The sequence below is a fragment of the Peromyscus leucopus genome, chromosome 6 (assembly GCF_004664715.2).
Source record: "Peromyscus leucopus breed LL Stock chromosome 6, UCI_PerLeu_2.1, whole genome shotgun sequence".
NCBI lineage: Eukaryota > Metazoa > Chordata > Mammalia > Rodentia > Cricetidae > Peromyscus > Peromyscus leucopus.
In genome coordinates this window covers 41,960,354-42,248,711 of record NC_051068.1, presented here as the reverse complement: position 1 = coordinate 42,248,711, position 288,358 = coordinate 41,960,354, and the positions used below count along the sequence as shown (strand labels likewise).

The 288,358-nt window shown below is 39.8% G+C and overlaps 2 protein-coding genes, 2 long non-coding RNA genes and 1 other non-coding gene across 8 annotated transcripts; 3 read left to right on the top strand and 2 right to left on the bottom strand.

Moving 5' to 3' along the window:
• Nucleotides 1-94,983: 94,983 nt before the first annotated feature.
• LOC114710403 lies at nt 94,984-95,092 on the bottom strand. Its single transcript, XR_003737054.1, has one exon. It is a non-coding gene; the product is annotated as a U6 spliceosomal RNA (small nuclear RNA).
• A 4,695-nt stretch (nt 95,093-99,787) lies between these two features.
• Strit1 (small transmembrane regulator of ion transport 1) lies at nt 99,788-102,702 on the top strand. The gene is made up of 3 exons (XM_028894526.1): nt 99,788-99,895; nt 102,429-102,524; nt 102,616-102,702. Exons 1-2 carry the CDS (start codon nt 99,883-99,885, stop codon nt 102,518-102,520), a joined length of 105 nt encoding a protein of 34 aa, XP_028750359.1. The 5' UTR covers nt 99,788-99,882; the 3' UTR covers nt 102,521-102,524; nt 102,616-102,702.
• A 65,457-nt stretch (nt 102,703-168,159) lies between these two features.
• LOC119088271 lies at nt 168,160-176,342 on the top strand. The gene is made up of 3 exons (XR_005091895.1): nt 168,160-168,270; nt 169,506-170,001; nt 176,253-176,342. It is a non-coding gene; the product is annotated as an uncharacterized LOC119088271 (long non-coding RNA).
• Nucleotides 176,343-187,738: 11,396 nt separating this feature from the next.
• Nucleotides 187,739-265,563, bottom strand: Mme (membrane metalloendopeptidase). Of its 4 annotated transcripts, none has more exons than XM_028894515.2 (23): nt 265,162-265,563; nt 260,509-260,678; nt 259,805-259,840; nt 234,306-234,467; nt 233,330-233,410; nt 233,139-233,234; nt 232,920-233,038; nt 231,590-231,655; nt 225,834-225,968; nt 223,779-223,880; nt 222,188-222,324; nt 221,985-222,078; nt 220,559-220,687; nt 219,684-219,782; nt 218,610-218,690; nt 217,359-217,462; nt 209,799-209,857; nt 204,901-205,020; nt 203,197-203,330; nt 203,029-203,094; nt 199,405-199,500; nt 199,016-199,092; nt 187,739-191,314 (listed from the first exon to the last, which is right to left on the bottom strand). In XM_028894515.2, the coding sequence occupies exons 2-23, from the start codon at nt 260,666-260,668 to the stop codon at nt 191,215-191,217; spliced, it is 2,253 nt and encodes a 750-aa protein (XP_028750348.1). In that variant the 5' UTR covers nt 260,669-260,678; nt 265,162-265,563; the 3' UTR covers nt 187,739-191,214. The 4 variants fall into 4 exon arrangements, with proteins under 4 accessions (XP_028750348.1, XP_028750350.1, XP_028750349.1 ...); XM_028894517.2 differs by having other exon boundaries at nt 264,901-265,424; XM_028894516.2 differs by lacking the exon at nt 265,162-265,563 and adding an exon at nt 264,473-264,692.
• LOC119088164 lies at nt 191,930-219,723 on the top strand. The gene is made up of 5 exons (XR_005091761.1): nt 191,930-192,443; nt 193,219-193,413; nt 194,123-194,237; nt 213,475-213,582; nt 219,653-219,723. It is a non-coding gene; the product is annotated as an uncharacterized LOC119088164 (long non-coding RNA).
• Nucleotides 265,564-288,358: the final 22,795 nt, after the last annotated feature.

The window sequence follows — 288,358 nt, the reverse complement described above, 5'->3', positions numbered from 1 at the left end:
GTAATATCTAAGGAGAGGGCTCTTATGTGCTCAACTATAATCTTAAACATGATTGATAGAAAATGTTAAGAATCTATAAGTTTCTAGGTCAATGGGAGAAAATAAAACTGTCTTCTTTATTCCTGTGGCTCCTTGTAGATGTAACCAACTGTCTTATTAAATAAGAAACACAGAACCAATGTAAAAGAGAAAGCCAAGAGGTCAGAGCTCAGAGCTAAAATCTCACCCTTCCTCCTGCAGTGGTCCTAGCTCTCCGAAAGAGAGCTACTTCCTGTGTGTATGACTTTTCATAGTCTTTTTGTTCTGCCTTTTCATTGGTTGTAAACCCAAACACGTGACTGCCTCGTCACTGTCTGTATGTACAGCCCTCTTAAAGGTCTTAAAGGCGTATGTCTCCAATGCTAGCTGTATCCCTGAACACACAGAGATCTACCTAGCTCTTCTACCAAGTGCTGGGATTAAAGGCATGTGCCACCACTGCCACACTCTTGCTATGGCTCTAATAGCTCTGACACCCAGGCAACTTTATTTATTAACATACAATCAAAATCACATTTCAGTACAATTAGAATACCACCACAGCTCCTATCTGTCCAAGCTATCTGCCATTTTTCTGCAGGGTGGGGGAAAGTGTGCTCAGTCACTAGGCAAACTGTGTACAGCTAGATGTCTCTGGTGATAGTTAAAGGGAGATCTGGAACCAGAGGTAAGATTTGGGAAAGGAAGAAGTAGAGCTTAATTGGCATATCCACCAGGCCTTCTCAAACAGGTAGCCTGGATGCTTAAGTCTTTTCTTAGAGAGTACAGAGGTATCTTCTGATAAGGTACTTTCCTCCATCTGGGGATGGATTTGGCCGGATGCTGCCAATGATGATAATTACAGGGAGGCTTGAACTGGGGTTCTGGCTGAGCATAGCTGTCAGCACACAGGGTTATCTAAATATTCCTAGAAGTGGTTAGGTAAGGAGTTAGAGGTCTATAAAGTTAGTAAGACTGTAAGAAAGGAGGGTCCGAGCTAAATTGTGTAAAGCTATTACTGAACATCCACCTGACCTAGGCGGTGTCTCCTTGTGGAATTTGTCTTAAATCAAGAGACTAGCATGTGGGCTGTTATTACTGCTAGTCCTTGAAAGTGGCCAAGGGAGATATTTGATTCCAGAGAAAGCCTTTCCTGAGGCAGTTCTCCAAATACCTGGAATGTGTATGTCCAGAGAGTGATCAGTCCACACTGTTAGCCCTTCTTAGGGAAAAGTCAATTGGGAAAACTATGAAGGCACACATGATTTTCATAACAGAATAGAGCTGATATATAAGAAGCCAAGTAATGCCAAAAGCTCCTTGGGATTTGGCTTCCTCTGGAGGAATTCCCTGATTCCTCCAGGTAGTGACTTTGCCATAACCTGCTGAGTTCTCATGACATATTCCTGCGGCCGTCAGCACTACTGTCTTAGGGTTTCTATTGCTCTGAAGAGACACCATGACCATGCAATTCTTATTAAGAAAACATTTAGTTGGGGTGACTTTCTTACAGTTTCAGACGTCTAGTCCATTATTATCATGACAGGGACATGGTGGCATGCAGGCAGACGTGGTGCTGGAGTAGTAGCCAAGAGTCCTACATCTTGCAGGCAAAAAAATCAAGACAGACCCACTGGGCAGTATCCAGAGCATAGGGAACCTCAAAGCCTGCCCCCACAGTGACAGACTTCCTCCAACAAGACCACACCCACTCCAACAAAACCACACCTCTGAATAGTGTCACTCCCTCGGAGACTATGGGGGCCAATTACATTCAAACTACTACAACTACTTACTGGCTTGGTCAGTCTGCTTTCTTATAGAACCCAGGGCCACCTGGGGTGGCACTACCCACAATTGGCTGGTATGGAATTTCAGAATTTCCCCATCAAGCACTATGCCCTACAGGCTTGCCATAAGCCCAGTCTCATGGAGGTGTTTTCTCAATTGACATTCCCTCCTCCTTGATAACTACTGTAGCCTGTATCAAGTTGACATAAAGTTATCCAGTGCAGACTCCACCCTGGTATCATCAACCTTTACATCCTCAAGACAAATAAATGCAGATTACCTAAGCAAGAACATACCAACTCAGTTTAGTCACCTGTTCCTCCAGTATACTTGGCTTCAAGAGTTCATTTAAATTTCAACCGTAGGCTGATTTATTTATTCTTATTGTAGTTAATAAAATTCTTCTCACTGAATCTGCTGTAAATTGAGTCTCCTGGGATTTATGGAAGTTCTAATTTATCTCTGTAGATTAGATTGAGGCTGATGCAATTGTTCTGAAAATTCTTAACCTAAAAAATGTCCCAATAGTACATGAATGACAACTTTCCTCCTTTTCTTTCTTTCATTTTATTTGTATTTGAGATGAAGTCTTCAAGTGCTGGAATTACAGGCATATGTGGATCTTTTCCCACAACACGTTCCCTTTATAAATCAGGTACTACTTGAATTTGGTTGCTCACAATGCCCTTTGTACATCACCATGTTTGTATTTGTAAGGTTCTGGCAGCTAATGGCCAAATTCCTTAAATTTTTTAGTTTCAACAACTTATTTTTTATTTTAAACTAGGTATATATATGTTTGTCTATGTGTGGATATGTACATGATGGGCAGGTACCTGTAGAGTTCAGAAGAGAGCATCAGATTCCCTGGAGCTGGAGTTCCAGGTGATTATAAGCTTCCCAGTGTGGGTCCTGGGAAATGAACTTAGGCCCTCTGCAGTATGCCTTCTCAAATCACTGAGCCATCTCTCCAGACCCACATATGGTTTCTTTACCCAATGCTACATTTCCCCCAGTATGCACAACTGCAATCAATTTGTAATTATTTGGTGACAGGTTTAGAACTCTGGTCATACAAGCAAGAAGCACTCATTAGCTCTCCTCAGCTTCTAGAATAAAGTATTTAAGTCACAGTTCCAATATGTCGCAGAATGCAAAACCCCTCCATTGTGGGGACAAAATAACTATCTTAAAATAATGGAGAAGTCTGGCAGATGGTCACTGTAACAGATAGCCATCTTGCTTCTTCTTAAATAGACACACACACACACACACACACACACACACACACACACACACACACACACAGTTCACTTCTTCTCACAGCCGACACCAATGTCCAAAAATGGGTTACAGGACTGGATAGAGTGAGAATATTGTAAGAACAGCAAATTGAACTGAAAGACTGGGATTTTTTAGTTTTAAACTTTATCCATAGAATTGGAAGAGGCAGAAGAGGAGGGGAGCAGGTAGAAGTGGAGGAGGGGGAGAGCAGGGGGAGAGAGAGGAAGCATTGACAAATTTGCCCCCTGCAGGTGCTGTTGAGTTCTCTTCTGAGTGCCTTTCTGCCGCATGTAAACCAGGGCTGAAGACTTCCCCAAGACCAATGATGTGGAACACTACTAGGAAACCTGTCTCCATGGAGACGTCTTCCTCTTCCATGGACCTTTGACTCAGTATACTTCCATAGTGAGGATCAATCCTTTCTGAAATTCCATTCACTTAGTTAAGGAAAAGAAAATGAAAATTCCACAGATAGACTGTATTCTAGTTTCATAAAGTCATGGTTGATTTTTAAGACTGTGGTTTGGAGGGGGAAACTGTGGTATATTAGAAAGTCTTTACATTTTGTTGTGCATCTAATCTGGGAGGAGGGAGAAGACTTACATATTCGGTGTCCTATCCACAGTGCTGGATATTCTCTACATCGGGGACTGTATTTGTCAACAGTGTTGGTATTGCTGCCATATTTAAATGTGTGTCTTCAGCACAAACTAGGTCTTTATTTGTTTGCAGCATTCAGTTCAACCAGTGCGCATTCTTCTTATAAAGAAGGGCTGCATGCCATTTAAGCACACCCATCCAGAAATTCTTGCACATTAGCATGTGGAAGCTGGGATACCTACATCTCCCAGAAGACGGGCTTCAAAATCATCCAAGAAAAGCTTGATTTTTGGTAAAAATCACATACTCTATCTGCAGAAAAGAAAGCAATGCTCCTTAACTAGTCTAAGCATTCTCCTAGCTTACCTGAAGCTACATGCCTGTTTTAGGCATCCACACTGTTAAAATGGGCATGTGGCTCATTTGCTAAGAGATGGTTAAGAGTAACTGGGAGTCTTGGCATTTTTGACCTGCCTGCCATGTTCTACAGTACATAATGAGGGAACCTTGCAGCCTAAGTCATCAGAACCTGGAAACACCTTCTGGGGAATAGCCAGTCTCTCATTGGACTTAGTATTAGTAGCAAAATAAATTGCTAGTATGTTCAGCCATGGGGACTTTGAGGTTCTTAATTCTTTGCTAGAGTAATTCAGCTCAGCCTGATAACAAAGTGCCCAATCAGAAGACTGACTCTGTTATGTGGGAGCTGAAAGCTCAGACAAATACAATTTGAATCTCTTTATGTCTCCTTTAATCTCTGGTTTCCTTCAGTTTAGTCCACCAGAAGATCTAGCTATTGAAGATTTGCTGAAGAAATTGGATCTTTTTGGCTAAAATGAAATTTTTGGTTTAAGTATTAGTTTTGCTTGTCAATGTGATCTTATTACTCTGAAACAAAATTGACTATCAGAAAAGTGATAAATTTAATTTTTGAAGGGATTAGAGAGATAATTAAATTTAGATTGCATGACTAGAACACTGTAGAGTCCTCTCTTGTCTATTAAAGTGGCCAATCCGATTTTAATTTTTTAAAAGAGAAAACACCCTGGGACTCTAAACAAGTTTCTTACCCATTGCCACCTCTACCCCATGTAATGGCTGCAGTGTATCTTCCTTTAGTTAGACGTACCTTTCTTGCAATAAGGACTGTCAGTACATGGTCAGAAGCATGATGCATGGTGAACAATGCCTTAGGGAACTGTGAGAGAGGCTCCAGGGAAAAGACAGACGCCTTTTACCTCAGGTGTCCTTATTTTGTTTCCTGTATTGTTCTTGGATGTGATTTCATGCCTCCTGGGACAAACATTTACATTCAATTTATAAGACATGCTTCTTCTTGTTGGATGTCAGAACATAGCTATAGAAACAAATCTAGTTAGTGTGCCCTGAATCTGGATTGCCTTTGGCCTTGCTTTCATACTTTCCCAGATATAATATATAGTACATGCCAGGCAATTGTGTTTAAACTGGTCTGTCCTGAGAAAGTTCTGGGAAAGGGCTGTTCTGTCAATATTTGATATGTACTTATTGACATTTATTTACATGCTTTTCTGATCCTGTTATTCAGAGCTCAAACAACCTTCCTTGGATCATTGCTTTCTTTGCTACATTTGTGTATGAAAGTACCCTGAGACTGAAGTAAGGTTGTCTACAGCACTAGACAGTAGTCCCGTCCCATTCTTTCAGGTCCGCAGATTCCAGGTCTCCCCGACACAGACCTGCATAGGTCATCAAACATCAACAAAGGACCTTGCCTGTACCCAAGTATTCAGACCAGAAAATGTGTAAGCTCTTCCCTCTCCTAGCTTGAGTTTCAAAATAAATGCCATGTGAAGTTTAAAGATAAAGTTTCCAGGAAGGAAGATGGGCATCTTCTAGAGATCCACAGTACAATAAGAAAGTACTGTACACTGTGAATTTAATTAAGATCAATGTTAAGTGCTGTTATCATACTAACACAAACTTTAAAAATACATTCAGCAGAGATAAAACTAATGCAAATAATATAAAAGAAACAGAAATGAATCAAGAAAGTTTTACCCCATTATTACTTTAATGATTGTAAAATTAAATAAATACGTGTGGTTTTTACAAAGTAATTTTGTGGTACCTTGGCAAATAGGTGTGAGCATTGTCTGCCTGTTTGGTGTGCAGAATGTTTGTGTTCCCTTTAACACTTGCTGACACTTTCTTTTGATACTGGAATTTCACGTTGTCTAAGCAATGAGCGAGCTTGGATCAACTCAGGTAGGTTGTGATTGTGCCTGATTGGTGGGGTCCCCCAAGCCAGACCGTGTCCTAGGCTGTTCTCATGGCCAACATGCTACCTTAGCCAAACCAGCTGGTAAGAGGACTGTGGAGTGAGTGTGGCTAGAATCCCACAGAGTGCATTGGCCTGGTAGTCAGTCAGTGTGGTCACCTAGTGTCCATATGTACCCAAACCACAAAGCACTTGCTCAGGATCAGAGGGTGTGCCAAGGAGGAATTCTTCCACTTTGAAATCTGATACACTGGGTGAAGCCCAAATGAACTCATGTGACTAATCTTTCCAGTGGACATTGGTCCTTAGAGGCTGGAGTTCCAGTGATTTATGTGGTCTGCAATTATACAAAGGAGTCACCTGACTCTTCCCCCACCCTCTTCACAACTCCACGAGATACCAGCTGGGCCCCCGAGGGTGCTGGGACTTCTACGACTATACGTGGATGAAGACTTTCAGTGACATTGACTTAGCGATATCTACTTTGTTTTCTCCTATCCTTGTCACTGCATTTCCAAGAAGATGATGTGTGCATTTAGAAACAGCTCGACTTTAATCCGAAGAAGACAGTCATTGAAACAGGCAGACCCTGGAGAGCCACCCACAGGACACTCTACTCTGATATGCTCTCTCATGCTTGTCTGGAGTCCCTTTGGTGGCCTCTTGAAGCTGTGCCGAAAGGCTCCTGCTTTGCCCCAGAGCCTTCCCTTCACCTTGCACTATGGCCACGGCACTGGAGCCGGACAGCCTGTCAAGTTGCCGGCTTGCACGGAGCTTATTTTCAGAGATGTAAAAAGGCTGGCAGATTGGGGAGGAGAGAGGGCTGATTTTATTTTCATGCCCAGGAGTAATTGTGTGGAAAGGCGAAGCCCTGGGCATTTTCCCACCAGTAGCAGATGCCACTGTCTGTGAGGAGGAAGCGCAGTCTCTCCTCCCTCCCACTCTCCTCCCGAGGGTAAAGCCCAAGGCTATAACATTAAATCAAACATTTCTCCTTTTTACATCGAAAATGTTCTTGAGTTGGAATTATGGATTCAAATGGTTCGATAAAGAGAGCATGGGGGCTCTGAAAGCTGCCACGCAGCAGGGGAGCAGGAGATGCCAGGGAGTCTCTGACAGAGATAATACCTCCCAGGAGAGGGGGTTTGCTCACTCTGTGCTGTAGGACTCCAACCACCTACATCTCCAACTCAAAAGATTTCTTCTTCTGAAATGGGCTTTTGTCTTCGGCTGGATTCCCCGCCCAGGGTTAGTTCAGTGTTCCCATTAGGCTTCTTGGCAGTTGGAGCTCCGTAGATGGGATAAGCTTTCGAGCTGTCTGTTCAACCCTGCTGTTCTGGTGCTGCAATGCTCCCGATCTTGGGGATGGCTGAGCTGGAGTTTGGGAAATCCTACGCATGCATGCTGTGGTTGTTTGAAAGAAAACAACCAGACAAGATCGTCACGATCAGGGTGGTATGGCCAGGCAGTGGTGGCGCACGCCTTTAATCCCAGCACTCAGGAGGCAGAGCCAGGCGGATCTCTGTGAGTTCGAGGCCAGCCTGGGCTACAAAGTAAGTTCCAGGAAAGGTGCAAAGCTACACAGAGAGACCCTGTCGCAAAAATAAAAAATAAAAAAAAAAAAGAAAGAAAGAAAGAAAACGACTCTCATAGGGAGTGGCACTATGAGGAGGTGTGGCTTTGTTAGAATAGGTGTGGTCATGTTGGAGAAAGTGTGTCCCTGTAGGGGATGGGCTTTGAGGTCTCCTTTGCTCAAGCTATGCTTAGTGTGGTAGATAGTTCACTTCTTGTTGCCTGCTGATCAAGATGTAGAACTCTCAGCTCCTTCTCCAGCACCATGTCGGCCTGCATGCGACCATTCTCCAAAATGATGGTAAATGATGGTAATGGACTGAACCTCTGAAACTATAAGCCAGCCCAATTAAATATTTACCCTTATAAGAGTTGCTGTGGTCATAGTGTCTCTTCACAGCAATAGATACCTTAAGTAAGACATATGCCTTTGGGGAGACAGTGGGACAAGAGGAAGATCTTCAAAGGAACAAGAAAGAATTTCCCAGAAATTATTATATAGGTAGTGTGAACTTTGGACTGCCCAAGGCTTTTTGGATGGAGTTCAGTTCTGTTGCCCATCCCCAGGGAATGAAATTAAATTTGGAAAACTGCTTTGAGTCTCCTCTCAATACAGTAGGATTCCTCCCTGGATATCGATGTTTCTCTCATCATTCTGCAATAGGAGAAAACAACAAATTAATTATGAGCGTTGCCTGAACCTCTGAACAGGGCTCTTTGGGGCTCTACTTGGTCAGGAGACATGACATTTAAGTGGGTTTTGGGAGGTTGAGTGTTTTCCCCATTTAGACACTGTAAAAGATGCTAAGCCACAGGACATAGCACTCACAAAGCATCAAGCTGTTCAGGAAATAGGGGAAGTTCAGCACTGAGGGAGAATGGGGTACTCCTGGAAACACATGCAATTCATCTGGTATTAGGGCCAGCAAGAGGTAAAGTATGTTTCTGGGGAAGGTCAATGGCTTGAATTGGGGAGTTGTATAAAATGCTCCATATCAGACCTCTGTGATGATCCTGACCACTCCAGACTTCTAAAACTCTAGAGGGAACCTGGGATCTGTGTTTGAACATAGCTTTCAGAAGATTCTTATGCCTAGCCCAATTCCTCTTGAGGGTGACTCTTCAGGAAGTGTTAAATTATGGTGAGATTTTTTTAAATTTTATTTAATAATTTAATTTTACATATCAGCCACGGATTCCCTTGTTCTCCTCCATGCCACCGCTGCCCCTCACCTTCTCCCCAGCCCACCCCCCATTCCCATCTCCTCCATGGCAAAGACTCCCCTGAGGATTGAGTTCAACTTGGAAGATTCAGTCCAGGCAGGTCCAGTCCCCTCCTCCCAGGGTGAGCCAAGTGTCCTTGTATAAGCCCCAGGTTCCAAACAGCCAGCACATGCACTGAGGACAGGTCCCAGTCCCACTGCCTGGATGCCTCCCAAACAGATCAGGCCAATCAACTGTCTCACCCATTCAGAGGGCCTGATCCAGTTGGGGGCTCCTCAGCTATTGGTTCATAGTTCATGTGTTTCCATTCGTTTGGCTATTTGTCCCTGTGCTTTTTCCAATCTTGGTCTCAACAATTCTCGCTCATACAAACCTTCCTCTTTCTCGCCATTTGGACTCCTGGAGCTCCACCTGGGGCCTGGCTGTTGATCTCTGCATCCGGTTCCCTCAGTCATTGGATGAGGTTTCTAGCATGACAGTTAGGGTGTTTGTCCATCCTATCACCAGAGTAGGTCAGTTCGGGCTGTCTCTCAACCATTGCCAGCAGTCTATGTTTTATACATACACCCTGTCTCTGCACTCCTCTGCTGGGCAGGGCCTGGAGAGTGGCCAAGATGTCCAAGGAGTGTTTCTGCCTGTTGAGAGAAGCTGATGTAGCTTCACTCAAGCATTCATTTACTTGGAAAACATGTGCTGAGCACCTCCTCTGTGCGACAGTGAGGCTCTTCTCAAACAAACTCTGACCTGGCTCCTTGAACTCTCTTCTCTACTTGGCTGACTCTGTTTTCATTTTCACCACCACACAGTCCAATTGCAGAAAGCATCCTGCTACATCATTTTAATCAGAGTCCCCCAGTCCTGATATTGAGGTTCATCCTTACTATCTGGTTAATTCCCCATCTTCTACCATCTCTTGACTGCTGATCACGCTGTTCTGCCTTTTATCCAGAGTCCTGTTAACTTAATCCCTCCCCCTGCTGTTTCTTTCCATTCATTGATGACCCTTAGCCTCTACTTTTGGCTCTCAGCTCCCATTCCCCCCCTTGCTATATTGAGTTAAATGAATCTTCCCAGCTGCAAAGCCCCATTGCAGGACTTCTACATTTGTCACAATGGTTCCCAGTAAATGTCTTCAATAAATGTCACGAATAATGCTTTCTTTCACTGTGTATAAGGCTGCATTGAGTTTGTGTCTGCTTCTGTTATCGAAGCCATTTTAAAGCTCCATGTCCAGCCTTGCATTTTTCTGTTCATTCTCAGCAAAGCACACCTCCTACTCATCCCCACATGCCAAATGCTCTGGGGTGAGCAGACTAAAATGAAAAAAAGAAAATAAGAAGATGTATTCTCACTCATTATTCAAGAAGCCATTTTAATGTCAAATTTAAGGTGTAAGTCTTCCCTAGGAGAGCATCATTTAAGAACAATGGGGAGACAAATCCTCCAGCTCTGAATTATCCTCTTGGATAGCAAACACTTTTGGTGAATAATGAAAATGATAATGGCAATAATAAAGATGCACTGGAAAATGCCTTGTGTTAAAGGAGGAAAAAAACACCAGACTTTCTTTCCTGTTTTTTTTTTTTTTTTTTTTTTTTTTGATGCTGTGTCTGGTCACTATACAAAAACCTGCTTGTCAGCTTCATGCTGAGTTCAGTCAATTTCACAGTAGGGTAGAAAGACAGGCTGCTGGTTTAGGAGAAATCAGTTCAAAGTAGGTAGCAAAATTGCTGCAAACATTCTCTCCAAAGGAAGCTTTTTAGTTGTAGCTAAACATGTGGAAATTAAGAACTGAGATATGGGTGCAAGAGGTTGGGGTTGTGAATGGAGAAGTATAGATTTGGGGGAGGCTTGGAGGCTGCGTTTTTTGAAGGACAGCATGGACGTTGACCCTAAGTTTACAGAATGCAGCTCTTCCTATCCTTCTAGCTTGGAGGACAGCTCCATGCAGTCTGAGCTTCCACAGGGCACCTGGGTGAAAGAGCAGAATCTATCGAGCAAGGGAGCTTGATCCTAGTCTCAGCTCTGTCACTGCTCAGTACCTATGACAGGTCTCAATGAATATTTATTGGATGAGTAATTTACATATACATAAATGAATTTTAATATTAACAAATGTTCTGACTCAACGGTAGTCATGCTAGATGACTATTCTCCCTAGATTTCACAATATTACCTTAAAACCCAAGGGAACAAAATTGAATTCTTCATTTTTATGTCAAGGCATTTTTTAAAGAGGGAAAGAAGACTAAGTTGAAGGAATCAACACTGGACATTAGGTGTGCTTTGGTCTTTGCCTAGGAACCTCTTACTGTGTAGTCTGGCCTAAGTGTGGTCAGAAGCAACTATTTGGATTTGACAAAGGATCACATCACAAACGAAGTCTGTGGCCTACTAGGGTGTTTGGGAAAAGGAGATAGAGGGAAATGGGCAAGTGAATGAGAGACACTTCTGCTGCTGTGTTGTGGATAAAGGGAGAGTGGGAGGGATATTGAAATCGCTGATTCCAGAAAAGATTTTCTTTCCTGCCCACTGGACATTTGTAATGTCCCTGCTGCTGGGAGGCCTTTTCTGGTCCACATCAAAAATAAGTGCACAGTGCTTCATGCTTGCTCGCCATTCAGGTCACAGCATTGTTGAAAAGTCTGGTAGCATATTTTTGAAATATTTGTCATGCAATAATATCAATATGGGAAGACATTCCAAAGGAGAAAAACTGAACTCATTATACCAGCAACTCTTAAGTTCCCTGCTCCTCTCTGGTTCTCTTCATCTCATGACTGAGATTCCTGGTTGGCCTTTCTGCTCTGATCACATGTGGTATGCTGAGCACTGTAGGCACCACGTCTTCCAGACATCTTAGTTAGGTGCCTTACATTTCCAGTGCTCTGCCTAGATGGCAAATATTTGTGCCTGCTGTTTGGCCTGATTTCCTTGTTTTATGGAATCCTGGCAGCCTATCATTATCTCTGGCCTTTCCCAGGCTCTGCTTTTAATTGACAAGGCTTCCATCATCCACACACAAAGGGTTAGCTTGTGTTAGCTTGATGAAAGAGCCTGCACCTAGTATATACAAGGCCCTGGGTTCAGTTCTTAGCACTACTAAATACACACACAAAAAGTATGAGCATTTATAAATGCACACCAACAAACTTTTATCGTTCACATGTAAAAATCAGTGTTTTCCTTGTCAGTAGTGTCAGATGCAACAGTCCCCTCTTCCTGACAGATATGTGGGAAATTCTGTCAAACATTTCCATACTTTGAGTTCTCTTCACTCTATTTGTTCCCTGTGACTCCAGGAATTAGTCTATGACATCCTAGATTTGCACATATGTGCCTGTCGTAGTTACTGTCCTATTGCTGTGACAAAACACTATGCCCAAAGCAACTTATAAAAGAAAGCATTTAACTTGGGGTCTCGTGGTTCTAGAAGGTCACAGTACATGGCCATTATGTTGGGGTGTATGGCAGCAGACAGGCAGACATGGCACTGGAGCAGTAGCTGAGAGCTTACATCTTGAGACAAGAACCTCAAAGCCTATTCCAAGTAACACACCACCACCAAGGCCACCCCTCCTAATCCTTCCCAAACAGTTCCACCAACTGGAAAACAAACATTCAAATACATGACTTACAGGGGCCACTCTCAATCATGTCACCATGCTAGCCTTATTTAGACATTTAAAAAAAAAATTGCAGATAATGCATAACACCATTCCAAATAACGACAAAATAAACACCATATCATCAACAGTCTGTTTAATTAGCCTTGACTAAATGGCTTTATTCTTATGGGCAAATCCCACTGGCAGGATTGTGGAGGAAGAAATTTAAGTTTATTTTGACTTAAAAGCTGATAGTTTGAACATGTCTGTTGCCTACTTGACTGGAATGGAGATGGTCATTGTTCCTAATGTTTATGGGCATGCGTGTTGGGACAGAGAGGTGACTGTTCTGGTGGGTCCCCTCTGTGGGCTTTCCACTAGACTCTGTGAAAACAAAAGTGGTCATAGATAATATAGTGTGACTGAAAAAAAGAAGCACCTTGTGGTTTATTTTTAGCACATGAGTCCTTATGTGTGATATTTATTGTAGTCTCTATGGATTGACTGAACTGTGTTCGGCCTGTGGTGATGTTTTAAGGAAATATGGAAAATTTTTATTTTTTCTTTTCAGACACTATAACAAGGGGGGTACAGATGGGGGTGTCTCTTCTGTGACACTTGCTTGAAGATCATGTTAAATTAACCGGGCAACTTCTGGGGAGAAAGTTCTGGTCTATTCCCTGGGTGGTCACAATGTGAGTTTATCTCAAATGGTGGCAAGTGGGTCCTTTGGGGCCCTGGAAAGTCATGGCCACAGCAGGAGCTTCTTAACTGAGAACAGCCACGTTTCCCAGGAAAGCCCAGGAGAAGAGGAGGTGTCAATAAAGCTGGGAAGTCATTGCCCAGGTATTGTGATACCTTGGCAACAGCCACATCTAACCATGGTGAGAAAATGATGCAGATTTGGGGCTTTCTTTTACTCTTTTTGAGGTAGGGGGTGGTTGGTTATACAGGTCATCAGAAGAGCAAAAGGCAGCTAGGTGTGGTGGTGCAAGCCTATAATCCCAGCACATAGGAGATGGAGGAAGGGTGGAGAGTTCAAGGCCAGCCTGAGCCACTTGGAGAGACTGTATCTCAAAAAAGAAAAAAGGAAGAAATTTCATCTCTATGATAAATATTTAGCTCCTAGGGCTGAGAGATGGCTCAGTGGTTAAAAACCACTTGATGCTCTTGATAGAAGATTGAAGTTCAGTTTTCAGCACTCACCTGGCAGCTCACAGCCATCTGTAACTCCAGTTCTAGGGAATATGAACTTTCTTCTGGTCTTGTGGGCACCAGGCATGCATGTGGTACACATACATGCATGCAGGCACCCACACAGGTACAGTGGAATTATTTCTTCAATCTGTTGTTGGTATACAATATGGGGTAAATAAAATTCAGATTTCCACTGGAAAAGTCCTGGATGCAATTGTAGTCTTTCACATTATTCCTGCTAATATAGCTGCTAGAAGAGATGGAAGAAAGATGAAAAGAACTTAATGTTTCAATGCTAGGTTTGAAATTTTGAAAAAGGTACTGCCGGACCTCAAAAACCCTGTTGAATATCTGAAATTCTGTCCAAATATTTGCTGATCACCTACTGTGTGACAGGCATTGTAGGTGACAAGGTGAGGAAGAGGAAAAGCTTGAGAGTTCTCACTTGGGAGTTCACATAGTGGTGAAAGAGATGCTAACACATCTTAATGCAGGAGACTGAACGGATTGGGAAGAAGTGCATGGTCTGTGACAGTTGACAGTTACTCACTCACCCAGGGCAGATACCTGGAGATCAGGTCAGGATGCAGAACAAGTGACATTCAAGCTGGACCTTGACAGGTAAATTGGGATTCCTGGGCAACGGAGGAAGGGAAATGAGTGACAGGTGTGGCGCTATGACATCAGGGAAGCATATGATCAGTGCAAGCCTCCACGGTGGAAAACAGGCAATTTAAATGCTGAACATCTAGATTCATTTCCAGATCATTATGAGATGGACTGTCATGCAAACTTCTTGGATGATGCTTCCAAAGAAATCTTAATGCCATGCTGGGGAAGTGTTTAGCTACAGTGTTAAGATAAAAACAAGAGAGTAGATACAGTTGTTTGTATGGAATGATTTCATCCTTTATGTGTAAAAGTCTAGAAGACAGATAAATATATGAAACGTTACTCATTGTTTCTTTACATTTTTTGAACTCAGATTTTATGAGTGTGCACTGTTTTCACAAAGAATTGTGAAATCATAATTTTAAAGAGAGTATATGGCAGGGTCATGGGGGAGAAGAGGCAGGGGGCTGTGGTGTTATTATCACTTATTCATCCTGTAGGGCATGGGGATTGTATCACTGAAGAACCTGTTAAGATGGAAAATGACGTAGGATGCAATTTTAAGCTTTTATCACTTGCCGATGATTGACTGTGATACAAAGGAGGTGCACTGGTGTCCTAGATACAGTGAGCCTTGAATTCTTTGGTATCTGAATTCTTTGGCCCTTTTATGAGCCTCATGCACTTTGTCCTTTCTAGAATTGAGATAGATTGCTGCTAGGTCCTTACATTAGTTGCTTTTCTCATTGCTTGGGTAACACATCTGACGAAAGCGATGTAAGAGAGACAGGGTTTAATGTGTCACACAGTTCAAGGGTGTGGCTCATCATATCCGGGAAGTCACAGCAGTCAGAGCTTGAAACAGCTGGTCAATGAACACAAGTGCTCAACTCATTTTGTTTTTACTCAGTTTGGGACCTCAGCTTATGGCATAGTGCTGCCCACATTTGGGGTGAGTCTTTCCACTTCAGTTAATCTAATGAAGATAGCCCCTCACAGACATGCCCAGAGGCTTGCCACTGGGGTGATCCTAGATCCTGTCAAATTGACAATATGAACCATCATAACGCTTGACCTGTGTTTACATGAACACACTTTTCTCTTTTGTTCTCCTGGAACTAATTCCATTTGTATATGTCAAATATACAAACACCCATTCAATAGTGGCTCCCTCCTCCCCCAGCCCAAAGAGATGTCTGTTAATGGTCAGGGACAAAGGACACCTGTGTTTTAAAGGGGACAAAATGGCAAAGACTTAAGAAATTTTACACTATGTTTTTGTGGAAAGGCCTGGAAACTTTAGTGTTATAGTTAAACATCCAAAAATAAAGGTGAAAGGAACACACACACACACACACACACACACACACACACACACACACACAGAGTACCTACTTCTTGGGGTTTTCTTTGACTGGCACTGAAATCTAAGTCACACTGGTTTCTTTGTCACGATTTCTATCTGCTAAATATTAAGCAAGCCAGTAGGGAAAATTTGTCAAGGATGCAAATTCTGACAGTAATGAGAGTATCTTAGTGTGTTGGCTAGTTTTATGTCAACTTGATACAAGCTAGAATATTAAGAGAGGAGAGAGCCTCAATTGAGAAAATACCCCCATAAGATCTAGTTGCAAGGCATTTTCTTTTCTTTCTTTTGTATTTATTTATTTAACGGATTTATTTTACATCCCAACTGCAGTTTCCTCTCCTCCTCTCCCCCCTATTTCTTTCTGCCATCCCCCCTTGCCCCCTGCCCCAGTCCATTCCTCCCCTGTTTCTGTTCAGAAAGGGGCAGGCCTCCCATGGGTATCAGCAGAGCAGAGCATATAAATTTGCAGTAAGACTAAGAACCTCCACTTGTATCAAGGCTGGGCAAGGCAACTCAGTATGAGGAATAGGTTCCCAAGAGCCAGCCAAAAACATTAGGGATAGCCCATGCTCCCATTGTTAGGTGTTGCATAAATAGACCAAGCTACCCAACTGTTACATGTATATAGAGGCCTAGGTTGGTCCCATGCAGGCTCCCTGATTGTCTGCTCAGTCTCTGTGAGCTCCTATGAGACCAGGTTAGTTGATTCTGTGGGTTTTCTTGTGGTGTCCTTGACCCCTCTGGCTCCTACAATATTTCATTCTTCTCTTCAGCAAGATTCCTTGAGCTCAGCAAACTGATTGGCTACAGATCTCTGCATCTGTTTCTATCAGCTGCTGGGTGAAGGCTCTCTGATGACAACTGGGATATTCATCAATCTAATCACAGTAGATGGCCATTTCAGGCTACGTATCCACTATTGCTAGGATACATAGCTAGGGTCATCCTTGTAGATTTGTGAGATTTTCTTTTGCAAGAGGTTTTTTACCTGACCCTAAAATGTCTCCCTTTCCAGTCATCTCTTTCAGTACTCTCTTCCTCCATCTATCCTCTAACCCGGTCCTCCATTTCCCACCCTCTCTACCCCCAGTCCACCCAGGAGGTCTCTTCTATTTCCCTTTCCAGGGAGATCCATGTGTACTCCCTCTTAGACCCTTTTTGTTACCTAGCCTCTCTGAGTTTGTGAATTGTAGCATGGTTATCATTTACTTTACAGCTAATATCCACTTATAAGTGAGTACATACTATGTTTATCTAGTTCCATCCATTTGCCTTCAAATTTCTTGATGCCATTGTTTTTAAAGCTGAGTAATATTCCACTGTGTAAATGTACCACATTTCCTTTTTTTATTCTTTCGTTGAGGGGCATCTAGGTTGTTTCCAGGTTCTAGATATTACAAATGAAGCTATTATGAACATAGTTGACCAAGTGTCCTTGTGGTATGATCAAGCATTCTTTGTGTATATGCCAAGAGTGGTATGTGTCTTTTTTCTGAGAAACTGCCATACTGATTTCCAAAGTGGCTGTACAAGTTTGCACTCCCAGCAGCAAGGGAAGACTGTTCCCATAATTTTCTTAATTATTGATTGATGGGGTAGGGCCTAGGCCATTGTGGGTGGTACCATCCCTGGGCAAGTGGTCCTAGCTTTTGTAAGAAAGCAGGCTGAACAAGCCATGATGAGCAATCCAGTGTGCAGCACCGCCATGGCCTCTGTATCAGATCCTGTATTCAGGTTCCTGTGCTGTTTGAATTCCTGTCCTGACTTCCTTCCATGATGAACAGTGCTGAGGAAATATAAGCCAAATAAATCCTTTCTTCCACAAATGGCTTTTGTTCATGGCTTTTCATCACAGCAATAGTAACCCTAACTAAGACACTTAGATTTCCCCCAGCGTCTTATTACCTGATGCCTGGTAGGATGCAACCAGTCTCCAAGGACAGATGCTGCTTGTCTGTCACTTTTCCCCCAGGAATAGGCTAGTCACAAAGATGACCCACCACATTTTCTACAGTCTACCCTCAGACCTAAGCATGTGGACAGAACTTTACTTGGAGAAAGTCATGTTCATGGTGGAAAGGGGAGTTTGGGTATTGCTTCCTGTTACAGGGGGCAATGTATGCCTCCCTAGAGCCCAAGAGATCCATAAATGGCGACTGTCAGACTGCAATGATAAACAGCCTCCTCTACAATGATGAGCTTCTTTTTTGGAGACAAGGTTTCATTATCCTGTTGTGATGGTTAGTTTTAACCATCACAATCTAGAATCCCCTGGGAAGGGCATCTCAGTGAGGGCGTGTTTGAACTGGGTTGACCTGTGGACATGTCTGTGGGAGATTGTCTTGACTGTGTGTGGGTACTGAGGTGGGAAGACACACCCTCAATGTAGGTGGCACCATTTCAAGGCCAGGGTGCTCTCTATATGACAGAATGAACTGAGCTCAAGCAGACACGCATGGATCTATTACTCTTTTCTTTTGACATACCTGAAAAGAGGTAACTTCCACTGAGGAAGTGCCTCCAGCAGATTGGTCTATGGGTCGTGTCTGTGGGGGTATTTTCTTGATTTCTAATAAACACAGTAAAGCTCTCTGATTTGTGATGTGAAAGAGTGCATGGATACATTGTGGTGTGTACATGTGAGTGTGAACGTGTATTCCTTCAGGACCTTAGAAATTTATCTTTTGAGAACAAATCTAATTTCTGTAAGTCTAGTTACAACCCAAACAAATTCTGTGTTTTTTAGATGGAAAAATCATATTTATATTTTAGTACAGTTTTCAGAACTGTGGTTTTAGTGGTTAACACATCAACTATATTTATTTAAATGCTACTTTTCTACCTCAGAATTTTAAATTTTAAGTTCCAATATTGAGGACAGCAGGTCACAATGTCCTTCCTTCCTAGAATAACCACTGTCAAATAATATTTGACAATATTAAAATGTTTGCCTTCATTCCTTGACTCCCTCACTTAAAAAAAAGTATCAAGTTACCAAAGGTGAAGATTTTACTTTGAAATCTAGCAAAGGCTTCCTCCACAGAAAAGATACCCATTTCATCTTGTTTTCCTCCGTTTCAAACTTTAAATTACAGCCAAAACGACTTTTCAAAATACAGATCTATTCATGCCACTCCCTCCTGAAGCATCCCTGACAGCTTCTGCACAAAGAAAACACTGGCAGCCTATCCAATTTATTTCCTTCTTGTGGCTGATTTGTATTCCGCGGCACATCTCTACCCTCAGTGTTCAAAAGCTTCTGCTCAGAAAGCCCTGGCATCTCTGGGTGAGAAGTACCCAAACTCAGGTCTTCTTCATGGTGTGCTTCTTCGTGAGACTGATGTGGAGATTGCATGCCGCTTTAATTCTGATCCTGCATCCACTCTTCAGCTGACTTCTGGGGATGTTCCCATCCCTTCGTTTCTTCCCTTAGCAGCGCATCGAAGTCTCTTTCTGTTATGAGCTTCCATCCTAGAATGGGTTCAGTAGCTTCTACAGTGTCCGCTCGGCCTTTGGCCCGTCACACATCTGGGAGACGCATGCAGGCGGCCTCACAGCTGCCCTTTGGGCTCCACCTGTCATTTTATCATGTCCTCGGGTTTCCCAGCCAGAGCCCCAGTCTTGGAGCAGTTTCCCAACTAGAGGATACATGGCAAAGTCACAGGGCTCCCTGTTATCTTTAGAGGGCTAAGTTGTGAGACGCCGCTACTTGCTACAAGCCGCTGAAGAGAGCAGCCTTGGCTTGACTCTCCTCTTGGCAGGTGCCCCTGGACTCAGCCTTGGTCTTGGAGGGTGGTAGCATCAAAAGCTGCTTTGTCTGGAAGATTCCCCTTCCAATGTCTGTTCTCTTCCCCACTACCTTAAGGAGGTAAGTGGAGGCTGGGAATACGTGTGCATCATTTTATGGAATATTTCCGGTGGTTATTCTAGGAAGTAAGGACATTGTGACCTGTTGTCCTCAATAGTGGAACTTAAAATTTAAAATTCCGAGGTAGAAAAGTAGCATCTTCTAGCCTATTATATGCCTCAGGACTAAAGATACAAGTTAAAGGCATTGGCTGTGGAAATACTTTTAACTAACAAATTCTTTAGAGATGCACTGTATTCTATAAACCAACAGCAAATGTGCACAGGCTTCTAAAAACACCACCTTCAGAAGCACTTTGTTAAGTTGCACATATATGGTACATATTCAAAAGGCACAAGCAGGTAAGGCGATGAACAGCAGAGCTGTGTGTGGACAAGTAGGAAGTGTTGGGGATTGCTGGACTATAGCTCCTGTGTCCTCTCTGAATGGGATAGATGACACTCAGGTCCAGAGATTTTATTTAATTGAAAAACACGAGGCTGCTATTAATATTTTCACTGTCTCACATGAAGGGTTAGAAATTCATATTTTTATGTAAGGTCTCCTAAATTTTAAAATGATGAAAATTAATTTAACTAAAATATGAACAAACACAAATAAAACAAAATAAACACACACACACACACACACACACACACAACTACAACAACAACAACAAGCCCAGTGAGTAGACTCAACTAAAGCCTAGCAATTAGCCAAACAGCATTCAGCCAACAGCTTGCCTCATGGGGAAAGTGTGGCTCAGTGTGAGGCGTTCTGTTGACACTGGTGACCTGTGCTGTCTCAGCATGGTCTACACAGTGCTTCAGCACCACAACTGCACTCACTGTTCAGTCATCTAAAGATGGCAGTCCATCACTCTGCTGAAGCTCGGCTCACCTCTCTACAGGGAGCCATCAGGGCTGGAAGTCACACTCTGCAGCGAGTGGCTGATGCCGATGAACCCAGAGTCAGTTGTGCTCCCGGGACAGCCCCCGCGTGTCCCTCCTCATTGGGGTATAGGTGTTGGGAAACTCTCTTAAGCTGCATCTCAAAGTCCTTAAACTCAGAAAGTGGGTAGGAAGAGTATGGACAATCAAGAAAAACCTAACCATGTTCCAGCTCTTCATTAGGCTGAAATGAATCCATTAAAATCACCCCACTGTATTTGAAAATAACATTGACAAGGAGCAATACTCTAGTGTTTAACACTAGAAAAGTCTGTACTGATTTTTTATGCTGGTTAATTTGTATACTCATTCAATTGGCATTTTTTGACCTTCTAAGTGTCTGGTTACCATTTCAATCACACTTCTAGCCATGACTACAATTGCCAAGTAGACCACCGCACCCCCCCCCCCCAAGCCCCGCCTCCCCAAACTCCCAATGTTGCAGCAGCTGTTAAGTATGTGATCATTAGGTGGCTACAAAGGTCAAGGGCTAAAGGCCAACACGGTACACGTCTGAAGTGCAGAAATCCTTCCTTATAAAATGGGGTTAGCAAAGCTGTGCCTAACTGCAAGACAGAAATATGGTGGGATGTAAGTAAAAACTATTTCCTGTCCAATGTGGTGCATTTGGGAGAGCACAGGAGAGTTGGGGGAGGATGGGAGAATAGCATAGTGGTTGAGGATGAAGTGCTAGACCAGAACACAGTGGTGACAAACAGCAAGAAGCCCTGAGTTAGTTCATGCTTGTGAATCTAAGGTATGGCTCAGGACATGCACTTAGGAGAACAAGTCTGTTGGGAATATTATTTTAAGGTGTGCTACTTTTGTTTATTTTGCACTTGTTTAACTCTGTGAAGGTGTGTTACTATGCCTGTCTAAAACAACTGATGGTCTAATAAAGAACTGAATGGCAGGAGAAAGAATAGGCAGGACTGGCAGACAGAGAGACTGTGTAGAAGACAGGAGAATATAGAGAAGAAAAGAGATAAGGAGCCTGAGAAGGAGGAGGACTCCAGGGGCCATCCACTCAGCTACACAGAAAGCCATGGAGTAAGAGTAAGATTTACAGAAGTAGGAGAATGGTAAAAGCCCAGAGGCAAAAGGTAGATGGGATATTTTAAGTTAAGTAAAGCTGACAAGAAACAAGCCAAGCTAAGGCCAGGCATTTATAAGTAAAAGTAAGCCTCAATGTGTGATTTATTTGGGAGCTTGGTGGTGGTCCCCCCAAAAGAGTAAAAAGCAACCAACAACACAAGTCTGCTCAAATTTATTAGCTAGTCACGTGACACTAGTAAACCACTGTGCTTTTCTGGGACCACTACCCAGCAAATAATCACCAGGACTCAGGCCATTGGCAAGATTGAAGTGTGAAGTAAGAGGCCTCTACCATCTTGAGAAACAGGGTCTTTAACTCTCTAGGACATCACCACACAGCAGTTTACTTTGCCTTTCTGTAGGAGTTAGGATTTTCAACATAGTACCATTTGTTATACCTTTTTGGGGGATAAGGAAGTGTCTGGGGTTTGAACCCAGGATCTTGTGTGTACCAAGCATGCTAAAACTTTGAGCTAAAACTCCAATCCCTTTAAGTGTGCTTTTAAGGAATAGAAAGCATGCTTCTGTGTAGAGTAAATAAGATTATAAAATGGCCACGAAGGACCAACACTAGAGAACATCTAGCTAGACTTACTGCCATTTATAGGAAAGGATGCAAGCTGGTAGAGACTATATCTGCTTGGCCCATCCCTGTAAGGATGGTGTGTTCTATTATGAGTCCCTATGTAGTCATGGCTAGCATGTACCTTTTGTCTTATGATGTGCTGAGTGCTGTTTGTCAGTTCTGTGGACTACTGATGTTTTTTGCATCCTTCCCAGACTCACCCCATGCTTCCTAGTGCGGTCCTCTCCTAAATGAGATCCCTTCTTTCTGTATGTGGCCCTCAATGGAGGTGGCATATGTTTGGGGCTCGGAGGCTTGATGTGGGGGCTCGCAGCAAGCCTTCAGGCTCTGCTGTCAGCACCAGCTGCAGGCAGATGTCAGCTCTGAAAACTAAGAAGAACCTTTTGTCCTCTGCTTTGGGCCTGTGCCACAACACTTTGAAAGAAGAAAAGGCGCACTTAACCTTTATTAACATCAGCTTGTTCTTGCCAAGCAGCGCAAACAGTGACCCCTGGTGGTTCACTGTGAGCGTGCAGGCCACTGGCAAGACGTGTCATCTTCCAATGAGCCAAAATGATTGATTTTTCTCTAACCATTCTATTATGATATACATAGCTATATGTTTTGTTATTAGCTGGGTTTTATGCCTTTTAATCCTGAGGTAAAATTCCCAGAAAATAATATCCTCATTATTTAACATAACTTTTAACTCATTTGTTATGAATACTAAATTGAAGAGTCAGTATTTATTTATTTTAACAATTATCCAAGTCCCCAAAGTTAAGAAAACTGAGTCCTTTCACAAGATTACTCTTTAGGGGCCACCAGGCTAAGGCTGGACTTTAAAGCTCTGTCCGAATACATGGGGCTTCACAGGCTGGGAGTTACAGGTCCTCGGTTCTAGCCTTTAAAGTTAAAAAAAAATCATCCTGACCTTCAGTTCTTGAATTTAGAGGTATAATTTCCATGAAATGTACCACAAACTGTGCTTGAGAGCAACAAATGACTCTGCTGGGTACATGGCATCAGGGGGCATCCTCTAAGGCTGGTAGATGGTGTCTGCAGGAACAGAGAGGTCATTTACAATATGGCTTAGTGGAAAGGCACTTGCTACCAAGCCCGAGTATCTGAGTTTAATCCTTGGGATCTATGTGATGGGAGGAGATGGCTGACTTTAACAGTGTGCCCTCTGATCTCTGCCTGTGCACTGTGGCACTCGTGTGCCCACCTACATCTATGCACACACACACACACACACACACACACACACACACACACACACACTGGAGCTAAGAAGATAAGCCTGAGAGCAGTGCACATGATGGAAGCTTGGCTTGTGAAGTCTCAGAGAGAAATTTGAGAGCTCCATAAAGACTCTATTGAGCTGTTCAGTACTTTGAATTAAGAATCTGTGGTTAAAGCTAAGCCGTGGTGGTGCATACCTTTAATCCCAGCGCTCAGGAGGCAGAGGCAGGCAGATTTCTGAGTTCAAGGCCAGCCTGGTCTACAGATCAAGTTCCAGGACAGCCAGGGCTACACAGAGAAAACCTGTCTTAAAAAACCAACCAACCAACAATCAACCAAACAAACAAAGAAAACTTTGTGGTTCTCATCAGCTTCAGCTAAAGAATCAGCTGTGATGAACAGGACACCAGAATCACTAAAGTGAAATCTTGGCTTTGCTGGGACAATTGATGCTGGCCAACTGGGGCTGACAAATTAGCGGTGATTAAGAAGAGACCAGTGTCACCAAGGTGAAATCTCCTGGAAAATGTCTCTTCAGGGTCAGCACACAGAAATTGTGGTCCATAGGCTGTCAAGGCTATACCTCCTGCTGGCAGCTGCCCTTGGCAATGTGTAGGAGTTTCCCATGTCATTCTGTGTTTGAAGTCATGAAGAGGTCATGGAGAGGAGTTGAGGCTTGGTGCTGCGAGATTAAGAAAGGTTCCATTAACTTTTAGCAGAAACAGAAATAAATACTTTTTGTAATATGGGGAGAAAGTAGTCAAAAAGCTTGAGTAGAGACAATAGTTTTCCTAATTGACTATTCCTGGAGTATAATCATTAGTTTGTTAAAGACTGTTTGATGTAAGATGTACATGGAAGGGTCTGTGCCCGCACTGCCTACAAACAGTTCCAGGGATGTGTGGCTTCATTGTTTGCCTAATCTTCCAAATCCCTAAAGTGAAGCACTGATGTGATTAAGAAGCACCATATTTATGGAGGTCTGATTGCTAATCTTAAAGCAGAAATATCCCAGTACATGTCGGCCAGAAAATTGGTGAACAATTTAGGTTATAGATACTTCCAGGTTAACCTCCTAGGGACAGTGAGTCCATCTTGATGTTTCTGAATTCCAAACCTGCTTGTCACTGTTTATACACTTTGCTATGTAGGATAGTGTAGTGGTTTGAAAGAAAATGGCCCCCAATGGGAGTGGCACTATTAGAAGGTAGCCATCTTGGAGGAAGTGTGTCACTGTGGAGGCAGGCTTTGAGGTCTCATATATGTTCAAGACACACCAAGTGTCTCAGTTCACTTCCTGTTGCCTGTGTACCAAGGCATAAAACTCTCAGCTCCTTCTGCAGCGCTCTGTCTGCCTGTGTGCCAACATGTTTTACCATGATGATAATGGACTGAACCTAAGAGTTGCCACGGTCATGGTGTCTCTTCACAGCAATAGAAACCCTAACTAAAATTCTCCCCAATTTCTTGGTTAGTGCTCAAGACCACGCAGTTATGGCTTCCTTGTCTTATGTAGGCTGAGGGAGTTTGCCAGGGTCTGTCTTCTGCAGCCACCACAGGGTGCCTACCCTTCAGGACAATGAGAATGATGGTTACTGCATTGTCTTTAGCGGATCTGAACCTGTGCTTGAGCGGCCATTATAAAATATCTGAGACTGCCTGGCTGAAGAACAGAAACCCATTTGCTCATAGTTCAAGTTGAAAACAAGGTTCTGGCAAATTAGGTGTCTGGTGCTCTTCTGAGCTCTGGATGGCTACTAAAACAGCATTTTTTAAAAAAATACCAAACAGTTCTTCAGGCCACAGGATGCTAAAAGGAAGAAACTCGGCCTGTATGACACTTCTGGTACCAAACAGGTGGGTGCAGTTTTGACTTTGTGACTTAATCAAAATCTAATAGTATCACCAAAAGTTAATGTGAATCCCACAGGTCACAGTGGAGTCTCACAGGGCTGTCCTAGTTTAGATGCCAATTAGAAAGAGAGCACCACAGCTTGCCCACATCTCTGTCTGGCATGGCTACAAGTTGGGAATTTAGTAGATTCTCTATGAGGGTTCCATGATTTGCCGGGATGGCTCAAAGAACTCAACAAAACAGTTTCCCCAGCCTATTATTGAGCATATTACAAAACACAGAGGGGAACTGTCAGTCAAAGACTCACAGGAGGAGGGGGAAGGCCATCACAGAGCTCTGTCCATGTGGAGTTGGGATTCTCTGTCCTTCCAGCATGTGGGTGAATGTGACCGACTCCACCTCTAGCCCTCTACAACTAGAAGTTTTGGTGTGCAGCTGATATTTCCAGCCTTTTAATCACACGGATATTTCCTTGGCAACCATGCTGATATAGAAAGGGTCACTTCATTCGCATAAGCCCTGGCATATTTGAGAGGGGCTATTGGGAGTAAGAAGTCATTCTTCTACACCAATACCTAAGGGAGTTTAGAAGCTCTGCTGGTAAGTGGACACACACACACACACACACACGTAGTTGGTAGCCATTCCAGCTTTGATCTGGAAGTTTCAACCCCCATTGAGGCTTCAGTAACTGGCCCGCCTACAAGGCGGGGCAGGAGAGGACCCTGAAGACCAAGATCCGATGTGCGGCTCTTGTTCTGGACCTGGACGCTGGAGGTAGACTGAGCAGAGTTCTCCAGAGAACACTGCGGACTGCGCTACACCTTCCAACCCTGTTACCTATCCCTTCACTTGTAAGTTACCACAAAATAAACCTTTTTAACTACTGATGACTTAATAATTTCACCAACAACACACACACACACACACACACACACACACACACACACACACACAAGAAAGACAGAGAGAGAGAGAGAGAGAGAGAGAGAGAAAGAGAGAGGCAGCTAGAGACAGACAGACAGAGACAGGGACACACACACATACTCAGAGATGCACACATGCACAACATAATGGATATCTTCTACCCTAGATGTCTGTCTTGCTTGTCCACACATAGCCTTGCCTCTGGGGGAAGTACCAGGGGAGTGAGACTGTTGGAGGTGTGGAGGATGGAGAGATGGGGGCAAGGCCAGGCAGGGGTAGATCTTACAGCTCTTCCTCTTCTGATAAGGACCAATTCTCATGATACAGAAATACTGGGGTGCCTTTGAGAGTGATGGAGTCTGTCTCCTCTTGAGCAATGAGGGTTCTGGGAACTTCATGTTCACCCAAGGTGCTGGAGCTCAGGGCTTTGGGTCCTTGAGTGAGAGGGTGAGCAAGCACCTGCAGGAGAGAGCTGAGCTCCTGTAGAGCAGGAGGTCCCAGGAAACAGGGTACCATTGAAGCTGCCACAGAGGGGAAAGCAAAGCATCGTGGTTCAGTAGAGCACACAGCAGCACCCTGTACATGAGACAACTGACCAGGAGGCAGGAACAGCAGGCTGGAACCAGGAGGCAGTATAACCTTCAAAACCCCATGTTCTAGTGACCTACCACTCTGTGGCAAGGGACACACACTACGTGTGCCCCTTCCCTCTGGGAAAGGTGCCACAACCTTCAAAATAATACCACAAACCAGCGACTGAACATTCAAAACAGATATGGTGACATTTCAGATTGAAATAGTAATATTCTGCCCCTGGTCCCCAAAGGCATTCAATCATCCCATAAAGCAAAATGTATTTAGTTCAACTTTGCATCCCCATAGTCTTGAGTTCCGATATTGTTCAAAAGCCCAGACTCCAAGGTTTGTACTGAGACACAAAACAAACTTTCAGCTGTGAGCCTCTGTAATATGAAAAAACAAGGCATGTCCTTCTAATATATAATGTCATGGAGTAAACCTTCCAACCTGAAAGCAGAGAATTGGAGAAATAGTAGGCAAGGGCTGATCAAAGCAAGACCAAAAGGCAGGAGGGAAAACATTAAATTGTCTCCTTCTATGTCAGGTATCAGATTCCAACAGGCTCAGGCAGTCTTGCCTCCGTGGCCTTGCCATTTGCAACCCAGATGGCTTTTCTGTTGGTTTGGATCCCCTCAATTCCATCAGCTTCCTATGGCGGACAATGCACATTCCTGACATCACCCACACAGCATCACAGGTTACCAGGTGCTTTTTACAGAGAACCCAACTCTGCGAGCATGGTTCTGCCTCACAGACACGTCTTTAATTAGACTTTGGTGGGAGTCTCCTCTCATAACTCTTGTATTCTTCATGTCTATAAAATCACGACCAGGTGGACAATGCAAGGTGCACCTCCACTGAATCTGTAGCTTGGCCTCCTTGGACCAAGGCTGTGGCAGCCTCTGTGACCCTGTGAAGCTGGACCTGGGAGTTTAGATGGAGCGGAACCTGGGAGTTCAGATGGGCTTACAGTTTTACACTCTAGAGCCTATGCTCTAGACAGGTCTGGACATTTTCCTACCATCCAATAAAAAGCACTTGGTTCTCTTTAATGGCAGAGGTTGGAGGACAACCTTTGGAATCAGTTCTCCTCTGCTACCTCGTGGGATCTGGGGATTGAACGTGAGTCTTCCAGGCCTGCACTCAAGGACCTCTGCCTGCTCAGACTTGTTGCTGGCTCAGAACTTTCCATCCTGGGTCTGGGCATCCCAACAAACTTAGATAACTATGATTCTCTTCTGGAGTCTGGAACTTCAGTGTTTACCAAAGGGCCATGGTTGATGATGTTGTGAGGTGGTGGACTTTAAGAGGTCAGGCATAACACAAATTTTTTTGTTATTTATTTATTTATTTATTTATTTATTTATTTATTTATTTATTTGAGATGGAGTCTTACTGTTTACTTCCAGCCTGCTGGCCTGGATCTCACTTTGTGGACCAGGATGGCCTTGAACTCACAGAGATCTGTTAGCTCTGCCTTTGGGATGCTAGGACTGACGCTTTATTCTAGCCAGGAAATGAATATTTTGGGTCTATCAGGAACTTCTGTGACGTGGCACTTGAGGCTCCAAACTGTGTGCCTCTTTATAGTTGATTAGCTCAGGTACATTTATGGAAAGCTAGCCCCTGAGTGACCAGTGCCCCAGTTTCGAGCCCATAGGCTTGATGAAAGCCCCAGCCTACCGTATGCAAAACAGTAGGTCAGTCTTGCTGAGTCATGTCCATGATGTGCAGAGCTCTGAACCGGAATTAATCTGTCTTTGTTTTATCCTAACTTCATTTGTGATTTCTTGGTTTGTACTGGCTGCCTTAGCTTTTTTCTCAGATGTCATGTTTTCTTACCCTGATCCTTAAGAAGGAAACAACCTAACACCTAGTTCCAGACCTCTAGCTTCTAAACGGTAGGATCATGTGTAACAGGGCCCCAGACCTCAGTAGGCCTTGAGACCTTGGCACCGTTGACTCCATGGTGGAAGTACCATTCAGGCCGTAAAACTCAGCGTGTAGACAGCGCTAACTGCCAAATCTAAAACAAAGACCTACTCCATCAAAGTCCATAGTTCTGGGAAAGTCTCTAAATGTACTAACTTTGCTTTTCGGCTTCTGTAGTTCTGCTTATGGCTAACTGTGCTTGTTAACTGAAGAATGTCGATACAGGACAGGGTTTTGTGCTTAAAAGGTCACTCTGAGGAAGGCTCGGGGCTACAGTGGGATCCTGAACAAGGTCCAAGCTGTCTTCTCTGGTGAATTCCCCTACAACACATGCATATTTGTTGTTTCAGCATGTTGTGGCCTGAGGAGTCAAGTACACAGCACCGTGGCCAAGAGGATGATTTCCTAGGAGTCAGAGGCACACATCTCCAAGTGTTGTCTTTCTCCATTTCAGACACTGTACTTTTCACCCTTATAGGAATGCCTTGGTTTATAGGTATCAGTCTGCCATCTAGTGGCATAAACTGAAAAATGCAAGCAATTCTCCTCTCCTCTCCTCTCCTCTCCTCTCCTCTCCTCTCCTCTCCTCTCCTCTCCTCTCCCCTCCCCTCCCCTCCCCTCCCCTCCCCTCCCCTCCCCTCCCCTCCCTCCCCTCCCCTCCCCTCCTCCTCCCCTCCCCTCCCCTCCTCCCCCCCCCCTCCCCCCCCTCTCCTCTCCTCTCCTCTCCTCTCCTCTCCTCTCCTCTCCTCTCCTCTCCTCTCCTCTCCTCTCCTCTCCTCTCCTCTCCTCTCCTCTCCTTCTCCCCTCCCCTCCCCCCCCCTCCCTCCCTCCCTCCTCTCCTCTCCCTCCTCTCCTCTCCTCTCCTCTCCTCCTCCCTCTCCCTCTCCCCTCCCCTCCCCTCCCCTCCCCTCCCCTTCCTTCCCCTTTGAAGAGAAATTTTTCTATTATGTAGTGCTGTCTGTTCTGGAACTTGCTCTGGAGACTAAACTTGCCTGTGCTTCCACAGTGCTGTTTAAAGACCTACACTACTGTGCCTGGCTGTTTTTGAGCAGTCTCTTCTTACTCCTTGAAGAATGTTAGACATAAAAATCTCAATGTACCAGGCTCTGCTGACTCCCTATGGGAGACCTTGCCTTAGAGGAGGTGGGAATGGGGGGTAGGTTGGGTGGGAAGGCTGGGGGATGGGAGGAGGGAGGACGGGGGAATCTGTGGTTGATATGTAAAATGAGTAGAAGATCTCTTAATTTAAAAAATATGAAAAGAAAAAAAATCTCATGATTGAATTTCCCCTAAATACCTGTAGTATTGGCACCAGATTCTTCAAACACTTTTCCTAAGTTTTCTGGATTTCAGAAGACAGGTAAAAGTAAAACATTAATTTTTTAAGTGAGAGGGGTTGCATTTTTTGATTATATTGTTACTATCATTGTGGGTGTATTGAGATTGAGTGCGTGCATGCGTGCGTGTGTGTGGTGTGTGTGTGTGTGTGTGTGTGTGTGTGTGTGTGTGTGTGATATGCATGACATGGAGTGCCTGTGAATCTGAGAAGGCAACTTTGTGCAGTCGGGTCTTTCCACCGTTCCCCTCATCTGTATATGCTTTCTGATGATCAAATCCAGGTTGTCAGGTTTGCTGGATGTGTAAGCGCTTCTACCTCTGATGCCATCTTGCTGGTCCTGTTTTGTTCTTTTGTTTGTGTCTTGCATTGCATGCACATCTGTAAGTGTGTAGAGCAGCTTGCACTATACTTATACTAGTGGGTATATCTCACAGCCCTTTTGTGGGCTAAGACTACAATTTCTTTCCCTTCCTTCCTCCTCTTTCTCTCTCCAGGGCAATGCCATAAGATGGAGATTTTTATTCTACTTGTAGACACAAAGAAACTAAATTAGAGCAACCAGTTTCAAATCACACATCCAAAGAATCCCATTTCCAAAGCTAAGGTAACAGCGCTTGCCTCAGTACTGGCCGCCGGAGCTGCTCCTCATTGATCTCGGTATTAGCTGCTGCAACTTAATGACTGTGGAGCAAGTTATCATAGGAACCATGTTTGGCCGGGCGGTGGTGGCACACACCTTTAATTCCAGCACTCGGGAGGCAGAGGCAGGCAAATATCTGTGAGTTCAAGGCCAGCCTGGTCTACGGAGCGAGATCCAGGACAGGCTCCAAGGCTACACAGAGAAATCCTGCCTCCACAAACAAAACAAAATAAAATAAAACAAAAAGCTATGTTTGGTCTTAAGTGTCCCTGGTCTGAGCAGAAGTCTTATCCTAAAACATAGGTCACTGGGGGCCGGGGTGGGGGTGGGGGTGAGTCAATTGTCTTATGCTTTTTGTCATTAAAACACTCCTGTGACAAATAATGATCACTTGATGTTATATTTTCCTGGAATACAAATGAAATGATTCTAAGGCCCCAATAAAATTATGTTGTTCATTTCTTACACTAAAATACGATTTTGGAATAATCACTTCTAGGACAAGAGCAGAATAGTGAAAAGAGATATTTAAGTTTGTGATTATTTTGAATATCAGCCTCTCCACCCTCATTGGTTAATATGTGCAGAGGTAAGTTACCTCCTTTAAGGAGTCACCGAGCAACTCTTGTGGGGTAGAGTGGGCGTTCCTTAACTAAAAAACAAGGTATATCACTGAGGTGTTTGGGAATAATTCTAGAAGAGTCTGAGTGAAATGAATTGAGGGAAGACTGCTTTTCATCTTCAGAACTCATTGGGGTTTAAATAAGGAACGCCCCACCACAGGCTGAGCACCAGCTGGTGGTGTGAATTTTGGAGGAAGGGGCAATGGTAAGAGGTGGGTACACCTAGAGCGGTCCTGTCTCTTCCTCTCTGTGTGCCTCCTGCCTGTGGTTAGGTTGGTGGCTTCTGCAGACCATATGCTCCCATTTTTATTGTGTCTCACAGGCACAGAGTCAATGGAGCTGAGGACTGTGGATGAAACCACACATAGCCCATTCTTTCCTCCAGTTGTTCATGAGGTATGTTGTGAAGCGAGGAGAGGTCTCACTATCACACTCTTCCTTTTGAGACAAGTCCATATTTTATTCAACTATAATCCACAGCCACAGGAAATGCATATAAACCTGCTTAGTCAGAAGGTGGAAGGTTAGCAATTTTCGGAATCTGACTCCAAACACCACACACAGCTCATTTCTCTAAGACATCCTTTCACTCACCAGCAAGGCCTCATAAGCCAGGAGGAGACTGAGCATTTCTTCCCATTCCTACTGGAGGATTTATTAAGGCAACTCCACGTAGTTTAAAGGGAGGTTTATTAGGGGGTTTTACTTACAACAAGTAAAGGGATAGGTTATAGGATCCGGGAGAGGTGAAGTGCAGTCCAGTGATGTTCTCTGGAGAACTCTACTCTGTCTACATCCAGCTTCCAGGATCACCAAGAACCAAAAGAGAGCTGGCACATCCAGATCTCAGGTCTTAAGGGCTCCCGTCTCGGCCCCACCTCAGGGGCTGGTCATAGGTAGGCATGACAGTTACCGGAAGCCTCACTGGGGGTATTGCTTCCAGGTCAAAGCTGGAACAGCTGCCCACTACACATTCCCCCCTTCTGCTCCCTCCTCCCTTCCCTCTCTCTTTCCCTGGCTTCTTTCTCTTCTTCCTAAATCCTTGTGTTTCCTCCCTTTCCTCCCTTCCTCTCTTCCTTTTTCTCTTCCTTCTCTTCCTCTTTCTTCTTCTTCTGACAGGTTTTTTAAAAGTAGTCCAGGCTGGTCTCAAATCTGTCATCATCTTGCCTCAGTCTAGAGGTGCTGGGATTACAGGCATGGCCATCATGCCCAGTGGCCAAATTGGGCCTTTCTAAATTATCTGCCCTGTCTGCATTAGACCTGTATGGGAAGACTGGATTTTGGACTTTGGAGAAGGTGGTTAATTTAAATTATTTTCATTGGACTTTAACCTTAGGATCTGAATGTATTAAAGGTTAATGCCCCATAGTAGAAGTGTAAACTGTTGTAGCTACTACAGAAACCAATATGACACATCTAAAAGCTAAAAATAGAACTATCTTATGATCAGTCATGGATCTGTACCCAAAGATCTCTGTATTGTCCTACAGAGATGCCTGAACCCCCAAGTTCATTGCTGCTCAGGTCACAACAGTTAGAAACTGAGATTAGCTTAGATGCCTGACAATTGATGACTGGATAGTGAAGATGTGGTACACACATACAGTGGAATTTTATTTGGCTACAGGGAAAAGTTAAATTTGCAGAAAAATGGATACAAGTAAAAATATGCTCAATGAGGCAACCCAGGCACAGAAAGCAAATGCTATCTTTTCTTTCTCATATGAATCCTAGTTTCAAGAATGTAGATTATGTGTTGAAGAGCATCTATAGAGACCAAAAGAAAGAAAACATACATGCATGAACACACCACCAACACCACCACCACTACCACCACCACCACCACCACCACCACCACCACCACCACCACCACCACCACAATAACAGGAATTAACAAGCATTGGCCATTTATATCTCTCAATAACAATGGACTCAACTTCCCAATAACAAGACACAGAATAACAGAGTGGGTGAGAAAACAGTATCTACCCTTGTGCTGCATACAAGAAATACAACTCAATATCAAAGATAGACATCACCTCAGAGTAAAGGGTTGGAAAAAGATTTTGCAAGCAAATGGACCTAAAAAGCATTCTAATACTTAATAAAATAGACTTCAAACCAAAATTAATCAAAAGAGATGGGGAAGGACAAGGCATACTCATCAAAGAAAGATTCACCAAGATGACATTTCAATTCTAAATATCTATGCTCCAAACACAAGGGCACCATGTTTATAAAAGAAACATTACTAAAGCTTAAACCACACATTGACCCTCATACATTGATAGTGGGAGACTTTAATACTCCAGGCTCACTGATGGATAGGTCACCCAGACAAAAACTAAACAGAGAAATACTGGAGCTAACAGATATTATAAACCAAATGGACCTAACAGATATTTACAGAACATTTCACCCAAACAAAAAAGAATGTACCTTCTTCTCAGCACCTCACAGAACTTCCTCCGAAATTGACTACATACTTGGTCACGAAGCAAGTCTTAAGAGACACAAGAAAATTAAAATCATTCCCTGCATCCTATCAGACCACCACTGATTAAGGCTGGATTTCAACAAGAACAGAAACAACAGCAAGCCTACAAACTAATGGAAACTGAACAACTCTCTACTGAATGAAAATGGGCCAAGACAGAAACAAAGAAAGAAATTGAAGACTTCCTAGAATTCAATGAAAATGAATACACAACATACCTAAACTTTTGGGACACAATGAAAGTGGTGCTAAGAGCAAACTTCATAGCACTAGTGCCTACATAAAAAAAAAAAATGGAGAGATCTTATACCAACAAATTAACAGCATACATGGAAGCCCTAGAACAAAAAGAAGCAAGCACATCCAAGAGGAATAGATGGCAGGAAATAAACTCAGAACTGAAAACAATAAAATAGAAACAAAGAGAACAATACAAAGAATAAGTGAAACAAAGAGTTGGTTCTTTGAGAACATCAACAAGACAGACAAACCCTTACACAAACTAACTAACAGACAGAGAGAGACTATCCAACTTAACAAAATCAGAAATGAAAAGGAGGACATGACAACAGACACTTAGGAAGTCCAAAGAATCATTAGGTCTTACTTTAAAACTCTGTACTCTACAAAATTAGAAAATTTAAAAGAAATGGATAATTTTCTTGATAGACACCACTTGCCAAAGTTAAATCAAGATCAATTTAAATAGATCTATCTAAATTTAATAATAAATTTGTAAAATAAAATTTAATAGTAAATAAAATAAACCAATTTAAATAAACCCTAAGAAAATAGAAGTAGTTATTAAAAGTCTCCCAACCAAAATAAAAAAGCCCAGGGTCAGTCAGTTTTTATGCAGAATTCTACCAGAGTTGCAAGGAAGAACTAAGGCTAATACTCTTCAAATTATTCCGCAAAATTGAAATAGAAGGAACATTGCCAAATTCATTTTATGAGGCCACAGTTAACCTGATACGCAAACCACACAACGATTCAATGAAGAAAGAGAATTACAGACCAATTTCACTCATAAATATAGATGCAAAAATACTCAACAAAATACTGCAAACTAAATCCAAGAACACATCAAAAAGATCATCTACCATGATCAAGTAGTCTTCATTCTAGAGATGCAGGGATGGTTCAACATGAAAATCAGTCAATGTAGTCCACCACATAAACAAACTGAAGGGAAAAAATTCCACATGATCATCTCATTAGATGCTGAAAAAGCCTTTGACAAAATCCAACACCCCTTCATGATAAAGGTCTTGGAGAGATTAGGAATACAAGGGACATACCTCAACATAATAAAGGCAATTCATAGCAAGTCTATAGCCAACATCAAATTAAATGGAGAGAAACTCAAAGCAATTACACTAAAATCAGGAACAAGACAAGGTTGTCCACTCACTCTATATCTATTCAATATAGTACTTGAAGTTCTAGCTAGAGCAATCAGACAACTGAAGGAGATCAAGGGGATACAAATTGGAAAGGAAGAAGCCAAAGTATCATTTGCATATTATGCCTTAGAGAAGATGTTAAAGAAGCCCCGTGATCTGGCTTTACCCCTTCACAGCCTGCCCAGTGTCAACCTATTCACACCCATGGAGGCAGCTACAGACTTTAGTCTGAATGAAAGTTCCTCTCTACTGTGGTTTGGGCTCCTCTCAGTTATGGTATAGAAACAGTCTTTCCTGTCCAGGGTTCCAGAGAGGGACATGTCTATCTCTACCACTGGAGATAGTCCTGTAGGTCTGAAACAGTTAGCCCTGTGATTTGGTCCCAACATAATTTAGGCACAGTCTAGAGCAAGTTCTGCACTTGCCAGGGAGCCATGCAGCCACTTAGCATGATGCTTCATGGAGACTCAGTGGGGACTCACATCTGGCAGCTCACCTAGTATATGATGCTTGCATCTGATAATATTCCCTTCCGTATTTATGATGAATTTGTCCTTGGCTTTCTGAAACACCTCCTTTCTTCCATGAATTCCAGCACTACCAATTGCTTCAGGTCCAGCGGGGGGGAAAAAAAATCATGCTTCTTTAAAGAACAGAAAAAAGCAAAAAACTAAAATTCATATTGACCTTTCCAGAATCAGTATGTATCTGGTATTGATTAATTAGTAAATCAAAATGTGGCATGTCAAATAGAGTTTCTGTAACATGTTTCCAAATCTTTATAGAACAGTTCCTTTTATGGACCTTGAGATCTAAAAGACATAAATACTGGAAATATTTCTAGGAAAAATCCATTATAAATATTAGGAAGGATGCTGTTGTTACTGCACTTCCTAGATAACTTATGGCTTCACTGAGCAGAATGTTTTGGAAGACAGCAGTTGGCAGATGTTTCTCAGGTATTATTGTTGACTTATGTGCAATGAATGGTTTTAAATTAAAACCCACATGTAACTTATCTGATGTATCTGTTTGCTCAAACACTTAACAAAAATAGAAATGAAAGCTGGGTGGTGGTGGTGCACACCTTTAACCCCAGCACTCCGGAGGCAGAGGCAGGCAGATCTCTGTGAGTTCGAGGCCAGCCTGGAGAGAAGAGATGGAGGTGCAAACCCAGCATCTGCTTCTGCAAGCCTCCATCTTTCTTGGTGCCTGCTCTTTTAATAATCTGTTACTGAACAGGCACTACCACTTTCCTGAGCCTTTTGATCTTGATGTTTCTGCAATGGTGCCTGAGTGGTTTGAGTTAGAGGCCCCTGAAGTGAGCCAAAGCCTTTGGTGGTACCAGGTTTAGAAGCAGGTTCAGAGGAGGCATGGTAGGACTCCAGAGTATGGTAGTCAGATCAGAGAGTAGTGAAGGAGAGTTGAATCTGGTTCAATTTTACACTTAGACTCTGTATGATTGCCTGACAACTTAGGGTGTATGCGAGAGAGACCAAATGTGTGTGTGTGTGTGTGTGTGTGTGGTGTGTGTGTGTGTGTGTGTGTGTGTGAGAGAGAGAGAGAGAGAGAGAGAGACAGAAACAGATAGAAAGAGACAGAGACAGAGAGGAGAGACAGAGAGACACACAGAGAGAAAGAGATAGAAAGAGAGGAGATACACACACACACACACAAATCGAAAGGGAGAGAAAGAGAGAGAGAAAGGGAGAAAGAGGGGGTATGTGTGCCTGCTAGAGCAAGTTTGAAGGAAATAAACAAATGTGGTAATGTTTATAATTTACAAGTTGCTAAAAACAACTTAACCACTAGAGTTTGACATGCTGTTTAGTATCTGTAAGTTAGCATATGTTTAGTACAAAGGGCTACTTTTGCCCAATTTATTTTCCGTGAATTTCCTGGTTTCTAATTACCGTACCACAGAGCACACCACAGAAGAAATCTGCTTTCAATTGTCGTCTGAAGGCTTCCTGTCTCCCTCACTCGGCTCTAATCCACTACAGTGCTGAGCATGTCAAGACTGTGTAAAGATGGCAATAGAAAACTTGTGCTTGTTGACTCTTTTGGGCGCCTGTCATTCTGCTTGGTTGATGAAGTCACTTAAAAAGCAGAATGTGGTTTCTGTCATCAGTATGCATCTACTAGTCATCAGTAACACAAGATCATATTTAGATTGGGTTGCGTGGGTTTGATCTTCCAGGCTCCCTCTCTTTTAATTTTTAAACATTTTCCTCGGAGATAATACAGAAAATAACAATTGGTGCCAACGAAATGCATAAAATATATGCCGTAGAAGTTTCTAGACTTTGTATAAGAGGAAGAAGATGAGTTAAGCCAGAAACGGATAATCAATAAAGTGAAATCCTCTAGCTAATTTAGCTGTGTCTCTAGTCCCACCAGGGAAGGGGAAACTTGTAAGATCGGAACATTGAAAGAGCTACACGACGCGTCATGTTCATAGGACCACGCCAGCTTTAGACTCACTGCTTCTTTTCTTCCCTAAAGTTTTAAAATTATTTTTTAAATGTGCGTGTGTGTGTGTGTGTGTGTGTGTGTGTATCACAGCATGTATGTTGAAGTCAGAGGATAACTTGTGGGAATCAGTTCTTTTCTTCCATCATGTTGATTCCAGTAATCAAACTCAGGCCATCAGGGTGGGTGGCAGGTGCTTTTAGGTGGTAAGCCATTTTTGCTAGTCTGAGACTAATAGCTTCTTTTGATCCATCCTAAGTAAAACAAAGGACAAGTTAAAAAAAAAAAAAAAAGACAATGTCTAAGTAACCACAGGCTAGAACAAATTTCAGTACTTCTACAAAACCTACCACATACAAATATAAAGTTCACAGTGTTCAACATCCAATCCGAATGACTAGGTCTATTATTTCCTGGAGATGTTGCAATCTCCCACAAAGTAGGTGTATCAAAGCATTGGCAACGTGTCTTCCCACAGACTGGAAGCTATCAGGTCATGCTTCCTCTGAGATGTCTCCCTTACCACTTCTCAGGTTCTGGTGGTGCCTTTTGACACTGGGAGTTGTTTGGTTTGTAGCTGCATTCCTCTGTTCTCTGCATCTGCTATCGCATGGTGCCCTCCTTGTGTGTTTCTGTCTGATCTTACAGGGACAGTCATGTGAGATTAAAGACCCACCTTACTTCAACATGGCTTCCTTTTAACTCAACCTTCTATGTTTTCTTTTCTTTTTTTCTAATTAAGGTTACATTCTGAAGTACTAGGCATTAGGGCTTCAACATATCATTTGTGAAGTAAGAAAAAGATACCATAAGAGGCAAGTGGGGAAATAATGCTTTATTCAGGAGAAAAATTAGCCAATAGAAACAGACGCAGAAACCATGATGATAATGAGATTGGCAGACACAGGTGTTATAGCAACTGTGGTATAAATGCTCCCTCCACTCTCCTTTGGATAGTTTTTATTGCCATGTATACTTGGGATTAATTATTTTAACATTATTCCATTCTGTCTCTATAAAGGACAGAGATGACTGCTATAATTGATAATATGAACCTTCTGTGGATGCGAGCTACAGAATTGCACAGAACAGCTACTTAATCCCTAAAATGGGAATGATAATTTTTACATCATAAATAAGTTGTGATAAGTGAATAGGAACTTTATAGTTTGCTTCATATTGAAATAAGTTGATAAACAGTAGCAAGTTATATTTACAGGTTAAACTGTTATCTGTCTATGATAGACATGGCTGAGCACAATCAATACAACAATAATGGTTTTGATTTATTGCTCTAGACATTAGTTGTCAAGACAATTTAGGATGGAGAAAAAGTCATGTCTGAGTAAGCAGCCTTAGTTACAGAGTATTTCCAAAGAATCCACTTTTTATTATGTTTAGTCACAACTAGCAGTTAAACCTAGGTTATGAAGTTTTGCCTAATACACATCTGGCTGTTTTTCAGTGGTATCCTTTTATAATAAATGGGTAACAGTACTGAAGTACTTTCTTGAGTTCTGTGGACTAGTCTGGAAAATGGGCAGACCCTTAGAGGTCTTGGGAAACTGTTATGTAGATGAATTTCTAAATGATCTTATTAAATAAGAAACACAAAGCCAAATATAGGGGTGAAAGCCTTAGAGATCAGGGAAATAGTGACAGACACCAGGTAGCCTTGACTCACTATGCCACCTAGCTTCCCAAGAGCGCTACTTCCTGTCTACCCACGCTTTTATTGCCTTGCTGTTCTGCCCTCTCATTGGCTCTTAGCCCAGCCACCTCACTTCCTTGTCACTGCCTGTCTATACAGACCTCCAGGTCTCTATGGGTTGGTACTGGGACTAAAGGCATATGTCACTATGCTTGGCTGTTCCCTAGTGTGTCCTTGAACACACAGAGACCCTGCTTGCCACGTGATCAGATTAAGGGTGAGTGCTAACACTGCCTGACTTCTATGTTTACTTAAAAATGGCTGGCTATGTCCTCTGATCTCCAGGCAAACTTTGTTAACATACAAATAAAATATCACCACACTGATATGTAGACAGAAGTTGTAGATAGCTTACGAACTACTTTTGGGACTTGTGGCTAAGGTTGTCCATGGAACTCAACTCCTAGCCCACAGCTTCTGAGCTAGTTCTGGTTAGTGTAAGAATTGAATTTAGATGAAGGACACCAGGCAGACACTGACAATTGGTGGGTTTGACAACATCCATACACTTTGGCGACTGCATGTGTTCTGTGTTGAGGGTTGGGACCATAAATAAATAGAAAATAGCTTGCATTTTTTTTCCCTGGGGCTCAGAAAAAATAACACCCCAAAGTGTGGCATTTGACAAACTGAGTTGGAAAAACAGTCTCAGAATCAGAGTGTTTGGGGCCGTTCCTTAAACTGCAATCTTTTTTGGTCCTCCCTTTCTTCTGAAGCTCAGGGAGAGGCTCTCTCCAAAGTTCTCTTCTTTCCACACCACAGATTTGCCAAACAGGAACTCCATAATTGCCCACAGTTCTCGTCATTAGAGAAAACACTGAAAATCAAGCATCGCACTTCAACTCCAGGTCTCAGGGTGTTTTTGGTTTCTCAGCTCATTTAATTCACCTAAAGTAATTTACTACCCTCAAAATGCCTCCAGCCTTTCTTTTTCTCTATGTTGTGTGACTTTTTCGAGGGAGCAAATATCTATCCACTCCATATGGGGCACTGGTGACAGAACAAAGACGCAAGTCCAGCCTACTGAACGGTGGTTACAGGAGTGAGGGTGAGGGTTACTGAGAGAAGCATGGGGGTCTCCAAGTCACTAAAAACCCATCCCACCGTGGACAACAACTTCACCCCTGGAACTCTTGACATAACTTGAAGAAAGCTGGGCGCAACTGAGAGTCTCCTTTCTCCAGCAGTTGTTACTGTTTGCATAACCTTAGGGAGGGGCCTTGGGAATTTCCTAAGTTTCAGGACCTTCCTGAGACTTTGAAGTTCTGTTTTGTTTACTTCCTGAGTCTGGAGGGACTGTAGGGATGTTTCAGTTCAGAGGACACAGCTGTGCAGTACCCTGTTCTAGGAGAGTGTTTACTATTGAACTCTCTGACCCTTCTTCAAACTTCGTATCTGGGCTGTCCTCTGCACTTAAGTACACATTCATAGATCTCTTTTTTTTTTTTTTTGATTTTTCGAGACAGGGTTTCTCTGTGTAGTTTTGCGCCTTTCCTGGGACTCACTTGGTAGCCCAGGCTGGCCTCGAACTCACAGAGATCTGCCTGCCTCTGCCTCCCGAGTGCTGGGATTAAAGGCGTGTGCCACCACCGCCCGGCACATTCATAGATCTTTATGGCTTTTCTCCTTTGAATATATCAGCTGACCATTTCAGTGAACTCAGCTATTGAACTTTCAGAAGGGAGTGTGAACTTCCTTACAATACTTTCAAATGCTTTCTTTTTTCTTTTTTTGGTGTTTTGAGACAGGGTTTCTCTGTGTAGTTTTGTGCCTTTCCTGGAACTCACTCTGTAGCCCAGGCTGGCCTTGAACTCACAGAGATTTGCCTGGCTCTGCGTCCCGGGTGCTGGGATTAAAGGCGTGTGCCACCACCGCCTGGCAAATGCTTTCTTTTTTATGAGCTGTTTTCTTTCTTGGTAATAACTCCTCTTAGGAGGCTTCAACTAGCAAAAACTACGTGATAATTCTTTTGTAGATGGAGGCACCACTTAACTATGAGGCATGAACTGAATGGAGCAGCCATGGATGCTGGAACACCTGTCCCTTGAGGTGCAGTTTTCTAAGTGCCTGGCATCTGGTGGCCTCATTTCTTTCTTATTGTTCCCAGAGCCATGGGACTTCTTATTGCCATTGTTTTATCTCTGTGTTAATTTAATGTCCCTTTTAGTGTTCCAGTGACATTGTAACCAAAGTCCTTGGGTTACTCTATTTTTAAATGCCTAGCATAATTGCTTTTCTTTGCTATCTTTTAAGAAAGCTTTGTGTGTGTATATGATGTGTGTGTATGTGCATGTGTGTGTGTTTGCTCTGTGTGCACACATGTTTCTCTGTGTGAGTGAAGGCTCATGCATGCCAGGACACCTCACGTTTTGTTCTCCGCCTTCCATCTCGTTGGAGACAGGTTGCTTGTGGTTGTAGCTGTGTTTGCCAGGCTAGGGGCCTGTCAGCTTCCACAGTTCCTCCTCTCTACCACCTCTCTGCAGGAGCACTGTGATTCCAGATGTGTGCCACTGCACTTGACTTGATGTGGGTTCTGTGGATCCAAAGTCAGGTCTTTACACTTGCACTGAAGGCTCTTTGCTCATTCTGCTGTTCCCCAAGTTCCAGCTGTTATTTGGATGAGGCCCCAAACTGATGCTGTATACCAGAAGGAACAAACACCAACAACAAGATAATATCAATGAGGACAGAAGGTCTGTGAGCTGGAAAAAAGAGCTGAGACCTGGGATATTATATTTCTAGGGCAAGCTGACTAATTTAGCTAATGACTTCTTTGGGGCAAAGTGCGTTACCATAATGAAACCCCACCTAATGATTTCCTGACCTCTACCTAGGTGTCCCTGCAGAAGTCTCACATGCTAGTTATGGCATAGATTGTTACTTTTTTTTAAATATGAAGACTTCTGGATGAATGTTCCAGTTGTTCCCCCTTAAGTTCCTCTTGAGCTAGTCTCATGGTGTACACTGCCTCTTAGACAGTTAACAGAAAAGTTCCATGTAGTCCCTGTCAGGTTCAGATAAGATGAGTAAGTCAGAGAGGCCACACAGGTCAGACATGGAAAGTATTTTGCAGCCTAGTGACGGCATGTCACATAGTAGTGTGATCCCTGTCAGCATGATTGCGCTTGAAAAGTCATCAGTCCAGAAATGTGACAGTAAAACGTAGATAAGTGTGGAGTGAACTGAAATCCTGTGATGGCACAAAAATAAGGACTGCTATCAATTTCTGAATGTGGCACAATTAAAATGACCGTACATTTGCCTTCCCTTGCATAAGGTAAAATGCTTTTCCTCCATAACATTTTATAAAGTATTTGTTGCATGTCATTTTTGGGGGCTCACTTTTGAGCCTATTATTTTAATTGTTTGCTAGATCCCTCTTGTGTTGTTGTTATTCACACAGAAGAGGAATCTGGATTTGGTCCCCGTGAACTACTGGAGACTGTGTGCATCCTAGTTTGCCTGTGGGCTTCTGGTGGATCTGATTTTCACACAGATGTGCCTTACACCCTCAACAGATCAAGATGATGGTATCATCAACTGGAGATGTTTGCCACTAATATCATTTGCAATCCGCTTGAGAGTGGCTCAGCTGCCTGGCTTTCAGATTGTCAGTATGTTAATGTGGAAAAGAGCATCTGCTGGACAGTGACGACCTGTGACAACAATGTGTCCTAGGTTTTGGTCTATGAAAGCTAAAACACTTCTATGTGGTTCAAACATGCTGGTGTTTCCCTTCTGTGAGTTGGGTTCCTTTCTGGTTCCCAGGCCATCTATAGCATTAAAGTCCTTCTTCTAAAGCCGTGTATGAGTGAGGCTTTAATGTGGCCACAGTTCTTTCTCGGCTTTCACCATTGACTTACACAGCTCATCCCAAACCATAGAGGTCACCTGCTCTATAAGTGATTCTCTGTGTGGCCGTGGATTGGAGCTGAGGGACACAAATAAGGGAAGGGTGTATGTGCCATCGTTTCACACATTTTTAATGAACTGCTGCTGGACCCATGCTCTATCATGACTTGGTGTGTTTGGAAGGACCAAGCTCATGATGAGCATTTCTGAGGGCCTGGTGTTCCATGTAGTGGTATTTGCTCCGCCCATGACCCTGGGCTATATGGCCCAAAAGGAGGTGGTGTTTCCTGCCATTGTAGTGACCTCTGATAAGGACACAGACCCCTTCTCCCAGCTCTTGGCTGCAAGGTGGATTCGCTCCTGGCCAGATCAGAGGACGGCTTCTACTCCGCTCTGTAATTGTGAGTGTATTTCCTCAGTTTATATCTTAATAAATTCTGTTCATAGATTCACATGGATTGATCATAATCATAGTCCTATGGTTAAGTATTCCTTCTCTCCAGAACACCAAGATTAGTGCAACAGCTGCCTTTTTAAAAAAAATACTTGTTTATTCTTTGTGGTTTTCATGTCATGCATCTCGACCCCATTCATCTCCCTGTCCATTGGTACCTGCCCTCTGCCCTTGCAACCTCCCTTCCAAAATAAAATATAACTTAAGAGAAAAGAAAAAAAAGAGACAAAATAAAAAGAAAAATATTGTCATGGAAGTTGTAGTGTGAGTCACACAGTAAATCCTTTAGTCCACGTATCTTTACTTGCAAGTGTTCATTGCAAAGAATCACTGGTCTGGTTGGAGGCTTCTGGTTTCTGCTACACTATCTACACAGGGCTCTCACTAGGACTCCTTTTAGAGATTCTGTTGTTGCCCTGTGTCATAAAGATCCTGCAGTTTTGGACTAGCCCTTTTTCATGCTCCAGCAGATCATAGATGGGGTGGATGTTGGGATGGGCCAACTCATAGCCCTGGTTATCAGCCTGGGTGGTTGCAGGGTTGGTCAGTATGCCAGGGCTTCCCCATCTTCATCACCAGGGTGAGCTCTCCAGCATTGCCCTGGCTAGTCCACTCTATGCAGCAAGAAGCAAAGGACAGGACCAATTCTCTTGCCCTCATGACTGCTAGGTGACTCACCCACACCTACGCCTTCTGGGTCAGCTCTACTGTGTTGCTCAGGTGAGACACAGGGGCCACTCTCCCAAGTGCAGCTGGTGAGGGGCAGAACAGCTCTTCTGCTCTTGACCTCAGGGCCAGCTCTCTTACCTGCCACAAGCGTGATGGGTGGAGGAGGGCATCTCTCCCTTGCCCATGCCATGGTATGGCAGATGGGGTAGCGGGGGCAGATCTCCCATGCTCACTTTTCAGGTCAGCTCACCCACGCACTCGTCAACAGGGTCAGCTGTACTGTCCTGTCCAGGTGAGGTGGAGGGCCCACTTTCCTGAGTGCTGAGTTGGTAAGGGGGAGGGTCAACTTCCTTGCTTGCTGCAGATGGAGAGGGGTTAGGAGGGGAGGGCATCTTTCCCTGCCCTCACCACCACATGGCAGATGAGGGGGGCTGTGCCAGCTCTCCCACTCTCAGACCCTCAGTGCCAGCTCACCCACGCCCTGCCAACAGGGTCAGCTCCACTGTGCTGCCCAGGCAAGGTGCAGGGCCTGCTCTCCCGAATGCTGCAGCCAGTGAGGGGCAGGGCCAGCTCTTCCATTCTCATGACCGAGGGTCAGCTTTCTAGCCTGCTGCAGATGGCCAGGAATGGGGGACATCTCTCCTTTGCCCACAGCAGTAGCTGCTTTTTAAAATGAATATGGCATGACCCTGCTCCAGAAACCCACACCCTCTATTGTCATCCTTTTTTGAGCTTACTACACCACATGGCATTTTTTTTCTCGGTACCATTCTTTCTAATACTTAGAGTCTTCTTGTTCATAGGTCCCAAGGGTCAAGACTGCTTTCCTGCTGTGGTCGGGATGCTGCAGAGCTCTCATTTGCTGGGCCCCATTGGAGTTTAGCAGCCTTTGTGGTGCTTGGGATAGGAGCTAGAGCAGCATTTCCAGGTGTGAACTATGCTGTGTGCAGAAGCTGAGCACAGCAAGTGTCTGACCACAGGCTCTGACATGGTCCCTCCAGGTTCCATTAGAAGGTAAAGAAGCCCAAGGGGTGGAGCTTGAGAGGAGCTCTTATGTCATTTGGCACCCTATTGCTTTTCTATTGCTGCAGGAAAACACTGACTGAAAATAACTTGGGGAGGAAAGGGTTTATTTTGCCTCACAGGCCCATTATGAAGGGAAGTCAGGGTAGGCATTCAAGGCAGAAACTTAGAAGCAGGAACTAAAGCAGGAGTCCTGGAGGAGTTCTGCCCATTAGCTTGCTTTCTTATACAACCTAGGACTATTGCCCAGGGGTAGCACTGCCCACAGTGGGTGGACGCTCTCATGGCAACCATCAAGGAAGAAAATGCCTGAAGACTTGCCCTCGGGCCAATCTGATGGAGACATTTTCTCAGCCGAGGTTCCCTCTTCCTAGATGACTCTTGTTACATGAAATCCACAAAACAAAACAACAAACACAAAAAGTAACAGGCCCGCTTGGGATTATGGGATGCTTGTCTCCTCTTGTCTCTTATTTCGTGGATGTCATGATGATCTGCCTTACCATAGGTCCAAAAGGAATGGAGCTAACTGTCATGGATTGAAACTTCTAAATTTATGAGCCCAAACAAATATTTTCTCTTTATAAATTATCTTAGGTGTTCATTACATCAATAAAAAGTTCGCTGATACAAGGATAGAAGAAGAGAAGATGGCAGAATTTGTTTTATTCTTTGGAGAACATTTATTGGCTTGCTCCTTACCTCCAGAGTCCCAAATTTCTGATATGGCCTTTAAAAGCTTTGTAAGGCTTAGCAGGGTCTCCAGCATGCAATGTTTTTCACTCATTCAGCCCAAGCAATGCAGTGTTACAGGATTAATGAATCAATGTGTCGTGTCCAACTTGTGTGGCTGTGGGGTGAATTCTGCCACCAGACGAGAGGTGAACTGTAAATGCACACTGCTGTCTATTTCATGAGAATGCAAACAGTTTATGATCCTCTCTTCTGACTGGAATAAAAAAGATGATACTTGACAAATCTGTGGCTGTGTTCCACATGCCCAAGGCTGTGTGAATCTGTAGAGAAAAATGCCACATCTGGTATCACAGCTGAAATTGGGATTTCTATGGGGATGGTTCAATATTCTATTCTAGACTTGATTTGGTTTCTGCAGAGGCAAGCCTGGAGAATTAAATAAAGACATGACAGAGACCATTACCCTTGAGTCTTTTCCATTCTCAGAGTGCCATTGTTTCTGGCCACCCCTTTGCTCAGGTATTAATACATTTGATGCTATTTTCTTCCTCTGGTTGGGACACAGCTCCAGAAGCTTCAGTTTGACTTGCTCCACCATCATGGCACATCATGCAAGCCAAGGACCCAAAGCTGGTATTATATGTGCCAACACTGAAACTGACCAATAATACCAATTTCAATAAGGACTAGACAGACCCATTTGGTGTGTTCAAAGACCCAATTGATTCTGTCTGATACTCTTCCCTTCTATTCCTCCAAGGTCAGACAGATACTTCCTATGTCTGAGAGACATGTCAGCTCTGATCTTGTGCCTGTGTGGAACAGAAAATATTTCACACAGAATTAAGCAAAACAATACAGAAGAGAAAAATGAGTTTGTTGCCTGTAAGTATGTGTCACAAATACAGAGCATTATCACAGGAACGGTACTGGTGGAGTAGATACAGGGACCTGAAGGGGAGTGTTGGGATTCAAGTCTGTATTTGTTTCTTTTTTTCATGACTGTGATACATTTGCTGATAGAGGCAGTTTAAACAAGGGAAGTCACTTTGGCTCATACTCTGAGGGGACAGCCTGTCTGTCAGGGCAAGGAGACCTTGAGGCGGCCGGCCCCATGGACTCCTCAGCCAGGAAGCAGGGAGGTAAGGCTGCTGCTCAGATCCCTTCGCTTTTTTAGTCTCCCTTTGTTCAGCCTATGCGGAATCCCCGACATTTACGGTGGGTCTTTCTGCCTCAGTTAACCTGATCTAGAAAATTCCTCACAGACATGCCCAGAGGTTCATTTCTTTAGTGATCCTGAGTCTTACTGACAGCCAAGATTAACCACCACAAAGACTATTATTCTGAAATTTGTACAAACAGCACATTCCTGGATTCTTTGGGGGTTTAAATGAAAAAAAAGAGATCCGGTGATAATCAATAGGAGTACACTGCCATTTTTATTTCAGAAACAAATAGCCTATCACCTCAAGAATTCTAGACATTTTTATTTAAAACAAAATGTCATAGTAAATTACTAGTTCTGAATTGACAGGCACATATCCCAGGGAAATATGAATACCAACAAATCACAAGAAGGAGTAAACTGTTGATTAATTTCATTTTTAAGTGCACAGTGCCCTTGACGGTTATAGTAAATATTTCCATCTAATATGAAGCTTTTTGCTGTCTGTCTCTTAAACTGGTTCCCCCCAAATAGAATGCATACCAATGCTTAGTGCTCTAGTGTTTTCAACAAAATCGTATTACTATTAAGCAGTATGTTATTTTCTGTTCAATAGCTGTAAATGCTGACATGTTTCTCAAGACAATCATTCATCATGTGTTGTTTTCTGAAAGCCTGAACAGTATATACTGTTGAAAAATAATATTTTAAAATCCTCATGTTCATAATCCTTGACTAATGCTTGCATGCATATGTAATGTATATACACGTGTATTTATTTGTGCATACACATATTCAAAATTCTATATTCAGAATGAAACTGTCATGCATATTTTTGAAATTTTCAAGACTCCCAGCTCTGTGTCCTGCCGAGGCAAGAAGCAGGTAGCCAGTGGTCGAGTCCTGGCTCGCTCAACCTTGCTTGTCTTTCACAGTAACTGGGGCCCTCTGCATTGAAAGGTTTGAGGTGTCTCTTAGAAACAGAACACTATCAGAGCGAGCCCAAGAAAGCTCAGTTCAGGTCACAGCACCAAAGAAGGAGGGAGATGATCAGGAGGAGGCAAAGGAGGAGGAAAGAAGGGGATGCTAAAGATGGTCAGAGAATTGAAAATCTGAGATCAGCCTTATTAGATCCATACTGGGGAACTTAAAAAAACAAAACAAAACCAAAAAACAAAAACCTCTCAGGCCTTTGCTTAGTGTAGTAACTCAGAGTATCTGGAAGAAGGACTTATAAACAGCCAGATTTGGAATCACAGATTTGGTTCAACAACCTTCATAATTTCATGGCTTCAGTTATGGTTGCCAGTCCTTTGTGGAAGTGCCTTCATGGACACACTAAATCCATGTTTTTAGTCTGGTGGGTATTATGTGGTACTATGTCCTGCTGTTCTCAATGTCCCTGCTCAGAAACCCTCGCCATATCCTGCTTAGAGCAGGAGCAGAAGATGTTTTGGGTCAATGAATCAATAAATTTGGGTTTCAGGCTTTCTTTTCAGACAAAGAGAGAAAACAGCATGTTATTCTGAAAATAAGGACCAAATCCTGTTTTTCTTCTTTTATCTAACACTGGCCACAGCCAGTGGTTGACCTAGATCATGTAGGGTATAATTGTACCAAGTGTACCCTATGATGTTCACACAATGACAAAATTGCCTAATGAAGCATTGCTCAGGACAGGTCCTCATCAGTGATACATGGCTGGATTATTAGTCCACTCTACAGATGAGGAAACTGAAAAAAACAGATTAAATGGCACCTAGATTCTACTCAGAAGGATTAAGTCCAAGCCTTTCTGGAGGATTTGGAGAGGCAAGGGGCCGCAGAGCTAGGTGCCTGTAACGAGGAGCAAGGGAGAAAGAGAAGGTGTCAGCAAGGGAAGTGATGCTTATTCGCCACTCTGTTTTCTTCTTCTGCCTCTCCTTCTCTCCCTCCTCCTCATCTTCTCTCCCTTCAGTCTTAAGGATCATTCTGTTAGAGGTGGAGAGAAAGACAACGGGGCAGATGAAGCTGCAGATGTTGGCTGTGACTGGGAAGAAGGGGGTGGAGAAGAGGAGAGAAAATCACACCTCCTGAGTCAGGCATAGAAGCCAGCAAACAACTGTTTTCAGAAAAACAGCAAGGACGCCCAGGGGGCCGGGAAAGCCTGAGAGGAAAAGGAAAAGTCATGCTTTTTTTTCCCAACTTGGCAAATATGTATTTAAAATATGCAACATATTATATGTTCACAAATATGAAATAGCACAAATTAATAACACCTATATTAAAAATTTTAATTAAATGCAATATACTTTCTTTTTTTCTTTCAAAGAGTACTTTATTTTTTATTTATTTTTTTGACAGAATTTCTAACTTTGAACTCCTTGTGTAGCCAAGGATGACCTTGAACTGGCCCTCAGGCTCTACCACCTGAGTTCTGAGATTATAGACAAATGGCATGATCTATGGGCAGGCTTCTGGAAAGTCATGCTTTTTGAGTAAGACTTCAAAAGAGTTGGCGGCTTAGCTGTGGAGAGCAGCGAGCCACTGCCTCCCCACGTGTTTTGATCCATTCAGGTTCCCACTGTTACATGAGGGATGTAACGTGGGCCTCTGTCCTCAGAAGACTGTGTGCTCTGATCTATTCTACCCTGATTTGCTTTTAATTGAACAAGAAATTATCAGGGACACTAAAGAAACGCCCATCTTACTCTGTTTTAAGAAGGATGGATCTTTTTGTAACTCCCACTCTATATGAGACACTATGACACAAAGCGAGTGAACGTGAGCTCAGACCTCGCAGTTTGCTGCAGGAATCTGGGGAGTGTTTGTCTGCTCTCTTTGGGTTGGAGGCAGAAGGCACAGAGGCAGCTCTTCTTTCCTACCCCAAAGCGGTAGAAAGAAAGACTGTCTTTAACTTGAGCCCTTGGCATGTGCATGTCTTTTCTGTACTTGATAGCCTTGCTCTGGGGCTGCACCAAACATTCCTACATGGGGCAGGTGTAGACATCGGTTGCTCCCATGCGAATCCTGTTCCCATGACACATACTTTGTCTTTCCATTCTCCTGGATCTTGTTTTGTTTTGTTATGTCTCTGTTTTTTAGGTCTACCATTTTCTTGGCATCTGACCAAGTCTTTCATATAACCTGACCTTAATGTATATGTTATGGAAAAAGAAGCCAAACAAAACAAAACAAAAACAAAAGGAAAAACAAAAACCATTTGGAGAAGAAGGTTGGAACAAAAGAGGCTGAGGATAGAGATGAACAGAGAAAAGGTTTTGGGTTTGCTGTTAAGACCCAGATCAAGTGTCCTCTCATTTTTTAATGCTGCCCCTCACAGCTCCACAGCCTTCGTTTCCACCTGAGCTAGGAGCGCTTGTCATCTTCTGGCTCAGTTCAGAGTTGAGTACAGATGGGAAGTCCCAGCTTATAGCTATCCTGGGTGAATTATCTGTTAAAATTCTAAGTTCTTCTTTATATAAGATACAGAACAAAGCACAGCAATCATCTAATAGGAACATAGTAAATGCTTGTCAAACCAGCAAAAATAGGAAAGGTTGAGAATGTGTTCAACTGAGGCTTGTGTAGCCAACAAATAAAGCCCAGTGTCAAGGGAAAGAGATGTGTGGACTGACTGCTCCGGATCTTCCTGGGAAAAGGGAGTTAAGCTTTGAATGTGCCAACCAAGTCTCCAGATACACTTAGAATGCAGAAGACATTTCGGAAATGAATAATGCATAAATTTAAAATGAATGCATATTACTCCATGCTCATTTATTTATTGCCAAATTGAAAATTGTGCAAGTCAAAACTTATGGCATAAGTTCAACAGAAGAGCCACATTTAATTAAAATGCAAAGACCCAACTGGCTATATTGAAATTCCGTAAATGACCGAGATTTATTCAATTTCTGAATAAATGTCAACAGTGGGAGCCAATTGTGTAGACCCTCAGCTCCCTTGTTACAGCGCTGAACTGTCACCCTCAGCCTTCCATATTAAACTCTATCATTGGCTATTCCTGTCAGTCATGTAGGCATGCCTGGTCTGTGCCCTCTTTGGTGGGTGACACTCCTTGCATTGAAATTACAAAGGTGGTGGAAGGTCTAATTAGCCCCCGATGCCTTAAACACGGTGACTGTATTCTTTACTCTGTGTCTTTGTGATTGAAGTTGAATTAAAGAGCTGGACTTAGGAGTAGAAGAAACACCGGAGGCATTCGGTCCAGGAAAAAACACAAATGGAGTCCATTTGGGAAGGCTTGCTTGCAACTTCCTTATTGTATAATTAAAACCTATTAGGAGCAACGCTGTTATTGACCGAGGGTTGGCTGGAGGCTGGGGAGGCCCTCTGTCTTCAAGTGCACTCAAGAGCGAGTTTGTACACTGCTCACTAGAGGGGGTTAGAAGCTAAAGAGCTGCTGCTTTTGACATGGGCAGAGCTGCACAGGCTGCAGCAACCGGACCCAGGCTTTGGAAGGCTGGAAGACAGGCAGGCACCCTGTGGCTAAACTATCTTTTTAGAAACATTACTGAAGGATTCCTTATTAGAATATGTAGCAGGTCAGAATAGCTTATATTTTTTTTATAATTTCAAAGAAAGTAGTCACTAAAGGAAAATAGGAAAGTACCCCTTAAACATAAAGAGTACCTTAACGTGCCAGTAATATCCACATGTAGAACTAAGCGTGATTAATTTAGACAGATGAGAGCCGGTGTGTTCAGGGTGGTATGGCCACAGACAACCATGATTAATTTAGATTTAACCATATGAACTTGCTGAAAATTGAAAATTACTGAGGAAATGACAATATTTCCCTTGATTTCATAAGGATTAACAATATTTAAGCATCTAGACCATATGCTAATGGCGATTTTCCTTCTCACTTGATATTATGTAATAAAATAGCTATGTATTAAGTATTTGTATGTATGTATTAAGTATGAATATGTTAAAATGGAGGGAAAAACAAACTTGCTTTTTGTTTTGGAACAAGTACTCCAGAATCTACCTGCTCTTGCTTTCTTGTCTTTAGTTGGTGGTAGATGAAGCCTCCACCAGTGAGGAGTGATGAAGCTTGATCCAGTCAACTGTCTTCATGCCTCAGCCCATAGCATCAGCAAATCCCATCCTCCAGGAGCTGGTTTGAGGTTTGGTCCCCTCTCTAGATAGCCTTGGCACTTTGCAAACAAACATTTTCTTTTCTTTTTTTTTTCTTATTTGTGGTTTCAGTGCTTGTCAGAATGTGTGACAGACAAGTTGAGCCAGGTTTGGTAACTTAGTAGTTTATGTGTTGGTCAATATCTTCAGTCCCAATCTTATTTTAATTCACAGTTTTCTTTATCTGTAATGTCATTTTCATCTGTTTAAGACCAACAAGAAGGCAAGATGATGGGAGAGACCACTCATGTGTTAAGCGTTACTTGCAATGGAGAACTGAAAACAAAAACATAAACAAAAAAACTGAGCTGATTTCAAGACATTTGTAATCAGCTGGGGCAGTGAGACTACCAGTGTTGCAGCAATGAGTGGCAGGAAAGCAAATGCTTGCCAGCATAAAGGGCAGCCAGCATACACTGTCCGGTTAGTGATCGATTCTCAGTGCTGTGAGCTCAGAGAATAACAGAATCGAGATTGGTGGAGAGACAACGAGGTTCCTGGAAGAAGCAGAATTTAGACAGCAGTTCCAAGGCTGCAGGAGCCTGGTCCAGCTGTCTCATTTTGACATCTCTTAAGCAAGGGCAAACCTGGGATAGAGCCAGATTTTTAAAAAACGTCTTTTTTGAGGAAACAATTGATGAAAGAAATTTATCTTTATATTCTAAGTATCTTCTGCAATCATGTTACTTATGAAATAATTTTAAGCAAAACTATAAACTTTTTTTAAAATTTTGGTTTTGAAGTTATAATTAAAACATTTCTCCTTTCTTTTTCCTCCCCCACCAAATCTTCCTATATACCTCTCCCTGCTCTTCTTCAAATTCATGGCCTCTTTTTCTCACTAATTGTTATTTCATGTATATATGTATATGTGTATACATATATGTTTCTAAATATGACCTACTTGGTTCAAATGTTACTTGTATGTATGTTTTCAGGGTTGACCTTTTGGAAATATAAACTAACAATTTTATTATTTTGCACTTTTTTTGGGGGGGAATTTAATTTATTTTCCAAATGGAACACTAACACCTTGCTATACAGGTCAGACTAGCCTTGAATTTGTAGCAATCTTCCTCCTGCCCGATTCCCATCCTCTGTTTTTCTGCTATCCAGGTGCTGAGATGGTAGATGTATATCACCATGTACAACTCATTTTGCACTTGCTTTTTTTAAACAGGCAAATATAACAAGGTAAAATATAATGAGATAAAACAAAAACTATCACATCAGAGTTGAACGAGACAAACAAAGAGGAGGAAAGAGTCCACGAAAAGGCACAAGAATCAAAGACCCACTCAGGAATCTCATAAAAACATGAAACGGGAAGCCATGAGTTATATGCAGAGGACCTGTGTGCAGACCTGTGCAGGCCGTGATTCTTACTTCAAATGAACGTTTAACTTCTGCTTCATACTCACAGAATGAGCTAATCTGCCATAGATAACATATAAAATGTGTGCAGCAGTAATGTATCATGTCCAGAATTGAGGATAAAATTATGTGAAATATTTGATATGAAATATGAAAATAAATGCACATATGTACATGGGAAACCTAGAATAAAATAAAAAAGAGGCAAAAAAGAAAACCTTTAGTGAGTGGGAGGATGTATGGATATAGATTTCTTTTTTCTTATATTTCTTTTTTTTTTTTTTAAAGCTTAACACAAAATGCTGTTCTTGGTAAAATAGGGAAAATACATGAAAATTGCAGTGCCATGTCAGCCAAACATTGAAATGCTTTACAGATTTCATCTGTATTCTGGTTTTAATTTTTTCATGCCATACAATCAGCGCTGGCTCTAGGCCTTGCATCCTCTCAAGTTAGAAACCTCTTTCCAGGCAGAACTTTGCTGGGCTATTTGAGTCTCCAGTTTCCTCTGCACACAGCTCTCAGTCAGCTCATTTCCCATGAGCCCGAGGCTCAAGTAAAGAACTTACATTTTCCATGCACTTAGGTTTGCGACCAGCTAACCACAGTTACCAGTTTTATAGGCTGTAGAAAATTTATAATCAGTCTAAGATGTAAAATGGCCACAGTTCCCTGCACTGTGCACAAAACACCAGAGCAGGGAAATCATTTAACATCAGTGTTAGCAATGACACTAAGAACCACAAGGTCATAAATATTCGTTAGTTATGGTGACAGGAGAAAATAGGAGCAGATAGGGTGCCCTGCTTTGGGAACTAGGTCCTTGTGATGCTGTGGTACTGATAAGTTCTAGGTCCTCTCTTGATTGGCTTCACATTTCCTGCTTCACTTTCCTTATGTATGAAATGGGTAGATTGGAAGCGATGATGTGAGATTCTTTCTCCTCCCAATACATGCTACATTTATGATAGCCTGTTCAATGTATTTTAAGTATATGACTTATTCTCAAAGTATATATGTAGATTCTCAAGGAAAATATTCATGATTTATATTTCACTGACATTTCTAACCCCAAATTGTGCCACTTAAAATATATGGAAGGCAACCAACAGAATGAGAGAAAATATTTGTAAATAGTAGGTAAAAAAGTCTCACCTCACTAAACATAACAACCTTCCCCATATAGCCAACATCCCCCAACAAACCAACCATCTAACAACAATCAATCAACCATCTAACCAACACCCCCTCCAACCCCACAACAACAAAACAGTAACAAAACAGCCTTATTAAGGAATGGGCTATAGCGAGGTAGTGCTGGCACCTGCCTTCAATCCCAGCACTCAGAAGGCAGAGGCAGGTAGATGGATCTCTTAGTGAGTTTGAGGCCAGCCTACTCTACAAAATGAGTTCCAGGACAGCCAAGTATACACAGAGAAATTCAAAATTCTGTCTTGAACCTCCCTCCCCCCATGAAAGAAGAAGAAGAAGGAAGAGGAGGAGGAGGGAGAGGAGGAGGAGGAGGAAGAGAAGAACACTTCTCAAAAGATGTATAAGGACTCATCAATTATATGAAATGTGGTCAATATCACTAATAATCATGGAAATTTAAATCAAACCTAAAGTGATATTTCACTTCAGTCCAATTAGGAAGATATTAAAAAGTCAAAACAAGTGTTAATGAGGATATAGCAAACAGTGAGCCCTTATACACTATTTTTGAGAAGGTCTCCAGCTTTAACATAAACATAAACAGCTCTAACAAAAGTGCTGTACTGTATATCTGAAAATTCTAAGAGTAGATTTTAAAAGTTTTCATTACACCCAAATGACAATTCTATGGCGTGGTGGATACATTAATTAGCTTGACTGGGATATTTTTATAATGTATTCATGTCTTATCTTGAACAATTATGCTGCCTCCCTTAAACATACGCATGTTTATTTGCCAAGTCTACCTCAATAAAATCAGGGCAAATCATTTAATTTTCTATTATTTTGTACTTTTGATTTAAAGACCATTAACAATGTCCTGCTTTTCAGATGTGTTTAGGAACTATCCCCAAGAGGATGATGTGTTGATGTTGCCTGTATTGCAGGACAAACTACAGCTTGATGACTGGCAAAAGGCTGGGAGAGAATTGATGAGGAGGCTGGGGTGAGTCATCTTAGATATGAGACGGTGGCAAAACATCCAGCTGAGATGCAGTGAAGATAATGAGAAATCCACAAAGAGGAATGAATAGTTTACATTTTATTCAGATTAGGGGTTTAAAATGGGATCCCCTCCACAGTCAACACATCATAATAGCAAGAAAATAAAATCTTATTGTCAAACCAAATTTCCTGTGCATTCATTTTTCTTCTCTGCAAGTGCACCGCTTTTTCTTTTGTTTTAAGCAGGGGACAGCATGGAAAAATCCTGCATTTGATATGTGTTCACCAGGGTGATGCCACATTTCTCCGGCCCCAGATATTGCTAGTCTAAGTTTTCTTGATTCAAAAATCATAACATATAAGACATGTACATATGTGCATGAGAGCAAATCTAAATTCACACTTAAAGATGTCTGTAGATGTTCATTATCTCAGAAGCAAGTTCCATCTATTACTTTCCCCCAAGCTGGTTCTCAGATTTTATTTTATTTTATTTTCTTGTCAAGGTGTATTTCCTTGGATTTTACCTGAGCAGAAAAGCATGAAATGAATGTCTCATTGCATCTGCCTAATGTCAGGAGTGCCTGCAGCTTGATATCACTGATTAGCAACAGTCCCCACTCCAGGGCCTAGCAGTGGATGCTCTGTATACCACCTGTGATCCTGTCACTCCACCTGCTGCCTCGAGTGTTGCACACTGGCACATCACTGCTGAGTCTGCCAGGCATCGTTCTTGGCCCAGGTTCCATCACCTCCCATGGGTGGTCCGCGTCCAGCAGTAGGTCTTTGTTATAGAATAAAGGTCTGGTCCCCGTCACAATCCAAACAACTTGGAGGGGATTTCTCACTTCAGTGGGTCCCTCAGGCTTCACTAAAGTTTGGCTATGATCACGGTCAGAATAACATCAGCTTATTTCTTCTCACCCTGACTCCCTTCCGACCTCCTAGGTGCTACCTCTGCAGTGGCTTCCTATTGTCAGCCGAGTCTGTCTCCCTGGAACAGAGAACATACAGGACAGATTCCCACTTCATGCTATGAAGGTCTCCAGTGTCTACATGGGGTCAGCAGTGAGGACAGAGAGAGGCGAAATGATGTCAAGGCAGCAGGTGTGTGTGTGGGGGGAACCAGGAGTTTTGGCAGAATTAGGAAGCAGAGGGGTCGGGACGAATGTAGGGCTGGGCTGTAAGTCATAAGACCTGTCCCTTCAGTCCTGTGTCTGCTAGCTAGGCTCCTTGTCCAGAAACTTCTACAGTTTCCCCAGTGTTGCCATCTGGGAAGCAGCTGTACACACACACACACACACACACACACACACACACACACACACACGAGTCTGTGTGGACAGTTCATACACAAGCTGTGGCAGTCACAGAACACATCCAGATGGCAATTTTTTTTTGGTGATGAAATTAATTCCTCATTGATATGATTTATGTCACAACCATGAAAACAAAACAAAATAAAACTGAAGCTATCAAAGCTTAGACCTCTTTAGTTAATCCCAACTTAAGCACTCATGCCCCGCACTTTATGGGGGAACGCCTTTTGTTCTCTGACTAGTAGAGGACTTTTCTGTTTATCAGTGAACTTTTGTCCATTTTTAATCATGTTCAAAGAGGTATTTGATTGACATTCCTAATATTTCTTTTTAAAGATTTTTAGTACTAAGGTCTGTATGAGTTAGAAATTATTTTAGCAAACAAACTAGATTTTTATGTTAAAGAGATACTCTGAGATTTTGACTGACACACACACGCATATGATGCAAAGTTGTTTATGTATGACACAACGTTGTTTTTATTTTTCTGTTAAGTATGGAATTCATAGCTGTGTGATATTTTTCTATGGAAAGAAATCATGGCTCAGCAGGACAGAAATCAATATGCACTTTAAAATTTGTTTTGACTGCTGCTTCCCAAATTTTATGCATCGAATGAAGCACTGGAAGTTTTTCGATTTGGCTTATTCCAAGTGTAAGGAGTTCAAAGCTCAGCAAGTTTGTTTTAATGGACCACTTAATTAAAAACAAGCCATCTGTATGAGTTGACGGTACAAGAGTTGGGGTACAGTTCACATTGGTCAAGGACACTAGCATTCACCTAAAACTGTCTCTGCTGTTGTGGATGTAGTTGGAAGACACCATGGCCATAGTGTGGGAAATAGAGATCATGAACAAACAGCGTGAGGCATGTGAATTATTTACAGAGTTCAGGAAGGACCTTGTAAATGCATTTTACTGGGATCTTAAAACTTTCCTTGGAAATGCATTCATTCCTCGGTGTTCCTGCTTGGATGTCAGAGATAGGGGACAGAATTTGGGACGTTCAGAAATCATCTCGTTGTTTATTCTCTCCTCTAGGTTGGCGAACTCTCTTCTCCTGGGTTGGTTCCAGCTGTTCCTGCTCTCCCCCATCTGATAGAGCCAAACGGGGGAAATGTAAATATAAATCACACTAACACTGGTAAGAGTAAAATACCATTCGAAAGAGCTGAAAGACAGTGCAATGAGTGTGGGGAATCAGGTGTCTGTCAGCTCCATGTGGCATTGTGGATTCAATGTTCTTATCTGGTCATTATGGGGAGTGTGGTCTGAATTGGTCTTCCTGAGGTCTGAGAGTTTTCTGAATTGAGTTGGTTATTACTGTTTCATAGTCTCATCTTCTTTTCTTTTCTTTCTTTCTTTCTTTCTTTTTTTCTTTAGAAAGTTTGTGGGTGCTGGGCAGTGGTGGCACACACCTTTAATCCCAGCACTTGGGAGGCAAAGGCAGGTGGATCTCTGTGAGTTCATGGCCAGCCTGGTCTACAGAGAGTGTTCCAGGATAGCTAGGGCTTCACAGGAAAACCTTATCTCAGGAAAAAAATTGTGGGCTACGAAAAGGGAATGAGAACTACAAATATAAAATTTAAACTTAACATAACCTAATACATAGACTATTAGATAAACTCCAAGGTTATAACATTATTTTGAGATCTTCTCAGATAAACTGCTTCACTTATTTAGAACATCTCTAGACTTTGTATATGAACATGTATTAGGAGTCTCCAGGAAGGGACACTAAGTGTAACACGGATTTAAATTATTCATGAGTCTTTTTTGCACACAAAAATTCACTAATATCTGTTAGAAAATGAGGCTTATAGGCCATAGTTGTGCTATGAAAGAAATGCTGGCCTATAGTTTAGATTTTGTTCATATTTTTTCTTTATAATTTCATTTTTGAGAATTTCATATAGGACTATTCTAAGTTCGCATCATATCCATATCCACGTTTTCCTCTTTCCAACTCCTTCTGTGTCTCTACCCTCTTAAATTCATTCATGACCTGTTCTTCTATAATATCATTGTTTTACACACATGCACACACGTACACACAGACACAGACACAGACACAGACACACACAGACACACACACAGACACACACACACACACACACACACACACACACACACACACACACACACACACACACCCTCCTGAGCCCAGTTAGCCTTGCCTGTGTGTACAGGTGTCCTAGGACTGTCCACATGGGATTGGGAAAACTCCTGGGAAGGCTTATTCTTGGAGAAAAGAGACCCTCCCTCCCTCCACAGCTGGTTATAATATCTTGAAAAGATTTTATTTATTTTTGAGCTAAACACAAAACTACACCATCCATCACTGTGAAAGTTGCTACATCGTGGAGACAATCTGCACCTCTTACAAATTTCTTCTGTGGCAAGAAAAGCAAGGCAACCAAGCTTTCCTGTGTTTAAAGATCCATGACAATTAAATTCCCAGCCCCATAACTTTCTGAAGCAAAATAAAGTCTTTTCTTGCTTGGCTTCCTAATGAGGCAGCAGGTACTTTGGAACAAGTGTTTTCAGGTTTACAGCCCTGTTTGGGAATTTTTGGATTCTGGGATGGATGGAGGGGTAAACAAACCAGCCTCTAGGCTCTGCCCTTATTCTTCACGGGGACTTGTTCTCATTTGGTGGTCTCAGTAGCTCTTTGGGGAAAGAACTGTGCTGAGTTGGAGAAGCCCTCCCTGTAAGCCCCCCCCCCCTTCAGAGTGTACCATTTCCTTCTGTGCTGGGCATTAAGGCTAAGTACATGTCAGAACATAAGTGCTTGTGTGAAAAAGACACGGCACAAATTTATTTAAACCGTACTCACTTAACATTTCCTCTAGGTTTTCAGTTTAGAATTTTGTGTAGGACTTTGCTCCATCAAGCCACCCAGTATCTACAAAATGTTCTATTAGCTTAATCTGGTTTTAAATTTCTCACTGTGCTGTGGTATCTACTCAAGGTTTTGATGGAGTAGGCCTGGCTGAGGTCTGAGATGATACGGTTATCAATCACTGTTTCTGTTTTTCCATTTGTTCTTGGTCACCTTTGAGAATTTGTGTTTTGTAGAAAATTCATCATCTTTAAAACAGAAATCATGTCTGCTTTCCTCCCTAGTCACTGGCGCAGTGTGGTCCACTGGGGGGATGTGGCCAGTGTGGTGCAGTGAGTTGGGTCTATAAGCCATGTCACTTGTAAAGCCCTGCCTTGTACAGATTGACAATACACACCAGTGATTGGGTCCAGCCACCCTTTTCGCCAGCGCTTCCCATGCATTTGTCCCAACTTTTTTAATGGTATCTTAAGACTATTCTTGGAACCACTTAAGGAAGAGAAAATCAGGACTTAATCACTATCTCATCTCTAACTGGATTCTTATTCTTCTCTGACTCCATTCTTCCTCTTCCCGTACTATGTGACTTCTGAATGTCTCTAGAACAACAGAAAAGATATTCTGGCAGATTTTATCAACAAATGCACACACACTGCTTTCTCTGGTGCCAGTATTCATCTGAAATGAAGAAAGAATGAGAGCAACAATGTCAGAGCAAACATTTCCCCGGGCCTTATTTCATGACAGATCTGTTTTTAAGATGTTACTTACAATGCTAATGTCATCTTTGCAAAGTGGATATTTTTATTGTCTTTTTTTTTTTTTAATAGAGCATGAGAATGTACACAGGATCATTGTGTGACTTGCTTAAGGCTACACAGCTAAGGAGGCTTAGAGCCATTATCATAACCCAAGATGTCTGGTTCCAAATGTTAACAGACACAAACACATGTTCTTTATGTGGGTGAGCTTTCAGCCCACTTTAGATGCAAACCAAACACGCACAATAGTTTTATAAGTTTCTGAACACCCATACAAATTAGCAAGAGTATGTTACTAGCATCCATGAAAGGTATTCAAGGCGGGCGGGCACCTCTGTGTGGGACATTTTCTTGAGGTACAATGTGATGTTCTACCTAATTAAGATATATTCAGTTCCTTCAGGAAACCTCACATTTATGTCTAGAAAGATTTTATGTCATATTTTTAGTGAAAATCTTTAAATAAATCAAACTCCCACTAGACTATTTCTGATATTACTAATCTCAAAAGGCCAAAGACTAAGATTATATATAAACTCTGAATAGAAAATAATATCTCGCCGGGCTGTGGTGGCTCACGCCTTTAATCCCAGCACTCGGGAGGCAGAGGCAGGCGGATCTCTGTGAGTTCGAGGCCAGCCTGGGCTACCAAGTGAGTCCCAGGAAAGGCGCAAAGCTACACAGAGAAACCCTGTCTCGAAAAACCAAAAAAAAAAAAAGAATATAATATCTCATAGAACACAATTGGCTAATTTGTCCTAATTCTTCTGTAAATGGTCTAGATGGCTGACTGGAACTTTTTGTAATACTAATGTTCTGGTGACAAATTTCCTAGTAATCATTTGCCCACGGAAGGCTACTGGATAGCATAACAGCATAGATTAAACTGGAATGCTGTTTAAATTAGAGATTTTTGAAACTTCCATCTTGCTAAGTAAATGGATTGGAGATATTTATGAGGCACCCTGCATTTTTTATCACCTCTGCCGTGAGGTGTACCATTTCTTTATAGCCACATTCTCCCCCGGTAACCTATAGGTACTGCTAATGAACTTCTTAGCATATTATAACGAACCCATTATCGAGAGGCACTTTGGCATTCAGGAAAGGAGGAAGAAAGAATTGGTTTTGAATCTGCTTTGAACAGTAGGCTTTCCATTGCTAAACTAAATCTATTCATTATTTTCAGAATAGTGTCAATATAGTTCACTGGCAATGTGGTTGCCTACTGATTGAATTATCCACTGATGCTATTAGTATTTCTCTTTTTAGGAATTTATTTGAGCCTGAAAAACTCTGAATTTCAGGCATTTGAGATAAGCTGTAATACCACTTTTAAGTTAGCTGCCCTTACCACCACTGTTCGAAAATGAAGTGCATGGAAATTTCTGCTTTAAACTACTTATTTAAAGATACTAAAAGATGAAAATACTAGCATCATCTGGCTGGTTGCTGTTTTATGTCTCTTCATTATAAGAATGCTGTATACTATTTGATTTCATAAGCTATAATTTGATTTTATAAGAATAATGATTTCATTGTCTGTATAAAAATGTGTGATTTTTATTTAAAATTCAAGAAATTAAAAATTCATAAAATGCCTTAAAACTGAATTAGAAAAGAATCATGTTAATAAAGATATGTGATGAGTTTGAAAAATATGCAGTAATTTTTAAGCAATATAAACACCCGTGATTTAGAAGTGGTGCTTAAAAAGCTATTTATCCACCTGGAAATTTTAATTATGGTGAGCTAGGTCCCAAAACAATTTGTAGGAGGTTTCCTATTGAATGTTGATCTCAAATCCTTGTAATTCCTATTTTAGAGGAGCTTGTGCTTGATATTACTACACATTACTCTGTATTGATTGATATTGTCAATTATTAACTACTCACAAAAATATTTGGTTGGACACAGGAATATCTAGGATGCAGGGGTAGTGACTTCATGATATTCAGAGAATACATTTGTAATTTTTGAAAACACTGCTAGACTCTTCTTGGCCTTTCTTGGCATTCAATACAGACCTCTGACTGGCTACAGCCAACAGGATATAGATGGAACTGATACCATTGCCAGGGCAAGCTCCAAACATCTGGAATAAATTTCTTTAAAGGTTTTTCTTTGTCTTCCTTAAAAATCTAGAGGAAGATTCAGAAGCCCCTGGGCTAATTATGGCTCCTGGGTGGATCAAACTCTGATTTCTGAATAGGTGTGAGCTGCACAAACGGATTATGTGTTGTGTTAAATCCTGAGATAGTAGCTCTTAAGAGAGGTTTTCTCAACCTCAGCATTGTTTGCATGTTGAACAAGATGAGCCTTTAAGGGGCTATCCTGTTCATTCTAGAATTTCTAGAAGCAGCTGTGGTCATTCGTCAGGTTCCAGTGGCACCCTTTGCCCCGTCACCACAGTAAAACAAAGTCCAGATGTTCCAGATATCCTTTGAGGGGAAGTTTCCCTGGCTGAGGACCACTGGCTAAGGCAAGACTATTTCTTATTCTTGAAAGTTCTACACAGAGTCCCCTGTTTTATTTAAAGATACCAAAAGATTATACAATTTTTTTATTTTTGTACAACATACAATAAGCTTTTGAAAGTTGAATATCTGAAAGCTGAAGACAACGTTTACATAAAAAGCTTTGCAGTACAAGAGAACTAAAAAGACTACAGATGTAAATTACCACCATCCTCAGTAGCAAAGGTTAAATATGTTGCTATAGCAATTTTTATATGTTTATAAACTTTATATTTCTTCAAATTTGAACCCAGGCTTTTTGACTTGATCTGAAGGCATGCAGCATGATTTTGATCTCTGGAACATTTTAAAATGTCCATGCTTTTTGGATCAGACATATATCACAGTTTTCCATTTTATACTCACATTTTACAACTAGAAAAAACTCTTAGAATAATTTGCATAATTAAACAAATACTTACTTGTGACAAGATAGTAGTAGAATTACACGAAATGGAGGACACTTATTTTTAAAGGGTTTTATTATAAGAATAGTATGAATTACTCTTTGGGATGTGCAAAAGTCAGAATTTCCTTTGACATTTCCGAATCTTAACCCATTTTCTCTACGAGTGCTTTCTCCCACGCTCCACCTACTCTCACCTTCCTCTCTTATCTGTGGCCAATACTTCAAGTTATTTGAACTTTTGTTTGTTTTTGTTTTCAAGACAGAGTTTCGCTGTGAAACAGTGCTGGTTGTCTTGGAACTCACTCTGTAGACCAGGCTGGACTTGAACTTACAGAGATCCACCTGCTTCTGCTTCCTGAGTGCTAGGATTAAAGGCATACACCACCACCACCTGGTTTATTTGGACTTTTTATTTGGCTTCAACCTTAGCATTCAGCATTGCTCCTGGTGGCTGATCTTTCATGCAGGGCTAAGGCACTTCATACTGCTCTGTGGCCCAGGTAAATACTTGCCTGGAGACACCCTCCTTTGGCTGCTGCTTCTTGGGAAACATTGCAGATTTGGATGCTTGGCAATATAAAGATAAAGGGAGATGGACCCTATAGACGAAATTCTAAACAGTCTTAGTAAATAAGAAACACAGAGCCAAATATAGAGGTAAATAGCCAAAAAGATCAGACAGTCACAGGTACCTTATCTTACCACCTCACCACCATTGCTTCCCCAGAGAGAGTTTCTTCCCACCTGACTTGTGTTTTTATTGCCTTTCTGTTCTGCCTTCTCATTGGCTCTAAACCCAACCACATGACTTCCTCATCACTGCCAGTCTATACAGACTTCTGGGTCTCTCTGGTTGGTACTGGGATTAAAGGCTCATCTCACCACGCTTGGCTGTGTCCTTGACCACACAGAGACTCTGCCTGCCTTGTGATTGGATTAAGGGTGTGGGCTACCACCGCCTGACTGCTGTTCCTGGCTCTGATCTCTAGGCAAATTCTATTTATTAACATACAAATAAAATCACATTTCAGCACAATTAAAATATCACCACAGGACCCCTCCCCTAGCTGAAGGGATAGTGATAGTTGATGACTGGTAGAGGATAGTCAATATTCTTTTACCCTCTTTTTTCATGTATGCCGTGTGTGTGTGTGTGTGTGTGTGTGTGTGTGTGTGTGTGTGTGTGCCAGTGCATGTGCATTTGCATGCATATAAATGTTGAGGCTGGAGGTTGATATTAGGGGTCAGCCTGGATTGCTCTTCTACTTTGTTCACGGAGGCAGGGTCTCTCACTCGAACCCAAAGCCCACTCATCGGGCTAGTTCCTCTAACCCGTTTGCTCTGGGAGTCACCTGTTTTTGCTCTCTGGCGCTGTGATGACAGGAGACGCAGGAAGCACAGTCATCATTTATCATTTATATATGAGAACCCCAATTCCAGTCCTCATGCTTACAAGCCCTTTAACCATCTCCTCAGCCCCCGCAATCAGGTTTCCTTAGGGATATGACCCGAGCAGAGTAACCGCACTCCAGCACCCAGACTAGAGTCTAGTGGGCAGCACTAGACTAGAGTCAGGAATTTGGAGAGGACTGTGGGAAGAGAGATCTAGGAAAAGTTGGAGTGAAGGTGAACATAATCAAAATACATTATACACGTGCATGAAATTCTCCAAGAATAAATAAAAATACATTTTAAGTAAAGGTAAGGGAGGAAGAAAGAGTCTTGCTCTTTGGGGAATTTGCTGTCTGCTGGTAGAGGCAGAGGCTGTCCAGCTATTAGAAGTCTGTGAAAGGAAGAAGACGCTGGAACAAGGATCAGTTCAAAGCAAGGACAGTGCAGCAGCAGCAGCAGCAGCAGCAGATGAACCCAAGTGCATTCCAGCAGAGAGGCTTAGCAGAACATTCTGATCCGAGCCGACATGCTTATCTGATAGAAGATCCTCTTGTAAAATCCACCCACAGGCACACTCTCTCAATCATACCCGTGACTGGAGCGCAAGAGAAGGTTGTAATTAAAATTCATTTCTCTGAACCTGTAAGAATGGATAGTTTTGAAGATTAAGTAATTTAACAGTTCAGTTCTTAGTTAAATCATCTTTTGATAATAGACTGTTTGTGCTACTAATCAAAATTCAAAGACTTTGGGGTCAGTCTACCTCTTTTAGAATTTAAAATGTGCTACAAATCTTGAGAATGACCTTTAGACTAGCCTCCTTTACCTCAGTTTTCTTAGCATTTAAACTAGAATAGCACACCCCATTTGTCAGGATGTTGGACAAATTAATTGAGCTAATGCATGCTATCCCATGACAATCCTTAACAACAGTAATACTCTTGACATCCATGGTCTCTTAAATATATTTTCAACACCCACAGAATTTATTCTTTTAAGCAGTTTACTATGGGTTTTGATGATATTATATTTAATGTAACTCATTTTCATATTTCTTATGCTTTCTTTCATAATGTAACCAGTCTTAATAAATCTCTTCATCTTTTTGGTGTGTCATTATCATGTGATTAGATTTCTGTCATTATCACAGGATTTCTAATGAGGCCAATGGTTCAGAACTCATTTTAAATTTCAAAGAAGAAGAAATACTTTCTAAAAATTTTTTATTTATTTATTTATTTATTTATTTATCTATTTATTTATCTATTTATTTTTCTCTCATACAATACATCCCCACCACAGCCTCCCCTTCCTCTATCCCTCCCAGTCCCCCCACCTTCACTCTGCCTCTCCTCTCCCCATATCCACTGCTCTTCCATTTCCCTTCAGAAAAGAGCAGGCCTCCCAGGAATATCAACCAAACACTATATAACGAGATACAGTAAAACTAGGCACAAACCCTCATATCAAGTCCGGATGAAGCAACCAAGTAAGAGAAAAAGGGTCCCTGGAGCAGGCAAAAGGGTGAGAGACACCCCCACTTCCACTTGGAGTTAGGAGTACCACAAAAACCCCAAGCTCAACGACCACAACGTATATGCAAAGGACCTAGTACAGACCCATGTAGGCTCCAGGACTGCCGCTTCGGTGCTTTGGTGGAAACTTCTGGAACTTATAAGAGTGACCCTAGTGAGCACTCCTCGTAATAGATGATACAGAGTCTGAAACAGCCACCTTCTGTAACCAGGCAAGGCTTCCAGTATGAAACTGGGACACCAGCCCAGCCACAAAACCTTCGACCCACAACCTGTCCTGTCTGCAAGATGTGCTGGGGCAATAGAGGCTCAGAGTTTGTGGGAGTGGACAACCAATGACTGGACTAACTTGAGGCCCAGGCCACAAGAGGGAGCCCATGCCGACACTGCTTAAATGGCTAGGAACCAGACCTGAAGGGCCTAGAGACATAGGGTAGGGCCAACCACAACTGGGGGTGGGGCGGGGCAAATAAATAAATAAATAAATAAATAAATAAATAAATAAATAAATAAATAAATAGGTAAGTGAAGGTTTTAAAGTGCGTGTGTGTGTGTGTGTGTGTGTGTGTGCGTGTATCCCTGAAGGAGGTTAGAATAGGGCACGAGATCCCTTGGAGATGGAGGTACAGGCGGTGGTAATTAATGTGGGAATTGGGAATTGAGCCTGTGTCCTTTGAAAGAACAGCAAGCATTCAGTTGCTGCACGATTTCTTCACCCCTGCTAGAAAAAGCTTTTGATGAACTATCTTTATAAAAATATACATTGTCTTATTACAGATCTTAGGGGTTCACTTTATGTCTTTCTATGCTATCCAATACATTTACTAAATTTTAGAATAAGAATAAATGTATTATGCACAAAATACTAAAAATCCTTCAAATTCCTTGTCTGTTCACATACTTTTCTCATATTTTCTTTGAAAATCATAAGTTTTCATATGATATGAAGAAAACATCAAGTTCAGCATCTTATTCTTCAGCCTAAAGATTCAGGAAGTGTGAATGATGTGTAGACACCATGAAGGGATCATCATCAGCTTCTGTTGTCTTGATGCACAGTACCTGCTTAAATAACAGTCAACACCTTTGGAAAGATGTGGGCAACATATACATTGCCTTTCTTTCTAGGAATAAAAGCAACCACATTTTCAGAAAACATTTATTATTATTATTATCATTATTATTATTTGTTTTTTCAAGACAGGGTTTCTCTGTGTAGCTTTGCGCCTTTCCTGGAACTCACTTGGTAGCCCAGGCTGGCCTCGAACTCACAGAGATCCGCCTGGCTCTGCCTCCCGAGTGCTGGGATTAAAGGCGTGCGCCACCACCGCCCGGCCTTCAGAAAACATTTAAAAAATAAAGGGGCTATGTTATTTAAGAATTATAGTTATTTATCCCAGAACTAATATTTACTATGGTAGAATTCAAGAATTTAATATATAAAAAGTAGGAACCCACTGCTCTCCATCTCCAAAGGTGGGGGGGAGATTAAAACTCAGCATGAGGTGATTAATTTTCAAATGCCAAGGAATTTCTCTGTGGTGAGGGTAGAACATTAGAAGGGACCACTTAGAGGAATACCTTAAAAACCAAAGGAACCCCCAAAGCAGAGCGGTCATTTTCTTGGTACATTCTCTATATCTGAAATCTGTAAATATTTGTATTTTTGTGAAATAGGAAATGACATGCCTACATTCCTTATTATGCATCTCAAACATCCAAAACTAATGTCTATTTTATGGGAATATATTTTATACATATTTTCTACACATTGTATTGTCAGCTCTTGGTGTCTGATGTATTCAACCAACTGTGGATTGAAAACACCAAAAACATTCAGTCAATACTGCAAAGGCACGGATATTTTTTCTTGTTATTACCCAAGCAATACAGTATAACAACTATATACATTGTATTTATTTAATTGTAAGTAGTCTAGAGACTCTAAAGTATGCAGGAGGCTGGATGAGGATTGTATGTAAATATGATGTTTATACAAGTAGTTTGAGTATCTGTAGGTATGAGGGTTTATGGAACCAATCCCCTATAGTTTGGAAAGATGACTGCATTATAATAATGTGTACTTTCTTTTCTCTCAGGGTTTTAATGATCTGGGGAGGTAAAGGGAATGTAGCTTTGGAATAACACAAACCTGGGCAGATACCTTGAATTTATGATTTCAATCCTGATCTGATCTACTGTTTGCTTAATTTCTCTGAGACTTTAAGTTCTCTTATAAAGGAGGATATTTAAAAAAAGGAGTTGTCAAATGCTTGTATAGTGACTACAGTGTTTGCACCTGGTAGTTAATACATATATGTGAATTTAAAATGTACTCTAATGAATAAAATTGCATACATTAAACAGGAATTTGTTGTAAAAGCTGCCCTGACATGGGAAACAAAACCTCACCAACAGGAACATAGAATTTATTGCAAAGCTTGTTAAATGGAGGTAAGTATAATTGCATGAGTAATTGATGAGACTGAGGAAATAATCATTATATGAAAGGAATAGAAAATGGCTTTTATTCAACATAATATTGAGGTAAAAAATAAATTTAGAAAAAGTTAAGTTGCTTAAACCACCTTCTTTTTTTTATTTCATTTCATTTCTTTTCTTTTCTTCTCCTTCTCCTCCTCCTCCTCCTCCTCCTCCTCCTCCTCCTCCTCCTCCTCCTCCTCCTTCTTCTTCTTTTTTCTGAGACAGGGTTTCTCTGTGTAACAGCACTGCCTGTCCTGGAACTCACTCTGTAGACAAGGCTGTCCTCAAGCTCATAGAGATCCACCTACCTCTGCCTCTCAAGTGCTGGGATTACAGGCGAGTATCACCACTGCCCAGCTAAACCACCTTTTTAAGAGAAAGGACATTTACTGTATTCAGAGACAACTGACTACAAAAAGAGATAGATAAAAGAATTACTGTTTTTCTAAGAAAAGGAAGTACAAATATAAACAGTAGAAAATAAATTGGAAGTTATTGTTTGTAGCTAGTAACTGTGTATTAAAACCCCAAAGAACTGAAAATTTCCTAGTGACCATAGCAAATTATATATCAATGGGACAGGTTTACAGTAACAAACATGACACCTTTCATTTTCTGGAACAGGCCTGTAAAACTGCTCAAAAGCCCATGGCTGGGGAGGTGGAGGCCACAGGCCTTAGTGGGGCACCTGCTGCTGTTGTTCTGTTAAATGGTCATGTTGACATCTACCTTCTAAATATTTATGTTTATATCCATAGGATTTGTGATCCTCTCAACCTTGTCAGAGAAGCTTGCTTTTTCTTCTTTAGTTTTTATCCACAGTCATAAATGTAACCTTGCAATCCATCTTGACCTGGAGGGAAAGAAGAAAAATATAGAACCCCAAGACCTACAGTTAGGGTGCAAAGCAGGAGTGAGGTCTGCTCTCCTTCGGTGTGGAAAGAGTGGTGTAGTGGGTAAGATGGGCACATGTCAAAAGTGTTAGTGGTGTCCACAATCCAAAATGGATCTCTCACTGGCCTGCCATTTCTAGACCCCAAGGCACTGATGGCTTCCACAATGCTTATGCTGGCTTTCACATCCCGAAAGACCACATGCTTGCGATTCAAACCACTCAGTCTTCACAGTGCAGATGAAAACCTAGGAATCGTTTGTGTTTCATCCACACTTGTTATGGACAAGATACCAGGACGATATGCTTCAGAATGTTCTCATTTTCAAATTTCTCCTTATAGATGGGCTTTTTTTTTCTTTTTTCTTTCTTTCTTTCTTTCTTTCTTTCTTTTTTTTTTTTTTTTTTTTTTGCATGTGAAGTTACTACCCTGACATGTGAATCTTGGAATAACTCTGTGAATGGAGGAACCCTTAAAACAAAATCTTCCGGTACCCAGAGCACAAAAGTTTTCTGCTGTCTTTAGAAATTTGTTTGCAAACAGCTCAAAGAACATGGAGTCTACGGGCTGACAGCCATTGACTGCAATGTTGATGGACACAGTGAGACCATGTGTTCTTGGCTGACCATGGCTGATGGCAAGTGGTCACACTAGGTAGCAGCATCTGCAAAGTGAGTATGAAGCTTCTTTTTGCACTGGCTTTTGGTTAATATAGAGATTCCTAAGTGGTCAAAGTACTAGGAGTATGCAAGCCTGGGTACTAAGTCATTGGCAGGCCATCAATATCAGCCTCTTGCTACCTAAGGCTCTTGTCCAGTGGTATCTATACTAGAGTATTTGAAGAGAAATATGCTAAATGGCTACAATCAATTTTTAAATAAATTGTAAGATAAGATGGACTAATGATGGATAGTAGGGTGTACAGATGAAAATTACTTAATCATGTAAAATTATTTTTCCATCTGCTTGAAATTTCCACAATAAAATGTTAGATAAAATTATTCAAATGCATAGGGAAAATTTTTATTCAATAATGATGAAATGGCAAATCTTTAAGTTATAACTTTAGTTACAGTAAGAAAGGATCCTCCCCCCATGATATGTTCCAGGAACTGGAATGTCAGGATTGGGCATATGGGATAGGGTTAGCCCTGGAGTAAATGTCTCAGATATTGGATTGTCTCTGGGTGGTCTGAATGAAAAGGCTCAAGGGAACATGGGCATCCTTCCTGTGAAAGCTAATATTCTTCTAGGAGAGTGGTATCCTCCAGAAGGGGGAGGGTGGAGGGTGGGCCCTTGGGACGGTGTGCATATTCAAAGGACTGTGAGGAAAATCTACCAAAGCATCTGTTTTATGGCTCAAGAATGATTCCATTCTCCAAGCATAGTTCATATTCCCTTCTTGGGGTTTCTACTTGGTTACTCATATAGGTAACCATGTTGGGAGTTATGATAGTTTATGTAGGAGCTCTGAGAAGTTCAAGTGCTATCATTTGACTGTCTTTGCTAGTTTTCTGTTAATCAGCCATATGTTTGTATTTCTCAAGAAACTCAGGGAATGGGAATAGGGATAGAGTGTTATTTTAATATTTGGGACTTCAGGGTACTCACATGAGTTTCCTGCCATAATAGTTTTGCTCTCATGTGGGGAGAATAAACCAGAATTATTCAACTTCTCAGAAGGACTTAAACACTGATAAGTGAACTTTTTTTTAGGGTGTATATATTTTGTTAGCAAAATGGAAAGACTATAAATTTAAATGTATGAAAACCCTAGTTTTGAGAGCTCTCACAGACACAAAGCAACACAGTAAAGAAAATAGTATATAGAATGTTGATATTGCTTCAGCACATCCTTTACTGAAAATAGCACCTTTGGACCCAATTTGTGTGGAGGTCCCCTGCTAGTCTAGAGACCACCCACCGGAGGGTCTCCCCTCCCCTTCCCTTAACCCCCCTTGCCTCCTTGTCACTATGCTCCAGCCCTCAACTCAGGCAGAGACACCCTGCTCCATCAAAGGCCAGACCAGCCACCAGAAGTCCAGCCCCAAATTGGGTGGGGATCCCCTGCTCAACCACAGGCCACACAGACCAGAAGACTGGAGATCAAACAGAAACCAAGAAAGAAAGTACTCATTCAACAAAGACAAACTTAGAAATCAGCACCTAGACCTATAATCACCACAAACCCAGATGCCTACATGCCAGCATAAGAACTCAGTAATCCTACTACAGCAAACCCTGAATGTATCAACATAGCTGAAGCATAAGAAAAAGACCTTTAAACCAAATTTATGACGATGATAGATGTCCTTAGAGAGGAAATGAATATATCCCTTAAAGAAATCAAGAAAAAGACAAATAAAAATTAGAAGAAATGAATAAATCTCTTAAAGAAAGTCAAGAAAATCAAGGAAAAACAAACAATTGAAGCAAATGAATAAAATCTTTCAAGACCTGAAAATGGAAGTAGAAGAAATAAAGGAAACACAAACTGAGGGGATCCTGGAGATGGAAAATATAAGTAAGTGAACAGGAACTACAGACACAGGCATCACCAACAGAATACAAGAGATGGAAGAGAGAATCTTAGGCATTGAAGATATGATAGAAGAATAGATACATAGGTCAAAGAAAACGTTAAATCAAAAAAATTCCTGACAAAAAACATCTAAGAAATCTGGGACATTATGAAAAGAACAAACCTAAGAGTAATAGGAATAGAAAAAGAAGAAGAATCCCAGATCAAAGGCCCAAAAAATATTTTCAACAAAATCTTATGCAAAGATTTTCCTAACTTAAAGAAGGAGCTACCTATAAAGATGCAAAAAGCATACAGAACACCAAATAGATTGGACCAGAAAAGAAAGTCTCCATAGCACATAATAAACAAAACACTAAACATGCAGAATAAAGAAAGAATATTGAAAGTTACAAGGGAAAATTCCAAGTAATGTATAAAGTCAGACCTATTAGAATTATGCCTCATTAGATGCTGAAAAAAAAGCCTTTGATAAAATTTAACACTTCTTTATGATAAAAAAATCTTAGAGTAGGGGTAAAAGGAACTTACCTCAAGATAATAAGGGCAATATACTCCAAGCCTGTAGCCAATTACTAAAATAAATCAAATTAAACTAACAAATCAAATTAAATGGAGAAAAACTCAAAGCAATTTCACTAATATGAGGAAAAGACAAGGTTGTCGACTCTCTATATCTATTCAATACACTACTTGAAGTTCTAGCTAGAGCAATAAGAAAGATATCAAGGGGATACAAATTAGAAAGGAAGAAGTCTAAGTACTACTATTCCCTGATAATATGAGAGTATACATATGTGCCTAAAATTCTAGCAGAGAACTCCTAGAGTTGATGAACACCTTCAGGGAAGTGGCTAGATACAATAGTAACAAAAAAAATCTCCAGGTGGTGGTGGTGCAAGCCTTTAATCCCAACATTTGGGAGACAGAGGCAGGTGTATTTCTGTGAGTTCTAGGCCAGCCTCATCTATAGAATGAGTTACAGGGCAGTCAGGGCTATAACACAGAGAAATCCTGTCTCAAACAAACAAACAAACAAACAAACAAAAAAACAAAAAATCAGTAGGCCTCCTCTGTACAAATTACAAACAGACTGACAAAGAAATCAGGGAAACAACACCATTCACAATAGCCCCAAATAATATAAAATATTTTGAGGTAAATCTTATCAAGCAAGTGAAAGACTTATATGATAAAATCTTCATGTCTTTGAAGAAATAAATGAAGATATCAGAAGATGGAAAGATCTCCCATGCTCATGGATCAGTAAGATCAACATAGTCAAAATGGTGATCCTACCAAGAGCAATCTACAGATTCAATGAAATCCCTATAAAAATTCCAACACAATTTTTTTTACAGACCTTGAAAGGACAATACTCAGCTTCATATGGAGAAACAAATAATCCAGGATAGCTAAAATAATCCTGAACAATAAAAGAAATGATGGAGCTATTACCATCTCTGATTTTAAGCTGTATTGCAAATCCATAGTAATAAAAACCTCATGATATTGGCATGAAAACAGACAGGTTGATCAATGGAATCAAACAGAAGACCCAGGCATAAATTCACATACCCATTAAACCTGCATTTTGATAAGGAAACCAGAAATACACAATGGAAAAAAAAAAGCATCTTCAACAAGTGGTTTTAGTCTACCATGGTGTCTGCATGTAGAAGCATGTGGCACAATGGACAACTTTCCGAACAGAACACAGATAGCACAGGCACTAGGATCAACAATTAATAAATGGGACCTCATGAAATGGAAAAGCTTCTGTAAGGTAAAGGATACTGTCAATAGAACAAAATGTCAGCCTACAGAATGGAAAAAGATTTTCACAAACTCCACATCTGACAAAGAACTCAAGAAAACAGACATCAATAAACCAAATAATCCAATTTAAAAATGAAGTACAAATCTAAACAGAGAATTCTCCATGGAAGAATCTCAAATGGCAGATAAACACTTGAAGAAATGTTCATCATCCTTAGCCATCAGGGAAATGCAAATCAAAACAGCTTTGAGATACCATCTTACACCTGTCAGAATGGCTAGTATCAATAACACAAATGACAGCTCATGCTGGTGAGGATGTGGAGCAAGAGGAACACTCCTCCATTACTGGGGAGTGCAAACTTGTACAATCACTATGCAAATCAATATGGCAATTCCTCAGAAAACTGGGAATTGACACATCTCAAGACCCAGCTATGCCACTCTTGGGCATATATCCAAATGATGCTCCATTCTACCACAGCAAAACTTGTTTTACTTTGTTCATAGGGACTTTACTTATAATAACCAGAAACTAGAAACAACCTAGATGTCCCTCGACCAAAGAATGGATAAAGAAAATGTGGTACATTTGTACAATGGAGTATTACTCAGCTGTTAAAAAAAATAATGCCATGAAATTTGTAGGCAAATGGATGGAACTAGAAAAAAAAAATCATCCTGAGTGAGGTAACTCATACACAGAAAGACAAACATGGTATATACTCACTTATAAGTGAATATTAGCTGTTATGTAAATAATGATCATGCTACAATCAATAGACTTAGAAAGACTAAGTAACAAAGAGGGTTCTAAGGGAAATGCATGGATCTCCTTGGGAATGAGAAATAGAATAGATTTTGTGGCTGTACTTGGTCCACGTGGGAGTAGGAACAAAAGCAATCAGGTGTGAGGAAGAGGAATGGAGGGAGAGTGTATGGGGAAAGAAGAAGACTGGTATTGGAGGGCTTTTGGGGGGCAATGTGGAAACTCATTGCAGTAGAGACTCCCAGGATTCTATTGAGGGTGGTTCTATTGAGGACTCCTCATAATGGGGAATATGGAGCCTGAACTGGCCATCTTCTGTAACCAGGAAACTTCCAGTGGTGGGACTGGGAAATAAAATAGTAAAGTAAATAAAGAAAAAAAATACATGTTTTGATTTTTTGGAGGCAAGGTTTCTCTTTGTAGCCCTGGCTGTTTTGGAACTCGCTCTGTAGATCAGGCTGACCATGAACTCACAGAGATTTGTCTGCCTCTGCCTTTCGAGGGCTAGGATGAAGGCCCTTGCCACCAGACCCGGCAGGAAGACTTTATTTTAGGTTTCAATTTATTTAGTTGATAGTATTGGAGATGTTTAAAAGTCTACATCTGCTCCAGCCTACTGGAGACAAGCACTGGAAAGCTTCCAGTGATGAAGGTCACCTAGCTTGGCTTCTTACTTGTAGTTCCCACTGCACATTATTTCCATGAGGTAGGAGGTATATAATTAGAATAGAGTCAGGTCAGGAAGGATTTTAAAGAATGTGATTGTAGCAGCAGAAAAGTCATTTCAGGCAAGTTTGCTGAGTCTGTTATATACAACTGAGTAGGAAGGAGCTGAAGCCTAGAGTGGTGGACTGGTCAACCATACCCCTAGTCCCAAGTGTGAATGAAACACCTGCTTAGCTACACACTCACAGCCTATGGTTCTGTGTGAAGTGTTGACTTCTTGACTCTAAATCTTTACAACTCTTTACAGCCCAGCAAAGTATGTCTTTTAGTTTACAGTTTGCAGATAAAGGACCTTAGGCAAAGAGAGTTAAGGTATGCCAAAACATAATTTTGAAAATGAAAATATCATGACTGTCAGTAAAATATAAAATGGATACCTGTGAAGCGTTTCACTGATTTCTTGACCTAATGAGATTAAGATCAATTCAAAGAGCATTTAAGAAGCAAGGATGGTTATTAGCAACTTATTACATATAAGACCAAGTTTATGCCAGGAAGCATTGGTTCTTGAGGTTGTTTTATTGGATGAAAGTTATTGACATTTCTGCTGGACAAAGTTCTAGAGGTCAACAAGAAAATTACCCCATGTACAATATGCCTGATGAACTGTGATGGACACTGCATTAACTTTTCTGTTCTGTTCTGATCCTTTGTGTGTGTATGTGTGTGTGTATGTGTGTGTGTGTGTGTGTACTTGTGTGTACACATACATGCATTTGCATATGCGTGAGCATGTGGAAGCTAGATGTTGACACTGAGTGTCTTCCTCTGTCACTCTCCACCTTACTTGTTTTTTTGAGGCAATGTCTCTTTTATTTTATTTTATTTTACAATACAATTCAGTTCTACATATCAGCCATGGATTCCCTTGTTATCCCTCCTCCCACCCACCTCTCCTTCCCCTCATCCCACCCCCCATTCCCACCTCCTCCAGGGCAAAGCCTTCCCCAGAACTGAGATCGACCTGGTAGACTCAGCCCAGGCAGGTCCAGTCCCCTCCTCCCAGGCCGAGCCTAGCGACCCTGCATTAAGCCCCAGGTTTCAAACAGCCAACTCATGCAATGAGCACAGGATCTGGTCCCACTGAGGCAATGTCTCTTACTGAACCTGAAGTTTGCCAATTTAGCTAGAGTGACTGGCCAGTGAGCTTCATGCATTTTCTGGTCTCTGCTCAGACTGAGATTATAAGTGCACACTGCTCGCCTGACTTTAAGATTATTATTATTTATATATATTTATGGATATTTGCCTCTATATATGTGTGCACCTGGTGCCCAGAGAGGCCAGAAGAGAAAGCCAAATCCCCTGTAACTTGAGTTACAGATTGTTGTGAGCTACCATATAGGTACTGGGAATCAAACACAGCTCCTTTGGAAGGACAACCAGTTAGTGCTCTTAATTGCTAAAGCCATATCTCCAGCCTTTGTGGGTTTGAGGAACTGAACTCACATCCTCATGTTGCAAGCATTTTACTGACTGAGCCAAATCCCACTCACCAACCCACACCAATTTTAAAAAATGTTGGAATCTATTAGGTTTTTGCAGACAATTCTCTCTTCTGGCCAAGACATAGTTGAAGCACAGGATTCCCTGGATAGGAAACCAACCAACTCATTCAATAAGTGTCAATATGAGCAGTAATAACTTTGTTTTACTTCATTGGAGTTGGGGAGGCCATTTGCTTGAGGAGCACAACACTGTATCAAGAGTGGTAATGAAGGGGCACAGTATAGTCTAACTTTTATTTCATCTATGTTAGAGCATTGAGGAACAGAAGGCTCAAGCTGAAATTGTGTTCTGTAAACTGCCTTCTAAGATAGGAATATTGATAGTGATGGTTTGAAGTTTAGGAAACATCACTTAGAAAAAGAAATAAGGAGATGTTTATATTTGGTCTTTTCTCTACTGTTATTTCTAATATTTTTATGCTCTAGAGTACAATAATAATGTTTCCAAACTGAGTTATATAAAAATGAATTGTTATGTAAAATTGGAACATATCATGGCATATGTTATATATAATTTTTAAGTATGTCATGTCACATATTATGTAAAAACTCTAAACATATATTACCTCATGTATAATCAAAATTACAAGATGAATCATGTTATGTATTACTGTGGTGGTCTGAATGAAAACGGCCCCCATAGGCCCATAGGGAGTGGCACTGTTAGGAGGTGAGACCTTGTTGGAGTAGCTGTGGCTTTGTTGGAGGAAGTGTGTCACTAGGGGTTGGCTTTGAGGTTTCAGAAGCTCAAGCCAGGCACAGTGTCACACTCTTCCTGCTTCCTTTGGATCTAGATGCAGAACTCTCAGCTACTTCTTCAGCACCCTGTCTGTGTGCATGCTGCCATGCTTCCCACCATGATGATAATGAACTAAACCTCTGAACTGTAAGCCAGTCCTGAATTAAATGTTTTCCTTTATAAGATTTGCTCTGGTCACTGTGTCTCTTCACAGCAATAGAAACCCTAACAAGACAATAACATAACAATACAGAACACATAATGTTGATATTGATGATAATGATATAGAGAAGGTAGCATGGTATTTGGAGGCTGGGAGTCATGAAACTGACCATGAAATTAGATATGCTACTCCATGTTTTGTGCTTTATTCGATTGCTCTTCAGTGTATAGCTGGATTAGATGGGAAGTTTCCAAACTTCTCCTCTAGCAACCCAGCCCCAAATTTAAAGAAAATGAAAGGAGGATGCTGTGACTTAAAGGGCCCTAAGGAGGAAGAGACATGGAGCGCTCAGCCTTCCTCTTCACTTCCTCTTCCTCCTTATGAAAGAAATCAGAGATGGCTGAAATGTGGAAAAAATGAACACTTGGGAATGCTTTTAAAAAAAGCAAGAAAATCACACTAAATATTCTAAAATATAAAACTTTTCCCTTTGGAACTATTTAATTACCTAACAAAACTGGCAGCAGTAGTTACTGTTTGTGTGACTTGTAAGGCAGGTGAGAGTCAGCCAAGTTCTCCAAACCTGAAAACAAGTTGAGTTGCAGGAAGTAATAATGTTGGTGTCATAATATTATGTAGTTCATACATTAAAATGCTCAATAATATTATATATTGATTAACTATTGATTTTTGTGTTTTTTTGTATGTTTATATAGCAGATCATAAAATTTATATTTTTAGCAACTTTATTTCATTTACTAATTTTTTTGATGTTTCAGCTAGATGTACCAAGGAGGTTGTATGATATTTCCCATATAGTATTAATCAAACTCAATTACTCTTTTTCCACTTCTGTTCCTACACTCATTCCCATTTCTCATGGTCATTATCCTACTTTTAGGTCAACATTTTTTAGCTTCTACATAGGAGAGAATATGCTGTGCTTGTCTTTTTGTGTATTTGCTTATTCTGCTTAATATAATCACATCTACATCCATCAGTCTTGTGGCAAATGACAGGATTTTATTCTTTCTTCTGGCTTAAAAATGTTGCACTATGTAATATGTACAGGATATCTATGTATATATCCTGTACACATGCATCACATTTTTTTTTGAGGAGGACACAGGCAAATTCTGTAGGTTAGCTTTGGTGGTCCCTGCTGCAAATGACACAGCATTCAGACAGCTCTCTGTTTTTATTTCCTTTGGAAATGGGATAGCTGGATGTGGGATAGCTGGATGACACAGCAAATTTATTTTTAGTTCATCTGAGGAACTCAAATGCTGTACTACAAAAAGTTGTGTTAATTTACATCCCTGCTAATAGTACATTGGAGTTCTTTTTTCTCTCTATCTCCACCAACATTGGAATAGCCATTGTTACTGGGATGGAATTTGATTTCATAGTGGATTTATTTACTTGTCCTTAGTGGCTAAAGATACAAAACAGTTATTGATATAGGTATTTTGCCTATTTTTAAATTGCAATACCTGGATTTTTAAAATATTCTAATTCCTTATATGTCCTGGATATTAACTCTATGTCCAATCTTAGGCTGTTTTTTTTTTTTTTTTCACTTTGCTATTATTGTCTTTGCTGTGCAGATGTTTTTACATTGATATAATCTCATTTGCCATTTTTTTTGCTTTTTTTCTCATGAATTGGGCAGTTACTCAGAACATCACTGTGTTTAACAATGTCTTGAAGTAGCAGCTTCATTTTTAATTTGTACAATGAAGTAGCATCAACTGCAGATGCAAGACCACAAACCATTTTCGCTAATGTTATTTAAGATCTTTCTTGCTAGATGTGGTACTATAGGTATTTTGCCTAGTCCCAGTTCTTAGGAGGTAGAGGCAGGAGGATCACAAATTCCAAGAGAGTCTGGGGATAGCTCTAGTCTTACTGGGAGCAACGAAGAGCTGAGTGTTTTATAGTATGTGATACTATTGAGGTAAATACGTGATAAATTTTGGGAAAAGTATAATTTTTAATACACCTGCATCTGATTGCTCATAGATTTTTCTAGAAAACTATTTAATTCTCCAAATAAATTAGTTTTTTGAAGTTAGACTTTATAAATTTATGCAATACTGTTTCACTGTTTTATCTGATTTGTATTTACTGAAAAAAATTGCTATGCATTCTTTTACTGCCTTTGATTACAATGAAAAATTAAGTTTAAAATTATCTAATTCACTAATGCTTGGTTTATTCAAAGCACCGAATGATAATAGAATTGTTTTTCATCAAGTGTGGCAATTGTCAAATTTTTATTTTAAGCTTATAGAAATTGGATATTGAGCTTGTAAGACTGAGTAGTTTTGCTTTAACTGTTAAATTATACTTTACTTATTTGTGCTCGTGCATGCACATGAGTACACATGAATGTGTCATGCCGCGTGTGTATGTGTGTGTGTGTGTGTGTGTGTGTGTGTGTGTGTGTGTGTGTGTAGGTCAGAAGACAACTTGTAATAATAGGCCCTCTCCTTCTACTGAGTGGGTCTTGGGCATCATATTCAGGTCATCTAGTTCTGAGGCAGGTGCCCTAACCTGTTCTGTCATATTCCCGGCCCATGTTGAACAGTCTTAACAACTGGACATTCTTTAATGTACTGCTGAGTTTACACCTAAGCAGCAGCACCTGTTGGACTGCTACTGCCACCAGGATGCTGATGTCACTACCACCATTTTGTGCCTAAGCCTCCAGCCACACTACTCTCCTGCTCCCCTCTTTGGACTCTCCTAACACAGGTGTGTCTGCAGGACCAGCTGTTCTCTGTGTGCTGTTTGCCTGAGGCTATAGATTGCTGCTGGTCCACTTCAGCACATCCTACCCATCAGGGTATCACCTCTGCTTGTGTGTATGCCCTATTGTACCACTGAATCCAACTTAACAGAACTCAAGTTCAAACAACAAAAGGATAAAAATTCAAGGATATTTTCACCAGATCATTAAAGAAAACTTGACACACAGTTAATAGATCTATGAAGATGGTCTGAGTGAGGGCACATGACTACATCATTTCCCTAATCAGTTTTCTCTTGTCTTTATCTTCTGTTGATGTGAAAACTCTGTTCTGGTTCATTTATTGAAGAGCTACTATTTAGAATCTGGGTAAATGAGGATAAATCAAGATGAAGAAAAGACAGTAAAAATACAAGTTAGGAGACTCTCATGGTGCTGAAGCCAAGAGAGAAGAAACATAAAGCAATGGGAAGGGCTCAAGTTATAGCAGGGCAGAAAACTCCATATTGACTTCAGCAACAGAGAAAAGAGACCTTGGATTTTAGTGATCTTAGAAATGAGTTCTTCCTATGAAGAACTGTAGGCTGAGCAGAAATGAGTGGTTGGATGAAGAACTCATACAGTATCCTTCATGTCCTAGATGGAGGGTCACTAGACACCATCTGTGATGATTTTTGTTAATACGTCACAAACTAGAGTTACCTGGTGCTGTGGGCCGCAGCAATACATCATAAGAACTCAGCTGGTTATGGCAAAGTCACTACCTGGAGGAATCAGGGAATTCCTCCAGAGGAAGCCAAATCCCAAGGAGTTTTTGGTGTTACTTGGCTTGTTATATATCAGCTGTCTTCTGTTATGAAAATCATGTGTGCCTTCATAGTTTTCCCAATTGACTTTTCCCTGAGAAGGACTAACAGTGTGAACTGATCACTCCCTGGACATACACATTCCAGGCATTTGGAGAACAGCCTCAGGAAAGGCTTTCTCTGGAATCAGATATCTCCCCTAGCCACTTTCAAGGACTAAAGGAGACATCACCCAGGTGGTCACCCAATTTCCAAGGATTAACAGTGATAACAACCCTCAGGCGAGTCTCCTGACTTAAGGTAAATTCCACAAGGGGACACCGCCTAGGTCAGGTAGACATTAAGTAATAGCTTTACACAATTTAGCTCAGACCCCTCCTTTCTTACAGCCTTACTAACTTTATAGACCTCTAACTACTTACCTAACCACTTCTAGGAATATTTAGATAACCTTCTGTGCTAACAGCTATGCTCAGCCAGAACTCCCAGTTCAAGCCTCCCTGTAATTATCATTATTGGTAGCATTCGGCCAGGTCCATCACCGGATGGAGGAAAATACCTTATCAGAGATACCTCTGTACTCTCTAAGAACAGACTTAAGCATCCAGGCTACCTGTTTGAGAAGGCCTGGTGGATGTGCTAATTAAGCTTAACTTCCTCCTTTCCCAAACCTTACCTCCAGTTCCAGATCTCCCTTTAACTATCACCAGAGGCATCTAGCTGTACACAGGTTGCCTAGAGACTGAGCACACTTTCCCCCACCCTGCAGAAAAACGGCAGACAGCTTGGACAGATAGGAGCCACAGGAAAAAAGAAGACAGTTTTATTTTCTCCCATTGACCTAGCAACTTATAGATTTTTAACATCCTTTGCCAAACACATTTAAGGTTATAGTTGTGCACGTAAGATCCCTCTTCTTAGATATTACCCATATTTAGCCTTTAGTTAATTCATTAGTCACTTCCCCTTTGGGTCACAAATGGTAATTAACAACTAGTGCCCCTCTTTGTAATTCTTATCAACCCTCCATTTGATCCTGATAGTGGACAATCACTGCCTGAGGAAGTTCAGGCTGAGTGTCCTGGGTGGAGGGGAGGATTGTGATTTTGGGGAGATATATAACTGTAAAGCAGAGGACAGAAGAGGAGAGAAGAGAATGGAAGAACTACATGGGTAAGAACTTGAGAGGAACAAACTGAGATGGGGAAGAAGTAGATTGAAGGGCTACAGGAGAGTACTAGAGGAACGAGATGGAAGATGAGGAAGAGCCAGATGAGAGAGAAGGAGACGGGAGAGGAGATGATATGGGAAGGAACAAGATGGATGAGAACCTAGAAGGGACAGAACTAGATGAAGGAATTAAGATAGAACATAGAGGGGATCGCAGACAAGTGTAGAAAGAAATCAGGCTAAAGATGACCTAAATATGAGAGCAGAATATAAGCTTGTAACTGTCACAGAATAATAAAGTATATGAACTAAGGAGTTTTGTGTACATAGATTCATTTCTTCCCATTAAAGATTAATTATCAGCTGGTTGTAGATTCTTCCCGGGCCCTGGGAGGGGACTATTGCGGGGCTGGACCCTCATAGTCTCTGCTAACCTGGGACTAGTGAACCGCTGGTAAAGAATTGCCTCCATCAGATTGGCCTGTGGGCATGTCTGTGGGGCCATTTCTTAACTAGTGGGTTGAGGAGGGTCCATTCCACCTTGGGCGGTGCCATCCTTAGGCAGATAGGCCCAGGCTGTATAAGAAAAGTAACTGAGCTTGCCAGAGGAAGCAAGCTAGTAAGCAGCTTTTCTTTATGGTTCCTGCTTCAGTTACTACTTGAGTTCTGGCCTGACTTCCCTCAATGATTGACTATAATCATGATGGGTAAGCCAAATAAATCCTTTCCTCTCCACCTTGATTTTTAAAAATTTATTTTCTGAGCATTTCATACACAAATACTGTATTAATATAATTTCCTCCCTCCAACTCCTTCAGTGCCTATCTACCTGCCTCTTCTTTTTAAATTTTTTATTGATACGTTATATAGACAGATAATGTAAATACAATCTGCTGAGACCATTTAGTGTCGAGCACATACATATGTTTTTAGGACTGACCACTTGAAACTGGACAACTTAGTAGGAGGCTTGTCCCTAGAGAAGACTGAACCTCCATCAGCAGTCACTGATTGCCTATATCTTTTCATCTTGTGGTAGAGCATTGTGATGGTTCCCCCATTCATGTTGCCATGTCAGCTGGTGTTGTCATGTTGTCAAAGTTCTGCAGGCCTTGTTTGATAGCCATATTGTTGATGGGACTTCAAGGATGCAGGTTCCCTGTCATAGCTTGAAGATACTATCTCCCAGCAGACATACAGGTCTTCTGGCTCTTGTAGTCTTTCTTCTACCCTTTCTGTAATGTTTCCAGAACCTTATGTGTTGTGATTATGTTATAGATGTATTAATTGTGGTTGGACACCCCAGAGTCAGCTGTTCTCTGCATTTGACCAGTTGTGGATCTCTGTAGTAACCATCATCTATTGCAGAAAGAGCTTCTTCAATGAGAAGTGAGAGCTACAATTCTCTGTAGATATAACACGTACTTAGAATGCAGTTAGAAATAACACTGGTATTACAAAGTAGCAGTAGTTCACCTCTAGGCTTCCTTATCTCACCAGCCAGAGGATTCTGCTCTTCTTCCTGCTTGCTTATGCTCATCCATGGTGTCTTAGTTAGGGTTTCTTGCTGTGAAGAGACACCAACACCATGACAACTATTAGAAAGGAAAACATTTAATTGGTATTGGCTTATAGGTTCAGAGGTCTAGTCCATTATCACCATGGTAGGAAGCATGGCAGCACACAGGCAGACATGGCGCTGGGAAAGGAACTGAGAGTTCTACATCTGGATGGCTGGCAGCAGGAAGAAAGAGACACTGGGCCTGGATTGAGCATTTGAAATCTCAAAGCCTACCCCCAGTGACACACTTCCTCCAACAAGGCCACACTTCCTAATAGTGTCACTCCCTGGTGATCAAGTATTCAAATCTATGAGCGTAATGGGGGACATTCCTATTCAAACCATCACACATGGCTTCCTGATACTTACTGATAACACCTCCCCCTAGGAATCTATTATGTTGGAGGCTGGTGCTGAGTAGGTGATATGCTTATGAATTCCTCTCATTTTCTGGTGAAGAAAAAGACATGGAGAGCCTGTGTGGCTTGTTCCAACTTGAACCTGACCTGTTCTTCCTTCTACCATTGCGAGGCTACCCTCTTCCTTGAGACACTTGTTCCCCTCTGTGCCACGAAAGCAGAGTCATCAGGAAAGCTCAGTCTGCAGTGTGTAGCTGCCTCTCTGTTCAACAGTCTCAGCTGTCCGCAGTAGGGACACTTCAGATAGGATAAACCTTTAGTGTAATTTGCTAAACTCCCACTGACTTTGAACGCAAATTTTTCTGTGCACTTTTCTCAACAAGAGTTTAAGATATGGAAAAGGTCCACTCAACCTTCAAAAGCTAGGTTAGTCAGACCATCATAAAAGTCCTGCCTCTTATGGTCTCAGGGATAGTTTCCCTGTTAATGGTAATGAAGCACCCACACCCTCCACCCCCATCTAAATTCCTGGCATCTTCCTGAAACTATTAGCAAGAGTCTTCAAACAGGTTTCTGTTTCTCTCTTTGCTACTAGCCACAGGCGCTGGGTGGCACTTTAAAAATGTAAGACAAATTTTAAAAACCCAAATGTGAAAACAGAGAAAATATATAACTTGCAAAAAACCCCATGAATTAAAAGCTCCCACCCCAAGTAAACCAGATCGTATTACTTCTCACCCGGATTTACTCAGAAGAAACAGCATCTCCATGATGCTTGTTAAGCTGAGCTTACTTTGTCTCCTCTTCCCTTAGTGTTCTCCGTGCACAGTGCCTACTTCTCACTGTTCTCCAGCCCTTCCAGGAACAGTAAGACTTGTCATGAACTTCCCTCCATCTTTAGTTGGCCCTGCTTACTCTATTTTCATGACTCAGATCCATCATCTATCTCCTTCAGTGTAGAGAGCTGCATTCGTCAATGCATCTCAAGTCTATTGTATGGTGTCTAGCACACACCAGGTGCTCAATAAATATTTTTTATAAAAGAAATCTTCAACATCATTATTATTTTCCTAGGCACTTCTAGTTCTGTTCAGCACCATTCCATTTTATTGTCTAAAACATTAGGAGCCTTTGGCTAGAACTTTCTACAAGAGTTATTTAAATTTCAATATTTTGTTATATAGCTTACACATCATACTATTCGCTGCATCCTAGCATATGATTCTGTTATTTGTGTAGTCATTACCAACTGCCGAATATTTTCATCACTCTCCAAGGAAGCCCTTAGCAGTCACTCTCTGTTTCCATCTTCCTCGAGCTCTGAACAACTATTGTTTGCTTTCTACTTCTATGGATTTGACTGTTCTCAGCACTTTAGACAAATAAATTATTGAGTGCAATAGGACTCCTCAGCATATTTTCAAAGCAGCATGCTTGTAGTATATAGCTAAATCATTCTTTTTTATGACTGGGTTAACATATATTCTGTGGCTATCCCACAGTCTGGTTATCCCTTCATTAATTTGTAGACATTCTGTTTGTTTTGTGTATTTTTGTTTGCTGTTATGAATTAGTCATTGAATCATGTTGTTATGATCAGTTTTTCTTTGTCTGTTCAGTTCTTTTAAGATCCAGGAATGGGCTTATTTAGTCATGAGGTAATTCAGTTAACTCTTGTCAGTCTTATGAATTTTCTCAGAAATAGTTGTGGATGGTTCCCAATTTATGATTTTAAAAATTTCACAATGATACAAAAGTGATGCATTAAGTAGAAATTATGCTTTAAATTTTGATCTTTTCCTGGATTAGCAAATCTGCTGTACAATGTTACCTTATGCTGTTGGGCAGCCACAGTGCTCAGTTAACCAAGCAAGCATGACTGAGAACAACCCACACTCTATAATATTGCTAGTGCTTGGAGATATTGTGTGCTGTACCTTCACATCCCATCATGCACATCCGTGTTTCTTACTTTGAGTGGGAAGGAAAAGAGGGAGGCAATTACTCTTGAGATGAAACTCAAGATAATTGCCCACCATGAAGGCATCAAGCCAAGAGCAGCCATCATATGCTAGTTAGCATTTTACAGCTCACAGTCTTCAGCAACCTAAAGTAAGCCTTCTTAAACTTTTACCTTTGATGACCCACTTCCTGCTTAAGAAAGTTTTATGTGACACCAGGAATATAAAGTAGGTATGTCAATCAAGCATTTACTGATAATAAATGATAAATTCATTTAAACCAATTATTTGGTGCACATATATTTTTGCCTTTTACTAAAGATAAAAGGGAATTTGTGTACTGATAGGATGGATGTGTTAGTTTAGTTTTACAAAAAGAAATAAACCTTGGATAAATTTTCAGTACTGTAGGACACAAGGCACACTCAACATTTTCCAGAGTTGACTGATACTTTGATTTTCTAACCATCATTGCTGAGAACACTGCTTTGCATACATTTGCACTTAGTGAAAAATGGCAGAAGCATGTTTATGACCATTTAAAATATGGTTGTATGTTCTGTCTAATCTGAAGCCATACTTCACTGAAAGATTTTTGATCAAACTCAAGTGAGCAACTTAAGCAGCATTTTTCTTTGTACAAAGTTATTCATAATTATTAACGCAAAGAAGCAATTGAGCTACTCTTCAACAGAGGAATGAATAAACAAATAGTCATGGGTCTATACAAAGGAGATCATTGCTTAAGGAAAACCAGAAGGCTACCAAGTATGGAAAGATATGTAAGAACCACACTACATATCACCATGCAGGTGGCAGCAAGTCAGTGAAGGCCAGACTTTGTACAACTACAACTCTGGAATGGTCAGGAAATGGCACAATTATGAAAATAGTAAAAACATCAAGTAGTATTTGCTGGTGGCTGGGCCTGAGGGGAGTGACGGATGGAGTGAAAAAAGGATGAGTTTTCTGGAACTTGAGATTTCCAGCAGTGAAACTACCTGATATTATAATGATGGATATATGCCACCATGTGTTTGTCAAGATCTACAAAATATACAAAAGAGTGAATTCCACAACATCCTATGGAATTTAGTTAATAACAATAAATCAATGATGGTTCATCAATTCTAAAAATAACACTGCAGTAATTCAAGATGTTAACAATACAAGGACTGTGGAGGAGAGGAGTGGGCAGTGAGACATACTAGAGGAAACTCTGTGGTTTTCTTCTCAATTTCTCAAACAGTGATGTTTTTACATAATACATCTGAATATAAACATTTTCACATAATACAATCTGAATATAAACTGGTTTGATATACACCCAAGAATGATAGTGGGATAATATCAAGTTTTTGTTTTCTGTAATTTTACGGTTATTTTCTATAAGAGCAGAAAACTTGCTACGAATTGTAAAATTATTCATGACACACAATCATTTAGAATCTTGACTGTGCTGTTTTAGGCAGCATGCTGGTCTTCATAGTGTGAGGACATGATACATGAATAGTGTACATGCTCTGTACACAGAACCGTGGCTGCAGGGAAGTCTGGGATATGACCTGGGTGAAAGCTCCTGGAAATAGTGTGAGATTCATCACACTTATGCATACAATTTTGAATTGTTATAATTGTGGCTAATTGTTGTGACCCCTCTCCATTCAACCAAGTTTTGTAACTGCACATGAATCCATATGGGGTTACAACCCATAATATAGGAAGCTTTGCTGAAAGGATGAGAAGTGAATCAGTGATGCAGTGACATCATCTGTGCCAGTTAATTCTACTGTTGTCATAGAGAAAAGAGTTGGACCAATTGATGATGAGAAAAAAATCCCTTTTCATGTGAACGGAAGGCCAGAGAGATAATGAATATTAATTATATGTGTAATAACCCAGGCTAGTGCAACCTTTGAATGCACTAGAAGGACATACTGATTATCTTACAGGAATACTAATATTGATAGTTTCATAGATGATTTCAATGCTTTAAATGGCAGCACACTTTCCATAATAAAGAGTTGTTGGTGAGGGAACAGGAGCTGTCATTGGAGGTGCTGAAGCTTTTAAGAAGGAGTTCGTTCATAGGATAACTGGTGATGAGAAATACCTGAGAGAAGAAACAACTAATATTGAGGAAAGAACCTTTTTCTTGGGGCATATGCTACAGCATTCTGATTTTAAATATGAAGGCATTCAAAGACTATGTCGTGCTGCTTTGGGGTCAAAATGTTACAAGGTTCAAATGAAAGCTTTTAATAATTTAGCACTTGGAGAGAACCAGACCTTTCAAGAAATGTGACATTTACCTGTTCCGACTTTATTATTTCCATAACATGAAAGCTTAGATGATATCTAAATTCTTTGAAGACTGGCTTTGAATTGTTTCCTTCCACAAGCAAAAGAATGTTGTAGGCAAAATGAAACTTTGAGATTCTTCTGATTTTAGACAAAGATTCAGGGCTTCTACAGCATGTCAATCATCTGTGTACTCATATTAAGATGTGTATTTGTTTCTGGAAACAACCACATTCAATCAATCAATGTTTCAAGGCCGAAAAGTGTCAGTTTATTATCCAAAACATGCTGTGTAGGCCAAGTGTTTTGTGGGTTATTGAAATGGTCTGAGAGCTTTGGACAGGTTTATTCTAAATCCCACCCAAAAATGTTACTGCAGAGTTGGAAGAAACCACACAGAATTCACACATGAATACCACTTTAGAGAAAGTTTTGAAGACATGTTCAGATGCTTTACCCAAGAATTTTAGAGCTGATAAAATCGTAAAACAATAGTGATGAAGAAACAACTTGAGTTGGGGATTGATGAAGAAGGTAGTCATGTATTGTCCTTCATAGTGGCTGAAGATCTTTCCACTGAGGAGATTATCAAACCCAGTGAAGAAAGAGGTAAAGAAGTGAGGCAAAGGATTGACAATATGTATCTGAGGCATTGAGGAAGTTCAATGGAATGAAAGTGGTGGAGGCATCTCCCAGTATCAACAGTGGGGTATGGTTGCTAAAAGAAATGGATGCCAGTGATAGAGATTGTTGAGAGCTGACAGGCGGGTACAGGATGTACTTGTTCATTGTAAAGAAACAAAATAAAAAGAAGACTATGCAGTCAAAACCTGATACCTTCCCGAAGAACACTATGCCTACTAGACCTTTGTTAAGTGTCCGTGTCCCAGTTCCTATTACTAGATAATATCATCTCGTCAGAAGTGGGGGAAGATGATTTTATCATAGTAGTATAGTCATAGGCTTTCAGTACAGCATTCCATAGGTGTAATAGTGCTTTCTTGTAATACAGGCTTTATTCTATATGTCTTTGACCAACTGTAGGCTATTATTAAGTGTTCTGAGCATGTTTAAGGTAAGCCATGATGTTCACCTACAATGGTTTAGTTGACTTAATTACATTTTTTGACATATTTTCCACTTTTAGTGGGATTTAGGACGTGACCCCATTGAAAATTGAGGAGTGCCATACTGCTGATTGCTTCTTACTTTGGGCCTGGGTCAAAAGGTTTTGTTCCTTTACATGTCTCATAACTTTTTCTTAAAAGAAAAACAGCAAAAAAACCCCACAAAAACAAAAACAAACAAAACAGACAAACAAACAAACAAACAAACAAACAAACAAACAAAACCCCCAAAAACAAAACCGTGGGTATTTTGAATAATTTAATTTGGCCACTCTTAATCAGATTCTTCAATCTTCCAAGAGTTTGCTGTCGCTGTTACTGTTGTTTGCTTAGTAACACTCTGAACTTGTTTTGTACCATCTGTATTCTGTTGTATGTGGTCACAGAAGTTTCTGCTCACTTGGTTTAATTGCCAGCTAATGGTTGAACAGAGGTTAAATGCCTGGAACCAGTTAGACCCAAACTCTGACAATGGGCTCTGTGATCGTGATAGTCTTTAATGCTGTGCCATTTCCTTTTTTCCTTGAGCTCTGAGGTGGGCCACAGGGCAGAGCTTGTAGTCTTCCTCAGGTCTTTTCTCTGCACACTCACATCTGTGGCTATGGAAATTAAGAACATACATGCAGCCTCCTAGATTACCAGGGATATGTGTAGCTTTTCAAAGCCTCCAGGGATATCATATTCCTCACTTGCTAGCCTGTTGTTTGCTGTGATGTCAAATGATTGCTTTAACAAGGTGAACAACAGCAATAAAACTACCACACACAAAAAATAAAAATAAAATCAAAAGATAGCTTCTCAGACTCTCACCTCAAAAGGGATAAGAATTTGTTCATCTTGGAGCTGAATATGAGTAACCATGGCATGTGAACATGGATTTAAGTTATCCTAAATTCTGTGTTCCATTAATTCTGCAGCATTAATGTTATAAAGTTTTAACAGTAACAGAACAAAGAGAGTCATAAATAAAACCCCTTTTAAGATACATTGGTGTGAACATTAAGAGGGGAGGTTATATTGATTTGGGAAAACCTTGGCTACAAACTTCATATGCTATTTAATGACCTCAGCTTTTGGGTTGGTGGAAGATAGTAGTCTCTTTAGTTGATGTATCTCTAAATGTTTCATGCAATAGTCTCAAGGATGTTAGGTCAGACACAGAGGTGAGCAGTGAATGGCTATGAAGGTGCTAGATAGTCCAAAAATCTGAGTCTGGATCTGCAACAAAATTTCTCTACAGTTGCTGAAATTCTCAACAGCCCTCAGCCTATTGGGTTCAGTTTCTTCCTGGGAACTTCAGTTTACAGCCTCTAATGTGTTTTTGTCAAATGCTCTGTGCAGGGTAAGTTTCACACTGGTCAAATAATGACAGCCTTGCAAGTGGGTCTTTTGGGTAATCACTAGATGGGTTGAATGATGGTGGTTTTCTGGGAATGAAACTTAGAAGGAGCCCACTCTGTGCCCCGTGACGGGTGCTAGGCTGCTGGCTTCACAGTTCTGTGGGATGTTGATTTCCATTTTCAAGTTAACTTTAAGTGCTGGAGATGGACAGATTGGAGTAGACCAAATGAAATGACCATGAGTCTGACTATTCTTATGGAGATTCAGGCAGTTTTCTTAAAGAATTATTTTCTCAACTTGCAGTAAAACTTTCTCCAGTTTCTAGAATTCTATAAAAGCATGACACTTAAATTTTAGCAAGTTTTCTTTATGGAGAAGAGAATACTTTAGAAAGAAATTTCTTTGCTAATTTCAGTCTTTCTTTTGATCACACCTTGAGCCATGGATTTTTCTAACGCTGCCATTAATTAAGTAGATGGTAAAGTACTGTTTATATGAGCATATATAATGTGGCCATCATTGTTCAGATTGTCCTATTTCCTCAGACATTGTCATAAATAAATCTTTTAGTAGGGAGTAGGATAAGCTACCTTATTCTATTTTTGTTTGCCACCTATGCACACATGCACCCATTCACCTCTGTATTCATGCACCCATATACCCATGCACCTGTGTACTCATACACCGGTGCATCCATGCATCCATGCACCCCTATCCAGCCAATCAGCCAGTCACCAAGTCAAGATTTTTTTGGTGTCTGCTACATCTAGATTTATCTAATAAAATTGAACACATTGGTAGTTAAAATATTTGAAAATAAGGACTTATGATTTATCTTGACTAAGGAATGAAATGAAAAACCTTAAGATTTTTGGCTTACATATCTTAGAAAAATCTAATGTCACCTTGAGAATAAAGGTATTAACAGTTGAAGATTTAATAGAGTATGTGAAGTTGAAACAGAAAATGTTTTGAAATAGCATGTCCTAAGAGGAAGCTTAGAAAATGATCAAATATAGGTCCTTCAATTTATGAACTCAAAATGAAACCAGTTTGTTGATGAATAAAATATTTTTTTTCTGGGTATAGAAAAGATATTACATATGAGATTCCAAGGAAATGAGATTTTAGACTGAGCTCTTTCCAAAGTCTGGGCAATTTACTTTTATTGTATTATCTCACCTCCATGCTTTGTTTATATAGCAAAGTAAGAAAAATAATAAGTTATAAAAGAATCCCTCCCAAACTGCCAAGGGATAGCACTAATATTAATAAGAGTATATTTTTGTATTTATTGATTTTAAAGTCAGCATACAAAGAAATAGGTATCAATATGACATTTTTATACATTTATCTCATAATTCTTTGCTCTTATTCAATCCCCTCCCCCATGGCCATCCCCACTGCTCTGTACCCATCTGCTGACCCTCTAGGTAGTAACCACCTTCTGCTTTCATGTCACATGTATTCAACTGCTTCTTTCCTTTCTTCACATGCATCCTTTAAGATCTTCCCATTTCATGGTCTCCTTTCTTAGCTTATTATACATTCAAACTCACATATATAGTCAAAGACACACAGACATAGACACACAGATGAATACACACACACACTAAATTCCACATAGGAAAGAAAATGTATTTGTCTGAATGTGGCTTATTTTCCTTAACATAATGTTCTCCAGTTTTATCCATGTCTGATTTAATTTTTCCTTATAGCTAAAAATTATATTTGTTTATCTACTCATCTGTAGGTAGATGTCAAGGGCTGACTCCTTTTCTTAGCTATTGTGAACATAGCATCAACAAGTATGGGTGTGTATGCATCAATGTAGTACAGTAATATATACCCAGGAATGGTCTAACTGGGTCATGTGGGAGTTCTATTTTCCTTTTTCGAGGAACCTTCACATAGAATTCTATAATGGCCAAACCAATTCACATTTCCATCAACAATATGTAAAGATACATCTTTCCTGTCATCGTTGCCAGAATTAGTTGTCATTTGTCATCTTGGTCACAGCTGTCCTGACTGGTGAAGTGGAATGTCATAGCAGTTTTCACTTACATTTGCTGATGGCTGAGGAAGAATGTTGAATACATTTTTGGTAATCTATTGGCCACTTGTTTGTTTTCTTTGGAGAACTGTCTATTCAATTCATTAGGCCATTTACTGATTGGATAACTCAGGACAGTTTTAGTGTTTAATTTTGTGGTGCTCCAACATTCAACACATCTATGTTTATAATTACTGTGTCTTGCTGATAATTTTTTCCATTCATTAATATGCAGTGGCATTCTTTATCCCTGTTGACTAATTTTGGCTTTTAGTTTACTTTACCAGATATCACAGTATCTATGCCAGTTGGCTTTTCTCTTCCATTTCCTTCATAGATTGACTTTCATCTTTGGATCCTTTGTCCATGGACGTTTTTGCCAGTGAGGTGTGTTTCCTGGAGACTCCAAACATCTGGATTTTGTATTTTAGTCCAGTTAGTTGCTGCATCCAAAGACATGCAGATGACTCATGAATTCGGGCCATTTACATTTAAGGTGATTATTGAGAGTATGTATAAATTCATGTGGGTTTTGAGGATTTTTTTCTGTTTTTTTTTTTTTTTTAAATTATTGTTTGATCTTTACTTTCTCTCCAATTCTTACTGGTTTATTGTGTTACAAACATGGAAGATCCCTTCCAGTTCTCACTTGCTCATTTATTTCTCTCATAAATTTGTTCTTTCCTGTGCAGGAGTGATTGAAATTCTTTCCCTCTGCTCTACATTTTATTCCTGAGAGAATCTGTAGGGCTGACTGGGTTGAATGTGCTTATCTTGAAATATGTTTATTTTCTGTCAACTTAAAAAAGATTTATTTTTATTATTTTAAAGTTGTTGTGTGTGTGTGTGTGTGTGTGTGTGTGTGTGTGTGTGTGTGTGTGTGTGTATGTTCAGGTGCTTGCAGGAGGCAGAAGTGATGTATCCTGTGATGTATCCTCCCAGAGGTGGAGTTACACGGATTTGTGAGCTGCTTGTTGTGGGTGCTAGGAACCAAACTCTGGTCTTTTGCAAGAGCAGTGTATACTTTTGACTGCTAAGTCATCTCTGCAGCCCTTCTCTATCAGTTTTAAAAGACAGATTTGCTTGACATAGCAATGTCAGTTAGCTAGTGTTTACTTGAAGGACTTGCTATTTGCCTTCCATGGCTTTTTTGGAGTTTAGGGTTGCTGACAAGAAATCTTATATTATTTTTATGCACTTGCATTTATAGATATGTAGGTCTTTTACCTCATAGCTTTTAATAGAGTTTATTTGCTTGGTGGTTTTGTCATCTTGATCATATAGTGTGCCACAGAGAGGTTCTCTGGTCATACTTTTGTGTCCTAAATGCCTCTTGTGTTCAGAGGCCCATTTCTTTTTCTAGCTTTGAGGATTTCCTGCTATAATTTTGTTGAATGGATTTTCTATACATTTAGTTCATGTAATTATATGGTCTGCTTCTGGAATTTATGAATCATCCTGCACAGTGCACATGCTAGTCTTCAGTATGTTTTTCCAATTTTAATAAGCTGCCAAAGTGAACACAATAGCAGCATATCTTATACCAAAAGAAAGCATAAGATCATTAAAATGGAAATTAGTATTTAAAATGTAGACACTTTCACAATACTCTTTTATCTAGCTAAAACAAATTACTTTATCCTTGCATATGTGTTTATCTGTGTCCTTTGGGTAGGGGTAACTTAATTATTTCTTTTGAATGTTATGTTTTCTTTTATATAATATAAGTTTTCACCTGAAATTATAAATATTTACAATTATGGATAATCTGAATATTCTGGATGGATTAATGCACAGTATCTTAACATACCTGAACATCATAGTCTACCTTTGAAAGATCTATAGTTATTTTATTTATTAAAATGAATAAATGAATAATATTTATAGGAACTCAATGATCATTCTTCAGTCTTTTTTTTTTTTCTGTCTTTTTACCATGACTTCACTTTTAATGTATTGGGAAACAATTTCCAAGGTTACTTGATTAGAATATACTTTTGTTACATATTATCTGATATAGGCACATGCTTTCTTCAGTGCTAAATTTTAGACATAGAGATGTGACAATTTGGCTTAAATGGCATAAACGTGCTTGTGGTCCCATATTCTTTATATTGCTTAAAGTAGAGAATCAAACATTTTCATTACCTGTGTTTGCGGTATATTTTGTTTTGTTATGTTACTGGGTTACTAAGAATTCAACTCAGGGCCTTATCTGTGTTAGGGAACTGCTCCACCACTGATTAACATCTCTAATCCCTTTATGGTTTTATTTTGAAATGAGGCATTGCAGCATAGTCCAGGCTTGCCTTGAACTTACACTTTTCCTATCTGAACTTCCTGAGTCCTGGCAGGGTGGGAAAATTCTGGATTTACATAGCATCAAGGAGTGAAGTGTGACAGAGGCCTTATTCCTTATTGGAAATCTGAGGGTAGAGGGATTCTCTGATGTGTACACAGAGAACTTGGGGTCATCTTCTCTAACAAATGGGGAACCACTAAGCACTTCCAGGAGTGTTTGCACCAGTCATTTACAAGGAAACATGGTCCTTAAAGCTCTGTGGAAATGGATTTGGTCAAGCAAGACCTGTCTTTTAAAGGAAAACTTTCCTAATTTCATACTGGAGATTGGAGAAATTAGCCACGGGGTTACTTTGCCAAAACTTTCCATCCGGACTCCAAAATGAAAGCTATTCTGATGAGAATATCAAGGATAGTCTGGGTCATATTATATAAGCCAGGTTGGATTTCAGAAAATGAAATGCCCCATTTTTATACATTGCTAATAAAATCAAGCTTATGACTTCTCTCTGAAAATTTTAGGCACCACCACTACCACCACAGTGTTGTAGCTTCTAATGCATTCAGATGAACACTTACTGGTTTTAGAGGGGTTCAAAGAAAAAGAGAATCACTTTATTCGTCTTTTGCATTGGTAATAAAGTGATGTTTACATTTATTTCACTTTCATGCAATTTTTCTTGGTGAGTGTCTTAGTTAGAGTTCTGCCATGATGCACCATGACCAAAAGGCAAGTTGGAGAGGGAAGGGCTTATTTGGCTTATACTTCCATATCACTATTTATCACTGAAGGAAGTCAGAATAGGAGCTTAAACATAGCAGAAACCTGGAGGCAGGAGATGATGCAGAGGCCACGGAGGAGTACTGTTTGCTAGCTTGCTCAGTCCACAAGGCTGGATGTCTCAGCTGGTCTTCAGTATATGCTAGAATTTTGAAGAAGTAGGCTCTAATGCCAGTGAAGGAATGAACTTGCTAGCAAGGTGAGAGCAAACAGGCAAAGAGCAAAAGCTTCCTCCTTCTGTCCTTATATAGGCTTCCAGCAGGAGGTGTGGTCAAGATTAGAGGCAAGTTTTCCCTCAACATATGATCTAGATAAAGGTGTGTCTTCCCAACTCAAGATCTGGATTAGAAATGGATCTTCCTATTTTAAGGTAAGCAAAAAATCCCTCCCTCATACATATGCTCCTCTGTTTTTGGGTTTTAGTTAATTCCAGATGTATTCAAGTTGACAAATAAGAATAGCCATTACCTATCCTTAGCACATGAGGAGACTTTTTGGTGCCCACTACCTATGATGGGACACCTTGCACAGCCTTGAGGCAGGAGGAAGAGCTTGGACCTGCCTCTATTAAATGTACCTCCCCATGGGAGGCCTTACCTTCTTGTAGAAGGGAATGGGAGGTGGGTTGGGAGGGGGGGCTGGAGGAGAGAAGAGGGAGATCTTTGATTGGTATGTAAAATGAATAAAAAAATTTCTTCATTAAAAAAGTCAACTTGACATGCAATAATTAATTATGTCATAATTAATTTCCAAATTAAAACAGTAACAAGGTCATAATAATGCCAAAACATTATATAACTATCCCATGTACAATAATTCTTAACAAAGTATGACAGAAACACTCATGTCAACTATAAGCCTCATTTCTGTAACTGATCACATGACCTTAGTTGGTATTTATAACTACCTTTCTCTACCACCTATTTTTATCTGTATTGACCCCACCCCTAGCAAGCACCTCAGCAGGTCTTGGCTCTTTCCCTGGAGGAGTGACCCGCACCTTCCTTCCTGAAGGGTCTGTGCCCTTTGCCATCCTGGATCAGACTGTTGTAGTTTCCCATTGACTTTAATTACAGGACATGGTAGCACCAAGAGATGCCCTGAAGGATCTCCTGCACTCCAGACATTATCCTTCTTACCTCCATTGTGGAGAAGCAATCCAATCTACCTGTGGTAACCTGAATCAATCGCCCCTCCTAATAGTATTATTCCTTTTTTATCCTGTTGCTTTAAAGGCATCAGAAGCCCAAAGTGACCAGGGGAAGTCTGAGCTTCCAGTTCAATGGAATGTTTGTTGTGGCTTCTGCCTGAAGTGCTCCCATATCTGAAACAAAACTTCTAGGCTAGCAGAACTTAAGGCAGCGGGGACAGGAAGCAAGTATTTTCCTACTGGGTTACTAGGGGTGATAGTGAGGGGCACTGTTCCCCTTTTCACTCCTTGATTACTGGACGCATGGATGCTGGCTATTTGAGAAACTGGACCGTATATAGGAGAATGACTCAAAGCCTGTACTACCTTCTAGAGAACCCTGTCCCACTCCCCCAGGCTACTGCCATCTAATTGATACTGTAAATGTGTCTTCAAAAAGACCATTCCATCTTTCTCTCCAGCCAGCTATTTCAAGATGGTGAAGAACAAGGTAAGACCAGTGGATTCCATGATCATGGGCGCAATCTCACACTTTTCTAGCTGTGAAGTGAGTTTGTTGGTTATAAGCAATACGGTGTGAAATACCACAATATTGGATAAGGCATTCTGTAAGCCTACGGATGCTGATTTCAGGAGAAGCATTAGGTGCAGGAAAGGCAAACCCATAACCAGAATAAGTATCTACTCCATTAAGGACAAAGCGTTGTTCTGTCCATGGAGGAAGTGGTCCAATGTAGTCAACCTGCCATCAGGTGGCTGGCTGGTCATCCCTGGGGAATGATGCTATATCTAGGGTTTAGAGTTGGTATCTGTTATTGACAGATCTGGCACTCAGCAGCCCTGTAGCCAGGTCAGCCGTGGTGAGTTGAAGTCCATGTTGTTGAGCCCATGCACAAGCCTCATCTCTGCCACCATGCCTGCTTTGTTATGTATCCATAGGGCAATGACGGAAATGGCTGAGGAAAGAGGCTGACAGTCCATAGAACAGGTCATTCTATCTACTTGGTTTTTGAATTCCTCCTTAGCTGAAGTCACCTTTCAATGAGCATTTACACGGGACACAAGTATCTTTGCATCCTTTGCCCATTTGGAGAGATCTCTCCACATTCTTCTTCCCCAGATGTCCTTCTCACCAATTTTTAAACCATGCTTGTTCCAAGGACTTGACCATTGGCTACAATCTATGTGCCAGTGAACAATCATACATCTGGCCATTTTTCCTTCCAAACAAACAGTAATAATAATAAATACCTCAAGGTGTACTGCCAAAGTTCTGCCCAATGTGAAGAGTTCCCTTCACTAGTATCTTTCAGGGTTGTCCCAGAAAGGGGTGATAATGCTGCAGCCCTTATTAAAGGGGTAATGCTGCTGCATCCATTTCTGGCTGGTGCCCTTATTACATACAGAACCATCAATAAATCAGTCCTAGTCTTTTCTTCTCAGTCAATCCACCATAGGGAACACACCATGAGTCCACAGGTATATACTTGGCAGCAGACAGCATTGTAATGAGAGTAGAAGCAATATGTATTTAGGCAACTTCTTCATGTAACTTGCTTGTGTGACAACCAAGAATAGCCATTACAGTAAATATTGTTATTGCCACCGAAATCAAGCCAGTTAAGGAGCCTGGACTTCATTACAGAAGTCGAAGGGTTGTAATTTTAACCCAAGTGCCTCCAACTGTAAAGTCTTTTCTTACTAATATTTCATCCTCCTTCCTTCCTTAATAGAACTTACACCCTCACTTTCACTTTTAATTTGCATATCCTTTTTACTTAGCATTCTGTTCTTGTCTGAAACAGTAAGTGAATAAACAATCCGCACACCCGTGCACTGGGAAAGCTCAGTTTACTTACTTGTTTAGGACACATACATACATAGCCTCTTGTTCCTCCACAATAAAGGTTAGATGGGAGACAGAGGAGTTCTGCTTTCCAATGACTCCTGTCACCCTGTAGACAATTGGCAGCAGGGGAGCAGCAGCTGCCACACTCTTCAGATATCTCTCTATTTAAAGTTCAGAGGCACAGGATAACAATAAGGAAGAAAGACATAGCCCAGACTAAGCCACTCAACAATAGAAATAATGGCTGAAAAAGGTAAGCTGTAAGGCATGGGGATTTCTTGACATAAACTACTTCCCGGCTTTTACTTCATTTCTTAGCATTTTGATCCTAGGAAGGTAAGCTCTCTGCTAAAGAACCATTAGCTACATGTTTTAGTGTGGCTGCAAAAAGCTATTAAATATGCAGTCTCTGGACCATGCCTGTATGATGAGTAGTTTTGAAATAATTAGTGAAACAGAATAATTTCATACCTGCTTTTTTGGAAAGGTGAATTATAAACTAATTGTTTCTCAGTATTGAACTATATTTGAAATCTTGGGGGTTGTTGAACCAGAAGTAAGAGCAGTTGAGTTCTTTGTCAGGTCTGCAGGATGGCTGTGTGAATTTGGGGAAGTCTTCCCACTTTTTTGAGTCTATATTATGACTTTCAAATGAGAATACTGAACTTAAACATCTCTGATATGCTCCAAATCTGAATTATTTGTCTCCAATTCTCAAACCTTATTTCATATTTATATGCTTCTATAAAATAATTGATTCCAATATGACTAAATAGACAGACTGAATACATCTTTGTCTGAGAAGCTGTTTTTAAATACATACACGACAATCTTTGCTTTCAATCCCGACAACAATCAACATTGTGAGACATGCATATATTATCACCCCCATTTTCCACTTAAGGAAATGGAGATATAATGAAGTTTAGTATGTGTCCATGGTCACTAGGATGTAGAGGCACCAGGCATTGGACCCAGACAGTGTTGCTCCACAGTGGAGTGCCCTAAAGAATGCTTCCACTGGTAGCTACTTTGGTAAGCTTGGAACTGGACAAACAAGTAAGCATTTTGAAAAGGCTCTTGCATTTAAAGAGAAGTTTTATTTGTGCCATCTAGGAAGAACATTGGGTTTCATGTATTACCATTTCCAAATGATGCATCAGATTATGGTAGAACTGAAAATATTGGTGTTAAAAGATGACCAGTGATGTTATACTTGGTTAAAATGCACAGACACTTGAATTGTTCTTACAATGCGTAGCTTATAAAGGGGTAATTTTTTTAGAGCTTGATATGCAAATTTTTCTAAAACAGGTGTTATAAAATTTTATTAAAACACATTTGTATTTTAAACATTTATACTCAATTGGAATAGCTATTAATTTTCAAGTCCTTTGAAGTTAATTGAAGTTCTGTATCACTTACATGAATAATTAAAAAAAATACTGTCATGTACTTTCACTCTAATGGTATCTTAATTCACAGAAAAAAATCTTTCTTCCAAATGAGACCAAAGTATGTCTCATAATCTTTGCTTTACCCTTAAAGCAACAGCACATGGCAGGTAAGGAGGAGATTTCTCCCTTATGTGCATTATACCTGTTTAAGGTCACACAATTAAGAGAAGCAAGAAAAGCCCATTTTGTCTGATCAGAAAGACTTCAACATTTTATGAAAAACATTGAAACTATTAAATTCATTTAAGCTTCAGAAAGTTGGCTATTATGAAAGTATCTTCTAATTTTAGAAGTTCCTCCTCTCCTGATGACTTTATTTTGATAGCATTAACCACCCTTCACTTTTGAAGTGACGGAAATTGTAATGGGACTGCAGTTGCTAAGAACATCCATCTCTCTCTTAGCTAATGGCGTATGATCTCATTGTGCTCTTCAATTAAGACTATGTCGTCTTAGTCCTCAACACAGAGACATGAATTCTATAAGATGTTCTTCTGTGCTGCTTTTCAGTCTTTTGTGTCGGTTATATGTGTGTGTTTACTGAATAAATAAGACTGAGATACAGTGAGCAATAGAGAAAACTATGTATATAAATTGCTTTTTTACAGACCAGGTACAAGCAGGAGATGAATCATTATACAAGCATCTTTCATGTGTGTTGGATTATTATTGCCTATAGTGAAGCTCAGTGCTGGTGGTGATAGTGAATGACTTTAAAGAAATAAATTCTTTTTTTCTGATGATGATTATGTAAGGTATGATATTTTCCTTTTCCTGTGAAATTTAAGATTAAAGTCAGTTCTTGAGACCAAGAGCAATTCTCAAAAGAGTCCAATCTTGCATATTATGAGTAATTCAGTTCAGTAGGAATTACCTCACAGTTATATTGGATTGTTGTTATATAAACAGCAGCTAGATCCATCACTGAACAAACTCCTGAGTATGTTCTGTGTCCACTAAACACAGGCAGGGTGGTTCAAGTTTACAAAGCTTTGCACATGTTGCATCATTTGACTGAGGAAGCAGCCAGGAGGTAGATACTGCAAGTTCCACTACCCAGCAGGAAACTTCAAGTTCAAAACTGCACAAGGTCATGGAACTGTAAAAAGGTGACCTGTGGTTTGAACCCAAGACTTCTATTTCAAATATCCAGGGTTTATAACTCAGTTGCAGAGTGTCTTCCCAAGAAAACAAGATAAAACCATTCTTGTATGAGCCTGGTCAGAGTGTGCTTTTTTCTTAGCTCCCCCAGAGATCTCTCATTGTTTTTCTTTATAAAGTTTAATGCCAAGTGGGTCTATTTAATTTGTTTTCATTGCTTTTATGCAGAGTCAACATCACCACAGCTCATGGTTCCCATTCTTCTCCTGGTTGGATGGATTGTAGGCTGCATCATAGTGGTTTACATTGTCTTCTCCTAGAAAAGTAAGAGTTTTAATAATGAATGTTTGTTCACCGCATAATTGTTCTAGAATTGATCTTTTCTGTTTTACTAATGAAATGTTTTGTCTTTCAGACAAGAAGACTTCAGGCTGATACCATTTAGAAGAACTAAAGAAAACATGGACATGGCTGATCATTAAAGGTGTCTCATGTAAATAGCTGCAGTGTTTTGTATCCTTTAAAGCTAGAGTTTGTTCTCATAAGAATATCTTAGGAACTTGCTGGAAATTACAGATAAAAAAATATAAGAAAATTCAGGTGAACTTTTCTGTGTCAAGAAAGTTGAAGATAAATGCTTAATTATGGCTAAAGACACATTAAGCAATAGGATTGAGTATGACGATTCAATTAGATTAGAAAATGTTTTGTATCCTTCTTCCCAAATGGATAAATGGATTAAGGAACAGACAATAAACAGAAGATAGAGGACAACTGAAAAACTTGGATCTTACCACTGGCTTATAATGAGAAATGTAATTTAAACCATACTGAAAGACTATTGCTTACAGATGTGTAACAAATAAAAACGTTGGACATCATTGGTGTTGGTAAGGCTGTGGGAGATAAGCACTTTCATACACTGTCTTTGCAAATTCAAAATGGAACATTTTATTGTTGTTTGCCTTTTGGAGAACATCCTGGTGTTGTCCAAATTGGATTCAAAAGATCCTTCTGCCTCAGGTTTCTTGAGTAGCTGGGAATGTGGGTGTGTACTATTTCCCCCAACTAGGTATAAAACCCCGGGGGTATAGTTGGAAGTTCATATCTTCCAAAACTTGTTTTTTTATTTTGAACCAGTTGTTTGTTTTCAAAGAATATGTTAATTTTCACAAGGATAGCAGCAAAATACAAAATGGCTTATCATGTGGGGGGTAGAATCAACTGTGATGTGCACATGAAATAAGAGAGATGTAACTTTAGAAAGGAATGAAAAAGGTCTTTAAATATTGATGTGATGTAATCTCCACAACAAAAACATATTAATTGGAAAAAAAATTAAGTAGGCTGGAGAGATGGCTCAGCAACTTAGAGCACTGGCTGGCCTTACAGAGAACCCAAGTTCAATTCCCAACACCCACATATCTGTAACTCCAATATCTGTAACTTCAGTTCCAGGGAATTCAACACCCTCTTCTAGCTTCTTGGTGACAGGCAAGCAAATAATACACAGATGTATATGCAGTCAAAGTACTCATACATATAAAATAAAATAAAATAAAATAAAATAAAAATAATGAAACATTTAAAAAGTCAGGTATATCTACTACCATTTGTGTAAGAAAAGGAGGAGTTTAACCAATATGCATGTAACTAATTTACCGCAGAGCCAAACAGTGGAGGTTAGATACTTCTGCATGTACTTTGTTTTATAGTGTTTCATTTTTAGGATACTATGAATATTTTATAAATTAGAAAAATCAATTATATCCCAAATTGAAAACAAGCTAAAAGCAATCTAATAACATGTAAGTTTGGTGAGTGTCTTAGTCAGTGTTACATTACTGTGAAGAGACACCATGACCAAGGCAACTCTTATAAAAGAAAGCATTTAATTGGGTATTGCTAGCATTCTCATTATGGTAGGGAGCATGGCAGCATGCAGGCAGGTAAGGTGATGGAGAAGTAGCTGAGAATTCTACTTTTGGATCTGCAGGCATCAGGAGGAGAGAGACACTGGATCTAGCTTGGGCTTTTGAGAACCTCAAAGCCCACCCTCAGTGACATACTTCTTCCTATAAGGTCACAACTCCCAATCTTTTCAAATAATGCCACTCCATGCTGACCAAGCATTCAAATATATGTACCTATAGGGGTCATTCTTATTCCAGCCACCCCAGTAATATAACCTAAAAGAGAAAGTCAATCTTTCATGTGATTTAAAACACAGTATATGTTCTCTACTATATGTATCTTATGGGCTAGATAACTTAAAAACCACATTCAGCTGGGTGAGGTGCAAGCACCTTTAATCTCAGCACTTAGTAGGCAAAGGCAGGCAGACCTTAGTGAGTCTAGACCAGCCAGAGATAAACAGCAAGATCCTGTCTCACAAAACCAAACCAAACCAAACCAAACCAAACCAAACCAAACCAAACCAAACCAAACCAAAAACAAAGCAGCCACCCCCAAATAAACAAGAACAAAAAGCTCAACCCCAAACAAAACCTGAGCAAAAAACCAACCAAACAAACAAAAACAACCACATGCAGTGATCTTTTTCAAGTAGTGATATTTATATTGTTTGTTTGAAAGCCAGATGATCACTACACATGCCAAATAAATGTATTTTGTAATATTAAAATTGCATATGGAATATTAGCACGAATCCACTATTTGTTTTCTTTCTTCTGAAAAGTAAATAACTACCCCAGCTTTGCTCTCTGGAAAACCTGCTGGGGGGAACTCCTGCACTTCCCCGTGTCTGACAGTACTGCCTCCTTCAAAGGAGTCAGAAACCCCCAGCCTAGTTTGGGGTAGGAAATACACAAAGTGACTTGTCTGATGATGTCAGTATCCACAGACCAGTTTAACCACACTGAAAGTGTTCCAGCAAAATGTGTGTGCCTCCTGATTGGGTGCAGTGAAAATACACAAGGACATCCAGGAAGTATTTCTGCCAAAACTTAAGCAAACAAACTTTCGAATCAACTACAAGTGTTCAAAAGAGAACTGGGAGGATCAGCCAAGTGTGGAGTATGGAAAACCATACAGAACACACAAGCCTGCTTTTCCAGCAAATGACCAACGCTGCAGCTCTGTTCATGGCAGCCAAATTACAGAAGCAGCCTATGTGTGTGTGTGTTCACCTATCAATGTATCACACACACACACACACACACACACACACACACACATTGCAGTATATTCAGCCATAAAGAGGGTTCCACTTATGCCATTTGGAGGAAAATAGATAGAATTGGAGATCATGTATGAGACAAAATCGAGATTCAGAAAGACATATCACATGTTTTCTCTCATGTATGGAATCTGAATGTAGATTAAAAAATAAGGCATAGTACCAATGAAATGGCTCAACAGATAACTCATTGGCAAGTCTAATGACTCTTTGATTCTGGACTCACATGTAGAAGGAAAGAACTGACTCTCAACTTGTTCTCTGACCTCCACATTGTGCCATGACAGGTACCAACACACATGCAATACACAGTGCAAATAAATAAATAAATAAATAAATATTATGCACATACTTTAGTATATTCATATATACACATACTTTAAAATATTTCATTTACTTTTTACTCATTTTTTATACAACATATTTTGATCACATTTTCCCCTTTCCCCAACTCCTCCCAGATCCTCTACCTTTCCCTATGCACCCAACTTTATATTTTTTCTCTCCCTTCCTCTTTCTTTTTTAAACTTTCCTTTTATTTATTCTTTGTGTCTTTCACATCATGCATCTTGATCCCATTCATTTCCCAATCCCTTTGTATCTGCCCTCTGCCCTTGCAACCTCCTCCCACAAAATAAAATAAAATTTAAGAAAAAAAAAAAAAGAAGGAAAAATCAATCTCATCATGGAAGCTGTAGTGTGACCCAGTGAGTCACACAGTAAACACTTTTTTTCCATGTATCTTTACTTGCAAGTGTTCATTGCAAAGAATCATTGGTCTGGTTCCAGGCCTCTACTACACTAACGATGCTGGGCCCTCACTCGGACTCCTCGTGGATATTCTATTGTTACCCTGTGTTGTGGAAATCCTGCAGCTTTTGGGGCTGCAGATGCCTTCACATACTCCAGCAGATCATAGATGGGGTGGAGGTTGGGGTAGGCCAATTTATAACCCTGGATCCGGGCCTGGGTAGTTGCAGGGTTGGTCAGCCTGCCAGCTCTCCTTTGCCCTCACCACCTGGGTGAGCTTTCTAGCATTGCCCTGACTATTTCACCTCTTGCCATGATGAGCAAGGGGTGGGGCCAGTTCTCCTGTTTTCACATCCCCAGGGTTGGCTCTCCCACACCTAAACCTTCAGGGCCTGCTCTACTGTGTTGCCCAGGTGAGGTGTAAGAGCCACTCTCCCGAGTGCTGCAGCTGGTGAGGGGCAGGGCCAGCTCTCCTGCTCTTATTCTTATGATCTCAGGGCCAGCTCTCTTATTCACTTCAGGCATGGAGAGGCTGGAGGGGAAGAAGTTGAGGGGAGGGGGACATACACAAACTTTTAAAAAAATAGAGAGGACTCCCCTTTCCTCTGCCATTGTACACCACACTTCTGACTGGGCTTCTTGCCATGTCTTCTCACAAGACTTTCAGAATTAAACAATACATGCCAAGAAACAAAAGCAAGATAGTCCTATTCACCAATGGATTTGGATGAAAATTTGTAACAAAATTAGGCATAAATCCGAGAGAAGACACTGGAGGAGAAGGAAAGATTCTTCATCTGTAGTCTGCAGGATTCATGTACTATGGCCAGACTGAGAGTTTCTGCTGAATCATGGTCAGTGATCCTACCAGATGGAGCTCAACATTTTTAAACTCTGGAGACTCGGTCATGTTTGAATTCGGAGATTGATTTGTTATTTTCAGTTCTACATGTGTTAATTGGTTTGTTCAGTAATAAAATGTATAGAATGTTTAAAAAAAAGACATGAGAGTAGAGAAGGACTGTTTGAGTAGAGGAAGCAGCAGTTGGAGGAAGGATGGGGACAAAAGAAGGTAACGGGATTGGATATGAGCTAAGCACATCATATACTTTTATAAACATGCCTTGATGAAACACATTATTTTCAACAATAATATATATTAATAATTTTTCCAGAGACAAAAAGTAAAAAAGCCCAGATTCCTCCACCACCACAAAAAAAAAAAAAAAAAAAAAAAAAGAGGAAAGGAAGAAAAAAGGAGAGGGGAAATAAGAAATGATTCCAGAATATAAGGCTATCAGGTGAAGATGGACCAAATCCACAAACACATTTTATATTTCTGTGATAAAGACATTAGGTAATTATTAGTAATTTTGTTCACGATAATAGCAGTTGACAACAAGAAAACAATCTGGTAGAGATTTACATGAATGACTTGCTGGGGGAAGTGTTAAGTATTATCTGAATTTATTCCCACAGAAAATTAACAAAAGAATAAAGTGCTGTGTGAGTAAGACAGACAAACTGTTGATCTTCGTTGAAGCCAAGTGATGCATTTCTGAAGATTTATTATACACTTTGACCTAATCTTTGGGTAGAACTTTTTGTGCTTGTTTTTTTTTTTTCTTCTCACTGTCACTGTTATGAGCTACAATTTATGCAAATAATAAAGTAGAATAAAATAACACAAAGTTACACATGGCTGTATTCCTGAATCCTACATCCCAAAGATTCTAACTGGACAACTGCGTAATTGGGCCAGGAGTCTACATTTTTTAAATAATTGTCCCAAGGATTCTTGAGCAGGTAAGTATTTGAAAACTTGATTTCGAGAAAAGGTCCTCAGACCTCAGGGCTCCTCACTGCCCCATAGTCCTGTGGAGCATTTAAAGCATGGAGAACATGGTAGTATTCTCAGAGTTCCTGACGCAGAAGAGCAGGGTGGCGCTCTGAGAACTGAGTTTCTAACAAGGTTTAGCTGATAGGCAGCTACTGGCCTGGTCAGAGCCACTGATAAGAGAAAGCCTGGCTTCTTGGTCAGCTGCAACTTTCTCTTCCACCACTGAATTCCTCGCTCCACAGACACCAGCTTTTCTCATCAAAACTCCAGAGAACACTTGCTTTATGATTCTTTTCAACTTGATTTAGTACTTCAGGATGTCGTCCTCCAAATAATATTCCACTGAAAGTCATACTTAGAAAACTGACACAGGAAATGCACATCGAATTAGACAGAAGTATTTTTTTTTTTTAATGGCTTGACCTGATTTTCATTTTCTTCAGAATCAGAGGTTTGCTGGGGCTACCTCTTCTGGACTTGTGAAAGTTGCTTGCTAACTATGTGAGTAAGTCGTTATCTCATGGTGAGCTGGAATGTTGTCACTGTGGAGTATGTGCATCTGGGAGATAACTCCCCTGCACTGGACCTTGTGTGCACTAAAGATTTACCAGTCCACCATGGCTTGCATCAATTTGAGTTGTCTGTTGTACATTTAGGCATGTCAGGGCTTCAAGATGACATGTTTTTATTAGCAATCTACTGAGTTAATTAAAATAATAGTTCTCTATTTTCTTGAACTTTTTGGTGTTATAGAGCTTTTAATTTTAATTGTTTTTTGAGACATTGTCATGTAATCCAGGTTGGTTTCAAACTTACTATGTAGCCAAGGATGGCCTTGCACTTGTAATCCTTCTGCTTCCTTTCCAAGTGCTAGGATTAAGTCATGTGTCATGATGTCTGAATTATGTAGTTCTGTGAATCGAGTCCAGGTTGAATTGTAGGTGCAATTTCAACGTGCTCACAGACCTTCTGGGACCTCCTGAAGACACCTCAATTTACACAATGCACCTCCTCTTGAAGGCTTTAGCTTCACAATGTGGCTTTAGTTTCACATTGGTTAGCTGTTTTCCTAGATAGAGATCAGAGGACAATGTGTGGGAGCTGGTCTTTCCTTCTACCATATAGGTCCTGAGGTTTGAATTCAGGTTATCAGGCCTGACAACTGTTGTCTTTACTCACTGAGTCCTCTTGCTTAGTCCTTTATATTTTCCTTTATTAGAGGATATTTTCAAAAATTATTATTATTTGGGAGCTGGAGAGATGGCTCAGCTATTAAGAGCACTGGTTGCTCGCCGGGCGGTGGTGGCGCACGCCTTTAATCCCAGCACTCGGGAGGCAGAGCCAGGCGGATCTCTGTGAGTTCGAGGCCAGCCTAGGCTACCAAGTGAGTTCCAGGAAAGGCGCAAAGCTACACAGAGGAACCCTGTCTTGAAAAAACCAAAAAAAAAAAAAAAAAAAAGAGCACTGGTTGCTCTTCCAGACTGTTCAATTTCCAGCAGACATATGGTGTCTCAAAATGTCTGTCACTCCAATTCCAGGAGAGCCTATGGACTCTTTTGGTCTCTGCAGGCATCAGAACATGTGATGCACAGACAGACATGCAGGAGGAAACAGCCAGACACATAAAATAAAATTAAATTAAAACTTAAAAGTTAGTATTTAAATATTCATTTTAATTGTTATTTATTATTATCTTAAATTATATATGTGTCTGTGTATGGGTGTGTACATGTGAGTGTGAGTGCATGCCAGAGCCAGCTCCCAAGGAGCTGTAGTTATAGGCAGTTTTGAGCCACCCAACATGAATGCTGGGAGTCAAACTTGGGTTCTCTACAAGAGCAGAATATGCTCTTAATTGCTGAACCATTTCTCTAGCCTCTCAAAAACCATTTTAATTTAAAAATTGTATCTACTCACAATGTGGATAATTTTAAAAATAATACAATAAAACCAGTTAATATTTCTATTGTCTCATATCCTTAAATATTTAAAATTTGCCCTCAGGGCTTTCAAATACACAATATGTTGTTGCCAGCTGTAGTTGTCATGTTATAAATAGACCTTTCGAACTTATATTCAAATGGTCTAAATGCTAGAGATGATGTGGGATAAGAGGAACAGTTATTCACTGTTGGTGGATTAAAAACTGATGCAGCCCTTATAGAAAGAATTGTGATGTTTTTTCAAAAATTTTTAAATTAGAACAGCCATTTGACCCAGCTATATAATTTCTGGACATATACTCCATGTACTACTATACAGATATAGGCTCATCCACGTTCACTGATGCACTATTCATAATAAGAGAGGGAATCAACCTTGGCGTCCATCAACTGATGAATGGATAGTGAAAATGCAGTACACATAAACAAGGGAAATTTATTCCGCTGCAAAGAATGTGAAAACGTAAGATTTGCAGGAAAAGCGATGGAACAAGAAAAATTACATTGAACAAAGTAGCCAGACCCAGAAAGACAAGCATCAGATGTCTGTTCTCTTTCATATTTGTGTCCTAACATTAGATGTTTAGATTTGTGTGTTTAACTTGGAGCTCCTCTAGAAGCCAGGAAAGTAGAAAAGGGCTATTGGAATGCCTGAAGGCATGGGCATAGCAGAGCATATATGCTATGAAGATAGAATGGGGAAATACTAGAAGTGAAGAGTTTAAGCAGGGATGGGGGGGGTAGAGGAGTTGAGGGTCGGGGGATAGAGGGTTACTCTAAATGAGTGGTATATGGAAGAAGATTACTAGAAAGTAAGAAAAGAGAAAGGAAGGAAGAAAGAGGGAGAAGGAAGGAAGAAAGGAAGGAAGAAAGAAAGAAAAGAAAAAAGGGAACCGAGAGATACACATATACAAACAGGCAGAGACAGAGGAGGAAAATATTTTGCAGTGCTGGATGATGTCACAACTAAAAGCTATGTTATTAAACAAAGTATCTGCCACATGACAGATACTTCTTTATTAGCTGTTGGTCAGAAAGGCCATAGAGAATCCCAACAGAACACAGGCTCTTGCCATTTTTTCTGGGATTCCCATTAGAACTAGTTTATAAAACTCCATTGCTGAAGACACCATACACATTGATTGAAAATTACAGAGACACCAAGATGCAACTGATGTGAAGGCTTCCTCCCTGCTGGCTAGCTTTCATTGTGTAGAAAGGTGCCACTCAGTGTCCTAGAGAAGAAAAGCTATCAATGGTCTCGTTCAGCTGTGCACTCTACAAACTACAATACCGATCTACAAGCAACATGTGCCCTCTGGTGCAATGGTGGTGTAACTGTTATGAGGGTAACCATCCACTTTTTGGTTGGATATAAGCTTTGTTCCACAGGAAGTAATCCATACTTTGTATGGTAAACACGGTGAAATCTCTATGGCTAAGAAGGTCTTAAGGCCCAGTGTGGAACTTACTATTGTTGTTTAAATAAATTATGGTGTAAAGCTACCTTCTAAATATATATGTTTATATTCATCGACAAATGGTAATCTCAGTCTTAACCAGAGAAGCTTCTGTTTGCCAGGCATGACTATGAATATAGGGATGTATGGCTTCCTATGGAGCTGAGAATAAGTGATGATTGAGTATTTATCCATACACAAGACATTTTATATCACCTCCTCAAAGGCTCAAGAAATATTGTGGAATCTGAGTTGTAAAGAATGTAGAAGCTGAAATATAGGAAAATGAGCCACAAGGCATTTTCTTCTGAGCATGATATAGCTAATCAATCATCATTTCACAGCAACTGTAGCTGCCTGCACTTAGCCTGCACAAGACCGGACCTGTCAATCAGCAGTCATGAATCAGGGATGGGTTCTTCAGACCCAATCCTCCATGCTGAATTATTGGCTACTGATGGATTCTGAGATAGGGGCAGTCATTGTCTTCAGTTATGGACTCACTGACACCACCAGACTCCAGTGGACAGAGAGGCACAAAAAAGACATGAATGGAAGAAAGGTACTCATAGGAAAGAGGGGTCTTTGCAAGGGTTGGGGATTCTGAGAGTGTACTGGGGAACAGTATCCATAAAGCACTAACAGTATCCATAAAGACAGGTGTGATAGGGGGAAATGGATGGTGGATAGAATTCAAATACATTTTATTCATATATGGAATTTCCAAAGAATGAAATTTAAAAAATAATTTGTTTGACAACTCTCTCACCAAGGACAGTTCAGTACAGAGATCCAAAAGAAGAGAAATTTTGGATCAGATTATTTCATCCTAACTTGGGACTCTTTGGAGTGATTTAATCTTTCACTACATTTTGTGTGGTTGTTGTGAGGAGTGTAGTGTTGTTTTTAACCTACTAACTGAATCATTAGAGTCGTTTGTTAAAATGCAACTTGTAAGCACTCTTTTTGGAGATTTCTTTCTTTTTTTTTTTTTTTTTTTTTTTTTTTGGTTTTTCGAGACAGGGTTTCTCTTGTGTAGCTTTGCACCTTTCCTGGAAACTCACTTGGTAGCCCAGGCTGGCCTCGAACTCACAGAGATCCGCCTGACTCTGCCTCCCGAGTGCTGGGGTTAAAGGCGTGCGCCACCACCGCCCGGCCTGGAGATTTCTAAAGAAGACCCTTTAAACAAACAAGTTTCCATACAGTTTTATTATAATATTATCAGAGAAATATGTGTGTGTGGCTTGTGTGTGCGTATTTGTAGGTATTGCTTCCTTTTACATATAGACATTGATTCATGTTTGTCTATATTATTTTTCAATTATTTCTCTATCACTACAAGAAAATATTAATAATTTATTCTGACATGTAGTATTGCACTATATTGCATAATTGCATGAGGTATAATGGTGCTAGATAACATTATTTTCTCACTAATACTTTGGGTGAACCCATTTTTCATTTTCTTGACTCAGCATGCAATTCATAATAAGCAAGTAAGACATATGTATCAGATTAACTCCTTTTCTCCTGACAGCATTCTTAGATACATGGTGGTAACCTTCTAACTTTAAATACCAGAAAGGTCACTGGAGCCACTTAAGCTAGATTGGAATTTTCAGAGACAATTACTGATTTTATAATGACAGGTTCAGATAATGACTATCGATTGGTCTTATTGCACATAAAATCTTGTCTTTTCAATTTTTTTTTTACCAACTTTAGCTTACATCCTCAGAATGCCGATACTTAATAGTTGAAAAGATGAGTACAATGAGTTAGCCCTTTCATAACTTTTAAAATTACATTCATGAAAACCCTACATAGTCTAAACACTCCCACTCTCTTTCTCTCCCCTCCTCCCAAATACACATTGCATATTGGAACCTCGAATGATTGCTTTCTTTACTCCCTGCATTATTATACAAAACATAAAAGCCACTTGAAAGCTTTTTATTCTTTGTGCCTGGGGAAAAAGATAAATTCCAATGAACTTTGAAGTGTTTAGTGAAACTCTTCATGAACTGCCAAGCCTCATAGAGCTGAAAAAATTACTCTAGAGGACAGAATCCTTTAAGAGAGATATTTGCTCATAAACAGAAAAGGCATCCTCAAGTGATATCTGCCTATAGATGATCTTGGTATAAAATAATTGAAATTTCTCTCATTTTTTTTTTTTGAGACAGGGTTTCTCTGTGTAGCTTTGCACCATTCCTGGAACTCACTCTGTAGACCAGGCTGGCCTCGAACTCACAAAGATCCTCCTGCCTCTGCCTCCTGAGTACTGGGATTAAGGGCATGAGCCATCACCGCCCGGCCAATTTCTCTCATTTTTAAAGGAAGTTATTTTGTTCTATTTTTGTACTTTTGAAAGACCCCAACCTTCAGGCTTACACCCCCGAAGCCCCAGGAGAATAAGGAACTTAAAAAAAAAAAATCTAGTTCCAAGGGCAACCTGACTCAGCCATTATTCAACCACCCCTGCAACAATGTAACAATGTAAAAAGATTTCTGTTAAGAGATGTGCTCAACTGTGACTGAGATAGTTGCAAGTGTTCCAGGAAGGACTACTGTGACCTTTGTGTAAACTTCACCCCCCACCCCCCACCCCCTTGAGGTTTCAGGAAGAATGTGCATGTAGAAGTGACTGTATCCATTCTGTGATCACCCTGTGATCAGGCCATGAAATTGTATGGGAATTGTAATCTTATGCTTTTGTGGTTTTTTTCCTTTAAAAGTACCTATGTGACTGTAGGGCGGGTGCAACTCTTGCTCTTTGGAGCTGAGTTTGCCCAACTGTACAGCCACAACAATAAATACCGCTTGTTGCATCAACTGGATTGGAGTCTGGGTTCTTGGAGCGACCGATCGAGACCCTAAACTTTGGGGTCTAACACTCTAAACCCTTATATTTGTGTGTTGCAGTTTCTCAAGTATTCACTTCTCCCCTTGCTTTTCCCCTCCTTTTCTATTTGGAATGGGCATTTCTAGTTAAAACAGAAATGTACAGCAGTCTGAGATTTCCCTAGAGGGAAGAGCACCTAAAGCATGCAAGCCATATTTTGAGTTGGTAAATCACCAGCAAATGAGGCAGATGGAGGTTTTATTTTTACTTTACACTCATTTGAAAATGATTCTTACTTTGTAAGAGTGAGGTGGGTGTGTGATTTCTTACAAATCTTGCAGCAAATCTTGAATGGGCACAGACTTATAGTTTTCTTGAAGGTAGAGCTAGTCCAGGATTTAGGGACATTGATTATCGTGGATTTAAGCCCATTTTCAGCCATCTTCTCTGACTCGGAGGATAGCGCTGTCCATATACTCAAAATTCCAAACAACACAGATACGCATCTGGGAGGCTCATTTTTGCAGCTTATGTTATGAATATGAGATGAGATGGGATATTGATTGCAATCCTGGTCCTGAATGAAACAGGGTCATTGGGAAACCATTCTGAGTGGTAGGTTACTTGCTCTGCAAAATTGGTTCAGAAATGGCGAATAAATGGAAATAGGACTTTTAGTGTTTTGCATCCAGTGTGTTTCAAATCTCAGAAATTGGTGTGTTGTGCATTTTTTCTTATCTCTGTTATTTGAGATGTGCTCAGCATGAGAGGCACTTTGTCACAGAAAACACAGTACTTTAGTCTCATAAACACAGTAGTCTCACGAGAATGCTATAGATATTGTGCGTATTCTTCATTTGTCTTTTAAAGGTAAGCTCTTTGTTTGAACTCATCGACAGTAACAGCAATGGATTCCGTGGGAGTCAGAGTCAATCACCTCTTCAGGGATGGGGCTGGCTTCCTTCACTCATGTTTTCCTCTTTCTTTCTGCTGTTTTTATGATTTTCTTTCATGTTGCTTTTTTTTTCTCCTGTTATGTTACCAGCACTTTGCCAGTTACATCCTGTAGAGAATAATGGGATCCATTTAGTAATGGTTATTCTGGGCCTGAGGAAATGGATTAAGGGTTGAAGCGCTTGCCTTGCAAGTGTCAGAACCAGAGTTCAGATCTCCAGAAAACCAAATAAATGCCTGGTGGCAGCTGCCTCTGATTCAAGCCTTGGAAGTCAGAGATGATGGGGACTGGAGTAAGCTGGCTAGCAATTCTAACCACATCACCAAACTCTTGTTTTACCTGAGACCTTGCTTCAATGAGCAAGGTGCGAGAGTGAGAGAAGATGAGTCCACACACATGTGCCCACATTTACAAAATCATGCATGTACACCACACACACATACACACACGAGAGAGAGAGAGAGAGAGAGAGAGAGAGAGAGAGACAGAGACAGAGACAGAGACAGAGAGACAGAGAGAAACAGAGAGAGAGAGACAGACAGACAGACAGACACACACACACACAGAGACACACCACACACACACACACACACACACACACACACACAGTTTTGCTGTAACAGACTGGGTAAATTATAAACAACAGGTATTTGACTCATGGCTCCGTAAGCTGGGAAGTCCAGGAAGAAGAGGTCATGTGCAGCAAGTGTCTTCTTGCTACATTATAAAATGGGGGAGGAATTATCAGGGAAGAAATGGAAAGGGTAGGAGAAAGAAAGCTGTTTTTATAAGAAATCCATTCTTGGGCTGGACGGTGGTGGTGCACGCCTTTAATTCCAGCACTTGGGAGGCAGAGGCAGGCGGATCTCAGTGAGTTTGAGGCCAGCCTGGTCTACAGAGTGAGTTTGAGGCCAGCCTGACCTACAGAATGAGTTTAAAGACAGGTTCCAAAGCTACACAGAGAAACCCTGAGTTGAAAAACCAAAAGAAAAAAAAAAGAAATCAATTCTCATAATAAACTCATATTCATAACCCATTATTAAAAAATAATTGATAAAAGGAAACAAAACTTGAAAAAACTTTAACCTTTCTCCCATAATTGCAGTCATGGACAGTGAGCTGAGTTTGTTTTTTTTTTAACCCAAGTGCTTGGAAGTTAAAACATAATCTTGAAATGTCAGGATTTTCAGATTCTTGCATAATTCTCACTGACAACAATGTCATATGAAGAGGATTGTGTCATTAAAAGTCACTGACGTAATAAATTATCCCCTGAAAACTTCAAACAATACAGAGAATGACCAATAGCTCAATTTACCTTGAAGCATCATAATTCTGTTTCTTTCTTCATGGGAAACCACGACTAAACAATCTATTGCTGGACGCTACCTCCGATCACTCTGTATCTATTGCCCTCTTCAACTCCAAGCAGTTGTGATTACCCACCCAAGACCTGCAAAGTTTGGGCCCATTAACATTATGTCATGGGGAGGAAGGGTATTGAGGCTCCTCCCCTCTACAATTTACTTATATAAGCATTTAACAATTGTAGGGAAACTTTTCTTTGATGGTGTAGCTGACCATAAGTTGCCTCTGACCCTATAGGTAACCACAATTAAAATTATTGGTTCATCAGGGTAGATTTTTGGTGAATTCATTTCTTTGTTCTGTTTTCACCTTATTTGGGGCAAACAGATGTTTCTTCAAGTCTCCCAGGAAAAAAAAGTTCATGCATTATCAAAATGATTTTTGTATATTCACTAAATAGCTTACACATTTCAGACATACAAGTTTTAATTAAATAATGTAGATGACACCTATTTATGATGGCTGGATTTATACTTTTAGGTGTTATCAAGGTTGATATGAATGGATGAAGGATGAATTCTGTAGTAATCGCTCTTTGAACCTGGTTCTTTCTCTAATGGTATGCAGTATGAAAATTTCACAATTCAGGGCCATGGCAGCAAAGCTCAGGCACCAGGATTTTGAGGGTAAACCCCCACAATCTAGTACTCATTTTTAAGTTATGATGGTCGGTAGGTTAGTTATGTTTTGTACACTTCTATCTCATGATATTTTCAGTTTACCATGGGCTGTATAATAAATTGCTCTAGTTTCATTCCTCCTGCTCTGATAAGATGCCCCAACAATAAGTAATGTAGGGGAGCTAAAGGTTTTTCTTTCACTCACATTCTAAGTAAGAGTCCCCACTGTGAGGAAGGTACACCTGCAGGAGCTTGACAGCTGGTGACATCATCTGCAAAGCAGAGGTTGATGAATGCATGCTTAGTGCTCAGCAAGCTTTCTCTTCTTCTTTACAGCCTGAGGCCCCTAAATGATTCTGCCTACTTTCAGGCTGTGTCTTCTCCCATCAGTTAAGGCAATCAAGGCAAGTCCTCACAGACGTTCACAGGCCAACCTGGTCTAAACGGTCCCTCATTGAGACTCTCTTCCCAGGTGACGATATTACCTGTGGCAACTTGATATTAAAATTAGCCATCACTGATGTGACATTCCCAAAGAATCAGTAAAAAATTATCTTAAAAACAAAATAAACAAAGTTAGCCATCTCAGAAATAAACAACATCTGTATTTTATTTCTATGAAAGGTACATAGATCCAGATGTGTGGAATGAGACTTGGCGAGACTGACTTGTTCAAAATCATGCATCTGGTCAGGCAAGAATTGGAACTTAAATGCTTATTCCAGGCTCTGGAACATTCTCCAGGTGTTGATCCAAGAATTTGGCATACTCTGACTGATTTGATCTTTATGGTATCTCTTCAGTGTGTATGATTATTATTCATATTTGAAGATGTTGAGAGTAAGGTTCAGAGAGGCTTATTAACAAGGGTAGTTCCCCTTGAGATGGGAGATCACTATTGTACATTTCTTCTGCTGAGATGCCATCTCACAGTGTACGTGAGCCTGATGGAGAGTATTGCTTTGTCATCAGAAACCATTCACATCTTCTTGATGATGTTGCACGTATGTTCTTTACTTAAATTTTCATATCAGATCATATTTTTCCTTTATCCAGTTAAAGTACTCTGGACATCCCACTTGATGCCAGGCCGTTTCTTCCTCTCTCTCCCTACCCACTTCCTCTTGTTATTCTTCTAAGACTGAGGGTGACCTAATTACTTTTCTACCGTCTTGACTGAATAACCACTGAGGTTACACATGCAGAGGATGTCCTGGGAGCTCAGGAAGTCTAACTAGGGGTTAGTTAGTGCATATATTTAGAAAGCTATAACTTTCAAAATATTTCAAGTTTAGAGACTCGGCTTCAAAATATTGGGTTTAGAGATGATGTTAGCTGAGTGCTGGTGGCTCACCCCTTTAATCCTAGCACTCTGGAGGCAGAGGCAAGTGGATCTTTGTGAGTTCAAGGTCAGCCTGGTCTACAGAGTGAGTTCCAGAATAGCCAAGGCTACACGGTGAAACCCTGTCTCAAAAAGCAAAATAAATAAATAAATAAATAAATAAATAAATAAATAAATAAATAAATAAATAAAAGTTTAGGTATAATGAAAGAATACATACAAAATAAATCCTAGAGTGTGATGTGTTATTTTCTTTTAATTAACATGTAAATAAATTTGTTAGAGACAAAAAGGAGAAAATAAATCATTGATTATTTCACAGGTGACTCTAATCCAATTTTTAAAAATTTATTTAAAATTTTTTTCATTTTACACAGATCTTCCCTTCCCGACCCATCACCACCTCCACTCCTCCAAAAGGATAAGGCCTCCCATGGGGAGTCAATAAAGCTTGGTACATTCAGTTGAGGCAGGTCCAAGCCCCTCCCCCAAGTCTTAAGGCCGAGCAAAGCATCCCACCATATGGAATGGGCTCCAAAAGGCCAGCTCATGCACCAGGGATAGATTTTGATTCCACTGCCAGGGGCCTTCAAGCACACCAAGCTACACAACTGTCTCCCAGTGCAGAGGGCCTAATTCAGTTCCATGCAGGCTCCATAGCTGTCGGTCTAGAGTTTGTGTGTTGTCATGAGCTCAGGTCAGTTGTCTCTGTAGACTTCCCCATCATGATCTTAACTCCCGTCCCCCCTCCCTGCCCCCTCCCCACTTTGTTCATATAATTCCTCCTCCCTCCCTTAGGCTAAGCTCCCAGAGCCCGGCCTGGTGCTTGGCTGTGGATCTCTGCATCTGGTTTCATTAGTTACTAGATGAAGGCTCTATGATGACAGTTAGGGTATTCTCCAATCTGATTACAGGAGGCCAGTTTAGGCACCCTCTCCACTATTGCTAGGAGTCTTAGCTGGGGTCATCCTTGTAGATTCCTGGGAATTTCTTTAGCACTAGCTTTCTCCTTAACCCCATAATGGCTCCCTCTATCAAGATATCTCTTTCCTTGCTCTCCCACTCTGCCCCTGTTCCTCTTGATAGAGAGTGACATCATGGGGCTAGGGAGAAACCTGGTGCCAGGAACCCACAAGGACAACCCCAGCTTATACTGCTAGCAATAGTGGAGAGGGTGCCTGAACTGGCCTTCTCCTGTAATCAGATTGGTGAAAACCCTAACTGTTGTCTTAGAGTGTTCATCCAGTAACTGATGGAAGCAGATGCAGAGATCCACAGCCAAACACCAGGCCAAGCTCCAGGAGTCCAGTCAAAGAGAGAAAAGAGCGATTCTATGAGCAAGGGGCATTAAGATCATGATGGGAAAATCTACAGAGACAACCAAACCAAACTAAAGGGAACTCATGAAATTTAGGTCAACAGCTGTGGAGCCTCCATGGGACTGGACTAGGCCCTGTGCATAAGTGAGACAGTTGTGTAGTTTGATCTGCTTAAGAGGAAGGACCTCTGACAAAAGGACCAGCATCCATCCCTGGTGCATGAGCTGGCTTTTTGGAGCCCACTACCTATGGTGGGACACCTTGCACAGCCTTGATATAGGGGGAGAGGCTTGGACCTGCCTCAACTGAATGTGCCAGGCTCTGCTGACTCCCTACAGTAGGCCTTACCTTCTCATAGGAGGGAATGGGGGATGGGCTGAGGCGGGGGGGGGGTGGGGGGGGAGGCTGAAGGGGCAGGAGCAGGGAAGGTGATCTGTGATTGGTATGTAAAGTGAATAAAAATTTTTTCTTAATGAAATAATATAACTCTTTCATTGCTCTCTCACTTTGTCCCTTCCCCAGCTTGACCACTCTGTTCTCTCATGTTCTCATGCCCTATCCCCTCTCCTTTGCCACCCTCTACCCCCAGTTTTCCCAGGAGATATCATCTATTTCCTCTTCCCACAGCAATCCATGTGTCCCTCTTAGGGTCCTCCTTGCTAGCTAGCTTCTCTGTGGAGCTGTGGGTTGTAGTTTGGTTATCCTTTGCTTTACATCTTGTACTTGTATCCACTTATGAGTGAGTGCATGCCATGTTTGTCCTTCTGAGTCTGGGTTACCTCACTCAGGATGGTATTTTTGAGTTCCATCCATTGATATCATTGGTTTTTACTGCTGAGTCTTACTCCATTGTATATATGTGCCATATTTTCTTCATCCATTCTTCACTTGCGGGGCATCTAGGTTGTTTCCAGGTTCTGACTATTATGAATAATGCTGCCATAGACATAGTTGAGCAAGTGTCCTTGTAGTATGATATCCTTTGGGTATATGCCCAGGAGTGGTATAGCTGGATCTTGAGTTAGATTGTTTCCCAATTTCCTGAGAAGTCACTGCACTCATTTCCAAAGTGGCTGTACATGTTTGCACTCCCACTAGCAGTGGAGGAGTGTTTCCCTTACTCCATATCTGCTGTGGGATGTTCTGTATGTCCTGTGGGAGCCCTTCTTGGATTCTTTGTGGCGTTACCCAGCAGGTCCGTATAGAGGATGATTAGGACCATGGGCCTGAGTGCAGGTGTTTGAGATGGTCTGCACTTGGCTGTGCTGGGGGATGGTCTGTATGTCAAGTTGTTCTGATTGGTTAATAAATAAAACCTGATCGGCTGTGGCTAGGCAGGAAGGATAGGCGGGACTAACAGAGAGGAGAAATAAAAGGACAGAAAGGCAGAAGAACTCGCTGCAGCCGCCGCCATGACCAGAGACACTGCAGCCGCCGCCATGACCAGCAGCATGTGAAGATGCCGGTATGCCACCAGCCACGTGGCAAGGTATAGATTTATGGAAATGGATTAATTTAAGCTATAAGCACAGTTAGCAAGAAGCCTGCCACGGCCATACAGTTTGTAAGCTATATAAGTCTCTGTGTTTACTTGGTTGGGTCTGAGCGGCTGTGGGACTGGTGGGTGACAAAGATTTGTCCTGACTGTGGGCAAGGCGGAAAACTCAAGCTACACATATCCTCTCCAATAAGCTGTCATCAGTGTTTTTCATTTTAGCTATTCTGACAGGTGTATGATGGTATCTCAATGGCAAAACTACAGAGATAACTGATCTAAACTATTGGGAACTCATGGACTCTGGACTGACAGCTGGGGAGCCTGCATGGGACCATACTAGGCCCTCTGAATGTGGGTGACAGTTGCATAGCTTGATGTGTTTGTGGGTCCCCTGGCAAAGAGACCAGGAATTATCCCAGGTATACAAACTGGCTTTTTAGAGACCATTTCCTATGGTGCAATCCCTTATTCAGTCATGATGCAGGAGGGAGGGGCTTGGTCCTGCCCCAACTTGGTATGCCAGCCTGTGTTGACTACCCAATGGGGGCCTTATCCCCTGTGAGGAGGGAATGAAGGTGGGATGGGAGAAGATAAGGGGAAGGGGAGAAGGGGAGGGAGGGGGAGCTGGGGTTGGTGTGTAAAATGAAAAAAAAAAAAGCTACAAAGAAAAAAGATGGTATTTCAGAGTCATTTTGATTTCTATTTCCCTGATGGCTATGGATGTTGAGCAATGTCTTTTGGCCATTTGAGATCTTCTGTTGAGAATTCTCTGTTTAGCTCTATAGTCCATTTTTAAATGGATTATTTAATATTTTGATGTCTATTTTCTTGAGTCCTTTATATATTTTGGAGTTTAGCCCTCTGTCAGATGTGGGGCTGGTGAAGATCTTTTCCCATTATGTAGGCTGCTGTTTTTGTCTTATTTACCCTGTCCTTGCCTTATAAAATCTTCTCAGTTTCAGAAGGTTCCACTTATTGATTGTTGCTCTTAGTGTCTGTGCTATTACACTGGTGTTATATTTAGGAAGTGATCTCCTGTGCCAACGCTTTCTAGGCGACTCCCTACTTTCTCTTCTATTAGGTTCAGTGTAGCTAAATTTATGTTGAGGTCTTTGATCCACTTGGACTTGAGTTTTGTGCATGGCAACAGATGTGGATCAATTTGCAATCTTTTACATGTTGACATCCAGTTATGCCAGCACCATTTGTTGAAGATGCTTTCTTTTTCTCATTGTTCAGTTTTGGCTTCTTTGTAAAAAAAAAATGGGTGTTCATAAGTGTGTGGATTAATGTTAGGGTCTTCAGTTCAATTCCATTGGTCCACATGTCTGTTTTTATGCCAATATCAAGCTGTTTTTTTAAATTTTTAAATTTTTATTTTTTAAATTACATTCATGATATTCATTACTTACACTCATGATATTAATCACATTTGTGGTACTCATAGTTTACATTCGCAGTATTCATTCAATTATATATATATTTTATTTTAAATGTTGAATGTCAAGTTGGTTTTTTATTGCCATAGCTCTATAGTAGAGTTTTAGGTTAGGGATGGTGATGTCTCCAGAAGTTCCTTTATTGTACAGGATTGTTTTAGCTATTCTGGGTTTTTTGTTTTTCCAGATGAAGTTGAGTATTGTTCTTTTCCTGGACATTCTGTGTTATGACTTTGTTGGCTTTAACATTTTCTTTGACCAATGAATCTATTTCCTCTATTGTATCCTCTATGCCAGAGATTCTCTCTTCCATGTCTTGCATTCTGTTGGTTATGTTTGCATCTGTAGTTCCTGTTCGCTTACCCAGATTTTCCATTTCCAGAATTATTTGGGTTTGTGTTTACTTTATTGGCTCTATTTCAGTTTCCAAGTCTTGAACTGTTTCTTTCACCTGTTTGATTGCTTTTTCTTGGCGTTTTTTTTTTAAAATGGGATTTATTGATTTTCCAAATTTTTATATTTTCCTCAATTTCTTTAAGGGAATTTTTCATTTCCTCTTTAAAGACCTCTATCATCTTCATAAAGTTATTTTTAAGATTGTTTTCTTCTGCTTCTTCTACATTGAGGTGTTCAGGTCTTGCTGTTGTAGAACCGCTAGGTTCTGGTGGTGCCATTATGCTCTTTATGTTGTTGAACATATTCTCACACTGGCTTCTACCCATCTCTTCCTCCAATCAGTTCACCCAGTGCTTGTGCCTCCAGGGTTACTCTTCATCCAACTGGTGCCGGCAATGTCAGTGCCTGCAGGGGTAGAAGTTGAGGGGTGGAGGGGGGTGGTCATTCTTCATGTGATTGGTGCAGGTGGTGTCTGTGTCCCAGGGAGCAGCTCTTGGTCCAGTCAGTGCTGACTGTTTCTGTGTCCCAGGGAGCTGCTGAGGTTGCAGGGTGTGGGTGGGTTTGGGGAGTGGAGTGGGAGCTGTGTATTACAGGGTCTGATGGAGGATGTTGGTGGAAAGCCATGCTTGCAGGAGCCTTGGATCCTTGGGGCCTAGGTCCTAGAGACTGGGTTGTCCAGCATGAACAACAGTCACTCACCTCTTGGGCCAATCGGTGCTGGTGGTTTCTGTGTCTCAGGGAGCTGCTGAGGTCCTTATCCAAAATTCTTGAGAAGGTTTAAGACAGCAGCAGCTGTAGTAGGAGCAGCAGGGACAACTTGTTAATCTTGGAAACTTTATCGAAATAGAGAACGACAAGGACTTCTGGGAAAGGAGAATGGTGTACCATGAAAAGATAGCAGGTGATAGAATTGAAGCAGAGAAATCAAGGCCAGGGCTTCTTTACCTCACAAAAAGCAGAGCCAGGGTCAAGTGCTGGTTTTGTTTTACCTTATTTGATTCTATTGCCATCCCTTAGAAGCCTGTTTATTTTCTAAATGGAGACAGAAAGGGTGTGGATCTGGATGGAAGGGGAGGTGGGGAGTAACAAGAAGGAGTAGAGGGACTACAATTAGGATATGTTATGTGAGAAAATAATCTATTTTCAATAAAGAGGAAATAGCCATTTATAAGAAGTACATTTTCCATTTGGTTCTTTTTTATGGTTCTCTTCTAAAATTTTATAGCTTTTAATTCATTATGGACAGAATTTTCTTTACACCTATTGATGAAGTTCATAAAGTTTGATTTAAAATACCAAGCAAAAAGCCCTTAGGAGAATAACAGAAAATAAAAATGTAGAGACTGAATAAGTTCTTTGCTTTCAGCCAGAATGCAGAACATCTAAGTGGCGTCTATGAGAAGGTTTAGAGTATTGGAGTGGGCTCTGAGATCATTTCATAATGGTGAGGCCCTCTTTCCTCCTGTGCTTTCCCTCAGCACTAAGTTAAGAAACATGCATGAGAGCAAATGCAAGGCAGCTGCTGCTTGAGAAGCGTCAAGGCAAGCAGAGCACAGAGGTTGACATACTGGCCTGGCCTCTGGTCTGTGTTGTGCGTGGCATCTCAGGCTTGATGACAAGATCTTAATGTGAGTGAGGCAAGAGTGCCTGCCTGGTTTCCCGCCATAGCATCAGAGCTGAGTAACAGACAGGAAATTTCTTTTTCTCCAAGAGAAGATAAGGACTCTCTGGTTAGTATAAGTTTCCTCTTCGACTTTCCTTGAAAAATAAACACCTAGTCTTTTGGATTTGTGAACATATTTATGCTTTTGCAAACAAATATAAAATTAAATAAAATTTTACTGTTAGCCTTTAATGTTTTCCTTTACTGAAAATATACTTTTTTCATATGATATGTTCTGATTATGGTTTCCCCTCCCCTTACTCCTCCAAGTTCCACCTCACTCCCCATCTCTTCAGGATCCACATCACTTATGTCTCCCATTAGAAAACAAACAGGCATCTAAGGGATAATAACACAATACAATACAATATATTAAGATGGATAAAAAAAAACAAACATTAGAATATGACAAAATCAGCTAAACAAGAAAAAGAGCCAGAAAAAAAGTGTAAGAAACACATCCAGACTCAAAAACATTCAGGTTCACACATACAGGAATCCCACTAAAACCCATAAAACTGGAAGCTATAATATATATGCAAAGGACCGTTAAGCTTAAAAAAAAATGCCCTGACTTAGCATTCTGTGACAAAGAACCTCCAAAGATGCCACTGAAATAGTTTTCTGTTGGCCATCTACTGCTGGGCATGGAGACTGCCTTCAAGAGTAGTTTGTTTCCTAAATGACACTCCCTTATAGGAAACCCAATTTTCATTTGCAAGTGGCTGTCAATTTGAAATAGCTTCTGAGTTAGAGATGGATCTGTGTTTGGATGGATGTTTTGGCTCTAGGACCCCATCTGGTGTAGACTATTGCAGGTTCAGTGCATGTTGCCTGTCTCTGTGAATTCATTTGTGTGGCAGCCCTGTTACATCTAGAAACCTGTGATTCCTTGGTGTCCTCCACCTCCTCTGGCTCTGACACTCATCACCTCCTCTTCTACAGGGTTCCCTAGTGGATGTTGGATTTAATGAAGACATAGCATTTAGGGCTGAGTATTCCAAGGTCTCTCACTCTGCTTATTGTCTGGCTTTGGGTCTCTGTATTTGTTCCCAATTTCTGTAGAAGGCAGCTTCTCTGATGATGGCTGACAAGGTATGGGCCTATGAGTATGGAAGAATGTCATTTTATTGCTATGTTCCTTAGCAGAACAATAGTGTTCAGTTTGCTTCTAGGTCCCTGGTCTATTTAGTCTCAGGTTTTTGGCTATGCAAGCAGTGTTGGGTATGGGTTCCATCTTATGGAGTGGACCTTAATTCAAATCAGATATTGGTTGGTTACCTAGCTTAGTTCCACTATTGTACCAGTGTATCTTCAGACAGGTCACTCTTGTAGATCTAAAGGTTTGTAGTTGTGTTGGGACTTACATTCCTCTATGGTAGCATGCAGAGCTTTCCAGGACCATGATGCATATGGGTGAAGGCTCAGAGTAGGCACCAGCTCAAATTCTCTGTGTTCAACCAGCTGTGCAGGTGCTGTCCGCGCTGATGAGGCCTCACTGTCAGTCTGTAGAGGGCCTCCAGTATTCTTGACAATAGCCTGGGTTGTTTGGTGGTTCCTATGGGACCCCTTTGCCCAATAACCTGATTAGCTGTAACTCATTCCTGATACTGGAAGCTTTATTTGGTGATGAGAGGTGTCTAATAGGGACTCTGTCTCCACCTTATTTGATGATTTCATTTAGATATCATCCAAATATATTTTGGGAGGCTCCTACTGTATTAGGTTTCCATATGAAACCCCAATGGCCCTTAGTTTTAGCTTTCCCTCTCCTTATTCTTCCCTTGCCCCCTCTTCTCTACCCTTTCCACCCATTCCAAACCATTCCCCCATCTATCCATAATTATCTGTTCTATTTCCAGTCCCTAGGGAGATACTTCTCTCCCCAATGGTCCCTACCTAACCTCTGTCTAAGTGAATATTTACTATATTTGTCTTTCTGGGTCTGAGTTTCCTCTCATGAGGGTTTTCTCTAGTTCCATACATGAGAATTTCTTTCTTTTCTTTTCTTTTTTTGGGATGGTGGTGGTGGTAGTGGTGTTTGAGACAGGATTTCCCTCTGTAACAGATATGGCTGCCCAGGAATTTTGTAGACTAGACTGGTTTTGAACTCACATAGATCCACCTACCTTTGCCTCCCAAATGCTGAGATTAAAGGTGTACACAACCATGCTCACTGAAAATTTCATTTTTAATGGCTAAGTAATACTACATTGTGCAAATGTACCATATTTTCTTTATCCATTCATCCACTTATTGGCATCTAGGTTGTTGCCAATATCTGGCTCTTATAAACATGGCAGGAATGAACATGGCTGAACAAGTGTCTCTGGAGTAGGATGAAATGTCTTTTGGGCACAGGTCCAAGAATGCACAGCTGGATCTTGAAGTAGATATATTCCCATCTTCCTAAGGAACAATCATACTGATTTCCACAGTGGTTCTACAGGATTGACTCCCACTAGCAATGAATGAGTGTTCCCCCTAATTCCACAACCTCACCAGGCCAGCATGAGCTGTCATTTGTTTTATTGATCTTAGCCATTCTGACTGGTGTAAGATGAAATCCCAAAGTAGTTATGGTTTGCATTTCTCTGGTGACTAAGGATTTTGAGTATTTCTTTAAGTGTTTCTCAGCCATTTGAGTTTCTTGTCTTGAAAATTCTCTGTTTAGGTCTGTACCTCATTTTTAAAATTGGGTTACTTGTTTTCTTCATATGTTTTGAATATTTAGCCCTCTGTAGGATGTGTAGTTGCTAAAAATCTTCCCATTCTGTAGTCTGCTATTTTGTCTAAATGATGGTGTCCTTTGCTGTGCAGAAGATTTCTAGTTTCACAAGATCCCATTTATTAATTGTTGACATGAGTCCCTGTACTAATGGTGTTCTGTTCAGGAATTTGTCTCCCGTGTCAATGAGTTCAAACCTATTCCCCATTTCTTTTCTATGAGGTTCGGTGTATCTGGTTTTATGTTAAGGTCTTTGACCCATTTGGAGTTGAGTCTTGAGCAGGGTGATAAATATGGAGGTATATACGTGCAGCCATCAAGTTTGACTAGCACCATTTGCTGAAGAGCTGTGGATGAGACTGAGGGGTTGCATTTGGAGAAGAGGAAGAGTGAAGATGTGAGGATCATCTCCCTGCTTCCCTGCGTGGTGTGACTGGTGGGTTCCCAGGGAGTGCCTATGGAAGTTGGCGACGGAGACAAAGGGATGAATGAGTTTGTAGGGGATAGTTCTTTTTTTCCTTTGAAATATGATTCTTATATATGTTTTAAATTCATGCCTTTATATTCTGTCAGTGAAATTATCTGTAACCATGCATTTTCAAACATAAATCAAGTTCTTGAAGTTTATGTAGGAAATTGACCAACATCAGAGCTTAATCTAAATCAGTTTTTTCTGAAACATTTCTTCTCCCTTTGGTTATACACTCAGATACCTCTAGGTACAGATGAAAGTACAGAACCCATCAGGTGGAAATTTGACTTTAGACAGTATGCCACTATCCTAAGCTGGAAGCCACCACTTCTTAATGGTCACAGACTTTTCAAAAGTGTGAACTTGAGATCACTGTGACCTGCTCTTCCAACTGAAAGTTTTCTTGTTTAAACACAAGTGTTTAAAATACTGCTGATTAGTTATAAAAGATCAATAGGGCTTAGTCTGCTGGAATAACGTTCTAGGTGTGGGTTTTCTGAGCTAACAGTGAATGAAGCTTTTCTCTGATGGCTGTGGGGTTGACTCTAGCATGTGGATATGTATATGGATGCCAGATGGGCTGTGATTCTTACAAAGTGAACTGGTTGGTGTATTATTTGCATCTTGTTTAGACGTTCTACAACCTGTGACAGGCTTCTTCTCAATCTCTGCTCCCAAGGGCTGTAAGGAAGCAATGAGATATGAATTACAGTTGTTTCATTTGACTGCAGAGGTCTGATCTAATGTCAGTATGGAATTTTGTAGATGAAAAGGTTTAGAAATCTAACAGAGGTAAGGGAGTGGATAAGCAGATACCTTGCTTCAGGCAGTGAAAGCATCCGTACCTAAGGTGCTTTAAGCAAATGTGTCTGTATGTTGCAGGAAAAGTAAGGACAGCGCGTTGTGAGTCTGGGGAGTGTGGACAGGAGCGACAGAAGTAGAGTGGGAACAGTCTGCAGGCTAACATCCTCAGAAGCTGTGAGTTATTGTGAGACTTCACAAAGTGCTTGGCTGCTGCTTAGGGTTACACTGAAGGTTCATCTGGTGAATCAGCCATTTCCCAAAGAAGCCTACTACCTTTTCTAGGAGGATAATATTTACAAACAGAGATTTGGGCACTAGATAATGTTTTTCTTAGAATGTCACCATTTCTCCACTCTCAGGAGGCTGGGTTAGGAACTAGGTTCATGTTGTTACTCCAAGAATGTGAACTTCTTGTGTTTTGTGACAAATTGTCATAGTTCTGAAGGTCAAAAATATGAAATCAAGCACAGTAAAACCAAGATCTTGGCTCAGGTGTATGACTTCTGGAAGTCCTCAGACAGAATTCCTTTCTTTGCTTTTCCTCCTCTAGACATTTTTGTTTCCAGACTCATGGCACTGGTTCCATATTCAAAGCCAGTGGTATAACTTCTCTAGGTCTGCTCAGGTTGTAGGCTCTCAACGACAATGTTCTTAATCACACCTACAAAACCCCTCATTACATTTTAAGTTAATACATTCACAGACGTCCAAATTTAGTATATAAATATGTTTCAGATTCTCACCACTGTGCGTCTCCACCCACATTCTTTTTCACACACGCACACATGTATACATTTATCACTTGCTTTTCTTGTGAGTAAATCACAAAGACAGTTTAAAGAAGGAAGTGCTTAATTTTGCTAATGATTTTAGAGTATAGTCCATCATGGAAGGGATGGTGTGGTGACAAGAGCATGTGGATTTGGTCACATTGGGTCCACAGCCAGATAGCAGAAATAAGTGAATGTTGGTGTTCCCCTCACTTTCTCATCCTTCATTTAGTCTAGGACTCCAACACACGGACTGGTGCCTACCACATCCAGGATGGGGCTTCCTATCTTAGCTAGATTCTGGAAATTCAATCACAGAGACAGCCAGAACATGTTTCTCCTAGTGATCCTAAGTCCTAGTGTATCTACTTGTATGTAATAAAATAAGGGAGTTTATACTAAGATAGGGATTTGTGTTGATGCTAGAACAAACGCAACTTCCAGTTCGACTGGATGTGACAAACTGGAGAATCCAGGAAATCCTAAAATTCTGACCCTAACAAATAAGAAAAAAATGCTGACTTAAGAGGAGGAAGACAAAGCACAGGGGAGTTTTGTGACCATTTACTTTGAGGAGTGATGGGGTTTTGTGGTTGTGGTTGTTGTTTTACAAAAAAAAGGTATTGACCAGGGGTTTGAATATAAAAGACAAAACCTTCCAAATAAGGTTCCATCTGGAGGTACATGACTGTGAGCAGTCAGAGTAGATCAGGTGTTTGTTGTCCATATGAGGGAGACAAAAGGATGAGTTTAGACATAAAGAAGATGCAAGGACTGATCATTGTTATATTTAACATTTTAAAAATCTCAGGGCAGAGAGATCTGAAGTAATGATTAGGTTGAAGTGGGTGGATTTGAATTGCCTTACCAGCAGGATATAACAATAGTTTTGAATTAGTAAGACAGTATTTTAAACATGCATATGTGACTTAAAAACATCAATGACCAGTAGGAAGAATGTTGGGCATTTACAATGTTAGGGACACCATCTCGGAATTAGCAAATAAAATATCTCCCTCAGTCTCCTCTTCTAGAGTTGACTCTCACTGAAATACACTGGATGAAAATACTACTAAACTTCTGTTCATTACTCATTTGCAGAGTTCAATGGCCCTGAGATTTATTTTTCTCTGTTAGTTCCACATGAATAAATTATTACACAAGAATTCCCCTTTGACCTGGCCTTAGCAGCATTCACTATCTTGTTTCTTTGTTTAGAATGTTCATATTGCAAGAAGCCTTAGAATTAAGATAAATGACAGAAGTTCCCCAATTTACCAAAATCTGATCAAGGTTGGTATAAGCTATTCTATGCAGGAGATAGTTATAGAGTAACCATTGATGGAAGGCAATTGCTTTAGGTTATGTAAATTCTTTGAGACTCAGAATGTTTTCTGTGGAGTTATGAAGGAATTAGTCCTTATCCTCTAATTCTAACAGCATCAAACTATGTTTATGGAGAAATGCATAAAAGCTGTAATAAGAACAAAATTAGAGCAAATAATCCTTTCTCCATTACTCTAAAAAATATCCATTTAAGGGTGAAGATAAGAAAGGCAAAACGAATCGCTGATTACAAAATGAGCCATAACTTCAGTCCATTGATTAGAAATTTAAATTTAATTTTCTCTTAAATTTTCCCATGGGTTGAAATTTAGCAGTATTAGACTATGATATCCACATGAGTTTATCTGATGATCTCCTATTTAGTGTGGAAGCTATCTCGGGAGAAGTAAACTATAGGGAATTAGCATGAATACAGATTGCTAATGGATGAAGCCTGGAGAGGCTTTTGCTTAAGTTGACTTTTAAGGATCCTAAAAGCCACTAAATTACTAAACAATTTTCAAGTACATTTTCTTCAGAGAAACAGAATAAGTCAGAAGCATTGCTCTATATCTATACTCTCTGTCTCTCTGTCTGTTTCTGTCTCTGTCTCCTATCTGTATCTATCTATCCATCATCTACCACAGATCAATATATATATATATACATATGTAGTAGATGATTTATTTTTGGTTCCTGCTTACAAGACAATGGAAGTTTAGAAGTCCTTCCTCTGAAGATGAATAATCAACAAACCTAGTGAAGTAATTTAGTTGTGTGCTAGAGGCCAGACCTCAGGGTAGCTGATGGTGTGATTTCCAATCTGAGGATGTAGGTCTGAAAGACTGTAGTGTACTTTGCTATAAGTTCCAAGGTCTGAAGCTTTATGAACCAGAACCTGTGATGGCTAAGGCAAGAAGATGGATGTCTTAGCTCAAGGAAAGAGATAGTTTACTCCCTTTCTTCACCTTTTAATCCTCTTTAAACCCTCAACAACTCCATGATGCTACTACCTCCAGTAGTAAGGATGGATCTCTTTCACCCACCTACTGGCTCAAACGCTCATGTCTTTTAGAGACATCCTCATAGATATACCCAGAAGTACTGTTTTACCAGGTACTGAGGCTTCCCTTAGGTGAGTCAGGTTTATACCCAAAGTTCATCAGCCCAAATCCATTACAGCTTGCCATCCATAGCCACTCTTTTAACAACTGTAGCTGAAGTTTTCTCTGGTCCTGCCCAACCTCATGGACCCCACAGCCACTTATTTAACATTTAAACTCTAAGTGCATGTGATCATAATACCAAAATACCACAATAAATAAAATAAATAAAACTATCCAGGACACTAGCACTGAGGTTTCTACCTACAAAGGCCTGTCTTCATATTTCCAAAGTCCTCTAGTGTTAATCTGTTGGAGGGAGGTCTCTAGGATGCCACTGGATCTTCAGGATCCTCAGATGCTGAAGCAGTGAAAAGCGAATACATGGCTGCAAAGGTTGATGGTGACTCTGACCTCAGGTGTGGCACTACCAAAGTCCAGAGGGCAGTTAATGAAGTTTCTTCCTAGCAGATGAGGGCCAGGCTGCCTTTGCCCATTCACCTCACTGTCTGAGCCAAGCTTTGGCTGCCTAGAATTGCCAGCTTACCAGAGTCAGGTTTCGGTCAGAGCATTTTATCACAGCAACAGAAGGGACGCTTCTCTACTGCCGACCAGTCTGCTAGAGGAATCACTATCTCATCATCTGCATTTGGATTGGATGTTTGTGAGATCTGTGAGCTCATTTTGTAGATCTGGTCACCAGGCTCTTTTCGCCAGAGCCACCTCTCTAACTTTTGGTGTGCTGGTTTTTTCATTTTCACTCAATTCTAGGAATTTTAAGTTTCTTCCTTGATTTCAATAGTGTGTCATTTAATCTCCACAAGTTTGTATTTTCTGTAGCTTCTCCTACTGTAAGATAGAATATAAGACATTATTCAAATTCTCTGCATTAGTGGACACTTTCTTTGAGATCCAATATGTGATCTGTTCAAAGAAAGATCAATAACAGTGTGTCTTCCCCAAATAGGAGAGCCAGAAGTGTTGGGATCTACCCTGCTGCATTTTTCTAGGCATTCATGGTGGTGTGACCTGCGCAATACCTCCAGGAAAGCAGGATTGCTTTTGATTTACTATTATCCCAGGTGTAACAATTTCATTTTGTTTTTACTACCATAAAAACTATTATTCCACCAGTATGGAAACTAATGTGAGAAACTTCACTAAAGTCTTTCTACTACCTTAACGTGTTCTACAAAAGAAAAATCACAACAGAATGGTTCCAAAAGACACCAGGCTCATGGTGAGATGGATCTAAGCCCAAATTCTAGCCTGACTTCTGTAAGTCCCTACTCTGACTTGAGTGACATTTTAGGTTTCCTGGAGTCAATACAACTTAGACCACATGTCCAGCAGTTTTTTTAAAGGGCTTGATCACTTTATTCTCTTTGACATGTAGTTATCATGCCAAAAGTCACAGTTCTTATTAGAAAAAGATCAAATATTAGCAATATAAAATTTTGGTACTATACTAGTATCCATCCCTGAGGAGACAGCCTCCTCTCATTCAAGGTATTTGGGGATCTTCAAAATGACACAAGTCTAGGAATTGATTGAGAGATTGTTACTTTGAGGGGTTGTGACTTTTAAATAAGGTTTTGTTGTTGTTGTTGCATTTTCAGCTTCCACAGATCATTAGTAGACATCCAGTCTATTTTATACCTGGAAACACTATGATTCACTGGCCAACCCTCTGGGAAAGTTAGACCATTCTTACTGGTACCTTGACTTACTTGGTGCTATTTACTACAGTAACCAAGCCATCTTGACTCTCGTGGTTGAATGCTACCCCATAACTCCCACCATCTTGGGATCCAGTTGTTTCCATTGCATTTACGTTTTTTCAACAGAGTGATTGTGATTTCCAGTGTACAGTCTAGCCTACAGGGACCAACCAGGAAGCTTATATGCCTCCCAAATGTATTTATCAAAGTAACAGTAAAAGGTGTGTCTTTCCTAAATTCCTTGTGGAGGGGAGTAAATCCTAAATGATAAATGTGCTCTAATGTTCCAATGTCCTTAATTCTCTGAACTTAAGGCTCTATGATAAACAAAGGCAGATTGAACATTCCTGATTTTCTCACAGGGGAGCTTCCTTTAATCCACATTTTAACCAATAATCCAAAGAATTCCAGCCCCTTTCCTCATGATGTAACATTAAATACAGAATTTCTTCTTGCTAGAACTGTATTAACATGCGCATCTCATCCAGTTTTATAGTCTTTCTACCATTATTTCCCATTATTGATATCTTTTACAATTAATGTTGTCTGAATTTCTGTTCATATAAATTATATAACACAAATAGGTTTTTTTTTTTTTGTGCACTGCACAAATATGTTCTCAAACCATTAGTTGTATTTCAATTTTAGGGAATCACTGTGTCTTGAAGTCTAGAAATAAAGAATTGGTAGGGAGGGGGCCTGCATAGACAGTATGTCTTGATTGTCAGCTGCCTCAAGGGAAGCCATTATCATTTCCATAAGTAGTTCCGTATTAATTCCCTTAGACAGAGGTAGGAAGACTGACATCAGCAATATGGAAATCTTTGCATCTATGGGAGGAAGGGCTGCTTTTATGCTGAGTGAGACCTTGGAAAGAATGTTCATTAGAATATAGAACTCAGCATCTAGTGTCCAATGGTCCTAACTGAACCCATCCTTGTAGTGGGTAGCCATTCCATCTTTGATCTGGAAGTTCCAAGCCCCATTGAGACTCTGGTAACTGTCATGCCTACAAGGCGAGCCGAGAGAGGACCATGAAGACCCGAGTCCTGGATGCGCCGGCTCTCTTGGTTCCTGGACCCTGGACACTGGAGATAGACTGAGTAGAGTTCTCCAGAGAACACTGTCGGACTGCACAACACCTTTCCCAGACCCTGTTACCTATCCCTTCAGTTGTAAGTTACCCCACAAAATAAACCTCCCTTTTAACTACGTGGAATGGCCTTAATAATTTCACCAATATATCCCAATTTGCAGAATTCTACTTTTTTTCTGTATTAATGCCCTCAGTGTCACAGTAGGTACTCTGTGAATATGATTGTTCAACTTGAATTACAGTTTAGTCAGTTACAGAACAAGAGCTGTTTAGTTTACAGCAATTGCAGGGAAAAAAAAAACTTTCTCTTTGGTGCTTTACCCAGGGTTTGGCTTAGAATTTCAATCCTTGAAATCATCCTATTGTTTCTTTACTCAGTGATATTAGAAGTTGACAATTAAAATAAGAACGTGAGTTGTTTGCATTTACATTCCATAGATTTTTGAAAATGTTCAGAAGTGTCATATGATTTAATTAGTTGCCTGCTTCTTGTAAGTGGTTGCTAAGGTGTATACCATGTTGATATTTCATGTGTTTATATAAACATTTCATGCCATGGACTAATTGAACTCTTTTCTACAATTGAAAATTGAGTCATTGCCATTTTACAGTCTGGTCAGATTAAAGCCAGTTCCAAAAATCTTTAATAATACTGTTCCTTTAGAACTTTCCTTGGCACTAAAATCTTTATTGCTCAAGGTTGTCTAGAGAGAACATAAAAAGGATACATAAAAAATGAGTTACACACACAATAAGATAAGTTCCACAAGATTATAGAGGTTGAAGACTCCATGTAGTCCATCTACAGTCTGGCAAAGGTATACTTGAACTCAAGTCCAAAGAAGGAGAATCAGGAGCTCTGGTGCTTTAACTCTCCAAGGCCTGAAAACCATAAAGGGAGAAGGAACAACCTGAAAAATAGGGAGAGTGGACCTGGTTTAAGTCATAGATTCCCAGGGCCAAAGAACCAGAAATGCTGAAATCTGAAGGTAGGAGAATATGAAACCCTCAATTCAAGATAAGAAAGAGAATTCACTCATCCTCTACCTGTTTGATCCTCTACCTGATTTCATTCAGGGCCTTAGAGGATTAGATATTAACTGCTCATGTTGTTAAGGGTGGAACTTCCTAACTCAGTTCAAATGCTAGCTTCTTCTGGGTATGTCTTCACAAACATATCAACAGCAACAACAACAACAACAACAACAACAGCAAGCCATGCCATGTTCAGTTAAGCTGGTACATAACACCAACCATTAAAGTCCACCAAGTACCTTCCAGTCATTTTTAAGTTTAAGATGTGTGTGTGTGTGTGTGTGTGTGTGTGTGTGTTTGTGTTTGTAGCATCTGAGTTGTGTGCTTCAGGACCAGGGAAAATACTGCCCCACAGTAAAGAATCAGTATCTTTTGCTGGAACCTACTTGAATTATTATCTCAAAGATGGCGCTGGCTTCCACCTTCCACCCTCCCGACGGTGAGTGCTCTCTGTGATAAACAACTCCTTATTTGGCTAAGGCTAAGGATTTGGCTTGCTTCTGTGTACCTGGACCTATCCACAGTACCCACGTGGCAGATTGGGGTTGGCTTCCCAGAAGCTATTTAGGTTGTGGGTTGGATTTCCCCAGGGTCAGAAGATTGTTTCAAAGTTCCTGAATAAACTGCTTGGAGAAGAGCCTGGTGTTGCGTCTTCCTTGCTGGTCGAGGTGGATGCGACACCCATGTACCTTTTATTCTGTAAAATTAGGACCAGAAAGAGGTGAGCTTCCAGGCCATTTGAAGCTCAAATATAAAAATCTCTGCATTATGGAAGGCTATCATTAAACTTGTAGACACCAGCCACAAAACATATATTAAATATCACCAGAATTTCTTGCTGATTCATTGCTGTGGATATCACTCTATATAAATAACACACTGATGGCCAGTGACCAGACAGGAAGTATAGGCGGGACAAGGAGAGAGGAGAATTGGGGAAAAAGAAAGAAGGGAGGGACACTGCAGTCACCGCCAGGACAAGCAACATGTGAAGACGCCGGTAAGCCACCAGCCATGTGGCAAGGTATAGATTTATAAAAATGGGTTAATTTAAGATATAAAAACAGTTAGCAAGAAGCCTGCCATGGCCATACAGTTTATAAGTAATATAAGCGTCTGAGTGATTATTTTATACGTGGATTGTGGGACTGTGAGACTTGGTGGAACCTTGAGAGTTGCCCTCCAGCAACAATACATTATTGCTGTGGGCCGCAGGAATATATCATAAGAACTCAGCTGGTTATGGCAAAGTCACTACCTGGAGGGATCATGGAATTCCTCCAGAGGAAGCCAAATCCCAAGGAGTTTTTGGTGTTACTTGGCTTGTTATATATCAGCTGTATTCTGTTATGAAAATCATGTGTGCCTTCATAGCTTTCCCAATTGACTTTTCCCTGATCACTCTCTGGACATACACATTCCAGGTATTTGGAGAACAGCCTCAGGAAAGGCTTTCTCTGGAATCAGATTATCTCCCTTGGCCACTTTCAAGGACTACAGGAAACACCACCCAGGTGGGCGCCCATTGTTAGTCCCAGGTGGACTAACAATGATAACAGCCCACATGCAAGTCTCCTGATTTACGGTAAATTCCACAAGGAGACACCGCCTAGGAGAGGTGGACGTTAAGTAATAGCTTTACACAATTTAGCTCGGACCCTCCCTTGATATACCAAGACTTCCAGGAGGCAGAGAAGAGAAAAGAAAATGGAAGAACTAGATGGGTAAGAACTTGAGAGGAACGAACTGAGATGGGGAAGAACTAGATTGAAGGGCTAAAAGAGAGGACTAGAGGAACGAGATGGAAGATGAGGAAGAGCCAGATGGGGAAGAACAAGATGAGGAAGAGCTAGATGAGAGAAAAGGAGACAAGAGAGAGGAGCTGATAGGGGAAAGAACTAGATAGATGAGAACCTAGAAGGGACAGAACTAGATGAAGGAATTACATTCTTTTGTTCTTTGTCTTAACCATCTCTTAAAACATTGCTCTCTGTGCAACACTTCTTTCTTTATAATTTTTGGAAATAACCACTTAAGATAAAGTAGATATTTTCTTGTCGAATATCTTTCTCAAATGAATGAGATTTTTTTGTGAAAATATAACTCTAAGACAAAAATGACATTTTATTTTATGTGCAGAATGAAACTACCTCAAAAATAAACTTTAGAAGAATGTCACACAGGATCTTCCACTTTTTTTTTTTTAAGAAGAAAGATTGGAGGAGTGTGGCCGGGAGGACTGGGAGGGGTGGATGGAGAGGAAACTGTGGTTGGGATATATTAAAAATGACAACAACAACAAAATAAAATAAAATAAAATAAAAGAAGAAATATTGGACAAAAGTTGAATGATGTATCATATCTAATATCTAGTAAAACAACATTTTAAAGGAAATTGTAATGAATGAAACAATAGACTTGGTCTTCTATTTTGGAACATCATCTACTTGTGTATGATTTGTAGAGAAACCTACTACAGTAGACCAACAAGCATGGGCATTTAGTGGATGGATGCCTGTGGTATTGCTCCAGACTTCTTATTTTTTCTATGTAGGAGCCAAGGATAGGATCTGGTATGTGTCTCCTGCCTTCTTCTTTCAATATCCAACATCTAAAATTGCCTTTTCTAAAAACAACAATGTATCATCAAGAGCAAATATTTCTTCTGCTCTTTGTTGGGTCAACTCACAGTAATTAGAAAAGAAAACCATATGACTCAAATGCTCCTCTTCTATGTTGGCCATGCACTGATTAAATTGGTCCAGTCTGTGGGATTGTCATGGCTTTCTAGAATTCTCAGAATAGCCCTTGTATGTCTTCGCTTAGAACAATGTTTAATCTAGAATGCTGTCTTACCACAGAAGCATATTGGCTTCTCACATGACTCGGTGCAAGGATGCCCTTCCTGTAGGCCATGACCTCAAAAGTTTTATGGGGATGGATGTCTTGTAGCCCATCTGAAAGCTGCAGCTTTTTCTGGGATCAATGTCATTTTTTAAATTGCTATGTAACTGTCAGTCACTTCCAGTTTTCTTCTTTCTCTTTTCACTGTTTTCTTGCTGGAGCACAGAACAGCAAATTTGGACTTTGCTCTTTACAGGTTGTCTATAAAAGAGTAAGGGTAAGAAGGTATATCAGTTCCAAGAGATCTCAGAAGATGGTTTACCTTTGTAAACTGTGAAGTACTTCAAAAGGGAAGGAAAAAGTTGCTTTTTACAAAGTCATTTTCTAGAATTGCTTCCAGCTAGATTCTCCAACTTTACACACACACAGGCACACACACACACACACACACACACACACACACACACACACAGAGGCACACACACACACACACACACACACGCACACACACACACGGTGGGGGGGGAGAGAGAGAGAGAGAGTGTGCGAGCGAGCGAGCTTTCCTGGTTTCCCTCTTTGATTCTTCATTGCCTTTCTTAAATCTTCATTTCATCTTCTCCTTTAAACCAGACCCTCCTAAGTGGCTTTCTTTCTTTCTTTCTTTTCCTCCTGGATTCCCACTGATAACAACATAGAAGACAGTCTTAGCATTTAGATTTGATGAAGACAAGACCAAAAGCTCCCAGAACTTCACATAATCAAAGAATAAAGGTTATAGTAGAAGAATTATTAATACTAGAGTCATTAACTTGTAATAACAGGTAATGCCTCTGGCTTTGGAAAGACCAAGAGGCACTTTTAAAAGTAGATTGCTTGCTGCATATCTAAGTGGCAACCACACAAATTTACTGCAATAAATTTAATCTAAACTTTTCTGTCTGTGCTGAGCTTTGAATCTGGAAAAAGACAAGATCATTTCATTAGTTAGGGACCTACTTAAAATTTAAATCTATTATTTTTCCATACTACATACATGGAAATGACTTTTTTTTTTTTGTTTGCCTCGAAGCCTCCCTTTGTTGCCATCTAGATAACTTCAAAACTAAGCATTCCATTTTGAGGGCATTTCAATGGGCAATCTTTGACTAGTTTCTTGTTAGTGTTATTTTGAGTTTCATGACCCCCCTAGCTGTCATCTAGAACTTAAGGATGGCTCATATTTCAGCAGCTAAGTATGCTTGGTAAGTGGTTGCTACATCTGCTGATAAAATTGCCTGGTTTTATTATCCATATGTGCTAACATGGGTTCCCACAGCAGGAGGGGACTAAGCACTCCCCCTTGGCATTCTTCTTCACTGTTGTGGGCTGTTTGCAGAGAACAGACAGTGCCTGTGGTCATCACATAATCAGTGTTTCTCCCACGGCTGTGATCCAGAGGACACTGTGCCTCTTTCCAAGGAAAGGCTGAAAAGGGCCCTGGGAAAGGCAAATATAAGATCAAAGGGTTAGGGAGACCTCTCGAAGATGGTCTAAAAGTAAGGTTTAAGAAGACGAGGGCAAAGGTGCCTAGAACACTTGCTATAATGACAGTTTCTGTGTAGAAGCATTGCATGGAGAACCAATAGTGTGTTCTAAAAACACAAGAAAATCATCCTAAAATGAGTTGAGAAAAATGTGAGCCTACATCGCCACACTACATGCCGATGATTCTTTGCACACAATGAAAACATCTCTAAGACACTGTAGCTAGTCCCTGTAGCAGAGGGATGTCTTACATTTGAAGCAGAATATAAATACAATTTAAGATGGCAGCATATGGTAAGAATGGACACCATGTCAACTGATGCAGTCAAGACTTCACACTGGTCAGACACGTCTGCAATCCCAGGATTCAGGAGGTGTAGGTAGAAGATCACAAGGTCAAGCCCTTTCCCAGCTGCATAGTGAGTCTGGAACCAGTTTGGGCTAAGTGAGATCCTGTCTAAAAAAAGGACTCCATTCATTGCAAATAGGCACACCTTTTTGGCCAGGCAAAGCCTGTGTCATAGCTGATAAAATGATCCCATTGCATGCCCCATTGCTTTCCCAGGTGACATGAACAGCTGCTGAGAAATCCCAGACCTCAGTTACTGCCAGACCACAGGCTACTGAGGCCAGAAAACAAAACTATGACTCACAGTGATCACTCACTGTCCCCAAGGTGGAGACAGGGACAACCACACATAAGTCGGGTGCTGGGAAACAGACCCCATTACCCATATGACTGTTTCCTGGCACTCACTCTTGGTTGAATTCAAAGCTGTTTGGAACTGTGGGAAGGAGTCTTCACCATGCAAGAAGAATCTTTTCTCTAAAATATCTGGTTCAACTTCATTCCCTGCCTTCTATGCCAGATTTCCCTAGGATTCTTTATTTAAGTAAGGTGTATTGATTCTTCCTTGACTGTACATCCCTATGGTTGTTTAGCCTCCTTCAGAGTCCATGAGCATGACAAGGAAAGTGAGCCCATTCCAATTCTGATATGAGACTGGGGCAGCTGAGACTCAATTTCAGAATCTGACTGTTGAGACCGGAAAACTTTAAAGTTTTGCAAATAAGGTGTCCAAATACTTGAAAACAACTCAAATATCTGTTGATTTGGATCAGGGTTTGAAAATGCAATGCTTCCCAGAGCTAGGGGGAACCGAGGGCCCTGTTCTCTGGGTTGTGCACAGGAAGAGAGGGGAGAACAATGGCATGCTGCTCCTCGGACCAGGTCTTTTCCAATCTAAAAACTAAAGATAGGAGCTGAACCCTAACCCTCCCAATTAGCTCTTGTCACATGAGAATGTGGAACTGACATTGTTAGTTCTTCCAGTAGGTTTTGTAAATCAAGCTTGTGAAGTGAGCCCCTTACACAGCAATGCTGTCCACTAATTCACATCATCTATGAACAAAACTTGTTGTTCAGGTAAGATATGTACAGGTTACATGGTCCTACAGTTTTTGACCTATACTTTACCCGGAGCCTAATGTACCCATAGTGCACTGCAAGATCCCCGTTTGCTTTAAGTAGCAGTTCTGGCTCTCTTCACTACCAACAGCTGAGAAGAGTGAACATCTGTCTGAAAGGTTCTGAGAGTGTAGTATGATACCACTGTCAAGGTGAGCATTGTTCAATGTCTCTTTGTCCCTTAAAATGCTAATTTTACCTTTTTCTCTCTAAGACACTTGGGTTTACTTTATTTATTATTTAATTTTATTTTTTACCTTTGTGTAAAAAATAATTTCAATGAATAATTGTAAAGGTGAATGATCAAAATGTAACTGGTATATCCAGAAGATATGTCCTACTTTCTCTGCTCATGTATTTCAGAGTGAGAAATATAAATAGTCCTAGGTTGTAAAGTAAAGCGCTCATTCTAAAGTGCTGGAATTGGTAACATCGCCAGGCACCAATGGAGCCATTCACCAAATACATCCTAGTAAAGATTTTAGTGAAGTCCTGGGATTGTCACTCTTATCATCTGGGATCATCTCCCAGATTTCTCTCTTCCCTTTACCTATACACTTTCATGAAACACCTACCACATCTCCCAGACATCAGACAATGTGAATTAGTGGGCTGCATTGCTGTGTGAGGGTCTTACTTCCTAAGCTGGATTTCTAAGGTTTGATTTAAAAAAACTACCAGAAGAACTCACAATGTCAATTCCACATTCTCATGTGACGACAGCCTACTATGGTTCAGCTCCCATCTTTAGTCAGGGAAGTGATGACATTATCATTCAACAGAAAGTGAAATCAGAGGTGCCATGGTGGAACCTAGTGACTGGACACAAGAAGTTATGCTCTGTGCGTTCTATATTCCATCTTTTTCCTCACTCAGGATTCATTCAAATGTCTATAGCTGCACAAACCTACTAGTACAAAACAACCATGACTGACTTTTGCCTGTCATCTGTTTTATGGGCTGATTACAGGAAACGAGATGATCCTTGCTCAGCATTGCTCTCTCTGTGTTGAAATCAGGCACGGACTGAGCCTGGAGTCATCTCGAAGGTTTCCTCCACAATGACTTGACCGGAGTCACCCCCACCCCCCAATACTTCCTCACTGCTGGCCACTAAGTCGCAGGGCTCCTAGTGGAGACTGTTTCCTACAACACTTCGGTGCTTCTCACCATGGCTCTTCATCCAGTGACAGTTGAGGATTATGGGCAAATAGCCCATGAGAAAGTGATCTGGGTAGGAGCTATACAGCCTTTTCTATACAGAAATCAGGATCTACTTCTTGAAGGGAAGAGTAGGGAAGAATCTATTTTGAAGCCATAAACCTTTTTTTTTTTTTATTGTTCTAAAGCATCTTCTGGAGGAAAGAGTTACTTTCTCATCACATTAAATTCTTAGGTAATTGACAGTGCTCAGGGGTCAGGTAGTAACACGAGAACTAGGGATCTTGAAGGGACCTGAGTTTGGTCCCACAGCTGAGATTCACATGCCATAAATTATGGAAGCCATGGAGCCAGAGTGAAAACCTAGCACACTGTCTTGGAACATTAACTCAAATATTTGGGAAGAGATAGTAATACCTCTTATATGATTTTTAAAATATTGTTTTTAGATTAAAACAAATAATTTGAAAATTTTAAGGGTTTTAAAGGATCGTTCTTGTAATCAGCCATACACACAAAGCACATTATCTCACCTTTTTTAAAATTTGAGAATGTTATATATGTATACCGCGTGTTTTGATCAAATCTGCCCTCAAGTCCCTTCAACTCTTTCCAGATGCTACCCATCAGCTGTCCCTCTCAACTTCATGTGTTCTCTCTCTCTTTAAAAGCAAACAAGCAAATGAGGCCAGTTGATGCTGCTGGGTGTTGGGCTGTCCACTGGGGCATGAGCAACCTACCCTGGGACACATTCCTGAAGAAAACTGACATCCACCGAACTTTAATAAAAATAATAAATAAATATTATCTTCCTCGAGTCTCAGCCTGAGTATTCACTTTCCGTTTCCACATCACTGGGTGTCTTGGAAGGGTTTATGAATCCTTTTACAATCCTTTTACTTCACTATTAAAGTCCAAGAATAAATATTTGTTCTAGTTATGAATTGAGGGTAAGTCCCACTGATTAGAAGACACCTGCTCCTTCCTCCCTCCCGGTGCTGCTGGGGGGACAGTGCAGTAATGACTGGTTTGTTGTTGCTACTGTGACTCTCCACTCTGTAGGCACAACTGCAAGTCCCAGAATGCTTTCTTTGCTTGTTTGCTCCCTCCCTTCCTCTTTCCCTCCCTCCCTTTTCGCTCTCAGCATTTTCATTTTGAGTAATGCTAGATTACAATAATTAGTGTTTGCATATTCATTTTTATTCATTGACCTGTCTTTTAGTGGCTTCTTAAAATAAAGTGATTTCACTTTGGGGAAATATTGTGTGCCTTGGTTTTGTGTGGTCTTTGGGAACGCCAGGAAGTCCCTTCCCATCCTCTTGGGTCACCTTCCACTATGGTCCTTAGCTACAGATCAAACCTATAATTAAATTGAGCCAAATTAAGAGATGAACTGCCATGCATCATAAGTTAGACTTAGTGGCTTGAGGTAATAAAACTTGTACTTTCACAGTTCTAGACGCCAGAGTCCAAACAGTTTCACTGGGCTCCAGTCTAGATGTCAGCAGGGCTGTTGGCTGCTCTGGAAGCAGGAGGAGAGAATCTGTTTCCTTGGCTTTTCCAGATTCCATATGCCATCTGTATTCCTTGGCTTGGAGTGCCTTCTTTCCCCTTGAAGGGACATCACTTTGCTTCCTTTATTACTTCTCTGTCTGACTTCTCCCAGGATTTTATATATCTTTGAGATGACACCAACTTGCTTGGATAATTTGGGATGATCTCTCTATCTCCAGGTCCTTAATTTAATCACACCTATAAAGGACCATTTGTTGTGAAAGCTAGTAAATTCACAGGTTACATTACCAGTGATTTGGGGCACTTGACATGAAGACAACAGGATTGATGAGGAGCCAAGTGTGTGGAAAAACAGGCAAGGCTTTGATAGGGGTTTGAGCTCACAAACAAAAAAGGATTAATCATTGACCATAACAGGAGAGCAAGCTGTTCTCTGAACACAGAAAGGGAGTGGGTATTGATTTGGTGGGGTAGGCTCACAGGCAGTCCTCATCTTGCCAGAAGGACTTCAAGTGCTTAAGTTGCTGTAGCTCCATAGAGAGCAATGGGGCAGACAGAGGGAAACATGGTCATTCTTCTAACAGCACTCACCTTTTTAGCTAAGGGTCTACGAGTTTGTGGTGATATTTTATTTGTACTCTAACAAATAAATCTTGCCTGGGGATCAGAGGACAAATTCAGTCGCTATATTAAACATAGAGGTCAGGCACTGGTAGCACACGCCTTTAATCCTAGCATTTAGGAGGCGGAGATTCATCTGGATCTCTGTGAGTTCAAGGCCACACTGGGAACAGAGCCAGGCATGGTGGCACACACCTTTAATGCCAGCACTAGTTAACCATAGAGGTCTGGAAGTCTGTACAGACAGACAGGAAGTGATTGAGCTGGGCAGAAAGAGGAAGTGATGTAGCTGGGCGGAGAGAGGAAGTGAGATGGCAGGGCACAGAAAGGTATATAGGTGTGAGTATACAGGAAGTAGCTCTCTCTTGGGCTGAGGATTTCCTAGCGGTAGGAACTTGTGCCTGGCTTGTTCTATTCCTCTGATCTTTCAGCTTTCACCCCAACACCTGGCTCCAGGTTCTGTATTAATAATACTGTTTACCAAGTCATGTCACAGGAGTTTGCTTTCTGTACTCCCGTGGTGGTTCTCCAACTGCCTCAGTTACAGAGATCACATGCAGACATTTGGTAGGTAATTGTTTCATCTAGACAAAAGGTGGGTATGTAATCTCAGCAGGAAAACCAAAGGCTTCCCTGCTTCTGTTGCTCTTTTTCCAATGCTGAGGACTGAGCCTAGGGCTCACACATGCTAGGTTCTACCAGAAAGCCATATCCTTAGCCTAGAAGTGTTTTTCCTGAGAGTGGTTGGACTGAAATGATGCTGAAGCTATGAGCAGCTGTCCTTTTCAGGTTACTAACAACTGTCCTTTCACTTCAATAAGAGGAAGCTCATTTCAGTGGGGAAGGAATGAAGCCAACTCCCTCCTGGGAATCAGCCATGAGAATGGCAACAAAAGATTAAGGGGACAATATTTGAACACCTAGACTTAGGAGCCAAAAATCCCTTCTTTGATTGAGCTGCTGTGAGCTGAGTTCCTGTCCTATTGACTCCCTATATTATTTATTAGGATAGTGAGAGGGGAAGGCAGAGAGCCAGCTCAACCATTTTCTACTACTTTTAAGAGATTGGCTAGATTATGTTTGCATACTAATGAGTTTGAAACTATTAAGATAAGACCTTATAAACATTAGATTTTATTTTCCTATGTCTATGCTCTTCATACACCACACAGACATGCACACACAGGCATACAGATAGACACAGACACACACACACACGTGCATACACACACACACACACTACAAACCACAACAAATGACTAGAATCTAATTATATTAAAAATAAGTGTGACTAACCAGGGAAAATTTTGAGATAATGAATTTCTTCACTTCTAGAAGGAAAGAAAGGGACTTTCTTTTCTTCTTCTCCTCCTCCTCTTCCTCCTCCTCCTTCTTGTTCTCCCCCTCCTTTTTTTTTTTTAACAAGAAGTTAATGTCTGGGATTGGACAGATGGCTCAAAGGTTATGAACCCTTACCACTTGTCTAGAGGACTCAGTTTTGGTTCCCATCATCTACATGGAGCTTCACAACTGTTTATAACTCTAATTTCTGGGGCTGAAGCCCTCTTCTGATTTCCACAGGCTTTTGCATGCATGTGGTGTTCATAAACTCGTGCAAGTGCATGTGTGCACACACATATATAATGAATAAGTAAGTAAGTAAATAAATCTTGAGAAACCGGTGATGGAGTGATGGCTCAGTGGTTCAGAGTACTTGCTGCTCCTGTAGAGGAGCTGGATTCAATTTCTAGCCATTAGATCATAGCTAACATCCATCTATAGCTCTAGTTCCAGTGGAGCTGACACCTTATCTGGCATCTCCAGGCAATGAATGCACTCACAAGGTACACAGACATTCAAGCAGGGGAAACACCCATACACATAAAAAAAATGTATTTTTAAAGAGAAGCTTGTAACCATAATTTTAGACTTCCTTGTTTAGAGAGAGTAAAGTGAGTTGTGTTCACAACATCTATTCTTTCAGATCTGAACATCTTTGTAAACTTGGGCTATCATGAAATCATGAGATTGTTCTGTGATGATGCAATAATGTGAAGGTTGGGATTTAAAAAGGTGAGTGCCCAACCTCAGAAGAAGGGTTATTTAACCATTTAGTAGACTATGGCAGTCACAGACTCTTTGCAGAGGGGGTGCTTATTTCTCTTTCTCTTTCACCTTGGCTGTTTTTAGGGCTTGTTTTCACCACAGAATATAGTGGAAATGATAATCTGTGCCTGCTCCTTAGCAGACTGCCATCTTCCCATTACTCATTTGAATACCTCTCTTAGTACCCAGGCACTGTGGGGGAAGATTGGGGTGGACAGCTGAGTTATAAACTGCCATATGCACAGGGAGTTTGAAGGAGAGAGACCTTATTAGGACTTTCTCACCTCAGTCACACTCCAAGTGGAGACCTGATGAGTGAGCATTCCCTATGGATACCTCATGGAACACTGGACCTTTGCCACCAAGATCTGCCTAATTAAAGAATAACGACTGCTTCTTAAGTTGTTAAGTTTGAGGTTATTTTCTGCAGAAGATAAGTGAAACAGATAGACTTCTCGGGATTGAGAATAAAGGACTGGTGGTTGGAGGCGTAACAACTAAGAACTGCATCTTGTTGGATGTCAGTCATACACATTTTCATTCTAGAAATATGAGCACCTCTTGTTGGAGACTGTTGCAAGCTTGGGTGACTGAGCATTGAGGAAATGTCTGTGTGGGCTGTGGAAAAAGGTTTCCATGGCTGCATTTGACATGGGGCTGGAGAAATTAAATGAGTTAGACTTTAGAAAATCTCCTTAACCAGGCATGTCCATTCATTCCTCCTTCTTCCTGCCTGTCTGGAATTGATAAATCGTGAATGTAGTTCCAGAAGTCATAGAGCACGATAGGATAATTTTGTGGATAAACACACACACACACACACACACACACAGAGATATGCAGACACAGATACACAGACCACAGACACACACAGACACACACAGATATATGCAGACACAGATACATAGACCACAGACACATACAGACACACACACTCATACACAAAGATACACACACACACACACACACACACACACACACACATACACACAGATATGCGGACACAGATACACAGACCACAGACACACACAGATATATGCAGACACAGATATATAGACCACAGACACATACAGACACACACACTCATACACAAAGATACACACACACACATACACACACACACACACACACACACACACAAGTGAGACAAAATAGGAAGTTAGAAGATCCTAGAAACCTGATGGTTTATGGAGCTGTGGTCCTGGACTCCTCCCTTCCAGACTTCTTTCATTTGTTGGGATAATTTTTACCTCCTTAACCTACTTTAAGGCCCAGTTAAATAAAATTGCAGGCATTTCCTAACAAATATTTCACAAATTAACTGAAATGGTGCTTCTCACAGACCTCAGTGAACTGTGGGATATAGGTTTGAATAAGAATGGCCCCCATATAAGCTCATATATTTGAATGTTTTGTTCCCAGCTCCCAGTTGTTGGAACTGTTTAGAAAGGATTAGGAGGTGTGGCCTTGTTTAAGGAGGTGTGCCACTGGGGGTGAGCTTTGAGGTTTTTAAAATTCCACACCAGTCTCAGTCTCCCTCTCTCTGCCTGCCACTTGCAGATCAGCTATGAACTCTCAGCTACTTCTCCAGCACTATGCCCTCCTGCCTGTCATCATGCTCCCTTCCATGATGACAATGGACTAGCCCTCTGAATCTGCAATCAAGCCCCCAGTTAAATGCTTTATCTTATAAGTTGCCTTGGTCATGATGCTTTGTCTCAACAATAGAGCAGTAACTAAGGCAGTCACATTTAACATGGTTCAGTAAGGAAATCAGGTGTTTCTGCTTCCCATGAATATGCACCATCAAGCAGAGCATTTAGAAACAGGACTTTGGCAATCAACAGCACAAGTGGCCACAGGAATATTACAGCCAAGAAGGTGTCACTTCTGTATTGAAAACATGCGAGACAGCTTCTGCTTGGATGGACATAAATGTGAGTTTGAATTGCAGCCTTTCCTCCTTCAATGAGCGACATTTTCTCCATATGTCAGTATTCTTATGTCAAGGAACAGGAATGATAACACCTCAATGGCTTGGAACGTGGTTTCATGGGTGATTTATAAACTATAATTTATACTTCCTGCTATAACAACAGTGTTCTGAATCATGTGCATTGGGAATAAAGGAGGATCACACAGAAAAGGAAAATAGTGGAAGCAGGAGGATGCCAGGGAAGAGAAGACTGAAACCTTGTGATAATGATTTCCAAGTCTCTGATTTTGGCAGACTTTTATCTTCTAAGGAGCAGAGCAAGAGCATTTTATCATAGCTGCTTGTTTTTTTGGTGGGTTATTTGTAATGCTGGAAGTTACACACAAGGCTTCATATTTACTAGACAACCACTCTACTATTGAGCTAAAACCACATCCCAAGAAGATACTATATTTAAAGTTGAAAGGTTTATTTATTTTATTTTATATGTTCAAATGTTTTGCCTGTTTGCCTATGTATGTATACCACATGTGTGCCTGGTGTCCATGAAGGCCAAAAGAAGGCCTCAAATCCCTTTGAACTGGAGTTATGGATAGTCGTGAGCCATCATGTGAGTGCTAGGTACTGAACCTGAGTCATCTGCAGGAACAACTTCTCTAAATCACAGAGCCATCTCTCCAGCTCCTGAAGATAATATATTACTGAACTATACTAGTCTAGCAATTGCACTAAGCATATTTAGGATCTACAATACGAAAATGTCAAACTGAGGCAGTTGTGAAGGTAGCAAGTCAGTAAGAATGAAGAGACCACTAATTCAGTTATTCATTCAGCAAATACTTTCTGAAGACTTATAGTGTTGCAAGCTTTGGAGATATGGCTGAGAACAAGACAGGCATCTTTCATTCCAGGGCAGAGTCAGGCACTATGAGGGAGATAGAAGATGTGGTATAGGTTTCAAAGTATAAGGAGATGAAGACAGAGATTTGGCTTTGAAACATAGCTTCTTCACGTATGTCTAAAATAATATTTCATGCTATCTAGATTAAAAGTAGGCAGATTCAAGTTGTTTGATTACTTTTTCTTTAAACAATCATAGACTTTTTCTAAAGGCCACAGAGAAGAAGCTGATCCATCTTTATCTTCTATATAGAAAGATTTGACTTAATGAATTCTACGTGCTTTTCCAATACTTACTGAATGCTCTTGGACTGGTTCTACAATCTCTATACTCTTCTGTTTTCTTAGCTGTCAAGATGACTGCATGGTACCCACTTTCCATGGCCTGTGGGCAGACGATGCTCAATGATCACAGTAGCTAGTTGTGCTACACGCCTGTAATCCAGCTCTCCAGAAGCTGAGGTAGGAGTTCTTCAAAGCCAGCTTGGGCTACATAGTTAGAACCATCTAGAAACAAACATAATAAAAACAAGCACACAGGGACAAGATTAAGATATGTGTAGTTCCTGGCATGATTTTCAACATTCCAAGAGTAGAGTGTTCTCTTTTCTTGGGGTAACATTGGGTAAAAGGGATGGATTCAAACTCATTGTGGAAAACCAGTCCTGATGGTTGAGGAACTGAGCCGCTGATGACATCTATGAATTGCTTTGACTTCCCAGACACTGGGCACATTCACACCCTTCAACTACAATGAAAACCATAGGCTGGGCCCAACTGCAGCACTGTGGTTCTGCACTTGGCTGCTCCTCTTTCATTTTTTCAGGCTAAAAGTCAGCGGTTCCTGGATATGAGTTCACTGACTTTTGCAGGCATGCCTACATTTCAGTAACTGGAGAACTTGTTATAAAAATAGATTCCCTGCTCCCATTCTAGATATTCTGACTTCTCAGATGAGGGTAAGGCTGGGAAATGTCACCGAGCCAGAACTGTATCAAATTCCACTGGAGATGCTTAATTCATTCACAATGGAAACAAGTTCCTCTCTTTTGGGTCCTATGTGCAATTTTCTTTTAACCAATATTTGCCTTACAATTGTAAAAGGAAAGAAATTAGAAAGAAACAGGTCACATTTCTCTAACATTTTAATATTGTTCTTACTTAACTTTCTATATTCATTCCAATCTATAGATACTTATTCAAAGTCAGAATTTATCAAATAAACTGAAATTTTGTGTTTTCATCTTCCAGGGCTTCTGTTTAAATATGAAAGGTCCCCCATAGGCTCATGTGTTTGAACACTTACCCCCAGCTGGTGGCTTGTTTGTGAAGGTTAGAGAACCTTCAGGAGGCGGGGCCTTGCTGGACAAAGTACATCACTGGGGCTGGGCCTTGGGGTTTTATAGCCTGGTGGCACTTGGCATTCTCTTTCTGTTCTGAGAGTGAGGGTGTGGTCAGTGTGACCAGCGAGCTCTCTGATCTTGCTGTGTGCCTTCCTGCCTGCTGGCATGTCCTCCCCTCCATGGTGGAGCGCATCTCCCTGGAAATGTAAGCCAAAAATAAACCCTTCTTCTTCCATTGTTTTCGTCAGGGTATTTTTATCTCAACAACAGAATGAGAAACTAATACAAGTGGGTTGTGAACAAACAAGCAGGTACTTTTCTAACCTCTTTCCTTTTATGAATTTTGAGTTAGAAAAAAAAACAAACAAACAAAACCAAAACCTCACTGTATTTAGTTAGTCATTTAAAGTTATTTTTAAGAATCCTTAAAAAAATAACTTTTTCAGTATTGTCACAATTAGGTAGCTAACTAGAAACAATAAGGTGGATCTCTCCCGCTGTCTATCAATGCAGATTTCCAATGGATCCAACGGTCAGCTATAAAATCATGAAATCACAAATAATTTAAAAGCATATGGGCAAAATCTTTTTATGACTCAAATAATTCAGGTATTACAAAAGTAAAACTAAGTAAAAATAAAAAATGCCTGTGTAGCAAAAACATACCATTTTTAAAAAAATAAGTAGGTAAGAGATCTCCAGCTCATATTACAAATGAGAGGGACAAAAAGAATGTACTAGTTGGGATGTAAATTGGTACATGACCTATAGAAAGAAATTTGATATTAGCAATCAAAATTACAACTGCATTTACCTTCTGACAAAGCAAGCCCACCATTGTGTATTTATCCCTTCCCTTTGCACGATGATATATGTATGAGGCTATTTGTCATGGTAATGCTTCCTAGTTAACAGTCCAAACATGTGCCAAAGGAGGACTGACTAAATAGCTCATGCATATTTAAGCAATTGAACACTTTGCCACTATAAACATGTGGACACCATGCATGGAGATGGAAAGGTGTATGGTTACACAAAGAAAACAAGGAACAGAGCAGTGTATGAAGGGTAATGTTTATGTGAGAAGGGGAAAGGAAGACAGTTCACCATTATCTTGCATTTGAATTAAAAATCTAAGATAAGGAACTAGAAAAATAAGAGAAGCAATTTGGATTCTGTGATGGGTGAGCATGGGATGCTTTTCTCTTGTTTTGCAATCATCTTGTGGCTAACACATTTATTACAAGGGAGACTATCTGACAGTAGTTTTTAATGCTTGGGCTTAATAAGAGGGAAAGTATCTGTCATTGAATTATTGAATTACTTACACTCTTTTTTTTTGAGACAGGATTTCTCTGTATAGCTCTGGCTGTTCTGGAACTAACTCTGTAGACCAGGCTGGCCGCAAACTCACAGAGCTCTGTCTCTCTTTGCTTCCCAAGGACTGGGATTAAAGGTATGAGTCACCACCACCTGTCTTTTAAAAAGTTATTTCTCATATATATTTTGAGATTATAATATAATATTATATATATAATTACATCATTTTCCCCTTCCCTTTCTTCCTTCCAAGCCCTTCCATAGACCCTTCCTTACTCTTTTTCAAATTCGTGCCCTCATTTTTTATTAATTGTTTATATATATATAAATATATGAAAACAATTAATATATATTAATTATAATTGTTTTTATATATAAACAATATATGTGTGTGTGTGTGTGTGTGTGTATCGTGTATCACACACACATTCCTAAATACATAAGAACAACCTGCTCAGTCTATATAGTATTACTTGTATGTATATTTATACTCTTTCTTTTAATGAGTCATAGAAATATATTTTTTATTTAAAATGTATTTAAAATGACAAAGCCTCTGAAATAGACATCAGCTGAATTGCATTCTAAATAAAAATAATGTTTTGGTGAAACAAATATAAAGAGTTTTGTAGACCATCACACACTAAACACAAAAGGAAAAATTCCCAAAGGATTCTGATGGATGGGCCAAAAGACCTTCAGATCCATTTTCTCAGAATGTGGACCAGTGCAAATCACACTGCTTAGCTGGTGTCCTCAAGAAATGTGATTTTACATATATCTATATCTATATCTATATCTATATCTATATCTATATCAGTGTAACACTATTACAAATAGGCAAAGAACTACAAAATAAAGGTGTCACTTGTCTTTGCCTTTTGACGGCAAGCAACAACAACATTCCCAATGATGCAAATTATAGGAGAATGGGAGCTCTGGAATTGGTTCAGAGACCCAGTGATGTCACAGAATTGCTTCTAAACCCTCAACATATGCACAAGTGTTCAAGAAGGATGCAAGAGAAGTGTTGGACATTGATTTTATAGTAAGAAAAGGAAGAAAAAGCATTGTGTTGCCCAAACTTTCCACAACACTCCCTATTTCCTCTCTGGCCTAAATGGAACTATAAATGGCCTAAACTGATCACTGCTGAACACATGAGGTGGTCTGTGAAAGTGAATCAGGGCACCTAGTAGCCTTTCCAGAGCTCTTCTCATTCTTGTGATACACAGACACCAGCAAATCAAGACACTGTATCAATTCCTGTTTTACTGTGTACATTGATCTACAAGACCTACTTCAGTTAGGGGATGATGGACATAAAGCAACTTTTCCTGTGCTGTTCGAATCATTTCATTGTACAGCATTGGTGGAGACGAAGAGGTCTCCTCAGTCACTGTTGTTCATGTCCCAGAGGCATGGATGTTACCATCACCTGCAACAGGTGTCTTGTTATCAAAGAGGCAGGATGCAAGTGGCTTGAAAAGCATCACGTAGATACCTTCCAGAACAAATGCTCATATCAACCTCTCAAACAAAAATGCATAATTCTTACCTATAGAGAGTTCCAGAAGTGAGAGCAGATGGGCAGATTCAGCTCAGGCTGTCTGCTGTAGGTCTTGCTGTCTGAGACAGAGAGGTAAAGTATTTAGATGAAGTGATGCTGAGTAATCTAAGGAGACTACAACAATTACATGCCATGATCAAAGGACACATTCTCTCCTCAGCTCCAACTCATTGCTGCAAAGATCTTCACATTTTTAAAAGAAGCCAGAAATTATATGATAATAAAACTCACATAAATCCCCCAAACTTTGGGAGCCAAGTGAAATATACCTATGGACTGACTGTTGGATCAAAATTCCTGACTTCTGCTCTCCAAGAGTATCTCATTGTCAAGATTTTTAAAGGGTCTTTATTTTGTATAAATAAGACTGGTCTTATAGACTGATACATACAAGAAAAGATGAAATGAAAGGTAAATGACAAAAGTATCCAAATACAAATATCCCTTAAGAATGAATCGTTATGGCAATAGTACAATGGAATTATGTTCATGCTGTATCAATCCCTGTTTTACAGTGTTCACTGATCTGCACACAGACTCATTAGCAGTGAGAGTGAACACTTTCTATCACTTTTGATAAGTTACTTAAGCTTTTATTATTTCAATTTCCACATCTGTAAATGGGGGATATTAAGATCTATCTTTAAAAGGAGATGTGGTGAATAAATTAGATTATACATGTAAAACATATAGAATGAATGACGCATGCTATTGAGATTTTGAAGGGGAACACAAATTTACAGTTTACTTCTTAAGTTCTGAACCTGCTAAGTATAATAAAGGTATTTCATGGAGAACTACAATATCGACTATCAAAGATAAGGCTGGGTTTTAGCAAGGTTTAGTTTGAGCAGAAAAATAAGCTAGCTAGCTGCCTATAACCATTTTTAAGGCTTGGGATAATTTTCTGAGGCACAAACTCTTAGCCCAGGTTAGCAGAAGGAAGAGAAAGCTCTTGGAGTCTTTGGTGTCTTCCACTTTTGATACTGGGTCTTACTTCTATTTTACTGAGAGACATCACCAGTGTCTGTGAACCAGTAAAAGGGCTCCTCCAAGGGGAGGATGCAGAGGATGGAAAGAAGACTTTTCCCTTGAGCTTCTGATCCTCCTACCTCTACCCTCCCACCCACCACCCACCCCCATCTGGGATTATAGACATGTACCACCAGCTGACTTTCCCTTACACGTGTTATAACTGCCCACTAAATGATGTCTATTGCTGTTATTATAAGTTTCTTTTTACAACTTCTTTTAGTCACTTAGGCAATGGGTCTCATGAAGGCATTTCCAATACACATTTGCCTTTGTGCTTTTTTCTTATTCCTTTCTTTCCTATACTGCCTTCCTCATCCTCCCTGCTCTGTCTTGCTGGACTCTTCCTTGTCTCAAAGAGTGCTCCCTTCTATTTTCATGTCACAAAATATGTGTTTGTCTTATCGAGTCTGGTTTGTGGTCCTTAAACATAGTGGTCTCCAGTACCATCAATGTTCTTGAAAATATCATGATTTTATTGTGCTGTGTGGTTGAAAAAATAGTCCATTTTGTATATGTATCACATTTCTTTATCCATTCTTCTGTTGATAGGCTGTTTCCACTCTTTGATATCCTGAATAGTTCAGCAATGGCCATGGAAGTGCAGGCATCTCTATGGTGTGGTGATTTAGAGTCCTCTGGACACATACAGTGAGTGAAATAGTTAGATCACAGAGTGATAGGGGAATTTCTTCCTGCATGCTGTGAATATGTGTTTCTGTGATTGGTTGATAAAGAAAGCTGTTTGGCCTATGGCAAGGCAGGAAATTCAAAGGGAAAGACAGGAAGAAGGCAGGAGGAGACGCCAGCCAGCCGCCCAAGGAGCAAAATGTAATGGGATGCAGGTAAAGCCACAGGACATGTGGTGATACAGAGATTAAGAGTTATGGGCTAATTTAAGATATAAGAGCTAGCAAAAAGCTTGAGCCATAGCCATGTAGTTATAATTAATAAAAGCCTCTGTGTGTTTACTTGGGGGATGTGAATGGGAGAGATTTGTCCTGACCACCAGCAGGCCAGGACAGGAAAATTTCCAGCTACAAAATGGCACCCAATGTGGGGTAAGAGTCTCCACCTAAAACCTGAAAAAGCTTTAAAACAATTTCTAAAATGGAGCTAAAAACAGCTTCCTAGTTGTGTCTCTCAGGCAAGTTGTGAGCTACAGTATGGCAGGTTTGCAGAGGTATGTGGGCTTGAGTGTAGCATGACTGCAGATTTCTGCCACAGTTCACAGTGGTGTCTCCAAGCCGCACAGAGCACTGCATGGAAGATTTAACTTTTGCTAGTAAAAAAAAAAAAAAAAAAAAAAAAAAAGGCTTCTTGGATACACAATGCTGGATGGAGGCATGGACCCATAGCCTCCCAGAGTCAGTGGGAGCACGGCTCCCCAAGGTGAATTACCTCCACCATGTTGGGAAGCTGAAATTGGTGGAGCCAGCAGCCAAAGCTGCCACTTCAATACTAGTCTCTGCAGTTTAAAGCAATAGATTCACAATAAGACAGATTCAGATGGAATAAACCCTGAACGGTTTACACTGTGTGTGTAAAAATGTATGTAGACTTGAAAAAGAGAGAAAAAGGATTATAGACAATTATATTAAAGAAATGGAAAGCTTTAAAAAATAAATTCTTTAAAGAGAAAGTAAAAGTAATATTAAAAATAAGTCATGTAAATATGGAAATCACAGTCAGGCGGTGGTGGCGCACGCCTTTAATCCCAGCACTCGGGAGGCAGAGGCAGGGGGATCTCTGTGAGTTCGAGGCCAGCCTGGTCTACAGAGTGAGTTCCAGGAAAGGTGCAAAGCTACACAGAGAAACCCTGTTTCGAAAAACCAAAAAAAAAAAAAAAAAAAAAAAAAATATGGAAACCACACAGAGAGTCTGGATTATATTGTCTTTGGGATTTTTAACTGCAAAAAGACATTTGATTGTAAAGGCTGCTCAGTTAAACCAATATGAATATTTTAAAGGTACCTTGACTTCAAAATTTGCATCTAAGAATATGTTGCTTTAGAAAGGAGGCTCTGCTTTTGTTTATACAGGAAGCAAGAAGCTATGGATTTGTTCCAGGTTAAGATACATTAGTTTTGATCAGCCAAGACCCCCTGAAAGGTCCCTGATCTCACCATGGCCCAGATGAACCAGCATTCAGAACAGTTTCAAGGCAACTGGCTCAGAAAATACAGCCTCACGGACTATTACAGTCAGGACTTGACCATAATTCTTAATTTTCTCAGGATCCCCATAAGAATGCAGCACCCTTTATCAGTAGGAAGTAGCCTAGAAAACTACACCCACATTCCCAAAAAATGAATTATGGATGTTTGTCTTTGTTTAGGTTGTTGGTTGCAAATTGTTATTGGTTATAGTCAATCTCTTTCTAAAAGAAGAAAGAAGATTATGGTATAGAAATGTAGAATATAGATATGATAGGATTAAAGGGTAGATTCATAAACCTATTTTTAAAGGCTACAACTTGTTTAAAAATGTTTTAGATTGCTATGGATTTTAGTTTATTGATACAAATTTAGAGTTGGTTTTGTTATACTATATATGTATTTCTACTCTCATTCAAGGTATTATGTTTATGTTAACTCATTTAAATTATAAAGGATAATTAAGAAATACAGATTAATAATTAGTCTTCTATGATAGTCAAACTAATTGTAATGTTAAGTTTTCTAGGTATACACAGATATATTTCAATTAGGTAGATAACCTTCAAATACTTCAAAGACCTACAGAATATGGCATTTAAAATGTTGTAAAAACTTAGACTTTCTAGACAGTGAGACATGTTTGCTCCTGGCAGTACCGATTTACTTCAAGGAGAAAGATAGGTATCAAAGATAATCCATATGGAATTTATTGTCTTCTTGGTAAAAATAGCCATTTTGGCAAGAAATTGTTCTTGCCTGGACTGTTTGACAAAACGTTGTATCAGCTAGACATGCAGGACCCATAGGAAGGTGACCATTGAAATTTATAAGGCAAGATGGTCCTTCAGGTTCCTGCTTTACAGAGGAAACTGCCAGACATTCTACAGGACAGAGAGAAGTGACTGAGAGACTCTAGGCCTGTGGGCTGAATGAAGATGGATGCCCCAACACTGCAGACAAACTTTGGGTGACTGTCCAGACAGTATGGAATTATTTGAGGAACATCTATATCATCTTCTATAGTGGCTGCACTAGTTTGTTTTGGCCAGGGTACCTCTTTTCCACATCTTTACCAGCATTTGTTGTTTGTTTCTTATTGCTAGCCTATAGCTAGAGTTTTCCTGTGTCCTGCCTGGCCCACAGTCAGGACAAACCTCTCTCACCTGCTGGTCCTGCAGCCACTCAGACCCAAGTAAACACACAGAGGCTTATATTAATTAAACTGCTCGACCATTAGCTCAGGCTCACTACTGACTAGCTCTTACACTTAAACTCAGCCCATTTCTGTTCATCTATGTGTTTCCATGTGTACCATAGCTTTACCTGTGTGCCATTACATGTTGCTCCCTGGATGGTGGGCTGCTGTTTCCTGACTCAGCCTTTCTCTTCCCAGAATTCTCCTTGTCTGTAAATCCCTCCTATACTTCCTGGCCAGCTACTGGCCAATCAGCATTTTATTTATCAACCAATCAGAGCAACATATTCATAGGATACAGAGTGTCACCCATCACTAGCCATTCTGACAGATGAGGGCTTGAAACTCAATGCACTTTTAATTTACATCTTCCCATGGGCTACAGACTACAGGCCACGTTTTCAAGTATTTATTGACCATTTGTATCTTATCTTTTGGGATCTATATGTTCAATTTGTTAGCTCTATGATTGACTGGTTGATGTTATAGGGCTGCTTGAATTTTGCAGCTCTTCATTGATTCTAGATATTGATATGCTGTCTGAGGTAGAGCTGACAAAGATATCTTTTTCCTATTCTGCGCTGTCTCTTCATTCTAGTGATTATTTCCTTTGCTGTTCAGAAGCTTTTTAATTTTATCTAATCCCTTCTGTCAATTGTTAGGATTAGTTCTTGTGCTGCTAGCATTCTGTGTAGAAAATCCTGCTCCTGCCTGTATCTTGAAGCATTATACAGGTTTATTGTTGAGTCTTCCACTCTGCTCCCTTCATTGCTCTACATGCCATGGTAGTTTTCATTCTGCTAGTTCTAACATGCTGAAGGACCCTGCCTGAATGTAAATCATGTGTCCCCAGACTGCAGTTCCATGCACTGAACTTCTTAAGATGGTAAAATGGTACTAGAAAAATGGATTTCAGGCTAAAAGAATTTTGGAAATGTCTGAGTTAAGGAAATCAAAATAGCTTTCTTCATTATAATTTCGGATGGTGTAGTTTTTCTATCCTAGGATTCATTTGATAAGATAATAAACATATGTAATGAGCTCTGTGTTTCAAATTTATTTGTCTTGTTATACTTTTTCTTGGTATATTAATGAATAACCATAACAATGCTCTGTGGATAGCAGTTGCAGAAAGACTTAATTTTTAAAAGTTATTTATTTTTATTTTATGTGTGTGATTGTTTTTGCCTGAATATAATTGCACCATACATTTGCAGTGTCCACAGAGGCCTTTTGGAACTGGAGTTAGAGATGATTGTGTGTGCTGCTATGTGGGTGTTAGAAATTGAGCCTGAGTCTTCTGGAAGAGCAACCAAATGCTTTTAACTCTCTTAATTACCACACCATCTCTCTTGGCCCAATTTCTCAAAATAAATAAAATAAAATAATTCAACTACTTATGGTGTGTGTTTGTGTGTATGAGTGTGTGTGTGTGAGGGGAGAGGACAACTTTCAGGAGTCACCTCTCTTCTTCCACCATGTATGGGAACTTGGGTTGACAGACTTGCTGGCAAGTACCTTCAACCCTAGATTAATGTTAAATCAACCCGTTTATTCAGTGACTTTGGAAAAACAGCAATGACTTTGATATGTTGACTATATCAACACACCACTGATTTGGACCACAGAAAATGACCCTGTGGACAGTAAAACAAAGTGCGTTTTACAAGTATTCCTGCCTGAAAAACACAGTTTGTTTGTTTTGACTCGGAAAGGAAAAATAAAAGTGGTTGAGCTAATCCCCTTGTGGGCTGACGTTTGGGGCAGTTATTTTTACCTGAAGACCTTGTCTTTCCTGGAAAAATGCTGGCTTCTGCATACAGCCTTGAAGCACATGGTTGGTAAGGACAGTGGATTTAATTCAGGACCCATCAAATGAAAGGTTTTGTTTTCAACCCAAAGGTTCCTTTGTAAAAATTACATTTTATGTAATTATATTGTAAATGTATGTATGTATGTGGGTGGGTCCACATGTGCCACAATAGGCATGTGGAGGTCAGATGATCCTCTCCTTCCAACTATGTGGGTCCCAAAGATCAAACCCGGCTTGTTAGGAGTGACAGCAAGTGCCTCTGCCCGCTGGGCCAACTTTCCAGACTCTAAAGACTTGAAAAACTGGTTTGAACTCAAGATTTCCTGACTTTCCTTTTAAAGTTGTCTCTACAATAATATATCAGAATCTACAAGCTTCAAATTCCATTATAATTCTTGTTTCCCAGTGTCTATTAAAATCATTTGTTCAGATACAAATTTCGAGTACTTCTAGCTTAATTCGATCGGTTTATTTCAGCAGCATACTTGGCAGTTGTGAAGGTCTAACTAGTTTCTTAAATAATGAGCAATTGTTCCTTTGTGAGTTCATATGATACCAGGCTTTTAACTGTGATGCTCTTGTTAAGGTGTGCCAAATGGATTATTTCAATTGACCTTTGCAAAAACCTTCTGGAATAGATGCAATTATTTTGCCCATTTCACAGATGGGGCTTTTATAGCAAAACTAAATATCCTCGAGGGCCCCAGTTTGTATGGAACAGAGGCTAGATGGATGTTTATACCACTGTCTGCCCCTCAACTTTCATATCAGTTTGGAGAAGTTGGAGACAGAGCTCTTAAAAACTATCTGGTTTTCCAAGGTCTTTCCAGCCTCGTAAAGTTGTGAGAATCCAAACATAGTTTGTTTACTGTTCATATGAATGAGTCTATATTTGGCAACTCCCAGGGCTCTCTTAATAATTAAAAAACCCACAATGCTCAAATCATCCTGGGAGGGAAAGATTAATAGGAACAAAGAGTTAGCTAATCATGTTTAATTGGGCCAGCATGGGTAGTTGAATAGGGAGAAAGAAAACAGTTCCCTCATGGATGGGGTACTACAGAGGTAGCGCCTTGGATTGTGTTCCTGGACAGGAATCTGGGTGCCCTGGAACATGAGGGGTACTCTGCAACAGGAGCCATAGTGAACTAAGCACGACTCCGACTTTTGAAAACTGCTCTGACAATTTTTGCCATAAATGATTTATTGTTTGTGGACACCTTAGCAGAAATGCCAAGGTGAATGTTTTATCAGGTTTGAGTTCCAAAAGAGCATGTGATCCAAACGAATGTAAATGCACAAATACTTCCTCTTTCACTTGGCTGTATCATGGTTTCTATTTTCCCTTTTATTTTTGTCTCTGCTTGAGAAACGTTCCATCATGAGAAACAGACGGCAGTCTCTGTAATCATCTGAAAGTCTATTAAAGCCACATTGCAGGACATGGTGCTTTCCTGGAGCGGAAGAGCTATAGTTGATGATTTTTAGCAATCAGATACTCAAAATTTTAGATCTCTGAAGAAGATCAAATTATGTCCTTCCTTCTTGTTTGAACGCCTGTCCCTTTAAATGTTGAGGTTTCAATATACAATTTTTTTGAGCTTTTACCAAGGCTACCACATGAGATAACAATCTGCCTCAGCTCTTGCCCCCCTCAGGGGTGTGCATCTTCATGGGGGATTCCACCTACCCACCAAAAGTTTGCTACCCTAGGAAGATGGGCAGAGGCCCTGAAGGGATTGTGAAACTTAATATCCAAGGAGACAGACTTGGGATCCAGCTGTGAGCGTCACAGACCACATCCCAGGGGCAGTGACTTCAAACTTGTGGTCAAGCAAAAAAGGTTTCACTGGTTTAAACAAAGAGGCAGGTAGGGATTTCAGACTTAAAAGTCTCATTCAAATCAACAAGGAGCAGTGGGGTTTGCAAGCAATTAAAAACAACATACCAATTTCAAAGCCTCGCAGATCCAAAGGAGAAACAAAACAAAACGCAGACACATTCATTGCAAACTCTGCCTGCAAGCTGGCAGTTTTGAACCCTCCAGTTAAGGATCAAAGGGCATGAGATCAGTCAACAAACCCATTGAGCACTCACTTGGCTTCAAATCTCCCCTTTTCTTGCCTTATTCCTAAATAGGAGCAAACAGACCCCGAAGAAAATCTCCAGTCTGAAAGCTAAAGCCGCTCCTAAACAGAGAAACTACACAAACAAGAAAACATGGAGATGAAAACTACCATTTACTGTCCTCAGGGGGAGAGAAGATACTGTGTCCTTGAAGCATGTGCAAGATGTTATTATAGAGGGAGTATTCAGGGAACAAAAGAGGAGTTTTAAAAATATAAAATGCGATAGCAAATATATTTTTAAAAAAATCTAAGATACTTGTTGGAAAATAAAGTTGAGAAAATCTCCTGTAAAGCAGACTGTGTTCTTTCACCAGGGAGCCAGAATCAAATATCACAGTCTGGGTGGCCCAAGAAACACAAATTTTTCACAAGCCTGGAGCCTGGAAGTCTGCACTTCAGGCCTCAGTGCAGACTGGCATCTTCTGAAGCCTGTGGGTGGCCATCTTCCTGGTCATATGCTGTCCTCCTCTATGCGTCTCTGTTCCCAAATCAATTATTTTTATCAGAATGCTAGAGCTATTGAACCTGTGTGTATCCTTAATGACCCTATTTTATGGTCACCTTTGGAAAGACCCTGTCTTCAAAAATAATCCCATGCTGGGGCAGCCAGGATTAGGATGACATTGCTGCCTATAAATGGGGTGGGGGAGGTATTCAGCATAAGAACCAAAACAAAAAAAAAAATGAATGTAGACTAGAAAAAGAGTCCCAAGTTTGGTAAAGAGCACCTGCTACTTAAAATGTATGAGTTTTAGAATAATAATAATAAAAAATACCCAAATGAAGGAAGCCATTAGTGAGGGCATTTAAGAAAGTTTCTCTGAAATAAAAGACTTAAGTTTTTAAGTTTATAAGATTAGAAGATGGATGAGGATAGTTCCAGGCCAAGGAAACCATTAAAAAGTTTCAGAGTAGAGAAGCAACTGGAAGATTCTTTTGTGGAAAACAGTTCATAGCAAAAATCATGAATCAGGTAACATTCAACTAAAAGACAGTGGAGCGATGCTTTCAAAAATTTGGAGAAAAAGGATTTCTCAGTTTGAATTCTGTACTTGGAATGTTTTAAGACAAACAGAAAGCACAGGGCTGCACTTAGAGTTGCAAAGACCTAAACTCCCCTTCTTTTTGCTTGTGTTCTTGAAGCTTCTGGAGTCATCAAGCCTGAAGCAAACCACAGGAGCATGAGCAGGCCATGGTTCTCACCCTCAGCTGCCCTTCAATACAGGAGCACTAGAGATTTCTGAGTTAAATGGTTTGGGATGATGCGGGGCCCTCAGGAGTTTTTGATGATCTCAGGTGATTTTTAGATATACTCAGGGTAAATAATGGGGCGATAAAAAGGGAGTCTCCATGGTGGAAGAGACTTTGGTAAAGTGTTCTACACTGGGAATGGGCTTACAAGAATTTGTTTTGAATTAGTAAAAGAGATATAACAGCTACTGTAAGACCAGAGTGGGCTTTAGACTACTAGGTTTTCTTACAAGTGTGGGTCAGAGCCTACATGGGGTCATAGAATGAATGTGGGGGTTGTGAAAACTTTAGCATCAGTAAAGGTTTTGGAATACACAATGACCAAAAATTATTTCAAAATCAAATGCACAATGAATCAGGGTATTTGGGCAGTGCACACCCTTGTTACACGTGACTTCCCTACAAGCTTGGGGCGAAACACAGCCTTCCCACTTTTAATTGTGCATACCATCACACCATGCCATGAAACAATAGCAAATTCAAGACAATTGTATGTTATGAACTGCAGTGTTTTATTCTGTTGTATAGGCCAAGTTTTCTGTTCTTAGGGAAACATAATGTCTTTATTATGGAAACAATGGTTTCATATTTTCATACTACCATTCCTGAGCATGTAAGTGTCAAATTATTGTATCTTGAGATTGTATTGTTATAATTGTTTTTCTTTTTTAAATTACTGCTTCAGTTGCTAGCGTGAGTTTCATAAAATATTGTTAAATGAATTTTGACTTGGGATTAGGTCAGAATTCCCAATATATTTTTTAATGGCTCTAAACATGCTTCTGCAATTTTGTGCTTATGCAAAGCAGAATTCTCAGAATTGATACTATAAAATCAAAATACTGATAATTTTGGAAAGTGATGATGCTTAATATCCTAGAACTAATATTAAGCTAATACTCTGTTCTTTATGTGTTAATAAACAAGTATATTAATCTCATTAATATGCATTCTTTCCTTTTTCCTTTATAGATTGTGTCTTATTTACTGTTTTATTGCTGTGAACTAAAAAGCATTGCTTCACTGTCTTTTAGCTGACACCATGACTCTCATATTAAAAAGAAAGGCATTTGATTGGGGGCTTGCTTACCGTTTTAGAAGGTTAATTCATTATCATCATGGCAGGAAGCAGACAGGCATGGCACTGGAGCAGTAGCTGAGAGCTCTACATCCTGATCTACAGGCAACAGGCACACACACACACACACACACACACACACACACACACGAACGGACCGACGGACGGACAGACGGACAGATAGACGGACGGACGGACAGACAGACAGACAGATATCAGATCTGGGTTGGTCAGGTGCTTTTTAAACCTCAAAGCCCATCCTCAGTGACACACTTCCTTCAGCAAGGCCACAGCTTCTAGTCTTTCCTAAAAATTTCACTCCCTAGTGACTAAGTACTCAAATATATGGGCTGATATGTGCCATTCTCATTCAAATTAACCACAGATGTGAGAATTCTCTCTCTCTATAAAATATATACATGTGTATACAAATATATAACTTTCTAGTTGAGAGTGACAGTTGAGAACACCTATGACAACAGGAATATGGACAAGCCAAGTTGACATTTTTTGTTCACTCCAGAAAAACTTTGTTTTGAGGAGAAGTATTGAAAATGAGCAGTGACTTTGCCCTTTGTGCCAGGGAATTCCTATTCATCAATTAATTGGAGACAGAGATTGCTCTCCTGGGAAAATGCTTGCTTCTTAAATAGTTTGAGTAGCAGGACTTGTTTGGAGACTCTTGCTTTGTTGAGTCCATCGATCCTTAACTGCGATGTCGTAAACTGCTGAATTCCAGTCCTCCACCGTGAGAGACATCTTCAGGTTACGTGACAGCAGAATTGCAAGCCCGTGTTATCTTGCTGTCTTTCCATTTGAGAGTGCCGAGACTGCTGAGTTCATGTTTGGAGGGTGAACAACAAGGGGAAGCTCTATGCGATAGAGACAGAGCAGAAAATAAATTACAAATTGGAACTTGGCATTGCCTATAAAATCTCACTCCGAGGACCAGGTTCAGTCATTTTCAGTTTTCCACCATGGCTCTACTCCTCCGTGATATAAGTTCATGGCATAAGTTTTCCCTCTCTATCCTCCTCTTGTGTTGAATCCATTTTTCTCTTTTTCATGCTCACTTCTCTGAAGAACTCAATTACTAACATCTGTTCATTCTCTCTCATAAATAGCTCCCAAGTTCATGTGCTTCTTGCCATTGCCACAGCTGTGTTCACACGGCTCATCTGGACTTGTGCAATGTCATTCTCCTCTGAGAGAGCTTCCCAGCATAGTGTCCATGGCATATAATATTTGTTATTGCACGCTGATGTCAATGACAAAGTCTGCTGTTGATAGAGACAAACAACTAACCCAGCCTTTCTTCATTCCCACAAAGACTGAAGGGCCCATGTTGTCATGCACACTCAGCTGAACATGGTGTATTTTCCCTCCATATTCTCAGTAGGAAGCTCTACTCTAGATTCTTCCAGTATATTACTGTTCTGAACATTTAATTCTTACCACTGTGCCTGTCATACTAAGCTCCTATTATTGTATGTTGAGTCAGTTCAAATTTCTAGAGTTGATTTTTTCCACAAGACTTTGTTATATATCCCAGGCTGCCCTAAAATTCATTATTACCCCTGACTGCTGGGATTGTAGGCATGTGCCATAATGGTGGGTTTAGAACTAACACTTGAAAACACAGACTGTTTATATGATAAAGGCTAAGCCTTTGGGGTATTCATCTCAAAGTCTTACTCCTTTCTCTTACAACCAGGATTCTTTGTTAACTTGACCTGGGACTCTACACAGGGCATCCCTGGACTATCATGTTCTGTCTTACATTACTCTGTTCTTTCTTATGTCATCTCCTCTGCTCATGATACACTCACGCTATCATTGCAATGAGCCTGAGGACACTTACTAATCTTTTAAAATCCTGCCAAATGTTGCCTGCTCACTTAAGTCTTCTCAACATGATGATATCCTTTCTGTGTTTTTCCAGGAAACTTGACTAATAGTCTTGTGGATGGGGGGAAAAAAACTCATCAATGAGTATCCAAAATCTTCTTTGCTTTTATTTAGGAAAAGATCTTGATAGTTTCCTGAACAGGAAATAGGTTGGCAAAAGTTCTGGTAATAACAAAAATGGGTCAGTTTCTTTGCATGAAAAATGAACAGAAGGGAGTTCACTAGTAGAGAGAGAGGCTTGGGGAGGGAGTTGAGTAAAAGGGCAGAGCAAAGCAAAGACAGAATAGGTGTGCTGATAATTTCAGGTGTTTGTGTCATTATGATAGACATCAGTACCTATTGCTGAAGCTTTCAGTGAAGCATGTCTCATATGTAAGAGATTCAAGAAGGTGTTGTTTTATTTATTTTTGAGGTGCATGTTTGGTTTGAACATGATGGAGGGGAAGTGGAGCACTACACGACAGAAGCGACCTGGGGAGAGAGTTCACCAGTAAAGTGCTCTCCAGAATCCATGGCAAGCATAGTGGTGGTTATTTGCAATCCCAGGGCTGGGAAGGAGGGGACAGGGAGATTCTTGGGGCTTTTAACACAGCAAGTGCAGCTTGGTTGGTGAACCCCAGATTCTAGTGACAAGCACTGTCTCAAAAACAAAAGGCCAATGCCACCTGAAAATGAATACCTGAAGTTGGCCTCTGACCTTTACCTACACCTCCATATAAGTACATCAATACATATTCATGTATTGATACACATGTATATACTGATTCCTTCACATGTATATGACCCAGCATATATATGCACACCCATACTTCTACATATATGTATACCAGCATACACACATATACTGATACACACATATGCACCCACATTCTCTCGTCACCCTCCCCTGCCTAAATTAAAACAGGCACAGAAGGACAACTAAGATCACAGGTTAGTAATTTGAAGTTGAAAATAGACTTAAGTTACAGAAAAAAAATGGGGATGAAAATCAATGTTTTCTAGAGTTTAGAGTTTAATGGACAATAAACTTAGTTGCTACCTGGCTTTTACTGCAATTATAGTGGTGATAACACAGGCTAGATTTTAAATATTACTCACAATGTGAATGTTCGGGCATAGGTTCCCTGTGAAGCACAGCTGTCTAGGCCATAGTTGGCTCCCACATGGAGACTGGGAAAATCCTCAGTAGAAGGGGTTCTGGGCAAGAAGACAGTGGGTATCTGTGACAGACAACAGCTCCTTACTTTACTTAGATCTGACTGTCAGGTCACAGTTGACTTTGAAGGCTGTGTTGAATCTTGCATTGTGACTCAAGAGCTCTTGTGTGGGTGTGGCCATTGCCACAGCCATAAACAACATATGGGAACAGTTTACTTCTCAGTGGTTCCTTTGCAACAAAGAAAGTGTGCGTGTGATCTCAAGGTTATTTTTATGAGGACAGAAATTGCACCTGTTCTGTTTACCACCCTGCATTGGGACAGTGTCTGGTCCACACTGGAAGCAAGGTAACATTTGTTGAGCAAATAAAAAATTAATAACTGCTTAGTAAATTTTTAAATAGTTTCTTAAATAATACATTCCAATGAGCTGGGGCTAGGAGAAATGTTTTGGTTGGTAGCTAATGAGAGACAGACACAGAAAAATACAGACTAGGGCAGTTCACTTAAATTTGTAGCCCATTATCATGGTTTCTTTTCTTTTCTTGGAGTAGACAGTGAGGCTCTTTCAGTTCTAGCAGATTTTAACTAATTTGCCAATGAATTTCAGTGCTTATCAGGAAATTAAATTAGGTTGACTACAGTGCAATCTTTTCTGGATTTTATAAAGTGTGTGTATGCCTGTTTGTATGTGTTTATAGCTTACATGTGCATGTGTATTTGGGTTCATGTACGGTGCATGTCCTTGTGGAGACCGGAGGAGTACATAGGTGTCTTCCTCTGTTACTTGCCACCTAGTCTTTGTGTGACAGCATCTCTCATTTAACCTGCGTTCTCTTTCTATGAGGCTGTCCAGCTAGGGAGTTCCTGGGACCCTCTGCTCTGTGTCCCAGTGCTGCGGTTACAGGCCTGCACAGCCATGCTTGGCTTTTACGTGGATGTTAGGGATTTGTTCTCAGATTTTCTCGCTCCCACAGCCATCTCTCTCACCCATTAAGCCCTAGCTCCAGTCCCTAAAATGTAATATTTTAAAATGCTATTTAAATTCTGTTCCTGTTGCACACTTAAGCAATCTGGCTATGCATGTGAACGCGTGGCCTGGCTGGGCTCACTGGAAGCTACTCCTACAGTGTAAAATTATCTATTGCTTGCCCTTGCATGTCCCTGCCCGTTGCCTGCGTCGTTACTATCACAACCTGTCTGCACTGAGCTGATTTATGGCCGAGTTTCATTAGCTAAGGATCTTTCCATTTCTGAGTAATAGCAGTTTCCTGTGTGAATTGAAAATATAATTTTCAATATCCCACGCATGGATCTTGGAGAATAAATGCGGAGATGTCATTAAAATAACTTCTCATACCAAAACCTTTTATATTATGAGCAGTTAATATAATTAAAACAGTTGGTTGTTTCTGCTGGCTTTCATGTTTTGAATACGGTAGAATAAATGCATATTGATCAAATATTGGATTACTTTTCCCCTTTGAGTCTTTGATTTTTCTAAGGACTTTTGTGCTGTATGGTTTCTTTCATTGCTGTGTGTTATAAGGGTTAAATGAGTAACAGCTCTTATGGTTTCCCAGGGCTGCTGAAATAAGGCAACACAGATGTAGCAGCTGAACAACAGGAAAGTATTGGCTCACAGTGCTGAAACCTGGATGTCCAAGATAAAGGTCAGCATGCTCCGTGGGCTGTGAGGTAACATATTCTTCATGCCTGTCACCTCCCTGCTTCAGTGGCTTGCTCACAATCTGGCAACCCTCTGCTTATAGACACATCGCGCTCTCTCTGCCTTCATCTTCTTGTGGTATCGATGAAACATAAAGTCTACTAAAAAGTGAAAGTTGCCAAGGAAGATGCCGTACACCTTTAATCTCAGCATTTGGAATATAGGCCAGAGTGTCAGGAGTGCAGTGCCAGCTTTGTTACACGAGTTTGACGTCAATCTGGGACATAGGGCTCTAGTTTTGAAAGAACAATATCTTCATCTTCATCTTCATCATCATCATCAGCAGCAGCAGCAGCAGTAGCAGCAGCATTGAAGATGCCGATGTGCTAGCTAATGCCAGCATTCAGAAGGTGGGTGCAAGAAGATCAGGAGGTTCAGGCCGGGCTGAGCTACACCAGACACATTTGTGTACACATGTGTTTCCGTGTCCCTCTTACAAGGACACCAACAGTATAAAATTAGGGGGCACTCTAAGGACTTCATCTTAACTTGAGTGTATGTAAAGCCTTTGTTTTCAAGTAAGATTACATTTGCAGGTGCTGAGGGTTAGGACTTCAGCCGCTTTTGTGGGAGACATAATGCAATGATAATAGCGTCATACCATTGTGAAGGAATGATAGGGTGTGGGGTGAATAGTCTTGGGAGTTTTGAGCTGGACCCTGAAGGGGCAGGGTGCAGGGTCTAGTGGAAGAAACTGAACAATTTACCAGCTATGGAAATAAGAGTGGAATTTTTGAATATATTTAATATTTCACCCAACTACAAATATGCTTCTAAAAGGTGTGTGTGTGTGTGTGTGTGTGTGTGTGTGTGTGTGGTGAAAGCACATGTGTGCAGGTAATGAAAGTCAGAGAACCATGTCAAATTTCCTGTTCTCTCATTCTCTCCCTTACTCCTTTGAGACGGGATCTCTCTCTGAACCTGAAGTCTGTCTTTTGGACTGGGCTAACTGGCCAGTGAGCACTCAGCATCTGTCTGTATCTAATGCTGGGGTTATAGGCACAGCTAGCTTTTACATGTGTTGTGGGGACTTGAACCAAGGTCCTGATATTTGTGCAGCTTACCCGCTTACCACTGACCCATCTCTCCAACCCCTTGAACAGTTTTTGCAAAGAGGTAAATAGAAACTGCATTTAAATCCTGGGCCTGCTATTTTTCCAGCTGAGTAACTATGTTTGAGCAATCCGACATCTGCAAAGCTTGTTTTCCATGTCTGTAAATGGAGATCTGACAGCTTGTAGCTCCAACGAGACACGCTACTCAACGTTCCCAGACCTGCACCTGTAAGTTAGCAACACTTAAAAATAGAAATGCCCTTCCTCCCTACTGTTCCTTTTCTTTTATCCCTTCGGCTTTAAAATTGCCCACACTAGTGACCAAAAACAAATGAAAATTATGTAGTGTCGTATTACAGCAGTTGAGGATAAGGGGTTGAGGGATGCAGAATAGGGCTGGCTACCTGTGCACTGTGCAAATGGGAGAACTCTGCGTTACTCTCGGTCTTCCTGAGTCCTAGAATTTAGACTTAAAGCATTTGGTCTTAGTTAATGTTTTGCTTTGATCTGGAAGATTGTCACTCGAACATCCAATGACTCTTGGGGGGTAGGACTATTTATTGGAGGACTCAGCGGGGTCCCACAGGCATGTGACATGGCAAGTTTTGTTAGGTCTTTGTTTTATGTCACTTACTTAGTGTATTTTAAACTCTTATTCTGTGTGTGAGCAGAGAAAGGTACCTGCTCTTGAAAAGCTTGCCTCTTCTTCCTAGGGAATCCTCTACTGTGTACACAAAAACATCTCTCATGGACACTCCTGGTATATGCGTGGGGGTAAAGCTGGAACAAAACACTGGGGAAAGAATGTTATTAATGCCATGGATGTAGAGTATCAGGCTCCAAGGACTGACTTCAGCTACTGTGGGACTGGTCATGATGGAGAGAAAAGTGAACCAGTGACCATTAGCAATAAAGTAGGGATGTTTTTTGTTACACCTGTACTAATAAGAATCTATCTCAAAACAAAGCACAGTGAAAAGCTACAAGCAATTTTTCACACTGTCATGTGGGCAGTCACATTGTCTTCTAGTCCAAGGAATAATGTCCTAATGAGGAAATGAGAAGTTTGTATTTGGGTACCACAGGCTAATCCAACGACCAGAAACAAATTCTCTTGTTTTTTGTTTTTTGGTTTTTTTTTGTTTTTTTGTTTTTACTACAACTTACACTGAGACTTCAAACATGTTTCTTTGAACTACCGTGTGGAGCTTGAGCAGATCTTAGACCTGACCTTGTCCAAGTCTCTCAGGGAAAATTCACAGCACACTAAGATGAACTGACTGCCTCAAGGTCACAGCATCATCGTTCAGGACAGTTCTACTTCTTCTGGTCCTACTGTCTTTCCTTGGGCAGTTGTTAAGAAGTAGCAAGAAGACAATTGAACTTTTTAATTCCCAGTTTCTCTTTGCATACGTACAGGAAGTGAATTTTCTGCTTTTTCTCCCATTCCCATCTAATTCCAATTCAGTGTTTCAGCTGAGGTCCTTTGTGACTTAGTTTTGAGTTGTCTGATTTGGAATTGATTATTTGGGAAGTTTGGGTTCTTTTCTTCTTGCAGGGTTCTTTCTTTTTCTGTAAATAATCTTCATGGAGTTTATTACTATGTGCCTCAACCATTCCTCTAGCTATTTTTACCATTCAATTTGATCTTCATTAACTACCAGGTGTTAGGCATCTGGTCTCCTCATCTTGGGTTCATCCTAATTTTTTTTTTTTTTGGTTTCTTCTTTATTAGCCTGGACTGTTTTGTGTAGACGATCTTAACAGTCTGGCTTAATTCCAAATTACAAAATAGGTTTGTAATTAGTGAGATGTTTGCCAAACCCAGTTGATTTCAGAATGAGCCATGGTTTTAAAATACTTTTCACAGATTTTAAAAACTAGTCTTTCGTGACGACTTTATTTATAACTCTGGATTAAAGAAGAGTTATAGCATAGTGTTCAAGGGTGGGAATGTAATGTCATCCTGTTTGTTTTCCATGGCTCATGAGCCACAGGCATTGGAGCACAGGGCTTGTTACATTAGTTTTGTATTTCTTGATGAAGCTAGTATTACAGACATGTATCATATAAACACACAGCTTTATTAGTGTCAGGAAGGAAGAAGCCTTTCTCTTCCCTCTGAAGACGAAAGGATGATGACCTTCTTAGCTACCAGGTCAAACAGGGTGACAGACAATTTGGAAGCTTACATTGTCAGGAATAGTGATTTATTTTTTTATTTTTACATATTAGTTAATCCACTAACAAGAATTTTTGGGATTGCCACAGTCTTAACTGTTTTAAGTCTTCATCTGCGACTCCAGGATGGCATATAAAGGAAGACTTGGAAGCCAAGGATGTGCGCAGTACAGTGCATACTTGCCTGGCTGTGCTGAGTCAAATTTATTAGCGCTGACTTCTTTGCTCTCGGCTCAGGGTCAGGAGACACTTGGAGACACATCTTTAGAAGAAGCACTGTTCCTTTCACAAATGCCTCAGTACTGTCTCTAGCTGGATGCCCTCCTGAGTAGTGTGGCAGGTGCACATTTCAGGACCGTTTTCTTTGGATGGGTCATCTGGAGCCAAGACTGAATAAACTGGCTAACCTTTTATAGTAAGGGCTCAGTCCAGTGAATCTCTACTTCTAAGAGATCATTTATTCTGACAACCCTTAGGTTTTTTTTTTTAGTTTCTACTTGGCATTTTATAATAGCTTGTCTACTGTAAATAATTTTTCCTATGAAAGTGAAATGCTTTTTAAAATCTTTGTAGTCTCTTACATATGACTAGTTTGCTCCCACAATCACATTAGGGGAACACCCAAGAGCTACCAAACTGGGGCCCACAGTGCTTGAGGAGATGTAGCACCAATGAGCACCATGAGCACATGTATGGGCACTGTTGTCAGAGAATGAAGAATTTTAATATATTTTCCATGCCTGAGAATGACACATATGTCATACTGAAATCCACTTTGTGATGATGTAAGAAGTATTTTATTGAAGGACAAGTACATCACAGTTTTGGAGTAAAATATGTTTTAAACTAAAAATGGTACTAATATATGAAAACATCTATATACTTACACATAACTTACATTCCATATAAAATATGACTACATTTCAGCACATTTAATATGAAGTAGGGTAGGCCATCTAGATGTAAGCATGGACAAGGACTAGGAAGCTTTTTAGATGCCCTGACTTCTAGGAATATCAATAATGTTAAGGATATAAAATTTTAAATTTGTGAGCCATCGGATATTAGGTATAGCAGACATTTATTTATCTTGGTTACTCTCTCATACTTAGTATTTTGCTTTCTTACTTATTCCCAGAGAAGGTAATAAAACTCCAATTAGCCAGTAGTGAGAGACAGCCTGACTGAGAGCTTGTCTCCTGTCTCCCAGCCTGTCTTCTCCTTGAAGATCATTAACCCTGCACACATGCTTGTGAGTGTATCTTAAAAAGGAAAAATAAATTCTTTGTTGGAGCTACAAGAGAATATATTATTATCATTTCTTAAGGATTTTTAATTCAATGAGTAAATTAAAATTAATTTTAATCTTTCAATTCTCATAAAATTATAGAAAAATGCTTCCAACTGTAGAACACATTGTAGACTATACTAAGACCAGGAGTTTAATTGATACTGAATTAAAAAGAATGTTTAGATGTTGCCTAGCAGAGTCATTAAAATAGTTTTGTAGATGAGACTGTGAGTACTTTATGAGCCACCCATGTTTCCCAGTCCTGCACATGTTAATTTCTTTTTATTGAAAATTTTCCTTATTCTTGAGAATTCTGCACATACACACAATGAAATACGAGCCTATCCACTTCATACCCCAACTCTCCCAGATCTTCTTCCATGTTTCTCTTCCAGCTTCATGTCTCTTCTTCTTGTTGTTGTTTGATAACCCATTCAGTCCAATTAGTGCTTCCCATAAGTGCGTGGCTGTGGGGCCACCCATTGCAGTGTGGGAAACAAACCAGTGAGAATATTCTCAGAAAAGGACGATTCTCCCTTCTCCAGCAGCTGTCAACTACCAAAAATGCCTCATCAAGGAGTAGACCCCTCTATACAAACAAAACAAAACAAAAACACCAAAAACCAAAACCAAACCAAACCAAACCAAACCAAAAACAAATAGCCTGCTTGATCTTGTACAGGTCTTATTCAGGCGACCACAGCTGCTCTTAGTTCACGACAGCAACAGCATGTTTTATCCAAAAGACAATCTTTGTCAGTTCACAGCACTCCACCCTATTCTTATTTACGCTCTTACCTGATTTTTGTTTGTTTCTTTGTTTTGCCTCTTCTATGACGTCCCCCGAGTTTGTCAGGGGTGTTGTTGTTGATAAGGATGTCCCTTGAGGGCTGAACACTTAGTCTCTTATTCGCAGCATTCTGACCATTTATGTATCTCTGTATTGACGCCTGCCTACTTCTGATTAGTTTCTGTCAAGTAAAAGTGAAGGAAAAGTCTGGGTCTTGAGGCTCTTTCTTTCGCCACCCATCCATATGGGTGAAATAAAGAATGTTTAACTTGATGGTAAAAATATTAAGAAAAGCTTAGGTAATAGAATGACAGGTTAGAGGAAAATAATTTCAAAAAACCTGCTCCATGTGCTTATTTTGTATGAGGAAAAAAAAACCTTCTGTTGTGTTCTCAGATTTTTGGAGTGTTTGTTAAAATAACCAGTACAATGAAGTGGTTGAATCTGCAGGTTTTATACAAAGAGATATGGCCAATTACAGATTTAAAACAGTTAAGCGCAGAGTTGTATTGTTATTATTATTATTATTATTATTATTATTTTGGGTTTTTTTTTGAGACAGGGTTTCTCTGTGTAGTTTTGGTGCCTGTCCTGGATCTCGCTCTGTAGACTAGGCTGGCCTCAAACTCACAGAGATCCTCCTGGCTCTGCCTCCCAAGTGCAGGGATTAAAGGCGGTGTGCCCCCACTGCCTGGCAAGCACAAAGTCTTATGTTGTGGATATGAGCGAGTGGTTCAACCTTCAGTGGCTGTGCCTGTACTGAATCGATTTTATTTATCATCATTCTTTAAATAATATTGGATAACAAGTATTTACATGTTGTTTATATTATGTTAGGTACTGTGAATAATCTAGACATGGTTAAAGTATATGTAAGTGTGTGTATGGGACATAGGTAAATACTGTCCATTTTGTAGAAGGGACTTGAACACCCTTGGATTTCAGCATCTAACAGGGGCCTTGACATCAGTCCCATATAGATAATGAGGGACAACTATGTTAATTACCTGGACAAATATGACTGCTTTTAAACTTTTATTTATTTTTCTGTTCTACAGTAAATTTAATTACTTAAATATAATTCCCTTTGTCATATTAAACTCTAAATAGAATTTATTTCTAGCCCAACATGTAGTTTGTAATGTATAATATCTGAGAGTTAATGATATATTTTGTCTTCCTGATGCATATTATCCCCACATTGACTACCAAGTCCTTGAGGTTTTACAGGTGTTTCTCTGGTCATCCTTACATACATATTTAAACCCTGTTTCTTCTTTCCAGAGATGTAAAGCTTTATAATGCCTTCTGAAGCGCCATAGCAAATGAACCACCAAGGGAAGAACACCAAAACCACAACTTAGAATTATATATAACTATGTAAGTACATGCAACTATATAACTATAGATATAAAATTCTCTATATAACTGTATAGAGTTATATATATATATATAATGTTTCTCTCTCTCTCTATGTATGTATGTATGTATGTAGCTTATTTCTTTCTTATTTAACAACCTGAGGTGAAGTTAACCAGGGGCCTGGTGGTTCCTTGTATGCTTTTACGTTACCTTCTCAGCCTGAAGCTTGCTCACCAGTACAATTTCTGGAAGTTTTAGCCTGCTCCTTGGAGAGGAGACATTCTTGTTTCTAAATACATGACTCAAAGTTGTAGATGTAAATGCTTTTATATGCTGGCTGAAATAGAATTGCATACTCTTTCCTGGAGGGAAACTGTCACCTCTAGCTAGGTGACTATGTGCTGAGATAAAACTTGGGAGTTATGTAACAGAGAAGGAGAAAAACAGATATTGAGACAGGCTTAGCAGCTTCCAGATGAACCATGTTGGGACCTATAGTAGTCATTTTCCTAATTGTTATAACAAAATACTTGACCAGAGTAACTCAAGGAAGGGTTTGATTTGTCGCCCATTTCACGGGTATCATCCATCACAGCAAGAAAGGCATGACAGCGGGGGGCTGGAAGCAGCCCTTTAAATTTTGCCTGCAGTTAGGAAGCAGAGAGAGATGAATACTGGTGTTCATCTTTCTTTTTCTATTCAGTCTAGGACTCTATCTAGCCCAGAATGGCACCCACACACATGTAAGGTGTAGCTTTCCATTTCAAATCACCCACCTCGATAATTCCTTACAGGCATTCCCAAGAAGTGTCTTAAGTGGCTCTAGACTGCTCAGGTGGATGGCCAATATCAGCCACCACAGGATCTTTGGTCCATGTTCTAATGTCATAGGAGATCAATTTTGTCATATTCTGTACTATGAACTCCAGTATATTTTCTTGCAGATGAGAGCCATCCTTAAATAATAATAAATACCTTTTTAAAACTGTTGTGAGAATTTCTTTTGTGTAGAACATGAACTATGATCATAACCAACCCTATTTGCCCTCTCCAATTTCTCTCAGGTCTCCCCACTCACACATCCACCTCTTAACTTCGTGTCTCATTCTTAAAAATATTATATACTAAGCCCATTCCGTGTTGCCCATATGTACATGGGTGGGAGGGTATGAAATCGAGCATGAAAATTCTGCCAGTGCCCACACTCAAAAAACATGTAAATATATTTATTACATTGTCATGTTTTTATCTTTCTTAAGAACTAAGACATGAAAATATTCTTCTTTATGTGTTATTTTCATTTATTTTTGTGTGTGTGAGACTGTAGGGCATATGTGGATGATGCATAGGGACTTCAGAAGATAAACTATTAGGGGTTGGTTCTTGTCATTCACTTATTTTTTAATTGAATTTTTTAATAGAATATATTCTGAACACAGTTTCCCTCCCCTCCTCTCCTCTGAGATCTTACCCACCTCCTCAACTCCATGATCATGCTCTCTCTCCCTCCCTCACTCACAAAACACAAAGCAAAACAAAAAACAGAATAAAAAGTTAAAAGAAGAAACCATAATAAAAACACACATACTCCATAAAAATACAAAATTAGAAACCATAATATACAAGCAAAAGAGCAGTAAGAAAAAAAAAGTCTGAACAAAGGAATAGGAGACAAAAAGTCTACAAAAATACCCTTGAGTTCATTTTTGTTGTTGTTGACATCTGCTGCTAGGATGGGGCGTGCCCTGAAGTGTGACTTAATATACTTGGTGAATCTCCATTGGAGAAAATTAAGTTTTCCTTTGCAATTGGACATCAATTGCAGATAGTTTCTTGGTAACCGATGGAATCCCATGTCTATTTCCCGCCTCAGCACTAGGACCCTGTCTGTCCTGATCCTAGTCAGCCCCCCGTGTTTGCAGCCACAATCTCTGTGAGTTCATGTTTATTGGTCTGTTGTGTCTTGAAGACACTGTTTTCTTGGACTCATCTACTCAACCTCCCTCTGCCCCCAAGCTCTTATAATCTTTCTGTTTCCTCTTTGGCTTAACTTCCTGAGCCCTGAGGTTTGTTGAAGACATCCCATTTAGGACTGATTGTTCCAAAATCTCCACTCTCTGTACATTGTCCAGCTGTGCGTCTCCAAGTTAGTTTCCATCTACTGCAAGAGGAAACTTCTCTGATAATGGTTGAGTGATTGGTATTCACTTTGTTGATACATGGTCTCTCTTGTTTCTGCCTCTGTGTCTCTATCTCCCATCTTATGTTTGTCCTGTGAACAGGATGGCCCAGAGGCAGGAGACTAGCTGTAAAATATATTAGCAGCCTATCAGATGATACTACCTGTAAACACAGGGCACACTGATATCGGCACCTTCTTCTGATCAGGTTTCATAGCTATTAAAGTACAAGGCATGCCCAATAGAAGTTTTAGAGTGAAGTGAGTTGCTTCATGGGATTCAAAAGTCTGGTTTGGGAGAAGGGAGATTATGAGCTCAGTTAATTCCTACCACTCAGAATATCACCATAGGATAAAAGCCAAATCCAAGTTCAAGGGGGTCTCAAGGGAGAAAACAAGCAATGCACATTGATAGATTGATAGAGATGTACTTACTTCCCTTATAGAAATTTCCACGGAATGTGGATGGACAAGATTCCAACACTATCATGGTAGGTGTAATAGTGTCTATGTCGAAATCTCTGGCAGTAACAAGATATCGCACCCCTGGGTCAGACGACAGGGACCTTGCTGCCTGGAAGCAGCTCTGAGAACTGAGTCACTAAGGAGGGAGACTGGTGGCTGTTCCTTGGCAGCAGCACTTTTGTGGGCAATGGAGCATCACTGCTGTACCAGAAATCGGCATTCATAGGAAAAGTCTGCAGAAAACAAGCCACAGAGGAGGGATGCTTCAGTAGTGAAGCATCCCACACTTGCTTTGCTATGGCCTGTATGTGTGGTCCCTAGGAATCAGATGTAGTGGGAAGGAGTTGAGAGGCTTTGGGACTTGTTTCTGGGTAAGTCTTGTCGAGACAGTAACTGTCTGATACTACTTCCTGGAATACTTTCATTACCACCACCCCACCTCTTGCCTCTCCTAACCAACACTTTAAATCTATTCTATATAACTCTTTTGGCCTTATTTGATAGGGCTCCAAGCCAATCACCCTTGATGTGGCACCATTGTTACACTGTCATTGATTTGTTATGACTCTCAGAAGAAGGAAGGGCCCCAGTGTAGTGCCCACTCTTCTCAGGGAAGATCAGTGTCTTCTATTCATTCAGACCCATGTCTTCCTTTGCACAGCCTTGGACTCCCTGTGAGTAACACCTGTTGCTCCTGACTAAAGATTCTAGGACAGAATAGAAACCACACACCTTGTCAACTGTCCCTTGTCCTTGTCTTTTGTTAAGACACAAGATTGAATTTTATTTTCTACTTATCATTAACCTTCCTTTTATTCTTTTAGTCTGACAAGATACCATATGAAAAGGAAACAAAAGCCATTTCATGCAATGATTAAAAAAATGGGTTGGAGTCGCCTTAGTTGTCATGGACTGAAAATATTTTAACAGGTGTGTTTTCTGATAAGAGGATTAAAGGCAATGATATAAGCTTCTAGTTTTAAACAGGAAAAAATGTTACAATATACTGGGTGCTGTAAAAAGTCCCAAAGGCACAATAATGCAGATAACATTCTGCTTTGTGGTCGTTTACTGGATCTCCAGTTCATGCTTTGAATCCTCCGATTTTGGCAGAAAATTAGGCTTTAAAAATCTCAAATGAGCTTCCAAAATGACAGCTTGTTTACTTTGGAATTCCCAACCCTCATTTTTGGCTTCTAACATCCTTGAGATGTGATATTCCTTCAGGTTATTTTGACATAAAACTACTGGCTCTTTGGAGAGTGGTTCTGGCTATCAATGTTGACTCAGGTTGTACTCTATTTCTTGGGATTCCCATTCTATCATTTCCCTTGGAAATGTCTGTCTAGTTTTTAAAACCTACCCTAAGGGAGCATCTCTTTAAGCCTTTGCAAATATCCACAAGTAAAGGCAATCTCTGCCTTATTGAACTCTACAGCTTTTGGTGTTAAATACAATGCCGTACTCTAGTTATTTTCATGGCACATCAGTACAAGCTGCTGCTCCTGTCATCTGGATTGTATAGAAACAACAGGGTTTTCTCATTCTGGAGGCTGGGCCATCCAAAGTACAACAGCAGAAGGGTCCATGTCTTGTGAGCTCCCATCACCTGGTTAAGAGTTGGCCATTTTCCCACTATATCCTCATAAGGCAACAGGGTCCAGGATTCTTTCCCAGTCTCTTTAATAAGGGCACGGCCCAATCATGGAGGCTCTGTACTTTAGACCTAATCCTATAGGCTCCATCTTCTATTAGTACCTAGCGTCATGGTACAAATGGAGGAAGGTACTCAAACTTTTGATCTGTAGCTCTTACTGGGATTTATGGGCTCAAGTTCATTAATCCACGTGCTGCATTGTGTGAAGTGAAAAAATAAATATTTTACTTTTATCTTTTAGAAAATTCTTATGGTAATTCTGTTAGTGTAGGAAATTTTTAGCTATTGGCCAGGAAAGTTGCAAATATGTAAAACTGAAGTCTTCCAGATTGTGCGTGACTTAAATGGCATGTTAGTCATTTTTCTTGTTGTTGGAGTGACCAAATGTCTGACAAGGAGAGTCTTAGGAGGAGGTTTATTTTGGCTCAGGTTGGAGGGTACAGCCCAGCTTAGAGGGAAAGACAGGGCAGCAGGAGTATGAGGAGCTGATCACATGACATTTCACAATTGGGGAAATAGACAAGGTGGCATCCAGTTCACTTTCTCCTGTTCCTTTTTCATTCAGTCTGGGACTCCAACTCTTGGGATAGTATCATCCATGTTCAAGGAGCTTCTCTCCTTTGTTAAATACCTTCACAAATGCACCCAGGGGTGTGTCTTCTAGGTGATTCCAAATCTAGTCAATTTGACAATGAAGATTAGCTTGCATAGATGTTGACCCTGATTTCAAATTCTGGACTGTGGGTGGCCTTTGGTCAGGGTCAGTGTGGACTAGCAAATGCTGAATGGCTAATTATCTGAGAAAAACAGACTACCCAAACCTGAGTTGTAGTGTTGGCAGATTTCAAGCTGCCAGTTTGGAGTCGAACAGTTAAAAATGTCTGAAAATTTAACAATCAGTTCTAATGAGCTGTTGAAGGATGGCCCCAGGCTGTCATGGTCTGAGCTTTATTTATTTTGCTATCTACAGAACTTAGTAAAGGAGCTCTGAGCAATGTAAATATATAGTTTCTAGGTGCTACATATTAAAAAGCCATCAACATTCTTTGTGTAGCTGCCAAGGATAGCACACAATTCCCAGTGTAGTGGTTCCTTCCTTATTTTTAATGTTTAAGCATTTGGGCAATATATTTTTTTAAATGACATCCTTCTTAAAGCTGAGGTACAGAAGTTCCTGAGAAAAAAAGCAATTCATTATTAGCTTGTCTATGATAGAAATAATATTTATAAACTTTTCAGGAAAATGAAATGTGCCAAGTAGACAAAAAAAATCTTCAAGGCTGCTATTTGATTAGTTTTTCCATGGTCCTCAGTTTCTATTTTCTTAAAGCACTGACTAAACAATTTATATTTTAGCTATTTAGTGGATGATGCCTTAAATATTTTCCTGACACATTAGTGCTTATACAAGGAAAGCCCACTGAGTGGTTAATTAGTTTGCATGCTGGGAATAAAAGCTGTGTGCTAGGCAAAGCCCATTAATTATATAATATATGACCTCTGTATGATAAAATGTTTATTTTATAAAGGCCAATGGTTTTAGTCTTTGCATAAGTGTGTCACTTATTATTTGCTTATTTTGGTTTAGAATAGTATAAACTCCTATTTGTTATCTCCAAGTGATGTATACTCATCTATTTAATAACAGGTAAGTAAAAGAATAATAATTCTGACCACATTTCATAGTTTCATCATTAGGAGATAATATCTAAACTGAGTATAATTTTGGAAATGTTTAAGTAATTATGAATTTTATGCATTGAATATATACTTTCATATTTTCTATAGTTCTGTAGAAAATTTCATACACTTAGTAGCATAAATAATGAAAACTTACCTTGTTCTTTAGGTCAGAAATCCTGTGTGTCACTGGTCAGGACTGTGTTACTTTTAGGGGTGCCAGGAGACTATTTATTTATTTATTTATTTATTTATTTATTTATTTATTTATTTTTGTCTCTTCCATCCAGCTTCTCAAGGCTTATGGCATTTTCTCCCACTTTCAAAATAAGAACCATCAGGTGTGGTGATATTGTGTTCCCCAAAATATTGTGCACCCTAATAAACTTATCTGGGGTAAGAGAACAGAATAGCCACTAGATATAGAGGCCAGAAAATGGTGGTACACACGCCTTTAATTCTCTCACTTGGAGGGCAGAGATCCATCTGGGTCTCTGTGAGTTTAAAGTCACACAAATAGTCAGGCATGGTGACTCACTCCTTTACTCCCAGGAAGAGATGGCAGAAAGGTATGTAAGATGTGAGGATCAGAACTAGCCTGGTTAAGCTTTCAGGCTTTCGAGAAGCAGTTCAGCTGAGATCCATTTGGATAAGGACAGAGGCTTCCAGTCTAAGGAAACAGGATCAGCTGAGGAATTGCGAGGTGAGGAAGCTGTGGCTTGTTCTGCTTCTCTGATCTTCCAGAATTCACCCCAATACCTGGCTCAGGTTTGTTTTTATTAATAAGACCTGTTAAGATTCATGCTACACTCAGGCCCTCACAGCATATCACTCTGACCTTCTCTTCTGTCCCTGGTCTATTTTTTTTTCCTAAATGAAGGCTATTTTATTAAAGTCTTTGTGTGTAGTGTTTCTAACCAATGAGGTTCTCCCAGTACCAAATGGAAAAGGAGGGATTGTTGAACTCAGAGTCCGAGGAGGGGAATATATAATAGGAGTATCATTTAAGGAACAATATTTGGGGATGAACTGGGTGAAAAGGAGCCAAGAGAAAGAAGTGGGAGGCCAGGAGTGTTGCCTAGCAGCTTAGGAGGAGGTCCTTGTGGTAGAAGGGGCTTTGATGGGAGGAAGCAGACACTGTCTTAGTTTCCTCGCTTAGCTGACCACAGCCAGACACCTTGCTCCTCAATATGCTAGAAAGTGCTACACAGTGTTAAAATGAACCCAGACAGTGTATTACATATATGAATATCAATCACAAGACATTACTAAGAATAAAGAAGTCCATGTGACCAGATGTTTGGGTAAGTCATTAGTCACAGGTCATTGACCATTGGCACCAAGCTTTCTGGTAGCTGAGTTGCCCAGTCCCTAGTCTGTGTTTAAAGATTCTTGTCATTAGGTCTGCCTGGACAGCCCAGGATCATCTATTTTTATAAAGTCTGGTGATGAGCCAATTCAGTCCAATCTCTACCCTTTACTTCCCCTTTGCCATATGATCTCCATATTCATAGGTTTGCTAAATCATCCCATGGACATTGCTGGATAAAGGTGGCAAGGAGTGTTGTTCCACATGCCACATATCACATTGCCCAAACGTTTTTTATATCTTTAAACTTCACTTCTAAGGAAACTAAGCTTCAGGGCACTACACTGTTTTCCCTGGTTCTCTGGTGCCAAACAGTATTTTCTCAGCAAACTGAAAGAGATGCTATTATAACCAACTGTAAGCCGGGTCCCCCAAATTTCATCTTGCTCTAAGCTTCAATTTTGTTTTGAGTGTGCTCTTGGTTTTGCTCTTTTTCCCTTTGAAGAAATCCCTACTTCAAGGATTTCACTTCTTGCCTTTTCTGCTTCAGAAGTGTCTGGTGAGAAAAGTGATCAAGTAAGGGACTCACTCATTTTAGCAACATGAAAGACAATATAGTAAAAAATTATCTTTTAGACAAAATCCTCATATTTTTCAAGATTCATAGAATGAAATTAGTGTCTGGGAAATGCTCGAGGTAAGGATCATAGTATTAAGCTTCAGCACAGTTGAAAATAGTTTCTTTGCAACTGGTATGGTATTCTTCCCCACAGGTGACTGTGATCTTGGCCATTTTGTAGTTGGGGAAATGGAGACTGAGAGGGGCTGGTGCTTACTGTGTGGCCTTTTGGCACATCTTTGCTTCAACCCTAAATGTCTCTGAGTCAGTTTGACTCTCTCCAAGCTGAGATTCTTCCTTGACTCCACGTCCTAGTACTCTGCAGCCATTCCCCATTCTGAGGAGTTTGCTTTGAGTAACATCGTCTGCTACCTTCTGGCTTCCAGGAAGCCCTGATCCTGATTTGCTTTTTGAGATAGTGACAATGCAAATAAGTTAGTTTTTTGTTCAGTGCAGTAAGTTAGCAACAGGATCTAAAACTGAACAGAGTTCTATATTTTTATTGATAGGTGGGGATTTTATCTTTACCATACAACTTCTAGCAAATGCAGGGAATGTATGGAGGTCTTTCAAAGTAAAGAAAATGCATTGACTTCCCTTTGTTGTTATAATATACATAAAAAATCCAAGTGTGAATAAGGAGTAGCTAGGTAAATAGTGTACACCCCTCTATTACATTCCTCTCCAGCAAGCTCTGCTATCTTGTTTAGCAAATTCTTACTTTTTTGTGCTTAATTTTGCATGTAAAGTACCATTAAATGGGAATATTTCCTTATCTACTTTGTAAAAATTCCATCCATATTATCAAATAACAACCTATAAGTTTCTCTAAAATTTCCACATGCTAGAAAGAAAATCCCAAATTTGGAGTTCTCTGTATGTCTTTATAGGTTTGCGTATATTTTTAGTGTCCAGTATATGAAAAGATCATCTGTTTTCACTTAGTTTTATCTTTTACAGACCTATACAAACACATCATAGATTTGTAGGTACTTTAATGCCTAGTGTTTGTTCAATAAATAGAAAAAGCTTATGTTGGGCAAGTGCAGCGTTAGTCAAATATTTTATCATTTCTAGGATTTTATTGTAAAAATAGGAGATAATTGAGCAGTTTCCTGGTTATTTTATGTTCTTTACAAATAATGTAGGTTTACATAATGTAATAAAATTTGGAAAGTACATTGTTTTTTATTAATATTTCTTAAAAGATGTATATCTTCAGAATTATTGTCTATAAATAATAAGTATTTTGAGTGACTAAATTCATTTCATAGTGGGATAAAGAACTTTGATGGAAAATTTATGTGGATTCTAGGCTTCAGAGTAACTTGGTCATGTCAGTATCAGTGATTTTGACAAATCAGTTAACTCTTCCAGTTAAATATATCATTTGTAAAATGAGGTTACACATATTATTTCAGTTTAATATATTAAATTGAAACTGTATGTCTGGATCATGCTAGATATTGTTCTGACTGCCTACCATCTTTCATTAATTGCACCTTTCTTAAGTAGCCAATCTGCAAGGCAAAATGCCTTTATTTTGTAAGACAAATTAAGATGCCATTTATTTGAAGTTTAATATGCACAGTAAAATCTAGACAGATATTTGAGAAGTTATTTAGTATTATCAGTATATTGGACATCTCTTTTTCTTTCTTTCTAGAAAGATGTTTTGGGTAAATTGCTCTTGAAGAGACCAAAGGTGCTAATTTCTATAATGTATTATAGAAGATAACAATTTCTACAGTACCTCCTCCCACATCCTCCATGCCCTTGATAACAGAGATGTATTCTAGAACAGGACAGTTGGCTTTTCATAAGGTGTGTTGAGTGTGTGGTGCAGTTAGAGGTCTGTCCTTCCCCTGTCCTGCAGGGTGCTACTGGCTGCTCCAGCTTTTTTTGAAGGAGATGCCTTGAAAAAGGCTGAGTTATTTGCACCTGCCGCACATCAGGTGACACAGAATGACAAAGTCTCCAATTTTTGTTAAAGTATTGAGTTTGATTTTCACAATTGTAACAAAGTCTGAAAGCTAGCACATAAAGGCAACTAGTCATCTGGGTTAGCTACATTCTGCTCTTTTTTCCCCTTTTCAAACCTCCAACTTTCAGCCTTTGCTCATCAAGTAAATAACATATCTACCAGGTAGAGCCTTTGGATCTGGACAGCACACAGTCTAACTTCTATGTTAGGGCTGAACTCTGTGTCTTGACCCTTTGTCTGGGTTTGACAAGTGCTACAGTTTGACTGTGTGGGAAACTCCAAAGAGGAAGTATGAGTCATTCAAATCAAGTGTTTTCTTGGGGGAAGCCCTCTACAACACATGCTTCTTTCTCAGAACTGCTGGGAACAGGAAAGAGGAAGATCAAGTTCTTCTACTCTGTGCTTAAATAGCAACTTAAGAAACTGTGAGAATGTCTATCCCAAGAGAAGAGATGCTTGACCAAAAATTTAACCTACCTGAAACACCCAACTGAAGAGTTTGTTGTATACTATGATTTATTACAGGAAATTATATCTTGATTTGTGATCACTTTTCCCATTTTCCTGTCATCTACATTCCCCCTTATATTCCAAATAATTACTGTTTTCTGTTTGTTTGTTTTGTTGTTGTTGTTGAGGCAGTATCTTGTTTTTTAGCCTGTGCTAACTTAAAACACTACATAATCCAGGTTGGCCTCAAACTCAGTAATCCTACTGCCTCTGTCCCTTGAGTTCCAGAATTTCGGTTATGAATCACCCACACCTCTCTCTAAATAACATTTTAAAATTACCCTTTAAATGGCAATGTTTTCTTATTTTAGAAAAATATTAAATTCAGAAACCAAAATTTATAAAAATGAATCTCATATAATACTACCATCAGGATCAGTTATGATTAATTTTAGGCATACATTCCAACGCTTTTTCTATGCAACAATACTTTTGACACTCAAGTTGAAATGATAATGAATATTCAACTTTATGTCCCCATGCTTTCATCAGACAAACCTAAACATTGTCCATTCCAATTTCCTCCATATCGCTCTGGTACCCTATCACTCCATGAACACTGCAGAATTACATCTTTGATGCTGTTTCAGGGGACCCAAAACATTCATACTATGTGTGAAGGCTTTTCCCTAAGGAAAATCATAATCCAGGTCTCAGATGCATTTGTCTTCCCAGATAAGGAAAAACAACCTTAGAATTATTATGTTAGTACTATAACATCAGATGGTCAGATTGGAGATGTCATCAAGTGCATTTATATGAGTGTAATAAACTGTTAACATGGTTTGCAACTATGAAGTTTGATTGTTTCTTGGTAGAAAAAAAAAAAAAAACCCTGAATCATAAACATCAAGCATCAGCACTAGGCTTTTCGGACCTTTTGTTTTCCATGCTGAGATCTCATCATTATTTGTGGTCAGGGACGATGTTTATTTTTCTACCAAACTTCCCCTGTACCACCAAGATCCCCATTTTTTTTCAAAGAAAATAAAAACACATTTTGTCTAAGAGGTTGAAAACAGCAGGGATGTTTTTCATTGTTTTAGAGGAAATGCAAAGCACAAAGGAGTTGACACTAAGAAAATATAATTAACAAAAAGTTAGGATGCAATAAACATGCCATTTTGACAACAGTCACATGTGGCTCCTACGTTCACTAAATCACCTGAATGGCTCAGCTCTTCAGTTTGGGGACAGTGCACAATGGGTTTCAGCCTAAGTCACCCAACTATGATTGTGATCCCTGACAAGATTTGGTAGCCATATGAAAAGTCCGATCAGCAAACTGGTTATCTTGAAAAGAAAATGTTGGTAAAATAGTTCACATTATTCTTTTAAAAAAGGATTTAGTTTGAAACTATGAAGAAAGTATAAGACTGCATAGAAACCAATACTCCATTTAATCTTAATTTTTTTTTCAAGGCATAAATGGTGTGTGTAGGTTTACATGCGGATGGGGGGGGGGAATTGGAACAGAGTCAACTAGGTATAGAAACAACATTATGAAAATATTTGTTGTTATTTTCTATGCCAGAGACTAGGAACTCATTAAAAAATTCTGATTATGCTTCTCTTGACATAGTAGAATCTTATTTTCTTTCCAAGAGAACAGATACTTTTTACTCTAAGAGCTCCACCCATTGCTACAGGAATTATAAACACTTTGAGGAAATTAGTAAGCATTTGCCCTGTCAACATGCCTGGTAGTAACAGTATCACAGCCCCAAGCTTGTTAGCATTTTGGTCCCTGTTTCCTGGGTAACAGATTAAAGGGAAGGCAGCATTGGTATGAACTGCTGGAATAGAATTGTCTTCTACTTGGGTAAGAGAAGCAGAGGCCTCAAGGAATATGCATGTGCCCAAGGCCACTTTGGCAGCAGTGGCAGAGTTGAAGTAGGACAAGCCCTCACCTTTCTGGGGAGCATCCTTTGGCCTTGCACATAGACACTGTGGTGTGGAAGCAGACTCCTTGCCAACATATATTGCCAGGAGCTTTTTTCTCATCATTGCTAAGTTACAACAGCTCTCAAGCCTTGGTGTTCTGCTTCTAAACTCTCCCTGATCAGAACTTAAACATGGTGGGAGTGGATTTATGAGTGAGATTATATATAAAGTTATATAACAGACTGTTTTTAGGAATTAAGAGAACACAGGGTTCTAAGTACCAGTTACAACAAGTGATGTCTGGATGTGTGAGGAAGAGGGAAGAAATTGCTCTTCTCAGTTTTGCATGTCCTTTAGCCCAAAGGTTTGTTATATGTACAGCAGGGATGTAGGCACTGGAGTTGCTGTTATATAGGAATGGGAGCTTGCTGCTTTAATGAACTACCAGTGGAGATGCTAGTAGCCATTTGTAGTTTGTACTAGTTACTCTTCACTTCTTTAGTTGCTATCACAGACAGGGATAAAAATAACCCAGAGATAACTGTTTCACTGAAATCTAGTACTACCACTACAAATAATACTCAAGTATGTTTAAGTTGATTTAAAAGAAATAGTGATATAAGTATACTGTAATTATCTATTATAATAGTATTTGTGGTAAAAGGGCAAAGAATAAGGATATTTGTGGTTAGTTTGAAACTGTTTTCAATATTTATGATAATTTTTTTTGCAAGATTTGGGAAAGTGATTCCACAGATGGTTCAAGTAAAGATGAATATGTAAGAACAGTTCACAATGCATAGTTATATCATTTGTAACAATCCAAAGCAGGAAACTTCTTAAAGAGCCCATCAACAATAGGATGGAAGATCTGTAGTCTAGTCACACAATAGAATCCCTTTTGACAATGGCAGATCCACACACAAACCACCCACACAGCTGTATCTTACAAATGTAAGGCAGAGAGAAGTCAGATAAGAAAGAATACATGATTGACTAAAAGACGAAATGGGGGCAAAGCTAGTACATGGTGCTGGAGCTCTGGATAATGTATGTGGAGGACTGAAAAGATGATGGCGGAGAGCTAGGACAGTGTCTCATTTCTTATAGGCTGTAGCTGCAGCGCTGTGTTCAGAGGGAGACCATTCACTAACTATATAGTTCTGTTCTATACAGTTTTATATATTATATTGTAGTAACATTTTTACAGACACATGGGCTTTTTCCAAGAAGCATGAAAACCAATATATTGGGTAGAAATATTCTTATTTTCACCTTTTGATAGAAAAATAAGGATTGTAGAAGTGCGCCTCTTCTGCAACATCTTAACTGGATAGTGAAATGCACTAAAGTAAGCAGAAGGACAAGAAAGGAAGGGAATATGAGCACTTTGGGAGGAATCCACTCAGGGTCCACGAGTTGTAGAAATCCAGAAACAGGTCTGCTGGAGGCCTCCCATCTCCACTCAGACATGGGCTTTCTAGAACTAGCTGGCTTTCACACAGGCCTGGTAAGGGGCTCACAACTTTGATTTATTATCAAAATATTTCCATTAGATGACAAATCTGAAGAGATAAGGACTCATGGAGCAACACAGACACAGTTAGGCCCTTTTCTAGCCACCCTTGGGGACAGACTTAATCTTGAAAATGCTGTCCATAAACCACAACGATTACATATCTCTAGACAGTGGGTCGATGGTAACCTTCACCCTCACAGTTTGTACTTAAAACTTCTCACCAATATGATTTACAGATTTAAAAAGTCCCAAATTTTCATCTGTACATCACATTACAGATCTTTGTAACTATCCATCTTGGCCATTTAACTTCAATATTCAACGATTACCTATAGTAATGGTTATTCAGTTACAAATGTAGTTAGTAATTAAATATAGAATTATTGTTTATACATTCCTACAAATCCTTTAAAAAGACTAAGTCTGAGAGGCAGAGGGAGCAAGAAATTGCTCAAAAAAATTGCAGGGGCGGAAGAATCTCAACATCATTAAAGTGGGGAAAATGGGGGAGTTTCAGATATTCATTTTTACCATAACAGTGCTTCACCTAGAATGATAATGAGTAACTCATGTATGGTAAAATGAGCTCTGAACTACACAAGCCTTAAGGCCACAGTACGCATGGGAGTTCTTTGGGAGCATTTTAAAGGAGCATGAGTGTTGCAAACAGAAGTGAGTGCTGAGACAAACCACCGCTGTGCTCTGGTGCCCAGCTGCAGTCAACATCTTCCCCTTTTTGATCAAAGTTGTAGTCTGCCTCGAGAGTTAACACTGTTCTCTATGGACAGCACTAAACTTGCTGTTTGTGTGAGAAACAGAAATGAACAGTAACACTGCCGTTGAAAGTAAGCATTATTTACACAGTGATGTGATTGATTTGTTAGACCTTAGGTTACCTCCCCCTTCCAATCACAGTGGATTCAATAAGATAATTGCATGTATGTTTTAGCTTGTGCTCATCTCTGTGAATTGTCTCCATTAGCTGCAGAAACTTCCAGGGCCCAGTGTCCCTGAAGGGAGAGTCCTGTTTCTGTGGCTTTAACGAGTCTTGCCATGGATGCTCCGCTTCTCGTGAAGATCACCAAACCCGGCATTTCCTTTCTGGATTCATGTATGAATTCTTGCGGCAGTGAAAGGCGTCTGCAAACTCAGCAGAGTTCTGCAAAGTCCCAATAATCCTTTGAAACAAACAAAAAAAGTTGTCGTCAGCACTGGACGCTCAGTGTCTATGTCACATTTGGAGACCCTGGACATTCTCTTGGTCTGCTTGTCCTTGCAGTTGTGAGCCCAGCTTTCAAGGTCTGAGCCATCTCTCCAGTCCCCTCCTGCAGAAGTTCTCTATGCAGCTCAAATGAGTGAACAGAAACTTGGTATGATGAAATAGATCCTTTATATTTACAACATTCTTAAATGAATGGAAGGCCATCAAGCAGGAGTTAAGAGCACAGACTTTGGAACGTTTTCGAGACTTTTCAGAATTTTTATCTGCAGTATGCATCTAATACATTCTATCAAAGCTGTTGTTACAATATCACTAGACTGTAAAGAGGATTCACAACATAAAAGTATGCTACATGTTTGTTTAAGATACACGGACAATTAATATTTGAAAGTGTGGTGTTTTTTGTGAGAAGAGTTTAGTGAAAAGATAAAAAAAAAAACCATGATTTTTAACTGTTTCTTAAGAGATCTCAGATTATTTAAATAATGTTTTAATAGTTCATTTTATAATAATCATAATATAATAATGATCAATAATTTTAGAAAGCTATTTCAATGTTTATATTAAGTATATATTTCTTTTAATTTAACTGATTAACTGTTTTTTGACCATTTCATATTTACATATATGTATATATATGAGGATACCTAAAACATATTCTGACTACTCTTTCTCTTAGTAGATTTTTGTTGACTTAATTTAGTCAGAAAGATAGAGAAGTTATTTTCTTTTCTTTTTTTCTTTTTTTTGGTCCCCAAAGCACTCTTTACATATTAGAAACTGGATTCAGTCTCAGTAACTGGAAAGAGCTGAGAAATACCCATTTCTTCTTATTTGTGGCACCAATGGGCAAAATAAAGCTGTGCAACCCACTATCTGAACTAAGCAGCATTTGAAGGGAGAAGTAGGTCAATACAAGGCAGAAGTGACAGTATCATACCAGCTCTCAAGCAGTTCCTCCCATTTTCCTCACTCTGGGACCACACTACCCTCTCCTAAGATTGGGAGGTGAAGCTTGGAGGCAAATGCTTTTCAGTGATGGAAGAGAAGGAAAAAGTGATTACATCACTCTCTTCATGTGGTGGGTAAGTGCATATACACATCTCAGCACTTGTCTCCCCTCCAGATATTCTACATGTAGAAGTCTGAGTAATCTTAAAAAATTAAATCCTAATTTATAATTCCCAAACCTAATTCCAGTGGTACCTGAAGGAAATCCAGACTTAGTCCATGTAGTGCATTTTCCTTCAAATTCCACATCCAGCGCAAACTATGCCAGCCTAATGTATTTTCATAGTAACCACAACCTACTGTTGTAATGAAGCCCACTACCTGGGGAAATCACATCTCAGCCAGAACATGTCTGACACCTTCCAGCATTCATCATCCCCCCCTTGACAGCTGTGCTCGAGTTTTATGTCAACTTGACATATACTAAAGTTATCTGAGAGGAGGAAATCTCAATTAAAAAATACCTCTATAAGATCGGCTGTAGGCAAGCCCATAGAGCATTTTCTTAATTAATGATTGATGGGGGAGGGCCCAGCCCATTTGAGTGGTGCCACCTCTGGGCTGATGGTCCTGAGTTCTATAAGAAAGCAGACTGAGCAAGCCACGAGGAGCAAGTCAGTAAGCAGCACCCCTCCATGGCCTCTGTATCAGCTCCTGTCTCCAGGTTCCTGTCCTGAATTCCTTCGGTGATGAACAGTGGTTTGGAAGCATAAGCCAAATAAACCCTTTCCTCCCTAAGTTGCTTTGACATGATGCTTTATCACAGCAATGATAACCTTAACTCGGATAGCGGCATTTTCTGACTACTATCTAAATTACCCCTTTCCACTTGTCTTATCCTTATCAAAGCTGTTATAATATCATCAAACTGTCATCTCTAAGAGCAAAGTGCTGTGGATAGCCTGCTCTCTGCTGAATCTTCAAAGCCAACTAAGTGATTTATATGCACCTTCTGATTTGGGACACTCTGAATGAATGAACCTGTCAATTGGTCATGATGACAACTCACACATCAAAGGACAGTATGAAGGAAAAGCCACATAGGTAATTGTTGTTCATTTGTCACTATAGAACAAGAAATGCAGCGTAGAAGAGAAATGCAGCTTTTTTTTTTCTCTTCTCACTGAAGGAAAGAGAAGAGCAGCAAGGGTGATTTCTACACCTGACTTCCCAGTGTCCCATCTTTTAACATTCAGCGGCTGCTTCATCCCACTCCATGGCCTCAATTCCCTATCCTCAGGAAGACATAAATGTTTGGGATGCTTGTTTTGGAGACTATTAAGTGTAGTCTTAAAGATATATCTTCTTGGTTTGAGGGTTTGAGGTTAATTGGGGGTCAATGCTGAAGATTTTAATATCTATAGGTACACTTGGGAGGTAGACACCTAGCGTGTACAGGACTTGGATTCAATTCTGAAGTTTGTGAGAAGGACATAAGCACCTTCCTGTTGTAAACAAACAGAATGGCATGTGGGTGTTCCTGAATCTGAACATGAAGAGCAGAGGCTCTGCCAACAGTGTGCACTCAGGTGTCAAGGATTTGAGTGACCGCAGCAGTCTTGAATTGAAGACTACACCCTAATCTCTAGATTCAGGTGATGACTTTGGGTTCTTCCATCTAGAAAACAGCATAGTACATTGACCAACTCCCACCTTCTAATTGTTTAGCAGCTTAGAGCTAACTTAATCTGACAGCTTTAAAGTGTCTCCTATCTGAAATGCTAAAAAACAAACCTACTCTTTCCACCATCAGGTACAGGAGAAGATTGAATCTACAACTCCAAAAATAACATCAGAACATGACGATGCTGTCACTTAGACTTCCAGTCTCTAGAATGGTGAGAAATGGAGGTTTGTTTGTTTATAAGGTAAGAAGAGAAGGAGGAGAAAAGTTGGAGAAATTCAACTGTATAAATGGAGTAAAAGGCATGGTCTAGTTAGAAAAGCATCTTATATGATAATAATGGCATATACCCCAAGTTCTACCTACTCAGAAAGCTGCAAGAGGTCAGTAAGTTTAAGGTTGGTCTGGGCTACACAGCAATACCTCATGTTAGAGACGAAAACATCTTAGAAGTTAATTGTTTTGATGGTCTTGACCCTTTTAGGGTCCAGGCTTAACCACCCTTTCAATGTGGTGAGGAATGTCATTCATTTAGATACTGGGGAGGGGACAGTGATGGTGTCTAGGGATATCCTCATTCTGAGGAAGAAGTTCCCTGGTTGATACTGTGTGTATGCAAAAAATGGAAGAACCTCAGTGTTTCACTGGTACTTAAATAAAGCCCTTTCCTCAGTAGGTGTTGTAGATACAGAGGAACCACTACATCAGTGAAAATGTCCAAATCTATGCCTTAACTCTGCATTTCTTTCTCGCACTATTTTTGCTTTCTTTCCTCCCTCCCTTCTTTCTTTTTTTTATTTTTCTTTCTTTTTCTTTTTTCGTTCTTCTTATTTTTTTTTTTTTAGACAGGGTCTGACTATATAGTTCAGGCTGGCCTCAAACTCATAAAGATCCACCTGCCTCTGTTGAAATTAAAGTCATGTAACACCCCAAAGAAAGACTAATCTTTGGAAAACACAACTGGGAGTTGACAATCCAGATACAGCCAACACATGAACCCCCAGCTCTCCATCTCTGTTGTATTTCCTCTTTCCCATTCAAGACTTATAGATAATTTGATTCTGAATCATCAGGGTAATAGCACACCAGGGCTTCTCTTTCTTTCCCAGGTTTGTAGTTCGTGTTTAATGCTATTTATATCATCAAATATTTGGACAGGTGATATGAATAATCATTTTGAAGCTTGGGTACATTTTGAATACAATGAATCTCTTCTCAAAGAGTGAGGTCATATTTTGGTAGTATTGCATACAATATTTACATGGGTTTCATGCTACATTAAAATTCTGGCACTTGTGTGTTTGCATTTTCATTAACAGAAGATAAAAACTTCTATTGTTTCCTTAACATGGTTCACTCAAAGTTTTTGTTCTATTATGTAAAATAGTCAATTGTGCTGGTTCTATCTATGCCCTGTGAAATAATCATTTCTATTAAAAACATCAAAAATCTAGCAAGCTGAACTCTTGATCAAAAGCAAATGGATTATTTATTTATTTGTTTATTTAATCATTTACCTGATTATTTATTTATTTATTCATTCATTCACTCATTTATTTGTTTATTTATTCATCTGAGCCAGTATCTCACTTTGTAGCACTACCTGTCTGGAACTCACTGTGTAGACCAGGCTGGTCTTGATCTCACAGAAATCAGCTGGCCTCTGCTTTCCAAGGGATCAAAGGCATGGACCACCACATTTGGATAGTAAATGGAGTTTTTAAATTATTGAATAACTCCTTTTCACTTGATAGGTCCTCTGACTATCTGTTAACAATTCCTTAAAATTAATGACTTAGACTTAACTGGTTCCATTTATGAAGAGACTATCCAATCATTATAATTTCTTACTATGATCCCTTCATGACAAAACCATGTTGAGAAGCATATATTCTATCACAGGTAATAATATGTATATTAATATATACTGACTGGAGTACTGGACAACTCATCAAAACCCATCCTGATGGTCATAAAATATCAGGAGTTGTTCTCCCATGGAAGAACTTACCCTGTTGAAGGGGGGGATGAAGTGGGGGGGGCGTGGAAGGTGGCTGGAGAGAGGGAGATCAGGAGGGGGGATGAAAGGGGGATCTGTGCTTGGTATGTAAAATCAATAAAAAAGTGCAACAGCAAAAAAATATCAGGAGTTGATGCTAATTTTAAGGTGAATGGAAGAAACAGGATTTCAAAGAGCAGTTAGCTTAAGCATGCTAACTTATAAAGGGAAACTAAGTGCCAACATTGGTTGAAAGTACCTGCATAAAATGCTGGAAAGATTATACTTATAAACATACTGGGATTTCATCCTTGAAATAGTCCCTCTTTTGTTTTTGATGGAACAGCTGCTGCAGCATGGGTTTAACAATCTTCCTCTATTTTGAAAATATTTTTAGATAAACCATCAATTTTGAAGAATAACTCAAGGATTGTTGGTTTTGAAAGTTCTTGTAAAATACGTTTCACTTTGAATTGCCAAGAAACAGCCTTTTTCCAAAGCTACAACATAACCTCGTCTTTGCCAAGGAAATCCCTTTACCTCCAGAGAAAACAGTAATTTCCTTGACAAAGGCTGGCCTTCCATTTATTCTTAAAACACGCACATACTTCTCTTATTATGAATGGAAAATAGGGATATATTTGGTGTGAGAATCACAGTTGAATATATAAATGACTTCACATGTTTATATGAAAACATGTGAGTGGAATGCAGTCACTCTTACCTGTGGTACTTAGCCAACACTCATTACATCTGTAACTATGCAGAGCAGAAGAAATGAGTGATGATTGGCATGGAAGTACTCTCTTACTGGGAAATGGTATTAGGTTCATTACAGACTTTTAAAAAAATGATTTATTTTTATTTTATGTATATGACTGTTTCGTCTGCATGCATGTATGTGTGCCATATACATGCTTGGTGCTAGCGGAAGCCGGAGTAGGCCTTTAGGTCTCCCAGAGATGGAGTCAAATGTGGTTTTGAGCCTCCTGACCTGTGTGCTGGGAACCGAATCCACATTCTTTGCAAGAGCAGCACACACTCTTAATCTCTGAGCCATTTCCCTAGTTCTCAAAATCTATAACTTTACACATAAAATTTTTTATTCTATCCAGGTCTCTTATTTAAAGAAAAAAAAAAACAAATAGTAATACTTTTCAAACATGTATAAGTAACAGGCACTTATATCCATTAACATGAATCCACTAACAACTCTCTCTATAATTTAGTCCTTACACATCAAGAAGCCGAGGCCAGAGATTAAAAATTAGGTAGTACTAGGACTCAGACAAATGTGCAGGAAAACCCTAACACAGAGCCCAAATGAGAAATGAAAGGACACTGTCACTCGTACAGGGATGAACAGGCTTAGGCGTGCTAGCTGTGACGATTTCACTAGGTTAAGAGCCCGAAGCATAACTAACAATAGTAACAGCAGCCTGTCTCATCAAAACAGAAGAACATTAATGCAACACCTTATTCTCCAAGGATGGCAGCTCATTCAGTAGCTCGACTCTACTGAAGGACTCTAGCTCTTTATGGAGATCTGCTTATGTTCATAGGAACATACAGAGCAAAGATCTGACAAACTATTTTATACGCATTTATAATTGTTCTCTGCTATCCTCAGAATTAGATTCTTATATTTTTAGCACCTGAAAACTTTAGTAAGAAAAAAAACAACAACAACAAAAAAACCCACTTTTTTTTAAACTTGGCCATGTTGGTAATCAAAGGAATAAATAAAACAAAACAAACAAAAAACACTATTAAATTTAAACTAAAAGTCTCTTGAATTAAACCATAGTGGAATAGATCCATGATGCCTTTCTGTGGAAAGCAGTTAACTAAAAGCAGCTAGTGTGGATAAGTTAATTAACAGGATTAACTTTAAGTCACATTACAGGGAGAGCAAAATGCAATAAGCTGTTGTTGCGTGAAAGAAATTTTAAGGGACTGCTAAGGCAGAGGCCATATGAGGCTGGTGACAGAGACAGAGGTAACACAGGGACAAACCAAGTGCCCTCACTGAAGTTTAAGGTGTTTAATTGCTACTTGTGACTTTACAATTAAACATGTTTCTCTGAGTAGTTAATTTTCTAGGTAATGTATTCACATTCATTTTAGGTAGAGTTTAAAAATTTGGGGGGTAATAACTTTTTTTTTTCAAACTCAGTTTTCCAAAGTACAAAATTTTTAGTTAAAATTTTTTTCCTGTTTCCTTCTTGGAAGGTGGTATTGACAGCAGGGGATGTTAAATGTTACAGTGTGAGAGAAAGGAATTGCATTAAGATGCCAGGCTAAGGACTCTAGAACTCAGCATTCAAAGGTTGTCAGGGATACGGTGATTCTGTTCTAATACATTGATCTCTTACATGTTCCCATTCTTCCACCTCAAAGAGCACTCCCTTAGTAGCCTTGCTGGGCTGTTCTCTGACCTCTGCTCTAATGTACTCACTCCTGGAGTGTTGTGGATAAGGTATTCAATGCTGGAGAACCTCCAACTAGTAATGCTTCCCTTAATATAGAATTAAAATCTTTCTTTGGAATTTGGAACTCACATTCACAGCCTCTTAGAAACATGTTCTACTGGCTGGTGGTTCCATCAAACTGCTGTTAGGAGGTGACACCTTTGTTTCAATCTATCAGGCACCGAGCTTAGGACATATGTGTTCTGGAGGACAGAACGGCCAGAGTGGTGCTTGTGTAAACATTACTGGTGTGGTCTTTTGAGTCTTATCTTTGACATATATTCAGGCACAGACAGAGACAAACGCACACACACATACATATACCACATACACCTGTGCATGCACACACATAAACATGCACAAGCACACTCTTACGCACACACATATAAGCACACACATGCACTTACACACATGCAAGTATGAATACATACATGCACACATTCACAGTAGTCTTAAATGGTACAGAATAAGAATTATAAAAAGCCAAATTTGATATATAGAAGTAGTGGAGTCAACATTGGAACAGCCCGGCTGCTATTTATAACCACATACCTGAAATTGCCAGGACTGTGTACGTCTGTTTTAATGGAATTGACTGCGTACTCTGGCCTGTAGGTCCCACACCACACCTGGAAGTATAAATAGGCAAAAGAAAACAACATGGAGCATTGTGAGTAGGTTGGGGGAAAAGCACAATAATTTGGCATTTGCATTCAACTATTTACTCTTCAAATGATGTTCAGTGAAAGGCAATCATAAACATAATCAATCATTCATAATGAACATGATCTGACAATCTTGTTGCAAATAATGGAAGTTAGTTAAGTCAAATGCTCCACCCCAATTAATTAAAAGAAGAAAACATCCTTTAATATCCAACTTGCTATGAAATTACAACTCAAAATGATTTTCACATTTATCAATCATGAAAGATATACTACCTGGGCAAAGTTCAAGAAGAATAGTTGTTTGTGATTGAGGTCAATTCCAGGGAGTAATTTTTCTTCACCATTCTTTTTAACATAATTCTGATAGGCCTAAGTAGTAAAATAAAAACATATTTCTAAATTTATGCAAAAACCTATCATGAAAGACCATGTAACCAACTAATTCACCTTCTATATCAAATCACTATACATTTAGATATGGCAGCCTGCAACTCTTTCATGGATTAGGAAGGAAACTAGAATGCATCTACAAATGGTCAGAAAGAATTAGAGACTCATTAGCAGATGACCATAGTCTGGCATGTCAGATGATCATACTACATGTCAGGTGGATGAAAGGATGACTTGAATACGTGATGAAAATCTTACCTTAATATTGTCTATGGATAGATGGGTAAGTCCAGCTCGCCTGAGGAATGGGATGCCAAAGGAGTCATCTGCAATTGCTATATTTAGCTTAGTTACTACTCTTGGCAAAATAGACTCACACTAGATTTAGTCTGAGTGGCTCTTGCCAAAAGTTAAGGGATCCTGTTGAGATTCCTTAGGGGCTCAGTGTCCTGTGGTTCTGAGGTGAAGGAGAGGCAACAAATCTGGTCCCCTTGATACAGGACAAAATAGACTAACTTCCAGTAACATCCAGAGAATGGCATTTTGGTCACCTGATTCTCAGAAAATGTTCTGAAACCTTAAAGATTTATATTCACTATTGAGAAATTTAGTTTTGCTTTGCTTTATGTTATTTAAAAATGGATAAACAATAAACTTCCTGAGACAGGTTATTTGCAATTTATTAAAAAAATTAAATTACATTTATTTATTTATTTGTGGGTGCACAAATGAATGTGTGCATACCATGGTGCATGTGTAGAGATCAGAGGACAACTGGCAGGAATTGGTTCTCTCCTTCTACCAAGTGGAGCTAAAGGATTCAGCTCAGGTGGTCAGGTTTGGTGGCAAGTGCCTTTACCCGCTGAGCCAGTTAGCCCTTCCTAACTTATAAGGAACATCCATCAATTACATAAGTTAAAATGTATTTTATTTCTTTCTCTTTACCATCACCATAGACTAGTGAACCTTTACTATCTAAAGATTTTGGAGATAGAGGGGAGGTTTATGCCTCTTCCCACTTAGGGAGTACATGATCTAACAGAGGGCCAAGTCACTACATGCAAAGAGCTCATATAGTGTCACAAATATTTGTACAATTGCACTTTCCTTTCCTACTGTAATTATCAGCCTGGTGTAGGTGAGTAGTAGGGCAGAGTCATCAAAGGTGCTAATTACTAACACGGCCACTTCCAGTCAACACAGAGTGACAGGGACTGTTGCTGACTCAACAAAGAGATGGGCAAAACATATGAAACAATGGCTTGCATGACATTGGAAACCAGTCTTTAACATTCCGCCTGATCAAAGAAGACTGTCCTGAAAGATGGTTAGTAACAAAGGGGAGTTCTAGAGCAGGCTTAGATTATTTCTCCATGAGCATTTATGTCATGGTGAAGGGAGAGGAGAGTCAACGGAAATTTAGGGAGTTCTGAGTTGAAAAGTAATTGATGGCTTCGGGTTACACTGGCAAGGTTACTAAGAAAGAGAAACTCTGAAAGAAGGTTCCAAGATAATAAGAGGGTGCCCTTGAATATTCAGCTTCATGTTAATCTGGAGATCATCCCCAAAGGATTACAGACAGCAGTGCCTGGGCAGAGCATGACAAGGATAGGGGCACTCAAGATCCACAGGGCAGGATTTGGCCTCAGTAGGGGGAATCAGTTTCCTCTAAACTAAGCATTATCCCAGTCCCAACTAACATGTTGTCCAAACAAGTCCAAAAGGGAGCAAACCATTTCCAAAGAATCTAACTATATCCTGTGATAACTCTGAAGAATATTTATAGGAAATTAAAAATTACCCAGCATCTAAAGAGGCAAAATGCACACTATTTGCCACCTAGTGAGAAATAGGAACATTAATTACCCAGAATTCAAGATAGTAGCAATGTACCACTCCCAGTGATGGGCAGGGGCCTTTATCTGACTTCATCTCCCAGGCCTCATACTGGGATGACGCTTTGTTTTGGGTACACTGCAGGGCCCATCAGTCATCTCTCTGTTTTGTTGTGATGCTTCAACTTTCCTGACCATCACCAAGGTCCTCTTCCCCTTTACCCTCAACATTCCAGTGATGACCAAAAAATCCTATTCAGTCCCCAAACATTCTACCCATCCCATCTGTGAAAACTTGGTTCCCTCTCATGGACACCTTATCCTTTGTGTCATTTCAAGCAGACTGCTCATTCTCTCCTACGTGGGCAGCTTCAGGGTCAAGAGGTACACTCAAATTCATCTTTACTCCCCCTTGTTGCTTCTAAAAATATCATTTCTCCACCCTTTTGTGGAATTCCCTATTTTCTCTTCTACACTGGCATTCATTGGATCATCTTTTAATTCTTTCTCACATCCTCAATTACTGAAATCTTTTATGGAAGCTGTGTTGCTACATCTCTAGCCCCTAAAATGGTACTACAAACAAAGCCAAGTCCTTAAAAGTACTTAGGTGGAAGGACTGTGAGGGCCAAAGGACACCTGCTGTACTATAGTGCCTTCTGGACATCACAGGGAAGCTGTATCCATAAAATCTAAACAGCATGGGTCCCTAAATAAGACCTGCATAACGACACTGCCAGCCAACATGCCTATGCATGGAAAATATCTCATAAGTCTTCACCTCAGATGAAGAGCTACCAGCAGTCAATGACAGCCTAGAGAGGGAGAATCAATTTCTACAGGGACAAATCCCCTGATGAGTTATCCAGTTCCAAATGGTCAACCCTAACTGATATACATGTAAGCAGCACTAAAAGGACTCCGTAGTTTTTGCATGTATGTGTGGATAATAGTAAATAAGAGGGTTATGAATCTGAAGGATAGTGGGGGGTACAGGAGGAGTTGAGGGGAGAGAAATGTGTGAAAATGATGGAAATACAGTATTCCTATATGAAATTCTCAAAAATAAGTAAATAAAGTACTTGTTGCATGCAAGAATAAGTGGAAGGCTATGGATCTAATGAATATTCCAACAATAATAATTTTTGAAGAATAATAGTTGAACCAACTACATGGCCATATCCTGGAACCATATCATGATCGGATCCCTAAGTGTTTCTCAGTGAGCAGACTGTGGCTTAATGTTATATCTTCAGTTTATGCTGGTTAGCATCTCTACAGGTTGCCCTACCTGCTGAGCAGAGGGTCTCATTCATACTGGTGAATGATCCTGAAATGATCACTTGCATGGACATATTTACTAAGAAATATACTCCAGGGATTATTTCCTAGAAATATTTTGTGTCTTCTACACGTTTGTGCATCCATCTTCTCATATCTTCTGCTGGAATGTTGAGTGCTTCCTTTCTACCCTGGCTTCATCACATCTTGTCAATCTTACAGGCCCTTATGATGAGCATATATACAACCCTCTTGCTCTTCACATGATTCCCATTTCCCATTCTTCTCTTTTTGTTTATATGTGTCTCTTAGAAGAGGCTTTACAGAAATGGATAAATATGATAAATTAACATTCCCATCACTGAAGTGGGAGTACAGTGTAAATACTCACTCTGTATGCTTGGCCAATACCTCCATTATCAGCAATGTTTTCTCCTAGTGTATTAATTCCATTGAGCTGTTTAAAGAAAGATTCTCTATTAGGATTTTTATAGAAAGCACCAACATTTCACTTGTGATTGAATGTCTAAAGCTTTTCTGGGGAATACTGATGACATACATGCTGTCCACCTGCTAGGTCCCACGTAAAGTTTCCATACTGGTACACCATGCACTGGGATTGGTCTTTAAAATTATTTGCAGACTGCTGAGTCCACCAGTCCACGAGGTCTCCATCTTTGTTAAAATTTCTGCCTGTAATATATTCATTTAGTAAAAAAGGAAATTTGTTACGATAAAAATGAGAATAAGATTGGTCTTATGCTCTTTGTTATAATTGAAATTCTTGAAGTAGATTTACATGCAGTTGTAAGAAACAACACGGAGAGACCTCCTGCTCACTGTTCCCACTCCTCAGTGGCATTTTGCACCACTATAAAACCATAGCAAGGATATTGACATGGATACAGTCCCTCTGTCTTGAAATCTTTAGTTTAATGTGCAAAGGACTAAAATACTACAGTGTGAGTGATCGTGGAATGAGGCAGACATTGAGAGAAACTTCTAACTCCCCCAATTCCTGCTTTTTTTGGGAAAGCCCAAAGTTGATCTGCCAATGTGGAATTGATAGGTATTTCATCCACTTGGCTTGTGCTACTGCAGATGAGGCCACTGGATAAACACTCCTGAAAGCACACCTTGCTATTCTCAGTGTTTTCCATCTGAACCAAGACCATTTGATTTGACAGTTTTAGACTTTAAAAGGTCAACATCTTTATTCTTGCGCCCATTTCATAGTCTCAGACCCTTTATGAAAACTAACTCTGTGTTTCTCTCTACTTTAAACACAAAGAGAAACATCCTTTTTTTCTCCTGGAGTTTTCTTGCTAGATTGAAATGACACTGATCTTTTCCTTTTTGTATCTCCAAATGCACTTATATACTTTATATGTTTTGACCTTTAATTTTATCATGTTTTAAATATTTATGATACAGTGGATAAGAAAAAGGCAATGAAACAAAATTTGAACTTACATGCTGATTCTACCAATTCCAGGTTTTATAACATTGCACAAATATGTTATATGCCTCTGTATGTTTCCATTTTTCAAATGGAAACATTATTAGTCAGTATTGGTTAAGACTGTTGTACTGACTAATTGAATTATCAGACATCTAGTATGTTCTCTTTAAAGTGATATTCTTCTTCTCTCTCTGTTCTTCTAGAATTCTGTCCAGTTAACATTTTGTGAACTAAAACTTACTACAATTTTTGCTATGGCCTTTTTACATATTTTATGTCTTTATTTTAATTTTGTTTGACTTTAGTTAAAACTGTAAGTCTTCTTGGTTATTTAGGGATGCATATCAACATTTAAGTGCCTACTGTTTACAAGGTTCTAAATTGTGTATTAAGTATAAGATTGGGAAAAAAAAGTTCCTGGCTGCAAGCAGCTTACGAGCCACAGGGAAATGGATAAGTGATGGCTTCTGACTTTCTATCAAATGGCCCTGCTCTCCATGAGCCTGGAAAGCTAAGAAAACACTCATAGTAGGACTGGGCATCATTTCTGGTGCAGAACACTACAGCATTTACTCACTGTGAATATTTTCGTTAGTCTCTCAGACTGTAAAGCACATATTTCTCATCGCCCATTAACATTTTGAGTTTCTTAAGAAACACTTTAAATAGAACACCAACTTTGCAGTGAGACTTAGGTCAGCAACACGCTGATAAACACATAGAGTTTTGTACTGATAAACTGTAACTCTTAAACTTAGGAAGATGTATTTTAGCCAAAGGAAAATGTTACCTATACTTTACCATTGTCATCAAAGCCATGAGTGATTTCGTGTCCGATGACCATGCCGATGCCCCCATAGTTCAATGAGTTGGACTGCTGGGCACTGAAGAAGGGGGGCTGCAAGATGCCAGCAGGGAATACTGGCGGAGAGAAGACAGTGGAAGATTTGTGAAGAGTACCTGTGGCATTGTCAATGACGGCATCATGCTTGCTAACCTGTTTCCACTATGTCTGCTTCACTTAGGTAGATAACAAAAGTCTTATGTGATAGAAACCAACACAGTCATTTATTATTAATGGTGGAGAAGTGACTGAGTTAGTGATGTCCACGACCTGTGATTTATTCATCACAATTCACCTACCAATCTCTTTCAAGATTTTTTTTTTCTACAAGGAAAATTTATAAGCTATACTCAAGAAGTTTTGTTTAAATATTTGGAAAGAAGAGCTACTCAATAACGCACATTTCTATTCAATGTTACCTCTGAAATTATATCCACCCACAATTCTATCTAAAATAAAATGCCACTCAGTCAAAGGGGTCCCTCCATCATTTAACACTATTTTATTTTAACAGAGTTCCTGTGACTTCTCTAAATTCTGTTTATTTCCTAGTTTATAGTTGGAGTCCTTCTTTATCTGATTTGCTCATCTCTCTAACCTGGCACCCCAAAATCTCAGCCCTGTGAGATCAGAGATTTATGTGTTCATACACATTTACCCATGTATTCTTTAGTCCATTTGTTTTTAAAGTCATTATCTCTAGACCCCATAGCCAGACAGTGCTTGGAATGGAATTAGTACCCAGAAAAATGTGTTGACTGCATAAATAATTGATTATAAACAAATGAATATGTATTTTTCATAGACTAAGATGCCTGTAAAAAGTTTGGTAGGCATGAAAAACTCAAAGAATAAGATTATTTTAGTTAAAAAGTTTGGTAGATAAATGAATAGTTCTTTTTATGACTGTCATAACACATGAATTAAGTTGAAAACTTTTTCCATTTTTATGTCTCAAAAACAATTGAGTATATCAAACAGCAAACACTTTCCCCTTCCTAGATATCAGTCTCTTGCCTATTATTTTTTTCTAACGGCAATTAGGAGAAATGATAGTGTCAACAGAGTGCAACAGTGAACCTCTTCTATTGATCTCAGGTGCCTCTTTGCCTTTACAAGGTTTGCACAGCATATGTAGGCAAAGACCAGGAGGTATACTGTTCTTCCAAAAGCACATGTTGTTTCTTCTGGGAGTTTGACAGTACATCTCACCTCACACTTGTTCCTCGTGTCAAGATCACTAATTTCCTAAGAGATGTTTTCACTTCCTGCCTGACCTGTAATCTATCCTAATCTAATCTACCCTCTTATTGTATTCTGTAGCCAGATTAAAGTGCAGTCATGGTCATTATTCCTTTCCTGCTAAGAAACTTTAGGAAGTCATCATTGTTCTGCGGTCAAACAGCACCCTTCTCCTGAGTCTGCATGCCATCATTCTTTCCCGCTTCTCCTGGTGCCTAACAGTCACCCCCTGTCTAGTCCTTTGCATTATCTTCTTACAATAAATGTACCTGCTAAATACTCGTCTGTAAAATGCACTAATGTGTCTCAATCATTTTTCCTTGGGATACATTGCCTCTATTTAATGTAAAGGGACCACTGTTTTGGGCCAATGATGTCTAGAGGAAGTTAACCCCTGACTTTAGACATGAATGAAGATGGATTCTTATAATTCAGTAATTTTACCTTTCCTATTTTAAAGTTCTAGTACCCACTAGGTAACTGCAGCACTATGTTCTGGAATCAATAAAGAATGGTATGTATTACGAGCGTATATTACACACAAAATTCTGAGTCTTGCCTTTACAGGATATCAAGAATATAAGTGAAAGGCCTTGACATTCAGTGATTAAAAAAAGAAGAGAAATTTAAGGTCTATCTAACACAATGTAGCAAATATTTTTCTTTTAGACATGGTAAATATGACCTAAGCTTTCATGAGCTTCCGAGATAAATATTAGATATTTACAGAGGTGACTTTAAAAACTCTAAGCAATTTTGTTCTTTAGATCTTTCAATATGTTGGAAAGTTGCCACTGTCTATCATTTTCAAATGATAAAGTAATAAAAATAGACCTTTGCCCTGGGGAATTTGGGTAAAAGTAATAGCTCACATGTATCTGCCTGAGCTAAACAGTGCCAAGAGATTATTTTTAGCTGAAAGTTACACAAATTATATGCAGTACTTTATTAACTTAAACTGAGTATTCTCTCCCACACTATGTACTTCGATTAAAATCTACCCATTATATAAAATGCTCTTATGAAATGTGCTATCAAGGCTAAACATTAACCACAGAGATGCAGGTGACTTAATTACTGCCTTAGATGCCATTCTTCAAATAAGTGATATGATTTTTTTATGGCTCATATTAATACTGATCTTCAAGTTTAGCTTGGCAGATGATGAGCTCCTTTAACTTGGTCAGCTCAAATTTTTCTCGGAGGATTTTTCTCCAATAAGCTCATTGCTTTACTAGCAAACATCCCAGTGTTGCTAGTCACTGACAGGTCACTTCATGGCTGCCAGCAAACTGGCCAATTAAATATGTCATGTGACCACAAAACAAAAGATCACTACTTTTCTTCTCCCCTGTCTGCATTCAGACCCCCACCCCAGTAATTGCCCCCTGATCTTTTGAAGATTTCAAGCAACTCAACTTTAAGATATTTCAAGCACAGCTCAAGTTTGCAGTCAGGTACAATCTGAAGGTGAGTCAATACCAGGTCTGGCAGTGTCTAGGGTCCTTCCTTCACTTAACTCGAAATGAAGCTGTGCTGTATTCTCCCTAAGGTAGCAATAAATGTCTAGCTGCCTCATTTCATGCTGGAAAGCAATTCTGCTAATAGGGTTTCAATGCAGAATGAACTAGATCTCATACTGGCATAACTATGCATATTAAAAAGAGGGGCAGACTTGGGGAGTGGGCTGAGAATGCTGCTCAGTGGTAGAGTGTATGTTTATGATATGCAAGGCCTTAGGTTCAATCTCCATTCAGTCTCCAGAAAAATCCATCCATCCATCTATCTATCTATCTATCTATCTATCTATCTATCTTCATCGTCATCATATTTTGAGATTCCAAAGTGAAGAACCTCTCTAGATAAAGGCATTCTGAGGAAAGTTGCTGATTGGTTTTATAAATACATTATACTATGATGTGTGATGATATAGGTGCTAGGGAGTTGATCATCAAACAAATCTCGTCTAGTTTGAAGTAATCTTTCCTCTTTTCATAAAACATTAGGCTAGACTTTGAGCTAATTGATTTTTTTTTGCTTAGAGGCACATCTTAGTTATTATCTACATGCTATATAAAGATAGCCTTTCCAGATTCCTTATGTAATCTGTTTTCATATCATGTACCAAAGTAAATTACAGATAAAGTTTTACTTCAAAAATAGAAGCCATAAAAATACTAAAAGAAAATGTAGACAATGTCTTAATATATCTCTTCTTAGGCTTAAAAGCATGGAGGAAGTTGTACTTAAACTTCAAAATAAAAAGACATGCTTTAAGATTTGTTTTTTAAGTAATGATAAGTATCTTTAAAGGCTTTTAGTAATTTCTATTTCAAATCAGTAACAGATTTCAAAAAGGTGAGGTTTAAAACAGACTTAGAGATATAAAAAGAATAGTTTAAAATAATGCTGAGATTATCATTCCTTAATTCTGGCCACACTTCGATATAAAGGCCTAGACTGAGTCCCCTTGGAGAAGCCTGCTTCATGGCTTTAGTGTACTTCTGCCAGTGTCTGTTTGGTGTCTGTCAACATGGTAAAAACTCTTGGAAAAAAAGGGTCTGTTTATATGATAAGAAGGACAGATTTCAAATATTCCCAGGTTTACCCAGGAAGAGAGAAAACATATCTTTGCCATGTCAAGTTATTCATTTATTCATCATATTATTCATACATGTGTTAATTTTCATCATAGTTTATGGTATTACTCTTAGTGCAACAAAAGTTATTTTTCTGTTTTGAACAAAAGCAGCTGGATAACATAATTTTATATGGTAAAGTCTAATCCAGCTGTTCAGTTTCCTTTCTGCTGCTGTGACGCACACCATGACCCAAAGCAACTTACAGCAAGAATGGATTTATCTGCACTACACTTCCTGGTTACAGCCTATCACTGAGTGAAGTCATGAAGAATGTTGCTTGATGGCTTGCTCACTCAGACTCATGCTTTGCTTGTTTCTCATGTAGCCCAGGCTCACCTATCCAGGGATGGTACTGTCTGTATTACACTGGCCCCACCTACGTCAATTAACAATCAAGGCAAACTCCCCAAAGTCTTATCGCCAGGCCAAACTCAAGTGAGGTTTTCCACTTGACTCTAGTCTCTGTCAAGTTGGCAACTGAAGCTGACTGGGGCACTGGGTTTTTGTTTTTTTTTTTCAACCCTCTGAATTCCTTGGAAGCTTTGGATAAAGAAGACAAAGAATAGGAGAATCTCTGCTAGACAGGCTGCTTACTGAATTACCAAGAGAACTGGGTCTATAAAGAGTTGGCTCTTTGAACCTCCAATAACTTTAAAGGGCTGATGCCCAGTAACTCCAAGAGTCAGTATAATTTTAAAAAGAAAATTTCAAAGAGCACATGGGAATAAGATAAATCATTTACATTATAGATTGGATGTTATGCAAGAAACAACTACCTAACGTGATTTGTATTAATTTTTATTTTCCTATTACAGTAAAAAGAGGTACATGGATACTTCAAGAAGTGAAACAATCACTCAATATCACCTTTACTTTTACTTTTAGGGGAGTATTAAAAGTTGGCCATACAGCAAACAGAGGCCTGAAAAAAGTTGAGGAATGCTAAAGAATTATTTAGGAATATACCTTACCTATCTGATTTCTGCCTGAAGAGTAAAATGCATTGACTACAGCTGCTCCACTTATCCACCTATGGAAAACATAAGAACTTGTTACAAGAGATACTCCATTACCTCATGCAATCTGCTTACCACAAAAACAAATGTGAAATATGATCAACAAATTAACTTTGGCATACTATAATTTAGAGTCATTGGAAAATATTTCTATTCATTGAAAATTCAACATATATCTATGTCTACAATCTATTATTTCATTTGCATGGATTTTTGTGGAGGTATGTGGTAGTACAAAATTTACTACATCTTTTCAGAAACTGTAGTAGGTTCAAATTATATTGAAATGTACTTGGCTTTATGCTTTGATACCAAATTGTCTCAACAATTCTGGAACAGCTGACAATATATGAAACAAAGGTTAGGAAAATTTCAGATTCAAGTAGCTTTTAAGAATTCAGATCTTTAGCCAGGTGGTGGTGGTGCACGCCTTTAATCCCAGCACTCGGGAGGCAGAGCCAGGCGGATCTCTGTGAGTTCGAGGCCAGCCTGGGCTACCAAGTGAGCTCCAGGAAAGGCGCAAAGCTACACAGAGAAACCCTGTCTCGAAAAACCAAAAAAAAAAAAAAAAAAAAAAAAAGAATTCAAATCTTAGTTCATACTGAGCTTCTTTGGGAGCTCAGAGATCTTATCTTGGAGCAATGAACTTCAAATTATTGATCTTTAAATCTTGTTTTAAAAATGCAACATTGGGAAAGATGGTGCAGTGATTAAGAGTAGGAATTGCTCTTTCAGAGGAGCAGAGTTCATTTCTCAGCAACCACACTGCACAGCTCGCAGGTGCCTGTAACTTCAATTCCAGGAGATCTGATGCTTCTGGCCTCTGAGGGAACCTGCACCTGTGTGTACATAACACACACACACACACACACACACACACACAGACAGACATACACGATTAAAAATAAATCAAATCTTTAAAAAATGTTTATAAAAAGGCAACATTACAGCTAATTGAGGAAAGGTGTATTTTCATTTGATTATAAAGTAAAATCCAAGTGATCTTTAAATAGAGTTGTCTGTCTGTTAGTCCATACCATGACTTAGATTCTGCACAGAATCTAGAGTTTATAAAACACAGGCTCTAAATACAGAAGACTAGTTTAGAAAATGAGAACTATTCATAAATAATTGTTACACAAGAGTGCATAAGTAAATTAAAAACAACAAAACAAAACAAAATACTGGTCTCATGATAATTTGAGGACTGAAAGAGAGGAGCTATTCTCATGTCTTCCTGCTTAGACACTATGGAAGATACCTGTCAATCATCATATACTAAGCATATCCGAGGAACATAAATATTATTCCACTCTTCATAATCTAATATATGTGTCTATTGAAAATGGACACTGCTTGACCTCAGATGACCTCTTAATGTTAGCATATCCACTTACACTTAAGACAATCATGGAGCATTGTCTTAAGGCTTCACTAGTTATTTTTAATTCAGGGCAATCATCCTTCTAGTAGCAAATCACAATAGTACAATAATTCCATTTATATCAGAACTCTCTCTAGTCTCTGCTGTGCCAGGTAAGCAGTACAAAGCCAACATATTAGAATGTCAGTAACTATTGTGCATGTCAGGCACAAGCAATGTTTTAGCTTCTTAAAAATAAATGGCTGAGACCAATATGTAACAACCACCTGAAGATTTGTTATTCTTTCAATAACATGATTAAAACTTTACATAAAAGGATGCATGACTTTACAACAATCTCATTTATATTTTTATGAACTTCTCTTTAGGAAAATAATGAGCCTGGAAATGGTGAAGAATAGCTTCCACGTGTGGTTCTGTTAGTCTGTTACTTCTGTTATTTTAAAACAGCAAAACATTTTAAGCAGGTTGGGGCTCACATACCAATGCTCCCTAGCTTCATCAGAGCTGAGTCATGAATATTTTAGCATTTCCTGCAAGTTGATGATTACAAGAATACATCTTGTTTGTTTTAATTAAATGCCACTTGCTTACTACACAATTTGTAAATGACTTACACGAAAGGCAAGTATTTGTAAGCCCAAGATATTAGATTAAAAGAGAGAAACCAGAGCTTCACAGAACAAGTGGGTCTCATTTATGTGACTAACAAAAAAAGATGTTTGTATAAATAAGCGTGGTGATGAGGGAAGTGATGTATTTAGATTACATTTGCATAGGTTCACAATGGTACCATGATGCAGGGTCAAGTGAAGTTCTTTGGAGCCAGTGAAAAGGTCAAGGATGATATGCTCAGATAATTCTAAAAAAAACACTGTTGCACAATTTGAAAAATATTCCTGGTGTATTCTCAAAACTTTCATAGCAAATGTTGTAAGAAAACTTATAAGTAAATGGTTTACAATTATTAAAAATTTTTAACCAAATTTATTTATGAATTTTTCCTTGTCACAGGGGCTGTAGGGTAAATTTCGTAGTTGCAAATTCTGAGTTGGTGGCAATAGGTGTGCAATTTGTGGGTAATTACAAATAATCATTATAAATTATTTGGATCTGAATTAATTATTTAAGATGAAATGTTATACTGAGGAGAAAAAGCAGATATCCTAAGCAAATGCTTCAGACGACACACTTCAGAATGTGATTAGAAGACACAGACAGAAAGATGGACTTCATAGAACATTGCCTGCTTAGGTTTACTGCTTTTGTGAATGTAAGTGCTATCCCTTTTACTGCAGCGCCTTTCCACCCTTCTGAAACATTACTTTAAGGAGTTTAAGATTGCATTTTGATTAATGTTTTTAACTCTCCAGCAGGGAGAGTTTTACATATTAAAATGTCTACTGTGAGTTATATCTTCTAGAACATAGGTGGCTATTTATGATCATGGAACACTCCTATAAAATGAGAATTATGGTGGTGGGGTTTCCTAAGCACCAGTGAGTAGTGTTTTGTTTCCCTCCCCCCTCAAAATCTTTTATGATGTGTCCTCAGTCCACTCTGGAGAATCATGCAAATTCAAAAGCCTGGGGCATTTTGTCCCAGGTCATGATCAGAACTTGAAGTTCTAGAATTATACCAAACGTTACATCTTAAGTAGGGTAGTGATAACAGAGACAGATTTAGTGTCTGATACTTGTGGTCAGTTATAAAATACCCCAAATACAGATGGAAAAGATAATGAGGCAAATGAAATGTTTTTAAAATTTCATAGCAATATAATGAAAATTCTAAGTTCTTTTTATTTTAGTTCATCTATAAAGATGGAGACGCTTTTATTTGTAAAACCCAGACAATGCTGACCATGACAGCAGCACTTGGGAGAGAAAAAGTACAGAGAAAAGAAAAGTAAAATCAGAAACAAATGGGAGTGCTATTGCTCGAAAATAATGGCTGCTGTACGCTGCCTGGAGATACCTTCCAAGTGTGCAGACCAGACCCTAGCAGCCTCCGACACGGAGTATTAGACCTGAGAGAAGAAGCAGAACACCGAGTTCTCCTGTTCTCTTCCTGCCTTGAGTGGTCTATGTGTGTGTCAGCATGGGCTGTGTGGTGGGAAGGCAGAGTGGGAATGGAGGAAGTGGCTGAGAACTTTACTTTTATATAATTATTATAATGTAATTTTAATTTCTGAAATGTTGTCAGGTAAGCTAATTTGTTTTGAATCATCGACTTGTCCTCAAACAGGACGTATGCCTGAAGTACACTTGCGAGAGGAGCCAGATGTTTGCCTTCCACCTCTTTAGGAAGGAAACCAGGTTGTGATGAAATGAAAGGACACAGACTTTATGGCAGGTAAGAAAAGCAGACATGAACAACCAAATTCAACAGCCTTAAAGATAAAGTGAACCCAGTGGACTGCAAAAACACTTAGAATAAACCTCTTTTCAGTCACGGAATTTAAAGCTTAAAATAAAGAACAAGACCATTAATGCCCTTCTCCTTGGAAGTGTTCAATTCTCAGCATCTGTGCTGATAGCAACTCCTTTGAAATCAGCAGTACAATAAATAGATTTTTGTGTGTGCCTTCTTCAAGTATTTCTGAGTGAAAGGAGAATTCTCTTGAAATATCAGAGCATTACAGTCTTTTACACTTATTTTTTTCTCCAATTCTTCTCACACACTCTTATTGATCTTCCAGATCGTCTTGACAGTATTGATGGAACATCCAATCTGTATGTATGGAAACTGAGTCACTGCATGGTTACTAAACTCAGTCCTAATGCAAGTACACACTAAGTGATGGAATGGGAAAATATATTTAACTGAAAGGGGAAGATAGCCTGCTTGCCTTCCTATCAAACCCCACTACCAACCTGCTGATCCACATGACATACAAATTTCAGCACAGCGATTAATGTCATTTTACTGCCAATATAGAGAGGACCTTTTCGCTTTCTCTCCTACTTATCCCTTTCTTTTCATGGCAAAAGCAGATGTTATGAACCAAATTTAGACAAAAGAAAGAAAAAACAAAAACAAAAACACAACAACAACAGAAAAAAAACCCACTACCACCACCACCACAAAAACCAAAGCTCCAAGGCTAAGTTTACAGAGCTAATGAGTAAGTAGAGCAATTCTAATTTAGGTCTGCCCAGTTCCTACAACCTCCCAGCACCCCGCCACCTCACTCCAGTTCCACAGCTCACACTTTTTTCTTATCCCAGACATAGCACTTCAAGGCCTAAACAAAAATACAGGAGAACTAAAGACCTTCTCCGAACTTTGCATTTGAGTAGTGACTATAAATAGGATAGTCAGTGATTGAATTTGTTAGAGGACTAAGACCCTCCTGATACTGAATTGGGAGAATGCACTTTCCTGATGTTAAGTAATCCTGAGAACTTCTAGGAAAGAACCCAAACCTCTTCTATTCCTTGTAACCCTCTGTACTTCCCTGACTTTACATAAATGAAGTGTCTGTCCAGCTGATTAGAAGGTAGCTTCACAGGTAGTGACAGTTCATGTTTTATTTTTAGCTTGAACCACTGGGACTTAGCACACTGTTGGGAACCTGATAGGCACTCACCGAATACTTAGGCCTATTAATGGCTGCTCCACAGTGCTTCACCAGGGACTGACCCAGCTTGCCCTGTGACCTGGGAGGATGAAGGGCATTGCCGTTTGCTCTGCAGCCATACAGAGCTGTGGCAACTAGAGCAGTACCCCATCTGAGCACGGTCCTCTCACGAGATTACACAGAGTGAAGGTACCAGAGTTCTTCTGAATTGTCCTCTCCAGCTAAATGGAAATATGGGACATTTGGATCCTATACTGTGGTCCCTAGGTTTCTACTGATTTCAGTTTGCCGTCATCTGATTAGCCCAATCAGAAAACCCAGCAGGCATGAAGTAAGGAAGACATCCCGTGAGTCAGTGATTATCGTTTTGTTTTTAGTCACTACTCTGATCTACTCATTAATCTAACTTCTAGCTATTATTCTCAGAGAATGATTTACTGTTCAGTCAAAAACAAAACAAAACAAAAACCCCAACCTCTCACCTCATAAGGAAGCCTTACAGTTTTGTTGTGCATGAACACACAGGCCTTGAGGTTTATTTTTGGGCTGTTACCTCTCAGTGAATAATAACGTTAGTAGAAGTAAATGATTTTAGATGTGTTACACATCTTGCCAACATTCACACTCCCAGTTCAGTGATTTTTTTCTCTGAACTGGACATGTTTGAAATTCCTTTGCAATTGCACCAAAACCCTCAGGAGACATCACATTCAGAGCAAAAAAAAATTATGCATAGACATCCAGAAACCATATGAAGTTTTAAAATTATTAAAATTCCTGTTCTTTGCAGGTGTGAGCTATTCACAAGGGCGAAGGGAGGCCCTTTAGCCAAATGATTAACTTGGGCATATCACATATACACTCCTTGAGATTAAGTTTTAAAAATTGTTTAGCAGAAAATAGCCACAGTGATGTATGTCTTCACCAGCTGTGGGGGTAAAATGTGGAGATGGAGGCATTTTTATTGTATCTGCTGAATTAACTTTATCAACAAATTGGCTATTCCATTTGCACACTCTATTGCCATGTATGAAGAGCCCACATTCTATTAATCGATGTTTTTGACATAAGTACATAAGTGGTTTCCTTTCTACACAAATTAGTTTCTTTTTTCTTTTTTTTTCTTTTTCTTTTTTTCTTTTTTTTTTTTTTGGTTTTTCGAGACAGGGTTTCTCTGTGTAGCTTTGCGCCTTTCCTGGGACTCACTTGGTAGCCCAGGTTGGCCTCGAACTCACAGAGATCCACCTGCCTCTGCCTCCCGAGTGCTGGGATTAAAGGCGTGTGCCACCACCGCCTGGCAAACAAATTAGTTTCTTAAGCAGCATCAAACAGTACTGGGGCTTTGTCAGTTTTGTGCGGGTGAAGAAAAAGTTGCTGAGGTACAACGAATAAAGAGACAACACTTAAGACAAGACATGTAGAGGTTCCTGTCAGACAAACAAGAGAAGAAAGGCTGCTACAAGCTGGGTGTGGTGGCGCACACCTTTAACCCCAGCACTTGGGAGGCAGAGGCAGGAAGAGCTCCGTAAGTTTGAGGCCAGCCTGGTTTACACAACTCCAGGACTCCAGAGAGAATCCTTGTCTCAAAAGACCAGTCAAGCAAAACAGGATGCTGCAAGTTCACAAGCAATGAGGGGAGGGCAGAGGGGTGGCTTGGAAGCATGGCACACCCCTGGACTGTTGGACTGAGGTCGGAGTTTGGGTGACTATGAAGGAATTCTGGAGAGCTATGGAACTTTGGACCTTTTCAAGGGTTCATATTTCTTGAGCTAAGCAACAGGAATCATAAGAAAGAATTTGTCCAGAAAGAACATGACTCAAGCTGTATCATCAAGACCCTGGGGGATAGCAGTGTGAGGATGAGGTGAAAACATGAGATAATTGGTAATAAAAGTTAAAAAAATGAAAACAACAGAGAAAAATGTGGTAAGAAAGCAAAGTGGAGAAGGGTAAATTGAGCCGTTTATATATTCCCATGTAATATTTAATTAGAAGCAGGTGAATGCAGTCTTTTTTTTTTTCTTCCGATAGAGCACTATCAAGGAAATAGATAAGTTCAGAGTGATCAAGACAAAGCCCTGGTTTCGATCTGGGTGGGAATAAGATGGAAGCTTTTAAAAAAATAGTCAGATATAAGAAACAAGATTAATTTTTGCCTAAGTGGAAAATGTTGGGCTTGTGTGGTTAATGATATATTCATATAGAAATGCTTGCTAATCAGCTAGATATTAAGTGTGGAGCTCAGCAGATGGATCTGGGCCAGATTCAAATACTCAGATGTCATAAGGATAATAGACTTCAAGAAGTAAATGCATGTGCTCACTAATTTTAATTGTAACTAAGCTTGGGGTTGGTTGCCCAGAATGGCTCCAGGTCTACAGGGCTGAAAGTCTTAGAAGAAGACCAATCTAAGTAACTCCATGGGTTTGAGCACTCAGCACATATGCTAGTCAATCTCTGGGTATTACCCATTGAGTGGAAAAACAAAGGTCAAAAGTAATAGTCATCACTGCTCCAGAATGGACAATTAGAAAGTAGATATACGCACTCATCTTTGTCCACCTTTTCTCGGAGCTTCTTCAGCTGCTTGCTTTGGCTGAATTTCAAATTTTGAATTATGTTCTCAAAGTATTCATCTTCCTTGTAGTTCAACTGCATTAGGTAAAAGATTTGGGGAGAAATATTAACGCCACCAGCCTCATCACGGTATTGCTAGAAAACATATATTATACTCATCTGATCTTTCTGATAATCTTATTACCTAACAGCTGAGGTCAGCATTTGAAAGTTGAAGAATGTGAGGTGGAGATATTTCTGGTCATTTGCTAAGGTTTAAAAGATTAATAGAACTGGAATTTGGGGCCCAGGTAGTTAGCTTTGAGTCCAGCTCTAATCTCAGGTAATCCACTCTTGTAGCAAAAATAAACAAACAAAACAACAAAACCTAAGATAACTAATTTCTTCTGTAAATGGAAAACAAGGAGTGAGCATTTTGGTGTATAAACCTCCACATCCCACTAGTACTTGGTGGATCAGCCATCACTGTCATCTCAGACCTGGTGCATGTCACCTGTTGTGACCAGGGTGTCGTGTCATGGTGGTGGTCACAGGACAATAATGAGCATTTCAGCCAAGTCTGATCACAGGTGCAGAGTGGCAGAGTCACCTCTTTTAACAGTTACACTACCAAGGAGAGTTTAAAAAAATGGTTCTCAGTTATATTTGGTTTTTAATAAAAGGCGCATACTGTGTAAAACACACAGGCATAATGATTAGAAAGTAGAAAGCTTTTCGACTTTTGTAGCCCATGTAAGCAATTGTAAGGACCTGTGAGCAGCCCATTACTCATTACTTAGATGTCTACCCCTGATGCTCTAAATCAATGGCTCTCAACCTTTATAATGCTGTGACCCTTTAATACAGTTTCTCATGTTGTGGTGACTCCCCCCAAAACCATAAAGTTTCTTCATTGCTACTTCATAACTATAATCTTGCTAGTGTTATGAACTGTAATGCAAATATTTTTGGAGACAGAGATTTGCCAAAGGGGTCACAACCTACAGGTTGAGAGACACTACTCTTAAAGGATGCAAGGCTTTTCTCACCACTATTGTAATATATAGAAACCAAACACAGTCTTGCACAATGACAAGAAAGGTTAAATTAAACATAATTTGCGTATTCATGTTTTAGATATCAGTAGTAGGATCTACAGTTTTAGGCTATTTTACACAGTGTTTGGCATTCCTGAGCTACAGTGACATTGCCACCAGCACCACATATCACTGCTGAGACTTACCTCAAGGTACTCATTATTCAGTTTGTTATCATTGGAAATGATGTCATCAGGATAGCCAATCCTTTCTTTAATTGCTAAGGCCTGTGAAAATCACAACATTGAAAGTGGAGATACAACCATCTCCATAACCACAACCTTCAAATGCAAACATCAGATGCCCACAACCAGCAATTAAATAAGCCTGATGTGCCATTTACAAAAGGAACACCTAACAACACTCAACCAGTGTTCTTTGCAGTGCCTCTTTGCCTTAGTTTAAAAAAAAAAAAAAAAGTAAAAACAGACGTGAAATTTAGCGCCTAATGCCCTGTCCGTCTTTCCAGGCTGCAGCTTTCCCATAGAAACTGACAAAAGCCATTGCTCCACATGTAATGTATTTTTATGAATTTTTTTCTCTCTCCAGACTTTTCAATTTTATTGAAGGAGTAACATTTAGTGCTCCCAATCTTGCAGGATATAATTATCTTTCCACTTCATTGGGTCGGCTGAGAAAACAGATAAGGGCTCCACAGGCTTTGTGCTAATGCACTCCTGAATGTTGGTGCCTGCAGTCTTTATGTTCCCCTTTTCCCCAAAGTCAGGGCAGCTCTTCTCAAGGGGAATGAATGGCACTACCAGCATGATCGGGAAGTGGGTTTCTTTGTCATCCACCTCATATTTGTCCATTGTTTATTACTAGCTTTCTGTTATCATATAAGTGTGTTTATGGTAAGTATCCCATTACTTATTTCTGTTTACTGCTCCCCCACCCCACTCTGAGACATTCTCTGATTGTCCTGGAACTCACTGAGTAGGCTGGCTGGCTAGTGAGCTTCAGGGATACACCCATCTCCCCATTCCCAGCACTGGAACTCCAGACATGTGCCACCCCACTTACTGTTGTTTTTTAACCTGGGTTTTAGGAATTGAACTCAGGTCCTCAGGTTTACAAGGCAAACATTTACCAACTGACCTATTACCCCAGCCCTAGACTTACAGCTTTTATGGGAATTTGGATTATTTTTTCCTAAATATTTTTAAACTTCATCTTTTCCTATAAACAGATTATCTTTGATGGCCCTGGATGGTCCTTACCTTCTCTTCAGCTTTCTTTTTTGTTTCTGCATCCATCCAGGTGAGCTCATCTAAAGTCTGAATAAAAACTTCCCGGATTTGTGCAATCAAATCTTCAACCTCAAAGCAAAAAGAATATTAGCTTATTAGTAGTCTAATATAGAAATACAGCCCATGAGTCCATTCCTCATTGCTACATGATGCCTTTAAGGTCGCAATAGCATGTTAACACATGTAAATTTACAGATGAATTGTGATCCCAAACAAGTGGATGCAAAAGAGCATAAGGGATTATTATGCTAAAGCAATACTGCTATTGTTAATTTCTCCAGTTAATAGATCCTCCCATAGCCCGGAAGATAAAATCATCTTCAGAATGCCCTGGTTCTTGCTATCGGTTTAGAGGAATAGAACCTTAGCTGTCACCGTCTGTCACCAGTGCTTCAATTAAGCAAGAAGTAGCATTTCAAAAAATTGTTTTACTACGCCACTAAGTCCCATTGTCTTAATTTCAGTAGCAATTAGAAGATATGCTATGCTTCTCAGAGTTCAAATAAACTATACTTTTTAAGGAAATGGTCAGTCAGGCAATAGGAGACTTTATAAGACTAAAGTCTTATATATAAGGTCTTTATAAGATATGACTGTGGACACTAAAGTCACTGCTTCCAGGAAGCAGATAAGCACTTCCAATCAAACAATGTGAAGGCAGAGACATAACCATATATTGAGGGTTATGAGGCAAAATCTGTTGAGAACAGTGGTATTCTATGGTACATAGTATCATGCCTAATTAATAAAAATTGAGCAAAGATACGAACAATTGCAACTGCTAATCAAACGAATGAACTTTCAGGATGCTACTTAGGTGCTGATGTGCTGCGTTAAAACATTACCACATGTTTGCTCTCTCCAGCAAATGCTGCTTCCACATAAAGCCTCCCCACAGCATTCTCCATATTTCCATTGACATAGTTAGCGCACCGTCTCCATGTTGCTGTTTCTGATGTAGTGCCATAAAGGGCCTATAAAAGAGAAAAGGAAAATGGCATCTGACTAGGAGCCAGGGATGGTGAACAGTAAGAGCATGCAGTCTGCAAGGCTAGTCTTTATGTCTGGCTTAAGTTCCTGCAGTCCTCACTGCTTCTTTTCACAGAGTAGTGGTCCCTCAGCTACGATAAAATGTAATCTGACTGGATTGTTTACTTTAAAAAAAAAATGGGCTTGTGCAAACAAGGTATCTCTTCAGAGGCATGTCCCAGCAGAACTTTTAGCTATTACAAGTTAATAACCTTCAGGAAAGCTTTGGGAGAAAAAATACAACAATGTGCCCACTATACAAACATAAACGTGAAGAAATGTTCAATAAAGGAACAGAAAGGAAATCTTAAACACAAGAAAACACATTTTTCCTTCTAATGTTTTAACTGAAGTTCAGGTACTATAGGAAAACTGTGTGTATATAAATTTTAGTACCAATAAGGGGGTTGGCAATTTACTGAAATAACATTTTTTTTTTTTTTTTGCCGTCTTTACTTATTTATTTATTTAACACAAAGTCTCATGTAGCCCAGACTAGCTTCAAATTCACCATGAATGATGCTGGCCTTCTGATCCGTTCCACCTCTCACATGCTGCGATTACAGGTGTGAGCTACCATGCTTGCTGTATTATTTATTGGCTTTTTAGAAAGAGATACTCAAGCATTCTTGCAATTCAGTCACATCTCAGCCCTGTGTTAAAGTTTATCAATTCATTTTTAGTGGAGAAACTGGAACTTTCAACCAGTTACTCCTTTGCCAGAACAACAGCTGGTATATTAGTTTTCCTTTCTCGGCTCCTACTGTCCCCTCTCTTAATACCAGGATTGAATGATTGTGTAGATAATGTATCTGCAGCCTAAGAAAAAGCTTTGCGGCTCTAGCTTCAAGTTGGTGTTACTCCCTACAGAATGTCATCACAAAGAAATCTGTCTTTATATACGTCCAGGGTGCTATGAGCTCCTGAAAATCAAATCAATTGAGAAGGGTACTTCTGAGATGGATTTTACCACATTGGCAAAAACAAATCAATGCAGTATTCTTTTGTACAACTACAGGTGACTCCCTGCAGGGCTACGAGCTCATGATACCATAGCAGACCAGCATAGGATGGAAAAGCCCAGAACAGTGACTTCTTCTTACACATGTGCAAAACAAGCAAATCTGGGCATTTTGATTCTTGGGAATGACCAGCACATTCTAGCAGTGTACATGGCAAGCATTTATAACCATGTATCTCTTTATGCTTTAAGTCTTAAGAAAAGAGAGATTTTGTCTTCACCTTGCGGAAAGCATTTCTGGACTCCTTGTAGTTTCGGCTGAGGCTGCTTACAAGATCCATTATGAACCTCCAGGACATTAAATTTTGAAGATCTCTGTATAAAAAAACCCACCACCCAGCAACAGAAAAGATGAGGCTGCAAAGCTTCTAAAGACTGATATGAAATGTAAACTTTGAGTTTATGGGCACTCTGACATACCTACCTGGGAGAATATTTGGCAAGAATAGGCTTAAGTTTGGTTAAATATTCTGGAGCATAAACAACCACTTCTTCCTCATTTTGAATATTAATATTCACAGTTGACATGATTTCATTTGTGAAATTTGACCAGCTGAATGGCTGGGGAAAAAGCAGGCATAAAACATTCAGTAATTATGGCTTTTTCTTCTTGGTTCCAAGAATTATGGTTAGAAAGTTACACACTAAAGGGTGTCAGCTGCATCATAAAACATTTAATAGAATAGCCAGTTGGTGTTTGAGATATTTTTTTTTTTTGTGAATTGTTTCAATCAGCTTTTGAATAAATATTAGTTCTCCGATATGATTATTTAGATAGCAGAATTAAACCAACCATTTAAGAGCGAAAACAAATCCGTGATGCACACCAAGCACACAATTAGAAAATAGGCTTGTTGCCATCTCTTCTCTAAGAGATAGTTTTTTAAAAAAGAAGAAAAAATACAGTTTTAGAAATAAAGCTTCCTTAGTTTGTGAGAATGCAAGCACATACAACTGTCTTTTAACGGTAGATGTTAACAAACAATTCATTTCAACACAGCAGTACACTTGAGCAGAGTCAGCTTCAAACAGAACATTATTACCGCAGAGGTGCTATGGAGCCAGACAAAGGAACACGCATTGAGCTATTCATCTTAGTTCTATAGATAGGCATGCAGGTTTTAAACTTGTCTAAAAGACAGAATCTTTTCTATTATTCCTTACATGGGAACTGAGCGTCTAAGATCCTCATGATCTTAGATCTTATCTATGTACACCAAGGTCCCTTACTGTGTAGGAAGTGCTATCCTAAAATACTTGGTTTCCTTTGGCACTTTGGACCAGTCTTTCAAAACACATTTATTTAATTCATTATATCAAGAAGTGAATATAAGAAATGACTAGCTTACTAAGAAAGCAACCAGAATCAGTATTACAGAATTAGCATAAAGAGAATGCTGACTGTGAGAGTTTTTAACATAATTGTGGCTTCATGTCCCAGCCCTGTGGCCCAATTACTACACAAGAAAAAAAAAAAAAAAAAAAAAAAAAAAAACCAGAGGAAAGTGTTAGAGACCAGCTAAACAGAAACAAGCAAGTCCTGTTTATTAGTAGATACTGAGACAGATTTCCTTACTAACCGATTCTGTTTGTAATTTGTGTCCTAAATTCCTTCATAGGTGGCCTGGATGAGAACATGGCAAGTTCTTATGTGTAGATCATGCTGTTTTAAGAACTAAAGAGGAATTTCGTGTCTTCTTGCTTGACATCCCATGTCGAATGACAATGTAGGGCTTTCAAAAAGAGTCATACCTTCTCCAAACCCTTTTCTGCTGCAGAGTCTAAAATCTTGCACACGTCCCTTAAAAGGGATTTTGCCTTTGAACCCTATTCTACTTAAATACAGAAATAGCAGTTTCAAAGTCTCCCTGCCCTGGGACTTTGTAGGAACTCAAACAGTGAAAGTCATTGAAATTCATTGAAGTTAATTCACTTCAGTAAATAAAATACAATGCTATGATCTCAGGAAATGGTCCCGGAAAGGGGCACATAAAACTTGCAACCTTCCTACTTACCTTCCCATCGACCTCTAGAGAAAAGTTGTTTTGGAGCTCAGCTACCGTCATTTTGTTATAAAGCAGCATGGGGTCATTTCGGTCTTCGGGTTTAGTTGTTGCCTATGGATTTAACATGTGATGGTTGTTTTAGAAAAATAGGTTGGAAAATAAAGTATAGGGTAGGTCTAAGATAATTTGATTTTGGTTCAAAATTTGTCATTTTATATACATCCAGTAATAATTAACAGTATTTACCCAGAGCATCTAGCTTAAAATTCTTCAAGAATCCTTTTACATTTTGGTAGCTGCTCAAGCCACCGAATTAATATTTGTGGCTAATGGTCAATTATGTCTGCCGCTGTTTCATATCATAACTTTTTCTTCTGATATAGTCATCTCCAATTTATCTCTCAAATAGTGGCTTCTACCCTCACTTCATAATTCAGTATTCTAGTTAAACTTAAGCCACGGGGGAGGGAAATGCAAAAGTTTTTTACAGCAATTTATAGCATTTGGCACAGTAAATTCTTAGTCCATGGCAGGCAGGTGGCAAGTTGGTTAAGAAAGGCCACTCTTGCCGGGCGGAGGTGGCGCACGCCTTTAATCCCAGCACTCAGGAGGCAGAGCCAGGCGGATCTCTGTGAGTTCGAGGCCAGCCTGGGCTACCAAGTGAGCTCCAGGAAAGGCGCAAAGCTACACAGAGAAACCCTGTCTCGAAAAAAAAAAAAAAAAAAAAAAAAGAAAAAAGAAAGGCCATTCTTTCCACTTTCCTGGTCACCCTGCCTTCTGACTAATTAGTGATCAACATTTAATCCAGGTTAATTTTGTTCACTGAGTCTAAAGATAAAGTTATGATAGCAGGTTAGTGCTTGGGATAAATAGTGGGAAGACACAAAAATGAAGGTGCCACATGAGAACTATGTGACAATGTCCCCTTTGGGTAACTTATCTCCTCTTTGATGAAGACAACCAGTACTGAATACCTCCTTCATAGGAGGCAATGTGGACACTGTTAGACACACATGAGTGACACAGAGATGCCTGTCATTCTATGCCAACCCCAGAGCCTAAGGCAGGGGGAAGCCTAATACAGTGGCAAGGATATCGGAGGCAATAGAGTGACAACGGTGGAGCCAAGTCTGGCCAAGGGAACACAGCCTGAGAACATGGGAGTGAAAAAAATCCCAGGACAAGAAACTGCTCTCTAGCAATGCAGTTTCCCTCTGAGAACCCCAATTAACCCATCAAACTGTCCTCCACCAAGCAGTCTAGCTCTGGTTGGGGGCAGGAGGGGGAGGGCTTGGTTTCACATAGCCCTAGCAAGTCTAAAATCACTCTCCCTTATCTTTGGTTTTCAAGATCCTGATGAGGCCAGATGGAAGTGGTGAGCAGATGGGGACATGAGAGAACAGAGTTTTGCTTGCACTGTGAAGGAAAGGAGGCCAGGTTCAATCAGTAATCAGCATATTGCCTAGGGCCAGAGTTCACTTGCTCATGCCTGCATGGCCCCTCTGAAGACTCAGAGAACAGAGTACCAGCCCAGTCTCCAAGAGCTTGCCTGGAAGCAGAGGAAATACAGAGATCCCCTTGGCTCTGTTGCTAAGTTCTGTCTTCCCTGAACTCAGCAATCTCAGAGGCTGAAATCAGTGGCACCACGTTGCCTTCTAACCAAGTTCTTAGCAGAAGGACAGAGATGATCTCTGAAGACACTTTGTATTTCAAAATAACAAAGTAAAATTGTTTGGAAAAACTACCATGGTTTTGCATGCATCTTCCTGGGTCCTGAGGGCATCTCACAATCTGAGTATAAGATTTTGATGCAACTCCTTATTATATAGGTAGGTGGTAAAGCGCAGCTTGTTTGCTATTTGTCAAATTTAGCGTGTCTTTTGGATTTCAGGAAATTCTATAGTTTCAAAGGTTGTCCCAAAGTCAATGATCCATTACTAGCCTATGCATTTTTAATCACTGACTTAAAGAGCTAGTTTTGTCTTTAAAACAGCATAGAGAAGAGAGAATGAAACAAAACATGGTTCACATTATTCAGTATCTCAGAAAAACAATGTGTTTTACATTGGCAATTTCTTTTTCCAAATCCATAACTTTATTCATTTCCAAAGAAAGCTGGTTTTCATCAATCGGCAATCTTTCTTCCTGACGAATCAGTCTGGCCACGGCAATCATAAAATCCACATATGCTGTGCAAGCCTACAAGAAATAAGTAATAAGTTGTTGGATAACCTTCTGATATTCATCATGGTACATAAAGGTTTTTAAAATACTAATTTTTGGTAGCAGAAAAAGAACAGTGAAATGGAAATATTTTCTAAGTGCTAAAAGAAATGACTTATACAGATTCCTTTAATTAGAGCTGAGGCATGGCAATAAAATATCATTTTGAATGGTTTAATTTATGGTCATTTGTCTATGGAGATTATCTTATTTGCAATACATTTACTTTGCCTTTCTAAAAATACAGTTGTAAAGCACTTGCCAAGTAATTACATGATTACTTCTTTTCCTTTACTAAACAATTTCCCCAAGGTTTTCATATATATATATGAAAGCATTTTTTCAACTATTCATGAAGAGGCAGTTACAAATTCATATAGTATGACCATGACATCTTCACATCTTGGGCCAAGCTAATTTTTTTGAGACTGCTCTCAGGAGTTCCTCCAATGAACAGCCAAAGGTTTTCATTTTTCCCATAATTCTCCTGTTACTGTGAAGTTTCACTATAAGAGACCACAGATTTAGATGCCATCTTTCCTCCACACACTCCATTTCTTTATATCTTATCTTCAGATACATTGTAATTTATAAGCAAAAGATGTAAACTTGAGTCCAGTGACATTAAGACTTTGAAAATTCAATCCTACTTTTGCTAAGTTTCAATACCCCGCTACTTATTAGATACTATCACACATCAGCAATTAAAAGGAAGGGTGATCATTTAAAATTTACCCAAATTCAAGTTTCTGTCAGGAGCTTTACTCTTAGTAAATCTGGTGACTGTCATCAGGGGAAATCTGCCTCACAACTTGGGGAGAAGCAGAGCCTTGGATGCTTCCCAGACTCGGTATCCAGGTAAATACAAATGAAGGTTCTATATGATGTATGCTAAAAGGGTGTAGCGCTTTCAGTTTCAGGACAGCCCTACATCCTTACTAATGATTTACAAGCATAAAGGTTACCCTTATATTCAACTTGAACACAAAGGTACATGTGTATTTACAAGTGCTCACCATCAAACATAAAACAAAAAGTAAAGTGAAAATGTGTTATTAAGCAAGAGCCTTATACAAAGTGTGTAACTACAACGAATCTCAAAAACTTAATGTACTGCTACTTGTGACCCTCATTAAAAACTAAATAGATGGTTCCCTGGAGAGAGGGGCTTTCTCTGTTGAGGGATACACTGTGATGTTACGAGTACCTCGGCAGCGCTTCCATCCATGCATTTCAATAGGCGAAAGTATTATTATTACTTTTTTGGACTGTGAATTTGTATTTAAAAACCCAGTCACTAAGGTAGTAGGAATGAAAGATAATTTCATATGAGTTATTCCCAACTTCACTCTTTTCCTATTAAAACTAATCAGACTTCTTGTTTCTCTTTGAAACAAATAAGTATGTCTGGGTTCAACCCTCATGAGACCACTTAGGCCAAAGTAGAAGAATGTAGTGTTTTGAATTAACTGTATTTCAAAGCATATAAATCCATCTGCTTTCAGCAGGGAATTACTACTGGCTATGAAGGAGATAATAATTTGAATTTTCTAATATCAATCTTTTGAGATTTCTCTGTTATATGAGATACATTTTTGTTAACGGGGAGAGAAAAGAACAAGAATTCTTCTGTGTACTTTGTTGATTCTGCAATCTAGTTCTTATTCTTTCCAAGTGTACCTGATGGCAATCTTGGTGGATGACCTCACAAGACAACCCTCGAGGCCTGCTCATATTGCTAGTTCTGGGCACACTTGCATAGAACGCAGTGTTGATGAATGAGGTCCACTTCTCACTAAAACACATATTTTAGCATCTTTTCTTTCCAAATTCCTGTAGTAATTGTCAGAACTCAATCTCACGGCTGCAAGATTCTAACTGAAGGCTGTAACTTTTTCTTATTTTTAAACATGTAACAAGCCAACTGATATCAAGTGTACAGATTTGGAGAAACAGATATTTTTGAAAGTGAAAATTAGTTTTTCTTTCTTGTGATTTAGAGATTTAGTTTTCAGGGCAGGGACAAGAATGAATTCTCATCTTTAAACAGTTGTGTCTTTGAATAGACAGTAAATCAAGGATCATTTCAGCGGAGAGGAACCTGAAAACATCTAGTAGACCTTTGTTTTTTTTTAAAAAAAAAGATTATAAATCTTAACACTGACAAAAGTAGTTTTAAAGGAACAATTGCTTTTAAAAGGCAGCATAAAATCCATATAGGAGCAATTTCATTTAAAACTACACATTAGCAAAACTAATATTTACTAATCCTAACATCATAGATTATTGCTTTGATTAGAATGATTTCCATTTTATAATAACAGACGATGGTGTTTATAAACTAGCTCCCCGAGCCCAGGAAAAAAAGCTGATATTTATTAGAATTGTTAAAGAGAAACACAGCAATATCACTGTTAGTAAAGGACATCAAGATCCAGGAAAGAGAAGCAAGCGCTCCAGTCAGATTGGCTGATGTCTGGGTACCCTGGTGGTGGTGACCTATAAAGATCAGAAGTTTCATAACCAGATATTTTGTTTGTGACACTCAGCTCTTGTCAGTTTTTTGACTTTTCCTTCCTCAGAAGAAAATCTACAAAATGTAGACCAGGAAGTAACTGAGAAGTCACAGAACTATGCTCTAAGTAGCCAGCCATTAATGCTCAGTAATGTTCAAGTGTTACTCGGGAAGTTTATTGGTAGACTCCACAACGTGTACCAAGGACACCAAGCATGAAAGATGCTTTCCATCTAAAGGGCTCAGAAACTTCCTATTAAATAGCATGCAACTGCTGTTGCAGAGACTTGTTCTCCATAGAGGGATTGTGTATGGAGAATTGCATACCTATTCCTGGGAACCAGGGATGAGACAAAGCTGAACCTGAAAACAACTCGACAACAGGACTTGAAGAACACAGGACCCAAGAGGATCTACCTTGGCCCAGGGAGGAAACTGAGGCTGTTGGTAGGTTACCAAAAAGAACCTGGAGCTTTAGACAAGCTTTTCAAAGGTTTATTGTTCATGCGGGAAACCAGAATTTTCACAAACTGCTTTCAATCTCTAAAAATTCTCTTTTCAGTGGAAAAAGTATATAAGTATCATTCAATAATAACCAATAGATGTTACACACTGTTATTAACAAAATGAAGTATACAACCACATGGTCATCTCAAATGATGGAAAAATTCAACATAATGTTTAAGAAAGCTTTTAAATGCATAAGCGGAACATACTTCAGCACAATAAAGGCCACAATGACAAGTCCACAGCTAACGTAAGACTTAGTGGTGAAAAGTCAAACACTTTCCCTCTAAGACCAGAAACAAGACAAGAATGTCTGTTCAAGATTGTACTAAAAGTCCCAGCCAGAACAATTAAGGTAAGCACAAGAAATAAATGATATCTATATACAGGAAAAGAAACAGTGAAATGGACCATTTGCCAATGGCATGATCTCATACATAGAAAATGCTAAAGGTGTCATCAAAAGTAGTGTTAGAACTGAAGCAGTTCAAAGAAACCTATACACAAAGATCAACAGCAGTTATGCAAACACAAATTGAATTACTTGACTTAGAAATGAAAAAATCCAATTTACAATAGCATCAAAAACAGGAGTAAATTCAGCTGACATTTTCTAACCTCCTTTATACTTAGTGAGAGCCACATGGCAGCCTGGTCAGCATTGGCCACAGAGCAAACCCTTTCTCAAAAACCAAAGAAATCTATTAGTTAAAAAATTAGAGGAAATGGTCCAGCATTTTCCTTCTCTTCTATTTCCCTTTGGCCTTAAACATGAATATGGCACAATGAGCCAATTCTGACCAGGCAGACTAGTGCAAATTCCAGAGGAGGCTGAGATTAGAAGAGTAAAATTAAAGGCAGCTGAGGCCACAGGGAGTCCCACGTGCCCTACCTCACCTGGACTGCATGGTTTGAGATCAGAAAGGGAAATAGAAATATTGTCATTTGCTGCAGGTACTGTAATTTTGAGTATTTTTGTTATTGCAGCTCAGACAAAACCCAATCCAGTACCAACTTACATGTCTAAAGAGATAAGAAAGTCAGTGTAAATCAGTGAATCTTCTAGATGATGGCTACACAGAGGCAGAAAATGATGCTCTGTCTCCATGGAGTGACTGGAACGGCTCTGGCTGCACAGCCCTTTGAAAATGCAAACTTAGGTTTCTAATTTTACAGACATAGGAAGAAATGTGTTGCTAAGTGAAGGGCCCAATACTGCAACGGATGTGCAACAATTCAAAATTTAAAATAAAACAAGTCTTAAAGCTTATGTGAAAATGCTTCTGTAATCAGATGCAAACCCCAAATAGCCAATTTGTCACCTTTCTGACATTATGAACTAACATGGAAAATAAAATTCACAAAATATTCTATCTATCATCTTCATAAAATCTTATCAAAGGGAAAAAGGAAGAAACTTCAAAACCTTGACTATTAGGTACAGTTTGATATCTGAAATGTTAAACTATAAAATAAAAACTATCTAAGATTGGAAAATGCCAACAGTTTATAAGAGTACAATTATCAATATGAACAGCTCTTGGGCTGAAAATGATAAAAAAGAAAATGAGCTGACAGTCTCCCCTCATTTTTAACTCTGCAGTAGGAAACAGCTGGACACTTCTTAAAGGCAACAGCTGTAGTCCCCACAGAAACTAGATCACTCAGATATTCTATATCCATTCAATTACCTGTGCTATTAATTATGACCTTTGATATTATAATGTATGTACTTTTCTTGATTTCAGTGTTGTGTATCCACTCAAACAGACACTTATTCCATGTTATTTGAACTTAACATGAATGCAAAACACAACCATGTCTACCTAATAATGTTAGCCAAGCAGAGGTTCCAGTCATACTACCACAATGTGACTCTTTAGGATCATGAAAAGCAACCATAATTTTCTTCTGTGTTTCAAAAGAGTTATGAGAAAAGCATCTATAGGACAAACTCCTTCCTTCCGATATCTAATCATACTCAACAGTGCTGGTTTGGTCTGCTGGGGCTCCTTGCATCAGTAAGAAAGAACACATTCACAATAGGCTAAGACAGGGAAGCTTATGAGATACTAAGAAGGCAATCTAAGTCAACAACAGCTGTGTGGGATGTGATGTCCATGGCTTAGGTGCTATAGGAAAGGGACTAGGCGGCCCTATCTGCATAGTTCTCTGAAAAAGTTCTGGAAGGTACTTTACACTGTACCAGTCAATCTCCAGTCCTTACTGACAGTGCTCTATACTACAGTTAATCTGACACTTTTTGTTTTTTTGTTAAATGATCCAAGTTAGACATGAATGGAAACATTTATAACTGATTTTTAAAAATATATCATATGACTTAAAAACTAAGAATCAAAATTCATGAGAGGAATTCCAAGCTTCCTTATTTGACTCCCATTAGCCTAGTGGGAATGTTCATTCTATCAAAGGAACTTCAGCACTGTGTGGCTTTGGAATTTCCCCAGCAGAGAATGGAAGGAGTTTTACATTAGAGTCCTTTTCGTTATTAAGGGTCTGCACAGATGGTGCTGCAGGCTGTGTCTGATTCTTCTCGCCCTCTGCTTGTATTTACCTCTTTATATATTCCAGTACACTCATAGTAGTCTCTGGAAGGGAGGCCAAGTCGAGGCTGGTCAAACTGTAAAAAATATACATCAAAGAAAACAAATTACTCAGCAAGTAAAACATTTGGATGAAATACAACTAGGCTCACTCTCCCTGCTTTGTAAATGCAACAATCAGAAATGAAGTAAATAAACAGCTAGGAAAGGTTTCTACACTTCTTGCAAGTAACAAATGCATGAGCAGCTACATAATCCGGGGGATTTCACTGTGCATATGTGAATGAGAGTGAAGAAAACTTGAACTAAAAGTACCCTAGGAATGATTTTAAATTCAGAGCAGAAGATAAAAGCAAACTAAAGAATATGAGGCTCCCGGTCGAGTGAGCTACCAGATTGCGCACTTACAGGATTTCCCAGTTTCTGGACATTCTAATGTGATCCCTTGGGGCCATGTTTGTCTGCACCACCCTTAACTGGGATATATCCTAACTGGTAGAAAGAAGTAAGTCATGTCCTTTGTTTATTTGGGTGTGTGGTAGTGGAGGCATGCAAAACCACGGTGGTCACTCAACAACCTATTTGCCAATGTAAATCTTGCCAGAAATCTTGAGATTGTCTACCGAAGAGCCAGGGAGAAGGCTCCCCCCTAAGATATCCCCAGAGGTGTGTGTTTGGAAGGATTTTATCAGGTGCGGACAGGAGCGTATGTGAGAAAAGGGTCTGCGGTTCTCGTGTGTGTGGTCCAGCTTGGGCACCGATGTGAAGGACAAGTGGGCCCACTGAGCACTCTGGGAGACTGTTTCCTCTGCGGTACATGGCAGAATAGGATGCATTAGTAACCTAGAGCACTGATAGATAAAGGTGGGATTCCTTGAAGTTTTGAGGAGTCCAACACATCTCTGCATGAAGGACCCTTAAAAGGATAGTATTTTATTTACCTTCACTTAGATTTAGGGAAAACCAAAACTGTGTTCAAAATCCCCTTTGAGGTATTTTATTTTAAATCAAAGAGGAATTTTTGGTTTCCAGGCCTACATTACTTTATGTAAACCAAAGCATGAAACATACAAAGAAACTGGGAGTTATTTTCATAATAAGAGGAACCTAGGGAGCTCTCTAAAATAGAGGTAAGAGTGAGAGGGGAGTGTCTAAAACATATCATCAAGAAATTCTTTTAACATGGCGCCCCAGGGCTGAGAGCCAGGGCATGGATTTATTACCCTCTAGTTCATGCAATGAAAGGGAGAATTGGCATTACTAAATATCAATGAAAACAATGTACATGAGAATTTCATTACAAGTTAAAGATAGCCTTGGCTGCCTGACACACACACTTACATGAATTATATGGTGGGTAGAATTCTTATCATCTGTGCCAACAAAAAAATTAATGAGGACTTTTTTCCCATATTTAGAATTCAGTTGTGCAATAGCTTTCTCAGCTGTCCAAGAAGTACCTAAAGGAAGAGAAGGGGAAGCACGTTTTCTAAAGCTATGTTTCATTAGCAATACTATATTGTGGAAATCATTAATTTCAAAAGAGGAAAATGGTCTTACCATACGTTTCTTCCCAATTTTCTGAGGCTACTGGCCACCCATATATATCTGGTAGCAGTCTGAGTAGAGGCTGCCCGCCTCTGCTATCAATAGCAGCTTTTCGGAACAAGGAAAATAAATACAAAGTGGGGTTATGCATATTCTATTCCTATTTTGTTACTATACACATATTTCAAATAAAGAATACTTACACTCATTTATACAGGACCTGTACAAGGTTTTCGCCTTCTGCACTGCTACTATATCCTCAGTTCTGGGTTCTTCAAGGACATCTGAAATAAGGCATTTAGTAAAATGGGTCAATAGAATTGCTGATTTGGGGCTGTTATTAACATTTTCAACATAGGTCTAATTAAAAGTAAATGTTTTCTCCCTCCCCATTCTTAAATCCTGAGAAAATAGCAAGCCATCACTTCTAGAACAGAAGTGAGGTTTGTGTAAGTCTTTTTGAGTAGGCCGTGTGTGCATATGAGTGTGTGTGTGTGTGTGTGTGTGTGTGTGTGTGTGTGTGTGTGTGTGTATTTCTCAGCCTCAGGTACAAAGTTACTTTTGAATTTTAGATTTGTACAAAACAAATAACACAAAGGAATTTGGGACTTAGTGTAGATAATCCTCTGATGACTAGAAAGTAATTATCTTTGTGTGAATGTGCAATGCACGATCCAAATAAACTGTTCTTCCTGCTTAGATTGTAAAACACAGGAAACTCCCATTTTTCCTACAAAGCAACTTCTAGAAGATAATGAGATGGATGGAGATGGTAGAGATGAATCTAAACAGTCTCCACTTTTCAGGGAAGACAGACCCTGGTAAAATCTTCAGCAACTTTAACACAGCATGGGGCTGAATAGGGGCATCTGTGGAAATGGTTCAGTAGCAACCATTAAACGTTTCCCTTCTATAAAACAACTTGAAGACACCATCACTGGGGATGAAGAGCTTTAGAATTTGTGTATTTAAAATTAAATCAGGGAACGTTAAGAGATGACAACACATCCATTTTGGTGTCTACTACCCTCAAAGTGAGTCAATGGATGTCTGCAAATCCTGAAGGAAATAAAAACTGTAATCTTTTGCCAAATTTCCTGTAATGGCCAGAAGTTATACCTCTAAAAAAATGGATGTCAGAGGAAAAATTTTCAATTCACAGACACTGTCAACACTAACCTTTCAAAATGACTTCCAGCTCATCTCTTAAAATGTCAAAATTACTGTATCGGGAACTGGTCTCTGGAATGACGTTGCGTTTCAACCAGCCTCCACAAGCATATTTGAAGAAGTCTGTACAGGGCTCAGCAGAGGCATCCATGTTCTGGATCAGTCGAGAAGCTGCAAGACCAGAGACAGGATCAGATGAATTGAAAGATGTATTGCTTAAGTAGGCTGGAAAGAGAAAAGGAAGCTCTTCTTCACATCAGCTGCACAGAGGCTCTTTTCTGTATTTACCATGACTAGTTTGTGTCTGTAGTCCTCTGGCCCTTTACTACTATAGTGGGTTTGTTTTATTTCTGAGTGGCTTGAGTTCTCCGTCCTAAGTCCTCACTGTTTCCTAATGTGTCTCCTTGCACCTGGCTCCAAATAACTGAACTTTCTACAGTTTACGACTTCAAGGAAAAAGAATTATAGGTCTACTTTGTGGTGGCCATCTTGGCCTATGGTAAACATAGTGTCATTCTGCACTCTGGTAACTTTTAGGAGCTGCTTGCTTTTCCGGGTGCTGCGTCCTTCAAATTATCTCTGAGACTCCAAAGGATGAAGAGCTGATTGCTAATGGATTTTTATTGGCTCAGTAGGGATCTGAAGCCAGTCATTAGTTTTTGCATCTTGCTTACAGTTCTTTAAATTTTTATTACATTTTTATTTATTTATGTGTGTGTACACAGGTGTGTCACCGCATGAATCTAAGGTCAGAGGACAACTCATGGGAATTGGTACTCTTCTTGAACTGTGAGTCCCGAGATCAAGTTCAAATTGCCAGGTTTGGTGGCAGGAGCCTTTACCCACTGAGCTATTTCTCTGGTCCCACTTACAAAACTTTGCAATTAAAATTCATGCCCAATTTGCATTTGTTTATGGAGAGTCTGTTAAAATATTGGCTGTAAGCTTGCAAGATTTTCCTGAGGTCCACTCTTAGGTGTTTGAAAAATCGTGATGAAAATACAACACTGAGTATTTACAGTGCATAAGACATGTATTTGTAGGTGCTATGACTTATAAAATATGAATTATTACATTCTGAAGATTAGAATAAGGCACAAGGCTCACACACTTTACACTTGGAGTAGAGCAGACCCACCCCCTACAATCCTCCCAGCTTTCTTTCTCACAGTAAGTTCAACTGTTTTGTATTGAAAACAAAGGAGCAATTGAGAATTCACTGGTATCAGCAGAGTACATATATTCAAGTGAGCTTCTGAAAGTACTTCACTTTCTGAACCAATTAATTAATTAACTAAAAACTTGAAACAATTGCTGAGCTGTGTTGATTTTTTTTTTTAACTTGAAATGGTAAGTTTTGCAGCTAAGCTTCAAGCCCCTAATTCTAAGCACGTTTAGGATGTGTCTGCTTGCTGAACACCTCAAGTCTAACTTTTATACCTCCTTCAAATCAGGCATCTTTAAACTTCCATGCTATGGTACATAGCATATCGTTAGAACAGACTCTTAGGATTGAGTTATTGGGAAAGACTCTGTATTATTTCCATCCCTTTGCTAACTTTTAATTCCTTAGCCTGTTTTCCATGCCTTTTTTTCCATGTTCAGTATCAACCCAGTTTACATCTTCATTTTCTGCTGATTAATTCATCCCACTGGCTCTCTCTTTTATATATTCTGCTCATGTGTCAGATTAAACTCCCTAAAGACCCTTTTGCACTGGCCACCACATTACTCAAATGTCAGTGGCTTGTCATTTTCCAGGTTAAATGACAAAGTCTTTAACTTGGTCTTGAAGCCATCCTCTTCCCATTATCCTAGCTACATTTGTATTCACCTCTGTTCCCATGAGACAGGCCGAATACTCCAATGTTTCTTAGCCTTGAGCCTTTGCTTCTGACCTCCTCATCCCATATCTTGGATCCCTTCTCTGCTTCTTTTCAATTTCTACCTACCCTTCAAGGTTTGGCCCATAGCCCACTTCCCTAAAATTCTGTGACTTTGAGCTATAAGGAAAATGTCTCTCTTTAGACTCCTTTGAGTTCACTACCTCACTCAATATTTGGTGTTTGGATGAAGCTTCTTTGAGCTTTTCCTTGTGGACACTTTCTCCATCTGCCTCACCATTTTTTGATGCCATTAATCTTTTTGTATGCCCATCAACTGACATCTATTAATGGGGTGCAGTTATATGCCTGAGCTGTGTCCTCTTCTCTTCCCACGAGTCAGCTCAGTTCCTATTTTACTGGACTCTATCTATACCAGCCCAACCCTTCTGCATTTTTTCAACTTATGAAATTGTGGCATTTTTAAAGCCCAGCTTAAATCCACCTTGACAAACACCATCCCCACAATACCCATGTCAGCATGTATCATCCTCAGCACACAGAAACAAATTCGGTTTCTCCCCAACCTAAACTTTAGCTCCATGAAGGTAAGAGACTCATTCCTCTCTTCTCACAGGGTCAAACACCACTTGCTCAAGACCAAACAGGAAGAATTCTAGCCTGAACGCAACAGGACAAGAGAAGAAAACCTAAAAAATTGCTGGGTGGTGGTGATGGTGCAAACCTTTAATCCAAGCACCTGGGAGGCAGAGGCAGGTGGATATCTGCTAGTTCAAGTCCAGCCTGGTCTACAGAGTGAGTTCCAGGACAGCCAGGGCTACACAGAAAAACCCTGTCTCAAAAAAGGAGGAGGAGAAGAAGAGGAGGAGGAAAGGAAGAAAGGAAGGAAGGAAGGAAGGGAGGAAGGAAGGAAGAAAACCTAAAAAAAAGAGAAGAAAAGAAAAAAGAATTTCCTTGAACTTTGAAGGAAATAAAGATCCAATGGCAGGAGAAAGTGAAATCAACACCCATATGAAGTGAAAACCCCTCAAAATGGAGCTTGAACACACTAACTAAAGACCTTCTAGAATTATACTCTACATATTTTTTTCTTTTGAACTTTTCTGCTTGAAAAGTTGAAGGTAGATGTTGTAAAAACCACTGACATTTGGGGACCCAGTCCATTCATCCTCTCTTCTGGGAAGTGGGTGGCTTATTCGAACACCCTAGGATAGCACAATCTACTGAAAAGTCATAAAGAAGCAATGAGCTTGCGCAATGAACAGTGGGAGTGGCTGGTAAATCTTACAGCCCATTTGGAATCCTACATACCCCATAAAACACTCTGAATAAAAATAATGGTGTAGTTGAAATTCTGTGCTCCTGAGTATAAAAATCAGTCCCTTGAGTGCATGTGAACCTCCCAAACCCCCCACAATGGGGAAATGGATTAACATTCCCTCTCAGGCCAGCTTTCCTTGCTAGATCCCAGCATCTGTACTAGCCCAGAGAAACAGCATTCAGAGACAAGCAGAGGGCTGGGAATAGGCAATTGTGCTAGCTCCTTCTGGTGCCTCTTGTAAATCCCATTGACCAGAGAAGGCTCTGAGTGTCAGTGCTTCGAATCACTTCAAAGAAAGTTCTGTTCTGATGAATATTTGGGGGCTATAGGCTAAGGCAGGTCACAGGCTAGCACTTTTAAGCTGAGTCTTTGATGAACTTTCCTTTAATCTCTTATCATGGACTGATTCTCATCTTGCACCTTATCCTCTGGACCTCCACTGTGTTGACTTTTCTTTGAAGTCAGCAGTAGACATGTGGGTAGAAGGACCGTAGGAAACATGCATGACTGTCAAATTGGTTGTAACTGTCTTTCTGTTTTGTGCTGTCCTTTGAATTGCTGGACATCCACACACAGCCACACCCCTGCTCTTCAGATGTTTCTGACTTCTGAATAAATGACTATGTTTTAAAGTCAAGCAAAATTATTTACTTCAATAAGTAAACATGAAAAGGCAAATGTATTGATATGGAATGTTGTTTAGCCGGTAGGTGTAAAGTGGAGGGAAAAAAATGCTACAGTGTTAAAAAGCTCTATGTAAAAGCCCCCAAATTTCAGAAGGGTAGATGCCGAGGTACTTAGTATAGTTATATCTATGGGGAGGGGGTGTGGGTGTGTTTAATTTTGTAATATTTGCTTATCTTTATTTCCCAATTTGTATTAGATGAATATGCATTCATTACCCTTGCTATAAAGAAAAAGTTAATTTTTAAAATTTAGTCACATAAAGACAAGCAAAGTAATCTCCCATTAATAATGAGCTTATTTCTTATAGACGACAGTTCTGAATGTTCTGGGCTGATAAATGGCGCACCATTTTTTCCCTAACTAATCTCCTCATAACATTCTCCCAACTTATTTGACTCTGGGAATTTAAAAACAAGCTCAGCTAGTATCTGGGGAAGTCATTAATTACTGTATTCATTACCGAGGGTGTTTTGTGTGGGTATGACTTGGAAATGGAATACAAGCTAGGGAAACATTTTAGTCTTTAAGTCAGAGAGATTTGCTTTGAATTCCAAAGTTCTGTTGCTGTTTAGTTGCACGTGATTAAGTAATTTTCCCAAGACGAGCAGCTAGTAAATGTTAGAAGTATAACACTTGCTCCTTGGTGCATGTGTTTGCAGGCTTTCCCCATGTGCAGGCCCCCAAGGTTGGACCACGTGACCGGTAGAGCCTCCCACATGCTTCTCTCCTCTACTGCAACCCAACAATGTTTTCTTCTGTCCTTACTAGTCCTCCTCTTCACTTTTCCATGCCACTCTCAAGTCACCAATTCCCTCCTTGCAGGAGAAAGGCAGGGCAGACCATCAGGGACTGGAGCATCGGGATGGAGTAAGCATTTCTTGTAAGCAGCACTGGGACAAGCAGGAATGGAATGTGGGCCAATGGAGCACACAGGAGCCGAGATCTGTCTGACCGATATTCAAAGCACACTGGATAAAGGAGCCCCAAAAATCTCAGCAAAAAGCTTGGGGAACAACAGTTTTCCCTGACAAAAAAGACTTTGAAACAAACAGATGTGTAGGATCTATTTTTGATCAATTACATCAGTTTTGGGGGTGATTCAGAATATTTAAGGTTTCTTTACTGGTTCTACTATGCGCCAGATTAAACAAGCAATAAACTGAGAAATGGGCCAGAAGACTGACTATCAGAAACTAAAGATGTCTTGTAATTCTCAACTCAGAGATGTTTCCTCTGCAAGTGCAAAACCACTCATACGGCAACATACTATTAAGTGGTAACTTCTGCTGATTCCTAGGAACCTCACCTGTGTGTCACGCCCAAGGCCTCTCCTACAGGCTTCACACACTTACTCTCTGACCTCAGCCTCTACCCCTTTCTGCCCAGACCCTACCTATGATGCAGTTTCCCCTGGGTGTTCAGGATGTATGGCAAGAAAAATGCCTTTTTCCTGTCCTCTATCGCCTCTCCTTGTTCTGAGCCCCAAGCAGGGATGTAGCTCAACGGCCAAGCACTTGTCTAGAGGGTGCAAAGATCAGGGCTGTAACTCTAATATCACATAAAAGCCGGGGCAATCATCGGTCTATCTTTGAATGCCCGTAGGTCCATGTCACATGATCTCTTCTTTCCTATCTGTTCCCTTCTTTCCAACAATACTGATAGTGTGCTAATTAAAAATAGGATTTGGGGTACCACAAATAACAACTATTTTAATGTTTATACAAGAACGTTTCCCAGATGCCAGTTTTCTGGTCCTGTATCTACATGAACTTTAAAAGCAACCTCCACATTTGTCACATGCTCCTGAGACAAGTGTCAGGGACACAAAGGAAGCCTGAAATCAGCTTGTCATAGCAGTAAAAGAACAAAGTACACAACTGTAGTACTTCCTCATAGACTTCATTTTAAAACTTGATTCCTACTTAGCAGGTCATCGATGCTTCTCAAAAGAATGAGGAATAAATTCTTGGTCATTTCAAAGCAAATATGGGTGATTCTTGTTATTGATGGCCTTTCTGATGTATAAAGCCAATGCGAATTTGCGTATAGTGAATCATAAGCCTTAGAGAAAATAGTCATCTGAGCCTCTGATAATCACTGACCCAAAGCTAAACTTGTGTGTTTCTGTTGAAGGACTCACTGAGTCCATACCATCGATCTCTGGCATGGCACTAACAACCTGCACAAATTACCCTTGGTCACAGCCTTCTTGTTTGTCTCAATGAGTGTAGGTGTGAATGGACATTCAAACACTCTTCTCTTTTCCACATGTCTAAGAATCTCTGCAAAAGAGCCCGAGCTGTTGGTTTTAGGATTAAAAGTAAATTTCACTGCCAAGGTGAATTATCAAACACAGGATTAACAAATAGTGAGGCTATTTGGATTTTTTTTTAAACATCTATGAAAATCAACACAATGGGCAAAACAAAAACAAATATTAGAATACACAATATTTATTTCTCAACTACTATTCCATTTAAAAAACTTTCTGTCGGGGCTGGAGAGATGATTCAGTGGTTAAGAAACGTGACTGCTCTTCCAGAGGACCTGGGTTCAATTCCCAGCACCTACATGGCAGCTCACAGCTGTCTGTAACTCCAGTTCCAGTGGATTCAGTACCCTCACACAGACATACATGCAAGCAAACACCAATGCACATAATATAAAAATAAATAAACAAATAAAAAAATTCTGTGAATTAGATTAAATAGATCAGGTATCTGTTTATAACACATGCACCAAACAGACCCCCGTCCCTAGTCTTTGGCAAAACTTCTCCATTGACTATTCTTGTTCTGTGCTGAAGAAGGGTTTAAGACATTACACAGGAGCAAAAGTGTGTTCAGCCTGCTCTTTCCAAATTGCTCTAAGCTTTCTGATGCCGGGTTCCAAAACAACATTCTAACTCTAGTATCTTAAAATAACTGAATACTCTAAAAGTATCCAAACGAGGTCAGAGAAATGTTAGGGCAGCCAGCAGCAGATGCTTCCTGTAAAGACCTTAGGCCACTCATTTATGACTAGACCTTTGTTATAAATATGGGCTATATTAACAGACACTAAGCCTGATGTTACTCATCAGGCAACTTCAGCGAATTTAAAAAACATCTCCTTTGACAGCAATTCTGAAGGCAACTTCTTTCCTCCTTTTCTGCCCACCCCCCAGACCTCAACTAATGTCGAGGCATAGCTGTAACATTTAGAAAGAACACAGAGAACACAGGGAAATGCAAAGCGATCACCATTCAGAAGGCAGCAATATGCAAACTAGAATCTGGGGGGCCATTCCTGAAAAGAAAATGACCCTAATGCTAATAAAAATCAAACAGCTTTTATTGCAAACATTCTGGATTCCTTCACAATCCACTCTTCATTTTTAATGAAGAAAATCCCTGCTCCAAATTGCTCTCCTGTTGCGTTAGCTGAAGAAAGATGGAGTGTGGTGGGACTGAATTAATCTGTACACTGGTTTATCACTGAATTCAAACACTCCTCTGAACCACCATTTGTGCTCCAACCCAAGCAATCTAATGCAAAGACTTACAGTTACTTAATTGGCCAGCACTGAGAAAAGTCATCACCGGGGCTAGAGATGGTATGGATTTTTGTTGGTATAGTGCTTACCCAGCATGCCCAAAGCCCTGGGCTCAATTCCCAGCACCAGTGTGCTGGCCCATGCCTCTAATCTCAGAACACACAGGCAAAGCATGAGGACCAGACGTTCAAGTTCACCCTTAGCTGCACAGCAAGTTCAAGGACAGTCTGGGATGCACAAGACTCTGAGAAGGAAAGACCAACCATATCCACACAACTCTTCAAACTCCATAGAAGATCTGTGGAAAGCCTTTGTACACAGCGGAATTACTCAGTACATCTGTGCTCTCAATAAGGAGATCTATTTTTGGTGTCCTAGCTTGAAGAGTAATTAGTTTATAACTGTATTTCACATACAGATGCTCCCCGACTTACAATAGGAGTACATCCTGATAAACTCATCAGACATGAAAAATACAATTAAGTAGCCAACACATTTAATACACTCATGCTACATGGCATCATAGCTGAGTAACCCTCAAACTTAAGAGTGCCAGAGGCACAATCACATGGCTGACTGGGAAGTTCACTGTTGATGGCCAGCATTTTGGGAAAGTGTCATCCAGACTATCACTAACCTGAGAATAGACCAAAATTCAAAGTATAATTTCTAAAGAATGCTTATTACTTTTTACATCACCATAAAGGAAAGAGAAAAGACAAAGAAATCAAATGGTTGCAAGTTAGAACTTGTCTGAAGACACTGGCTAATTCACCCCCAGTGCGTAGGCTGCTTATTAGTTACCTTTTCATTGCTGTGACCAAAGTAGCTGACAGAAATGACTAAGGGGATAGGATTTGTTTTGACTCAGTTTCGAAAGGCTTAGGCTGGTATGGTGGAGAACGCATGGCAGAGCAGCCCAGTTGGTACCACCGTGGAGCAGAAGCCAAGAGAAGGGCATGCACACTCTGGCTTTCTTCCTCTTCCACCTTTATTTTGTCTGGGAACCTAGCCGATGGGACGGAGCAGTCCACATACTAGGCAGGTCTTCTGATTCAGTTACTCCTTACTGGAAGTACCTCCCGACATATCCCCAGCAGTGTGCCTCAACCTCCCTGGTGATTCTAAACACAGTGAAGTTGAAAACAAAGACTAATGACATCAATAAGGATATGAACACATATGCATGCTCACATGAGCATACACACAGACACAAGCTTACTCACAGTGAATCTGGATTTGATTCAATTTACTACAGAAGAGAAATTAGAGGGACTTCAAAGACATTTAAATGTAATCAGCCTAATAATAACAACCAGAAGCCCACATTCACTAAGCATTTCATTTCATGCTAAGCACCTTTGTACATACTTTGAAGTTTGTTTTCATTTAAATTTTTATGGTAAATATATTTTGTTGTTGTTTTGAGGTATAATCATTCTGGATAAATTAGTTGTATGCCAGGTCCTACCACTGGTAAATAGGAAAGTGGATGAGACTCATCCAGGACCCACAGTCTATATTCAGATAGCGGACATTAATTGAAAAGTAGTCCTGCACAGAAGGGTTATGTGGCCAAGGCCAGTAAGATGAATTGAGATGGACTGTCCGTTTATGAAGCTAGTGTTTTCCGTATGCCACCATTCCACTGTTAAGTCCACATAACACTAGAGAATCTCAACAGCCTCATCAAGGGAGGAAGAAAATCCAAACTATGTTGCCTAGCAAGCATTGTCTTCTTAGGCGCTCAAGTGAGTTTAATTTCTCCTAATATGCACACGGTTAGATGTAGTTTTTCACCTCACTTGGCCCTGGATTTCAGAATCTTCCATTTTAATGGTCCTACAATGGTAATCTGCAGTTGGTTGTCCCCAAATAAGTGAAATTCTTGAGGCTTATCTCATAGTCCGTTTCAATGAATGGCTCACAGCCAAGAGAGGGTCAACAGTAATTTCCCTCTAGGGATTCCTGCAAAACTCACAACCAAAACAGATGCCGATAATAAAGGATAGCAGTGTAAAGGTGTAACAGTTAAAGTGCCATGAGTCTAAAAATAGGATTTTTTTTTTCTTTTTTCAGGTGTAATTTGCATTTTGAATGCTAAAAGACTGCTGGCAAAAAGCTGTTAGGGATAATACTGTGATTTAAATAATATATCACTTAAAATAAGTTATCAAGTTTGCTGTTGCTTATAATGCTAATGAATAATAGTGTTCCTTTTTAAAAACCAAAGCTGTGAAAGGTCATGCAAAGGCTGAACTGTTCCCTTGGTAACACCTGGGGTAGATCTCAAGCTCCTAGACCCACCCATGCTCATCCTGTTTAAACAGGTAATTTTGAATCATGTGTTGGTCAAAGATGACCAACAGACTTCAATGATATGCAATTACTGAGAGGAGCTCAAAGCAGTCTGCCCTTGTGTAAGTTTTTGCTAGGGAGTGGCACAAAAAGAGGTCAAGCCAGGTCAGGACGCTTCTGGAATGCTGTCAAATGGTAAAGCAGCTCTTCCCGAGTGAGCACTATTAAACTGAGTATCTATTAATAAGCCAAGAACTGGGGTGATATAAGACTGTGTAGTGCCACACATTCATATTTTTAGTAAAGTAAATAGTCCTTTTCTATTATGGAAGACCCAGAGGATTATGCTACATGATTTGCTTTTTCCAAAAGGTTTTGTCCTCAAGAATAATGGACAAACTCTGAAACTTTTCATTTTATTTCAGCAACATTTTTGAGTACCACCACTGACCCAATACTATTTGGCACTGAGTAAACCTTAGTGGGTACACAGATGCAATCTCCAAGCTCAGAGAACTGTAGACTTCCATCCTAAATAAGACTATTTCCTTTATATCGCATGTGAAGTGAACTCCTCCAATACACTGTCATCTAGCTAGGAAGGGTTCTTTTGTAATTCTCTAACTTTACCCAGTGCTCAAGTGACATGAACATTCCTACTTCATATGTCACTTAAGGTTAGTTGCTCCCAGAAACTAGAGAGATATTTATGTATGTGAACAAGGAATGTGAACTGGCATTTTATGAGGGAGGCAGACAGGGACAGAGCTCTGTGGCTGGTGAAAGCAGCCATGCTTAGCTACATAAGGGTATCCCAAATCAGAACTCAGGGGCTTAGTCAAAAGAGAGCAGAAACAACATTGAGAATTATAGGGCAGGGCAAATTAGTGCTGAAGAGGGAAAACTAGACTGGTTGAGATTAGGTGAGGAGTCCAGACTCAGTGGCTCAGGACAGAAAAGCAGCAGAAACTCACTGGTCAGAACTGGGGGATGAGCCAGGAGTGAAATGCTCAAGGGACCAGTCTGGAACCCAAAGATGGGAGCAGGGGTCAAAGGCAGATCAGCAGCCCAGGGCTGACTGGATGTGAAGGCACCAAGTCACTGACCTTGGTCCCAGTGAGTGCCAGCCTGGGACGAGGCTGAGCCTGCCCTTAGGTCCCATATGGAACACTGCCACAACGTCAGCTTTCCAAATCTCCCTACTTCTTTTAGATGTCTTTGTGTTACTACCCTCACCTCTGTGTAGTATACGGGGTCTCACAACAGTTACTTTGAAAATGGATATGTTTATTAAGCTGACTTTCAAGATTTAGCGTGTGTCATTTCTTTTCAACACATTATCAGAGCCTTGTTTCAGAATATTCTGTACACTGTTTCCCAAAATCCACAGCTGTGTTCATGACTATGTGTATATTACATTATCAGAGTCAATGAAATATGACTAAAATTAATTTCTCAGTGACATATATTGCTGGTATTTTGATTCTTGGATTTCAGTTAACAGAATCATTAATTGCTCTATACATATGTTTTGGGAATAATGAGTTCATTTAGCTTCAGAATAACAAAGGTATCAAAAGCATCCAAATTTCATCTAAATAAATTCATTATACCCGAAAATTAAGTCAAAGAACTTAACAGGTCTTGAGGGAAATGTTTGCAAGTAATGACTTGATCATCAATCTGATTATAAGTTTTTGGCAATTTAAGAGTTCTGTAAGGATTCCTTTTGCTCTAGCTAGAGGGAGATTTTTGGAATCAGAGCTGTGCCATATTCTATGGAGTGGAAATCTTGTCTGAGGAGTCAGACTCACTAGCTCCTTGGAAGGGGGACAAAGTGCTTAGTGCTTAGAGGTACCAAGGTGTGAGACACCTAAGTGGGGAGTTTGCAGACAGTTGCACATGGGACCTTGGCAATGAAAGGCACCAAGGGATATAATCTTCTCTGACCAGCCCATGGCACATGCACTCTGCTGTAGGGCCAACCCCACAAAGATCAACAGAGGCAGCAAAGCATTGCAAAGGTTCTTCTCTCAGTGGAAGACACACATCTAGCTAGCCAGGGAAGGAAAAGTAAGATGGCACAGAGATGGATTCTGGACCCCTAGAGTCGCCAGAAAGATTGCATCCCCTCCCAGACCAGGGAGAGCATGTGTATTCCAGGTTCTGCACCCTTACCCTAGTGAGCGACATCTCTAAGGGAAAGGACATCAATCCTCTTCATCTTCTTTTTATCCGGTTTACTTTTGGTTATTTTTAATTAAAAATTTTTATTTCTATCTTACTTTTTCCTTCCCCATATATGTGTATATGTGTGATGTAAAATTTTAGTCTCTTTCTCCTTTTCTCTTTCTTTCACTCTTATAGTTCATTTATTTAACACCTAATTTAGTGACCAGCTTTGTCCTGCACTGTTTTCTCTTCCTTTTTGCTTTCTCTTCTTGAGACAGGCTCTCCCATAGGGTACAGACGGCCTTGTGTTTGCGGTCTCTCTGTCTCAGCCTACTGAGAGCAAGGATTGCTTTAGGTTGTCTGGTGTGTTTCTTCCTCCTTCTCCTCTTATTCTGCCTTCAGCTGGAGCTGCCCCACTTCTTCCTTTCTTTACTGTTCCCCTCCTTATTTACTTTTGTCTCTTCTACTTTTCTTTATTGCCCTAAAACCAATTGCTAGTCTCACTATGCTTTCTTAGTCTTTGAGGGCTGCCCCTTCAAAATGAGAGTCTCGGTATGGGCTATGCTCACATTGTTCTTTTGTTCCCTCAAAAGTTTTGGAGTTAAATGGAATGATTGACTTCAGCTGACTATTACCAGGCTATCCATTACTTGTGGTTGCTCTGTGGTTAATATTCTATTCTCATGGGTTAACAGAATTAACTTGTGAAAATGGCTATATTACCAAAAGAGTTACAGATTTATAGATTCAACGTAACCCCCATCAAAATTAATGGTATTCATCACAGAAACAGAAAAAAAAAAAAACCCAAAATTTGAATTGCCAAAGCAATCCTGAGCAAAAGGAACAACGCCACAGGTTTTACAGTGTCACCAAAACCTAACTTCATTGTAGTGCTAGCAGAGGGACAGACATACAGACTAATGGAACGGAACAGACCACCTGGAAAAAAATCCGCACAGCTGCAGTCACCTGGTTGTTGACAAAGGTGCCAAAAATACACACAGGGGAGAAAAGGCACTTCCACAAATAGTTCTAGGAACACTGGACATCCACATGTAGAAGAATGAGGCCATCTACACACACCTTGTCTCTCACACTGCGCAAGCTAGCCCACAGTGGGTCAAAGACCTTCATGTAAGATCGGCAATTCTGAAGCTGTTAGAGGAAAATACCATAGGATAAGGCACAGACAAGGGCTTTCTAGAAAGAACTTTGGTAGCTCAAGAAATAATTCTAAGGAGTTACAAGAGGGATTGTGTGAAATCAAGAAAGTGTCTGTCAAACAAAGGAAATGAGTGAGTGAAGATACTTTATAGCACGGGGGAAAAAACCTTGCCAAGTCCACATCTGACAGAGATCAATACCTTAAAATATAAAGAATTCAATAAAACAATAACAAAATGAAACACTCTAAACAACAACAGACATGCGAAAGAATCAGACAGTTCTCACAAAGTAAAGCACCAATAGCCAATGATCATATAAAATGCTTATATCACAGGCATCCAGGAGATCCCACTCAAAATGACTTTGAGATTCCATCTCCTCTCCTCAGGGTGGCTATTATTTAGAAAAACCAATGACAACCGATGCTGGTGAAGATGCAGGAGAAAGAGAATTCTTATCCATGTTGTCAGGGTTGTCAATCAGCACAGACACAACAGCAATCATCATGGATGTTCCTCACAACACTAAAAACAGAAGTACCACCGACTACAGCTGTGCCAGCCCTGGACATGCATCCTGGGGAATCTCAATTAGCACTCGGCATGGATGCCTGCAGACCCACATTTGCTTCAGCGCCATTCACAGTGGCCCATACAGAATCAGACTCGGTTTCCAGCAACAGATGACTGGATAGTGAAACACAATGGGATTTTATTCAGCCACAAAGAAGGAGGAACTGATGGTGTTTGCTAGGGGTTACCTGATCGTCTAGCCAGCACAGTGACGCTCACCCCTTCATTACCGTCACAGCTAAGATACTATAATCAGGCTCCTGGGTTGAGGAACTGGGGTGTGGGGGTGGATGGGGCAACCTGACTTCTGATATGCAACAGCTGCTTGTTTTTTAAATTCTGAAGATCATTAAATGATCTGAGAAGTGCTTAAACAAATACTTGAATAACTTTCTGATTAATTTTGAGCTTCTATCTAGAGTATAGAAAGATATATTTAAATGAATCGTTAGTAATTCTGTTGTCACAGAGTCCCATAACAATATGCCAGGTGGGAGGCCTGCCAGCATCCCCCCTGGACATGCTGTTTATGCTTGTGAGTGATATAATCACCTATGGCAGCCCATGAACCAAACCCCTAATCTGTGTGAACAGATCATGTGGCATGTCCTGTTTCTCATACCTTAATCAGCAATGCTTCTCTCCCTTCAGAAAGGGGGTTCCCACAAACCCATCACTAGATGGAAGAGGGATTTGGCTCGTGACAGAAAATACAATCAGAAAAGCATTTCTGAAGTCAGTTTCTCCAAGAAAGTGTGAGGGTATAAAGTCCTAAGCCTGTTCCCAGAAGGCTCTTTCCAGCTCTCTGGTGTAAGCAAAATGGCTTTCCTTGGAGCTCTCTCTCTCTCTCCAGTGCTCTCTCTGTGCAACAGTACTCAGCGTCAACAGGCCAAACTAGCCTTCTATTATCACTGTGCCAAGTCCACATCAGCACGCTCCACAGCATTTATTGAGGCTCCTGCCATTCAGTCACTCCAGCTTCACCTACCTTACCTGTCATCCCCGAACTCCCGAGACAGGCATTTCTGCTTATTAAAGGCTTTGGCACACCCCTCAAAGTCGGGTGCTCCACACCTGTCTTCGCAGGTGGCGTCAGGGATGTGTGAACAACTGCTACAATTCAGCTAAGAATTTCTTGACTTTCTGAACATGCCTGAATATCACCTTTACTATATACATTAGTATGTTTTCATGGCGCGTTGATGTGATTGTTGGCCTTTTCCGGGGTTCTACTCACTTTACATTCACTATAGCTCACTCCTGGGAGTAGATTTGTCCTCTTCATGTACAACACAGTGAAGTATTGACTACTCGGTTTCCACTCCATGAGTGCAGTCATTCTAACCGTCATTGACTCATGCCCAGTAACAGAGGAAGAGCAGAGGAAGAGCAGGGCCCTCTGTCTAAGGGGACTGCTGGCTGCATTTCCCCCATGATCTTTTTCTTGCCTGTAGAGATCAACATTTCTCCATCTTCCACCAGAACCCCCGACCTTGCTTTCTCTGCTTTAGTAGTTAGTGTCTTACTCTGACTTTCAACTGTGTTCAGTCCCAATGGCCACTCTAACTTTGACATCTGCTTTTTCACTTGCTTGGGTGACCTCTCATCTCGATGGCTGTCTTTCAACCTTTTTGATTACTCAATTCTCAGGCTCTTTTGAAAGAGCTTTTTTTTCCCTTCCCATTTCCGAATATGTGGCTTTATACAATGCCATTTTGGGCTCTCTTCTCTATCTTCTTCCTGGGAATCTCAACCATATTTACATGGGCTAATGACTTTATATTCAGTCCCAGCTTCCTTGAACTCTACTACACAACCCAATTACAAGTACCTCAAATTTAAATGGCCTCAAGGTGAATTCCTGCCTATAATCTGCCCCACTTATTAAGTAGCTCTTCCTTCGGTAACCTGGCTTGGTGGATGGCTTCCCCTGTCACCCAGTTTTCCAAGCCAAAAGCTTGCATGAAGTTTTCTTCACTTCTTTTTTTTTTTTTCATCTGACCACTATATCTAATGAATTCTACCAAACATCCTACAAACATACTCAACTTGATGCACCTCAAATATTGTAACCTCATAACTAGGCAACCATAAGCCTCTTCCAGATAAGTATGGGAGGCTTAGTTCCTGCCCTCAGCTGTTCTTCTTTTGTAACAAAATATACAGTGATCCCTCAGCAACTAAGATCAGGCACATGTACCCTATAAAACTTAGCATTCTCTGATTTCCCATCGCAGCAGACAAGAGTCCCAAATATGTTAACATGGACTACATGGTACAGCTGATGGTCATTCACCAGCCAATGCCAACATTCAACACTTCCCCATTTGTCCCCATATCACATCTTCATACACATCCTTTATAACTTAGCCCTACATGTACCTGATCAGTGTCTCAGTCTTGCCAAGCTCTCCCTCACACTCTTCTGTGAGATACGCCTCCAGATAGCCTTTGAGTTCATTGGTGATATCAAGTTCTCGCTCATTGAAAAATTATCCCTTTCTCTGGGAAATCTTTGCCTTCATCTTATTGTGATGTGTCTTCTTTGAATAATACAAATGTCTAGGCAATTCCTATGCACACTAATGTCTATGTATTAACTTAAGTTGCTTTCCATCCTCACATAAAATACTGGAAAGACAGTGTGTGTGTGTGGGGGGGGGTGGTATATCAGCAAGTTTTAAAGGCTTCTCAAATTATTCCACAAAGCTGCCATAGTTGGAAATCATGATTGCTTTTTGCTTTTCAGACTTCTTTGCATAGACTGGCATCCTAGGAATTTGCTAAAATCACAACTGCAAATTCAGTAAGACTGGGGTAGATCCTGGGAATGAGCATTTTTTAAAGTTCCCAGCTGATGGTGATGTACCTTGTTCAAGCACTTAACTCTGAAGAAAGGGTATGGTCATTTCCTCCCACCTTAGCCCCCTAGAATCTTACTTCTAGAATTTAATCAGAGGTGGGCAAACACAGAATAGCATATTGAGGTATTCTAATGAGGATGTGGCTGGGTTTTGTTGTTGTTGTTATTTTGTTTTTTTCTTTCACAAGAAGTGGATTTAAGTGCTCATTTCTGGTTGAGTGTAGCATGAATCTTAACAGGTCTTATTAATAAAAACAAATCTGGGCTGGGTATTGGGGTGAACGCTGGAAGATCAGAGAAGCAGAATAAGCCACAGCCACCTCGCCTCACCATTTCCTCAGCTGATCCTGTTTTCAGATTGGAAGCCTCTGAGTCCTCATCCAGAATGGGTCTCAGCTGAACTGCTGCTCAAAAGCCTAAAAACTTAACCAGCTAAAAGCTTCTAGTTTCTGGTCTTCATGCCTTATATACCTTTCTGCTTTCTGCCATCACTTCCTGGGATTAAAGGCTCGCTTTCTGGGGTTAAAGGCATGAGACACCATGCTTGGCTGTTTCCAATGTGGCCTTGAACTCACAGAGATCCAGAGAGATTTCTGCCTCTGGAATGCTAGGATTAAAGGTGTGAGTGCCACCATTTTCTAGCCTCTGTATCTAGTGGCTGTTCTCTTCTTTGACCCCAGATAAGTTTATTATGGTACACAATATTTTGGGGAACACAATACCACCGCAGGTTGAGCTCATTTTTAACCTGGTCAAAAGCCTAAACTGTCACACACACCCCATGTAAGATAGAGCATGACAACCAAAGAAAATGACAAGAAAGGATAAAGTGTTTTTAATATTAGAGTATCCAAAATCAGTCTTTCTTGTTTTGCTCTGTGGTCTTATGTGTGTTTGTTGCTGTGTATGAGTTTTGACTGTCACAACTTTTCTTTAAAAATAGTTTTATTTGATTTTTCCATAAAAAATATTTAAATGCCACATGTGTAATTTTTCCGAAATGAAATATTAAATGAAATACACCTTAGCTTATGTTCATGGTTCATCTCCCTGAAAGACGAGCAGTAGGGAATGGGCTGTCATTTGTCTTTGCTTTTTGGCTGTAAAATGAGGTCTTTTTAATTTCAGTTTTGTAGATAAGGAAAATGAAATGCAGCAAGCCTAAAATGACTTAATTAAGATCACATACAATAACACAGGATGTGGCCAAAACTTACATCCCAACTCTCTGATGCTAGAAGTTTCTGAGTGGAAAAGGAAGGCAGGAAGCTTTCAAATGACTGGGCCTTAATTATTACAACACTTACATCTCTTTTAAAAATTTAAAATTTTTCAACTTCTCCTGCACAAACCTGTTACTGGAATTGATCTTTCTCATCTGATTATTAATCGGTATTGTTCCTAAACTATGTATCAGCAAATAATCAAGGTACATGTTCCAGTTTGCATTCCTTGCTGTACTAAAATGCCATAACCAAAACTAACTCGGGGGAGAAAGGGCTTATTTGGCTTCCAGGTTAAAGCCCATCATGGAGAGAAGCCAGGGCAGGAGCTCAAAGTAGGAACCTGGAGGCAAGAACTGAAGTGGATGCTATGAGGGAATGCTGTTTGCTGGCTTGTTTCCCTGGACATCCTCAGTTATGTCTCCTCAACAGCCCAGACCTACCTGCCCACAGTGGGCTAGGCCCTCCCACAGTAATCAGCCATCAAGAAAATACTCCACAGCCATGCCTACAGGCCAATCTGTGGAGGAAGATCCTCAATTAAGATCCCTTCTTCCTATGAATATCTAGGTTTGTATCAAATTGACAGAAAACGTGACAGTAGCATTTCAGAGATATGTGAAATAAATCCCTGTTTGCTTGATGAGAAAGAAAAGTTAGGATAGGAAAAGTACTAAAAATTCCAGTTAATACAAAGAAGCTTATAATTACAGGTTAAAACACATCTGGCTGATTTCTATCAATCAAGCTGAATATGGGACTTTTGCATCATGTGTAAACCAGGTTTTATCTTCAGAGGATGCTCTTTGGTGGCTGGATCACTGGTGGCTGCTCTATGTAGGCCTAGTAGTCTGGTGTGTGTCAGGTCACCGGAACAGACGGTCACATATATCTGTAAGTCAAACCTCAGGAGATGGCACCCATGCTTCCAGTGCCCAACCCTGGAATAATTTTAACTCCCTAGTTGAGTTTCCAGAGGCTTCTCATCAATGCAATCCTAATGCGGTCAGACACTCAAGGATGGACTCATTCCAAGGGACACATCTTCAGGTGATCTCTGAAGACACTGTACAGCATATTCCCACAAGCTAAGATGGGTATGAGGCTACAAAGCAATGCAGTCCTATAGCCTGTACATGTACTTATGTTGCATGATGCTCCATCATTGATCAAAGCACCACTATTCTGCACTCAGCTATTTAAGCAGTGGGAGTCACTCCAACCATACTTTCTAGTGAACCTTTTGTGGTGGAAACTTGGTAGTTAATCTTGGGAGCCAATTCTCACAATAAATCCTTCTTAAATATGCATTTCTCTCTCACATTTGGGGAAAAAAAAACATTTATTCTCTTTCTGGAGAATTCTTCTAGCAGGTGTGGCAAAAGGATATTTTAAAAAAGAGAGAATATGAGAGTCCAGATTTCAGTCAGTCTAAGAACAGAATAAAAATACCAGCACCCATCTCTTCTCCTTTGCTAAATGGTCTTAAAGAATGACAATTTTCAGGACTTAAGGAGTTGGGCTGGTTTTTTTTTTTTTTTTTTTTTTTTTTGGTTTTTTGAGACAGAGTTTCTCTATGTAGCTTTGCGCCTTTCCTGGAACTCACTTGGTAGCCCAGGCTGGCCTTGAACTCACAGAGATCCACCTGCCTCTGTCTCCCAAGTGCTGGGATTAAAGGCGTGCGCCACCACCGCCCGGCCCTTCTTATGGTTCTTTTAATGTTATGTCTTCAACTTCTCTCAAATAATATATTCATTTGACTACCTTGAGTTGCACATCAGACAACATGGTTGATGAAGAGCACCAGACTACCTTTTGCTATGCAAGACAAAGTAGGACCCTTCCTTCCACAGCACATGGATCTTCCCATGTCTCCCTCTCTTTCTCTGCAATTGTAAAACCAGGACCCTCATAATATTATTGACTATCGTTTACATTCAGCATCTTTACAAATGTATATTTTTTCAGCTTTAAAACCGACATTTGAAGTCTAAAGAAGCCTACTAGGCACCATTACCCCTCACACACTAAATGATTAATTTAACTCACCTATATTTTCCAACCCTTGATCGCATATAAAAATTATGGAATGCTAGTGTTTAACTTTTTCACAGAAGCTAAGAAGTGTGTGTGTTTGTGTGTGTGTATGTATGAGAGAGAGAGAGAGAGAGAGAGAGAGAGAGAGAGAGAGAGAGAGAGAGAGAGGGAGATTGGGGAAGGGGGTTAAGTTACTCCCTTTCTTGGAAAGGAGTTAATTGATAGATGCTAGTTTTGACTGGAGATGTTTTAAGGAAGCATAATTACAAATCTGCCTTCAGTACTGTATCAAGGAAGTCCCTGGAAGTAAGTTTCTGCATGCTACATTGAAAGTAGCAAAGGCTTGCTTTGGTGTTTTTTTTTTTTTTTTTTTTTTTTTTTCTCTCCAAGATACCTTCCTTCTGGGCTCTTACTGCCTGCAGGACTTTTTCAAGCTCAAAATAAAACAGCTTCATCGTCTGCCCTAAAAGTTGGCACAGGGCTTGCAAACCTTCAGGGTCAGCCTGCTGTCTTGCCTGTATTGATGCATTTCTTCCAATTCTCTACATGGAATCTTCATTGTGTTAACGGACAGATGACAGAGACTAAGGTCTTCAGGGAACAGAGATGCCCTGTTGCTGCCAAAAAGCCAGTTGGTGCTAAGATACTTCATCTGGGGCATCACCACCATCTGGCATTTATAGAAATGCCCATACATTGGAAGATTCATTTCACTTCAGGGTTATAGGTCAAGCCATACAAAAATGATAATTAAATCAGAATGTGAATTCATTATCTCACTGTGTTAAATATTTCAAGTGGACAGAATATCTCCTTTCCTAGTGTTGGTAATTAAATACTCATCAAAATTTGCTTGGTAAGTACAGAAATAAAGTAAAAGAAAGTTCTAGATTATAGTCTATCTTTTCTTGTGTTTCATCTGGGTCTTCACGCTCCTCAGGCTTTCTGTTCCTGGTTCCTTAGCAACTGAGCAGTGTATATCCTGTACAAGAGAACAGTTCTCTCTTCTGAACTCCACTGCTCATATGTCTTAACCTGGATTCTCTAGAACCTGTATAGTTTAGGATCACACTGCCAACAATTGCCTTTTGGGATATTGCCTGTTTGTTCAAGATATGGCCTTTTCATTTGTCCTCCAGAGTTGCATTACTGAAATCTAATCCCCTTAAATTGATTTTGGTATCTAGAAGTGAGACCTTTGTAAGCAAGGGGTTGGGATTTGATCTCGCCAAAAGGATGAAGCCTCCATGATGGCTTTATGAGAAAAGGAAAGATGCCAGAGTACACGTATATGCGCTCCCTTTATCCCCTCAGATGCCTTAGTACTTTGGATGCATGAAGGCGATCAGCAGATGCTCCTTGAGCAGCAAGAACTGAGACGGATAAAGTTCTGTTCTTTATAAACTTACTCAACCTCAAATATTTCATTATAGTGATGCAAAACAGGCTAATCCAGACAACTGTATTAGAGAAGAAACATCTATGTCTCTAAATTGTTACACACGCATAGTTATGCACTCCTGATCTCCTTGGAAACAACATAGAGAAGGGTTATGCTGCCTCAGTTGAAGTCCTAGCCCAAGTCTGTTCACCTGTACGAAGGAGATATAATAGTACACACCTCAGATGTATTATCTTAGAGCTCTAGACATCAGAAGTCTACAAAGAGCCGGGCGGTGGTGGCGCACGCCTTTAATCCCAGCACTCGGGAGGCAGAGGCAGGCGGATCTCTATGAGTTCGAGGCCAGCCTGGGCTACCAAGTGAGCTCCAGGAAAGGCGCAAAGCTACACAGAGAAACCCTGTCTCGAAAAACCAAAAAAAAAAAAAAAAAAAAAAAAAAAAAAGAAGTCTACAAAGGACCAGAGGAGTTAAAATTGTTCTGCATGCTCCCGGGACAACCCTTCACTTTGCTTTCCAGCTTCCAGTGGTAGCATCCTGTGGCTGTGACACTGAGGTCTCTGCTTCTGCTGCTTCTGTGGTGGTGCTGATGTTCCCTTTGTCTTACAGGGACTCTTGCAACTAACTACACAATAGCAACCACATCATACTGTGTCATCTTTCCATTTCAAACTCCTTAGTTCAGCCATACATACACCACCTGACTCTTCTTAAAGGCTCTGTTAGCATATAAAGTGATGTATAAGGAATATAGAAGGAATCAGATGTGGGCATCTTTGGAGGGGCATTATTTTGCCTCACAAGATGAAAAAAACTGGTGGCTTCAGGTTGTTTAAAGCAGTGCTACACCATCAAAGTGACTCTGCCTTTAAAGGCCATTTGGTAACATATGAAGACATTTTTTGGTTGTTGCAATGGGATGGTGGAACTTGCTGCTGAGCATCTAGTGACTGGGGATGCTGCTAAGTATTTTATAATGCCAGCACCCTCTGTGAAGAGTTATCCATCCCAAAATGTCAGCAATGATGAGGTTGAGAAACTGATTTAAAGCATATGATTTGGAGGAATCTCTTGAGTTTGGAAGGTTACAATAAAAAAAAGTCAGTTTCAGAATTTAAAATTACATAAGCAGTCTAATGAACCACACACAAGCTCTGTTTCTCTAAGTTTTTGACACTGTTAAATGTCTAGTAAATGATAAATGACATACTTTTATACTAAAATGTCCAGCCTTGCCTTAACTTGTTACTTGTTTTATTGAGGTCTGGCCAACCCCATGAAATCAGATCTAAGCAAGACAAAGGATGCATTGTAAACATTACTTTATATGTATTATAAAATCACAGATGCTCAAACTCAAAATATATAAGACCCATAGATGCCAGTTATCAGTTTTCGCCTCAGTGTGGCTTCCCTTTTGTTTCTTGACATACATTTGCCAAGAAGTTCCTGTGTACTGACTGGCATGAAGTTGCAATTCACTTTCAGTTAAAGTAAGCATCATACCTACTTCACCAATTCTCAAGAACGTCTGTGCTCAGGTTTGAACTTTCCCGGTCATCCAAAGTGACTGCAGAATTGTTACTAGGAGTCTTTACTTTTTTTCAACGTATTTCTTCCTATCTTCCTTCTCTCCATCCACTCTGCTCTCCTCATCCTTCGGTATCACTTTCTCCTGTCTAAGATTTTCTGTATTTGAAACAACTTCTAAGGAACTTGTCTTTTTGGTGACAGAAATGATTTCTAAGCCGATATGGACTGTCTCTCCTCTGTGCATGCGCGCATGTGTCTGTCTGTCTGTGCGTGTATAAGAGCATAGGAGATCAGAGTGCAAACATGTGCGTCTGTGAGGTGAGGATCGTGCCATCTTCATCTTACTATTTTTTTTTTTCAGGAAAAAATAGTAGCTTGGAATCTGAAAGTGTCCTTACAGCTTGTGGACCAATCGAGCAAAGTGATGGGAAGTCCAGCTGTGCCTTAGAGGCTGTGTCTGCTGCACACATGTCTATACCAAGGTCTCTTGGGACACTTTATATTTACCATGATTTTTAGGTTATACTGAAAGAGTAAAAGCTAAATAAATTTTGGCAAACTGGTACTTGCCAAACATTATTTAAAAGCCATATTCCTAAATATCAAGTAAGATTTCAGACGCCAAATGTCACTCCATGTGGTGGGTACTACTACAGGAATCTGCCAGATCCCTGGGGTGACATCACCTATACAAGCTTATAAACATCTGCCTATGTAGTCAAAGAATCCCAAATAATCCAATTTCTTTAAAAGTAAAACACATGAAAAGGAGTGACAGGAGAGAACAGAAAACCTAGAGATTAAGAGATTTAAAGGACATGTGAAGTGTGCTGAGGACAGAGGAACTAACCATTACAGGTCAGGGTGTAATTATAAGTTTCTCAAAACAGGAGCAAATGCCAGGACAACTTGGGAGAGAGAGAGAGAGAGAGAGAGAGAGAGAGAGAGAGAGAGAGAGAGAGAGAGAGAAGTAAGGGGACCTGGATGGAGGAAATGGTAACTTCAGCAACCTCAGCTCATATTAACTTTACTGCAGTGACCCTAGATATCTCTCTCTTTTTTTTTTTTTTTTTTGGTTTTTTCGAGACAGGGTTTCTCTGTGTAGCTTTGCGCCTTTCCTGGAGCTCACTTGGTAGCCCAGGCTGGCCTCGAACTCACAGAGATCCGCCTGGCTCTGCCTCCCGAGTGCTGGGATTAAAGGCGTGCGCCACCACGCCCGGCTTCCCTAGATATCTCTTAACCAGTGCGTCTGTATAGCCGTTTCCCTGGGGAATAAAGACATCTTTTTGTTTCTAATTAAAACCACTAGACAGGAAAGTACACAGTGTTAAGTTGAAGAGCAAATGGCTACAATCCAGTCTATAACCAGGTCTTTCTTAAACTCCCTGTGTCAAAAACATCATGATGGAGGGTGCCTATCACAATGGAGACCCAGAGCAAAACACCTATTTAAAAAGCCATGCAGATAGCCAAAGGGCACACATTCAGCACATTCTAGGAGTACAGCCTAGAACTCCGAGGTAATTTCACATCATTATCATCAAAGTTTAAAGAATAACAGAAAATCAGATAGGAAAAAAATCATCTCAAAGGTTAAAGAGCAAATTCCAGGTTGCTGTACTCTACCTCCTTGTAGAAGGGTCAAGAATCCTCCTTGTTTTCTCACAACACAGTAATTGCTGTGACATCAACGGCTGCGCATATTTCTGCTCTTTCTCTTTTATTTCCCTTCTACTCTAATTGTTAATGTCTTCTTAAGTCCAGCCTCTATTCTCCTTCTTTTGGAAACTCAAATAGTTGCAAGGTTTCTACTGTTACCTATAAACTGAGAGGTTCCAAATTCCTGCTTCCTAGGCCCCTCTCTGCCGCCTCACCTGGAGGCCATGCCTGGCTTACAACACACACCTCAGAATTCATCTCCTTGCTTCTGTACTTCGGTGACCGTGGGCAGCAGCCTCCTCCTCAAAAAATTCAAAGTCCTTTTGGGTTTTACAGCTTGATATCACGTTAACGCATTCATAACCCTCATTTCATTAAATAACTCCTTGGCCTCACCCAGTTGACCCTCCCTGTTGTCTCAGGACCCCTGGGTTCCACCACAGGTCAACATTCTGCAGTTCATGCCTGTCTTATTGGGGCATCTTCCACTTGCTCTCCCCTCTCCGCTCACATGATCGCTTCTCGCTCAATCCATTCAGAATCATCCCTGTTGCCCAACCACTTCACTGTCCAAGGAAGTTCTTATTTCTCCTTTATCAGCACTAAACACGACCCATGGATTTTCAACGCTTTGTATGAAGTGCTCCGATCTATCAGGTTACATTTTTACTGCTTTTTAAGAACATGATTTTTCCTTTCTTTCCATTTTTTAAAGTGTTAATCCCATATGATTTATTCTTTTTTTTCTTTCTTTTTTCTCATGTTTCCCTCTTGTATAATATTTTTCCCCCAAACCCAACTCACTCCAAGGTCCTTCTCACATCTTTACTTTTCTCTCTGTCTCTCTGGCCCAAACCCCCCCCCCCCACATACACAAATGACAGGTCATTCTTTCCTTTTCACACCCTGCTAATGATTTATAATTACTCAAATCACACCATTAATGTGTTCATTGTGTTTCTTTAACTACCTAGCACACCCCATAAAAACATATAATTTGGTATCATCTTAGAGTAGTGATAGTTTTCTCAAAGTATTTCAGTTGATTAATTAACTACTAAATACATTTGGACTTTGTTGAGGTAAGTTTAATGAGCATGCACATGAGCAGAGCAAAAGTATACATCTCCATAACATTTGCTTTTAAATGTTATATATTAACTGTAAACTAGTAAATGAAAAGACAGTTTGTTACCTGACTTTATGCAGTCTGATGATTTGCAAATACCATCTAGAAAAAGGAGAGTAGATGTATAAATATTGATAATAAAATATTCCAGTTTATGTTTACCTTTTGTTATTAAAAAATTCTGCCAATTAAATAGATGGACCATTAAGTATTATATACTATTTTTACTAGCTAAAAACTAATGGAAGAATAAAAGGAAAATGCTAAATTTAAGGATGATTACAAAGAAAGAGTGTGTTATTATACCACATCCACCAACTAAACTCTGGGAATATTAAATTAAAATAGGTGAATGCTTCATTCATCATTCTGTAACCATGTTTTTTTTTTCATTAAAGAGCCAATCGTTACTAATCCCTATTGTGATAAACTTTCAAGACTCAAATTAGACTTCTTAGACTCCTGCGAAGCCTTTTGGAATTTAAATGACACAACAGAAATTGATTAATGGCTATTACTGAAGTTTGACATAAAATTGTGTATATCTTAATCAAATAAAATTATACAGGTCTCAAACACACGAAAATACTGGATGTGCTTGGCAATGAATAACTTAGCTCAAACATAAGGACACTGTACTTTAAGTTCATTGATATCCAAGTGCTTTATCTTCTAAGTGAATCTGAGTATCTAGGTAAACAGTAAAAGCATATGAGGAAGGCTTCCTTCCCTTTTGCATTGGTTTCCGTGGAGCTGGGGGAGACACTCACCATCATAGGTTGCATAGAGAGCGATCATTGTCACAGCTATGATAGTCAGGAGCAAGACAAGGACGGAGAGGCTGATCTCCAGAGGAGTCCATCGCTGTTTCTTCTTTGGCTTTGGAGTATTGATATCAGTTATATCCATCTGACTTTCTGATCTTCCCATCACCTAAAATCTGTAAAATATACATATAGATACAAAAGCACCATAAGTGGATACAAAGAAAAGGCATATGTATGTGTGTATGTGTGTGTGTGTGTGTGTGTGTGTGTGTAGTTAATGTGGCTAAATAAAAGTAAAAGGTCAACTTATTTTAGATTAGAAAAAAATCTGTTTTCTGAAAGTCATATTAAGGCTGAAGCAAAGAAATATAAAGAATATACATACATATAAATATGGTCCCAAACCCAACTAATTTTTTATATTCTTTTCTTTTTACATGCACACACACATACACACACACAGGCACCTACATATGCCTTAAAAAAATAATGTACATATGTATCTATTACTGAAGATCCAAGAAAGAGAGTTGATCAAATACTTACATTACTTCTGAGGTCTGTGAGCAAATAATTGCTGTATGATAATTAAGAAAGTTTTAAAGTCATCCTTGTGAACTTTAGCCTGTCAAAGGTTAACTCTGTATCTTGCTCCAATGATTTCTTTTATAAGTTAAAAAAAACAAAAAAACCAATGACTAATACCTTGAGGTTTTGACTAAGCAATAATATAAAAGTGCAAATACAGCTAAAATCAAAAGGAATAAGTACTCGGAGTAGTTTATTTTACTTTGAAAACAACTTGTATTTTTAAAGTTCAAAATAACTTCCCCTTCAGATAAGGGTGTCTATTAACTGGCTAGATGGAATTCTGAAAATGGTCACTCAATGGATAAAAAAAAGTGGCTTATATTTCAGGAAGAAAGATAATTATCATATCAGTATTTTTTTTGTACAATTGAAAGAGAGAAAACAAACATGATTAAATAAATTCTCCTTTGTAGGTCAGGGTATCACTTGTTAAATATATAGTTAACTTTAACTTAATTAAGTTAAAATATGAACACTTCTAACTGTAGGTGGGGTTTCTGGAATTTTTTCCAGGTGTTAGGTACAATTCTTAGTTTCTTACTCATTTTCTTTGTTAATCCCCACAGAGTGGATGTTAATACTCCAGTTCTCCAACTCTGGGAAGCTGGGATACAGAGAAGTCAGTTAACTTGCTCAAGCTGACACAGCTAATCAATATTCTACATAAACATCTGGCCTCTGCTTCAAATGTAATAGTGCCATTTAAAGTAGGAGCTACTTTAGACATTGTTACAGATGTTGATGGTGAAAAACTGAGGGCATATAAGGCCAAGTATTAGATTCCATGGTTTCTTTAGAGACTTGGTGGTTCTCTAAAAAAAACAACAAAAACAAAAAAAAAAACACTGAGCAAAGCTTTCAATAGAGTCAATCTTCCTGCGTGACTTCAGGAAAGAATGCTTTAAACAACATGCTAGCTGTTCATGGCTCAATACAAATTAACCATAGAATGTGTCTCTGAGAGGAAATAATTGCTCAGAGACTTTCTGATCAGTAAAGACTTTATGTGACTAGATACAAATCCTCAGGGGTGCATTTTCTAGAAACTGAGGTACTCAAAGTAGAGTGACTCAGGGAGCAAGTGACTCTAAATCTGTGGTGTCACTGAGGAGACTCAGCAGACAAGTAGGGATGTGTTCTCTTTAGTGACATCAATAATAAAACACACATGGACATTAAGAGACTGGATACAAAGTCTTGAGCAGTTTGTCCTCCTGGTTACATGGCGTTATAAGCAAGGACTATGAAATAAAAATACTTTACTGGACAATGAAAACCTTGTCTGTTCAATAAACGTGGAATGTAATGTACCTGAGTGTTGAAATGTCTTATTTAATGGTTATGTAACTCATGTTAGCTTAGCCTCGAGGCTCCTGGAGTGATGATATAGAATTGCATTGATCGTATCACTATTTTAATAGTAGTGGTGGCTGGGCAAAGAAAAGACAGGTACAAATTTAATACTTTGACTCTGAACAGAGAAGTAAACATGAAGAGCAGTTTCCCCTGAACCCCTAGATCGTTTGAATATTAATCACATCTCCACTGCCCTTAAATGTTCTGTTGGCAAAGAAAAGCTGCTTTTTAAAAATTTCTTGCTGTCTTTGTTGTTGTTGTTGCTGTTGTTTATTTTTGTTTTTGTCCTTTTTAGAAGCCCCAATCAGTGCCAGTGAGTCTGTAAAGTCCAGCTCAGAGCCCAGCAAGCACTTGGTTACAGGCAAAGTGCTCTCTGGCACCACCAAGCTTCCTGGTGAGGGAAAGCCAGGAGGCGGGCATTTCTTCCTCAGTTCTGGGTTACTGCTCCCTGGCCCCCCTCTTACCCTAGACCAGGGTAAAAAGGTAGCTGGGTTCTGAAGAGCTAGGCACCTAAGGCTGCAGGAATAGTTGCAGAGAAATTAATAGTGTAATGTACACAAACTATTCAGTCCTTTTACCTGCATCAAGGGAAAACTATCTTTGAATTAAACTTTGATCAACTAGAGAGGTTGATGGAAATATTTTGCAAATTCTTCAGAGAAGTCCCCTTTTTGTCTCTTAGTAGTGCTTTTCGACATTGGTCAAAAGCAAAAATGCCACAACTTTAACCTTCTAATTATCTTTGTCATTCATTTCCAGTTCATTCTAGATGACTTATTATCTTTTTTAAGGGAAACTTGGGCCAGAATACCTCAAGGTGGAATGCATCATAAATCTCCAGTTACCTAAAGAGCCAATCTAACCACACCCAAACACCTTTAAAAGATAGGGAGACAGGGAGACAGGCAGACCAGAACACAAGCACAGTACAAAGTCAATGCTTGCAGTAGAATATGCAAAAGCATGCCTAGGTTCTTAAAATATTTCACCTGAACTGGAATTACATTAAAGCACTTAAATTAAAAAGCAAATACCATAACAGACAAAAAGAGAACAGAGAATCCGGAGTTCAGACTCAACAGAAACCCCACAAATTTCAGCGTGGCAACATTGGCAAAAGAATACAATATTAATTTTCTTAAGTATGAGATGCATCTCAAGCATCAATAAACCATCAAATCATGAAACATAAAAGACCAGTTAAAGAGAAAGGTGGAGCGAAATAATTTTCATCCTCAGGGCATATTATGATACATTACAATACTTATGTTTGTAAGTGCCTGTAATGGTGCGTTGGAATTACAGTTTGCGTTAATGGAAACTGAGGCAGAGTAAGAAGCAGCCGGTTTCTTGTCTAGATTGTGTCTGTGGAAGCTGAAGAGGAAAGGAGTATTCAGAAAAAAAGTGTTTCCCAGGACATTAACTAAGAGGTGTTTCCCTGGCCTGAAGTGAGTTATGAAAAGTCCCATCCACAATGCTCTCCTGTACAGTGTAGCCATACAACCGAAGACACACAACATCGAGTCCAAATTACAGCCACACATTTTTTTGAGAGCTTGAACGAAAGAAGAAAAAAAAAATCCAAGAGAGTGCAACTACATTCTCTCATGGCCAATCTGCCGCCGATAGCAGCTTCACAACGCTGACACCGCAAGCCAGTTACTAGTTTTCAGTTTAATAAAATCCATGTGAACCGCTTATGGACAAGGAATAGACTTGACCGAGAAGCTCAGAGGAATACCCGGTTAGAGTTACTCTTATTTTTAAAGACTATAAATAGCTCGGGATAGGTTAAGTAAGAAGGGGTCTTTAAAAACTTCCATCTACAAAAGAACACCCCCCACCCCGCGCCAGCCAACCCTCTGGGAGATTTAAGCATGAATTATATAATAGGAAGCCAAGGTTCAAAGCGCGATGAAGAGATGGGATCGTGAACAGACATTTAGGTTAAGAAAATTGAAAACTAGAAAAGTGAGTTAATTGAGGAGAGAATCCGATAGGAACTAAAATGAAAACAAACCTTGCTTTTAAAAAAATCAGTGTCTGTACAGCGGAATGGCCAATTCCCAGCCCCCAAATCAACCCCGGTGCAATTTGGTAGCGCTGCTCTCGGTCACCAAACATAACTCCCAGGCGGAGGCTGCAGGGAGCTATGAAAATGAACCTGGAGGTGACCTGACATCACTCGCAGGGCCCTCCTCCAGGTCGCCCTCTCGGTCCCTTCCCCTCCCCACATTCTCAGGTCCCAGTGGCGGCTCCCGCCCAGGACACGCCTCCTCCGCCCGCGGCGGCTGGGCTCCGGGCGTCCGCTCGCGCGCGGGACCTCGGCCTCCGTCCCTGCCCCGCGCGCCCTGGCCCCTGCCCGCTCCGTCCTCCTGTTGCCCGTCCCACGGGCTCCCGGCGCCCTGGGGACCCCGGTGCCGGGTTGCTCGCTCTCCGGTGACTCACCAGTGGGATTGGGGAGAAGTTGGAGGCTGCTGAACAGACACATCCCGACCAATGAGAGCGCTGGCCGGGGCGGCGGTGGGCAGGCTGGCCCCCAGCCCGGGAGAGCACCCACCGCTCGGTGCGTCCCCAGGGTGCGCCGGAGCGCCGCGCGCGCAGAGGAGCCGAGGCCGGAGTCACGGGAGGTTCCAGGCCCCGCTAGGGCTCGGGGAGGGAGAGCGCCGGGGAAGCCCGCATCCCTCGGACCCTCACCCCAAGACTCACCCCTCGCCGTGGCCGCTCTGCAGCTTACGCCTGCACTCGGTCCAGCTTCGCCACTTGCACATCTCCGCGCCCCGCGCGCCTCGCGCTCACCCCCCGCCTCGCCGCACAGGACCAGCCGCGAGAGCAGTTCCTTGGGTGACCTGAAGGTTTCCGCCAGGTCTCCCAAATCCTATTACACGGTGTAAAGGGGCGGAGGGGGTTCCCCCTCCCAGTTAGTCCCCCACCTTGCCCTTCCCAAAAGGGCTTTGCCAGACATTCTTGGAATTGTTTAGCTTTGTGGCTTTCAAGACAACAATACACTGTCTCTCTGGGATTCTGAGAGCTGATGCAGGCTCTCATTCTCCAACCGACCAAGACCATGGGGCTTCTCTCTCACACACACTCTTGCTCTTTCTATGTTTTCCCTCTTACTTCTTTCTCCTTCCTTCCTTCCTTTTCAATGTCTTATTTTCTCTCTTTCCTTCTCTCCTCTCCTCACCTCCCCCCGCCCGTGTGTGTGTGTGTGTGTGTGTGTGTGTGTGTGTGTGTGTGTGTGTGTGTGTTTTGTGTTTTTGGGTCTCTCTCTCTCTCTCTCTCTCTCTCTCTCTCTCCTGTGTGTCTGTGCTTCTCATTCACTTAAGACATTGAGATCCTTCTTGAAGTTTATTTATCAAAGAAAGACTAACTTTGGCAGAAGCAAATATTTTATGGAAACTGTCTGTAACAGCTCAGAGAGGCTAAACTTTTCAAGTTTTTTTTTCTTTCTTTCCTTCTTCCGGGATTTCAGTTTAGTTATTCAACGCCAAGTACATACATAGTTGGAAGATTGATCCATCTCCTCTTTGGAATCACAAGTTTTAAATAACACACATGCACCGTAGTTTTAAATAACACAGAAACACCGTTTTCTGAACTTGAAATGATCTTTTTTTAACTTCAAAATGTCTTACTCCTTTTCCCCTAACCAACTTTATGCTTTTTTTTAAGATTAAAAAGAAAAGCTAAAAACAAGAACAGGTAATGCATGTTAATGAAATAGTAAGTGGAATGCCATGAAAAGACATCTCAAGAAAAGGTGAAGGGGTCTTTCAGTAATTCAGTTGATGTGAGTGAGTTCAATATGTGGCCTTTAAATAGAAGTCTCCATGCCTCACTCTTTCTCTGAGGCTATTACACAACTTAGTCCTCATGGCTCAGCTAACAGTGATATGCAATTTCTCAGAGATAAGCACAGGCAGCTTGGCTAACACTCTGGGAAGCATCTCAAATGGAATTTGAACCCAGGTCGTCTTGACTCAGATTGTTTATTTTTGCAGAGGATCAATGCATAGAAAAGAGACTTAATCAAATTCATTCAGGGAGAAATCTACATTTTCTAGCACCCTTGTGCTTAGTTTTTATTATATTCAGCTAAATTATCAAGCCTCTAAATTTTACATAACATCGAACTAAAACAAGTTGGGAAATATGTGTGTGTGTATATATATATATATAATTTAGAGAGTGTATGTATATGTATAGATCTATATCATCTATCTATCTATAGAGAGAATGAGTGCACTAGTTCTCAATTTCTTCATATGGATCCATGAGCATTAAAAGTTTAATGCATTTCTGATTAGCATAGTAATGAATTTGGGTAGAGAAGGAAGTTTGGTTAGAATATTACAAAAAAAATCATGTTTCAACTAGAAATGAAAATTAAGCTCATATGTTTGGTCATAACCTAGATGAACGTTTCTAGTTAGATTTCGTTTTTTCAATTTGCATTGAAGTGTTAAACATAATATTCTTTTGTTAGGTTATCTAGCATATCCACAAGATTCAGGAATACCTCTTTCAACCTATGGGAGGTGCTTGAACTCCGGGCCTTAACATGGTAAGTATTTGAGCAGCCCTGGAGAATGTTTTAATAACAGTGGAAACTAGGTTACACTTATTTATTACAGTTACAAACTTTGAGCTGAAAATTGAAAGGCAATTGATTTTTTTCTTAATTAAAGAGTCATTAATGAAGCCTTTTCAGACTTGTTAAGAACAATGTCATAGTTTTATTTCAGTCTTGTTACAAGAAAAAAACTTCTTTGGGGAGTCGATTAAAATATTTGCTACTGGTAAGAACGTTTTTGCTAGAAAAGTAATGGATTTAGTTAGAATGCACCTCAAAGGAAAGTAAAAACTCTGAAGTAATTATTAGATTTTGATTTGCAACTTACATGCAACAGTATGGGCCGATACCTTGTTTAATACAAGTCTTAATCTCATTAAGTTCATTAGAAACTTAAAGGTTTTTTTAAGAATGCTAAATCTTTTCCCTAAGGAGGTTATGCAAGTTTGAAGTCATTTATCTTTTAAGGGTCTTAAAAGGAGCCCTCAGGTGCTTCTAGCAAGTAAACAAAAACCAAAGGCTGAGTGAAGTGTCCAGGGTCCCTCAGTTTGGTGGATTATCAGAGCCAGGGACAGAGTACTGTTCTTGAGGCCTTCTGTAAGTCATCAGTAGTATGGTGTATCGATTTTGGCAACATGAAGCACAAACCTTGAGAACAGCCCCTGGCTGTAGCATACATACTTCATAAGCAATATTTGAAGATGCTCTAATTGCACCACCAAGCTAATGAGAAAGTGAATGGAAACTTCAGAAGCCAAAAGATCCAGGGAAGCCAGAAATCCAGAAATGTGTGTAAGTGTTGGAAGGGTGCTCTATCTATCTGCCTATCTCAGAAGGCTTGCCAAACCTAAGTGACCCGGAGTTTGGTTTTCACAGGACTTGCAAGACCCAAGGATCTCATCCAGAGCATCATCCTGAGCAAGGTAAAAACCCACATCTAGTGTTCCTATATAAAGCTGGATAGGAGAAGAAACATCCACAATGTAAAGGTGAGGTACAAACAAAATCCTCACTCCATTCTCTGCCCCACCCCCACTGCCCACAGAATTGAGTTGTGAGTCATGTATTTCTTCAACATTTCCAGAGAATGTAAATCTTTTCAAACAATTGCCCAAGTGTAGGGTTTTTTCAAAACTGTAGTTTACAACAAAATTTTTAGGGTCTATTTATGATCAGGTCAAACTGTAGATGGCTGAGTATTGGATTGAATACTCCTGAGTTAAAAGTTTATAATAAAGTGATCTCAGCTAGACTGTTGGAACTAAAGACTGAATTACCATCACTTGACTTTTCCTATGGGAAATGCTTAGAATAAATTTGTTCTGAAATAAAATGATAGCTTATGGAAGATGTGATCTATGAAATGGAACAGTAAAGCTGAGAAAAGAAAAGAGATAAGTCAGTATAAGCATTTTAAAGTCACCTATAAAAAGTATGGTTGTTAAAAAGGACAGTTGTTGCCGGGCGGTGGTGGCGCACGCCTTTAATCCCAGCACTCGGGAGGCAGAGCCAGGCGGATCTCTGTGAGTTCGAGGCCAGCCTGGACTACCAAGTGAGTCCCAGGAAAGGCACAAAGCTACACAGAGAAACCCTGTCTCGAAAAAAACAAAAAAAAAAAAAAAAAAAAAAAAAAAAGGACAGTTGCAAGACAGGGAAGGGATGTTGTTTGAGACAATATTCCTAAAGTCCTTATGTTCTTGGAATGGAAGAGAATGATGATAATTTTAGACTTTATTATTTATACATGTAGAGATTACTAATGTAGCATTAAAAGGGTAAAATGACTAACTACATAATGAAATGTCTTGCAGAAATAAAAAACTAGAATTAAATAAAAGTTAATCTAAAAGAACATGGTGAGAAAAAATTTATTATTAGAGAAGAATGCACAAAAAGTGCAAAGAAAAGTGTATGAAAAGTGGTAAAAATAACCTAAATACATCAATTGCAAAAACTGTAATTGGACAATATTTCCAGTTGGAAGACAAGAACTAGGCTAAAATAAATTTATCTGGCTTTACTTAAAAGAGATCTATACCTTGTGAGGAGTCATGATTCATACCTTTGATCTCAGCACTCTGAGGCAGAGGCAGGCAGATTGCTGTGAGCTCAAGGCTAACCTGATCTACATAGAAGCCAGGGATATATAATAAGAGCCTGTCTCAAAAACAACAACAACAACAAAACAAAATAAATTAAAAGGACAGATACTTTAAAATAAGGCTATAGTATGACTGAATGCAAAATGATAGAAATAGCTAAGTCAACTATATGTAACTAAGGATTGTTGTTTGGATATTCTAATGAGACAAAAATAAACTAAAATTCACCCTTACCTGATTGTATTTATTTCAGCAGCATTGTACAATTTTGGACTGTATCCAGTAGCATACATTTTAAGTAGGTATTTTTTTTATAATTACATAAGAACTAAGTAGAGACATTAATAATTCATGATGATAATGGGTATTTTCAATGTACTTTTCTCAATATTTGATGAACCAGGTTCACAGAGTAGTAATGATATAGAGAATATCTAAAAAAACACTATTAAAAGACTCTCCTGTGGAAATATATAGAACATTTCCTCAAGTATCCATAGAATATTTATAAATATTGATCATATGTTTATGTTAAACTATGATGCTTCAATGAGTTTCTAAGACTTCCATTATAAATAATGTATTATTGGGCCATGCATGGTGGCACACGCCTTTAATCCCAGCACTTGGGAGGTAGAGGCAGGTGGATCTCTGTGAGTTTGAGGCCAGCCTGGTCTACAGAGTGAATTCCAGAATAGGCTCCAAAACTACACAGAGAAACCCTGTCTGGAAAGACAAACAAACAAACAAAATGGATAAATGATAAATAATGTACTATTGGATTTTAAGTGACCAAAAACAGATAAATTAAAACTACATGTAGACTTAAAAAGTTTTTTTTTTTTTTTTTTTTTTTTGAGTTTATTAGATTTTTAGGTAGGTACTTTAGAAGGACACATAGAGAAGGCAGAACTCCTGTATAGCATGCAAGGGTTCCCAAAGGCAAGGGTTTATTTGGCTTACACTTCCACATCATAGTCCATCACTAAAGGAAGTCAGGACAGGAACTCAAACTGGATGGGAACCTGGAGGCAGGAGCTGATGCAGAGGCCATGGAGGGGTGCTGCTTACTGGCTTGCTACTCATAGCTTGCTCAGCCTGCTTTCTTATAGAACCCAGGACCACCAGCTCAGGGATAGCCCCACTCACAGTAGGCTGGGCCTGCCCATGTCAATGACTAATTAAAAAACCCTCTACAGGCTTTCCTACAGCCTGATCTTATGGAGGCATTTTCTCAATTGAGGCTCCCTTCTCTCAGAAGATTCTAGCTGTGTCAAATTGACATAAAACTAGCCAGCACAACTATATCTCAATATGTATGTCAATTGAGGGATCTAAAAAAGTATTAAAATCTTAAATGCTTTTGCTTTAATGGGAAAGGCTGAAATTTGTTGAAACTAGTCTTACTTAAGAAATTAGAAAAGAAGAGGAGCTGGGGTACAACTCAGTGTTAGAGCTCTTGCCTAGTTTTATCAGGTCTCACCACTTAATACCCAGCACTATAAATAAAGAAACATGGAAAATTAGATATTAAGAAAAGAAGTTAGGAATATAAAGAGAGAAAAGACCCAAATACGTAAGTAACAACAGATTTCATTGAAATCCAGATGGTCATTAGAGAATAGTATGAAGAAAACCTAGACAAATGAATAAATTTCTGAACACATATGACTTACCTAAATTAAATCCAGGAGATATAAATAATTTAAATAGGCCTGTAGTGAGCAATGAGATTGAAGCAGTAATTAAAAGTTTCCCCACAAAGAAAAAGCTAGGACCAGATGGAGTTACTACTGAATTCTATCAAACATTTTTTTTATAAAAATAACATAATTGTAATTAACTTGAAAAAGAAAAAAACACTTTGTAGTTAGATTAATGCAGCCCCTAAAGCAAGCACCTTCCTAGACCCAAACTCCATACATCTCAGTGCATATTAATGGAGTTAGAATGACTATTGAAGCCATGGAGATTCAGTCAGGATTTTACACTTTAAAATCGATTACAGGGGCTTGAGAGATGGCTCAGTGGTTAAGAGTACTGGCTGCTCTTACAGAGGTCCTGAGTTCAATTCCCAGCTCACAACCATCTGTAATAAGAGCTGGTGCCCTCTTCTGGCATGCAGGCATATATGCTGACAGAACAATGTATACAAAATAAATCTTTAAAAAATAAAAATCAATTACATCTAATGCACTTATCCACCATAGAAAATGAAAAACCAAACATATTTAAAACTAGGAAAGCAGTGAATTTTATAGCCCCTTCCACAGCTCATGGGCCTGTATGTACATCTGTCTTTTTTTATCGTCTGCACCATTTCCTGTCCTCCTTCCTACATGCTCCCCATAAGTCACTCAAGGAAGATGAAATACTAACATTTCCCAACTTTTTCCACAAAACAGGAAGAGTAAAAGCAGCAACAAATTCATTCTGTGAAGCTGATATTGTCTTGATAACAAAGCCAGATAAAGTTTGTTGTCAACAAAATACTTGCAAACAGAATTCAAGAGCAAAGTAAGAAGACTATACATTATGATATAATAGGTGCCATCCCAAGTCCCAAGGATGCAAAGGTGGGCTCAACATACGTAAATCAATAAATGTGATCCAATATAATAAGCAACCTTAAAGACAGAAATCAATCATCTTGATAGATGCGGAAGACGTATTTGACAAAGTTCAAGATAAAAGTTCTAAGGGAATTATGAATAGAAAGAACATACCTCAAAATAATAAAAGTTTATCTATCTGTAAACATGTTAAATATACCTATGGCAGCCCTTATGTTAAATAGGGAAAAAATGAAAATATTTCATCTAAAATCTTTAATGCAACAGGGTAGCCCCTACCCACTTTTATTCACATAATGCCTGATGTCTTACTGGGGCAATAAAACAAGAGAAAGATGTAAAAAAGAAGGATCCCTATTCTCAGATGGCATAATTCTATACTACAGGGTCTCTTATCCTACAGACTCTACCAGAAAAGTCTTAGATTTAATAAATACTTTCGGTAAAGTTCAGGATGCTAAGCCAGCAGCCAGCATGTAAAAATCAGTAGTTTGACATATGTTGATAATACACTTGCTTAGAAAACGTAGGGACTATGTCCTATTCACAATAGCACCTTCAGGATAAAGTACTGAGAAATAAACCCATTAGAGGAAGTAATAGGCCATTACCATAAACATTTTAAGATAGTGAAAAATAGGAATTAAAAAAGATGCTAGATGATGGAGAGAACAGCCATGCTTCTAAACTGACAGAACAAATATTGAGAAACTGACTAGACTACAAAATGATATCCGTATAATCTATGTAACCCCTACCAAAATTCCAATGACATTCTTCAAAGAACTGGGGGGGGGGTCCAATACTTTATATGGAGACACAAAAGAATAAAAATAAAGTACTCCTAAGCAGAAAGAATGTTGCTGAAGTACCATAATCCCTAATCTCAAACTGTACTCCAGAGCTTGAGTGACCAGGACAGCATGGTACTACCACAAAACAGACACGTGGACCCATAGGATGGAATAGAGGACCCAGGAAGAAGCACGCATAGTTATGGCCACCTAGATTTTGACAAATATATACACTTGGGTTGGGGGTAAGCCCTTTCAACCAATGGTGCTAGGAAAACTTAAAATCTTCTGGCCGAATAATAAAATCACTTCCAACTTTATACAGAAATTATTCAAAATCAGTGATAGATCTGAACCTCAATTTAAAATCTGAAATGCTGAAAGCCCTAGAGGAAAACACAGGGATTGTACTTAAGTTATTGGTATGAGCAAGAACTTTCTGAACAGGACAGAAAATAGAGCCAATCAATGGGGCTACATGAGATTAAAATGTTTCTGTACAGCAAAAGACAAAACACCCCCCCAACACACACACACACTTTCATTAGTGGAGTGAATAAGCATCCTACAGAATGAGAAAAAATCCTTGCCAGTTATACCCCAGACAGAGGATTCATGTCTACAATATATAAAGAACAAAAAAAATTTAAACATTATAAAGGAAAATTGCCAATCAATAAATAAGGTAATGAAATGGACAGTTCTCAGAAGAAGAGACACATGGCTAGCGATACTTTTTAAAGTGTTTACAATCCTTCACTATCAGGAAGATGAAAATTAAAACAACTTTGAGATTTCATTTTACCCCAGTTAGAATGGCTGTAGTCAAGAAAATAAGTGATAATCCCAGTACTTGGGAGGCAGAGGTAGGAGGACCTCTTTGAGTTCGAGGCCAGCTCGGTCTATATATCAAGTTCCAAGCAAGTGAGGGCTACATAGTGAGACTCTGTCTCAATAATAACAACAACAAAAACAAACAAACAAACAAAAGACAAACAAAACAAATGACAACATATGCTGGTACGGTTGCAAACTAGTACAGCCATTATTTTCTCTCAAAATTAAAAATAGAACTACCACATGACAAAGCTCTACCACTTGTGTGCATATATCTCACCACTTAGATATGTGCATAGCTGTGCTTGCATCTGCATGATTCACAGCACCACGGAAGTGAAACCCATCTTAATGCTCATCAATAAAAGAACAGATAAAAATGTCACATATAAACACAACACATTTTACTCAACTAAAAAGAAAAAGAAATGAAATTTACAGAAAAATGGATGGATGGCTCTGGAAAGTACTAAATTAAGTGACCCAGACCCAGACAAAACTCAGGTGTTCTCTACCGTATGCAGACACTTTTAATAAGGGAATATCAGAGCAGGTATAGGCTATGAAAGAAGATAAAAGAGGGTGACAAAAGTTGTTGAGAAACGTGGGTAGGGACAAATGGGCCATGTGATAAGAAAATGAAAAGGAGGCTGCAGAGGGTATGAATGGAGATAATGATGGGAGGGTGTGGTGGAATATTGGTGTAAAATGTGCTACATTCATTTACACTGTAGAATGTGGGCTTAATGATTCAAAGATGTATTGCATTCTTTTATATTGCATTTGTTTAACTCTGCAAAGCTGTGTTTACTTTGCCTGCCTAAGACACCTGATTGATCTAATAAAGAACTGAATGGCTAATAGCTGGGCAGAGAAAGGATAGACAGGGCTGGAAGGCAGAGATAAAAAATAGAAGAAATCTAATCTTGAGGGCGAAGAGAAGAGTGAGGAGCGGGAAAAGGAGAAGGAGAGGAGGATGCCAAGGGCCAGCCACACAGCCACACAGCCACACAGCCACACAGCCACACAGCCAGCCATTGAGTAAGAAGGAAAGAAAGATACATAGAATAAAGAAAGGTAATAAGCCCAGGGGCAAAACATAGTTAAAGAGAAACAGGTTAATTTAAGTTAGAAAAGCTGGCTAGAAACAAGTCAAGCTAAGGCTGGGCATTCATAAGAGTAAGTCTCTAAGTTCCTGTGTATTTATTTGGGAGCTGGGTGTTGAGCCCCCAAAGAGTAAAAAACAAAACAAAACAAAACAACAACAACAACATAACTACAGGAGGGAGAATGGGGGAGAAGATGGAAAAAGAAAAGAAACAGCAAAAAATTTTCTTTGAAAAGTGCCATAATGAAAATTATTTGTAATGTATGCTAATAAAAAAGAGTAAGCTCTAAAAAGGCAAGTGAAATGACCTAGTATACAAAAAAAAGACTCTAAAATCTCTAGAAATACAATTGTTTACATTAAGCATCCTGCTAGAATATCTAGGTAGTACCTCAGAAAAGAGAAAAGAGGAGAAAGAGGATGGAGGAAGGGAAAACAGGAAGGCAGAAAGAATAGTAACCAAGCTAAATAATGACAAAATCGTAAAAATGTCTTTATACATAGTGATATAAATATAAATGTAGATTCTTTCTGGCAAGTTAAAAGTCTACTGAGAAAGGTACTGATGACCATGTAATTGAAAGACAAGCCAGGCAGTTGAAACTGAATATTTATTACAAAGACTTCAATGCAATAAAAATGCAAATTTTCTTCAAATTGATCTAAAAACTAAATTATGTATCAGTCACATGCTCAATAAAATTGTCTTAGAAATATAACAGGAAGATTATGAAAAGTTTGGAAGAACAAAGAGAAAATTATAGCCAGGGTAATCCTGAAGTCAAGCTTAGAAAGCCTCTACCTGACAGCAAAATTTTATTTTAAAACAATATTATTAATAGTAATACCATAATTTACTAGTTAGAAATACTTAATTGATTCGGGAAAAATGGGTTAGTAAAACACAATAAGGATTCAAATAATAGACAGATATCTACAAGAAAAACTATTGTCCCTTGTGCCCATTCAAGGGGGTCATGGCAGATATCCACAACAAAAGAAGAGATAATCAAACAAATTGTAACAGCCAGCCTCATATGAAATTCTTGAGCATGTACAGAAATACAAAGACTCAAGGTGACCTACCCTTTTTAAAAAAAAATATTTTTGGGGTGTGTGTGGGTGGTATACACAAATTGGATGTATTGTCAGTAGGCAACTCGTGGGGGTCAGTTCTCTCCTTCGACTGTGTGGATTTTGGGAATTGAACTCAAGTCCTCAGGTTGGCGGCAAACATCCTTACCAGCTGTGCCATCTCTGCCACGGGACTTCCCTATTTTTATGCTCAGGTTTTGCAAAGCAGAGGGAGTCTTGAGGAAACTGATCGAACACAACAGTCACTGTCTAATGATAGCTGACTGAGAGCCGAAAGGTAGCAGGCCTGTCTGTGCAGATTCTCTGGCCAGCAGTTCCCACATTCCTCCCCACACTCCTCGCTGTGGAGCAAGGCCTTTCTAGAATGGGCTGGAATAAAAGGACTTCAGGTCTTTATGGCTGAACATGGAAAAGGATGCAGAGCAAGAGACAGGAAGCATAGGAGATCAGAAAGGGCCTTTACTTCTGAAGCTGTTTCTGAGGGTTCTTGGGAGTATCATTTAATGAACCCCAGTATTTTATATATGCAGAATTGACACTAGATATCAACATTTTGTTGTTGAGAAAGGAGGCTTATTGTTTCTGACAATCGGGCAAATTTTGGTTAATAAATTACTTCTTGGAAATCAAGATTTGAATTTCCTCAGACAATCTCTGCTCTCTAAATAGAAAAAAAAAGTTGCACTACTACATCATTAAAGAGAAAAGAAATAGTTCCACACGAATTCTAATGCAATAAGCATATATAATAAAAATAAATGTATATAATTTATTATTTTACATGTTTTGCCTGCCTGTATGTCTGTGTATCACATGCAAGCGATACCTGAAGAGGCCACAAGAAGGTGTTGGATCTTTTGGAACTGAAGTTCCAGACAGTTGTGAGCTGCATTGCGTGTGGTGGGAATCAAATTCTGTCTTCTGAAAGATCAACCAGTGCTTTTAATGGCTAAGCCATCTCCAGCTTCCAAAACTTTATATTTATAAAAAGTGCTGAAAAATATTAGAAATAAATGTAAGAAGGCCTGGGACTGGGGCTCAGTGGTAAGGCTCATACTTAGCTGGAGAAGGTCCTGGATTCAATCCCCAGCATCAAAACCTTGATCAAATAATCAAAAGTTACACTTCAGCAAACCATGTTGGAAAATATTTCCATTACCTAGAAAGCATGGGAATGATAAGTCCAACATTTTACCTTTAGATACGCACATGCTGTGGGAGATGAATTAGAGATTTCATAGCAGTGGTGTTTGTAGTTTTTAACAAGTGAACACAAACATTTATTTATGGTAGAAGTGACAAAATATTGTATATACACCTCAAATAGAATACTACATAGAATGTAAAGTACCAATAATAAAACATATTGATATGTGTAGTTCTAAGAAAAAAAAATTGAGTGAAAAAGTAAGCAAAGACTATGCATGATAATATAATTGAAAAGAAAGATATAATGACCGTACAATAAAAAATGTAATAGTTTCCTGGATAGGAGAAGGGCAAACAGGCATAAAAAATAGAAAATAGTAATTTTTTTCAATTGAGTTCTATGAAAAATTCACTTAAAATATATGCTAGGTTAACATCTCATCATGAAATTTCATCATATGACACATGCTTTTTGCAGCTTGTACACCAGGATGGTCTCAAACTCACTGTGTAACAGAAGATGACCTTGAAGTTCTGACCCCTCTGCCTCTACCTCCAAAGTTTTGAGATGCCAGACTTGCACAGCCTGTCATGTTTATGGGGGGCTGAGTTTCAAACACCAGGGCCCCTGCATGCTAGGCAAGCACTCTACCAAGTGAGCCCTCACCCCCACATACCCAACACATTTCTGAGATCTGAGGTATAGCCAGGCTTTGCCAGATCTCTCCAGATAGAAAACACAGTGAACGTTCTGTGTTTTGAATCTTGTGGAGAAGACGATAGAATAGCCTGGTGCCTTCAGGTAAGCTACTCAAAAAAGGTATTGCTGGAATGTGAGAGATGCCTTAAGGAAGAAGAGATAGCAGCAGTTTCTTGAGAGAAGGGTGCAGTTCAGCAGAGGAGGAAGCAAGGACGTGAAGCAATTTTATTTCGTGCAATTGAAAGTCACAGTGGAATCTTGTGCAAAGTGGCAAATGAATCAGAGATACTCATCTAAATGCCGATGATGAGAGTTGAAACAGTGGACAGAAGTGGAAAAACGTGGAGATAGGATAGAAAGCTAGTATAGTAATACTCATGGAAGATTCCTTAAACATAAAGAAAAGATGTAAAGCAAGTAGTGGGAATGTTTTTTGAGGGAAGACCTAGTGATTTTATTTATATATTTATGTAGAAGGTAAAAATGGAAAAAGAATCTAGCTTTACTCCCGATGTGTGAGCATGTGGGTAGTTCTGCCACTTCTCTGAAATAGGGACGTTGGGTGGTGGTGGCGAGGTGTGGCTAAGATATTGGACATAGAGTGAAACACATTGTGTTTCACACAACAATGGGAGGTTTGTTTTGATAATCTTACAAAACATCTAGGTATTTGCAATGATTAACTGAATGAGGGGAGAAATGAGACTGGATGGCATCATAGCCTCACATACTGTGCAGGAACAGATAATAGTCACCAAATGGTTATTTTTAAAAGCAGTCACTTGCCAAGCAGTTTTCAAGTTGACTGTAGCTGAGTGACTGAAAAATAAATTTCAAAACATGGAATCTCTGGAGCCTGCTCTCTGGCTAAACTTTTCCATGTGCTCTGATATTAACCAGGCAGGAAAGTCCCTACCGGGACAGGATGCACTTCCCCTCACATGAGGACAACTCAGCTCCCCTGGAGTGATACATTGTTTCATGTCTCAAGATGGTTCCATGTCTCAGTCCAGCCACACACTCCAGTTCCATTACTGGCAATGCACGGGGGAAGTGAGTCGAAGTGTGGTGTCATAGCACATTTCTGTAGACACTCGGCAGTTACTAACCTGGAACCAATTCTAGCCTAGCAGGAAGGCGGATCTTGAGCCCTTGGTATCCCATCGCTGCATACCAAGGCACATGTGCATCTCATTTACTCCCAGTAGACCTCTTGGATGCAGACCCTGTCGAGGTCTTGCCCCTGACCAGGAAGTAAGAGCAAGGATCTGAGTCCTTTACATCAGCAGCCATAAGAAGGGCATATTAAGTTTTTGTGTGTTCGATTTTTTCCAGAAGATGGCTATTAAGTTTTGGTACAGTTAACCTCTAAATTTCTGGGTATTTCTGACTCCGAACTTGAGCAGAGGTGCTCATCCCAAATAGTCCCATCAGTACAAGCAACATAGTGAAATATGACTTCTTAGAAATGCTGGGATTGGAAGGTTTGCTCTTTGCCTTAAAATAATCCCATTCTGTATGCAATCAATTTCTAGAGTCTCTTGAGTCTGTAACATTTCCAGGAAAAGTGCCAAGTGAAAAGGTATATCTGGATTGTAGACTTGTGCATTATGCTTTATTTATTTATGCATTATAACACACTGATCTTTTTGAGCCCATCTTTAACCTATTTTAAACCTAGTGAGGACTCCTTCCTGCAATGAACATTCTTACCAGTTCAAATCACTGCTTTTACCACTATCAAGTCTAATTGAAGAGAACATTCTTTAAAATCAACCTGATCTAAACATGTGCATATATCTTTCAGCATATTTGCCTGTCCTTTGAATGCATGGGAACTGGTTCCAGGACCCCCCACAGATAACAAATTCAGAGACGTTCAAGTCTCCTGTAGGAAATGGCATATTTTTGTGTAACCTACACAATCCTTTTGTGAGTTATGATAACTGCCGCGGTGTAAACCCCACTTAGTTATTGCACTTTTTAATTTGTATTGTTTCTTATTGTTCAATCATTTTCGACTTTATGATTGTTGGTTGAGTTTATGGATGTGGAATCTGAGTATACAGAGGTTTGACTATACTTTTATGATACTTAAATAACAGAACACTAAGTCATAAGAAGAGTAAATCTTTCACTGTGACAAAATGCTTTTTAATGCAAAGTCTTTTCAAATCAAGTGATGCTTATCTCACAGGCTTATCCAATGCACATTAATATAACTTTTAAAACTAGGCAGACCAGAAAAAAACTTATAAATATTAATAGGAACCATTATGCTTGTACATAATTGTATATAATTGAGAGTCAGTGCCCAAAATATTAAATGCTTTATTCTCCCTTGCTTTTGCCCTATCACACTACTATTGCAGAGTTGACCCTCCCTGTTGCCCACCTCTGGGTCTACTGGTTATTGGTCAAGGCAGAAGACACATCCCTGAGAGAATACAATCTCTCCCTGGTCTCCTGGTTACACCCATTTCCTGTTGCTTCTGGACCAGGGTAGGAAGGCAGCTTTTAGTGAAGTTGTTCTTCTGGGTTGACTGGTGTCACAAGGATAAAAGTTGGGCTCAATCACAGGCTGGTTAAGGTGAGTGAGTGCCAGGATATTAATGTGGCCTAAGGTAATGGAGCCTCTTCTAGAACTCAGTGAGCTTCCTTTGGCTGAGGAATTTATTATTTTCTCCAATAACTTACTAAAACAGTTGCTAATAAAAGTAAAGACAAAACGCTTTCCAGAAATTTTATAATCTCTCAGGTAGTTTCAATATATTCTAGTAGGAAAGGATTGGTATTACCTGAAGACCATAGGAAGGACCAGGTTATCACTCCAGCTGCCACCGAGGATCATCACCCTTCAAATGTATTGTTTGTGTGCCCTACCTTCTGAGGTTCAATAAACTTCTTAGCTGTTCACTGTCCCCCTTACCCTTCCTTCGGAAACCATTCTTCAATTTCTCATTTTATTGCCCTGCCTTCCTTCTTAACACTTAATGCTCACATTTCTCAAACTTTCAGTTCTCTGTTTCCACAACACTGTGCTGTCACTGAGTCTTCCTTTCTCTTTTATATCTCTTTCCTATATAACTAAAACAACAACCCTCTTTCCACCCTTTCTTCCAGATTGTGCCTAGAAATTTTCATTATTTTCTTTCAGCTTTGGACTCAAACCTCTACCAATGGTCCAATGCGTTTCTTTTCTTCCTTCTATTGGCAAGACCTTTCACGTGCCCCTGCTCCTGTGGGCTTGTGTGTCTCTTCTCAACTTTGCCTCCATATGTCGACGCTGAGAACATCCAAGTGACCTTGGACAACTTAGGACTTTCATTAAAATACGTTTCTGACTAAATGTTTACATCTTTGAGCCTCTTAAACCCTCTTACTCATGCGATCCTCAAAGCCAACATTAGCCATCACAGACTCCATTCTCTTACTTTTCCAAGATTGTTTTGTAAGCATTTTAAACATTATATTTACAAAGACATTATTTAATTTTAAATTCATCTCATTTTGCTGTTTATGCTGACTTCCTGGTTGACTGTCTCAGAATGTACTAATTTGTAGAAACTCATATTTCTTTTACATGCTCAGCTGTTAAAAAAATATTCCCTGTACCCATACAAATGCTGGGCATGTGCATCTATAATCCAGTGTGTTGGTTGTTTTTTGTCATCTTGACACATACTAGACTTACCTGGGGAAAAGGAACCTCACTGGAAGGAATCCCCTACAACAGATTGCCCTGTCGCTAAATATTCCAGGCATTTTCTTCATCAGTGATTGATGTGGGAGTGCACATTCCATTGTGGGTGGTGCCATGTTTGGGCAGATTGTCCTGGGTTGTAAAAGCAAGCAAACTAAGGGGGGCGGGGCGGGAAGCAAGTCAGTAAACAACCTTCCTCCATGGCCTGTGCTTCAGTTCTTGCCTCCAGGTTCCTGCTTCTTTTCTTGCTCTCAATTCCCTCAGTATTAGACTGTGATATGGAAGTGTAAGCCAGACAAAAGTTCCTTCCCATGTTGCTTTTGCTCAGAATGTTCTACCCCAGCCATAAAAGGCAAACTAAGACAGAAAGCTGCAGTCTACAGTGAGCTGGGCACCACTTCATTCACTAATCAAGAAAATGCCTTTAAAGATGTATCAATCTGATGGAAATAATTCCTCAATAGAGGCCCCCTCTCCCCAGGTAAATATAGTTTGTGTCAAATTGACAAAATTAATCAACGTATGCAATCTTGAGAAGGTAGAGGCAGGAGGACCCCAGGAGTTTGGTAGCCAGGCAGACTGAAACATCAAGCTCCAGGTTCAGTTGGAGACTTTGTCTCAAAATAAGAAGAATCACTGAGGAAGATGCCGGATAGCAACCTCTCGCCTCCACATGGGATGCCCAGACACAAGCCCTGCTCCTCACAGGAGCCACTCTTCCCATAGACACAAATAGACACAAAGAAAACATTCAAAATAGCTCCCTCCTGCTCTAACATTCTGAATTCTCAAATTCCCCTTGTGCTAAACAAAATTCAGTCAAATGCACGCTATCTAAATGTGTGATAGGTCTGTTACAATAGAGAATGTTAGCATGGGTACTTGAAAGGAAATGTAATTAAGTCATAATATCAATGCTATTCTATCAGACCAACCTACAATATCTAAGTTTCAGGAGGAATTATTTTGTCTTCATTAGCTTATATATAACTATATAACTGCCACTCAATAAACTTCATATATTCATGCACACAATTTGATAAGCTTTGACAGGCCAATACACCCGTGAAAGTATCATGACAATCAAGACAATATCCTCTTCTGCCACCTTCCATGTATTTCTTAGTGATCTTGCCTTCCTGACCTCCACTACTCTTCTATTATTATATGTTAGTTTGCTTTTTCTAGAATTTTCTATAAATACAATTATGAAATATGCTTTTTAAAAAAACTGCATTTTTTTTCAGTCAGTAATTGACTTAGCGTTCATCTTTGTAGTAGAAACATGCCATTCCTTTTATTGTTGAAAACTTATTGTATCATTTCTGTGTACTAGAGTTTGTTATTGATATTGATGGATGTTTATTATTTTTTAGTTCAGGAGCCGTTACAAATAAAGCTGCTACAAAAATTCATGTTCAAGTTCTTACATGAGTGTATGCTTTCATTTCTTCCAAGTAATATCCCTAGGAATGCAATGGCTAGGTAATATGGCAGTATAATCCCCCTCTTAACAAACTGTCAAGCTCTGCTCAGAATTGCTTGTAGCATTCTGAGATCTCAGCAGCAATGTCTGCCTTCAATTCCTCACACCTGGTATGGCTAGTCTTTCAAATTTAGCATTACAATAGATGTGATGCAATGTCATTATGGCTTAATTGGCATTTCCTTAATGACCAGTAAGGTTGAGAATCTTTCCATGTGCCTGTTTTCACATGTCTTGCTTGTGAAATGTCTCTGCAAGAAGCATTTTAAAAGGAAAATAAATTATAAAAGTTAAATTCGTTAAGTAAATTTCAAAAACACACAAATGTTCTATTATGGTATTTGAATTCATCTTAGTTGATTTCTAATTACCTCTCCAATAGTTATAATAATAGCCAGAAATAATTTCAATAGGAAAACATACTGTGAGCACAAAGAAAGGTCACGCTGTGTAGCCCTGGCTGGCCTGGAAGTTGCTTTGTAGACCTGGTTGGCCTGACACTCACTGAGAGCTGCCTACCTCTGCCTCTAGAGTGCTTGCGCCACTACGGAGTGCTTCTTTTCCTAAGTGGCTTCCCTCAGCATTGCCTGCTCGGTCAGATGACTGGCCATCCTCAGAAAGTAAATTTTCCTTGTGTCCTCAATAGAAAACCTCCGGTCTGAATTTGGCAAGGTTCTGTGGTACCATTTCTGTTGTTGTAAAGTCGGAGGTTAAAAATAAAGTCAGATTCTAGGAACCCCATTTTTGTTGTTATTGTTGAAAGCTTTTTGTGACTGTATCCTGTTTCCTTTTTCTTTATTTGGAGTTTAAAGGGCTAGATATCCATTTGTCCTAAGGATCTAGATGAAGTTGAATTAATTCATATTATTTCACAAACATTTATTAAGCCCATGTATGTGCAACCTATTGTCACAGAAGACCGAAATACAGGACTTACCCTAGAAGAGAGAAAACAAGAATGTGAAACTGTAGCTCTAGCTTTACATGTGTTGTGATGAAAGAATGCCCAGACTAGTGATTTTAAAACGACACACACTTCATAAACAAAATCTATATGTAAGTAAATTGTCAAAGAATATAACACCTGTTGAGTAGTGTCCCCCTAATGTGTTACTCATTCCTGGAACTCCATGAACGATGTTCAGAATGAACATCATTGCAGGTATAACTAGCTAAGAAGAGATCATACTAGAGTAGGTTTAATTTGTGCGACATGACTGCTCTTCTTATAGGAAGATGCATGGGAACACTGGCACACAGGGAGGAAATGGCCAGGACACAACTGATGCAGTTGGGGTGATGCACCTACAAGCCAGGGGGACACCAAGGGTCTGACAAGAACCATGAGCTGTGAGTCAAGGAAGTCTTGCACAAATTTCAAAAAGGACATTCCCTATTAAAAACTAGCCTCAGTGGTAAGATAACTAGATTTGTGTTGTCTGTAGCCACCAGCTTGTTTCAGCAACATTAGAAACTAAATGGACACATAGGAACTCATTAAGGAGATGTGCTGGCGGCCATTAAGAATATACAGCAGAATTGATAGTTCAGGTGTCTGTAATTTCTCTCATGTGTCACTACATTTCTTCTCTAAAAACAGCTATGGGTATTTTCCCCACTGCCTCTGCCTGTGTGTTTGTCTCATGAATACATTTCATCTATTGGGCATGCATATAGCTGTGGATGGTCAGGAAGATGATTTCTGCCTAAGCTGTGTAATTCTGATGAATAGAAATAATACTAGGATACTTTTCACACTCAAACTGACATAGGAAAATAACTGTATTCTCAGCTACAAAGACAGCTTTTCACACATTTAGCTAAGGCCTCAGAGCAAATCCAAAATAGACCAGTTGCCCTGGGAGACAAATTGCACAAGGGCAAGTTCCCAGGTGTTTGCTTGTTGAACCAAAGTCAGGCTGATAACATTAAGACATAAACTCCCCACAGCAACTGACTTTCTGCACGTACTCCTAGCCTCATGGTCCAGCCAATGCAATGTTTACTGTTTAAGTCCTGAGTTTCAACAGCACTCTCTGTCTGAGAATGCTAACCACTCAGAGCTTTCTGCCTGTTTTACTTACCATACCCAGCCAGTGTGACCTCCCAAGCCTGAGAGAAACCGTGTGATTCCTTACAAGTATCAGAATGGCTCTGTCTCTTATTGTTTACTCAAGAAATGCTTTGTGACCCTGAAAATGTAACTCGTATTTGTCCAAAGTTTTTGCTGTAGAGACAAAGATAGGGCAGAAATGTGTATGTAGAGAAGAGTGAGTGAGTGAGTGAGTGAGTGAGTGAGTGTGAGTGAGTAAAGAGTGAGTGAATGATGTAGTAGTGTGTGAAGGAATGTAGCAGAGTAGAGAGAAGAAATATGTATAAAGAGAGATGTATGGAGAGAGAAATATGGAGATACGTAAATAAGAGATGTAACTGTGTATAGAGATGTGTGGCTGTGCAGGAGAGAGATGTATGTATGTAAAGAGAGATGTGTAGCTGTATGTAAAGAATGTAGCTGTGTGGAGACAGATTTTCAGAAAGATATTTTTTTTTAAGATGAAGTAAAAAAAAAGTTGCATCAGAAAGTGTGTTTCCTTATTTACCCCTCCAATAGAAAAGTCTAGCCCTTGACACATTCATGGATTTTTTTTGCATACCCTGGAGGCGATCTTGGAACAGGCACTCCCAAAAGCCACCAATATAGATGGACAGTAAAGATTCCCCCAAATGAATGTTCAAAGTCACCAAGGAGTAGAGGAACATTCAGAGGAGTCCAATCAACATGGCATGTGTAAGTCATTAAATCATGTCTATGCTGTGTTCCTGTGTGTGTGGAGTAAGGTTCCTCATTATCCATATAGTGGGTGTATCAGCATGCAAAAGAGCAAGAGACAGACTTCTTTCCGTTTGTCATGCTTATCCTGTGTTTCTGTCATGGCAAGGTCATCTTCTCTTGTGCTAAACCAAAGGCTAGCACAGCTATGAAATATTTCTACTAAATAAATTTCTACTAAGTAAATTTCTTAAACATGAGCCAGTCACATCATTTGGTGCTATCTATTCTAATATGGGATGTTTGGGGTAATAAGACTGGATATATTTTAGTCACTGAGAGGTCTTTGCAGATTTTCAGTGTAGCAGCTTTCTAATGAATGTTTAAGAGTACTTTTGGCTCTGTAGTATTTCTGTCCAGGCACTGATTAGAGTGAAGCTCTTAGTAAGTTTGAACTTCACTGTAAGAGATTATAGATGGTCAATTTTATGCTTCCATGGCCTACATGGTAATTTTTATTATCGTCTTTACCTTAGCTATAAATAAAGTTTCCACTTTATTCTTGTATGATCCTTTCAAATGTAAAAACAGAACAAAAAACAAACCACCAAATATACCACATACTTTGTGTTTGTTTGTGTGTGTGTGTGTGCGCGCAGGCTCATATATGTTTATATTTATATAAACATATGGAGGAAAAGCTGAGATAGAGACAAATTGTTTTCTGAAGTTGATAGGAGAAATAATGAAAAAAATCTCAATATATTAGCTTAGCTTTCTAAAATCCAGTTTTAGCATTATTTCCACTTGGGTGTGGTGACTACAACTACTTCGCAGTGGGGTGTGGAGGTTCTCCTTGGCAGCTTTCTTTCCTAGGTGACACTTGGCAATGTTTGATTACACTGGGGATATTTTTGGCTGCCACACTGAGGAGATGCTGCTGAGATCAAGCAAAGAGGCCTTTGAACATCTTATTTGTTGAGGAGGTCTGAATGAAAATGGCTCCCATAAGCTCATGGGGAGTGGCACTATTAGGAGGTGTGGCCTTGTTGGAGGAAGTGTGTCATAGTAGGTGGGGTGGGGGTGAGGAGTGGGGTGTGGACTTTGAGCTTTCAGAAACTCAAACCAGACATAATAGCTCACTATCTTCCTGCTGCCTGCTAATCCAGATGTAGAAGCTACTGTGCTTCCCACCATGATGATGATGGACTAAACCTCTGAAACTCTAAGCCAGCTCCAATTTACATAATTTTCTTTATAAGAATTGCTGTGCTCATGGTGTCTCATCACAGCAATAAAACCCTAACTATGACACTTGTACAACAAAATTCTTTTAAAAAGGAGTCATTCCGTCTAAAATAGCAATAGAGCTAAGGTTAAGAAATTGTGGCCCAAGCCGGGCATGGTGGTACATGCCTTCAATCCCAGGACTCAAGAAGCAGAGGTAAGCAGATCTCTGTGAGTTCAAGGCCAACCTGATCCACATAATAAGTTCCAGGACATTAAAGACTATGGAGAAAGACCCTGCCTCCAAAGGAAAAAAAAAGAGAAGTTAAAAAATTGTGGCTTAGCATAATGGTTAATGCTGAAATGTTTTTGTTAAATATTTACTATATACTGACTATAGTGCTAAAGAATTTCTGAGCAATAATTTCTTTACCCATAAAATATTTCTAAATATTACTCTCATAAATATTGCACATTATGAAACTAATATGCTAGGAGAAGGGTGTTGGCGTTTCCCCCAACACTCATATTTGGAGCCAGATTGCATAAACTGTAGTGTTAAGAGGTGAGGCCTGTGCAACGTGATTAAATCATGAAAGGCCTGGCCTCATGAATAGGATTAGTTCCATTATAAAGGGAACTGGGGCAATTTGTACTCTGCCTATTTGTACTCTGTAAGATCATGGACTGTGTTATCAATAAAGAGCAGACCTTCACCACATACCAAATTTGCCAGCACCTTAAACTTGAACTTCAGAACCTTCACGAATGAGACGAATATGTTTCTATTGCTTATAGATACTCCCCACTGTCAAAGGTATTGTGTTATAGTGGTGTGGCTGGAACAAAACAGGAGTGAGAGAGCTTCCCTCACTCCAGTGACAGGGCTAGAAACTGTTGAGAGAGGCTTTTCCTTAGCCATCACATTCTCGCTTTCTCAATAACAGGAACACCATCATGATCTGACTCCAAATAACTTTCCGTTAAAGATTATCTTCTTATTTGGCTTCTTTAGCCTGAAAATATAATTGCATCCCCTGAAACATCTGAAATAGTGTAACATTTGCTAAGATCGATTTGCATAACAAAATCGGTTATATAATGAACACAAGATTACCTTAATCTGATTGAAAAAATAAGCACTTCTGTCTGATTTATACCTTGGAGAGCTAGAAGTGCAATTTAAAATGCTTTGACCTCTTTTAATATAAAATATACAAATTACCTTTCTCCCACAACAGTAACTACTCAGCCACCTCATAATTGAGAAAAATTTAAAATATATATAGATAGATGATGGTTTTTTGTTGCTTTGTATCGCTATAATAGAATGCCATAGACTAGATGGTTTATAAATAATAAGAGTACATTTTGCTCACATTAGGGAGGCTGGTAAACCTGAGACTGATGGGGCAAGTGTCTTCTTAAGGTGTCATCCAAAGGCAGAAGGGCAAGAAAGCGTGTGCACGCATGCACACACACACACACACACACACACACACACCACACACTTATGCAGTGTGTAATACAGACATCAGACTTTTATTTTGAACCTGTTTATAATCAACATTAAGTCTTTCATGACAGTGGAGTCATCATGACCCACTTCTCAACACTGCTGCTTTGGATTAAGTTCCCACCACTTATGTTGGCGAGATGCAGTCATCAATAGTAGTGACCAAGAGAACTTAGGAGCTTGAATGAAAGAGAAATGTTTATCAGTAGCGACAGACTACTTAATTCAGAACAAAACTCCCACTGTGAAAAACAGAACATGAATGTGAGT

Bases quoted from the DNA above. Each gene is read 5' to 3' on its own strand.
- Mme (XM_028894515.2), bottom strand. From the start codon at position 260,668: ATGGGAAGATCAGAAAGTCAGATGGATATAACTGATATCAATACTCCA. The intron at 219,783-220,558 runs GTAATGTTTTAA...TTTTGCTTTGAG, and splicing joins CTGGAGAGAGCAAACATGTG to GTTGAAGATTTGATTGCACA. The intron at 191,315-199,015 runs GTATGTGGTTAT...TTTGTTTCAAAG, and splicing joins CACAGTCCTGGCAATTTCAG to GATTATTGGGACTTTGCAGA.